General features: G+C 36.1%; 1 protein-coding gene and 1 non-coding gene across 14 annotated transcripts; one reads left to right on the top strand and one right to left on the bottom strand.

Moving 5' to 3' along the window:
• The first annotated feature begins 80,592 nt into the window (after window positions 1-80,592).
• On the top strand, window positions 80,593-241,387 carry IKZF2 (IKAROS family zinc finger 2). Of its 13 annotated transcripts, none has more exons than XM_042995257.1 (9): window positions 80,593-80,732; window positions 82,693-82,759; window positions 84,293-84,341; window positions 85,138-85,245; window positions 185,958-186,224; window positions 192,758-192,925; window positions 222,884-223,021; window positions 230,918-231,061; window positions 236,897-241,387. In XM_042995257.1, the coding sequence occupies exons 2-9, from the start codon at window positions 82,757-82,759 to the stop codon at window positions 237,619-237,621; spliced, it is 1,602 nt and encodes a 533-aa protein (XP_042851191.1). In that variant the 5' UTR covers window positions 80,593-80,732; window positions 82,693-82,756; the 3' UTR covers window positions 237,622-241,387. The 13 variants fall into 13 exon arrangements, with proteins under 13 accessions (XP_042851191.1, XP_042851194.1, XP_042851197.1 ...); XM_042995260.1 differs by having other exon boundaries at window positions 82,693-82,796; XM_042995258.1 differs by lacking the exon at window positions 80,593-80,732 and adding an exon at window positions 81,182-81,464.
• Window positions 146,099-146,205, bottom strand: LOC122241622. Its single transcript, XR_006221864.1, has one exon. It is a non-coding gene; the product is annotated as a U6 spliceosomal RNA (small nuclear RNA).
• Window positions 241,388-288,358: the final 46,971 nt, after the last annotated feature.

Here is a 288,358-nt window from a genome sequence, read left to right as displayed (position 1 = left end):
TGGACACATTTCTGAAGGTAATGAAAAGTTAATAGTACAGCCTTTTCTGTTTAAATACGATTGACTTCGAATTCTTTCAGGTGATCCATCAGATTAAGAGGGGAAAGATAGCTCAATGGACACCAGCGGTAGCTCATTGTTTCACTATTAATATATATCTTAGAGAAGAAAACGTTAAGGGAGTCATCGAAGCAGTACCGTGTAGTATAAAAGTAGGAAGTCCAGAATTAGCCAGGTTTAAATACCAGCTCTGCAATTTATTACCTTTTTGATCTTAGGCAATTTACTCAAATCTCAGTTATCATTTTCTCCTTTTAAATAGAAAGCATTCCTATCTCACAGGGTTGTTGTCAGGATTAAAAGAGACAACAATGCAGGTTAATGTTTCGTTCTTTGCATGGCACATAGCCAGTGCTCAAAAAATATCTGATTTCGGAAAGGCTAACATTGTTTGAGATCTTGGTGAAGACCTCGCACTATGGGGGCTGCTTATTTTCTCTCTTATCAGTAAGGGAAGGCATCCGATCACAGAACAGCCTCTGGTTGATCATCTTTCCTCAGATAGTATATTAGTACTTAACGTGATATAAGAAACATATTCTGCACGTTTTACTTAGGCCTGCGTTGGTTTGGAGATGTTAAAATACCAAACACTTCTTGGACCTTACTGTTATCCAGGATCTAAGTGTATTAATTTAAATCTCAGAATGAGGCTATAAGGAAAATTGCTGTCATTATGAATAATTTCACCATTTAATAAATAACAGGTAATCAGAGAGAAGCCAGGACTCAAATCCAGATATTCTGGCCATAGAGCACCCACCCTGAAGACTTACCCCACGGCTTCTCACTCGGCAGTGCATTAGATGATTTCATTCCCTCCCCTCTGTTTCACAGACGGCATCTATAAACTTGCTTTATTACTCCCCATTCCCAGAATTTTAAAGCCTTGACTTCTTTTGTCATATGGATAGGCATCATCTAGACTGAGTCATGAAGAGGATAAAGGACGATCTTGATTTCTTATTACCTGACAAGACCTTTGCTTTGGGATTATAGCATTCCAGAGTTCCACACCTGATCACACCATTTGCTGCTATGAGCGCCTTATGTCAAGTCAGCACATTACCAATGTCCTTTGAGTCTTAAAAATTGAAAAATAGTGACTGTAAAATTTGATACTGCTCATTAAACTAAATGTAAAATAAAAATCTTGCATAAATAAAATTTAGTGTTAACTTTTTTTTTAACACGAAGGGTAATATATTAAGAATAGTGTATTTTATACAATGAAAGAATTTCAACATTAAAAATCAGGTTCCTGGTTGTGCGATAATGGCAGAGTCCTACTCTTACTGTAGTACACATTCTTCATAAGACAGTTTTCCATATCTGCAAATTAATCCGTTTCTAGCCACTTATATTATGTAAAACAAGATTTGTTCAAGGCTTCCAATGTCATCTGCAATTAGTTGATCACAGAGAGGGAGACTGTGAATGAGGATTGTAATTAAGTGCTCTTTCTGATAATGTTCATGAACGTATACAGAAAGAGCGATAGAAGCTTTCTTTCAGTATATTTTTTATGTGACCGTGTGAGCTTAGTCTCATTTTTCCCACCAGGCTTAGAGGTGTTTCTCAGTCCCAGGGTGGCCAGGAGGAGCCTATGGTGGCCTAAGTTGTCTCATCTGTTTACTCATTTCAACACACCCCACATGTCCCGAGGAAGAGGCACTAAGACGTTTACTAAACAAGCTCCAGTAAGTGTATTAATCTCCTCCACCCATGAACACACAGTTCCAATGAACAACCTATATGATTTGTAACTATTTTTCCCTATGTTCCATTTGTTCTGATTCTATGTATTGAGTTCTGATTCAAAAAAATAGGGCTTTATAGTATATATCTTTTTTAAATTTCATTTTTCAAGTAATTCACTCATTATTTTACAAAGGTTTCTGTTTGAGAAGTTTAAGAAGCCCTGCTCCAGGTTACATACGCCTTGATGAGCAGGAAGTTGAGCCTCTTCTTCCCCTGATGGTACCTCCCCATGCTTACTCATATTTAAATTTTTTTTAGTATTTTTTTATATTTAAATTTTTTAAGTTTATTTATTTATTTTCAGAGAGACAGAGACAGAGCAAGTGGGGGAGGGGCAGAGAGATAGGGAGAGAGAGAATCCCAAGCAGGCTCTGCACTTTTAGTGCACAGCCCGTTGTGGGGCTCAAACTCACGAAACCATGAGATCATGACCTGAGATGAAACCAGGAGTCGGATGCTTAACTGACTGAGCCACCCAAGCGCTCCTTTGTTTATTCATATTTAAAGGGTCAGACATGATTATATTCTCTTAGCACTCAAGTATACCTGCTCATACCTTTCCCCTTGAGGTTGGAGGAATCATGGCCACTTCTTGATGGGCAACTACACTAGAACACGAAGCTATGATACTGGCCGGGTCACCATACACAAAGCCCTAGTGTTGTACATGAAATCTGGCTAGCAAAAGTCATACTTCCATTTGTTTTCCTATGGCTAGTAGTAAAGCATCTTCTTCCTGCCTGCTGAAACCTCACCAGGGCTGCCAATAGAAGTGATATTCTGCCCATTATAGCTTTCTGAAACCTCGACTCACAACACCCTTCTCCCACAGTTACCCTGAGCCTGGATTATCAGTGTTCAAGCTCATTAGATTGCCATACATAGCTTGCTCCCAGATTAATAGGGACAGCATGTGTTCACCATTCCTCATGGATTCTGTTGCCTTGTGGATTCAGAATCCTCATTCAAATTCACTGATCTGACCTGGTGTAGGGGTCAGCCTAGAGGCCCCATTTCTTCCTACCCTTATGCTGCCTTAATTTAAGGGAGCAATTGTCCTTATATGCTTTAAGCCCTAGGCCAAGGCTACCTCAACTCATCCTAACAAATTTCAATAACTTTGAATTTCAACAGGAAGGGGTTTGGGTCTCCATCCTTTTTTCACCAAATAACAATTTGGCTTAATCACCTTCTTTACCAGCAGGCTTCAAATTTGGCTCATTAGTAGTCTTTGCCAAAGGATGTTCATCACATGTATTCATTCTTCTTCCCTGGAAATCCCATTACATAATTTAAAATTTTTGTTAACCTTAACATTTTTCATACATCACAGTTCATTTTAGATTTTAGCACCCCTGACATTATCCTGACAGGCAGTATCATCGTAATATTTAAGTATGTGGCCTTTCTTCTTGTGTTTCACCAATTTAAAATTTGATCCTGTCAGTAATTTCCTGGGAAGTTACACTGGTTCCTTTCAACACTTTGTTCTTTTTTTTCCCCATGCAGCCAGTATGCAAATGCATAGTTCCCTAGCACCAATTTCCCTAATAACTTTCTTTACCTTTTACTGGATGAAACTATCAGTGAGATAAGACAAGAATTTATCAAATGTTCTGCTTTTGAGAAATGAGATTTTCAACTGAATGTGTACTTGAAGTCTAGCTTTGTCATTCACGCCAGGTGAATTTAATTTATTCACATGCTTTAGTCAGGTCCTCTGTAGTACCCTCCTACGGTGATAATAATAGTTGATATTTATTGGCACCTCCTTTATGCCAAGACATTTATGTTTAATCTTATGTAATTCTCACAGCAACCCCATGAGGTGGGCATTACCATAATCCACATTGTATAGGTAAGGAATTTGAAGCACGGAGAGATTAAATAAATTGTCTGGGGTCCCCAACTATAAGTGCTATATTCAGGGTAGGATCTCAAGCAATCCAACCCCCATTTCAGCCTTGTAACCACTATGACATGACACGGCCCCATTTTGTTTCTAATCTTCTTTTATCTGTACAGAAATATTCCGCTCAGTTCTCTAGATACTCATGAAGGAATATATCTTTGTGGCACATAGCTATACTCTATTCTTCTTTTTTAAGGTTATTTATTTATTTTGAGAGAAAGAGAGAGAGGGCAGTGGGGGAGAGAGAGAGAGAGAGAGGGAGGGAGGGAGAAAGACAGAGCATGAGGGGGGGAGGGGCAGAGAGAGAGGGAAGGAAAGAACCCCAAGCAGGCTCCACACTGTCAGCACAGAGCCTGATGTGAGGCTCAAACCCACAAACTATGAGATCACAACCTGAGCTGAAATCAAGAGTTGGACGCTTAACCGCCTGAGCCACCCAGGTGCCCCTCTGTTCTTTAATAATAGTCTCGTTTCTTTTGCACCAAGAATGATCGTATACTTTCATGGTTATTCCAGTAGTGAATTCCTTCCTTTCTCACCTATCAGATCATGTGTACTTTCATGTCATGATCTCAGTTTCATTGTATTAATCATGTTTTCAACTATTCTGTCCCCCAGATAAGGCACAGATTAAAAAAAAAAAGTTGGCCTGACCAAGTTAATCTAATGTACCTCCCTCAAAAGTATAGTAGGTTTTGATAAATATAGGGAGGAGTGTACCCTTATATTCTTACTACTTGGCTATTTTTAAAGTGAAAAAACTGAAAGAAGAGTTGAAGGTTAAAGTTGGAAAAACTTTTGGACTTCATCTAATTTAACACCTTTTCTTACCTTTAAAGAGGTGACACTTGCAATGTGAAATGATCTTTCTATCGTTAAACAGACAGTTCCTCATATTGTTTTTTTTTTCCAAAGTAATGCTTTCAGCAACTGATCAATAGTTAAAATGATACTTAGTTTTAAACTTAATTATATTAACTGTCATTCTCCCACATCCTTTCCCCCAATTTAATAGGTAGTAAATGTAAACAATATCCTTTTAACATCCTGCATTTTGAGTTTCTAAGGCTGTGTTTCGCTTATATCCGAAGTGATAGATTCAGAATGGGTGAAGGACTAGATATTGTAACATAAAAACCTCTAATTAGGCAGCACATATTCTGGATAATTCATGTGAAAAAAGTATACATAAAAATTCTATGGCATTTCTGATGAAGAAAACTTCCTAAAAATTTCAAATATAGGCAAAAGGAGAATAATAAAAATAGAATACGGGTTCTCAAATCAATCTCAGCAATAGGAAAATATGTATGGACTGGAAAGTATACAGCCCTTTTTCTCTATTAGTTTTTCTCTCCCGAATTGGAAATACAACAGATTGCTTCTCTCATTCTAGTAAAACTGTATTTGATAAGGTAACACAGTTACCTTTTTTTAAATTCATTACAGGCATACCTCATTTTATTAAGCTTCACAGATGGGTTTTTTTGGTGTTTGTTTTGTTTGTTGACAAATTGAAGGTTGGTGGGGCACCTGGGTGGCTCAGTCTATTAAGCATCTAAACTCTGCTCAGGTCATGATCTCATGGTTCATGAGGTCGAGCCCCACATCAGGCTCTCTCTACTCTCAGCACAGAGCCCACTTTGGATCCTCTGTCTCCCTGTCTGCCTCTCCCTGACTTGTGCTCTCTCTCTCTCTGTGTCTCTCTCAAAATAAATAAATTAACTTTAAGTAAAAACAAACAAACAATAACAACAACAACAAAACAAAATTGGAGGCTGGTGGCAACCCTGTGTCAAGCAAGTCTATTGGTGACATTTCTCTAACAACATTTGCTCACTTTGTGTCTCTGTGTCACATTTTAGTAATTCTTGCAATATTTCAAACTTCCTCATTATTATTACATTTGTTCTAGTGATCTGTGATCCGTGATCACGACTTGCTGAAAGCTCAGATGATGGTTATTTTTTTTAGCAATTTTTTTTTTTTTTTTGAGAGAGAAAGAGCAAGAGCACAGCAGGAGAAAGGGGTAGAGGGAGAGAGAGGGCAGGGGAAAGAGAGGGAGAGATTCTTAAGCAGTCTCCACGCTTAATGTGAAGCCTGACTCGGGCTTGATCCCATGACCTACCCTGGGATCATGACCTGGGCTAACATCAAGAGTCAGGCACTTACCGGGGCGCCTGGGTGGCTCAGTCAGTTGAGTTCCGATTTTGGCTCAGGTCATGATCTCGCTGTTTGTGAGTTTGAGCCCCGCGCTGGGCTCTATGCAGACAGCTCAGAGTCTGGACCCTGCTTCAGATTCTGTGTCTCCCTCTCTCTCTGCCCCTTCCCCACTCACACTCTGTCTCTCTCTGTCTCTCAAAAATGAATAAAAGTTAAAAAAAAAATAAAAAAGAGTTGGGCACTTATCAACTAAGCCATCCAGGCACCCCAGCAACATTTTTAATTAAGATATGTACATTGTTTTCTTAGACATAATGCTATTGTACACTTAAAAAACTATAATATAGTATAAACAAAACTTTAAATGCACTGGGAAACAAAAAATTCATTTGACTCATTTTATTGCAATATTCACTTTACTGCAGGGGTCTGGAAATGAACCCACAATATCTCCAAGATATGCCTGTATTTTGCTAAAAGTGTAATTTACTGATATACTTCATGAAAACTATTTTGGTTTTAAATGGAAGCATTGGCTTTTTAAAAAGACAGAACATTATGAAGAAACATTTTCAAAGTCTATAATTTAATGATAAAAATCTGCATAAGTAGGTCAAGCTGGATATCCGGGAAGTCTGAGAAAATTGAAAATTATGGAAAACTAAAGTTTACATATGATACCGTTTTAATTGTAACCCAACTCATATCCTTTCATGCATCTGGTGTTCATATGCAAAATGAAACTCAGGGCGCCTGATTGGCTCTGTTGGTTGACTTCGTGGATTCGAGCCCTGCATCAGCTCTGTGCTGACAGCACGCAGAGCTTGCTTGGGATTCTCTGTCTCACTCTCTTCCCCTCCCATGCTCTCTCTCTCTCTCTCTCTCTCTCTCAAAATAAATAAATAAACATTAAAATAAATAAATAAAAACCTCAAAGGTTAAAAATTAACTCAAAGGAAACTAAATTTCATTGCCTGTTACATACATCATTTATGAGAATAAAAATTTTCAAACAGGGACTTGTGAGATGGCTTGACAATGATATAATAGAAAACAAATGATCGAAACATAAAGAAAACCATTTCTTTTCAGCATCTCTCCCCTTGGTTTTTTAAAGGTGCTCAACCATTCTAACAAGTGTCTTCTCCTTGTCAGCCACTTAATGTGGTGGAATTCACCTGTATTCTCCCATTCCACGAGGAGTTTAGTACTTACCAAAGCAGACTAAAAGTACCTACTTGTAAGGCCTATAATTTCAAATGTGGAAAAGGATGTTTCAGAAAGTGAATAGTTTATTTTTTTTAAATAAGAAATGAAGACACTTAATATTATGGTGATTACAACCAAACTGGTTTCACAGATGTCCTCAGAAAAGTCAGGGTTTCCAGTGAAGGGAATATTGGGTCCAGAATAAGAAGTGCTTAGTTCTAGGCCCTAATTTACATCTATAAAAACTGCTAATAAGTTGAGGCAAGTCACTTACCCCTCTGTTCTAATAATTTTCTCATCTATAAAAATAAGACGATGCTAACTCTTAAATAGTCTATTTACCATTCATCTTAGGTTTAGTTATGTATTCATAACTCAATTTCATGTCAAAATAAGTTTGAGGCAGCTTCCAAAGTAAATAGAAAAAATGAGTAGTAAAGTCAGAAGAAAAGAGAAAATATGGACAGTAAAAATAAAATGAAGTCAGGAGAAGGGTTGGTGGACAGTGTGCATGGTGTTATATTTGGGTGTAAACTATTCTGCAGTCAATAACTCTCATCTTAGTGTGAATTGATGTATTCATTTTTTCTGTCAGAGAAAAACTTTTCATAGCAGGAAAGAGTAGAGAAAACATAAAAATGCCTAAATAACTAAGGGATGTAGGGTAGGTAAACATTCTTTAATTATTTTCCAGTTTTGCTTCCACTGGTATATACCTTTAAAAACAGGAGCAGATTTCTAAAACTTAATGTAGGCCAGTATTGTTAGGCTCTGACTAGGTATCCAAATCATCACATAATTTTAAAAACAAAAACGTCTCAATTCCAGAACTTAAAATATCTTTTCATTGATGATGATGTAGGAAATAATCTTTTATTATTAACACTACTGCCATTAAAACGGAATCTTCATGTAACCAATACTTATAAATGCATTCTTTCATTTTTTTCCACTTTCCAATTATTTTCTTCCTCAGCCTCAAATTACGAAAGCAGTTTTCAATGTCTTACAGATGCATTCCCTTCCAGTCCAAAATGAGCCTTAATAATGTAAGTGTCAGAAACTAGTTCCATAGCAACTATTAAAGGAGCTTTTACATGGACACACATTTCTAGAGAAATTACGTTTGGAACTCACAATAGTACAAAGAAACTTACTCTAAAATTCTCTTTTGCATTTGGTAGGAGAAATAGGAGTAGTTCAAACATCTCGGGGATGTTTCTTAAGAGCTCTCCCTAGGTCAATTAAGTTATATTATTTTGCTACCAAGCTTATGCCACTTTAAAGCAAGATTCAGAGCCTGGAAGTAATACTATCCTCTTCTAGCTAAGTGATTTAAATGATCACGGTTTTCAAAAGATAAAAAAGAAGAAGAAGAATTTTGCCACGACATTTTGTAATTTCCTTTCTCATGTATAAAATAATTTTACTCATCTAAGAAAACCTGCTGAGTTAATATGGAAGACATTTCCAGTACGGGTACTAAAAATTCACAGTAACCCTTACAGTTCATACAAAGAAAATCAAATTCTATTTTAGTGAAGTTTTCATAACAGCTTTTTGGCTAATAATGTTGAAGAATCATGATATATTTAAGAGATATTAATTCTAGTAATAGTCATTTATCTTTGATGTCAAAGAGAGACAAAGGCTTGGGAAATAGAAGATTTACTATGACATATTATAGACTCACTTGGTAGATGTTAGATTTTTTACTCTTCCTCTGAAACGACAGATAATGAAGCTTTATCAACTTCCTTTTATTAAGGCTAAAAATATATCCTATAATAGGATCATAAACATTTAATGAAACTCACAGCTGTACTGAATTTTAAAATTAGGTGAGGATGAACAAAGTAGTTCATAGAAAACTAAATCAGCATAACTCATACATTATGATTTGACAACCCAACTTGTTTTAATTTAATATATCTCTGCATCTGACCTCTGTTCTAAAAACCAGACATATATTGCCAACTTCCTAAATGACTGGATGTCCAAAATGAGTTGATTTTCTTCCCAAGCACATCTGGATATTTGAGACATGTCAGTGGAGAAAGTTCAAGTTCGAGAAGATAGAACAGGATGACTGATCTTCCTTTTATTCTTCTACTGCTTTCTGAGAAGATTGAAATTCTTATCTCTGTTTTACGTTGGGTTCCCCAGAAACAGACTCTGAAATGAGGATACATATGAAACTTCCCCAGGAAAAACCGTTAGGGTTGTAGGGAAATGAGACTAGCAAGGTGACTAAGGAGGGGTGTATTATCAAGCAAAATCTCACAAAGAGTAAGTTTTTCCCACAAAAGATGTCTGAAGGCAGTGTAGGCCACACCTCACATTTATCTTGACCAAAGCAAAGTAGTTGAAATACATATTCTCCTGCACCTGTCAATCATTGGTTAAGAATTGCCCCTGGGGAGATATAAACTCCCAGGTACTTCTAACAAAGTAAAGCAAAATGAGTCCTAGCAGCCTGAGGCCAACCCTCCAACAAAGACACACAGTGCTAGCAATTTCAGAGTGAAAACACACCTGGAGCCAGTGTGCACTGGAATGAAAAAAGATTCAAGTCAGCTATGGTGGTGCACTGACTGGGTCTGTTCCAATCTCCATATTGGTTACTGTTTAAACTTATTTTCCTAATGCCTATATTTATGCTTTTTTAAAATGTTATTTACAATACATGGTCTTCTCTGTGCATCCTGGAGTGAGGGAATATCAATTCTTGGCAGTAGAGTGCTACAGAGAGGCCAAAGCTGAAGGTTCTTCGACTCTGTTCCACAGCTTAATGAGGCCAATTGATGTGTATTATTGGTCAGCTCGGTGTTTTAAAACACTGAATAGGAATGCCTTTAGATGAGGCATGTTTTCTCTAATTCACCAGAATTTCCTAACAGTATCAATTACAATTTGATTCAGTTGCACATAACAAAAAATCCAAAGTAATAATGGTTCTCAAAGTATGGTTTCCAGACCAGCTGCAACAGCATCACCTGAAAGCCAACAAATAATATGGTTCCACGAAGTCATCAAGAACCCAATCTCCTCCTACTTTCATGGGATTTAAAAAAAAGAAAAGAAAAAGCAAAAAGAGGCTGCTTTAGTAGCACCACCACATCCCCATTCCAAGATGGAGGAAAATGCATAAAAGATGTGAGGAGCTTAGGCAAGGTGTTTTTAAAGGCAAGTAATGCATCTTATAGGTAATCGTCCTGAACCGGTATTGTGCTAGTAAACATTTAATCAACAGCCCTCCAATTTTTATTGTGTAAATACTCCTGCCACAGCGGATTTCAAGGTACCAACTTGATATCACTGAACAGAAATGAGGAGAGACATGCACAATTAAGTAAAACAAAGAACATGATATTTGGTGCATAATTGTTCATGTATATGCAAAAATCCCTTACATGAAGGAGCAACCTTAAAAAGGAATGCTAGATACAGTTGCATAGCAACCTTCTATAGTAGAGGGTATTCCTGTTCTATGTACTCATGGGGTCGGTATGTTAAAGTCTTGCTAGCTCACTCTTTAGTTCAAGAATTTCCTTGTATGAAATAAAGCCATTAAAACTATCCTGCCTCCTCTTTCACACAAAATTTCTGCTAGTCAACACTTGGTATATTTTGTTGTCCCTTTGCCCAACACACATCACGGTGATGGTGGCTGATGATGGTTCTGAATCTCAGAATACATCTGAATCGAATCTCATTTCTATTCTGTGCCTAACAGACTTTTGTTGTGGTTATGCTATAAGGCTCTCAATTCAGTCCAACTGAGTTTGAACTCAACTCTGCCTTTAAATACAGATCTTTATCTTTGCGTGTGTATTCCAATAAAACTTTAGTAATAGACATAGAAATTTCAGTTTCACATGATTTGCACGTATGTTATAAAATACCATTCTTCTTTTGACTTTTTTTAAACTATTAAAAATAATTAAAATGTTCTTCACTTGACATTCTTCACACACAAAAAAAAAAGAAAGAAAAAAGAAAAAAAAGACAAAAGGACAGAATGGTCCTGTGGGCTGAAGTTTGCCAACCCCCACTGCAATTGTATCCTCTTTAAAACTACCCACTATTGATATATTATTGATATATAAATCACCTACTATAAAATTCACCCATGTAAAGTGTATAACTCAAGGTTTTTAAATATATTCACAGAGTCATGCAGGGCTCATAATCTAATTTTAGGATATCTTCATCACTCTCAAAAGAAATCCCGTAGCAGTCACTTCCATTGCTCCATTGAACCCTCCCAAGCATCGTAGCCCTAAGCAACAACTAATCTACTTTCTGTCTCAGTAAGTTTGCCTATTCTTTTATATTCCTGAATTCATATAAACACGCAACCTTTTGTGCCAGACTTCCTTATGTAACATTTTCATCTTTCATCCAAGTAGTAACATGATCAGTAATTCATTTATTTTCACCACTGAAAAATTCTCTATCTTGTTGATTTTCTGCCTATTTGTTTTATCTATTATTGAAAGAAGAATATGACAGGTTTTAACTATTGTTGAATTTTCCATTTCCTCATTTAATTCTGTCAGCGTTTGCTGCATGTATTTGGGAGCTCTGCTGTTGAGTACATATATGTTTACAATTGTTACATCTTCTTAGTAGATTGATTCTTTTGTCATTATTAAATGACCTATGTTTATGTCTAGCAATATATTTTATTTTAAGTCTATTTTGTCTGACATTACTGTAGCCATTCCAGATCTTTTATATGGTTGCTGTTTGCATGGCATAGATCTTTCCATTCTTTTACCTTCAACCAATTTTTTTTAATCTAAATAGTATATTCTGGGGGCACCTGGGTGGCTCAGTAGGTTAAGCGTCCAACTTTGGCTTGGGTCATGATGTCACGGTTCATGGGTTCAAGCCCCATGTTGGGCTCTGTGATGACAACGCAGAGCCTGCAGCCTGCTTCAGATTCTGTCTCCCTCTCTCTTTGCTCCTTCCCCACTCATGATCTGTCTGTGTCTCTCTCTTTCTCTCTCTCTCTGCCCCAAAAATGAATAGAAACATTAAAAAAACTTTAAATAGTATTTCCTGTAAACAGCATATAGTTTGAGTTTGTTGGAGTTTTTTTGTTCAATATAATTTTGCTATTTCTTTTTTTTATTGAATTGTTTAATACATTCACATTTAATGTTACTATTGATATGGTTGGATTTACATCTGTCATTTTGCTTTTTATTTTCTATATGTTTCATTTCCTTTTTGTGCCTATATTCTTCCTTTTTTACCTTATTTTATATTTATATATTACTTTATTTTATATTTATATTTTATAGTGAGTAGATATTTTCCATTGTAACATTTTAATTCCTTTAATGATTTGTTTAATTATAGTTGTATGTTATTTTCTTAGCAATTGCTTCAGGACCTACAAAGTGTATTTTATGAGAACCCACTTCAGATTTATACTCACTTAACTTCAATGAAATCTAAAAATTCTATTTCTATGTAGCTTAGTTCTCTCTCAACTTTTTTTTGGTGCTGTTACTGTTATGCATATTAAGTCTATACATGTTATAAATCCAACAATATATTGCTGTAGTTATTATATTATATAACCTTACATATTTTAAGTAAAGAGAAGAAATAAACCCAATATATAATTACAGAGTTTGTAATTTTAACTTTCCTATCTATCTTTTGGGGTTCTCTTCATTTTTTTCTACCAGATGTACATTATCATCTATTGTCATTTCCTAACTCCAATACAGTTTTGTTCACACCCTTCTCCTTTATGCCATTATCATCAAATACATTTCTACATTATAGACCCAAAATTATATGTTTGTATTGTATTATGCAATTCCTTTTAAAAGCATACGAGAGGTAAAAGGAGAAGAAATATGCAATCATATTCTCTTTCATAATTACCTACATACTTACTGTATTAGATTCCTATGGCTGCTGTAACAAATTACCACAAACTTCATGGCTAAAAGCAATGGGAATTTATTCTCTAACCGTTCTGGAGGCCAGAGGTCCATAATCAGTTTTAATGTGATAAAGTCAAAATGAGAGCAGGGCTGGTCACTTCTGGGCTCCAGGAAAAAATTAGTTCCTTGTTTCTTTCAGCTTTTAGAGGCTGCTCATGATCCTTGAGCTGGGCTCCATCACTCCAGTCTCCACTTCTATCATTCATCCCATTGCCTATCACCCTGTCTGATATTCTTACATCTTTCTTATGAAGACCCATGTGTTTGTATTTGGTTCCATCTGGACAATCCAGGATAATCTCACCATCATAAGATCTTTAATTCAATCACACCTGCAAAGCCCTTTTGCCATATAAGGTAACATTAATAGGTCCCAGGGATTAGGATGTGGACATCTTTGTGCCAACCATTATTCAGCTTACCACGATCTGCCATTTGGCCGCCAAAGATTCAAGTATATCTCATATGCAAAATACATTCACCCCACTCCCAAATTTCTCAAAGTCTCAACCCATTACAGCATGAACTCAAAGTCCAAAATGTCGTCTAAGCATTACTAGCTCAAAAGTCCCAAATCTAATCATCTAAATCAGGTATGATTAAGATGTTCGGTATGAGCCATTCTGGGGCAAAATTCCTTTCTATGTCTGGACCTATGAATCTAGAAAATAAGTTACCTGCTTTCAAAATACAACGATGGGGAAGGCATAGGATAATAGTTCTTGTCATTTCCATTCAAAAAAGGCAAAAATTGAAGAAAGAAAGGAGAAATCCAGTGGACGAAAGAAAGGAGTCACCAGTCCCAAGAAATTGAGACTGAGTTTTTTTGATGATGTGCAGTCTACATTATCTGCAAAACTTTTCTGACTCCCAGAATTGAGTATGATCCCAGGAAGGCTCTTTTTGACTATCTCTTTCACTGGTTCTGTCTAGTGAGCTTCTGACTACTCTGCAGTTTTGTTTGTATTGGTAATTGCTCTCCACCAGGATCTCCATTCTGCATGACAACACCCTTGGATATGAAGTTCTCTTCTTTCTGTTCCAAATAAGAACTGTCTCCTCAGGTAAAACTGCAGATCTCTTCCTTTTTATGGTCTGCCTTACCCCTTGCTCTCAGGACAATTTACAGAGGTTTAAATAAATGTTTTTTATAACGTTCACCAGGTTTTTTTGTTTGTTTGTTTGTTTGTTTTGTTTGTTTGTATTCTGGAAGTCCTGCTCCCTAACTTCTCTAAGCCTCATGCTCCCCATCTGTAACATGGAGATGATGATAATGGTTGTATCAGATTATATGTTGATGTGTTTTCAGTAGTGTGAGATACTACATACTAAAATTAGTATTACCTATAAATAGAAAAATATAGTTCTATTCTTCCATTTTAAACAATTAGATATTAATAAGTTTCCTTAGTTAATACAAAAGTAGCAGCAGCAATGCATTATAGAGCAGAAAAAAAAATAGGGGATATGATCTCCTCAAGCTATGGAATATTCCATATATGTGGATACTCAAGTTTTAATTTCAGTTCTTTTATGGACCCTAATGAAATTTTTGACAGTCTATTCTACTACACAATATTGCTTCATTATTTAGTCTTGTTCTTTATTTTCAGAATTTACAAAATGATTGAATATGGAACCTGCCCTAATGAAGCAATAGCTTTCTCAAGGAACAGTACTCTTTTCTTTATGGGAAATGTAAATAGAAAAGTTAGTCCTGAAACACAGTCTTGTCAGGAAATAGCAGTTGGTTGAATACATGCATGAACATTTGTGACATGAACAAAATGTTCTACAACAAGGAGGTAGTTCCATCTCTCTTCTTGGAATGCTGAAACTCTACTTGACCCTGGAACAAACCTGAATGGAAAACAATCAGTTATTTCAAAAAAAGATTAGCATTGTAGCTTCTGGTGACTCACTTAGCACTTGGACTTGCCCAAACTGGTTCTGGCTGTTCCTTTTTCTGCATTAGCCAGCCGGGAGATTACCTAAAGTAAGCTGGTCTTGATTTCTAATATGAACTAATCCTGCTACTTTTTTAGTTGGGTGGATGGATTTGTACTCATTCATCTACAATTTCTTCCAAGAATACATTGGTTTTTTTTTCAATAATAAATTCTATGTGTTTGTAAGTCATAAAACCTGGAGTGCAGTAAGTTAAAACCTTGCAGTAGAACTTCATTACGTCAGTTTTGCAAGGCCAATCTCAAATTAGAACAACTTTCATATTGTTTCTAAGCACTTAAACCTTCCTTGCATTGAAAAATACTATGCCCATTTTATTGTGTTTAATGCCTGTAATTCCATTAAAACAACACTTATCTGATTTTAAACCATTAGCTATTATTTACGCACAAATAATCTTAGAGGAGTTATTATATTAACCTATGATGAGTTATGAACCACTTTATCGTTTTATTTTCAACTGTGCGATTCTTTGAGATAAGTCTTTGGTAAATGGAAGAAGAGATTGAAAGCAAAATAGATTATCTGAGAATGGCTGTCAATAGACTAGTCTTTCAACCCTAGGAATATGGCATCATGAAATACTATACAGACCCCAAAAGGAAAAATAGAAACTCCTGCACACACACAAATTCAATCACTTCACAGTTGTTCCTAGGCCAATAGAGAATCCCAACTACACTACGTTAAAGTCATATTTGAGGATATACCAAAAGACAGAACTAATGTGTGTGTCCAAAAAGCCTCTCTGATATGTTGTCAGGGGCACTAATGCAGTGCCATATGAAGAGAATCTGACAGTTCTTCAGAGCTTCAAAACAAGCATAAATCAAATGAACAGTATAAAAGAATCCAGTATAAGACATGGGATTATTTTTCAACTGTGCCTTCATATATAGATAACAAGTATACATCATTAATTTATTCTAGTCACACCCTCATTTTCATTCCAAATACTGGTTATCTGTTCTCTTTTAGGTAGTAAATTTTGCCACTCTCAATTAGTTTTTATGTTATTGATATTCTTTAGTGTTTATATTTTATTTCATTAATCTATATAGCTGCTTATTATTCTCTACTGTCTTGCTTTTATTCTGTTGTTCTTACTGTAACTTCCTAAGTTCAATGATTACCTCATTTTTTCTATCATGTTTTCCCTTAGGTATGTATCTATAAAGAGCTAAAAGGGTCTTCTAAGAACTTCGATAACTGGGTCCGACAAATTTCTAATATCATACATTCACCGAAATTTAATTCTAAATGTCATAATTTATATTATTTACTTTTGGACCCACAATTACTTAGAATTTTAGTTTTTTAGTTTGCCAAGATAGAACTATGAGCTTTCTTTCCTTATTTATTTTATAAACTAATTGCATTTTGATCTGAAAATTCAATCTACATGATATGAATTTCTTGTTATTTATAGGGATTTTTCTCTGAACCTAATTGTGAATTATTTTTATAATCAATATGTGACTGAAAAGAATGTGTATTCTCTATTTGTTTTGTGAGTCTACAATTGGCCAATAGCTCAAGTTTTTTAATTTGTTATTCAAATTTTCTTTATCATTACCACTTTTTGCTTAGCTTGAATTTATTAACTTTCAATCAAGGTGTTAAAATTATCCAATTATCTGGTAGATCTGCCAATTTCTTCCTATAATTCTATCCATTTTTACTTTATATATTTGAAGTAACTTTGTTCTACTATATGCCTATGCCTAAAGACTCAAAAATGTTGTCTTTCTGGTGAATTGAAACTTTAGAATTAAATACCTATCTGATTAATTTTTTTCTTAAGGTATATTTTCTCTGGTATTAATATGCCCCTGCCAGATTTATTTTGGTAGTTATCTTGTCGTATTTCTTTTTCTATCTCTATACATTAGTTGTGAATGTTTTGTGCAATCACATTTTAAGCAAATCTCTTATAAAAAGCATTTAGTTGAGCTTTCCAAAAAGTCTAGTTTTAGGAGCTTCATTTGTTAACTTGCTTATTTTACTAGTATACATTATGATGACTGTATCCAGTGTATTTCTATTTGTTTCTACTGTATTATTATACTACATTATATTACTGAATGTACCATGTTTCCATTTACCATCCATTTACTTTCTTCCTTTTTCCGTTTTTCATGCCTTCTAATAAGCAAATGAGTTTTCTTTCTCCCTTCTTTTCCTTAACTGGTTTGGAAGTTTATTTATTCTATTTCTAAATGTTTAATGATTATCCTTATTATATAATACATTTACTTGAGTAACAAAACGTAAAGGCAATCATACAGAGGGGACCCAAATGAATAACTTGTTTTACTTCTAACAATAGGTTATAATAATTTTTTGAAAAAAAAATTCATTCCAATATGTACTGATAACAGAACAAACTCCAATTATGCAGTTTAGTAACAGAATGAAAGGAACTGTTATGTAGTAATGTGTTACTATTTTTGCATACACAGACAAATATACAATTGAATGAATGTACAAAGTATCTCTGAGAATACACCTAAGAGACAGGTAACAGTGGTTGCCTCAGGGTGAGTGAGGGTAGGAAATAGGCACTTGTGGAGTAAATAGGGAAAGAAAATGATTTTCACCAAATACCTTTGTACACAGAATTTTGTACAAATATACAAATTTTGTGTGTATATATATATATATATATATACATATATATAGAAAGAAGTCTCTCTATATTATATAATATATATTATTTTTATATATTTTATACACATTATATGAAATATAATAATATATATTATTTTCAAAAAAGCAACAATGATTTAAAATATGTTAACCAGTACCTCTTCTCCCAAACAATTCAAGAAACTCAGAATTTTTTTTAACTGTTTTAAGGTTTATTTATTTTTTGGGAAGACGGCAATGTAGGAGGACGCTGGGCTCACCAGGTCGGGCTGATCACTTAGATTCCACCCACACCTGCCTAAATAACCCAGAAAATCACCAGAAGACTAGCAGAATGGATTCTCCAGAGCCAAGCATAGACGAGAGGCCCACGGAAGAGGGTAGGAAGGGCAGCAGTGCGGGCTACATGGACTGGCGGGAGGGAGCCGGGGCGGAGGGGCAGCCCACTGTCAAAGCAGAGCCCCCAAGTCTGGCTTGCAAAAGCGGAGGGGCCGGAAGGGGTGTGTTCTGACAGCAAGTGGGACGTAACATCTGGAAGTTTATAACTTAACAGCTCTGCTCTGAGAACCAGAGGGCTGGAGGACAACGGGAGGGAGAGTTGTTGAGCCCCGGACAACAGAGCTCAGCTTGGCAGGGAACAAAGGCGCTTGCCAGCGCCATCTCCCTCACCCATCCCACAGCCAAAATCCCAAAGGGAACCAGTTCCTGTCAGGGAACTTGCTTGCACCGTGCAAACACCCAAAGCTGTGCTTCCGCGGATCCATCGCTACGGCAGTTCTGACTCCCTCCTGGTGCCACAGGGCCCCTCCTGAAGCGGATCTCCAAAGGAAAAGCGAGCTGAATCTGCCCCTCCTGCCCCCGTGCACCTTGCGGATCCACCCCAGCTAATACGCCACATCCCCAGCACCACAAGCCTGGCAGTGTACAAGTAGCCCAGACGGGCCACGCCACCCCACAGTGAATCCCGCACCTAGGAGAGGGAAAGAGAAGGCACACACCAGTCTGACTATGGACCCAGCAGTGGGCTGGGAACAGACATCAGGTCTGACTGCCGCCCCGCCCACCAACGCAAGTTATTCAAGACAGCACAGGGGAAGTACCCTGCAGTTCCACACCACTCCAGGGACTATCCAAAATGACCAAACGGAAGAATTCCCCTCAAAAAAACGTCCAGGAAATGACAGCTAACGAACTGATCAAAAACGATTTAAACAATATAACAGAAAATGAATTTAGAATAATAGTCATAAAATTAATCCCTGGGCTTGAAAACAGTATAAAGGACAGCAGAGAATCTATTGCTACAGAGATCAAGGGACTAAGGAACAGCCAGGAGGTGCTAAAAAATGCTATTAATAAGCTGCAAAATAAAATGGAGATGACTACGGCTCAGACTGAAGAGGCAGAGGAGAGAATAGGTGAACTAGATGATAAAATTATGGAAAAAAAAGAAGCTGAGAAAAAGAGAGATAAAAAAAATCCAGGAGTATGAGGGGAAAATTAGAGAACTAAGTGATGCACTAAAGAGAAATAATCTATGCATAATTGGTATCCCAGAGGAGGAAGAGAGAGAGAAAGGTGCTGAAGGTGTACTTGAAGATATAATAGCTGAGAACTTCCTGGATCTGGGGAAGGAAAAAGGCATTGAAATCCAAGAGGCACAGAGAACTCCCTTCAGATGTAACTTGAATCAATCTTCCACATGACATATCATAGTGAAACTGGGAAAATACAAGGATAAAGAGAAAATTCTGAAAGCAGCTAGGGACAAACGTGCTCTAACATATAAAGGGAGAACGATAAGACTCGTGATGGATCTCTCTACTAAAACTTGGCAGGCCAGAAAGGAATGGCAGGAAATCTTCAATATGATGAACAGAAAAAAATATGCAGCCGAAAATCCTCTATCCAGCAAATCTGTCCTTAGAATAGAAGGAGAGATAAAGGTCTTCCCAAACAAACAAAAACTGAAGGAATTCGTCACCACTAAACCAGCCCTACAAGAGATCCTAAGGGGGATCCTGTGAGACAAAGTGCCAGACATGTCGCTACAAGCATGAAACCTATGGACATCACAGTGACTCTAAACCCATATCTTTCTATAATAACACTGAATGTAAATGGACTAAATGAGCCAACCAAAAGACACAGGGTATCAGAATGGATAAAAAAAAACAAGACCCATCTATTTGCTGTCTACAAGAGACTCATTTTAGACCTGAGGACACTTTCAGATTGAAAGTGAGGGGATGGAGAACTATTTATCATGCTACTGGAAGTCAAAAGAGAGCTGGAATAGCCATACTTATATCAGACAAACTAGACTTTAAATTAAAGCCTGTAACAAGAGATGAAGAAGGGCATTATATAATAATTACAGGGTCTATCCATCAAAAAGAGCTAACAATTATAAATGTCTATACGCCGAATATGGGAGCCCCCAAATATATAAAACAATTACTCGCAAACACAAGCAACCTTATTGATAAGAATGTGGTCATTGCAGGGGACTTTAACACTCCACTTACAGAAATGGATAGATCATCTAGACACACGGTCAGTAAAGAAACAAGGGCCCTGAATGATACATTGGATCAGATGGACTTGACAGATATAGTTAGAACTTTGCATCCCAAAGCAATAGAATATACTTTCTTCTCGAGTGCACATGGAACCTTCTCCAAGATAGATCACATACTGGGTCACAAAATAGCCCTTCATAACTATACAAGAATTGAGATCATACCATGCATACTTTCGGACCACAATTCTATGAAGCTTGAAATCAACCACAGGAGAAAGGCTGGAAAACCTCCAAAAGGATGGAGGTTAAAGAACACCCTACTAAAGAATGAATGAGTCAACCAGGCAATTAGAGAAGAAATTTAAAAATATATGGAAACAAACAAAAATTAAAATACAACAATCCAAACGCTTTGGGATGCAGCAAAGACAGTCCTGAGAGGAAAATACATTGCAATCCAGGCCTATCTCCAGAAACAAGAAAAATCCCAAATACAAAATCTAGCAGCACACCTAAAGGAAATAGAAGCAGAGCAGCAAAGACACCCTAAACCCAGCAGAAGAAGAGAAATAGTAAAGATCAGAGCAGAAATAAACAATATAGAATCTAAAAAAACTGTAGAGCAGATCAACGAAACCAAGAGTTGGTTTTTTGAAAAAATAAACAAAATTGACAAACCTCTAGCCAGGCTTCTCAAAAAGAAAAGGGAGATGACCAAAATAGGTAAAATCATGAATGAAAATGGAATTATTACAAGCAATCACTCAGAGATACAAGCAATTATCAGGTAATACTATGAAAAACTATATGCCAACAAACTGGACAACCTGGAAGAAATGGACAAATTCCTAAACACCCACACGCTTCCAAAACTCAAACAGGAGGAAATAGAAAGCTTGAACAGATGCATAACCAGCGAAGAAATTGAATCAGTTCTCAAAAATCTCCCAACAAATAAGAGTCCAGGACCAGATGGCTTCCCTGGGGAATTCTACTGGATATTTAAAGCAGAGATAATACCTATCCTTCTCAAGCTATTCCAAAAAATAGAAGGGGAAGGAAAACTTCCAGACTCATTCTATGAAGCCAGCATTCCTTTGATTCCTAAACCAGACAGAGACCCAGTAAAAAAAGAGAACTATAGGCCAATATCCCTGATGAATATGGACGCAAAACTTCTCAATAAGATACTAGCAAATCGAATTCAACAGCATATAAAAAGAATTATTCACCATGATCAAGTGGGATTCATTCCTGGGATGCAGGGCTGGTTCAACATTCGCAAACCAATCAATGTGATACATCACATTAATAAAAGAAAAGATAAGAACCATATGATCCTGTCAATCGATGCAGAAAAAGCATTTAACAAAATTCAGCATCCTTTCTTAATAAAAAACCTCGAGAAAGTCAGGATAGAAGGAACATACTTAAACATCATAAAAGCCATTTATGAAAAGCCCACAGCTAATATCATCCTCAATGGGGAAAAACTGAGAGCTTTTTCCCTGAGATCAGGAACACGACAGGGATGTCCACTCTCACCGCTGTTGTTTAACATAGTGTTGGAAGTTCTAGCATCAGCAATCAGACAACAAAAGGAAATCAAAGGCATCAAAATTGGCAAAGATGAAGTCAAGCTTTCGCTTTTTGCAGATGACATGATATTATACATGGAAAATCTGATAGACTCCACCAAAAGTCTGCTAGAACTGATACATGAATTCAGCAAAGTCACAGGATACAAAATCAATGTACAGCAATCAGTTGCATTCTTATACACTAACAATGAAGCAACAGAAAGACAAATAAAGAAACTGGTCCCATTCACAATTGCACAAAGAAGCATAAAATACCTAGGAATAAATCTAACCAAAGATGTAAAAGATCTGTATGCTGAAAACTATAGAAAGCTTATGAAGGAAATTGAAGAAGATATAAAGAAATGGAAAAACATTCTGTGCTCATGTGTTGGAAGAGTAAATATTGTCAAAACGTCAATACTACCCAAAGCTATCTACACATTCAATGCAATCCCAATCAAAATTGCACCAGCATTCTTCTCGAAGCTAGAACAAGCAATCCTAAAATTCCTATGGAACCGCAAAAGGCCCCAAATAGTGAAAGTAATTTTGAAGAATCACAATCCCAGACTTTAGCCTCTACTACAAAGCTGTAATCAGCAAGACAGCATGGTATTGGCACAAAAACAGACACACAGACCAATGGAACAGAATAGAAACCCCAGAACTAGACCCACAAAAGTATGGCCAACTCATCTTTGACAAAGCAGGAAAGAATATCCAATGGAAAAAAGACAGTCTCTTTAACAAATGGTGCTGGGAGAACTGGACAGCAACATGCAGAAGAATGAAACTAGACTACTTTCTTACACCATTCACAAAAATAAACTCAAAATGGATAAAGGACCTGAATGTGAGACAGGAAACCATCAAAACCCTAGAGGAGAAAGCAGGAAAAGACCTCTCTGACCTCAGCCATAGCAATTTCTTACTTGACACATCCCCAAAGGCAAGGGAATTAAAAGCAAAAATGAACCATTGGGACCTCATGAAGATAAAAAGCTTCTGCACAGCAAAGGAAACAACCAACAAAACTAAAAGGCAACCAACGGAATGGGAAAAGATATTTGCAAATGACGTATCAGACAAAGGGCTAATATCCACAATTTATAAAGAGCTCACCAAACTCCACACCCAAAAAACAAATAATCCAGTAAAGAAATGGGCAGAAAACATGAATAGACCCTTTCTAAAGAAGGCATCCAGATGGCCAACAGGCTCATGAAAAGATGCTCAACGTCACTCCTTATCAGGGAAATACAAATCAAAACCACACTCAGATATCACCTGACGCCAGTCAGAGTGGCCAAAATGAACAAATCAGGAGTCTATAGATGCTGGTGAGGATGTGGAGAAACAGGAACCCTCTTGCACTGTTGGTGAGAATGCAAGTTGGTGCAGCCACTCTGGAAAACAGTGTGGAGGTTCCTCAAAAAATTAAAAATAGACCTACCCTATGACCCAGCAGTAGCACTGCTAGGAATTTATCCAAGGGATACAGGAGTACTGATGCATAGGGGCACTTGTACCCCAATGTTTATAGCAGCACTCTCAATAATAGCCAAATTGTGGAAAAAGCCTAAATGTCCATCAACTGATGAATGGATAAAGAAATTGTGGTTTATATACACAATGGAGTACTATGTGGCAATGAGAAAGAATGAAATATGGCCCTTTGTAGGAATGTGGATGGAACTGGAGAGTGTGATGCTAAGTGAAATAAGCCATACAGAGAAAGACAGATACCATATGGTTTCACTCTTATGTGGATCCTGAGAAACTTAACAGAAACCCATGGGGGAGGGGAAGGAAAAAAAAAAGAGGTTAGAGTGGGAGAGAACCAAAGCATAAGAGACTGTTAAAAACTGAGCACAAACTGAGGGTTGATGGGGGGGTGGGGGGTGGGGGCGGGGACGGAGGCAAGGGTAGGTGATGGGCATTGAAGAAGGCATCTTTTGGGATGAGCACTGGGTGTTGTATGGAAACCAATTTGACAATATATTTCATATATTAAAAAAAATAAGGTTTATTTATTTTTGAGAAAGAGAGAGAGTGTGTGTGAGTAGAGGAGGGGCAGAGATAGAGGGAGACACAGAATCTGAAGCAGGCTCCAGGCTCTGAGCTGTCAGCACAGAGTCTGATGCGGGGCTCGAACTCACAAGCCTTGAGATATGACCTGAGCTGAAGTTGGATGATCAACCGACTGAGCCACCCAGGTGCCCCAAAACATGGAACATTTTAAATCCAATCTTCCTTGCTTTTACATCCTTATTAGTAGCTTATGTATCAGTTAGGTACGTATTGGCTACTTAACCAATATCCACAATTATTTATTGTTTTCAACAGTAAAAAATCATTTTCACTCAAATGTCTGGATCAGGTGGGTATGACTGAGCTGGGCTGGGCTTGGCTAGACTAAACTTTGGGTCCAAGCTATGCATTAGCCAGATCTTCCTCAGATGTCTCTCATCTTCCTCAAACATGGAGGTATGCTCTGTAACACACTCTTCACGTTGCAAAAAGCAGGAAAGCAAGAGCAAGAACAACAAAGATGCACATTTCAAGACTTTTCTTGTATTACATATGTTAGCGTTCCATTGACCAAGGCAAGTTACAGGTTGAAGCCCAACATCAATGAGGTGCAGAAATATATTCCTCCCAGGCAGGTGATATGTAGAGTGAGGGAGTATTTGCTGAACAATAATCCCATCTAACACATCAAATTATTTTAGTTCTTCTTTGCATTGAGATGTCCCCCAAATCAGTATTTTCATAACATTTAGTATAATTTGATTTGCCTATATCTTCCCCTATTTCTTGGCTCCAAATGACTACTTGAATTTTTTTTCCTTTTTACTCAGTTCAACTTCTCTCTTATTCCATAGTTCTTTCAGCAAATGTTCTTGAGTAGTAAACTTTCATTGTCTTTGTTTAGAGATGTGTTTTGAATGATAATTTAGCTAACTGTAGAGCAGAATTCCTGGAACTTGGGTTCAACAATTAAGTATTGAGTATTTTACAGCATTAAAATATAACTTGGATTCAACAGCCATGCCAAATATTTTGTATGAAACTTAAAATGTGATTGGAAATGAATGGACCTTAAAACATGGAATGAGCACATCTAGGTGTGCTTAGGCAAATAAGAGGACTTAGAGCTGTCAAATCTCCCTGAACCTCCCTCGGCAGCAGAAGCAGTCTCTATTGTCTGTGAAGACAACCATTTCTTTGCTTGAGGATCCTGTCATAACCTCATTAGCAGTCTATTCTCAACACCTCCAATAGTCTTCATTGCCTCCAGACCTATAACCACAGTCAAATCCAAGCATGCTTTGGGAAAAAGTACAAAATCTGACCACACCTAGTGAACTGTGAGATCTTGCTAATTTGTGTTGACAAATTTCTGAGGAATATGAATTCTAACAATGTTTAGTCAAGTGGGATGGATTAACATTGGCTCAGACCAAAGTTATCAACATGACGTACTTGTCAGAAATTCCGAGTGATGTATAAGCTCTGATAGCTGAATCTAAAAGTTAGCTTGTTTGCTTAAATGAAACCTGGACTCAGTGATGGATTATGGCAGAGGGTAAGATGCCAAAATTTCCCTTGCATAATGTAGAGAAAACAATCCAGAAACATGGGAATGTCAGCATGTATACATCTTATGTATCTGGCACATCCACCTTGTTATCAGGTCCATCAGAAGGACCCAGAGTGCACTTTCTTCTTTAAGACATTGAGCAATGCATGAGAAGAGGCCACTAACATCTTTGAATAGCAGCACTCTCATGAACTGTAAAATCTGACCTATGTAGGCCAGGGAAGATAGTGAGAAACGCACTTTCTGATTTCAAAGGGTATGATGGGATCTTGAAGTGCCAGAGCTAAGTAGGTAAGATTACCTGGTAGACAGCAGAGATACAGATTAGCTATATCTCTTATTTGCAATATGTATTCTATTTGGAGAGTTTTCTTAAAGACAGTGTTCTCCATGACCCCCCCCATACATTCATACACACACATAGATGTGCACAAAAAAATCTGACTCTAGTTCTTAAGATGACATTCTTGCCACTATTATGAATGTGAAAAACACTTTGAGTGAAATATCAGGACAATTTAGTGACTTGTAATAGGATCTTAAGTAGAATCCCTTTATGTCGCCCCAGAACTGGTTACTAAGACCCACAGTTCAGAAAAAGAAGCCTCAAGTAACTTCACCCCTCTCCTACTATAATCTCAGCTGCAATCTGTCCTATTGTCCATATAAAGAGAAAATACAGGAAGAGAGAGTGCTGTGGCTTTTATTTACCTTCCCACCCCCACCTCCACCCCATAGGCAGAAGAAGACAATGTGATGGGAGGGAGGGGTGCTTCCCTTCCCAAAGACCAATAAGAGAAGAACTCCAAGAAAATCACTCATAAACAATTGAAAGTACCTGCCAGATTTGGAGAGTGGTATCCCATCCAGTTCAGCTGATGCATTTGTTGTTTTGTTGAAACTATCAGAGCCAAGAAAAATATAATTGGAAAATGACCACCAGACAAAGACAGGAAGGTAATGTGGCAGCCAGCAATTCTACCATTTATCATTGCAGGGCTGCCTAAATTTCCTAGGGTCCAAGAAACACAGATGTAAGGTTTGCTCCATCTTGCTAATATGTAAGATGAGAAAGCTTACTGAGAAAGGGGAAGATCAGCATAGAGTAGCCATGGAGAATAATCACAGGGGCTTAAACGTTCTGGAAAAGGAAAATCTGACCAATATTGGTACAGGGAGCTCCAGGAAATGGAATCTTCTCCAAATGTCATTAAGAATAGCAAAGTTTTGACTACTCATAGAAAGCAGTAATTTAAAAATATACAATAAAACCTTTTTTTGTGTTTGGGTGCTATGGAGTTCAAAAGATTCAACAAATAGTTTACAGATCCATAGATTTATAAAGGAAAAGGATGAGCCTGAAAAAGGATGATCCAAAGAAGAAATAACAAAGAGTCCGAGGTTTCAACTTTGGGTGACTTGGAAAATGATGATTTTCCTGAGCAAGGAAAGGGAAAAAGAGGATAAGTTGGAGGATGCTGGAATAACTGGTGGGTTGGACATTTGAGTTCCACAGAGTGCTGGGAATTCCAAATGGAAATATCCAGGAGGTAACTGGAAGTGCATGAAGGAAGGTAAAAAGGAGGTCAAGGAGTACAGATATGGCAGTGATTCGGAAAGGGATGATCACCAAATATATGAAAAGGAATACATTTTCCATAGTAGGTGTTTATTAAGGGCATACATACATCTCTCTAAATCATAATGCAGGGTTCCTTTTGTCTACTACAGGTCACAAACAGAAAATTTAAATATTTAAATATTGCATAATGTAATGATGGAAAAATCAAAACACAGAGTGGACTGCACCTTTTAACTATTCTTATTACTTCATTGATGAAACCCTAAGCTCTCATATTTGATGATAGCTGTTATATTTATAATAAAATCCCTTCTATTTTTTTTATGAAAAGGACATTTTTTTTTCAAGAAAGCCAAACTTTGTTGAAAGATCCTGTCACTTAATAACTCCAGCTTTGCTATTTAAACAGCCTGGATTTGTCCTTAATGACCAGACAAGTGTCTGTCACTGTAAAATGAGGCAAGTCAAACTTTTAACTTTTGCAAAGTTACAGTTAACTTTCTGAGAACCATTCTTCACAGGAATGAGGGAGCAAAAGGATCAGGGCCTAATTTCCTAGATATATAATCTTTCTCAACCAAAAATATATGCTTTATTTATCTTTTCTATTAATTTGTCTATTATCACTTGAGCTTCATTCATAAAAACTAAACAATTAGACTGTTTGTTTGAAACAGGAGAGATGTGTGAATCTGGATGTTCATGGTGTTTAATAAAGCATACCCTAATATGAATAAAGAAAAAGAAAACTTCTATTCTGAAAGCAAGGGTGTTTTCCCCCCCGTGGCACTTTATGACACTTGGCAGCTCATTATCACACTTCACAGAGTCTCGTGTCAGCATGTCAGATTTCTCTAAATTTTGACAGAATTAAAGTAGTGCCGTTTGATATAATTGATATTGTACAGTTAATCAGGCAGTGGCTCCATAACAGAGTAACATTCTCAAAAGGCTTAATTACTGAACTGTGAAGATTTACTGCCATCTGGAAGTTCCTTCCAAAGTTCTGTTCCTGAATTTTATGTAGGGTTCACAAAAATAACTTGGTCCATTTAGAAATCATGCCCTCGATTTGAAGATTAAAATTGTTATTTTTAGAATCTCATTTGGCCTAGAGATCATAGAAACCTTATGAAAAATAAGGGAGCAATGGCAAACGAGAATGAAGGAAATAAAAGTGGAAACTCTGGAAATTATTTTCTTTATGTCATGTTTAAAAGTACAGACTCTGGAGCCAGATGGCTAGATTTCAAACTCCAGTCCCACCACTTACTACTAAGCATGTGACCTTGGGCAAGGTATTTGAACTCTTTTGTGCCTCAGGTTATTAGTCTGTAAAATGAGGATAGTAAATAACACTTACATTATAGGGTTAGAGTAAGGACGAAATGTAATAATGTTTGAAACGTGCTTGGAATTATTCCTGTTGTGTTGTAAGAGCAACATAAGTGCTTGCTGTTATTGTAATTATTAAGATTTTAAAATTACTTTGTCCTCAGGATTGTTCTCATCCTAAGACACAAATACACCATTTGAAAGATTCTTCTAGCTAGTAAACTTCCCATGTGTAAAAAGTTATAAGTTAAACATAAAGTAGCACCATCACTTCTCAGGAATCCGATAGCCAGGATCCTTGCTTTTGAGTAAAAGGTTGAACTAGATTTTCTCAATTTCATCCTGGCCTAAAAATCTATGATTCTGTAATACCAATTACAACAAGTGCTATGGACTGAACTGTGCCCCACCGAAATGTATATTGAAGCTATAACCCCCAGTGTGATAGTATTTGGAGATGAGGCCTTTGAGAGGCAATTAGGTTTAGATGAGGTCATGAGGATGGGGCCCTCATAAGGAAATTAGTGCTGTTATAGAAGACACCAGAGAGCTTGCTTTCTCTGTCTCTTCACCATTTGAGGACACAATGAGAAGGAAGCCACCTGCAAGCCAGGAAGAGAGTCCTTGTTAAGGGACTAATTGAATGGCACCTTGGTCTTGGACTTCTGTGAGAAATAAATTCCTACTGTTTAAGGAGACTGATACAACTGATAAGGTAACTGGTAAGAAATTTCAGAAAAGGAGGCTTTTGTCCAGAAGAAACATTAATTCATCATTCTTTATCTTGCTGATGCAGAAGAAGATGCTATGAAGGAGAATAAGAACAAGAATGAAAAGGAGCAGAAGATAGAGAAGGAGGAGAATTATTGTTGTTGTGGGAATTCTCTATTAGTAGGAAGTTGGAAATAATTTCTGGAGAGAAAGTGAGGTCTCCTGTAGCCTGTGTAGAAGGCCAAAAGGATATAGCAAGATAAATAGGAAAAAATAAATGATAAAGAAGTACATTAGTCATTCCCAAGAATGAGAAAATTATTGATTTAGACAAAACAGAATTGATTTTATAAAACCAGGTCATACATTGCTGATATAACCAGATTTTTCAACTTCATATTTATTGTGAATATTTTTATATCTCCATATATCTTTCTATTATTGTGATTTTTGTTAGGGATCCACAGTGTTTCACTGAATGGACCTAACACAGTTTATTGAATAAATCCTGAATAGATAGGAATTTATCAATTGCTTTCCTTTGTTTAATGATATGATAAACATTCTTATGACTCTAGTATTGGACACCTCTTAAGCACTTCTTCAGATTCTTTAATTCTTACCTGGTTTTATCAGGTGACAACTATACAGTAAAATATCTGACTGGTTTCACATGGATGCAAACAGAGAACATCATTTCTCAGGTACCTGTGATCAGCCTCTCATCTCTCAATTTTCCATTGAGTCCAAGGCATGGGATTCCAAGAAACCTCCTGGTGCCCATACCTCATGGGATGAAATTCTGATCAATAGGAGTGAACCTGGTGGATGTATGCTCATCGCCTTTCTATCCCAGGATAGGAAGACCTGATAACAATTTTATAAGGTTTCTCAGTCCTACAGGAGTTAGCTACCAACTGTCCATAGCGATTTTCCTCTTTATCTTCTTTGCTTCCCTTGTGCAAACTTCGCCAAATAAAGCATGTATACTAAGCGTTTGTTTTAGGTTATGCTCTCTGGGGAAAACAAATCAAGAAAGATGATATTAGAAATGAACTTAGAATCATATCATCACAGTAAGATTTTGGAGCTGGATTCTTCAATAGTCAGATACTAATGAGGACTCCCCTCTTCCCCACCACACACAGTCACAGATGACATCACAATTACTAAGGCTTTCTCCTTTTGTAGATTGAGATGAGGTGTAGGTAGAAGGTGAGACATCTCAATGGTATGGAGGCAATTATAGCTACAGTTATAAGGATTGTGGTATAAGTCATCTTTTGTTCAATGTATTAGAAATCTTAAAAAATAAAAGAAAATGAAGTCTCATAATAGCCAATTGTCAACTCTAACAAACTGAAAGTCAGAGATTCACTACGGAAGCTCTGAAGGAGAATCTCATCTCCTCCAGCTACTGTCCCCTCTTAGCTGAAAATCAGGCTTAGGATACAAGTTTAAGAGTGGCAAAGTTTAAATGAAATTATGAGGCAGCATCTGGACAGAACTTCTATATCAGAATTGGGGCCCTGATAGGGAAAGTGTTGGAGTTGAGAACTGAAATGAGAACATTTGGATGGTCTCACATTCTCAACCTGATATTTTGCAGAGGCAGCACCTTTGTCAGAAGAGAGGATTCTTCCATTGTGTGGAGAACCTGCAATGACCTCATCTGAGTCTCGTGCCTTGCAAGATGATGCAAGACCTGCCACTGAAATGTTTTACTGTCTCCAAGTCAGTAACCAGGGTCAAATCACGGAGTGACTACCATGTATACTTCCTGCTCTTAGGAGAAATTGTAGGACCTGGATAATATGTATTAGCAGGATTCAGGAGAACACGTAGGAATGGCTCTTCAGCATGAATAATGAAGGTTTTAGAATAAAAATATAGATTGCAGAACATTTTTTGACATAGGAGTAGTATCCATAACCATAATTCATATCCATAATTCAGGATTCAATGTCTTGTCAGGAATGTCTGGAACTGGTGCTAATACTCTCATGGGATGGTTTCTTGCAACTTGCACTAAAGCAAACAAGATGATGGTAGATGTGAGAACTTGCTTGCAAGGCTATTAAGAAAGTGGCTAAAAATTTCATGGAGATGGCAAGGCAAAATGGATTTATTATGTGAATCCAGAGAACGCATGTGGTAGATTACATTTCCCCCAAATGGCCACATCATTATGTCCCACCCCACATATTATTCTAGGAACCTGCCACTCTTCCATCAAGAGGTGGTAGTTTGAATCTAGGCAGCTTTGTGACCATTTCAGTGAATAGAATGCAGTAAAATGACATTACAAGATTTCTGAGATTATGTTCCTAGTTGTTATACTATAAATAACATCACTAATTGGATCTGGTGAGGAGCTGGTTCCCCAGAAAGACCCATGGTTGTCAAAGGTTGAACAATACAACCCACAAAACTTCAGGAGTCTGTCACATCTATAAAGTTTGTAGGGGCCCACTGATTTGAGAGCACGTTACAGTATCCTCTTTAAGTAAAGACATAAGCATGTGAACCAGACACCCTATGTGAACCACTCTGTTTCACCAATACCTCTATTATCATTTCAAACCTGTGACTTCAAGGGGGTAGAGGGTCTTCTCTAAACACAAACAGTTGTAAAAATGAAAGTAATTGGACTGCTTCACAGATGGGTCAGCACAGTATTGTGATGGACTGACACTGTGGGTACCTGGGTGGCTCAGCCAGTTAAGCGTTGACTCTTCATTTTGGCTCAGGTCATGATCCCAGGGTCACAGGGTCAAGCCCCACTTCTTGCTTGGGACTCTCTCTTCCCTGGCACACATTCTCATTCTCTCTGTCTCTAAAATAATTTTTTAAAATGCGCTGACACTGCATTGTACCATCACTCAGGATGACTTAAGTGACACTAGTGAAGGGAAATTCTCCCAAAGGGAAGGTGGTGAGCAGTGCATTTACTTCAATTCAAATAGAAAAAAAAAAAAAAAGATATATAGAAAGCCTTAGGCAGTGGCAATGGCTAGGTTGGTTTTTTAGTGATCTAAAAACAAGTTCAGAAAATTAATGAGAAGTGGGGCAGCTGGGTGACTCAGTTGGTTAAGCTTCCAACTTTGGCTTCAGTCATGATCTCACAGTTCATGAGTCTGGGTCCCACGTTGGACTCTGTGCTGACAGCTCAGAGCCTGGAACCTGCTTCAGATTCTGGGTCTCCCTCTTTCTCTGCCCTTCCCCTGCTTGTGCTCTCTCTTTCTCTCTCACTTTCAAAAATAAATAAACATTTAAAAAAAGAAAGTTAATAAGAAGTAAATCTGTTAAAAAGGTATATGCACTGGACACAAAGAATGAAGATTTGTATTCAACATCAGTGCCCGCTAGAGCACATCCACCACAAAGAATACTCTGTGGATGTCAACTTCCTTCTCTCCTTCACTGTACTAGCTCTAGGAGAGCAGTGGCTATCATGGCAGGGTTAGAGACTAGGCCTCTCTGTCAATACTGTGCTGCTGAATAACTAACCTGTGGGCAGAAGAAATCAACACATGATCTAGCATCATTCCTTGAGGAGATAAGCCAGCCAGCTTATGGCGGGTTGATTACATTGGATCCATTTCCACTCTGAGGGCCAAGAGCTGGCTGTGGGAGAGGGAAATCTTGAACTGGTGATGAAGAATGGAAGTGATACATAGCAATTACATCTGTGGACTAGCAGTGTTAGTGGAAGTTGTGAAGTGTTTTGTTTTGGTTTTATTTACTTTGCTTGCTTGTTCTTCACTCATATTAAGTCTGTCTACAAACTGTGACTGTCATCGCCTTGAAAAAGGTTGTGGCAAATTTGACTTGTACATTTTGTCTTTCAGAGAAGAAGTGAAGACAACTTATTCTCACAAAAAAAGAAGACCAATGTCATAGTAGGGGAGATGAAGGACATAGTAATGGAGGACACGAACAGATCTATGTTGCAAGGGATGGATTTTGTTGAATATATCCTATGCACCACAACATATCCTCTCACCCTCATTCTCCAGGCAATTCAAGGGCATTGATAAGCTTCAGCTAAGTGCAACCTGACAGCACCTCACCTCAGGCACAGGGGGAGTGATCCTCAAGCTGGACTTGAGACACTAGGATGGGGATGGATAAACATTAGCTGTTTGTGTACAACCTGGAAATGTGGTAGCGCTAACTCCCTGTGGGGTGAACTTTAACCCAGTGAGAGACAGGAGCAAGTATATAAATGCTGCCCCTTTTCCCCTCAGATAGAAAGCCTGAGATACATTTTATATGGCTTCCCAGATACCCTTGCAATATCAAGCAACCTCTTGCCCATAATGGTGAGAATCAGTATTGCATCCTTAAGCCCGCTTTCCTTCCTTCCTTCTCTTGCTCCCCTGCCTTCATTCCTGCTCCTTGGGATAACACTGAAATAAAGGACTCATCCATACAACTTTGTTTCAGGGTCTGTGTTTGGAGGACACAGGCAAAGACACTAAATTTCTTCATATATTTATGTTTCCTTAAGATAAATTCCTATATCTGGAATTGCTGAGTCAAAGCACATTTTTAAGACTTAAATGCATATTGCCAAAATTGCTCTTCAGAAAGATTTTACAATTCACTCTCATGCATTCTTATTGCCATGAGGTATATATGAAAGTGGCCATTTCCCCATGTACTCATTAATAATTGGCATTGTTTTTTATTATTCTGTAATTCAATATGTAAAAATGATATATATTTGTTTTAATTTTTATTTTTCTATATAAGAATAAATTTCTACTTTATTCAATAAGCATATGATTATTGTCCACTTGTTTATATTTAGAAAAGTTTATATGCTTTGAGAGTGTTTTATCATTTTTTAATGCAATTTCAAGAGATCTTTATTCACTAAAGTTATGAATAAATCCGTTATCTTTCTTATTTGGTGAATGTGTTTTTTCCAGTTTATTGTTTGTCTTTGGTTTTCCTTATGATGCTTTTGGATCCACAAACACTTATTGTTGTTGGTTTGGAGGTCGGTTCCATTGCTCTGGTTCCTATTGTATCAAAATTATTTTGTTTTATTATGATAGTTTTTAGTGTTTTAATATCTTATAATGTTAACTTCCTATTTTCTTTATTCATTTTTAAAAACTTTCTTGGCTATTCTTATACAGTAATTCTTTCTAAAATCCCACTTATAATGTTAAATTGAGCAAACGATTCCGGATATCTGAATTAGGTTTTCACATAACTTTCATTTTGCCTTATTTCCACTGTGAATTATATTTACAAATTGAAAAAGTATTTAATGTCTTGAATAAACTCTACATGGTCTTTTTCTTTTCTTTTTTTTCTTTTACTTGACAGAAAGAGAGTATGAGCGGGGGAAGGGGGCAGAGAGAGACAGAGAATCTTCAGCAGGCTCCACACTCAGCACGGAGCTCAACATGGGGTTTGATTCAGGGCTCAATCCCATGATCCTGGGATAATTACCTGAGCCAAAATCAAGAGTCAGATGCTTAACCAACTGAGCCAGCCAGGCACCCCTATATGGTTTCTTTCTATTCCCACTACTGCTACATTAGTTTGGACCCTTATCATTTTTGTATCTCTTTTATTACAATGGCCTCCCCAAAAGACTCAATACCTTACAATCTTGTCTCCTCTCCAAAGCCATAGGGTTTTCTTCAAAGGATCAAATCTGATGAGTTTCTTGGTTCTCCACACCCTTCAGTATGAACCCCATTAGACATAATGTATAAGACTCTTCATAAGCTAGACTTTGGATTTGTCTCCTACCCCATCCCTCACCATTTTCTTTCCCTTCTCCCATCCCAACCTAAAGTGGGCCTCTATAGTTCTTTAGTTGTTCCCAGAATGGCCAATACACTCTGCCCTTGGTGCCGCTGCCCAGGTTGCAGTCCACAAAAGTATCTCATCCTTCTACTGGTTATCTGCCTATCTAATGTCTATTCATGATACTTGGCTCAGCTTTCATCCTCTCTAAGATGCCTTTCCTGATCCAATTTTGAATTTGTTTTCTTTCCTATGTATTTCCACCACATGTCATACATGCTGCTAGCTGTTTTTTTTTTTTTTCTAATGTTTATTTATTTTTGAGAGAAAGAGTTAGAGCATGAGTGGGGGAAGGGCAGAGAGAGAGGGAGACACAGAATCTAAAGCAGGCTCCAGGATCTGAGCTGTCAGCACAGAGCCTGATGTGGGGCTCAAACTCATGAGCTGTGAGATCATGACCTGAGCCAAAGTCAGAGACTTAACTGACTGAGCCACCCAAGCACCCCAGATACTGCTAGCTTTACAATGTTTTTAGCTTTACAATGTTTATATTGCATAGTCATTGCTGTTAAATCTTTGGAGTCAAGGATGATGCTCAGTCCAGCACAGCGTCTGACAAATAAAACTCAGTTAACATATGATGGTTGATAGAATGAATAACTCTCAGTTTTCATATCTTAAAGATGAGAATGCTATTTCAACCAACAATATGATACAATAGTAAAATTAAATAAACATATGAGAGGAGTTTGAACACTGTTAATTGGTATAGAAACACAAGATGAGAATCAAAGGCATAAAGTTATACACCTAAATGATCAGTGTGAGAGAGTTGTTACTTCCTAGGATAAAAAAGATAACGTAGGGGCGCCTGGGTGGCTCAGTCGGTTAAGCGGCCGACTTTGGCTCAGGTCATGATCTCACGGTCCGTGAGCTCGAGCCCCGCATCGGGCTCTGTGCTGATAGCTCAAAGCCTGGAGCCTGTTTCAGATTCTGTGTCTCCCTCTCCCTGACCCTCCCCCGTTCATGCTTTGTCTCTCTCTGTCTCAAAAATAAACGTTAAAAAAAAAATTAAAAAAAAAAAGATAACGTAATCATTTACATATTTTGTTTAAAATCCATTGATACTCAGGGTGCCTGGATAGCTGAGTCAGTTGAGTGTCAGACTTCAGCTCAGGTCATGATCTCAGGGTTTGCGGGTTCAAGCCCCACATTGGGCCCTGTGCTGACAGCTCAGAGCCTGGAGCCTGCTTCCAATTCTCTGTCTCCCTCTCTCTGCCCCCCCCCCCCCGACACACTTGTGCTCTGTCTCTCTCTGTCTTTCAAAAATAAATGAATGTTTAAAAAAATTAAAATCCATTGATTCACAGGAATAATTTTGAGTTTATAAATATTTCATTTTGGATTTTTTCCATTACTACTTAAAAATGTGCTTAAAATACAAAATCATCATTATTTCCACCCAACCTTTATATTTTCTGACATTCTCAAGTTTAGAAACTTTCCTTTGTTAAAAGGTTATATTTTGCCTTTTTTTTTTTTTTACAAATCATTTTTATCAATTACTTCAAAAGAATAAATCATATAAATATATATATATTTTACAATCTGGAAACTGCAGATATTTATATTCATTTGGGAATGCTTTCAAAGGGCAAGTACACATTCTGAATAACAAGTTAGATAGTAAATGAGTATAGCAAAAGTTGGAACTCCTGATCATAAATGTCTACACTGCTGACATTCTTACCACATGAAAAAAGGAGTATGGTGTGGAAAGTTTTTTAAGCTACCTGTTAAAAAGAAGCATATACACAGATTGAGAAACTGTGATCTCCTTAAACCTTTTAAAAATTAGAGATAAGTTTTTACAGTAGCAAATGTACCAAGCTGATTTATAGAAGCTATTCCATTTTACTGAAGGTTTCAAATATTTTTCTCTGGTAATACATGTACACATTCTTGCCTTAATATAAATTTTATTTTGTAATTCCTTAACAGTTATTTAATGCAACATGGTTATGATAAGTTTATTGGGGGCAAGATTTAAGAACTAATATATAATTTAAGAAACCAGACAGTGATATGAATCCTGTGACCACTTAATGCATATTTATTGAATAAGTATCTACCTAAAATATTCAGAAAATTTTCATGAGACTTCGCTTCTGATTTCCTTCTATTATGATCTTCCAAAAATGTATACTTATTCCCATAGTGAGTCTTAACTTTTGGATTGCTTAAATTACTCTTATAGTTTTGCTTCTTTTTAAATGTCTTAATATCTTAAGCAACTGACATTTCTTTGATCTCTCTTTTGACTCTCTTTGCTAATGTTAGAGCTATGTATCATATATTTGAAGGAACAATTTTTGTCTTTCTAAAAAGTAAGACATATATAATGGAACTTTTCAGTACACTACTTGACTCAAAATGTCATGAATTAAAATGATATGTTCCTCAGGAAAAAGCAAAGCACTTCTGTTGAATATGTGTTAGGGGAAAGAATACGCAGTAGTTGTAGTCAGGAAGCTTTCAAATATTAAACTTCCCTTGCTCTTATCAATTCTCATGCCCACCCTTTTTGCTTGTTTTTATTTTTCTTTCTCACTTCCAGGATGTGTATTTCACCTTCCACAGGGTCTCTAGCCCTTATACACTTCATTCCCTATCTTGTAAATTTCCCTGTCCTTTCCTGCTGAATTCTTACCGCCAAAAAACTTCATCCAATAGGTATGAAAGCAAAACGTGACGATGGGGCTGCACATCTGCACATATCGCTTTTGCAGGAAAACAAAAAAGTGTTATAGTTGGCAGTATGATGTGTAATCAAAACCTAATAACCATCTTATTCTTGTCGATTTCTTCTTCACTACTAAATACAAAAGTCATACACATTGGTACTTAAATGGACTCATGATAAATAAAAAAAAAATTTTTTTTTCATTATTTGGCACAAGGCTTGCTGAAAGTAGTTCAGTATGCTGTTTCACTCCCATTTGAAATGCCAGCATGGAATTTTTAGCATCATGGGTATGTGTGGGATCAACACAACAGACTGAGTATTAAGTCCGTAAAAAGTGAACTTTGCATATTTTTAAATATACTTGTTAGGAAGCAAAAAAAAAAAAAAACGATTTAAAAAATTTTGACAAAGTCACATAATACAGAGTATAATAAAGATTTCCAACAAAGAATTTCTAATATCATATATAATATGGACATGTTTGATCTTTTAAAATGAAATATTCCCCTTAAAAAAAGGAACTCAAAAGCTTGTTGAGTAGGCGATACTTCATGTATTAGGAAAGAGAGAAATCACTCAAAACTTCCCTTAATCTTAATAGCTGGTGTTATCACTTTTGAAAATCTGATGCACATTTCTGCACATTAGGGATAGACATCAACGTAAAGAGAAACATTGTGGGGCAAACTCTCACCTCCACCATCCAACTGTATTTCTCAAAATCTTTCTCATCAGTGTCAAGGGGCCCTTCTCTGTTATCACATTTCATCTACAGACAGAGAAAGGTTTCACAGGAAAGCTTTGAGCCTGTTTTCCCCAAATGTTTAAACCTATACAGTCTTTAAAAGGCCTTTTTCCTATTGTCTATGCCTCCTTAAGCAAGAGTCTTTTACCTACTTTTATTTTTTGTCAGTTAAAAAATATGTTTTCTAGATACTTTTAAAAATATATTTCAATATACTTTTAATTTCTACAATAGTCGATTAAAAATAAAAAGAGCTTTCTTTTCTGATTAGCAAAATATTATATGTTCAATGTAAACAGTTCAAGCTACATATAATAATTTTTCAACATACATACTTCTATTTATATGTTTTACAAAAATGGGAACATAGTCTAACCTGCTTTTTTTTTTCACTTAACATTATGTCTTAGAGATTCTTGTCCATAATCCAGGGAACTGATTATTTCTTAATGAGTGAAGAGTATTCCATTGTGTAACTGGTGTCTTAATTGGTCCATCCAGTCCCCTATTTCTTAACAGCAAATTTGTTTTCTATTTTCATTCCCTGTAACAACTTACCTTCTTGTAAATTCATTTATGCCCCCCCCCCCGAATAAAACTATTTCTTCAGGATGAAGTCTAAGAAGGGAGAAGGCATACACATTCTTTTAATATGTTGCAAATTGCCAAAGTACCCTACACAGGATTTATATCAGCCTACTTTCCCACCAACACTGTGACATACTGTTATATATTTGTATCTCCTTGGTCTTGCCAATGCCCGGTCTTAGCAATTATTTTTAATCAAATTAATGAAAAATTAGACTTTTATTATTTTCTTTGAATTCCTTTTATTTCTTGTGAAATCCATGACTGTTTTCTGCCTTTCAGATAGTACTTAGAAAATACTTCCTGTTATTTTCTCACAAAGCGTTTTCTCTGTGCACATACATCCCTGGTGTCTCTTATTCTTCTCATAAGGACACTAATCATATTGGATCAGAGCCCCATCATTATGACTTTATTATCTTAACTACATCTTTAAAAGCACTGTTTCCAAATATAGCCACATTGGGGGTTAGGCTTCAACACATGAATTTTGAGGACACAGTGAAAAGGCAGCCATCTGCAAGCCAAGGAGAGAAGCCTCAATAGAAACCAAACCTTCCTGCACCTGGATCTTGTATTTCCCCTCCAGAACTGGGAGGAACAAATTTCTGTGACTTAAGCCAGTTTGTGGTATTTTGTTACGGCAGTCTGAGCCGTCTGAGCTGACTAACATATCTCCCCACCTCAAGATTATAACATTATTGACCTAAATTTTCTTCTCATGCTTTATGATCTCATTTTTTCAATTAAAATCTGATTTTAAATGTGAAATAAGATTAGGATACATTTTGGTGTAAATGGGAGTAGGGCTTCAACTTTATACTTTTACAAATGTAAGCCATTTGTTCCAAAATATTTTTTTGGAGATGTCATTCAATGCACTGATTTGAAATGTCACCTATAGTACTTGCTAAATTCCTACTTGTGTCTGCTTCTGGACTCTTTAATCTCTTCCACTGATATGCCTGTTTCTTATGCTATTATCACACAGTATCAATTATCATCCTGTTATCACACTGTTTCAATTGTCACATCTTAGCAATAGGGTTTAATATGTCTGGTAAATTCCTAATCATCACTCTTCCTTCTCAGAATGCTTCTGCATAATCCTACATATTTAGTTTTCCAAACAAATGAGGATTATATTCTCATGTAAGGAAAGCAAAAACAAACAAACAAAACAGAGAAGGTCCCTATTTACAAATAAATTCACAGAAAATTCATACCTTTACAATATCTATCCTCCCAAAAATGATATGCAATGTCTTTCCATTCATTCTAATACTCTTTGAAGTCCTTTATTTAGTTGGTCAGTTTCTGTTTTTCTTTCTTACAGGTTGTATATATTTCTTGACATCCTTTGGGTACTAGACCTGGACTTTGCACGGGGAGATGAGATGCCCTGCTGGGTTGGTGTGAGTCTGAAATTTACCCTTCCTTCTTAAGTCTAGCTTATTTCTAAAAAACATCATTCTTGAAGAACTTTGGTAGGCTTCTGGTCAATTGTGTTCTTGAAAGCTCCATTGTTTAAAATACAGAACCAGAAATTTTGAAATGAGCGACTTCTCCCTGCATTGCTACAGCCACCTTGTCACTGATTCTCAGTAGCTGCAAACGTGACCTGAGAACAGGCCTGCAAAGCTTTGGTTGCTTAGCAACAAATGGGACTAGCTCCTCCTTTCCCCATTCTTCTAGAAATAAAGGCTTAAGCCTCAGGGCCCTGAAGGGAAACATCAGTAGTAAAGGGCCTTTCTTCCTTAATCTGCCTTTGCTTACTTCCAAAAGCCCTTGCTGCATTCCAAGCTTTGGTCACAGGATGGATTTATAAAGGGAAGTCTCATCACAAGTGGGAGAGGATCTGCACTGGAAAGTAGCTCATAGAGGCTAGGGTGCCAAGAATTCCCAGCTCTCCTCATTCTCTATCCAGGATAACATTATTCCCTGTCAGGATCCCAATTTTAACAACAAAACAAAACAAACAAAACAAACAAAACAAAACAAAACAAAACAGCTTAACAGAGGACTCTGATGTTGTCACATAGTGGTCTCAGAGCAGGAAGCAAGGGTGGCAACCACTTCCTGCAACAGAGATGTACCATATCCATACATTTTCCTGTCTGTTAGCCACAGAGAAACCCAAACCCAGGGCAAGCTTCTTTCTATGTACCTCTTCTTTTGCTGTACTTCATTTAAGGCTATAAGGAGTTACCAGTCACTCCAACACTCTTCGACTCAGCTCGTGAAATCCCCCCAATTTAAGAAATGAATCTACTCCTCTCCCAAACCTTTTTCAGTCAAGACACAGTGCAGGCCATTAGCCACCAGCCAGACCGTGGCCTGGTTGTCCTTGCTTAGGTGTCCACCTCTGACCCAACCTGCTGTAGCCAGGGACAAGCCAAAGGATGAAGAGTATGGCCTTTATCCCATGTTTGGGATAGCCCTGCACAGAATGAATGTGACTGGGTAATAGCAGTTAACTTTTCTGTTGTTTTCTTTGTTTCAGTTTCCTCTCTTTTATACACCATAGAGACAGTTTTCAACCTTATTTGAGGGTGCATCTTTTCACTAAATGAGTTGTTTAACCCCATTTTCATTTAGACTTAATAATATTTAATAAATAAAATTTAATAATAGCAATACTTAATTTAATAATTTAAACAAAATGCAATAAATTATTTAATGTAATAAAAGCATTTGGCATTTATGGGATACTTAGTATGTGGTAGGTGCTATCACAATCTCCTTTTATATAAGTGATATATTACCATTCATTCCTCACATGTCGGTGTTCATCATAGACAGGAACACTGCAGCACAAACAGGTTAAGAAACCTAATAGGACACATCTAGTAGTCAGTGAACTAGGATTGCAACCCACAGTAACTGATGCAAAGCGAACTTCTTCTGTCACCTTAGTTTGTTTTCCATACTTTGTCTGTTTCCTTTATTTTTAATGTTTTGCTTTATTTTCTTGTCCACCTCCTGTCGCTATTTCAAACTTATCCTTTTATATGAGAGGGATGCCCTCCTTCCGCGGAAGGAACTCAGGCAATTCTCAAAAGGCCAGATCAGAGAAGCAGTGAGGAGGGCCTGGGTGCTCACTTTACATTCCAGGGATGCCAGCAGGGCCTTGGAATGTTGTTGAACTATGGTAGGAAAGCAGCTCCAAGGCCTCATCCTCAGAGTTGGCCTGCAGCTAGAGGGATCTTTGATATTAGCAAGGCTTTGCCAGAATTTCCTCTACTTCCCATAAGGTTGGGAAGAAATGGCATCTTTTTTTTCTTAATTTTTTTTTATTGTTTATTTCCTTTTTGAGAGAAAGAGAGACAGAGCATGAGCAGGGGAGGGGGAGAGAGAGAGGGAGACACAGAATCTGAAGCAGGCACCAGGCTCTGAGCTGTCAGCACAAAGCCCGACGCGGGGCTCAAACCCATGAACCTGAACCAAAGTCGGATGCCCAACCAACTGAGCCACCCAGGCACCCTTGACTTTTGTTTTTTAAATGTCTATTTTTGAGAGAGAGAGAACGCACAAGTGGGGGAGGAGTTAGAGAGAGGGGGACAGAGGATCCAAAGCTGGCTCTGCGCTGATAGCAGCAGGCCTGATGTGGGGCTCCAACTCGTGAACCTCGAGGTCATGACCTGAGCTAAAGTCAGTGCTTAACTGACTGTGCCACCCAGGTGCCCAGGCATCTTCTTTTAACTTACTTCTACATTCTACACTATTTGGGAGAAAATCTTTGACATTGGTGGTCTGTGTTTGATATTATTTCCAGAGCAAGTGTCCTCCCGCTCATTCCACTCCACCTTACCCCTATATGTCCTTTATTTTGTACAAAAGTTACTTTTTTTGGTTGGGGATAGAATCCGTGCCCTTATGCCACCATCATTCTGGAATTGTTAGTTTCCTTTTGTTTCATCCTATTCTAGGTAATCTTTATTCAGTGATAACTATATGAGGAGCATTTTTCAGCTGCATAATACCATTAAAATACGCCTAAATATTTTAGAAATGAACCATCAGCAAAAATTTATTGTTTCTGTACACAGACTCCATCTCAGTGCCTAGAAACTAATGTTAAAGAAAAATAACAATAATGATAATAATAACTGGTAATGTTAATATTTTATATAATAAAACCATTAAGTATATGTATATATTATAAATTAATACTTATCTACCAGGAATCTAAATGTCATTATAAATGCTACATATTTATCAAAAAATCCCTTTGAGACCAGGAAAAACATTAAAAGAGCATTAACCTGCTATATGGCACAAAGTTCACCAGTTTCTCGTTTGCAGTTTGTATTCTGGGATGTAGTAACGACTTAGACTCTGGATGTCTGACAAAATTTCTCCGACTCCAGTAAAAGTCAATGGAAGTTTTGCATGAGTCATATCATGTCCCTTAAGTTATTTAAACACTAAGTATGAATTTGGACTAATAGATAGAAGAGAAATTGATTAAGGTCAAGCAGTTTATAATTAATGTGTAGACCAATAAGCACTGCAGAAAGTTGAATTCCAAAAGCTATTCTAAAGTAGGACAAAATAATTTAAAAGTTAACTGGAAGAGCCTTCATTGAATTGTGCATTTTATTGAAAAAAGGCAAACAGCATGATGTAATGATGTCTTCTTTTTTTTTAATTTTTTCTAGTATCTATTTATTTTTGAGAGACAGAGAGAGACAGAGCATGAGCGGGGGAGGGGCAGAGAGAGAGGGAGACACAGAATCCAAAGCAGGCTCTAGACTCTGAGATGTAAGCACAGAACCCGATGCGAGACTTGAACTCACTCACCGTGAGATCATGACCTCAGCCGAAACCGGATGCCCAACCAACCGAGCCACCTAGGCCCCTCCTCTCTTAAAGGTATCATACTAGCTGAAAAATGCTCATCCTCCAGAGCATGTGGAATTGTCTGCTACAAAAATTCATTCTTGGAGTTCTACTACCACTAACGTGTATATACATATATTATACCTATATATGCATCTATATTCCATTAGTGTTTCACAAACTAGTATAAGAAAAAACTTAAGTCTTTTTGCTACAGAAATAAAGCAGCAAAAAAAGTCTAAATATAATACTACTAAACCTCAAAAACACAGAATCCTTTCTCACCACTAAAGTCCTAAAAGGAGGATGCAACATGGTCAGAATTATTTCTGGTTTTGAAAACATCAATTACGAAAACCATTAGGATTGTGTTTTTACCAGCAACTGCTTACCACATATCTGGGAATTTGGTATAATTTTCACAAATGAGGTAGCTAATGCAGTTTCATGCTATAACTTACCTCAAAATAGTACCATAGCTCTCCAGGTGCGTCCTAGGTCTTGGAGGTATTGAGTACCACACAGGAAATTATATCTAAGCTCTGCAGGGCAAAGAAAAATATCACAAGTAGATCCATGAAAGGAAACACAGGTGAAGCAGAAAAAGAGAACAAAAAGAACAGAAAGAGGAATAAAAATTTAAAAAGAGAGAAAATCATGACTTCTATTTCACTATAAATTAATGGTTCTGGTTTTAATGTGAAATATTTTTCACTGCTATTTAGTTTTACCTCATACATCTTCCGGGGGGGGGGGGAATCCCTTAAAAATTATGGCATATGATTGTAAGATAACCTTATGCCCTCAGTGAAAGGGTAATTAATTCAGACAGTGTTTAGCATCTACTTGTAACCCTGTGGTCCTTACATCCACCTGCTGACAAATCCAGTTCATGACTATTCAGAATATAATTTTTCCACACTGAATCATTTCCATAATAAATTACTTTTGTGGTTCTTTTATTACATCTAAAATTATTGCTTTAGTTTAAAAAATTAAGGTAAAATGGGTCTTCCTTACCATATTTTGAAAAGGCCTTTTAAAAATCTCCTTTAACCTGTCAGTCTCAACTTTAAGGACTGATCAAAACTAACCTATTGATATTTCCTATATACCAATATTGTCCTCCCCAAGAAGGTACCCAAAGCTTATATATAATTATTCAATGCAACCTGGTAATTTCTCTTGGAAACACAACTCTTGAGCCACCCACACCCCAGCAGCTATATACAGCGTGCCTTCTTCTCAGTTCAACAAGAAGAAATTAAAGAATTTCAAGGTAATAAAAATAATCTTTACACGTATTGGAAAACATATTTAGAGAGTGGAATATTTCTAGCTTGTCTTTTTACAGCTGACACTGGTCTGGATAGAGTATATTTAAAAAAAAAAAAAAATGAAAAGGACCCAGAAAGAAGGACTACTGCTGTTTAACAAACTCCAATGTCTAAATAGCCAGACAGATAATACAGATGAATGAAGAAGGCCTGTGTAATAATATATGCATAGTCAAGTGCATAGTGGGGACTATGGCAAATTAAATGGAACAAGCTCTGTCTAAAGGAGTAGACTAATGTTCTGGTGTAGACACACACACACACACACACACACACACACACACATTTTTGATGCAGAGCCATTCATTAAACTTTTATTAGCACATTCCTTCTGATCAACACTCATTGCCCAATATCCTCATTCAGTCCTGTGGCTTTAGAACCATTATCTCAAACAACAGCCAATGTTACATCCCAATCCAAACTACTCATCTGAACTCCATAGTGTCCTATCCAGCTGCCTATTTGACATCTGCACTTGGGCGTGCACAAGGCATCTCAACATAGCTAATTGCTGATCTTTGATTCTCCCTTCTGAAATCCAAATACGATCTCCCCTCATTCTTTTCCATCTCAGTGAATGGCTCCAGCGTGCATAGTTTGTCAAGTCAAAACCTTCAAGCCATCTTTGAGAGTTCTTTTATTTCCTATCCTTAAATCTAATCCATGAGCAAGTCCTGTGGGCTTAACTTTTGAAATATGCTTGGAGTCAAACCACTTCTCCCTACGTCCATCATTACTATTCTATCTGTACTCTATCATTAACTACTTTATCATTACTCTATCATTACTCTATCATTACTATTTTATCTGTATTCTGAACAATTACAAACAACCTCTTAAGTCTCTCCCTGCTTCCATTCTTGTTTCTTCTCTCTTCTCTACACAGCAACTAGAAATTCTTCTAGACACTAGAATAAATAAAATGTAAAGTGCCCCCAGACACCTAACCTCAGGATGATCTTAGCTGGGGAAAAAAGAGCTATTCAGTACTCTTCTACCTGAGAGTTTTGCCCTTTTTTTTCCATCTCTCTCAATGCCACTAAATATGCACATCAGTCTCATCACAGCCACCACTCTGGAGCAGTCTATCATGATCTGATATGTTACATTTGCTCTCTTGTTAATTGTTCATCTTGTACTTTTAACATAAAAGCTCCAGGAGGGTAGGCTTTGTCGGTGTTCTTCAAAGAGGCAAGAACTGTGCCAGGCACACAGTGATTGCTCAATAATGGGTGAATGGATGGATGGATCAATCCATTGATTGACGAATCAATGGCCAGATGCAAGGAAGGAAGGATGAATGAACAGTTAAAATCTAAATCCAGGATCTAATCTCAAAGTTTATGCTTTTGCCATTAAACATCCTCACTCATAGATAGTGTCAGGCTGTGAATGGCCTTAGGAGTTAAAACAAAGAACTTCAATTCTATTCTGAGAGCAAGAAGTTATTGAAGGTTTTTATTTTTTTTTTTTAATTTTTTTTAACGTTTGTTTATTTTTGAGACAGAGAGAGACAGAGCATGAACGGGAGAGGGTCAGAGAGAGGGAGACACAGAATCTGAAACAGGCTCCAGTGTCTGAGCTGTCAGCACAGAGCCCGACGCGGGGCTCGAACTCACGGACCACGAGATCATGACCTGAGCCGAAGTCAGCCGCTTAGCCAACTGAGCCACCCAGGCGCCCCTATTGAAGGTTTTTAAATGGAAGAGTGACACGATTAGATTCACACTGAAGAAAGATTACTTTGAAAACAAAAAGAAGAAAGATTACTTTGACAGCATCCTTGAGAATATTTCAGATGGAGGGAAACTGATTAGAAAGATTTGCAATAATCTAAGCAAGAGAGGCCAGTGGCCTGGAATAGAGTTGTGGCAATATAAAGGGAGTAAAACGGTGAAACAACAAATGAAAAAGTTGTTTTGAGGTGGATTCTTCAGGGATTGATCACCAATTGGCTGTGGGAGGTAAGCAGAGTGAGGAGTTAACATATGTGGTTATGGGTGTCATTCTCTGTAATAGATTGGCTTGGGAGATAATTAGTTCAGTGTGGTCCTGCTGAGTGTATGTCTGTAGGACATCACAAGGAGTTTTCATAAGGCAGTAATACAGAGGTCTAGCCTAGGGGTTTAGATTTTGAAGCCATTTACTATGCAGATTGTAATTGGAGCTATTGAAAAAGAGATCATCTAAGCAAATCATGAAGATTAAGAGTTAAAGAGAATCTAGGATAAAAACACGAGGAAAAACACGTACGAAACAGGCAGAGGAAGAAAAGCCTGCAAAGGAGAATAAGAAGTGGTCAGCAGGTAAAAGCGAAACCTCCTGTTGTTTGCCCAGAAAGAACTACAGCAGTTGACAGAGGTGCCTAATATATTCTCAAGAAGCCGTATGTACCAGAGACTGTGAATCAAATTACACCATCATTCAAAAAAGCTAATGTGTAAAACCATCAGAACAGAGTAGATGGACAAGCTGGAAAGACATAATGGGTTGATCAATACAATGTCATGCTTGGTATTAAATATGGTATATGATAAATAAGCAATAACGGATAGCAAGGTGCTGGGAAATGTCGAGTAGAGAAATGATGACAGAGGAAATAAAAGAAAGGGAAATGAAATATCATACCAAGGCTAACAGCCCGTATAACCATTCTACCTCAATCTTTCCACTGCACTCACCATTTATTTGTAAGATTTTGCAACACTTTGAAATATCTGATAATTGCTCCTTATCAGCACATATGGGGGGAGGGGGGAGGGCTGTTTAGCAAACTTATATATGTGTCTCACTGTAATTCTATTCTATATAGTGAATTTTGTCATTTATTGTTAAATCTTATGATGAAGAAATAATAATTCTAATAGCAAAATCAGCTAATTTTCTTTTCCTTTTTAATTTTCTAATGTTTATCTACTTTTGAGAGACAAAGAGACAGAGCATGAATGGGGGAGGAGCAGAGAGAGAGGGAGACACAGAATCTGAAGCAGACTCCAGGCTCTGAGCTGTCAGCACAGAGCCTGATGCAGGGTTAATACTCATGCATGGCCTGAGCTAAAGTCGGATGCTTAACCCACTGAGCCATCCAGGTGCCTCTCAGCTAATTTTCAATGATTGTTTCAGAGTATTATTGCAATATCTCTGACGTTACTTTTTTAACAATTATTAATACAATTTTTTTTCAGTATAATTGCACATAATGAAGATATCAGAATGCAAGTTGAGATTACATTTTTTAAATATGACGCTTTAGCAACAGCTCACATTCATTGCGTGATTATTATGTTCCTGAGTATATACACATGACAACTAATTTAGCTCGCACAACTCTGTAGAGTAGATTTTTTTATGTTGCCATTTTACAAAAGAAGAAGCTGAGACACAGGGTGTTTGAGGGTTGGAGTAAAAGTTTTGCTTGTTCTTTTCAGTTATTTTGCCTACCATATTTCATCACGTTGGCCACGCCAGAAAATGACAAAAACACATTATCTCCATCATTTTATATGAGAAGCATTAATTTTGTATAGCAGTAGAAACAAATTCTACTGTGTTGCTTTTTGAACTGAACAATCCTACAGAAACTGAACTCAATGATGAAGCACTTATACATATAGATTTTAATATGAAATAAATATAGCAAAATTTGATCAATATTTAATCTCTTACAAATATTTCCATTTGTAAATGGAATTCTATCTCCTTCCAAATGGGCTTATTTCCATTTCCTGGTGAGAAAACCTCCAGAGATCTCAGCTGACAGAACTCATGCCTGGGAAAGGAACACAGCTAGGCAAACTCTCCAAAGTAGTTCCTGAATGACTGGTTTCTTTTCATTGAAATTATTTAAAGGGTACACAGCACACCTTTTGGTTTCATCTTCCTGTATTTCCATTTTGCTGCCATAAATCTCAAGTTTTCTATAATTTCTCACACCTTGATAAATTCATTTACTAATCAGTTTTTGGACTACGATTTTACTTTTAGAGGATATTGATAATCTAGGTATAATTTATATTTCGACATTTTGTATTTAAAACACATGTAATATCTTATCTATTCAAAATAAAATAAAATACAGTATGCATTTACATTTTAATATTTTCCATAAATGGGTCTTGATGTCATGTACATCTAATAAACATGGGTAAAATCCTGTATATAAAAGGTGAAATAAGAGCTTGGAGCATTTAAATCAGATAGCAAAGTCACTGGTTTGATTTTAATAATATTGAATAGATCCCTACAAGTCAAATAATGACAACTGAGTATGGAGTAAATACATGAATGAGTCCTTATATTCTCAATTCTATTGTAGAGAGAGAAATAAAGATGTGTAGAGATGTTAGAGAAATGCATGTGTATTCACAGAAATACATAGAGATGCCTGTTAATGAATGTTTCTCAGGGAAATTTACATCAGAAATGCATGACTATCTGTGAATGAATTTATAATATAGTAGTTTAACTATCATGTGTTGGGTGTTTGATTCATAGGATTTCTTTGTTCTTTTTTTCCCTATTAACTCATTCTTAGTTCCAAAAATAAGTACAGAAAGGAATGGAGAAAGATGGGTGTGGTGTTGCAACTGTTCAGTGTCTTGACCGTGGTGGATACAGGAACGAAGAGAGATGAGAAAATTTACATGTGCATCTGCACGTCCACAAACTCACACATGAGTACAAATAACTGGGAATCTGAATGAGATTTCTGGATTGTATAATTGTCAATATTCTGCTTGTGATATCAGATTACAGTTTTGCAAAATGTTACCATAGGGAGAAAATGAACAAAATGTATAGGGATCTCTCTGTGTTGTATCACACAAATGCACATTGGTATATAATTATCTCAATGAACATTTCAATAAAAGGTAATTAATTTTAAATTAGCTTTATTAAGCAATAAAGTAAAATAAAAATCAGATGAACTTTTACAACCTACTTTTTATGAATTAAAAAAATATTTCATATGTTAAATTCCTTTTTAAGATCACTGTGTTTACTTTATGGAAAAAGTAACTTCTATTTATATGATTATCATATTTTTTATAAGTTTGTTACTCTCTTCCAGGGTACATCTATTTGTTAATATTCTCATAGGTAGACTTATTTGTTGCATGGACACATGACTGAAAAAGAGTCCAACCAGGTTTTATCTATAGCTGGGTACATGGGAAAATTATTTTTTATCATGAAATAGCAAATAAAATGGTTTCTTACACCTGAAAGTAGAATAAATTGTTTTTACATGGACAAATCCTGCAACTGCTTCCCAACATGGATGGTAGTAACCATAATTTTAGAACAATATTGCAGAAAAATAAGAAGGAGGAGGAGGAGCCAAAGAGGAAGAAGATGAAAAACAGTTATCACCTATAAAGTACTTATTACATCTGACATTAATCTAAGTGCTTTGCTTTACTAATTTATTTGATTCTTATAACAATCTCGTAAGATTGATAATATAATTATCTCCATTTTATATAGATGAGAAAAGTGACCAATAGAAATTAAGTCTGCCAAGGCAAAATATCTGGTAAGAGTCAAGGTTTAAATTAAAAGCAAGGTAGAATTCTTTTGGGCTTTAGCTATCCTCAATGTATCCAAATCCTCATGGAAATCTCTTCTTTACCCAAGATAAGGCTGCATTAGCTAACTAAAATTTCAAGATACTCAGCTTTTGGGTAGAATTACATCAACGGAACTGATAACACTGATTATTTTTTGCTAATCTTTAGAACTTTATATGAACTATCCTGACATTTAAAAAAATTTTGTGGTCTATGGGAAAGAAAATGAAAAACAGAAATTACCGTTACAGCATTTCCAATAGCAAGGAAGAGAAACATGCAAACAAACAAACAAAGAAAAAAATCAAATGACAAAACAATGATGGTTTCATACTTGGTTTAGTCAACAGTTTGAGAATTATTAATATGTGTTTATTACAGCTTTGTGATAATGAAATTAAATGCACAAGTTCATAAATTTGACTTATTCATTTTACAAGTAATTATTAAGAATTATGATATGCAAAGTAGTATTCTGAAAGCTAGGGAAAACATGGAACTATGTAATTTTCAGTCCTTGCCCTCAAAGTGCTAAAAATCTGTGTGAAAAGATAAGAAACGTAGGCAAATAAATTCAGGGCAAGTCTGTATGTGCTAAGATTCAAATAAATGGGGACAATAAAATATTTTAGTAGATGAGTATAAATGTAATTCAAAAAGGTGTCTCAGTTATGATACTTAACTAGTCTTGACAATAAAGGTAATTTATTGACTTACAAACTGAAAATATCACTAGTAGTGAAAGTTGCAGGTAAGGTTTGATCCAGCAGCTCTATGGTATTCACCAAGGAGCTATTTTATTTCTCCAGTTTTTTTTTCTAGTGCAGCAAATTTATTCCAAGTCTAGTTAACCTTGTTACAAAATGGTTACCAACAATGACAATAAGTGGGTGGGAGTAAGCAAAAAATAAAGTGAGAAAATTATTGGCTAATATTCTTGCCTCAAATACCAACTAAAGTCTTGAACTTCCTTCTAACTGAACCACTGAAGTCCTCGGCCAACCACACTCGGCCAATCTTTCTGACAGGGGAATCCCATATATGAAGCAGCCTAAAGCCTTGATTGACATGACCCATCATCCATGAGCCAATCTCTACGATGTGGGGTCCCATGGCTGTATCACTCAAATTGGCATCAGCTAACCAGGGTCCAATCTTAGAGAAGCTGAACTGGCTTAATTTCACTCAGAACATGTGGCTTCTAGACAATGAGGGTAGAATACTAGGGGGCAAGCAACTATTTTCACCACAGTCTGTTCCATGCATCCATACACACCCTCCTTCCCATACAAAAGCCTTCTTAGAAGTAGTGGCATTTGAGGTGAACCATTGAAGAACAGAAACATAAATACACAGCATTCTTTTCTTGATGATTTCAGGAGGCACTTCAAAATCCTTTATAAGTTAAGGACATCATTATATTCAATTTGCTGGACTGAAGAAATGATGAAATGCCAGCTATTCCAGTCTCCCAAGCAATCATTCCATTTCAGAGAGAGAAAGGTAGATTTGTTTTGGCTTCTATCTTACCAAAAATTTCCCTTTCCTCTCTCCACTTCTCCAAGTAACCACTCAAAGTCAAGGTTTCCAAACCTGAAACCTGATCAGTGGGTGAGGGTGGGTGCTTAATGAACTATGAAACATTCTATTCAAGATATTAAAACTGGCCCTTGTGTGACTGTGTTCATGGACATGCTTGCCTCGTCTGACATGTGACTGCAATGTCTCTGTTGCTCTTAACCAACTTCTTCCCCATAATTCCTATCCTTTACATGAGCTGCCTGAGGTCCAAACCCCCCACCCCGCCACAACTTCCCAACTTTCAAATTTGATTAAGTCTCCATTTCCCACAGAGTCCATTCTTTCTATTATGTCTTATCAATTTCTATTTCACTTATTTAAACTCTTCTTTGCAGTTCCTTATTTACAGTTGTCACCAAAGCATCTTAAAAGTGGAGTCATCATTTTCCTATCTTACTTCATTTCCCACTCTCCTTAAGCAAGACAGAATTTCTTCAGAAAATACCACAACTTTTAACCTCTAGTGACTACACCTTTGTTTTCCCTTCTCATATCACTCAATGGGGAAAAGAGAAATTGATTGATTTTTGAGTCTCCAGATACTTAACACACCATTATTATTCCATTTTCCTTCCTTTGAGGTTTCAAATATCCAAGTAAATCACTTTTTAACTTTTTTGCATTTCTTTTTCTTTCTCTGCCTCCACACTCTCAAAAGACCCTGACCCTTCCTTGTTATTTTCAGAATTATAGAATTGGGCTCATATTTTCCTTCTGGTATTTAAAACTGGGTGCCATCCTCAACAATTCCAACACTTTCTTGAAAGCTCATTTTATATAATTAATTTCAAATTCTTTGCTTTCTTCAAATCTACTAAGCTATGTGTCTTCTCCATAATGGCTTTCCACCATGACCAGCTTTCTATAGGTGGCATTCTCAAAGGTTCAGACTCATCAGGATTTCAGTCTAGATCCTTTCCCTCATTGACCCATAAATTTACCTGCCATCTGTCCTTCTCCCAAATACCTACTCTTCCCCTCCATCCAGAGCTTCGTCATTTGATCCCTTCCACTTCTCTGGGTCCAGTTACCCTTCCTGCTACAACCTTCTTAGTGCCAGTTCCCTCCGTCTGCCCCACAAGGGTGAAGCTTTGGATGGCCCTTCAAGGCTTTCTTTACATGTTTCTAATTTTCACTTACTTTCTCCCTTTTCCCCAGCACAAATTATACATTCTATCTAAACTGGTTAATTACTACCCCACAGACATATCAATGATTATTTATACCTTGCAATCTTTGTGCACCCTCTGTCCTGTAGGAAGAAGTAGGTATAGAAGTAGGTTATTGTCACTTGTTTACTTATGCAAATTTACTCACTCTAAGGAATCATTCAGCTTCCCCTTCCACAAGACTTCCCAGCCCTCTGTCTTCTGAACTCCTATGGCACTTGTCTGTACAACTCACTTAGAACTTTATCATACAGATTTTATGATTATTCAATTTGTCGTATGTATATATGGGCTCTTATTCTCAACAATATAAGATCCCTGAGGGTAGGGTTTATGTCATGTTTGTATCCTCTACCGAGTGCTAAGTGCAAAAGAAGGGCATACCACAGTTCCACTGAATGAAGTAAATGAAGAAAACCTTGGTTCTAAGCCAACAAACCCTAATTCAAGTTTCCTATCATATGACTATGCTACATTTGTTTAAACTATATGGGTTAGTAAACAAATAATAGAACAATGTAAGAAGAAAGCACACAAATTATTATATTAGGCTTTCTATGAATGTGATGTAGTAATCAAGCTTACAGGCTCTAGAACTTACAAAATCTGGGTTTGAATCCAAGCCTATTAAATGTGTGAGGGTGGGCAGGGGCACCTGGGGGCTCAGTCAGTTAAGCGTCCAACTTTGGCTCATGCCATGATCTCACGGTTTGTGGGTTTGAGCCCTCCATCAGGCTCTCTGCTGACAGCTCAGAGACTGGAGCCTGCTTTGGAGCCTGTGTCTCCCTCTCTCTCTCTCTGTCCTTCCCCTGCTCGTGCTCTGTCTCTCTCCCTAAAAAATGAATACGCTTAAAAAAATTTTTTTTTAAATGTGTGAGGATGGGCAAATTTCTTAACATTTCTCTAGGACTCAGTTCCTCATCTTTAAAATGGGATTGTAATACAACCATATGTGGTTGTTTTAAAGATTAGAGCAAAGTATTAAGTACTCTGCTGAGCACTTAGTAAGTGCTCAAGAAATATTAAATATTCTCATTATCAGATATCCATAATATAAAGAGGACCTATTACTCTAAGGAATTACTATATGATTATTTGGCTGCTTAAAAGCTGAAAAATACTCTCTAGAGGTACACACTGACCCTGAAGCTTGCCAATTATTATTACATGAAATATTAACATGTATATTTTCCAACAGTTAGTTTGCAAAGACCTGAAGTCTCATGATATAAAGCAGTGAGAATTGTCCAGCATTTTTTGAGAAGCATTTTTTTTACATCAAGTTCCGCCACCACATTAAGTAGTTGCCAGAGCCATCCTAGGTAAGGAGAAACTTCTGTGGAGGTGACTGCTCACTGTTTTCCCCCACGTGTGGTGAGAACCACTGGTCTCTATTGACAAGACTTTCTATGTTGCATCTTCCTTAGCCAGTGGCCATTCTCAGCTACACAGTAAACCCCATCATTTGGATGCTCTAGATTTCAGTAAGAAACAGTTTTCCATGATCTATGCAGGAGCTAATGACTTCTGTTCAGTTTTTGGACCATGTGTGTATTTTCCCTACAGAGTCCACAGGTTTAAAAATAGGAAGCTAAATCATGAATTTCCTCTTCCTAAAGCTTCTCTCTTCTGCTGAGAATTCAGTGGTCTCTTCTTACTCTTTTACACAGAGTAGGAATTGCCAAATTTTTCTGAGTGCCCACTATGTGGCAGGTACAATTTCTACTTGGAGAATTACGACCTCTGCCCCCAAAGAGCATATTTTCTAAAGGCATGAGGTTTGCGTGGCAAAGGGGCAACCACACTCCCTTATTTTGAGTTCATACTTCTCTTTGGATGATTGGACAGCGAGCTTCTAAAATACTACAAATTAATCCAAAGACTGGTGACCTTTCTAGCCTTTCAAAGAGTGGTCTACTCCTCACAGTGTGTTTTCTTTCTTTTCCTGGTGCTGAAAGACACTCCAGTAGACTCGACCTTCTCTCTCATTAAGCAATAAATAGAAATTGTCTCAGGCGCACCTGAGTAGCTCAGTTGGTTAAACTTCCAACTTTGGCTCAGGTCATGATCTCAAGGTTTGTGGGTTTGAGTCCCACATTGGGCTCTGTGCTGACAGCTAAGAGCCTGGAGCCTGCTTTGGATTCTGTGTGTGTGTGTGTGTGTGTGTGTGTGTGTGTGTGTGTCTGCCCCTCCCCCACTCATGTTCTGTCTCTCAAAAATGAATAAATGTTAATAAAAATTAAAAAGGGGTGCCTGAGTGGCTCAGTCGGTTAAGCATCCAACTTTGGCTCAGATCATGATCTCACAGTTCGTGGGTTCAAGCTCCATGCTGGGCTCTGTGCTGACAGCTTAGAGGCTGGAGACTACTTAGATTCTGTGTCTCCCTCTCTCTCTGCCCCTCTCCCACTCATGCTGTGTCTTTCTCTCTCTCAAAAATAAATAAACATTAAAAAAATTTAAAAATGTCAGTCTCTTGGGTATATTGATGACAAGTGGTATTTTAAACAAAGCTGAATGCTCATCGCCTCCTAAAATATTTGCCCAGAGGAGCAAATTTCAACTCTCCTAAATCTACTTAAGGAGGCCAGAGGTCATAGCTCTGAATTCTCATTCTAATTAAATCCTTGGAAAATGGCAGTGGTGTCTTCTTACACAATTCTTGGAATTATTGTCCTGAAATGTTGAAGTGACATTAAATGCACATGACTTCAAAAAATAAAAAGCAAACCAAATCCAAACAAGTAAACAAATTTTAAACGGATTTGAGAACTATTGAGAATTAAACAGCCCACTTTTTATACTGTCTTTGCAACTATTTTTCCGTAAATTTAAATATATTCTAAAAGAAACCATTTAAAAAAAATAGGTTTGTGGCCCAAAATTATAAAAGAGAGTATAAGTGTCATTTATCTCTCATTTTAGTCTTTCTGTCATTTCAGACCCCCTTCTTACTGTGAAGCCATTGGTTAGGAACCTAAAATCCTATTCACTGTGTAAACTGCCTTGTAAGATGTTTTTTCTTTTTCTTTTTAGAACTTCTTAATTGATTTGCTTTGAGTCAAGCAGATAAAAAATAAGTCATTCTAACCTTCATACCCGATAAAGAAAATACTTAAGTGCATTGACATAATGTGTTGTCCCTCATATATAATCATAAGGCTGACATGCTGTCAATAGCACTCAGCTTAGAACTGAGCAGTAGTGACAGGTGGATTCTGGGCTATCCGCAAAGGACCAGAGAACACACTCCCTGGAAGATGGGCATGACACGTGGTTGGGAATGGGACTGGGGCTAAACCTGATTCTGGCACACCTGGATGACAGTCAACATAGTGTGAAAGGCAAACGAAGCACAAGATATGAAATTCTTCCTGCTTTTGGCCAGGATGCTTAACAGAAACTGAGCTACGACGGTGGTTGCCAACACTCGTCTACTAGCATATTCTTTGGCCAAATGGTTTCGAAGTGGTGCATGTGAACCCTAAGGGGTCTGCAGAAAAGTCTCTAGGGATTAGAGGAAGAAAACATTAGAACTTGTAGTTATATGTATTTTTATCTAAAAAGAAGTACACTGGGGCGCCTGGGTGGCTCAGTCGGTTAAGCGTCCGACTTCAGCGCAGGTCACAATCTCACGGTCTGTGAGTTCGAGCCCCGCGTCGGGCTCTGGGCTGATGGCCCAGAGCCTGGGGCCTGCTTCTGATTCTGTGTCTCCCTCTCTCTCTGCTTCTCCCCCATTCATGCTCTGTCTCTCTCTGTCTCAAACATAAATAAACGTTAAAAAAAAAATTAAAAAAAAAATAAAAAGAAGTACACTGAATTATACTGATATTGAATATATGGGTTGACCCTGACACCTTCACTAGATCTGTTCAAGTGAAATTTGGTAGAGGAGAACATTGTTTTCTCACACCTTGCTTCTATTAGAAGGGAATTTCCTAGGCAAACTTTAGTCTCTTCACTCCTCTGACTTAATGCTGTCAGTCTTACCTGAGCAGTCTTCTTTCTTAGGGAGGCCTGCCCTGGTCTAGCAATGCCTAGACTGAATGGGTATGCTTCTTCATTCTGGGGCCCTGTTGGCAGGCCCACTAGGCTCTCACATTAAGCTACCTTCTCTAATCTAGGTTTAAAAAATTTTTTTTAATGTTTTATTTACTTTTGAGAGAGAGAGAGAGAGACAGAGTATGAGCAGGGAAGGGGCAGAGAGAGAGGGAGACACAGAATCTGAAGCAGGCTCCAGGTTCTGAGCTGTCAGCACGGAGCCCGATGTGGGGCTCAAACTCCTGAACCACGAGATCACGACCTGAGGAAGTCTGACACTTAACTGACTGAGCCACCTGGGCGCCCCCCTAATCTAGACTTTTAATAATAAAATGATAATTTGTCTTCATATGCCCATGCCATTTTATTTCTCAATTTGTTTAAAGAAGAGGCCCTATTAGAGACTCCGATCAGTCTCTTATCACACGATAATATCAAGTTTTTCTGAGTGAGGTGTAGGGGTTCCACGACTAGAGTTCTTGACCATGGTACTCTTTTTCATTCATTCACTTTCAGTATCTTGCAGTTCACATGTGTATGAGTATGATTTTACGGGTATGCTAGATGTCTTTCATTGGCTCCTCCTGCTCTACTCTTCACCCTCTTTCACTCTCTTCTGTGCCCTGAAAGACTGACCTCAGTGGGCTACACTGTCAGCTTCTGGTTGGTGACATTTTCCGTGATAACCAGTGGGGATACTGCCTAACAGACACTTGCAAAAATGTAAATAATCAGTCTTTTCATGGTAGAGGTAATGTTTTAACAAAGACTGAAATAGTAATTACTTTAAAAAATCTCATGCTGTGGAGGGCATATTTTGAAAAGGAACTTTGAAAGGATTTCTACTATAGCTTCTTTTTCTTTCTTCTTTCTTTCTTTCTTTCTTTCTTTCTTTCTTTCTTTCTTTCTTTCTTTCTTTCTTTCTTTCTTTTTGTAGCTGAAACAGTATAAGTAAATCTGCCATGTTTAAAAATCTCTCCCATGTCCTGATACCTAGAAAATTTAAAAAACACAATTTTCTGACTTGCTTAAAAATATTTCAGTGACTGTGAAGTCCATTTGTCAAAAGCAAACAGTCAGGGCACCTGAGTGGCTCAGTCGGTTAAGTGTCCAACTTCGGCTCAGGTCATGATCTCATGGTTGGAGCCCTGTACTGACACCTCAGAACCTGGAGCCTGTTTCACATTCTGTGTCTCCCTCTTTCCCTGCTCATTCTCTCTCTCTCTCTCAAAAATAAATAAACACTAAAAATAATTTAAAAAAAGCAAAATAGTCAATCTTTTGATTGCTTTGTAAGAATTACTAATTGACATCAGAGAAGGTGGAAACTTAAATTTCAACAAAATCTTTGTGTAAACTTTTGAATGTGATTGAAAACTATATATGTATATGTATATATTTTAGTGTAGACAAATATTTCTTTCCTTTGGTTCTACCTCTAATTGTGAGTGGTCTTTTTCAGTTGTTAAATGAAAGCATTAATATAAATTGAACTTCTAAACAGATCTTTTGATTGTTTCAAGCAAAGAGTTTTAAACCAAGACTTCAATAAATATAAGTTTTGATCATACAAAATAAAATAAGTTAAGATGGAAGGAGCCTAGTTCTCTTTTAAATTTTTTTAAATGTTTATATTTATTTTTGAGAAGAGAGAGACAGAGCATGAGTGGGGGATGGGCAGAGAGAGAGGGAAACACAGTATCCGAAGCAGACTCCAGGCTCTGGGTTGTCAGCACAGAGCCTGATGCAGGGCTCGAACTGACAAACCATGAGATTATGACCTGAGTGGAAATCAGACGCTCAACCGACTGAGCCACCCAGGCGCCCCAAGAGCCTAGTTCTTTTAATCACTTAGTGGCATGTCACTGATCCTGAACCCACAGTAATGTGTAGTGTGACAAAAATAAGCTTTAATATGTTAAGGCACTGAAATTTTAGTGTCTAGTTACAGCAGCTATCTTCCCTTGGTAAGTACAGAAATTAATACTTTGACACGTGTTGCTGTTCTAACAAAACCCCAAGATAAGTGCTATTGGTTTAGAGACCAACCAGCAGAAGGTGAGTGATCAGGTTTTTTGGAGTGGCGGTGGTTCAGAACTGAAGGCCTAGAAGAGTTCTTGAAGATATCTTTGGTGGAAAGGTGATTTTATTAAAGCATGGGGACAGGACCAGTGGGCAGGAAGAGCTTCCCCAGACCCAGTGGAGAGACTGGTTATATACTTGGGAATTGGGGGAAGTAAAGTCAAGGGGAAGTTTCCAAAGAGATTTTCATATGCTAAAGACTCACAGATTACTGGAGGCCTAGCTATCCTCAAGCTAAGGTTGTTTCTTTCTCTAGCAAATCATTAACATTAAAACCCTAGGGAGTTCCTGGAGAAAGTTTTACTTTCCCTGCCTTAAGTAGTTGTCAATGGGTTGCAGGTTATAAGGAAATTTAATTCCATCTGCCATTCACTTCTGCTTTTGTTTGCCACATTAATAAGGATACAATACAGTAGGTTAGATATCTGGAGAGTTCTGCTATGCTTCAAAAGATTTTCAGTTAAGCTGTCATGGGACAACATGGAAGACAGGTCACAAGCTTCCTGAGCCTATAGTTCAAAGGAAGTAGTTAGAACTGTCAGCATGATGGTGTGTTGGCCACCGCTTAAGCAAGAAAGGCATGTACTCAGGTGAGTTTGGGCCAGTTTTCAAGCCGAAAATGGCAGGAGTAGAGAGTTCAGGGATCTAGAGCCTTCTTTGGTTGAAAAATTGATACCTTTGGGACCTGGAATACAAGTGGCCCCAAATGACAAAGGGCCAGTGAGATTTCTGAAACAACTCAGCCCTTCAGTAACCATCAGAAAAGTTAGCATAGGGGTGCCTGGATGGCTCAGTCAGTTAAGCGTCTGACTCTTGATTTTGGCTCAGGTCATGATCTCACAGTTTCATGAGTTTGAGCCCCAGGTCAAGCTCTGTGCTGACAGTATGGAGCCTGCTTAGGATTCTCTGTCTCCCTCTCTCTCTGCCCTTCCCCTGCTCACACTCTCTCTGTCTCTCTCAAAATAAATAAATAAAGTTAAAAAAAAAAAAGAAAGAAAGAAAAGTTAGCATATTGTTTCATAGCATATTGTTTTGGATTGCCTTAAGGTACCTGTCATTAAGTTAAAGAAAAAAACATGGGGACCAGGAAACAAGGAATAAACCAAATTTAATAACTGTTAAAAAACCTTGGCACATGGACTTAATTGAAAGCAAATAGATCAGAAACTTACCAAAAAAATTTTTGAAGAACTTGTAGTGGCAATGAAACCATGAGCCAGGGCTAAAAAAAGGCCTTAAAACCACCCTTAGAGAGGAAGAGAGATATGAAAGCTGCACAGTCCACAGGAGAGGAATTCTTCAACAACCATTTCAGATATTTCTGTGGAAGATAATGGTTAAGGAAGAAACTCTCAGAGAGAGGAGAAAAGGGCTGGAGAAAGAAGAATCAGGGACAGAACAAGAAACTATTCCTGTCTTGGTTAGTCACCCTTCACGGGGCCTTTCCAGAAGGATTTAATAATTTTTGTGGGTCATTGACTGATACGTTTATCCTATTCTCCCCCCCCCCCTTTTTTTTGTCTGAAAGCTTTTATTGCAATTGTACTGGAGAGAGGACATAGAGCACCAGGCCCAGGGAAGGCTACATGATTTGCATGTTTTAGTGCAAAATGAAAATTTGAACTCCTTATTCAATAAGCAGGGAAATATTGCTATTGAAAGTACTAAAATATAAAGCCTTATCCTTTCTTTTACACTATGTTTTGACTTATCATAGTATTTTATATTTGCTACTTAATGTCATTCTAAATAAAAAAATTTTTAATTTTACTATTCATGTTTTTATTGTGCAATACCAGTTTTAAATGCAAATACAAGAGCATTTAACTCAAGTGTGGAATTAATGAAATTATACAATTCTTACTTTGTGGCTCAAACACACATATCCATTTTGTTCTTACCAGAGCAGTGGAAATGTAGCACACAATAACGCAACTATTTTTATTTTGCTTTTCCTTGTGTGCTCATTCTTTCAGTACTATGTGCCTTTGGCTTACTGATGGGTAAGAAAAGAATGCAAGAGGAAGCTATGGTTTCCCAATCTTCCCCTCTCCTTCTACAACATGATGTTAGTGTAGGTGGTTAGCTAATACAGGGAAAGATAGCATAAGGAAAAAAGGATATGATAGAGTTTTTGGATCTTCTGGGTTTCTTAGAATGCCGTAGCCTTCTTTCTGTGTTCAAAGCAAGTTTCCAGTTCAAATGGGAAGCATGGTCAATCCCCTGCTTACTCAACCACAGAAACAGCATGCTTAACTTGTATTCACATTGAGTCTTGCTAAATTCCCAAGCATCATAGGTCCACCAGAATTCTGCACTCATGAGCAACACAAACTGCGCATGAATGGGGTAGCAAGGGACAAAGGACGTACATATTGCACACACCTGCTCTGTTCATGTGCGTGCTCCATTAGCCCATTGGACTTCACTTACAAAACACAAGTTCAATGGTAAAAATATTAGTAATTTCATGAGGTGAGAGCAGAGCGTTAAACCAATTGCAGGGGCCCAGTTGAGGGTGGGGACCTACGTGACTGCACAGGTCACATACTCATGAGACCAAGTCCTTAGTGGGCTTGACAGAGCCACAACTTGACAGAGAGACACGGGCCTGAAAATTCTGGACTTTAAGCAGATTCAGTGACTGGATGGCACTTTGAATGATCTCACCTGGGGAGATGGGGAATAAATTCTTTGTGTGGGATAAAGAGTAGAATGGTTCTCTTTCTTTTCCTTCCTTCCTTCTCCTTCCTTCCTTCCTTCCTTCCTTCCTTCCTTCCTTCCTTCCTTCCTTCCTCTCTTTATTTGGTGAATAAAAAGATACACTATTGACTCATCAAATGTACTTCCTTTTTCCTTCAGGGAACACAGTTAGGCTATATTTCCTAGCCTCCTTTGTTGTTAGGTATACCATATGACTGAGTTCTGTCCAATGAAATGTGTCAGAAAGGATGCACAATGTTCTGTGACTGACTGACAGAAATTTCCCTCATGATCTTCTGTTCTTTCCCTTTCCTTGTCTGCCAGGCAGACACAGAAGAGTCAGAAGAGGACTCTGATCCCCTGAAGGGATGATTGAGCAAGGTTGGAAAGGTACTGAATCTCATCAAACATTTGAACAACAGATAAACTTCTAATGTGTTAAGTCACAGAGATATTTGGGATTTTTTTTAATGTTTTTGTTTATTTTTGAGACAGAGAGAAACAGAGCATGAGCAGGGGAGGGGCAGAGAGAGAGGGAGACACAGAACCGGAAGCAGGCTCCAGGCTCTGAGCTGTCAGCACAGAGCTGGACGCGGGGCTTGAATTCACGGACTGTGAGATCATGACCTGAGCTGAAGTCGGACGCTCAACCAACTGAGCCACCCAGGTGCTATTTGGGCTTATTTATTACAAGTGTTAGGCTCTTCTGAACAGAACCAGCTTCCACCCTCACAATAAGCTAGTTTTAACCTAAGGACATATCATCATGAGGGCTTAAGTGGCAACAAGACAAATCAGGCTAAGGATGTCAGTTGATCTTGGAGACTGGACAGACATATGGGATAAATCAAGGATGCAAAGGAGGTATTGGTGGTGGAAATCATTGGGTGTGGGGAGGCCAGTGATTGGTAAAAAAAAAAAAAAGCTGTGAATAAGGGTGTATATTAAATAGTTGTAAAGTTGGTAGGCCATAAAGGCTGGGGGTAAGAACTGGGGTCAAGAAACTGTTCTAAAACTCAATGTTATATTCAGTGATATCTAAGTAACAACCCTCTAGCCTGACTCCTTTATTCCTTATTGCAACACTTTGACATATAATACACATTTAAGTAATATATTTATTTGCTAAATTAATTATTTATTGTTTTACCCAGTATAATGTTTCATAAGATCAACTTTATCAGTTTTATTAACCCTTGTGTCTAATAGCTCAGTCTTAGCACTGAACAAGAGAATACACAAATACATATATAAATATATACATAAATTATGCCCAATCATGGGGCATTTAATATTTTAGACCATCTTTAATTGGTTCCTGCCTTGGTCGCTGGTCCTACATGAGTGGCTATGCCAGTTTTGAGCTCAGTCTTGCTTGACTGAGTCCCTGATTCATGCAGTTGGACCTCTACAATATTGACTACCCTTCTGCCCAGACCTATTGCATTTGCCTGCCATTTTGACTCTTGCACAACACCTGCCCGGCTTCTGTTTAGATACATCCCCTAGCCTTTCTTCCCTTGATTTGGATGCTTTGCCCTTATGACTTTGGCCCATTTTCCCATTTCTGATCTATCTTCAGATTTACAATTTTGTGTATTTGCTACCAGTTTAGCTGACACTTGCTTCATACTAAGGTCTAGGATCATGAATCCTATTCCTGCCATTCTGAGTCCAAGTGCACTCAGACCACAACTGCCTCTGAGCCCTCTCTCTCCAGATTTCCTTAGCATTCAACATAGAACAGCTGATTTGGGCACAGACCACTGGGTATCCTCAGCTAATGTGGTCTATATGACATAGATACCTTTAAACATAAAATGGGACGGTTTAAATAGAAGGGGAAAGGATTTAATTTAAAAGTATTTTAGTAGTGCCAACAAAAAATAAGATGATACTAATAAGTAGATATTCATCTCAAAGAAGGGCTTGGGAGATATCCATCTCAAAGAAGAGTCAGGGATTGCATGTGTACTGCCTTATATCACACACAATCACCCATACAGTGCTATGCACACAGCAAATATTCAATAAATATTTCTTTATGGATTGCTTGGTTATTGTGAACTAAAACTTCATAGTTTTGAAAAATATTGATGTAGTAGAACATGCCACAAAATCTGATCCTGGTTCCAGTCCTCTTTAGCAGCCTTGGCTTGCTATCCAAATGATTATGTTCTGAGGCCTCTCAAAGCCACATTTTATCACAGTCGTGACAGCATTGAAGTGGCTGAGTGAATGTAGTGCCTGTTCATAAAATCATTCCAAGTAAAAGGCTTCAAGATCCTTCCAGCTGTTATTCAAATCTATATCATTATTTACTGTAGAACATAAAACACCAAGGTCTCATATATTTCCTCCCTCATTGAACTAGCACCAGCCACGCCATGTGACAGGTCATTGAGGTACAATAAAGTTGGTCACCTCAGAATTTGTTTTCTTGAGCATTCTGTTTTTCCTCTAAATTGTGAGTAATGGAATTGACAGTCTCCTGGACTCCGAGGTAATTAAATTCAATAGGCTACAGCTTCCGGGTTTTGAAATAAACAGGCCACATGCAGTAGGTGCAGAAAACTGGGAAGTTATTATGTATATGTTTTGAGATAAACACTTTGCTGCTGCTGACATTTTGTTAACTTTTCATCATATTTTTTTTTTTTTAAAAGTGAGCCAAACTGGTTGCCTTGGAAATGATTATGATGTCACAGAGGATGATGACTTCTTGTAATCTAGAAGCAGCAAGAGCAGATGTGCTTGTAAGAAACAAAGATCTTGTTTTCATACAAATGTTCTCAAAATAAAACACAAAGGAAGAAAAATACGCAGAGCACATAATGCAAAGAAAAAGCATTGGTTCTAAATAGAATGTTTTACAAAGTTTTCCATAAAGCCTCAGCTGCTCCTCAAAGCACAACCAGCTTGAACATGGATAACAGACGTGAAATTACAGTACTCACAAAATTAGTATTCAGGTTGTATGATCTCTCCTTACAAAGGCTTCAAGCATACTTTATGCATGCACAATTATGGAAGCAGGTAATGAGGGAGATTCTGACTTTCCCCCTATTGTTGCTATTGTACTTAGCTAGATAAGGCTTGATAAAAATTGCTTTGTTAAGAATAAATCTAAGCAATAATTTATTAATTCTATTGAAAAGAGTTTTCGCCTTTTATTATAAGGTACATTGGATAATTTTTCTAAAACACACATTATTCTGTCCATGGAGATAGGTAGCAACATAATCAACTTTTACTAAAAAATCAGAGCTCAGTAACAATTAATAATCTGCAAGCTATGGTAATTCTTTACAATTTTATTATTTCATATCACAATTAATTTCACTTCAATAATTAGAGATTTTAAAAAAGGATATTCAAAGTTTATGATTATGACCCCCTGAAATATATAGATAGGATAAACAATATATCAAATGAATGGGTTGTGTCAAAATATATTACAATGCTTTCACTATGTCACTTTGAATTTAATTCTCTTCCTTGACGGTCATTGATAACATCCTAAATTAATTCTTCAGATTCTCAAATATCTCCCACAGTAACTTCAAATATTTCTTGGAATTAATCAAAATTTAAATAATAAAATGAATTAATTATGATAAAGGTATCAGTCCCTGCAATTTAAAAAAAAAATCTCTCTATCCAATTTACAATATGAATTTGCCAAAAAGTTGATTTTTTTATTAAAAATTTTTTTGACGTTTATTATTTTGAGAGAGAGATAGGGAATGAGTCGAGGAGGGAAAGAGGAAGACAGAGAATCTGAAGCAGGCTCCAGGTTCTGAGCGGTCACAGCCAGACATGGGGCTTGAACCCATGAACCATGAGATCATGACCTGAGCCGAAGTTAGATAGATGCTTAACCAACTGGGCCACCCAGGTGCCCCTTGCCAAAAGTTTAAATTCTTCTATAGCTAAATGAGAAATAAGAATTGAGTGGAAAGGAGATAAGCTAACAATTCTGACCATTCCTAAAATATATTGCTCCTAAAGAAATCTACTATAGAACAGTCTTTCAAATAAAAACATAAAAGATAAGAATGAGATACGTTAGTCCAGAATTCTGCATTACTATTAAGTAATAGCATATACTATTTGCTTTACTTTCAATTTAATGCCCACATTAATTTTTCATTTCATTCAAATGAAAACTGAATTTGTTAACTTAATCGTGAAATGCAAAAATACCAGAATTACATAAAAGAAAACATACAAATAAAAGAGTAAAAATTAAAAGTTCACTATGTTCTCTAGCCTGGGTTAAAAAAAATTGAGAATAAGTAACAGGTGTTTAATCCTAGTTTTAGTTCTGTGATCATACCGAAGTCATATACTATTTTAAGACATAAGCTCACTTTTTTAAAGTACATAATATGAATACAGTACTCTAAATGGACACCAATGTTTCAGGTATATAGTGAGAACTGAAATATTATGATAATATAACTTCTAAAGAAGAGGAGTAAAAACACTCCAGAGACAGGCTTTTTATAAACACTGCAAAGAGAAGAAAACAAAGTGACTTTTAATAACTGCAAAAGGCAATAATAGTTTGGTTTGATTTAGCCAATGTGCAAAGACCTAAATCAAAAATAAAATAGCATAGATACTTGAAAATAGCAAAAGAGAAAGGAAATTGCATTAAAGGTGCTTTTTAATGAATGAATGACTAGACAGCTTTGGAATATTTTATACTACTTTACTGATGAAGGATTCAATCTCAATGATAATTTTAACAAAGATTGTACCAAATCTGTGTAGATCATTGTATTAAGACATAAGACCATTATAAAAAATGTTGACCCAGTCTTTCTCTACCATTGCTCCACTATAGTAAGGGAGATAAGATACACATACCTGAAAAACATATATTTTATTGTGAGCTAAATACAAACATTATTAATGTAGATAGTAGATGTTAAGTTAGCCTAAATGGAATTATAAAACATGTATTTATAACATATAGTAGCAAAATAGTTCAGGGGTACAATACAAAATGTGGTTTAATAATTAAACAGAACTAAAGATGCTTATAAATATGATATGTTAGAATATGCTGTCTTTTCATATACAAAAGTTTTTGTCTATAATTAGGTTTTTTTTTTATCTTTGATTTCATTAAACAATGCTTATGTCAAATTTTCCATTTTAAAGACTTCCAATGAGGGTGAACAAACAAAAACTGGATAGTGTCTGCACTCTGGGGGAGATATCTTAGTTTGCAAATTGTCAAAAACCTTGCACCCCCTACATGAGCGTGGGTTAATTTGGCTGTTTGTTGCTATGTGAGGTTTTTCTAGGCAATGACACATATGCTCTAATTTATAGTTGGCTGAAATCTGTATTAAAAAAAAAACCTGAATCTGACATATTTTATCAGAATTACATTCTGAAGAGCAAGCATGAGAAATATGTATTCTGATCCATGTAGCAGAGACTATGTTTATTTTTCTAATTTTTCTTTTAAAAATGGAAACAAGATTTTTAAAAATTGGGAAGGAAATAAATAGAAACATATGGGACAGAACAACGGTCAGCTTGTATGTCACTATAATCAACTTCTAACTGCAATCACAGTAATTTAAGAATGTCCTTTAAAAACTTCTATTCAGATGATTTGCTTGCTTAATTTATTGAAGAAACACAATATAACTCTTACCAGGGTGTAGGGCTGTTCTCCGCCTTGATTTGTTCAGTTACAAACATCAACTCACTTAATCCTATTTAAAAACAAAAAACCTTATGAGGTAAATTCTATTATTACCATCCAGTTTCAATAGATGAGGAGACAGAGATTAAGACATTTGTCTAATTAAGTAACACAGTAAATGGTAGAGCTGAGGTTTGACCCTAGGCTTTCTGATTCAAGATTTTTGATTACCATGCCATCAATGACACTTTTGTCATTATCAGCTGGGTCAATTTCTCTTGGAGCACTGAGCTGGGAAATTTTGTGTGTGTGTTTGGGCTAATGACTTCACAGGCTTCCTAGGTAATTAGAGCAATTAGTGTATTTCCTCTTTTGCTTGGTTGCTATGAGTTCAGAAGCAAGCTTTGTATTCAATTGTGGTTTTTTTATAAACAGAATTTCTTGATTATTTTTCTTTCCCCTTTGCTTCTTAGTTTCTTTCATGTTATACGTAGTTTTTTTATGCTACTGTTCTCCGAATTTACAATGAGTTCAAATTCTTTTTGGAAGTATTGGGGCATCAATCACTAATCAACTTCTAACAATAACTACAAATCAGTCTTGAACAGAACTCCTTCATATTATCTAATTTATAAATCAAAGAACTACAGGGGACCAGTCATTGGCCACCATCAGTTATTTAAGATAAGGTGTAGCTAAACTAAACTGAATGATTACCTGAAACCAGTGATCATAACTTCTTTCAATATGTAACAATAAATACACACACACTAATTAAATTTGACCTTTTCAAAGAATTCAATCTTTCCTTTGGTAGCACCAGAAGAACCTTTGGGTCAGCAAGGCCATTTTATGTGGTGAAGGTGAGGATGACGGTGATCTTTTGACTTTATCATCCTGAATAAAATGATGCCATGTCCTTTTGCCTTTCATCAAAGGCAGTTAAATGGTAGAAAATGAAAGAGTATGATTTTAGACGACTTGTTTCTATTTAGCTTGAGTTCTGCCACTAACTAGCTGGTAACATTGAGAAATCATTTAAATTCTATGGGTTAAATATTATATGATTAAAACAAATCTTCATAACTCAATCCACCTCTCTTTCCAGCTGGACATTTTGATCACTCTTTTGTATTCTTCTTTTTTAAAAATTTTTTAGTGTTTATTTTTGAGACAGAGACAGAGTATGAGCGGGGGAGGGGCAGAGAGAGGGAGACACAGAATCCGAAGCAGGCTCCAGGCTCTGAGCTGTCAGCACAGAGGCTGACATGGGGCTAGAACTGCCGAACTGTGAGATCATGACCTGAGACAAAGTCAGACGCTTAACCGACCGAGCCACCCAGGCGCCCCTCTTTTGTACTATTCTTTCATTTCACATACAAAGAAATAATTATCAGGGAAATGAAGTGAACCAATCAGAGGAAAACAGTACAAAGGTCTCCTGACTTCTGGAATTTTATTAAGAAATCAAACATTGTAGGTACATCCCATCTCAACCCAGAGGTTACTGCTATTCTGGGAGTGGTATCTTTCTTTTCCATTTTATTGTACTTTTGCTACATATATATGTAAATAAATAATACATAATACTGTTTTAAGTGTTGAATGTAAGAATTCTCTTACTATTGGCTTATTTCACCCAACATAATGTTATTTTATCCATGTTGACATATGTGGTAGTATATAACTGCTATATAGTATTTCAATCAAGTGATAGACCTCAACTTGTTCATCTATTTTCTTGAACAGTGGCTTTCAACCTTTTTTTGGTCATGAAATCCATAGAGAGTAAAAATACATTTTATGTGGTGACCCAGTAGATAGATATGTGTATCTGTGAAATCAAACTTTACCTTTTTATTTATCCCTGTTGTATGTGATGTACTCTATTCCATTCTATTTCATTTTTTTTAATGCTGGTTATGACACACTAAATATATAGCCCTCTATTGGGTTTCAACCTGACATTTGAAAAACACTGTTCTAGGAGAATTATTTTCAAACTGCTACAATACTTCCAATACTCTGATACTCCTCTAGGATGGGGTGGGAAGCTACGGGTAGGAGAGTAAGCGCTGATTAGAATTTTTTCAAGCAAGGAAGGATGTGACTAAATAGAAATATGTTAAACCTTTGGATGGTTTAGGTACAGAAAACAAGTTTGTGAACCATGGTTTTAGGCAGTGAAGCTGATTTCTTATCATGAGGTAATTCTGAAAAACTGTATAGATTTTTAAATAAATGACTCATATTTTAAATTGATGTTGCAAGCTTACTGCTTTAAGGATTCCTAAGAACAGTCTATTTGTAAATTGGAATGAATATTTTTAGAAAGTGAATAAAAGCCACTCCCTTTAACTTATATATTTATTTGTCATGGTGAATGAAGAATGTCCATAACTCAGGGAAATGGCTTTATTTATGTTTCCATAAGCTACATCAATAAGCTTTATGCCTCAGTTGCATTACAGTGTATTATTTGCAGACTTAAATACAAATGACTTCATTGACTTAAAGATCTCCCATGAAGATGTTGTAATAGGGATTTCTATGTTGAACCAAAGTGGGACCATTTCTTTTACAAAAGAAAAATATTTAATTCTAATATGGTTACTTGTTATATTGGTCTTTGAAGGTGCATTTTAGCCTATGGCTGTAACTAGAGACATAAGAATATTTTGGTTTCAGCAAGATTGGCCATTACTGTTTGGTTTTTGGCATTATCATCTGACTTAAGTACTCTATTCCTTTTGTCATCAGTTCTCAGTATACAATGTTTGGTAAGATCTAATGACTTTGATGAATAAACCAGTCTTCAGAAGATCCAGAGGTCAGAAGTTGCCTTGTTTCTTTACCCTGATTTTTAAGGAAGTAATGGTGTTGAGTTGGCAGAGAAAACCAAATATGCCAAAACCTTGAAGAAAGAAAACTCAAAATGTAAGTGCAGGGGAAGCAAGTGTTAGGAGGCTATCATTCCAATTAGGAGCCATTGTATAGCCATGATCTGCAGCAATTTAGGCCTCTTGAATGTTTCACCTTGTGTTACAGTGCTACAATTTCTGGCCACAAAGTAAAGATATAAATAATAATAGGCATATTTAACTTCTGAAGGCATGGCTGTCAATCTGATTCGAGATCACAGGAGTCAAAAAGTTGATAAGGCAATTGAAATGGAATATGGGAGCTCCAAGTAGGCCAACTCATCATGCCACACTCTCAGTTCAACCACACTATTTGCTGTCTCCTCTGATTCAATATAACTCTGCTCCTTCCCCTCCCAAACCTTTCTTACCATGGTCCCTGAAACTCCTCTCTTAAGCAAAACAAGCAAGAAATTCCATCCTACATCCTCTCACTAATTTAAAAAATATTTGTTTCCTAAATGAAAGAACTCTCCATTGAGGCCACTACTCCCTTTTAAGCTGGGGTGAACATGTAGTTTAACACAGAAATCAGAACTAAAAGAAAGCACTATTAATAGTTATGTCATTACACAGGTGCAAATTGGGACTATTATTGACAAAGCAGATGTCAAGGTCACTCCACCTATAGTCCTCTCAAGTCAAGGCCACTGATTTTCCTATAATTCACTTAGCTTAGGGTTAGAAAATAGGATCAGCATCTCCTATACAACCCGAACCATTTTTTTTCAGAATATATGTATTCTGAAATATATATATTTTTTCAGAATATATATATATATACATGTGTATATATACATACGTATATATATTAGAACATTTATACTTTTGTGTAAAACTCCAGTTCCTCTGATGTCCTTCTTCACTGCTACCTCCTCACTATTCTTCCTCCTTGTTCTTATTAGCCTTACAGGGACTAGCTCTCCAAAGACTTAAGCACCTAGTTCAGTATCTTCCTCTACTTCCAAGACCCAAGATAACTTCCTGATTATCCTATCCCTTTTCTAATAATCCAGCCCCCAGAAGTCGTGACTTCTCAACCTCCATTCTGGATCCTAGTATCTTGTCATTCAACAGAAATATCAAACTTCCGTTCACAGTCCTGTATACTTTTATATCTCTCACTCAGTATTCCCTTTTAGACAAGCTCTTCAACCCCAATGGGACTCAAGGTCTCTATATCCCTCTACCTTTTGTATTGGTTGGCACCCTTTCTGTTGGCATCCTTCTCTATGTGGCTGACTCAACAGTCCATTATTTTCTTTCTTTTAATTAAAGTCAACTTTAGTTCAGGGTCTTACAGCTCCCTACTTGTCTAAATTTCTCTACTGGGTCAATCCTGTGGTTCATATTGTCAAAATCATTATACCTGGTCTATGAGCTCACCTATAAGTTATAGCATCAAGTATACGGATGGTTTATTTGTGGTCACCAGACTCAACTGTTTCCTCTATTCTGCCCATCTATTTTCCACATACTTTTTAGTTACCATCTCTCACATTCTTCATAGCAACCATCTCAAGCTTATTCACTTTTGTTAAACTTTCAATCCAGCCACTATTCCCTTCCTTCTCAGTTAATAACACCTTCTTCCAACCCTCCCCAACTTCCTATCATCAACTAACAGACTTATTTGCAAATATTCATCTTTTCTTACTTCTCTTAAGTATAAGGGGTATCTCTTCCCCTATCTGAAGCTAATTATTTCACTTGTGCTCTAGATATTTTTTTTTCCTGTCCCTGAAGGGACCTCACTTTACCAATTTTTTTTTTCTATCTCCAATCCCTAAATTGCTATTGGCATCTTCTGATCAGCACGCTGAAGTCTTAAAACAAACAAACAAAAAACAAAAAACTTCCCTGAACCCCATATCCTCCTCCAGCTACTAGCCTCTGTCTTTCTTTTTAAAGCCAAACTCATTGAAATTATTGCTCTATACTCACAGCCTGTATTTCCTCACTTTATGGTCTTCCCAATGACTCTGATCTGTTTTCTGCTGTCATCACTATAGGCAGAATTTGTTGCTGTTTTTCTCTTCCTTCCATCTTCTTAGATCTCCTGGTTTTCCTGTCAGATCTCTGAATGATCCCATTTAGACAGCTTATCTCAAAAATGCTGTTTGTCCCTCATGAATCTCCTTAAGTAGCCTGGCTTGATTGAGGCTGAATAATTCACAGAAGTTCTAAAACAGGAAAAAGGATGAGACCATGTTATTCTTGAGGGTCAGGAGAGAGGTCTGGGCAGATGACGATGGTCATGTGCATGTGAGGAATGGAGTAGCTTATTGAGCTTTACTATCTAGGGTCTTGCCTTTAGCCTTGTGCGGTTATAGAAACACAAGTTTATAGATGCACTTAGGACAACTAAAAACATTTAAACTCCTAAGACATGACTATATAAACCCAGAAACATTTATACATAAAGGAAAATAATTTTCAAGCATACTATCTCCACATAGGAAAATCACAAGGAAAGTGCAAACATTACTAAGTTGACAATGTTGGGTTTGGAATTGATCAAAGGGTTCTGTGTATGAAAGACAGTCTAATGGTACCAGGTCTGTAGCCTACAGTGTCCATCTTCACATCAAGAATATTCTCAAAGACTTGGGAGAAGGGTACCCCTCTCTCAGATATATTAAGCTTTGAAGAAAGAGGATTCCTATCTGAGTATTTAACTAGTCTTCTGTTAAGCATTTATTCTTGAACATAAGTATCAGGAGATGTTCAATTATTTTTAAGAATATATTATGAACATACCAGACCCCTCATTCATTTTATTTTGGGGCTATTTCAAGATGTTTTGGGAAGCTCTTCTGCCTTAAGACAGGTTATTCAAAATGTGCTAAAACAAACTTCCCCCAAAGCCATCAATCAGCTTCCTTCATAAATAGAATCTCTGCTATCAAAGTATTATTTCTTTTTGTTTTTAGTAAAAAACCCTGCTGTGAGAGAACAAATACATAACTTCTATACCTATGCAAAGGGGGACAGAAGAACCTAATTAAAATAGCATAGTTTCATGTATCTACTCCAGTATTCAATTTGTAAATTAAAACAGAAAAAAAATCCTAATCTCACAGGCTTCATTTAATGGATCCTAGCAAAATGCTCAAATTGACCTTTACTATAAACTGAGAGCTGCTCTCCACTAGAAAAAAAAATCTGTTTCTTGAATTCAAAATGTCATTTAAGAATACCAAAACCATTTTAAATCACAATATTCACTACACAAAGTCAGTCACTCATTCTTTGCACACATATGTGAGTTAAGTCTACAAAAGGAAGGAGTTTGATGCTTATGTTTGGGGAAGCAATGAATCAGAAGTGATCACTTTTGAAACAAAAGTGCAAATGTGCTTGGTGATCCAGAATTTAAAGTTAAGATCTTGTCTCTATCTCTTTGTCGCCATTAACTGATACTCAGTTCTTTATGGGGTGATTATCTTTTAATTCACTCTCAGTGGTTCTCTCATGTCATTCACTGGTTCAGAAGAACTCAAGGAAGGTACAGATGAATACCTGATGTTAAAGTATTAGATGTCAAATAGGTTATGTTTCACATAGATAGGCACTGGATTTGGTAGAGTTCTATATTGATAAAACATTCAAATAAACTTCTAAGAATATCATAGACATTTGGGTTTTCTTCCAAGTGGTTCAATATTAGATAGTAGTTACCTAAAGGGCTGGGGTTAACTGGATCAACAGTTCTGTATGATTGATAAGTATATTTGGCTATTTAGGTGACAGTATATCATGGTGGTTATTACTATTGGCTTTTTAAAACTTAAAACATGTCTTTGAGTCCAGCTCTAACATTGTGGTATCCTGAAAAAGATAGTAATGTATTCATGCTTCAATTTCTGCATGTGAAGAATGGGGCTAACATTATCTCTGTTAAAAATGGCTATGGGGTTAAATGAGATAATGCACGTAACATGCTTATCATGATGTTTGGCATAAAGTAAATGCCTATAATAATGGTAATGATGGTATATAGCTAGTTCCACTGATACTCCAACTTCAAAATATTTTGTTAATGTTTATTTTTGAAGGAGACAGAGAGAGAGAGACAGAGCGTGAGCAGGGGAGGAGCAGAGAGAAAGGGAGACACAGAATCCAAAGAGGGAAACCATGAGACCATGACCTGAGCTGAAGTTGGATGCTCAACCGACTGAGCCACCCAGGTGCCCTGATACTCCAACTTTGAGATCAGTTATATCATCAATCTAAAGTGTTGTAGATTCTGCATAAAGATTTATTTCTCAAAAATGATATATTTCAAAAACATAATCTTCCAATGAAGTATTGCAATGTTCTTACTCTCTGCTAAAAACTATATCTGCAATATAGTTTATAGGACTTTTGATGATATAGTCTACTAAGTGGGACTTTCCCAGGTGCCTAGTACCTCACCATGACGTCAAGTTTTAAATACCTTTTTGAAGCCTAAACATAGCTGTTAAGGGGAGGGATACTGATGGTGTTATTCTCATCTGCATATATCATGTCTTGAGACAGTTCAGAATGCCACACTAACCTCTATATTAAGCTAACCTTTCTCTAAACCACAAGTCATGAGAATTGGGGGAGGTGACATTTGACTTTACTACCTGTAAATGACCTTTCTTTGATTAATTTCCCTCTTCGAAACCACACACTGTCTTTCAGAGTTATCAAGCAGGAAACGGCTCCCCATTTCTATCCCTGTGTGGCTTTTAATTCCCTAAGTTGTCACCATCTGGCTATAAAAGAGGGGGAAGGTTGAATCCCTGGATTCTTTTCTTCACTATTTGTTGGTAATGTGGTCTTCTATTTTCTTCAGTCTATATGGGGTTGTTTAAACATATGATTAGACTCGGCTGTACTGTGAAAGAATTTTGGTTCACAAGGAGCTGAGGCTTCTCACAAAAACTGGACATGTAATTCCAAAGCTTTTCACGGGATTAAAACAAAACAAAACAAAATGAAACCAAACAAAACTGGATCATATTCCTATTGGCACTGGTTTAACTATGAAGTATTTCCTTGAGATGTAACCTGTCATCACTCTGCTTTCTTTGACTATGGGTATCTCTAGCAGAATCCAACTCTTGGTATGAAAGGTCTCTAGGCTAATCTGCCCTATTTTCACTTCCCAATTCCAAAGTCAGATGATCATTTTTGGTTTTCCTTCTTATCCCCAGAGAGTGTTTATTATATTATATTTAAATTAGGGGCATCTGGGTGGCTCAGTTGGCTGAGCATCTGACTCTTGGTTTTGGCTCAGGTCATTATCTCCTGGTTCAATGAATCGGTTCAAGCCCTGTGTCTGGCTCTGTGCACTGTGCAGGGAGTGTGGAACCTGCTTGGGATTCTCTCTCTCTGTTCTTCCCTCACTCAGGTGCTCTCTCTCCCTCTCTCAAAATAAATGAATATACTTTAAAAATAAATAATTAATACTCACTAGACAATGCATTCTCCTTATTGTTATCCTTTCTATATGTGAGTTGTGTCTTTGGAAAGTTGAATCATTTCTTTCTTCTCTTGTGCTAACACTTTTTTGGAGAGTTCAATAACCTCATTATACTTTTTATGTTCATAAATTTTAAGGTTGTTTTAGAAGAATTTTTTTCCTCCATGCCTTTTACAGTTTTTTTTTTAAGCATCAACTATCTACACTTGACCCAGCTCAAAGTTCTTTCATTTTTGCATTAATAGAATTCATTTCCTCAAATACTGAACACATCTGCATTTTAAAGCAACTATGGTATATTCTGATGACATCTTTAAAAATGTACACTTTCATTTTTATTCAGAAACTTCTCCAGTCCTCACCCCCGTGGCCTTAAGTTTAACTCCCACAATTTATAATTCCCATTTGGGATAGAGACAGCTTATCTTCTGCTCTACATCAAAATGTGTTCTTTAGAAGCAATCTGATATTATTCTATCAAAGTGTGAATTTAAGTCACCCTGTTACCTTTTCTAGGGACATGGGTATTTGCACAAGAACCTTATCTCTAATTGCAAAGTGACACTCTTAAGAATTGTTAAAAGAAACTATTGTTCAAGGCGGATGGAATGAGAAGACCCTTACCATATAGGACTCACATGCCACCCAGCAGACCCCAGATTATCAATGTGGTCAGGAGGTATTAATATGTCTTACTTATGAACTGGATTTGGTATTTTAGAATGTTTTATTTGAAATTATGGTTCTATTTCTGGCTTGCTTGCTTCTTCATAGTGCCAATCTAGGTCGACAGGAGAATATGAGACCATTGTTCCATATCCCGCTTAAAAGAGAACACCACTTCAAAGAGAACAACAACTGACAAAAATAAAACAAGCAATCAGTTTTAAAACATTTTGCCTGTGTGCTTCTTAATCTTAACTTTTTTCAGGGATTTAAGTTACTTTAAGGAACCTACTTTGGGTGATTATGTTCTGTGTCTAGCACAATGAAGCCATCTAAGTAAAAATAATTAATATATAATTATTTTCCAAAAATTTCTCCTTTATTATTAGGAAAGTATTGCAATGTGTAGACTTGTCCCCTCTTACCCTCTTAAAAACATGGAGTAAATTCCTTGAAAAATGAAAAAATTCATTTTTGTTAAAATTCCTTTAAAGGGTACTAGGGTTTTTAAATCAAACACAGATGAAATAAACCATCCAAAGAAAACAAAATACTTCATAATGCACCTTTTAGCTACACTACCTTTTAAAAATTTCTCTTGCTGGGGCACCTAGGTGGCTCAGTTGGTTAAGCATCCAACTTTAGCTCAGGGCATGATCTCACGGATTAGTGGGTTCAAGTCCTGCATCAGACTCTGTGCTGACAGCTCAGAGCCTGGGGCCTGCTTCGAATTTCGCGTCTCCCTCTATCTCTGCCCCTCCCCCACTTGTGTTTTTTCATTTTCAAAAATGAATAAACATTAACAAAAATTAAAAATTTCTTTTGCTACTTGCATTCAGTGATTATAGAATTAAATGTTGCATTCTTTGATAGTCAACTAGGTTCATGAATTATTAGGCAATAACATGAAATAATTTGTTTTTGAAACAGGGGTCACATACGTGTATTTTACTCAAAATTATATTTATGTACAATTTTAACCATTCTTCCTATTTATATTTGTAAAAGTTATATCGTCTACTCAGGTGTTCACATTCTTCATGTGGACAGAACCCAGAGCTGACTTGTTAATATTTGTAACATGACTTATGAACCAAGACTTGACCAAAATCTTTATGGAATTAGAATGTATCTTTGTTATCATATCCTTTTTGGCCCTTACAACAGTTTAACACATGAAGCTAAGTGAATATGTGATTAGCTCCATAGTTATCCATTCAGTAAAGGTTTATTGAGTACCAACTCTATACCAAACACTGTGCTATTTCTGAGAAAACAACTGTTAGCAGAACAGACACAATCTCTGCTCTTAAAAAGAAGACATTCTAGTGGGGGGGGATACTTTTTTTTTTTAAACCCAGCAAATTAAAAATATTTACAGACTGTACAATGAAAGAAATGTGCAAGGAGCTAGGATGAGGGTTAGTGCTGGGAAGGAACAGTTTCTGGTAGGATGGGACACAAAGGATGAGAAAGAAGCATCTATTTGAAAAATGGTGGGTGTGGGTTATGTTTTCTCCCCACCTCCTCACTACCTCCCCAAAGTGAAAATTTATATACATACAGTACTGCATTTCCCTGGTGGTATATTTTTATGCATAGTATAACCCTGTATGTACTTTAAAAATGTGTGCAGTGTAGTTACAGCAAAGGATGGAAATAAATACATCCTCTAACCACCACATAAATACTGCAGAGAAAAACAGTGAGCAAAGTGAATTACTACAGTTTTTACAAAGGCTCCTTTCTATAAGTACATTTGTGTCTCAGAGCCAGGACTGTTCAACTGCAGAAGGTGAAATAGAACCCTTAGTCTTAGTATGTAAACATAACTCACTTTTTTGGGGGTGAGTTGGACATACCATAATCTGCAAACAAGAAAGAAACATGTTAAAAACAGGTAAAAATTTCCCCCAAATGGTCTAAGTGGCTATAAGATCTTTGCCATTCTAAAATTTGGGAGCTATTGCTCCCTGCCCAAATCCCCCATTCTTGGGGAGACAGGGCCACCAAATGTAAAGAGCCTGAATGCTTAGCCACTAGAGGGAGAGAGTGTGCCTCTGGTGATTCTGGAGCCAATGAAAGCAACTCATGAAAAGGATAGGCTTTCAAGGGAGCTAAATTAAGCTCTTATCAGCCAGGGGTAAGGACTATTTCCACTGTGGTAGCTTTGGGAAATTTGAGGATACTTTCTTAAAACTTCACAATGGATCCTCTTCTACTAGTAATTAAATTGGTTAAGCTATCCAGATAGTTCATCTTAATTTTGAATATGTTTTGGTTCAGCTTTTCCAAGGACCTCCATAACTTTGCAGATAAATACAGTCTTAATTTTTAGGAAGGACTTGTGGCAATTCAGGGAAGTTATATTACCCTTTATATATTGGGAATTTATATATTATGAACAACATGCCAATTTTCTAAGATAATTTAGGATTAAAATCTTTGCTCTCTACTGGGATGATTAGAATGATTTGTGGGGTTCTATGTTCACAGCTGTCCCAAATATGACTTCAGGAAAATTACTTTTATTTAGATAACAGGTTTAAAAAAAAACAAAAACACCTGACTTACCAATATAGAAATCACAGGAACTGCAAGTTGTTGCTGACCTGAGCCCAAATAATTTGTTCTCCAATGAAAAATCGGTTAATCTTTGTTGCACTATGGCAGCAACTGCCAATTTCCATAATTAAAAACGAGCCTGTTGGTACAATTGTTTTTAAAAAATACAATCCATAAACTCTTAAGTAATTAACAATGCAACTTAAATACAGCTATTACCCAAGTCCTATGGTATCTGTTACTTGGTGTTTATTAATGTGAATGAATTCCTTCCCTGAAATCTAAAGAAAAGACACGATTCAAAATTTTATAGACATACAGACTAGTGCTTAAGATATAGTTGATGATTTTATTTTCAATGTAGCATTTCGCTTTCCTCAGCAGGAAAGAAGAAGAAGAAAAAAAAAAAAAACAACCCAACAACTCAGCAACTATTTTTGGGATTCTTGAAAGGAGTAGGAGTATGATGCCTCCTCCTAACTGTTTCAGCATTGATTTTCTTCACAATCTGTGATACGGTTTCTCAGAAATGCTGTTTGGCAGTCCTGATAATTTCATGTGTTTTCAAACTTAAGCCACCCAGACTACACAGTTCAGTATTTTCAGCTCCTTTCATTTTCCTTTTCCCTTTAATTATAGAAGTCTCTATTCCCTCTTTTTTGCAAATGTGGTCAAGTAAGATGCTAAATGCTACTATTTGTAGAAGAAATATGCATTTGCTTTTTCCATGACGGTCCAGACATTCTTCCCAAATAAAAAAGCTGTGCTGTACCTGATGATATTGACGGCCAACACGTCACTGGGACCAACTTTTTGGACCCTCACCCGTTCCTTTGACTTTGGTGAATGCGGCACAAGCCCTGGGCAGTAAAAAGCAAGTAAACACTCTAATTTTAAAATTGCACTGTAAAGCACTTTCAAAATAGTTGAGCTTCATCTCAGACCTGAATTTACTTCTCAAATCCGTTCTCGAGGACCCCTCTATCCTGATTCGTGTCCTGGTCTACCCGGAGCCGTTTTCTGAAATTGTACCGCATAGTTTATTGCGAAGCCTGAGTGGGTGGGTCCACGCGCACACCCGACTCCGGCCAGGACGCCGATGCCTGAGCTCCGCGTCGGGCGCCTGGATCTTCGTTCCGCTCCCTCGGCCCGGCCTCGTCACAAATCCCAGTTTGAAAGAAAACTTCAAGCGGCCGAAATGAACCTCCCCTCACCGCTCCAATTCTTCCTTCCCAGCCGGCTGAAAACGTGAGATTTATTATGGCCTGGGGTGGAGGGAGCGACCTGGGGTCGCCGTGGCACTCTCGGAAGCGGGTTACCTGGTCCCGCTTTGGGGGCGGGGTTCGCCATCTGGGGGCCGCAGGGCCGGGGGCGACGCGGCCGGGCGCGCGGGTGGGCGCGAGGGAGTGCGCGCGTCGCGGAGCCGCCGGGCAGCACTTGTCCTGTAATCGATTGCCGAGCGCGCCGAGCGGCCCAGAGCGCAGACACGCGCACACGCGCCCTCGCCAGCCCGCGCGCACACGCACACACACACATACATACACACAAACACACACACACATACACACACAGACGCACCCGCACTGGCGCCCAGGCCCCGCACACACGCATACACACGCGCGCGCGCGCACGCACGTCCGCCTGCCCGCGCCCCGGGCCCCGCCGCCAGCCGCCGCCAGCCCGCCCTCCGCCCGCGGGCGTCTGCGCGAGCCCGGCCGGCGGGGGAGATGTGCTCGGGCTCCGGCGGATCGGTTTCTCGGGGTTTGACCAGCTGTCCCGGGCTAACCCTGCTCCTCGCTGAAGATGGAGGAAGTAAAAACAGGATTACCCTTAGCTACAGATCCACTGCCTTAGTTTCCACCACCAACTGCAGTGCACAAACACACGTTAGGCACAGGAAAGAAAGAAAGAGAGAGGATACACTAACAGTAAACACAAACAAAAGGGTGATGGGATTATTTTACTGCATGCACTGCTGAGGTAAATCTCCGCTTGGCTTTTGCGTGGTGAAGAACAGCTCTTGTTTTATTTGTCTTCTGATTCATAGATTATATATAAATATGTGTATCTGATTTGCAGGGGGGGAGTGTTTTCAAAGTTAAGTGTAATTATATAGCGTCTCGTTTTGCACTGTGATGTGATCAAATGACTTGTTGCTGTTAACCAGTAATAATGATAATATAGATATTTTTCTCTGGGCGGGATGGATTGTGGTTATGATTAGGATAATGATTTCTGTAAAGGGACGCTCAGGGAATCGGGTTGAAGATGATGTCTTCTGCCTTAATTTATCGTCCCCTTCTTGTAATCTGTTTCGGGGATGTTAATCGATTAATCAGTTTTCATCTCTGTAGCTGTCATGGATTTTGACTTGTTTTGCTTTGTTTTAACTTGAATTCCAAGAAAGATTGAGTAGCCTGGAATAAATTGCAGCTGTCCTGATAGAAGGTAATATCCAGATCCTGTTGGAATTTTTTAAAAAGCAAAAAACCTGGTATGACACATGTGAAAAGGCAGCAGTTAAATCACTTTGACAGGTTCTAGTATGGGCGAAAGAGATGGAATTAAGATTTAATTTTTTTTTCTTTTTCTTTCTTTCTTTCTTTTTTTTTTTTTTTTTTCTTTTTGCCAAGGGCGAAAAACAGTCCTGTGAAGTTGGCCTAGGTTCCTTGCTGGGTTCGGCCTGACTGTCCCTCCCCTCTTACTCCCCCCCCCCCCCCCCCACCTTTTCTTTCAGTTTTCTTGTCTTAGCTTTTGGTCGATTCTTAAGGAACCGGTGGATCAAGTTTTTTCTCTTCTTGTTAATCGCATTGCTGGAGCACTGACTGACCTCTCTCTCTCTTTCTCTCTCTCTCTCCCTCTTTTTTTTCTCCTCTTTCCTGAAAGTACGTGGTGCCATTCCTGAGTGACTTTTCCTACTAGACCATCCCAAAGGGACGAGGGGGAGGGGTAGAAGGAGGAGGAGGAGGAGGAGGACGAGGAGGAGGAGGAGGAGGAGAGGGGGGTGTTCCTTCTCTCTCATTTCTTGGTTTTGTTTATCAGCCGATCTGTTTGCAGGATTTGGGCTCGGAATGACCCACCTGTAAAGTGCTTTTCCTTCCTCCTCGCCTTGAACTCTGCAGGGGGCTTGGCTTGGAGGGGGCCAGGGAGGGAAAGAGAGAGGGGGAAACACAAAAACTTCTTTCTTTCTTTCTCCGTTTATCTTCAGCCCGACATTGTCACCTCCTCTTTGAGGGGTTAGAAGAAGCTGAGATCTCCCGACAGAGCTGGAAATGGTGATGAATCTTTTTTAATCAAAGGACAATTTCTTTTGTATGTACATTTCGTTTCTCTTTCTCCTTTTCTTTTTCTTTCTCTCCTCTGAGGGTTAATAACCATTTCATTGATGGGGCAGACTTCTTTCGCTTCTCTCTGACGTTTCTTTCTTTTTAATATGTGTGTGTTAAATGTGTACATTTTTAAAGAGATAAACTCATTTGTAAAATATCCGAAGAAACTGCTCCCCTTTTAAACTTTACGGATGCCTTTCTTGAAAACCTTATGTAATCATAATTTGAAAGAATTTGATAACAGTACAGCAGGTTGAAATTTAAGTGCTATGTAGTGACTGAGTTGGGAATTTGATCTGACTATTCCATAAAGAAAGAAAGAAAAGTTTTTTTTGGGGGGGGGAGTGGGGAGGGTGGTGGTGAAGAAGGGGAGGGGAGGGAGAAGGGAAGTGGTTTTGGAGACAAGAAGTGAAGCTGCCTGTTTTCCAGTAAGTAATGGAGAAATTCCAGGAGCCAGGGCTAAATATACTTGGCGATCAATACAGAAATGGCTCATTGTGAATAATTTAGCTGCTGGTGCAGAGAGAGTTTTGAAACTAAAGGCAAAAAGGACCAGGGCCAAAGGAAAAAAAAATAAGTAAAAATCTCCTCAGGACATGTCAATTCTTTAAACTTTTTCCTTCAAAGAATACAGTTAGCTTATCGATCTTCTCATTATGTGAAATCAAAGCTAGGGGGTGTCATCTCATACAATTTACTTTTGTTTCTGAGAATTAACTTCTTGTTTTGTGTCATTGGTGCATGGAAATAATTCCCCAAACTTTAAAAAAGTGATTCCCTTCCTGAGAGCAAAAAGTTTATGAAATTTTCAAAATCAGAATCTATTAAGTTGGCTTGGCATTTGTATCCAACCATGGTCTGGCAGGAAATTAAGGTTACATTGAACAGGTGCTTCCACAGAACTTAGTGTAGGCTAAAATGTCAATACAAGTCTGGGAGTAAGGTAACTGCTGCAGAAACCTTCCAGACACACTTGGGCACTAAATTTTTGTTTTGTTTTGTTTTGTTATGTTTGTTTGTCCTCCCTCCTCCCTCTTAGAACATGATGAACCAACTTGCAACAATTGTGAATAGAGCTATCTGTATACCAGGGAAGTCCTCAAACTGCAGTGTGATTATGGGAAGTAGTGACTGGTAAAATACTTCTATCCCAGTTAAAGCTGGCACATTTGAGGTGTACCCTCTTGTTTTCTTTCTTTAAGTAAATTCTGATTAAGAGAGTCATTCCTTTCTTGCTACAGCCCATCTCACAGCACACTTATCTTTCCTATCCTATCTCCAGCAGGAATCAGATCATTTGCAGAAAGAGTTCACTGACTTGCAAATGAGCACATACAGTACACTGTAGTATGTTTCTTGGGCACAGGTTGCAGCAGCACCAACATGGGCTAATTGCTTGGAGCTTCAAATAAGTTAAGCATTTAATGGCAGATACTGAAAGGGATCATTGTGTAAAGGGTATAATCTTTTGTATTGCAGCACTGCACTTTGACTATGGAAACAGAGGCTATTGATGGCTATATAACGTGTAAGTATTCATTTTCATTAATTTGTTATTGGTAATAAAGTTACATTTGTGTTTCTAGTATTTTATTTTCTGAACTATTGTTTGTCAAGAATTCTATACTCTTATTTTCTATCTGTTCACAATTTCACCTTTAAATGAGTTGGAGAAAATAACAGCACAGAAGCAAAACGAAGGAAATATAGAAATACACTTTATTCATGATAACATTTTAATCAGTAGTAAGTAGCTTAGCAGATCAACACTTTTCTACTGGGGTTTTTCATTTACTTTAAGTTTAGAATGTCAGGTTACATATATGTCTACTAATATGGCATGTGCTAAATATTTACTACTTTGTAACCTAATTTTTCACACACATAATGTGAAAGCTCCTTAAGTTGACCTTTTTTTAGGAAACTTTCCTTTTAAACATCAAACTCTCCGATAGTATTTTGGAAAAATGCTCATTATAAATGCTCTATGCTTAATGGTTAAATTAGGTGTTCAAAGAAAATTTAGTTTTTCAACTGAAAAATACTTTAGAAATTGACTATTCCACTTGCTCGTGTTTTACAGTTAAGAATACTGTGATAATCAGATTTTGTAGTTTTTTTATTGTGGGCTGGTCATGGCTTTTCCTCATTTCATTCATTTGCTATATATTTCTAAATTATATTTCCTTATAGTTTCTTTTAAGGCAGAAATGGATTACATTAAAATTTCAAAGCTGTGCATGCCTCTGCATGTATGAAGCAAAGTTGGTGATTAGATTTTATGTGACAATGAACAGAGACCAAAAGATTTTATTTTGTGAAAGCAGGTGACAATGAGCTTTCACCTGAAAGGGAGCACTCCACTATGGCAATTGACCTCACCTCAAGCACACCCAATGGACAGCACGCCTCACCAAGTCACATGACAAGCAGTAAGTCTTCATTTTATGATTTTTTTTTTCCTATTTCTCTAGCGACACACTTGAATTTGTTAGGTCTTTGGGGTCCTCTCACATTGTGGTGTAGCTGCTGCTATAGATTTTGCTAAAGAAAGAACAACACAGATTTATTCCTGTCCATTCTAGTATCATAAAACATGAGCCTGCTTACTAGTCTGACCTATCCCAAGGTGGCATTTGGGAGCTGGTGCTTACCTGTATCAGGTAAGAAATGTTAGACTTTGCTGGTTATTGTTTTGACTTGCCAGGTTTGTGACTAGATTTGTTGTTGTTGTTGGATAAAAGAATATGGAAACAAGTCACTTCCAAAGGACTCTTCACAGTAGAAAAATGAAATGATTTTACCATTGCCTTGGTGTAAAGCTAATCCATCAGTGGTAGAATCGCAATGTTACTTTTTTTTTTTTTTAATATGTGAAAGTTTCTCCTCTAAAGCATTGGAAGTGAAGTGTAATGGAAAATTTATGGATCTGATTTAAATCCATTTCTCCAACAAAATGAAAGCGTTTTGTTTTAGACTATCCAGGGAAGAACTGTGAACGTTAGGAAGGATGTTTTGAACTTGCAGGAATAGACCGTTTGGGCCACTATTTTTGATAGAGTCATTCATTGATGTAGTAAACATTGTTTTTGTGTAATAAAAGAGCAACTTGTATGCTGTCCGTGACAGAAGACAAAATACTTCATTAAGAATATGGCTTGTTTTCTCTTAATTATAATGTTTTATCAGTTTAGTTATTAGGTGCAAATGCTCTATTACGCCTTAAACGTAATTTGACATCTTATGTTTCCCTTATACTTTTGTATGTGTTATATTCTTGTGTAGAAAGGACATCTGGCTTATATGTAAATATAACTTAATTTGAAAGTTTTCTATTTGGGTGATGTGTGAAGGAAAGGAAATTTTTTCCCTTTTTTTTTTAAACAAAGATTTAATAACTGAAGGAAACTGAATCAGCTACTAAATTATGAATATATTTTCAAGTTAATTCTGATTATGCAGAGAGAACGAATTTTCCTTTCCAGTTTCCTCTTATAGTTCTCAAAACTTGAGGTTATTATAAAACTACTGGTTTTGTAAATAGTAAAGACTTCTGAATTATAAGCAAAAGTATATAGAGTACTGTTGAATACATTTTGCAGTTCATTAACTTGAAGTGATCTTAGTTATTGGCTTGAAATTTTGATTGAACTATGTGAATTTACTTACATAAAAGTTATCTTTTTATTACTGGGAAGCATTTCCCAGAATATTTCATTCTGGAAGCAGTCTTTGAAATTCGTTTGTCATGTAGAAAGAAAAACTAATAGTGAGTGAGTGAATGTATGTTAAATTATAGTGTTAATCTTTTGTAATGCATCTTGTAGCATTTATTTATTTTTTGGCTAGTTGGCTATAATCTAACAAAAGTTGTACTACTATTACAGTGTAGGTAATACAATTTTTATATTTTAACATTTAATGTTATTAGTTCCTTGGTAGAATAGATTTTTATTTCTCTGATAATTTTTGTTTCATTTCCTAAAGAGTAAAGATAGATTGATACGAAAATTTCTGTTAGCTTAATATTTAGCTGTCAGCTTTAGAAACTTTAGAAACTTTGAATAATCATAGACTCTTAGCTGTCATCCCCTGGCCACCACTAGGATATCAGCAGGAAAATACTTGTTAATTGGCTGCTTTATTTGTGAATTTGATTCTGGTTTTACAAGTACTCTTCAAAAAAGCAGTTCATCCGTTTATTTTAAGTAAACATCGCAGAGTGTGGGTATGATCAGTTTGAACAAATAAGAACTATGCTTTTAACATTTGAGCTTTTCTCACCCAACAACAGTAAAATTATGTGGTAAAGAGTTCCCCCCCCCACCCACCCAAACTTACTAGCCCGTGGCAATCCCATGTTAATACAATCTTTGGCTAAGCTGCACATGTTTTCGTGTTGTTTTCCAAAGAGTTGCAGGTTAAATATTTGGCTCTCACTTCAGAGCTGTGTGTTGCATCCTTTATGTAGCCTCTATTTACAGTATCTAGGTTACCCACTTACGTGTTAGATGGAGAAGATACCCATTTTTCCTTTCTGTTAGATCTAGGAGAATATCAGCATTTTAGATTGCCAAGGCAAATAGTGGTGAAGAGGGACTCTTGTCTCTTACTTAGAACAAGAGACCTAAAATCGGTCACTCAGATGTTTTTCTGTGATTTGGAATAGTTTTTGTGTGTGTGGGGCCTGTCAGATCACTTGTGTCTGAGATGACCAGTTTTCCTGAATCCTTTTAAATGCAATTGTTGAACTTTATCAAATAAGAATAGCTTATTTATTTTCTGTAATTTTTTTTTTATGTCTTCGAATATACTTACTGAAGGGCTGTTGCATCCAAAAACAATTGCGATTTTGATTGAAAGTGTTCAAGCCCAAAGTAATGGGACTACCTTTGTGATAGAATAAGATAACCTTCAGTAGCAGCAAGGAGAGGACAGGACTATATGTGTAAGAGGAAGAAAGTTATTTTAAAGCAGCTTAGAAAAAAAAAATTAAAAGAATTAAAACCTTTGATTTTTTTAAAAAATAAAATAACATTCTGGCAATAAAGTATCAATAACCAGTGATAGCCCATTTACTTTGGTATTAGGAAAGTGATCAGTTTTAGCACAAAGTACTAGTCCTTAATTTAGGTTATTTGATGACCGTTCTAAGATGAAGGGTGTCTGTACAACTTGCTGCCAGTTATTGTATAAAAAATAATGACAGCAGCTATCATTATTTGACAGTGCTAGAAACGAGCATCGGCAACTTGGGGGAAAACTAAAAATGTTATGATGTCTGACAGTTTGGGGTTTTAAAATTTAGCACGTAAGATAATCTTAAAAATTGAGGGGCGATATGGATCTTACCATTTTACAGTAGCTACTTCCTATGTTTTAGAATGAATTTTCTTAGAGAATTTTAGACTTTTTCTTCTGGAATAAGATCTCTTTGATAAAGAAGATGGGCATTGTTGCCTGAGATCATTAGTGTGCATATTGAGTCTGCTGACAATCTTCAGTGTCAGGGATGACAGTATATGCCTTGATGGCTACTGGAAATACACAGTGTTAAGTGATTTTAAAAATAGAATCTGAAAGTTAAGAATGTGCAACAGACAACTCAGACAGAACAATATAAAAATAATCCATATTGTATTTTGGCCTTTGTGATTCCTTCTGTTTCTGGGTTAGCTCCTCTCCAGTTCTTGCATAGTTGCTTCCACATCGGTTTCAAACTGCTCTATGTATACGTGCTGCCGACTATTTAAAACAAAATTTAAGGTTCAAAAATTTGTAACCTTACACGTTTTATCTTCTACTTTTATAATGCCAATAAGTAGATTTCCCTTGGAGGTAGTTAATGGTATGAAAATACATTGTGACACAGATTTTGTTTCTATTGCTTTAAAACTTTTTACGTGGATCACCTTTGCCGTCAATACTATTTACCAGTCAGTTTGATGGCCAGGTGGCATGTGTGGAATTGGAAGAAGTAGTAATTCTAGTTTTACAAGACTCTGACCAATAATCAGGTCAGGGAATCTAGTTTATTCTTTTCAGAGTGCTTCACATTCATTTTTTTTTTCTTAGCTAGTTTCCATTTTTAGAGCCTAGTGAAGCAGAAGTGTATTATGATTTCCATTTTTCTTATGTAGAAATGGAGGTCTGAAGAAATCAGTTGGCCTTTTAGGTCCCTTAACAGAAGGATGGAGTTGTCAGGATTGGGACATAAAACTGTGATTTTACCTTGTGGGTTAGTTACATCACTTAACTGATATCTCTTTATAATGTTATTATCTCAGGGTGCCTGCCATGTCCAATACTGATTCATGTTTTGGTGACAAAACTGTATTATAGAAGTAGAGGAAGGTTATTATGAAGGTAGAATGATATCAGATGCTCTCATGCACTTTTAAAAATATTGTTTAGGGGCGCCTGGGTGGCTCAGTCGGTTGAGTGGCCGACTTCGGCTCAGGTCATGATCTCACGGTCCGTGAGTTCAAGCCCTGCGTCGGGCTCTGTGCTGACGGCTCGGAGCCTGGAGCCTGTTTCGGATTCTGTGTCTCCCTCTCTCTGACCCTCCCCCGTTCATGCTCTGTCTCTCTCTGTCTCAAAAATAAATAAACGTAAAAAAAAAAAAAAATTTAAAACCTTCCCCCCATTCTCCAAAGCCCACATAAAAAAAAAAAATATATATATATATTGTTTATATTATGGGACTGACCAGCTTTCTGAATTGTCTTCTGTGGCTTCGTTTGGCAGTCACTCTTGGTTGGATTTCCATGGGATATACACCCTAATATAACACCAGATGGGCTTGATGTAAGAACTCACTCTGTGCTGAATTATTGTACTTAGATGCGTATGTGTGTATATACATATATGTATATCCATCCAGCATACATTTAGTTTTTTACTAGTCTGTAAATGAAGAGAAAAGTGTGATTTTATTTCCTTTTTTAAAAAAAGTTTAAGGGCACCTGGGTGGCTCAGTCGGTTGAGCGTCTGACTTCGGCTCAGGTCATGATCTCATGGTTCGTGAATTCAAGCCCCGCATCAGGCTCTGTGCTGACAGCTCAGAGCCTGGAGCCTGCTTCAGATTCTGTGTCTCCCTCTCTCTCTGCCCCTGTCCTGCTCACACTCTGTCTCTGTCTCTTAAGAAGTGAATAAACATTATGGGGCGCCTGGGTGGCGCAGTCGGTTGAGCGTCCGACTTCAGCCAGGTCACGATCTCGCGGTCCGTGAGTTCGAGCCCCGCGTCAGGCTCTGGGCTGATGGCTCGGAGCCTGGAGCCTGTTTCCGATTCTGTGTCTCCCTCTCTCTCTGCCCCTCCCCCGTTCATGCTCTGTCTCTCTCTGTCCCAAAAATAAAAAACGTTGGAAAAAAAAAAAAAAAGAAGTGAATAAACATTAAAAAACATATATACATTAAAAAAATTTTTTTAAAAAAGTTTATTTTGAGAGAGAGAGCAGGGAGGGGCAGAAAGAGAGGAAAGAATCTCAAGGAGGCTCCTCACTGTCAGCACAGAGCCCAGTGAGGGGCTGCATCTTATGAACCCTGAGATCATGAGCTGAACTGAAATCAAGAGTAGGACTCTTAACCGACCGAGCTACCCAGGCGCCCCAAGTTTGATTTTATTTCTTTACACCTATCAGAGGTAAGTATCATGGTTATGAACTAAACCAAAAGGAAAAAAAGAAACTATAGGAAGTATGTATGTGTAGGGAATTAACAGTAAAAATGCTGTATATTTTTATTTGCCCCTCATTTCCCCCTCCTGGCAGTTTTAGACTGCTTCAATATAAGCATAAAAGTCTGTCTTCAACAAACAAATCAACTTATTATACAAGTATTATCCTTATTGCCTCTGTCTTTTTCCAAATCTGTCTTCCCTACTGGAAGTACGTTTTGGTTTTTTTTTAATGTACCATGATTTATTAGGTTCTTTTGGGAGTCTTCCTTCAAGCTGTAATGAATTGAGATTTCTGGGTCCCATGCTCTTTTCTCCTAACTTTAAATATTGATATATTTTGATCTTATGATGTTCTGAACAATCAATAGCAGGGCGACAATCATCAACTTAGGTGGAATGTGTTGGGTTTTTTCTTTGATTTTTTTCCCTTTATATCTGTTTGGATCAAATATATTTATGGACCTGGTAGTATTTTCCTTTTGGAATTAATCAAGACTCAGAATGTCTATGCTTTGAAATAGGTAAGAAGTATTTGGGAACTATATATCCCTTATGATAAATGTTTACACTGGAGTGAGGAAAGGACGGAGAGCATAATTTATTGAATATATATAGGATGCCCAACACTATGCTAGATACGTCCATATTATTTCACTTAGTCTCCATAACAGCTCTGTGAGGGAAGTAATTCTTCCACTTTATAATTACAGAAAACTGAGACACAGAAACAATAGATTGTAAGTGTTTAAAAATACAGGCTTTGGAGTTATACATGCCTGTGTTAGAATTCCCACTTGCTGTGTGACCTTAGATGTGTTACTTCATGTCTCTGAGCTTCAGTTTCCTTATCTGTAGAACAGGGATAAGCCATACCTACTTCAGTGGACCGCTGTGAGGTTTAAATGAAGTAATACGTACAAAATACTTGCACAGTTGCTGGTGTATGCTTAGATGCAATAAATAATCACTGCTGCTATCACTCAGAAGAGTCTTTGCTTTATCATCGATCAGTGACTCATAATAAAAAGAGTTTGTTTTCAAATCCTTTTCTGTTTGAAATTCAGATCATTTGCTCTTTCCTTTTTATTATGTACATCCATGGAACAGAGACAGAGGTTTCTAAGAATTCAGGGTAAAAATTGAAGAAAAGAATTTCTATTATTTAAAGCATGTGTGAAGATTTTGGTTAACAAAGAAGTAGAATTTGTGTGTTGGAAATTCTTTTTATTGGGTTTCAGTGTTCCTGGCTACAGCTTTATGTTTTTGGTTATATGTAACGAAAATCATTGCTTACCTTTGGTGCTTCAAGGATACCAGTCATTAAGAATGGAAAAAGAAAAAGTTCCTTTGATAGAGAAACCTATCTATATATATAATCAATTCTTTCTTAGAAGGTCTGCATCTAGGGGTACCTGGGTGGCTCATTCATTTGAACATGCAACTTTGGATTGGGTCATCATCTCACAGTTCATGAATTCGAGCCCTGCATTGGACTCTGTGCTGAGACTGCAGAGCCTAGAGCCTGTTTTGGGTTCTGTGTCTCCCTGTCTCTCTCTCTCTGCCCCTCCCCTGCTCATGCTCTGTTTCTCTTTCTCTCAAAAAATAAATAAATATTTAAAAAAATTAAAAAGAAGATCTGCATCTAAAATTTCACCTCCTTTGATGCTTCTGGTGGTACCATAAATTCTTATTTGGTGGTACCTAATCACATTGTAGGCCTGATTGTTGCTAATTGTGCGTTTGGGGATAATAGTTACTTGTTTCACTTTTGAAGTAAGCTTAAAACGTATGATTATCAGTTCTAGGCATTTGCTATGTTGCTGTATTATTCTAATTGATTAATTCAGCAAGTTTATAAGCTACCTTTTATGCATCAGGCACTGCAAGGCAAATCCGGAGGTGAATAGTACACTGTTCTCCAGGAGCTCACATTCTAGTTTGAAAGACGTTTAAGCAGAGCATTATACTGTGGTATGCTCAGTGTTCTGATTGTTATGTGGAATGAAAGGTGGTACTAGTTCAGAAAGTCTTCCTAGAAGGCCGCTTGAGCTGAGACTTATCAAAGGAAGAGGATTTAGGAGAGAAGTGGAAGGCTTTTTCAGTAAATGAAGTATCCACCGTGAGAGCTGAGAAATAGCATGGCATGTTCTGGAAAATAAAAGCAGGTTAGTATTTCTAGAGTGTGAGGTTGGTGCCCAGGATTTGAGGCCACAGATGACTCTGCACAATTAATCAGGCAAGATGAAGGAATATCTTGTATAAGAGAAATTTTGGATTTCATTTTCAAGGGAGCCAAGGCTTTTAACAAAGCAGATGACTTCTGTCTTTTGATTGACATGGATCACACTGGCTGTATTGTGGGGAAAAAAAGATTGTGGATGAGGACCTGTCTAGATGCAGGGGTATTTTTAACAGCTATTGCAATGGTTGAGTGAGAAGTTGTGAGAGCTGGTGATAGTGGGGACAAAAAGGAAGAAAAGGATTTGGGAAATATTTCATAGCTCAAAGTGGATTGGACTTGGATAGTAGGATTAAGGAGAGAAGGAAGTTCATGATGGTGACTCCTAGATTATTGGATAAATGGTAGTAGGTTCCATTAGGGAGGATAGGAAATACTGGAGAGGTTTCCAGGAAAAGATTTAGTTTAGTTTAATTCTGGATCCAGAGAGTTTGAAGCACATGTAGGATTTGGAAGAAGATAGCAATCAGGCATATGGACAGATTATACTGGAAATCTCATAGGTAGCTTGTGATTTTGTTATTTGCTACTGTATTACTTGAACAGTAGTTTAGTATTTTGAAAAAATTATTCCACGAGTCAGTCCCAGCATTTGATCAGTGATTTTATTTTCCTACTTGCCCTGTTAAGTCAAAATTCTATATTGAAATGTATGAATACAGGTTTTAATGAACTCTCTCTGCTTAATGGAGTCTTCTTATGCTAGTCTCAGAATTTGGATTAGTTGAAGCGATTGACTCACCGATTTTTAAACAAAATATGCTGGCCCTTCTCTTTAAGTTTTTGTGGTATATTTAGTATCATATCTATTAGGGTTATGTATATTTAAAAATCATAAATTTAATGTATACCATATACTCCAGTGCTTCTACTGTAATGATTTGTCTTTACTCTGTAACCTGTTTCTTTATAAATATATAATATTTATAAATATAATTTATATAATTATATAATAATATATATAATTAAAATAGATGAGGAATGATTTGTTAGCTCCTGGCCAGTTCTGCCACATTGATAGATGGATATTTAGTATTTTTGTCCAGGGCTTTTTTTTTTTAAACTTTAAGATAAATATACATACATGATACATATTATTTGAAAATGGTTTAGTACCTATTTAACTTGTTTTTAAGTTTATAATACTGTGCCTGTTGGGGTAAAATTACCTAGGATGTGATATGGAAAACATCTTAATTAATTTATTTATTATCTCAAAATATCCATAATAGAACTCCATCTTAAAAATGTAAGCTTTGATTACCTGAGACACCATAGAATTCCAAATGAATGTTAATGATGGAAATACTTCATCTGAGATTTCCTGTATATGGAGATTCAGAACTCTCTAGAGAGATATTTTTCATCTTTCAATCATTGATCCAGTAAACATTTATTAAGGAGTTACTTTGTGTGATGCACTGCTGATGCTGGGGCACAAAAAATATGTTAAGAGTTTTGTAGAGAGGGATATTGTCTTTCAGGTTCCAAATGAATCCGTATTTTATTTGAGACATTAATAATCCTATTGCATTTAGAAGCAAATAAGTGTGGTATACTTACTGTGAGTTATATCCATTATAAATGAATGAATTGCTTCTCACCTTTTACCACCAAGAGTTGTTCAAAAGTATATAAATTTGAAGATGCACAGTGAAACAGCGATGAAAATGCAACAAGCTTTCAAGTAGGTTCCCAAAGGTTAACATTTCCCCAAGAAATTTTTTATGATGCAAGATTTGGCCATAAGCCTTACAAGTTCTGAAACTTGATTGGCAGCACACTTAGAGTGGATTCAGATCTCCGGATTGACTTATATAAACAAGTTTATAAAATTGATATTTAAAATCAGAAGGCCAATTTATGTCTGTACATTGATTAAAAATAAAACAAACAAAAAACCCCAACCAAATAATAGAGGATCTGGATGACTCCATTTGGCTTGACCAGAACATTTTGTTCTTGTGAACTGACCTATAGGGGTGATCAGCAAAGGTCACTTGGTAAGCAAAGAATCTGAAGAAAAGGAGTTAGTTATATAATTCAAATGTTTAATGGCTTCAGACTAAGAGAGTCTAATATGTTCAGCATCACGATAGAGATAGCATTGCCATTTGGGTCATTATGGTTAAGTCCATTGTCTAATTTCTTCTTCTCTGGATGGACATCGATTTAGATTGCATAGATATAGGTTCAGCCAAAATACTTGTAGGAGTTATTTTTTTTCTCAGCTTCCTTGGCTAAATCCTCCGGATTCAGTCTTTAACTCATGTTATTACATGTAATCAGGTTACAACCAATTTTGCTAGCCTAGGTTGGATTCATTTTCTTCAGTGTAATTTTACATTCCTGATTTAGATTTGTTGATTGTTGATTTCATAGCTTAACTCTAAAAATAATCTTATAATGTATACAAGGATACTCCAACTACTATTACCTTAAATTCAAACTTCTATTTTCTCTTCACAGAAACGTTGATAGGTGATATGGTCAGCAATTTAAGACGTCTTAAAATCAGTTTTTTTGTTTGTTTGTTTGTTTGTTTTTGAGAGAGAGAGTGAGAGCAGAGAGCACGAGCTGGGGAGGGACAGTGGGAGAGGGAAAGAGAAGAGAATCTTAGGCAGGCTCCATGCCTTGTGAGGAGCCCAACAGGGGACTCAACACAGGGCTCAACATGAGGCTGTATATGGCTCCAACTCATGACTGAAATCAAGAGGAGGGCCCTTAACTGACTGAACCACCTAGGTGCCCCTTAAAGTTTTAAATGAAGATGGGAGATAGCACTGCCACCTGAGAAGGACACCTTAAGTTAGTTGGGGATCTAGAAGTTCTCTTAGTTTATAGGTCAAGAGGAACAAATACTACACCAGTTTCATGAAATCATTGTAGTAGTCTGATGATAGCAAATGAGATTTTATACAAAAGTACGGTATTTTAGTTTAGCTAATAAGGAAGGCTATCTTAATTACTGGATGTGAATTTGAGAATATTTGTCAAAGCATACAGCTTTATTTGGGGGCCAGACATTGATTACAGAAATGCTACTCATAGATTTTCCAGATGTGAATCTTCGAGGAAAATGACCATGCCCTATCTCTTCATTCTCTAGTAGTTATTTGTTGAATTAAGGAAATACTTATGATTATATTCAATATATATATTTAAGTAATGTGTTTCTGACCTATTTGAGGAAGTTTGAAAAGTTAAATTTTTAGATATTGAAATAATTCTGAAATCCTAACTTGTGATTTTGTCTGTTTGGGAATGTGTTGTTTTTAACCGTGTCTCACTCTAAAAAAAGATTTTGTAATCTTAATGTTTTTGTTTAATGTTCATTTTTGAGAGAGAGAGGGAGAGAGAAAGAACACATATAAGCGGGAGAAGGGTAGAGACAGAGGGAGACAGAAAATCCTAAGCAGGCTCCACACTGTGTCAGTGAGAACCCCTATGTGGGGCTCAAACCCATGAACCTTGAGATCATGACCTGAGCTGAGATGCTCAACCAACTGAGCCACCCAGGCCCCCCCACCCCCAAAATTTTGTAATCTTCAGATCAGCCCCTAAAAGATGGTTTTTGAGATTCTAAACAGCTTTTAAGTTTTCTAATTCTATACAATCATGTTCAGTGGAATCAAGTGAATGTAAATGTTTCCATGAATATTCTCTGGTCACCATAATCATCTTCATTACTATTATCTTTATATAGCACATTTAGAGTTTACAGATTGAATTCCACATACTTATAATTTTGAAATCAGTTCTCTACCACTTATTTAAAACTAATTTTAGTGGCATGTACAAAATGAAATGCTTCAATTAACTTTTCTTATGCACTCCAGATATTTTGTGGAGCATATAATTAATCAGTGTAAAGTCACGTTCTAATAAATTAACATTCTGGGTGTCTACACCTTTGACATTTTTGTCATTGCTCTCTTATTATCATGGAAGTTATAGTTCTTATTACACCTCACTGTATCAACCCTACCTTCTTACTAAGATACAGCATGCAGGACTTGGTCATCTTTTGAAGTGCTAGGATGCTGCATTGCTCTGTTTCTGTTGAATTAGCTTTAAGAATTTCTGGTTGAGTTCCAAAGAGGTGCCATTCATTTCTTCTACAACAATATGAATTTTTTCTTGTGGTGATTTTCATAAAGATCCTTGTTTAAAAAATAAACATTATAACCAATCATACCTGGTCATTTTTAGGTATTGCTTTAAAATCCAAACACTTTAAAAACTGATTCTAATATAGTATTTTGAAATATGAAATGAATTCTATTCTAATGCTGAATGTTTGCAAAATATTTGAAAGCAGTAATAGATATTGTGTGGACATAACTGCAAACTAGAAAAAGGAATATATTTTCTGGGAGTCTGCTGTTTTTAAACTCTCAAAATATGAATTACACACCACGATCTGTCTGAACTATGACACATTAATGACCTAACGACAGTTTTTGGATTCAGTTTTTTGGAAACAAAAACAGACAAAAAAGAAACCTCTTTCTGTGCCCCCCCCCAAAAAAACACAATTTAAAATAAATTATTTTTACATAAATTGTTATTACAGTAAGGCTCTTTGCATAAAAAAAACATTTTTATGACTTTGAGTAGTTTTAGTTGGCCCCAAAGTTTTGAGTACAATAGCTGGTAATGAATTTGAAGAGATAATATTTTTTCAGCAAATCAGAGAAGCTTTCATTAACTAAACAATTGCTGCCATACAACTGTATGTACAAGAATGTGCCATATATGTTTTAAAAGCATATGTGTGTTTATGTGCGCATTTGTATATGTGCATACATGTGAATGCAAAGAATAAGGACAAGAAAGAACTATCACACTATTGATAGAATTCATTTTGGAGTCTGGGAGAGTAAATGGGGCATTTTATCATTTATTCCAAATAGTTCTGCATTATTTGGATTTTTCACAAAAGATCTTTTACTTGTGTAATTAAAAAACACCCTAATTCAGTCAGACATCTTCTCAAACAAAAAGTCTGAAACTTTTCTGTAAGAACCAATGATAGCTCTGATCACATGGATTTAACTTTGAAATTTCAATGATGTTATACAGTAATGAAAATAGACTATTGCCATTAATGATAAATACTGAAGTCAGGGGTATTCTCATATACAAATGGTGTCTTCAGACTCCTTCAATACCATTTTAGATTTAGTCTTAGTATAAGGTATTTTCTTAATTGCTATAATACAGTGGAATTTCCAAATAAAGTAATATATGCTGCATTTTTTTTATGAGTGATATTCATTCATACCATGAGATACTGAAGTAATATACATATCAGTGTACTTCCAGAAATGGTAAGGAGACATAGCATTATGATACCAAAATAAATCTGAGTGGAGTAAGTTATCCCCTCCCTCCTGTAAGGGCACCTGGGTGGCTCAGTGGGTTAAGTGTCGGACTCTTGCTTTTATAGCTCAATTCATGATCTCACGGTCATGAGATGAGACCGAACCCTGTGTAGGGAGCTGCGCTGAGCGAGGAGCTTGCTTAAGATTCTCTCTCTCTCTCTCTCTCTCTCTCTCTCTCTCTCTCTCCCTCTCTCCCTCTCTCCCTCTCTCCCTCTCTCCCTCTCCCCCTCTCTCCCTCTCCCCCTCTCCCTCTCCCTCTCCTTCTCCCTCTCCTTCTCCCTCTCCTTCTCCCTCTCCTTCTCCCTCTCCCTCTCCCTCTTCTCTGCCCTGGTCCTCTATTGACACTCTTTCCCTCTAAAAAAAAAAAAAAAAAAAAAAAAAAAAAGGCTGTAACCTGTATATGATGACAATCATGTTTACTTTTTAAAAAGTGCCTTAGTCTCTTTTTCATGTTCATCAGTTTATTTTTTAAAGTTTTAAAATATTTTTAAATGTTCATTGATTTTTGAGACAGAGAGAAAAAAAAGAATGAGTGGGGGAGGGGCAGAGAGAGAGGGGGGTCAGAGGATCCCAAGTGGGCTCTGCACTGACAGCAGAGAGCCTGATGTGGGGCTCGAACTCATGAACCACGAGATCATGACCTGAGCCGAAGTCTGACATTCAACAGACTGAGCCGCCCAGGCGCCCCTCATGTTCATCAATTTAAAACTCCATTGAGTATTGCTAACTTTTATATTAAATCTTTTAAGGATACACTGTTTTTGGCAAGACAGCTGTGGTATGTTACTAATGGGAGTAGAACCTGTGAAAATAACTTCAATTATATGAACGGGAAGAGCAGAGGTGTGAAGTATAAGGGAACTAAAAAACCAGCTAGCTCAAGAAGAAAGAAAGAATAAATGTGGTGAGTGCAGCAGTGAGGGGTAAGCCACAGAATCCACTAGAGTTCCTGGATCTACCAGAGAGAGGAATAGGACAAAAGAAAAATAGTATCTTTCCTTCCTTTTTTTCTTCTTTCAGAAAGTATAAAGAATTTATTTATGAACTAATTAAAGAAATTACCTGTTTGAATGATGAAGAATGGGCAATAAGGTTGGAATGGTTTCTGGTAGAAGATGAATGATAAATATTGAGATTCAATAGAAAGACGTTTACTTCTTCAGATATCTGAAAGCCAGGCAGTAGGAGATGGGGTGGTTAGAATAACTGGAGTACTCTGGGTATCATTCTAGAAAGATGGGTAGATGGAAGCAGTGAAGTTGTTAGCACCTATAGTAGGTTGCTTGCTATCATAAACAGTGGTATTACTTATGGTCACTTTGGACTAGTCTGTTTCTTTTATCTTTTGCAAAAGTGACTGTGTAATAAATATACTGTGTGTGAGAGGTACCCTAATTGGTTGTATTTCTGAATTATCACCAATACAGTAAACTTTGGTCTTGTCCCTCAGCTGCCTTTTTATTTCACTTCAGTGGGAAAGGGGTTAGGGAGTTAGAGAAAGCCATAGTCCTGACAGAAACAGTAAGAACTTTCTCTGCTTTTTTTTTTTTTTTTTTCCCTCTTGGGAGGTGGCAATGAGGAAGGAACTTGATATTGAGCAGATGAGATGGGGTTTTGCATCCAGTTTTTGTTCTCTGATCTGTTGTTTTTCCATTTTCCTCCTGAAGTATCTAAGACACAAGCACTGAGTGTTTTAAAAGACTTTCTTGAGACCATACTCTGTCAGAGACTTAGAATTCCCAGGTTGGCTTTTACCCACTGGAATACTCTTCTAAAATTAACCTGGTGATAATACTGCAGTAAAAATTTATCAGACATGAGACGAACTTTACACATGTATTATTGTTGAATGAAAAGTTTGCTAAGCTCATAAATAATAAAAACAAGATCAGGGTATATGTTTAACTTGCTTAAGAAAACTGTTTTTAAGCCTATTAAAAGTAACATTTTATTTTTAAGATACTTTACACTATTTGAAATGCTTTCACATCTAACGTACAATGTGCTCATTAAAACTTGAACTTAAATATTTATTTAAGCAGTCCCTGAGGAATTTACTCTTCCTGGCAGTACTTAAGCATTTTATTACTAGAAAATAATAAGCATATATATTTTTTTAAATTACAGGATTAAATGAATTTTCCCTTCCCCTTCCTCCATAGTGTAAAAAACTGAGTCCTGGTATTGTATGTCAGATCTGTGACCCCTAGGCAGATATTTCATGTCTTGGCATCTCAGTTTGTAAAACAGGGACATTAATATCTGCCTTGTCAGAGGAGTGGCGAGCATTAGGAATAATATACATAAAGTCTCCAGAATGGTGACTGTCACATGGTAAGTAAACCAGAATGGTAGGTATTATTTTGTTAGATACAAAGAATATAAGAAAAAACTTGAATCAAATAGCTAAGAAATAGACTCCACAAACATGTTATATTAAATAGTCTTCTACGAAGGATATGCTTTTACACCAACAACTGTAATAATAGTAAAAAAAAAAAAAAAAAGAGTGAAAAGCATTGCCAATAAAACACAAGATATCTGCATCAATGACTAGATATTTTCATTCCTCATCTGAGTGCTGTCAGTCCTTGTTTGAAAAGAAACGTCTGTGCAGATATGAGGCAATTATTAATTCTGTTGTATTCAAATCAATTACTAAAGAAATGAAACTAAAATTACCTAATTAAAGCGAATCACAAATAAACCTGCTCTGTTTGTGAGGGATATAATTGAAATGGTAATTGCGCAGTAGTGGTAATGCATTTCATTTGAGGATGGCAGTTCAGAAGATGCATTTGAGGCAGGACTTGACTGTCTGGTGTGCCCTCCTCTTGACCTGGCCCAGAGTGATCTGTTAGCAGGGACTTGTTTACTTATTTACTGGATGTATTGGTGAGTGAATTCCCAGTATGGTTCTGAAATTTCATAAATTCCATACTCATGGTGCTCTGTGTCCTATATCATAACACATCACCCTGTTGTGTATCTGGGATTCTCAGCTGTGTATCAGACCCTTCTAATGGCCATTTTCCCCCTTTTATCTTGTGAGCAATCAGGGAGAAAAGTGGATATTCTTTTAAAAAGATTTTATAGGGCGCCTGGGTGGCTCAGTTAAGCGTCCGACTGCAGCTCAGGTCACGATCTCACGGTCTGTGAGTTCAAGCCCTGCGTCGGGCTCTGGGCTGATGGCTCAGAGCCTGGAGCCTGCTTCTGATTCTGTGTCTCCCTCTCTCTCTGACCCTCCCCCATTCATGCTTTGTCTCTCTCTGTCTCAAAAATAAATAAACTTAAAAAAAATAAAAACAAAAGATTTTATAGCAGAGTACATATAAACAGACTACTCATAGGTCATTTGGTTAAAAGGTGCAGAAATCTTTATAAATCCCAATGAGATCATTTAAAGATACATATTTTGTTTTTCATGTCCAAGTTTAGCTTTTCTTGGGTCAGGGTTACTGTTAGCATAGTGACAGTGTAATCAGTCTTTCAAACCAAATGATCTTTTTTTTTTTTTTTAAGTTTATTTATTTTGAGAGAAAGAGAGTGAGCATAGCCTGTGTGCAAGTGTGGGAGGGGCAGAGAGAGAGAGGAAGAGAGAGAATCCCAAGCAGGGTCCATGCTGTCAGCGCAGAGCCAGAAGTGGGGCTTGAACTCACAAATGATGAGATCGTGACCTGAGCCGAAATCAAGAACTGAGCTACCCAGGTGCCCCTCAAGCTAAATGATCCTTTTTATTCAGGAGTAATTTCTTCTTTAAAAACTAGGAAGCCTCAGGGCATCCTGGTGGCTCAGTAGGTTAAGTGTCCAGCTTCGGCTCAGGTCATGATCTCAAGGTTCGTGCATTCGAACCTTGGGGCAGGATCTGTGCTGCCAGCCTGGAGCCTGCTTCGCATTCTGTGTTTCCCCTGCTCTCTGCCCCTTTCTGGCTCCTGCTCTGTCTCTCTCGTCTCTCTCAAGCAAACATTAAAAAAAATTTAAAAAAAAAAGTAGGGAGCCTTTATCACTTCCTATCTTGTTTTACCTTTACTCCCTTATTTGTGTTCATCTTATCTCCCCTGTGTAACTGGAATCTCCTTGAGGGTAGGGGAAATGACTGTAATCTCTGTTGCCAAAGGATAGCAGACAGAGATGAACAAGCTTGAATTTATATTATTGGCTGTGCTGTGTGTTAGTCTTCACTTCCTCATTTATAAATGAGGGAAAGTTAATGCTTGTCTCTTGGGGTTATTGTGAGGATTAATAAAATAACTTTAGTTAAAGCTTCTATCTGTCACACTGCCTAACAGATTTCAAGAAATAATTCAAGAAATATTAGTTACTGTTTTCTATAGAAGCTAGCTAGCACAGTGCCTTATACATAGAAGTCTCTCAATTAAGAAAGTTGCCTGTTAATTTAAATATATTATGAGTTAATATGTGTTGCTTATCTGACTGGATACATTAGAGACAGATCTCAATTATTCTTGTAAGTTATCACCACAGGTTTGGACACTTAAGCACTATCTGTGATGAGGATATCAGTGACTAAATCACCCAGCTAGTCTTTTTACCCACGGAGCAGTTTTAAAATAAATGGTCTAAAGTTAGCACTAGCTTACTCTCTTCTCAACACACATTCAAGCAGAATATTGCAGAATACTACATTGGAGTAAAAGTTTCAAGTACTTACTTAAAAGTTTCACATGGCTTCATAAAATTACATGTTTTCAGGCCAGTGTCACTCTCTAGAATGTAGAGATAGGTGTTTTTTTGTGTTTTTTTTTGACGTTTATTTATTTAATTTGAGAGAGAGAGAGAGAGAGAGAGAGAGAGAGAGAGAGAGAGAGTGTGTGTGTGTGTGTGTGTGTGTGTGTATGTGTATGCGTGCACACACACAAGAGAGAGAGGGAGAGAGAATCCCAAATGACTCCACGCTTGCTTGCATAGAACCCGATGCAGGGCTCGAACTAATGAACCATAAGAGCATGACCTGAGTCAAAATCAAGAGTCAGACACTTACCTGACTGAACCATCCAGGTGTCCCTAGAAATAGGTTTTATAAAAGACTTTAAAAGACCTGTAGAGAATCTTGACTTTATTTACATATATGTGAAAGTATATATTCCATATACATATATTTATATTCATATAAATAAGCATTATATGTATGTCTAATTTATGTGTATGTGTATATATGTAAATATATGTGTATATATGAGTGTATGTATATCTGTGTAGTTATATATATATTCATACATATGTATATGTGTGTGTATACACACACATATACATATGTATGAATATGTATGAATATATATATATATATATACATATATATATACAAAGAAATGAAATTCACCTGGAGACATTTTGATTATTTGTTGGTATTATTTAGAAAGTCTATACTTTTAAAGTTACTTGTAATAACTTTAAATAATAACAATAACTTTAGATAATAATTATTATTATTTTCAAGATTTTCAATCTTCATGATCTAAACTCTCCCAAATCATTACCTTCCTGTTTACCAGACACATATGAAAAGGGATATCATATTGCTGCTGTTTCAGTGAACTCTCATCCAGTAGCTCAATCCCAAAGATCGTTTAAAAACTTGTGAATCAAATGGCTCTTACTTAAAACTGTACAGTTCTGCTTATGCTAGATTGTGAGGTCAGACTTCAATTCTCTTAGACCAACTGTGTTAATTGTCACATTTGTCCATGATATAGTTATCATAACAGTACCTAGGATCAGTTATACAACCCTTATAAAAGTTTTTCTTTGGCAGTTTTCATCTGAATCCTTTTATGAAATACTGTTTAAATGTGTCCAAGCAATTTTAGATGAGCAATGGTTATCTAGTTTTGCAAACATTGTTTGTAATTATTCCTCTAGCCACAAGAATTAAGGCAGTAATATCTAATAGCTTGGAGAATACCAAGTCTTCTCATTTTTTAATTGTAAAAGATCATCTTCTTTTTATTGCTTCTCTACTTGTGATTTCCCTTTTAAAAAAAATTACAACAAAATTGTATGTCATTTGGAAGCTCATGAAATGTAGTTCTCTTAACATAAGTTTCTATAAATTAATAAGCCCATTATACTTAACTGGCATATATAGGAAAGTAGTGTACTTAATCCTACCTAAAACGAAAGTGTGTGTATTCATCTAGGAGCAATTTAATGGTAACAGGTTATCTGCATTTTTATACTGAAAAAGAACCCTTTGTGGTAATCAATCTGTGATTTTTCTATTTGTTTTTTTTTTCTTGTGTGAGTGGTTGAATTTGAATTGCTGCAAAACATTTTTAGCTGCTAGCTAGTTTGTTTTTAATCAGTTAATGAGCATTGTTACTTTCTTGGGTGGCTCTTCAGGACAGTGACAACCTTCACTCCTCCAGATGCATCCTTTTCAAGTGTGGAGTTCATGGATATTTGGGATATTAATATATTTTCAGGATCATGTATCTAGATGGGCACAAAGCTGGTGATTGATTCCTATTAATTATATTTATCACTTTATAATAAAGCATTTTGTTGCTTTCGAATGCTCTTATACTTTGAATTTTGAGTTTTTACTTTTCTGCCTATGAGACCCTAGGCTGGGAAATTATATATTATATATTTCCATGTTTCTATTTTTATCATGTGTTTTGATTTTCTAGGTTAGTGGCTATTGAGATAAAGGAAATAATCCAGTTAGTAGAAATCAGAAAGCTAGAAGCTTTTGGTAGAAATGTGAGAAGTGTCTACTGCCTCTAAGAGAACAATATAGAGAAGGACTGGCTTCATTAGAAGTGTCATTATCAGTGGGTGCCAGTGACTCAGTGAACAGGAAACATCTGGTGCTCACCTTCATCCATTAGCAGCACTTCTGCCTCCATCTGCAGGTCCTCTTCTCTATTTATTTTTTAGGTACTGATGGTGCTCTGACTTTCAAATCTACGTTTGGTATTGTTCCTTTTCCTCAAGCTCCAAGTCCAGTCCCTCAGGAAACTTTGGCTTCACATCTAAAATATATCTTGGGGTGCCTGGGGGACTCAGTTGGTTAAGTGTCTGACTCTTGATTTGAGCTCCTGTCATAATCCCATGGTTTCTTGAGATCAAGCCCCACATCAAGCTCCCCGCCCAGCGAGGAGCCTGCTTAAGATTCTCTCTCCCTCTGTCCCTTCCCAGCGCCTGTGTGAGCTCTTGGCATCTGTCTGTCTGTCTCTCTCTCTTGATAAATAAATAAATAATACATCCTGAATTTGCATGATTCTTACCATGTTCACTTCGACAACTTTGGGCTGAGCTACCATCATTTCCCAATCCCCTCAGCCTAAAATATTGTAGAATCTTATACCGGGTCTTCCTGTTACCATTCCTGCTCCTCTGTTCCCCATCATCCACCCAGTAGGCGACAAGTGGACTTTCTGAAACCTAAATCACATCACAACAATCCATCGCTTCAAACACAATTTTTTTTTGCTGTCGTTGAAAGTAGAATAAAATTAAAATTTCTTTCTGAAGTCTACAAGATCCTAAAGGTTGTGGCCTTTGCCTCCATCTCTGAACTCCTCTTCCTTCATTCTTCTTGTTCTCTAAACTTTCAAAATACCTTCTATCTTTTCTCTCCTTGGACACGGCAGATTTATTCCCTTGAGGGTCTTTTTCTTACTGTTCCTTCTGTTTGGAACACTGTTGCTTCATAGCTTTGCATGAAAGCCTCCTTCTTTTCTTCTCTCAACTTAATTGTTGCCTCCTTGGAAAGGCACTTCCTGAGCACCCCGGGTAAATAAGCTCCCTCAGGCATTCTATGACATTACTCTATTTTCTTGGTCATATTTGGTAGTATCTGAAATTATTTAATTTATTTATTTGTCACTTCTCCCAACACATAACTTGAGGAACATTTGTATCGGTTACTCACATAGCCCTAGTGCCCAGAGTAGAACCAGGAACACAGTAGGTGATTTGAGGTGGGCTCAGCAGCTAACTGAATTCCTATCCTTTGCCTTCCATAAATAGATTTCTGTGTGTGTGTGTGTGTGTGTGTGTGTGTGTGTGTGCACATGCACCTTTATCATAAACACAGTATTTTATATTGTAATATCCATTCTGTAGCCTACATTTTAGAAATCTATATATTAGGCCCATGGTCACCTGGGGTTAGAGTAGTAGAACAATGATTTAAAGCCTTGTCTTCTGGCTTTGGCTTGGTGTGCCTGCCCTTACATAAAATTTTCATTCCTTTTTATTAATTTATTTACTCCACTTAGCACAAATACTGGGTACCTGTCTGCACTAAAAGACAGCAGTCTCTGTGGGTGCAGCTGTTCTTGTATTTTGAGGTGAGATCTAGTGGAAGTGGTTGAGTACTGACCTTCAAGTTACATAGACATGGAGTTGATTCCTAGCTCTGCTCCTTACTTTAAAGTTAAGCCTTAGGAATTACTGATATTTGATTGTTTTTCAACTATGTGACCTTGGGAATATTCCTTGGATTTTCTACATTCACTTCCCTCAGCTACAAATAATAGGTTCTAAGGTTTTACCTTAAGAGGTTAAACCTTTCATAAGGTTTAAGAAATAAATGCAGTAACTTACATAAAGCATTTAGCTCATTTTCTGGCACAATTAGCTGTTATTGTTTGTAGATTGTAAATATTTGTTTGTGGTTTTTATACTTATTAGACATGGTTCCTAAGATATTACTTGAGATACAAGTAATGTTATCTTAGTCTTAAGTTTTTTCTTGCCTTCTAGAGAATACATTTATTTTTCTGACTTGATTGTTACAACATTTAGAATATTTTCTATTAAATAAAAATTTTGACATCTGTAAATTTCATTGTTTCACAAATCCATTGTTGTTTCATAAATATATTTTTAATGGTAACTTTATTTAGCTTTTCTGTTTGATTTTATATTATACTTAGTGGCATTTTAATTATTATGGTTGATTATCATGGTGATTTAATAGTCTCTGAGTACTTAGGAAAGGGAATGCTTTATAAAAACAATCAAATCTAATTTCTTTAGTTCCTAAGATGCTTTGGAAATACATATTGTTTTGTTAGTTAATTTAGTGAAAAGTTATGTTATAATTTTTCAGAAAATAAAATTAATATATCTAACCAAAAAATTCTGATGGTAGATTAGAATCTAAAGAGAAAATGGAAATGGGGCGCCTGGGTGGCTCATTCAGTTAAGTCTGACTTCAGCCTAGGTCACGATCTCAACATTCCTGAGTTCAAGCCCTGTGTTGGGCTCTGTGCTGACCGCTGAGAGCCTGGAGCCTGTTTTATTTTATTTTTTTTATTTTTATTTTTTTTTAATTTTTTTTTTTAACGTTTATTTATTTTTGAGACAGAGAGAGACAGAGCATGAACGGGGGAGGGGCAGAGAGAGAGGGAGGCACAGAATCAGAAGCAGGCTCCAGACTCTGAGCCATCAGCCCAGAGCCCGACGCGGGGCCGAACTCGCAGACGGGCCCAACTCGCAGACCGCGAGATCCTGACCTGAGCTGAAGTCGGACACTTAACCGACTGAGCCACCCAGGCGCCCCGCCTGGAGCCTGTTTTAGATTCATTCTCTCTCTCTCTCTCTCTCTCTCTCTCTCTCTCTCTCTCTCTCTCTCTGTGTCTCTCTCTCTCTCTCTCTCTCTCTCTCTCTTTGCCCTTCCCCTGCTCACACTATATCTCTTTCTCAAAAATAAATAAACATTAAAAAAATATTTAAAGAGAAAATGGAAACAAGTGTACTATTGAGTCCAGATTACCTTTATTTGAGTTCGATTAATTGTCTTCATTCTATGACTGTATATGTATAATATAGATCAGTAAGGTGTTCAGAATGGGATTAACTATCTGGAAGCAAGTGGTGTTATGTAAACCCTACAGCTGGAAAATACGAGAATTAGAAACTTAATTGATTAATAATGGATCACATCATTCTCCAATGATTAAAGACTGCTAGGTGGAACTGACATGTGGGGTTTTCTTTTAGGAAAATAATATCTTAATTGTAATGGTGTTCCACTTGGCATTTAGTAAAAATGTGATTCACTGAGAACACATTTAAAGTTTAGAAAGAGACCTAACCTCTATAGCTTAGTGGTTTAGTGCTTCTGATGCAGAGTTGGGGAGAGGTTTAAAATTGGGATATAAAATCAAAACAGCATGACTTTAGTTAATGTGTGCTTGCCCTTGACCCCTTCTCCACAACTCACTGGTAATGATAGGTCTTTGACAAGTGTAGCTGCCCGATGCTCATTTTATTTACAGTTTTCATAGCTAATGAATAATAAGAAAAAAGTCCACTAGGACCTGATTGTTTACCTCTCTAATAGCAATTCACAGATGGTACATACTGCGGCTGTTACAAACCATGTCCTATAATAGCATTTGATGTAAGTAGCTGCTCACCATTCTGTATTGTGGTTGAAGCTGGAGAAGTAGAAAATTGGTCATTTCCCGGCAGATAGCAGTAAGTTTCAGTTCAGTCAGAATGCTGTATGTACTGTGATAGGTTTATAATTATTACCCAAAGATTGATGGTTTTTTGGTGAGTGTAAATTTGTGCAGCCGTAATCCATTAAGAAATCAATAATCATTCCATTCTGATGTGTAGTTCCTACTTACTGTTATAAATGTGTACCCAGAGCTGAAACCAATCCTTTTTTTTTTTTTTTTTTTGAAATTGTAGTTGACACTGTTGGAAATGAGGATATTATAACATTTTTTTCTTCAACCAGATTTCTTTTTCTTTGCCTGAGTTATCTTGCCCCATACGGCATCCTAATGAAGGGCTATATATTATCTAAACATTTAAAAAATTATTTAGACCTATTTACTGTTTCTGTCTTCATCTTTTACTTAGTTGTTTAATAGCAAATTATTTGTAAGTTTGAAGTACCTTAGTGTTTCTTTCTGTAATATGAAGGTGATTTATTACCAGATCTACATGATCAGGGAAGTGACAGGTTCTTCCTTTTAAAATACATTTTAACCTTAGAGCTATAATATTCTCATAAAAACCAAATTTAACATTTATTTATTACTGGCACCTGCTAAACACTGTGCTAGATACTATTGGGGGAAGTGAGGATTAGGACAGCATTGACCCTGTTCTCAAAAGAGCTTATATTTTAGAGAAATAGAGGTTCAAATCAGCACAAAAAAACATAAGGATGTGAAGAAAGAAGAAAAGTGTGGTGGGGGAAATGTCAGCTCTGAAACCATCCATTACGTAAGTTCCGAACTGGAACTTTGGTGTTAGGGCATGATAGTGCTGGGGATGATAGGGTGTGGGTAGTGAGGTTCATCCCGCAGGGGATGTGGCCAGTGTTACAAAATTCTGCCATGCTCTGGGGCTGAAGAGTAGCCTACAAAGATTCTAAAGAAAAGTGATATGGGAATGGAGTATAAAATTTAAAAAGTGGAAAAAGATATAAAATGAAAAGTAAAAGTCCCACAGCCTATGTATGTAATCCCCAACCTCACTTTCTCATGTTACCGATTTACGAATTGTCTTTCCATAGTTTTATCATATATTCTAGCACGTTCAGTATAGTGCTAGTTCAGCTGAAATACAGATTACCACATCTATATATATTTTTTCTTTTAATACAAGTAGGATTACACTGTGCCTACTGACTTATGACTTGATTTTTCATTTAGAGACTTCTTTTTTCATATCAGCACTTAGTTCTTGGGTGCAGGTAATTCTGTTCTACACTGAGGATACACTATGATTTACTTAGCTAGTCCTCACTGATGAATATTTTATTTGTTTTTAGGTTTTTGCTCTTAAATACATAGTGTTACTGCAAATGTCATTGTCCATCCATTTACCTTTACATACATTCTTAGGATAATTTGGCTGTAGATTTGCTGTGTCAGGAAATCTTTGCAATAACCATTTTGGTGGATAATGTATGGTCAGATTGCCTTTTGAAAAAATTACCAGTTCACAGCACAAGTAGCTTGTAAGTCTGTTTTGTTATCTTTGACAACATTGAATTTTTTTGATCTTGATTAATTTGAAGGGGAGAAAATAGTATGTAGGGATATTTGACATTTTTAATTTGTGATTACTCAAACATTATTTCAAATGTTTTTTGGTAGGGATATCTGTGTTTAATTTCTGTCCCTGAGGCTCAATTCTGTTTTAGCTTCCAGGAGAAATTATAATTAAAATCTTTATTAAGAGCTTTGAGAAAGGAAGAAAAAAGATTTTATTTGGTGTCCATGTTTTGAGGCAGATTTAATGGAAGGATGCCAATCATTTGATGATAAGTAAAAACTTTAGAATGTTAAATACTGTATAGCATAAGTAGCTTTTGTTTTACTGGTCGGTTCATCTTGGCAAATCACATAAGAAGTCCATCCAAGGTATTTAGCATAGTACTTCGATAAAGTTCAGAAGCGAACGAAATATTGTTATATCATGAAACCTGGCTGTCCATGAAGCAGCAATTACTTTAGGAGGAAAGAGTGTGTATCTAAAAAGTAGAAGTGGGAAACATTCAACAAAACTAAAAATCTATGGAATGGGAGAAGATACTAGTAAATGACATATCTGATAAAGGGTTAGTATCCAAAATATATAAAGAACTTATAAAACCCAATACCCAAGAAATAAATAATCCAGTTAAGAAATAGGCAGAAGACATAAGTAGACATTTTTCCAAAGAAGACACACAGATGGCTAACAGACACATGAAAAGATGCTCACCATCACTCATCATCAGGGAAATACAAATCAAAACTACAATGAGATATCACCTAACACCAGTCAAAATGGCTAAAATTAACAACACAGGAAATAACAAGTGTTGGTGAAGATGTGGACAATTGGGAACCCTCTTACATTGTTGGTGGGAATGCAAACTGATGCAGCCACTCTGGAACAGTATGGAGGTTCCTCAAAAAGTTAGAAATAGGGGCATCTGGGTGGTTTAATTGGTTAAGGATCTGACTCTTGATTTCAGCTCAGGCCATGATCTCACAGTTCATGAGATCAAACCCCACATAGTGCTCCATGCTGACAGTGTGGAGCCTGCTTGGGATTCTCTCTCTTTGTTCCTCCCCTGCTCGCTCTCTCTCTCTCTCTCTCTCTCTCTCAAAATAAATAAATAAAAACTTAAAAAAAAAAAAAAGTTAGCATTACCCTATGATCCAGCAATTGCACTACTCAGTATTTACCCAAAGAATACAAAAATACTAATTCATAGGGATACATGCACCCCGATATTTATAGTGGCATTATCAACAATAGGCAAATTATGGAAAGAGCTCACATGTCCATCGGCTGACGAATGGACAAAGAAGATGTTTTATATATACACAATGGGATATTACTCAGCCATAAAAAAAGAATGATGTCTTGCCATTTGCAACAATGTGGATGGAGCTAGAGAGTATTACACTAAGCAAAATAAGCCAGTCAGAGAAAGACAAATGATACCATACGATTTCACTCATATGTGAACAAAACAAATGAGCATGGAGGGAGGTGGAAAGAGAGGCAAACCAAGAAACAGATTCTTAACTATAAAGAAACTGATGGTTACTGGAAGGCATGGGTTAGATAGGTGATGGGGATTAAGGAGGGCACTTGTAATGATGAGCACTGGGTGTTATATATAAGTAATGAATCACGAAATTGTACATGTGAGACTAATATTGCACTGTATGTTAAACTTGGAGGAAAAAATAAAAAGAAGTAGCAAGCAAAGAATACAGAATTAAAGTTTTACTTAAAAATTGTTTTATTAATTAAATTTAATTAGTATTAATTTAAGGTATTAGGTAAGGTATAAGGGTGTAAAGAGCTACCTGTGTAGAACCCAAGTTCACCTTCTTTCCTATTTCAAGACTGATGGACATCCCTGAGCCTTCCGTAGATAAGTTGAGTTGCCTGGAAACTCACAGGCTAAGTCTAATCTTGCGTTTAGTATTCTTTTTGTTTCTTGTACACTTTTCCGGGAACTACTAGGTTTAGACTCGCCCTGTGTTTTACTCACGTGGGAAACTGAAATATACATGAGAGCAGAGAAAGTTTATTGTATGACGTATATGTTTTTTCATGAGCATCCAACTGTGTTTTCTAGTTTTGTAGCTCCTAGTCTGTCGTAAGAACTAAAGTGTGGTGGCCTGCTAAGGAATATGCTAGAAGTCACCTGGACCTGGGCTTGTTCTTTTAACTCAAAGAGAATATTAAGGTAGAACAAACTTGGACTTCTTTCCCCTTTTCCCTTCCCTAGAATTGTGGTTTGAGGATATAGCTGATTCAACCTCTGCTTTTTTGCCTACAAAAGTCACATTTAAAAATAGCGGGCTTCCAAGTTTTCTTCTGGGGCTCTGTGTGTGTGTGTACCCATGTCATTCATCTGACCACTGAAAATAACCCGGATGAATCAAACACTTACTTGGAAGTGCCCTAGAGGTCATTTAGAACAACTTCCTAAACAAAGCAAGAATATCCTTGACAGCATGCGCGACAGGTGGTCTCTGGGATTTTGTTTGCTTCCAGAGCTAGAGGAATCCGGGAGCTCACTATTGCATTGTTGGTCGGCTCTGATTTGCAGAAACTTCTTCCTTACATTGAGCTCTCATCTGCCTCTCTAGAATGTCACTGCTTTTTGCTAAGACACAAACTAAAAATCTAAGGGGAATTTTAAATGCTTTGTTCTGTATTAGTGCTTGTAGACTAGGTTTTCATGTAGGTTTTTAGAATTTTGCACTGACCCTTGTCTTTAAAAGACCATCTTAATTTCTTCTGAGGGATAATGCCACAGGGGTAACATATATGCCCTGTCTTTCCATCTTCACCCAAACAGCTACAAGTAAACCATCTAAGTATGGTTAAGTAGCAAACAAAACAAAACAAAACAAACAAAACAAAAATCCCTGGATTTATTTTCAGTAGCTTACATCTTAATGCTACTTTTAGTTATTTTATCCTTAAATGACTTTTAAGTCTTTTATTTGACAGTTCCGATTAAAGTATAGTTAAGATGATATTTTGCCATAAAACTACTATATGTGTTTTCAAGGCAGAAATCCGCTGATTATGTTTCCATTTCAAATGGAATGAAAAATTTTAGTTTCATGCATAGATGTTTTAGTAGTTACTATGTTACTCTAAATTTTAATGCTTTGAGATTTAAAAGTGGGACTTAAAAGTAAAAAGGCATATAGGGAAATGTTGCAAAATTCATATAAAAGAAATAGGATCATCTTTCAGGGATTCATTTAGCTCAGGATGTGGAAACTTCTCAAAATTTTCCAACTGAAATTTCTTAGGAAAGATTCCTAGGTGAAAAGATAATTTGGAGTCTCCTGACAGGAGTTTTAGGCATCCACGTTTGTTCCTCCAAGAACATTAGCAATATTTGAACTGGCTCATGACTTCCTATTTCTCCCTTGCCTAAGTGACAATTTTACCGTGCCTTTATTGGATTTACTATTGTAATTGGATATGGAATTGTGCCGGGAAGCACATATTTCAATATGTGCACCTTAACAATCTAAATTGTTAGGATGGTGACTCACTCACATTTAATAGGGAAATTAGATGGCTTTGTCTTTGTGTGAACATTTGGGGAGGAGTTGACCCTAGCTACAGAGATGTAAAGTGTTCCAGATCACTTGTGGTAAAACTTAGCCTTGTGGAGGGTGGGGATTTCTCTTGATTAGACAGCTAGGTTTTGTCAGACCTGTCTTTGCTTTATTTTGGAGAATTACCTAAATAGGGCATTTACTGGCAGAGAAATGATTGGATAAACCTTTAGGAAATGTGCTGCCCCATTTAATCCTGCCATTGCTGGTTTGATAGGGGTGCTTCCCAAGTTCACTATTACAGTGGGTCTCCTGTCATGGCAAGGGACATTATGAAATTCTGGGAAAGAATAGTCCTTATAACCAAGTTATTTTAAAAATAGTTTGTCATAGAGCCCTGTTTCTCAAGCTTGCTTGATCATAAGAATCATCTGGGTTGCCTGTAAAAATAGAGAGTCCCATACCTCATGTCAGGTGTACTGAGTCAAAATCTTCAAGGAAGGAACCTGTGACCCTGATCTGGCAAGTTTAGGAAACACTGCCCAGTAGTATACATGCAGGGAATTGGAAAGGACTGTACTTAGAAAGAAGATAGTGGTTGCTCCAAGGAGCAAGGGGATTGTAGCTTGTCACTATCAGACACTAAAATATTTCTTACTTTTCGATGATGGTGCAGGAATTTGACTGAACTGTATCTTTAGGGTTTGCAGGAGGTGGGAGAAAGGTAATAGTGGTTGCTCTTTTCAAGAAAAAACTAAAAATGTAAAGATATGTTATGTCGTTTTATTGTAATAGGCACAAAAAGTCTTTATTCTTTTTCCCTGCCTGCCTTTGGTCATTTTCTTTTTTCTTGGCCTTTCAGTGAATTTTGTTTTGGGGGCATTTTGTAAAACTATATGCAACGTTTTCACGCATTTGATGAGACTGAATTATTTTCTCTCTCCACTTCTTTCTCAGTTGTATTCCTTCAGCCTGTTTACGAAAAATAGATACATGTTCCTGTTTCAGCCAGGGAGCTTGTACATCTGTTGACACTTCAGAAATAATCAGTTTAGATTTCAACAGCTGATTAGTGCTCAGTTCTAACCAAACTGAGAAGGAACTCTTAAGAATGGTAACAAATATTATTCTTAGTTGTCTGCACATTAATGATCATTTTAAAGCAATGCTGTGTTTATAAAAGGCCTGTACTGTAGTTATGTTTTTCTTTATTGCACCTCGATGAAGCTGTCAAAACATTTAGTGACCAGTCTGCCAAGAGCAGTTATTAAAAAAGTAATAACAAAATTTTCATGAGTGTCCTTTTACTTATCGACTCTGGTTGTTAGAAAAAATACTGGTGAACAACCAGAAATATCCTATTTGAGCTGCTTAACAGTTTCACGGGGATTCCAGCTTCCACATTGAATTACTACTGAATGTAAGAAATATAGCTAATGGTATCAGTGTGGCACCCAAGTACTGATTTGCCTAAGATAGCAAGCCATATCCCCAGGAGCTAGAGCCAAAAGGAAAGAAGAGATGCATGTTTTAAATGCACTTGTGCAAAGACTTACCTGGGTGACCTTATATTTCTTCAGTAGTCTGTCGGAATAGATGAGAAACAGAATCACAGGACAAAATAGAATTGATAAAAATAAAAAAAAATGGGTAGAAATAAAATCAGAAAGTATAAAACTGATTTATAAATAGATCCTATAGGGTAATTATTATGCATATTAATCAATTATTGTTTATTGAATTAAGTAAATAATTTATGAAAATACTGTGTATTGTGTGTGGGACAGAGAAGAAAAACCCATTCTTCCTTTAAGGAGAATGAAACTTTGGGGCGCCTGGGTGGCTCAGTCAGTTGAGTGTCCGACTTTGGCTCAGGTCATGATCTCGTGGTCTGTGAGTTCGAGCCCCGCGTCAGCCTCTGTGCTGACAGCTCAGAGCCTGGAGCCTGCTTCGGATTCTGTGTCTCCCTCTCTCTCTGCCCCTCCCCCTCCCCCGCTCATGCTCTGTCTCTTTCTCTGTCAAAAATAAACATTAAAAAAAAAAAAAGAAAAATTTAAGGAGAATGAAACAGAGAAATCATAAATAAGTAAAAAGTTAATTACCAACTGAATATTTTAGACATGAGTTTGAGATATTCAGGCAAACATAACAGAGTTTCCCAACTATATCCATATAATTAAGGCAGAGGATACACTGATTTTTCAGAAAAAAATGGAGGTCATCTGTTTTCTAGTTGTATTCATAGAATTAATCACTTTTCTGTAATCTTGTCACAGATTTGTATACTGCAAATCTGTTTATCATTATTCTTCCTGAAAACCTCATGGCTGTCCATACCCATGACTGTACCTCATACCTTATGAGCTACAATAGAGCTTATAAGCTCTATTTAGTAGTTTATAGTTCTTCCTTTATTAAACAACACAATCTTTTTATCTTCATCTCCTGAAATTCCCTTGCACATACACCATTCTTCAGGCATAGGCATTTCCATGTCTTAAACATAACAAGTTCTTTCATATTGTCTTTTCTTTGCATAAACCCTTCCCTTTTCCTTGAATTTGTCTCTTTTTCTCCACCAGGCAATCCTTAAAGAGCAAATATTACTGCTTCTTTAAAACTTTAGCTACTTCCCCATAATCCTGTAGCACTGAGTGTGTGTATTTCTCCATTATACTGTTTACCACATTCTATTGTTGCTGTTTTATATCTCTCCTGTTTCAGACTAAGCTCCTGCAGGGCAGAGGCTGTGTCTTATTATCTTTGTACCTATAATATTGCCACTCTACATAGTACAGAATGGGTACACACCTCCCCAGTGTTTTGTGAACAAGTGACTAAGGGAGACTGAATGGGCTTTCATGAAGTGGATGGGAGTGGGGGCTGCCTTTGAGGAAAGGCAAGAGGTGGAAAGGCTTCTTTAGCTGAGGGGAAGAAAGATCAAACAGTAGGGGCGAATTTTCACCTGCCCATACGTTAACAGGATGCAGTAAGGATCCATAGGGGATGGTCACCTCTGAACCCAGAGCTCTAGAGATCGTCTTATACTCAGCACTCAAGGCTATTCGCGTCTTGCTGCATGCTTATTCTTGTCATTTGGAGGTGGCTGAGATGGGTCCATCTGTAACTGGGCTACATGGTAGGCTGCAGTATTAATAAGCAAAATTCGAATGGACTTCCTTGTATGTGTCATCTGTAACATGTACACCCTTTCTTCTTTGTCCTTCTCATATTTCTTCTCTCCCACACTTGCATCTCTCCTGTTTGTGCTGGCTCATGGTTTTAGACTTCTGTTGAAACTTCCCCTGGCTAAACCTAAGGAAATTTGTTTCAGCTCGCTTATTTGCCCTTTGTTAAGCTGACCTATTTCATTAAAAAAAAAAAAAAAATGAGGTTGTGGTGGGATGAATACTGAGAAGGCAGGAAGGGGCATGCCACTGGTGCCCCAGCAAAGGTTATGTAGATAAGGCTAGCTGTAGTGAAGTACCTGAATTGTCTTTGGGCCCCTTTTGCTCTCCTTTCTTCTTCTTTAGCACTCCTCTTTAAAAACCCACTTCCCTTGTGGTACTTTCTTGCTGCTTCACTGTCCCACTGGGTCCTGCCTTCCTCTCAGGGTGCATGATTCTGATAAGTGTCTTCACAACTCCTTTTCATCCAAATCAAGACCTATCTATGGTTTTGGAAACTCATCTATGGGAAAGGGAACCTTTTTCTGAGCTTTCTGTCCTGTCCTAGAACAATTCAAGTAAACTCATTCAATCTGAGATTTTAGGAAGTGACTTTGTTTAATGGATTATCATTGTTTTATTGTAGGACATATGCTTCTTTAATAGAGGTTTTTTTAGAAACTTGGTCTCAAGTTGTGATAAATTTCTAGTAAGGGGAATTTCAGGCACCAGATCACACTGGAGTGTATTGAGAAGTTCGGGGCCGTGAAAATTATTTTGTTTTCTGCCAAATCGATGTCATCAATGTAACTGTTTTCCCAGCTTGAAGACAGTGTCAGACCTGAATTTAGACTTTTTTTTCCCCATGAGTACTAAACATCAGCACTAAAGATTAATTTGTGGTTAAAAAGTATTAGACAATATTAGAATCTGGAAATGACTCCTTGGCCATTCTTTGACCCTGTGTCAATTAATTTTGGAGGTATGGGGGAGTCTTAGGTGAATGTATCTATAAAGCTATACTAGAGCTTGAGCTAATAAGATTTGCAACTACCTTTTTCAGGTTGTTGAGTTGATATTGTTTACTGTTGTTTCAGTATAAGAAACTTATGGCTATAGTTTTATAAATACAGAACACATTTACAAATGTTTTTGAATATTACATAAATATGCGCTTGATAATCTCAGACCAGAGACCTCCACCCAGCCCTTGTCTTTGGACAAACACTGCTCAGTCATGTGTAGTGTGGAAAAGTTGTGCTCATTTAATACTTTCCACAGTTGTGCAAACTCCGCAATGGAAAAGCATTGCAGCCATTTTGATAGAGCCCCCATAAAACCACAGCTTTAAGTATCTGTAAAGACAAAAGGTATAAAAATATATTTTGCAAAAATACACGAAACCTTTTTATTTTGGTATCCAGGGCATTTTTCCTAGGAAGGAAGGAATACCTGATCAGCTGGAAGACACAGAACAGGAGGGAAAGAAACAGGAGATCTTTAATATAACAGGGATTACCTTTAAGTCCATTTATAAGCCACTTTTCTTTTTTATTAAGAATGTAGTTTTGTTCCGTGTCCTGAATATGGTGGTGGTTATGTGAATCTCTGCACGTTGTAGAACTGGATACTAAAAGGAAAAAAAAAACTCAGTTGTTTTTAAATATAATTTTAAAAATAAAATTATGGAATAAAAGAATGCATTTTTTTCATATGAAACCATGGTAAAATCATGGTTACATTTCCAGAATAGTCCATGAAAGCTTGGTTAATGTGACATTTATCTAAGCAATAGTTTCTTTTTTTTTTTTGAGAGAGAGAGTGCACGTGGGGGGGGGGGCAGAAAGAGAGGGGGACAGAGAATTCAAAGCAGGCTCCACGCTGACTACGGAGAGCCAGATGCAGAACTCCAACTCACCAACCATGAGATCATGACCTGAGCTGAAGTCAGACGTTCAACCAACTGAGCCTCCCAGGTGCCCCTCAGTAGTTTTAATAGTATTATGCAAACTAATCATTTATGAGGAAATACATTTCAAGTCACAAATCAGAACTTGAGGAATACGTTTTTCCTATATGGTCAGGAATGGCTAACAGAATTATGGCAGTTCTGGTGGTAGTGGTGATAAATGCAGTTATCGTGACTGTGGTGCTAAAGGCGGGGGCTCAGATTGAGAGTTGTTAGAGACCCTGGTCTTATTAGGGCAAGCAACTTGGCAAGTTGCTGGGGCACTCATCAGTTACTTGATGTCCCTAACATTTTGCACATAGTAGATGCTCAATAACTAACTGTGACTAGCAGCTGGGGCCTCGGTTCTGCCTACATCCAATCCTGGCTCCACTTACCAGCTGTATGACCTTGGATAAGTTACTTAACCTCTGTGCTTCATCTCCCTTTGATCTAAAGATTGTGAAGCACGCCTCTCTTGTAGGGCTATTGAAAGGATTAAATGAGATGAAGCATGAAGCTATTAGCAGAGTTTGGGGGCATCTAGTAAGTGATCCCATAAATGTGAAATGCTATTATTAAATAACTGTTGGATGAATGGCAGTAGCTCCTGTCACTTTCTGTGTTAGGGAGGCAGTGTTGAGTAATGATGGCTCATTTGCATGTTGGTTTGTTTATTGGGGTCAGGAGCTTTTGTGAAATTAATTTCTTTACCAGTACAGCACTGAACACTCAGATGTCCAAACTTCTAATGTTTGTTTCTTTCCCTTTCTATATACCTTTAGCTCTGAGCTTATTTCCTACCAAATTCTACTGTAAATGCCATTGAATAAAAATTATTGGGTACTGCAGTTATGTGACAGATTTATAATATGGGTTAATCTTCCTGCATTGTGATTATTGGATGTGAAAATGATGAGTTTAATAACGTATATTTTCATGATACATACATACTTAACTGTAAATTTTTTTTAATAGAATGAATGCAGGTTAATTAAGGGGAAAAGAAATATGCATAAGTGAAAACAGGGAAAAACACTCAATCTCATAATCAGAACCAATTACTATGCAAAACAATAGTAGTAGAAATACTTATATAGCATTTACTGTATATCCGGCATTGTTCTAGGTGCTCTGCATCTTATTTATTTAACAACTCATAGTATATCTATCCAGGTCATTTGCTATAGGAATGGCTGGGATCATATAATAAAAATAACTTATGATACGATTATTTTTCCCTCAACAGTATGCATTCTAAACACTGTCTCATGTTACTGAGCACATATATTCATTATGAGTTTTAACACCCACAGAATATTTCATTCAGTGATAATGAACCTACTCATTCATCTCTTTGTGCTCCTGTAACTAAGGGAGAGTTTACCATTTAAGATGTTAATAACATGACTTTGTTTTTCCTGCAAATAGTGTTATTAACCAGAAAGTTAACAAAGTATCATTTATCATTCATTCATATGAAAAGAGCAGCGCTTCCGTATGTCTAAGAATTTTACCCTGCTTTTGTGTACCTTCTCTACAAAATATATTTTGTAATTTAATTTATTTTTCTAATTTACATCCAAGTTAGTTAGCATGTAGTGCAACAATGATTTGAGGAGTAGATTCCTTAATGCCCCTTCCCCATTTGGTCCACCCCCCTTTCCACAACCCCTCCACCAACCCTCTGTCTGTTCTCCATATTTAAGAATCTCTTATGTTTTTGTCCCCCTCCCTGTTTTTATATTATTTTTGCTTCCCTTCCCTTAGTTCATCTGTTTCCTGAACTACAAAATAGTTGATGTTATACAGCCATTTTTTCCTATCAGACACCCAAATGATGATTCTGAGAGAGCTACTTCTTTTCTAAAATGTCTTAAAATAAGATCTATTATTTTAATTATTAATTATTAATAATTCTGTGTATTAATTATTTTGTGTAAATATTTAGACTTTCTTGGTTTACCGACATTTGGCATACAGCATTTCTATTATTTTCTGGTATTGATAGGAAAAACTTGGTCTAACGCCAAGTATGACTATTCCATGAGAGTAAATGGGACATGTTTGTTGAGACCCACATGGTTTGAGTCATGCAGTGCCTTCACCTATCTCTTTAATATATTTTTAAGGCAGGAGATGAAAGTGATGGATTGGTTTCAGGGTGTGAACCCCAGTCTCTGATTGTAATTCGGGAGATATGTGGATCTGAAGTTGATGGGCAGGCTGTCTGCTTAGCCAGGAGAGCTTCCATTACCTCAAGAACCTGTACTGATTAGTCTGCTATCATTTTGAGAGACCTCACTATGAAAACAGACATTTTCCCTGGGTGGCAGAGAAATAAAAGGAAATATTCCATCTGTGATTGAATTCTTCCACTGTTTCAAGCCTATAGGATTTCATCTAACTAATAAGATAGCATGTTTATTCAGGAGGGGACTAGAAGTCTTATTTTCTTTCTAGTCACTATTATTCCCTTCGCTCCTCCCTCAAATTAGGACCAGTTCATATCTAAGGCATAAAAATGTGTAATTCTATTTTTGTTGGCCCGTGCCTTGCATACACTAAAAGTTCAATACATTTATTGAATATTGAGTGGATGAAATTAGATTAAGACCTATATAACAACATGAAATATGATATAATATATTTGATCATACACATTTATTACCAGCTTTTCCACAGCTACCCTGCCCTGGCATTACCTAATTTAGTTGTGATTTTGTCTTCTTAGAGCGTGGTTGAAACTTCTCTTTTGAAGCTTTTAAGAGTTAATGTGTAGGGACACCTGGGTAGCTCACTCGATTAAATGTCTAACTCTGGATTTCAGCTCAGGTCATGATCTCACAGTTCCTGAGATCAAGCCCTGCTCAGGCTCTGTGAGGCCTGCTTGGCTGGCATTCTGTCTCCCCCTTTTTCTGCCCCTCGCTCTCTGTGTCTTTCAAAATAAATAAATAAACTTAAAAAAGAGAGTTAATGTGCATTTGGTTTAATTCTAGAAGGCTTTTCCTGCATAGGCTTATATTTTTGTTTCTTAAGAAGTTTATGCTGTAATCAAAGTCGTATTAAATTCGATGCTCTGGAGAATCAGATCTTCATGCATTTGGAGGGAGTCTCTTTTTAAGGAATCTCTTACCTGATTTTCACATTCTTATTCATATACTTTATTTTGTGAATGTGTGTAGTTCATACAGTGTTGTACATCACACATTGACTTAATAAGATCACTAATCTGTTTCTCCAGTCAATCCAATAGTAATCAGTGGGTGAAGCATGAAAGGCAAAAAACAAAAACAACAAAAACAAAACAAAACAAAAAACAAAAAACAAAAACCCCAATAATAACAAACAAAAAATAACAAAAGCTAGTCTTTCTTAACATTTTACTTAACCAAAGTACTCGTTTAGGTTTTTCTGTAGTGATTTACATTTAGGATCTATCAAAATAAAACTGTTGGAGCTTTTTATAAAAAAAATAAATAAAAACACCTTTGTCTTTATAATACACACAGGTTCACAAATATGAACACTGAAAATTTTCAGCCAGCTGTTATTTGAACTTAAACTTTGGAGTGGATGTCACTATTGAAGGAATTCAGGAAGCCATCTGAGGGCAAAGATCAAGGCTCAAGCAGGTGTATTAGGTAGGGCTGGTTGCTATGTGTCTCTTAGGAGGAGGGTGGTGTCGCAGTTTCAATGGGAGATGGGTGTCCTGCCAGCCTGCTAGCACTTGCTATCCCTGTGATAAGTATAAAAATATCCATTTACCTTTCTTTATTTCTGTCAAACTCATGTACGTTGCCCCTCCTTGATGAATAGGTGCCACATGTAAGAATACAGTCCTACTCAGATTTAGGAACATGTTAAAACTAAACAAATACCTCTCTATCCCTCCAACACAATTAGGAAAAAATGTGTGAAATGTCAGTGTGTACAATTGAAAAAAGAGAGGGACAGGGAGAGGAGAGGGAAGGAGAAGGGAAGGAGGGTATAGAGAAAAATTTTCTTAACTTCAAAAGTAAATTAACTTTCAAACATGACTGTCTTTGGTTTTTGGAGAAACAGACACTTGCATAATTAGGGGATTTCTTGAGATTATACTTGAAATTAATGTAGCATATTTACCAGAAGTAGCCTAAATATTAGTATCATTTGATATGTATAGAGGATGGATTCTAGCAAGATGACAGAACAGTGAAATTAGGTCTAATAAATACCTCTTCAACATCGGTTCCAAAGTTCATTTTGGAGATGGCCTAGAATATCCTGAATTAAGGAGAGAATAAAGGGACTCTTTCCTGCAGGTTGGATTTAGGATGTTTCTACACCTAAGTACTGTGAAGATTACTCTGCCTACCATTTCAAACTGTGTTAGAATTGTACCATGATTTATCTATCACCTGGATTGTCTCTTGCTAAAGCTGTGCCAGGAGCCAGCATGGGTATGCATTAGGCTTGGTGGATAAAATAGGGTCAATTTTGTTATTGTAGGAATGATAGCTGGATATCTGTACCCTTTTATATAGAATTTTCCCTGTGTCTGTCTCCATTTCATTTTAAATCCCCTAAGAATTAGCATATAAATCTGGAGAGGGCAAGCTCTCTCTACTCCCTAGGAGGATATTTATTCACACCACCTCTCTTAAAGCCACCAACTTCTGTAGAAGTTATCGGTAAGAGACACTGAACCCATGTATTCCAGAAACTTAGTCACTAAATTCCTTTTGACCTACTTGTAGTTACGTTGAAGGTACCATTATCTCTTTCACTACTCAATCAGAAGCAGTAAGGAATAGGGGACAGGCAATAAGCCAGAAGGTTTTCATAAGTATCGTAAGAAACATAGCATAAAAGTGATTTCTTTATCTAGTTTACAGATTGGAAAATCTGGAGCCTAAGATTACGTCTTATAAATATCTGTAAGAGATAGTTATACATTTCTGTGGAATAGTCAAAATGTATATAATTAAGACTCATAATGCTTGGTGACTTCTTTATAATGTACTGGAAAAATATAATTTTTTAGTGTGCATATTGGTTTCATATAGCCCCTAAAAGGACTTATGTGCATTTGTATATAAAGGGAGAATAAAATGGAAACCATAATGCTTATTTAATTCAGCAAATATTTGTTGATTATTTCCAAGGCCTTGGAAAAGAAGACATGGCCCAGATCAGACACTGAGCTCATACTGGAATGCTCATAATTATTTCTAGTAGATGATAGGAAGTCTATGTTTTTAATGATTTTTTTCCTCAGTTTCTATATTTTAGGAGGTTATTTTCCTCAGATGCTGCTTTTCTTTTGGCAGCTGAAAGCTCAAGGAAGTAATTTATCGAACCAGTCAACTTTATTATTGAAATATGTATTTACAAGTATTAACTAATTAAATTTTCATAGAACTCTATGAGGTATATACTTTGCCCTTGTCTTATACATGAGACATAGAATTATACTTAGTTGCCTTTATCTTATAGATGAGATAGAATTATAGTTAAAAGCCATTAAGATGTAAAACTGATTCAAGCCTAGGTTGTCTGGCTCTAGAATCCTTGTTCTAGTAGCCAAGTAGCTAGTTCTAGTAACTAGTGTGACACTATTTCCCAAACTACAGATTGCAACTTATTATGGGTTAGAAAATCAATATAGTGTGTTGCAACTAGCCCTTTAATAAAAATGATAAGGAATAAAAAAATAGAATATAAAGTAACATTTTATATGTTAAGTGTATATTATATATAAGTGTATTGTTTTATTAAACCATTTTTCATATACACAAATATATATTCAGGCACACATAGATACACATGTATATTGGGTTGTAATAAAAATGTATTTCTTATCGTGTATCTAGGTCAAAAAACATTTGCAAGCCATTGAACTATACTATAGGGCCACTCAATGCTTTGAAAATAATAGGTATTCGGTAATTCTTTATTAGTTGAATTAATGTATTATATTAAATTAAAACCCACACAGCATTGGAATAAAAGCCTTCTGCTGAACATAAAATTTCCTGTGGAGTAGGACTGAATATGTTAGCCCCATAGTTTCTAACCAGTGGAACTATAACAGTATAATATAATCAATCAGTGTGTATCTGATCTCCAGCCTAAACTTAAGTTCACCTTCCCAGATCTTTTTGGTTGGTTATTTTTTATTACTTTAAGATTTGGCCTCTAGTAGTTTAATATGGTCAAATAATAATCGTAGCCCAAAATAAGTGGTAATTTCTAAAAAATAATTTAACAGTCTAGATTCCATTAAAGTAGAAACACATTATCAACAAGTGGAGTTTATTTCAGCAATATACTGATGGTTTAATAGTAGGACAGTTGCTAGTATTTATCATATTAGGAGAAAAATCATATTGACTTTATAGACACTGAAAAGACCTATGATAAAAAGTTAAAAACCATTCTCTGAATTCAATACAATAGGATTAAAAGGAAACTTCTTCAATGTAATAAAATATACTCACCAAAGCTATTATGATTGGTGAGAAAACACATGTGGCATATTCACTAGCATCAGAAAAACAAGAAAAAAATTGGTTTACTTTCTTCACTATTATTTAATATCATGCTAGAGGAGATTGCCAGTGTAGTTAGATAAAAGAAAATAGGTTATAAAAATTAGAAAGAGACAAAGTAATTGCTATTTATAGATGATAAGATTTTATACCCACAAGTTTCAGAGAATCAGTTGAAAAATGATGACAAACAACAAAATAATTGAGTAATAGGGAAGTTCAAAATTAATATACAACTTTCATTGAATTGAATATTATTTATATTAAATAATATACAAAAGAATATTTTAAAATGGGAAGAAATGTGATTTTCTCTGACAAGTAGACTCAATATTATTCCTGTCTTATACTGAACATCAGGATAAGCACTGAATTAGAACAGATATTTAAATGTAAAAGGTGAAAACCTAAAAGTAGTGGAAGAAAATATGGATTTCTTATGGCTTTAGTATAAGGAACGCCTTTTTAATAAAACTCAAAATTCAAAAGTCAGTTAAAGATGAAAATATTCAAAATTTTACAAGTTTAAAACTTTACAGCAACAAGATATCATAAACAAAGCAAAAAGATAAATGACAAACTGAAGGTAAAAATTTCAACTCATGAATAAAGATCCAATCTCCCTGATATGTAACATCTCATAATAATTGACAAAGACCTAATGGAAATCTGGTCAAAGTGTCCTTACCCATAGTTCACAGAAAAAAAAAACAAAACATGGACTTTTACACTTTTAAGGAATTTTTCCAACTTCATTCAAAATAGGAGAAATCTTAAACTACACTGACAACCTTTTTAATCTAGTACATTAGCAAAATTCCAAATGTATATTAGCCTGCTCTATTGGCAAGGCTCCAAGGAAATGAGGGCTTTCCACTGTTGATGCAAATGTAAGTTGTTTCAAATGTAAATGGAACAAATGCATATAAGCTTTGATTTAATATTCTTATTTCTACAAATTTATATTATGATATATTTGTAAAATGTTAAATGTACAAATTTATTCATTGAAGCTTTGTCTTCAATAGCAAAAGGTGGGAATCATTTTGCAGACAGTGTCTTGATCAGTAGAGGAATAGTTAAGTAAATTAGGTACATCCATAATGGAATACCATGCAGGAGTACAGAAAATGAGGAATATTATGAATATTGAAAGCTTTCCAAAATAATATTGCTAAGAACTGATAATAAATGTAAGAAAACAGTAAGTTGGTTAATTGTTTGGGGGGGGGGGTGGTTTGTAGGTTGAGTGATGGGAGCTCAGTAGATAGGGAACTGGGAAGCGAGATTCTTCACTATAACCTTTTTTTTAAACCAAGACATTTCTCTATTTATATGGTTTTAAATTTTGAGCTATGAAAATATAGATCTCTTCAACCAAAAGAAAAAAAAAAAGAGAAAAGACAGACACAAAAAATAACAAACTCATGTGAGTTCATTGAGAACATAATTTTTCTGTGGAATGGAACCAAATGTCAGCCCCACAGTTCCTTGCAAGTGGAACTGTGAAAGACTAGCATAATCCCTTGATTTGCTTTCCCAAGATACAATTTAAATACAGATTCCTCACACTCTTATCATTTGTTGGTAGTATTTTTATGTTTATTTAATAATTTAAAAAAAAAATTTTTTTTTCAACGTTTTTTATTTATTTTTGGGACAGAGAGAGACAGAGCATGAACGGGGGAGGGGCAGAGAGAGAGGGAGACACAGAATCGGAAACAGGCTCCAGGCTCCGAGCCATCAGCCCAGAGCCTGACGCGGGGCTCGAACTCACAGACCGCGAGATTGTGACCTGGCTGAAGTCGGACGCTTAACCGACTGCGCCACCCAGGCACCCCTATTTAATAATTTTAATTGCAATTTATGTCTTGTTTCTTATACTTTAATACCATCAAACAATTATTATTCAAAAATGTGTGTAAGTGGCAGTGAAAAAAAATAATATTGAACAAAAGTCAGGGACTGGAATATTTCTTAAAGTTACCAGACATTATTATGTTTAACATGCAACACTGAAAGTTATAATATCATTAAAAATCCTTGCATATATTTTACCTTGCTTCTACTTATCTCTCTGAAGTATAACATTGTCAAATTGCCATGCTGTAACATCATAGTAAGAGTGGAGTCTTAGGGCCCTATTTTCATTATCATTAAAATACAGTTAACAAATATAAATATATAGGACATAAACATAAATGAGATCTTTGGACATGTGTTCAATATGGGATTCAAGAGCTACATCCTACTTTTTGGTAGAATTCATTTGTTAGCTGTATGCATGATTTAACCTTTCAGAAAGTTGGTTTCTCACTTTGTAGAAAAGATACCAGTACTTAACTCAGAAGGTTGTAGTCAGGATTAGAGTGAATGTCTTTAAGAAACACTCAGCATAAAAGATACTGCACACAAGCACTTATTATTCCTGTGGTTATATTAATTATGATATGCAGCCCTAAAATTCCAAGTTGAATGTTAACAAGACAATATTTCCAGTTTGCCACTCGCTATAATATTTCATTTATTTGAATAAAATGGAGAGATTGATTACAATATTTTCACTACTATAAGTTTGTGGGTACATGCATTTTTCCTTTACTCAGAGTTTGAGAGGATCAACTGTTAAAATAATCTCAAATTGAATATTTAACATGGAGAATTAACTATTAGATTTCAATTCTTTGAAATATTTTAAATAATGGTAGATTGTTTTAAAATGGCATATTCACTGGATAGAATAAGATTCAACTATCAAAAATCATGTGCTATAAAGATAATTATGGCATAGAAACTTTGCAAAATACAGAAATTTAAAAGACTGCCCAAGTTTAATAGTAGGACCTTAAATTTTTAAACAAAAGCCCACTATGTATAAACATGTATATATATATTTATTTTATAGAGAAAAGGTGGTAAGAATATATATCAAATGTTAGTAGTGGTCTTTGAGTGTTGGAATTGTGATATTTATTCATTCTAGATTTTCAAATTTTCTACAATGAAGGTGTTGCATATACATGCAGTGTACTTTTACAGATACTTTGAGAATAGATTAAGGATGGGTAGAATCTAAATATATGTACCTCCTTCTAAAGAAAAAGTAGTTCAAACTGTACTAACTTTGTTACTAGAATCTTGTTCCAGAAGAGTGGTAGTTGGCACCTGGAAGCACTGTTGGCACGTTTTTGTATTGGGGAGGGGTTTATTTTGGTAAAGTAACACTACCACTGTAGCCTGGTGGCTACCACAGGGGGATCAGATCTCAGGTCACATCAGTTCAGTAGCTCAGCATGTAGCTCAGCTCTCTGAAATTGTGGGCCACAACTCAGGGTTTTTTAAAATATGATCCCTATGCCTTTTCTTTCAAGTAAATCTGCTTATTGAGATCAAATACAGATCACAGGATATTGGGGAGGTAAAAGTAGCATATTAAGCTAACTTAAGCAAGGGTATTTTATGCTATGTAAATGTAGGAGAAATTGAAAAGAAAGTATAAAGTTCTGTCATACTTCTGCTTAATTTGAAAAAAAAATCCCTTACTTTCCAGTGAAATAATTTATGTCTTATATAGTTTTTGTTATTTCATTTCTTAGCAGCTGGTGTTGATCTAGTTGACATCATATATAACACCCATTGTGACTACTGTGAAGAATATTTAGTGAGCTAAATACTGAAAAGGATGTCTGGTGGGTTTCCATCGAGTCATTTCAATCATTTTTCCTCAATTTATATTCACTTCATGCTCCTGACAATTCAATTTGGTGTCCCTGTTGTCTTTATGTTACCTTTTGCCTAATTTAGGATCTCATGTCCCTGATTCTTTTCATTTCATTTAATCATAGCTTTTCAGAGATATTCCAATACCCTTCATTTCACATAGAGATGTGAAAACTGAGACACAGAAAAGTTAGTGAATTGCTCAAGGCTACACAGTTAGTAAATAGACAAACGTCAAGTCTTTTAACTTCCAATTCAGAAGGTATTATTCCATGTTCCAGTTATTATTTAAAATTCTCTAAAATATTGTCAAGATCTAGGATTTTTGTGGTATCTCTCCAAGGAATTTAGAAATATAGATGTGTAATGTATGTTTAATTCTTTTCTCCTCCGCTGAGTATTCATAAGAAAGATACATGTATTTATATCAGGGTAAATTATCCAAATTATCACAGAAAACTCTGACACATGAAAGCTCTGGCATTAACTGAACTTGAACCACAGTTCACATACTTTACCTATTAAGTTTAAGTTTTCACTACAGTTGACCGAATCTTCTCTTTAGGGAGAGAAACATTTAGAGACAGTTCTACAGTTCTAGAATTTTAATGAAAACTGGAAAAATGCATGTCTGCACACATACTTAAAATGAGGTATGTGGGGGTGCCTGGGCAGCTTAGTTGGTTAAACATCCTACTTTGGCCCAGGTCATGATCTCGTGGTTCATGAGTTTGAGCCCGCATTGGGCTCTGTGCTGACAGCTCAGAGACTGGAGCCTGCTTCAGATTCTGTGTCTCCCTCTCTCTTTCTGACCCTCCTCCACTCGTGCTCTCTCTCTCTCTCTCTCTTGCTCTCAAAAATAAATAAATGTTAAAAAAATTAAAAGAAAATAAAATGAGGTATACAGTTTGGAGTTCAAAGATTCCCCTCCCTAAAAAGTTACAACCTTGAAGCCATGAGACCTTATAATTATCATCTCTTTCTTGAAATAAATGTAATAAATCTCATTCAAATAAAAAATATTTTTTTTTGTTTTTCTGCCCCGTTAAGCCTTAAAGTTCTCAAGGGCAAGGGATTACAAAGTATCTTCAGAGGTCCATTATTTTGATTGTCCTTTATGAACAGTCCAAGCCCTTTGTGATAGCCCTCTTTTATTATGTATCTAAGGGAGCATTAAGTGTTGTTTCTGGATGTGGACAGGCTGATTTGCTCCCCTTCCATGTGACATAATTAATTTCTATATATATGATTTTTTTTCATTAATAGCATGATATATCTGTTCTTTACCATATAATGACTTGATTGATGAAATGATAGAGAATTTTGAGTGAAAATTACATTAAATTTTTAAAAATCTTTTAGGCTAGAATATCTAAAAATTAGATGCTTTTTAACACGTTTATCCAAGTATTACATATTATTGTATCTTAAATACATGCATTATTTAGTGTGTTCATCATAGTGCTATGAACTAGATATAGGAGAGTGAGATTTGGGGACCCTTTACTTTTATATTTTCCACGTGGCAAAGGGCTTTTCAATATTAGGTATCAGAATGGAAAACTGACTAAAAACAAATGTTGTTTCTTAAAAGTAGTTAGACCATCTTTTCACTTGGAGAAAACAAAGATGTCCTAAATTAATCAGGAAGCTTTTGCTCTCCTCTGTCCATAAATCATTGTTTTAGAAACCACAGGAAAAAAAAAAATTATAGGATCTGTGTTAAAAATATTTGAATACTTATTATTTGATTCATTATTTTCAGTCATTATAGTAATGCTTTTTATGTTTTATTTTTAAAGTAGCCAATTATGAAGTTTAACAATTTAAATAAAGAATGTTTAGGTAAATTTATATCTTAAAAGAAAAAATTGGTGTGCTTGGGTGACTCAGTCGGTTGAGGGTCCAACTCTTGATACCAGTTCAGGTCAAGATCCTACGGTCATAGGATTGAGCCCCATGCCAGGCTCTGTGCTGTGCATGGAGACTGCTTAAGACTTTCGATCTCTGTCTCCCTCTGCCTCCTCCCCCAATTGCACTTTCTCTCTCTCTCTCTCTCTCTCTCTCTCTCTCTCTCTCTCTCTTTCAAAAAAAAAAAAAAAAAGGAAAAAAATGGAATCATGGAATCATTAAATTTTTATCTCTGTTTCTGGTTATAACAATATATATAGAGATTGAAAAAAGTTCTCAAACAAATTATGCATTTATCTTTTGTCCAGGGATGTTTTATTATCTGAAGTAGGCAAAAATTAAATACTGTAAAAGCAGTTGTTTCAAAACGCTTAAATCTTATTGCAGACATTACAATGAAATAGAGTTTCTGATAGTTTGGTTTAACTGTTAGCTGGAGCATGGCATTCTCAACAGGAGTTTTGAGCATGATGCCAACTATCAGTAGTTTTGGGTGAAGAAGTTTTGTTTCTTTTCAGAATTCTGATTTCCAGTGTTTGACAGGAGGTAAAAAAAGGACCTTTGTACCTAAGTCTTTTGATTTTTGTCACAGTTTTGTAAGTTAGTAAGCTTTCTGTAAGTTGTGTTGTTTTTATTAGAAGACACACATACACACGCACATATATTGCACTTCTTTAGATGTTTTAGATAAAATCATTTCATCAAGCAATTTGGGAAGGTATGACTGTATCAGAGATGGTATGATTATGTATAAGCAAAACTTTCAGGTAAGAGAAAAACCAGTTTAGGAATTAGAATGTCATTCCTTCATTTGTGTGTGTGTGTGTGTGTGTGTGTGTGTGTGGTTTCTTTGCTACAGTGGTATGCTCTCCCCTTCTTCCCAAACCTCTTGTGTATTTTCACTAATAGTGATGTCAGGTTCTTTTGGGAGCAGTTGGAAAGGAAAACAGTAGGGGTGAAGTGGATTGGATCTTCGGGGAATGATTGGGAGGGAAGGCAGTCAAGGGAATTGGTTTCTATGGGTAGCTCATGGGAGAGAGCTCTGCAGTAGAGGAGTCAAATCTTTGAGGAGGTTCAGGGGAATAAAGGGTCAGGAATTGGACATTTCAGGAAATCATTAGAATCGAAAGAAACAGAGTAATGAAGGAATTTTTTTTTTTTTTGGGGGGGGGATACTCATGAAAGGAGACCAATGAGGGAAAGCATTGAGCTCTTTTGAGAAAGTTCTGGGATTAGGAACAGGGTGGGGAGGAGGGGTGGAGTCTCTCCATTACTCTTGTTGGCCCCACTTAGTCCCTGGTGTGAGGAGGGATCTAGATAGCTGTAGTTACAAATGGGTTGGCAGTGTAAATCTGTTTGTGCATGTGAATGTTGTTCTGATTTCCTCTTCTTTTTACTGACTATCTGACTATGGGAATGGCTGAAGGCTTTATTGCTATCTGTGTATTGCATGCTATGTGGATCTTTTAAGGTGTGACCTTATCAAAGTTGGCATCTAAATGCAAAGGAAAATGCAGGGCAAGCTTGTTCTAGTTGGGGTTCCTGTCACCAGACCATAGCAATGTGGAACAATGGCTACATTACCTGAATTCACTGGGTGCAAACGGAGTCCCTGCTTCCATGCTTGCCCTTATCAGTATTTAAAATAGTGCCCAGTACTATGAGTACTATCTATAAAGAGAACGTCTCCTTTGCATTCTTTTCTTTTTTTATCCTGTATGAATATTTTAGGGGTAAGGCTTTTGTTTGAGTAGTTAGAAAATGTGGAAAAACAAGATTACAAGGTCAGGGTGAAAGTAGTACAAGATTAGAAGAATGAAACTCTTTTTCTTCACTCAGAGTAAAATGATACACTTGGCTCAAGGCCAGAGAAACAGGCGTTAGGATGGTGTAGACAGGACCATCAACAAGTTTGTTAAGGAATGGTCTGAGAGAGCCTTGTCTCTGTCCTCTGGCTTACTGTCGTATTTGAGTTTTCACTCTGTTTTTTGCCCGTTGGAAGCAGTGGTAGGGAGATTACACTAAGATTTAAAACCACAGCAAAGCAAAACTTTTAAAACACTTGTGTGGTAGCTCAAGAGACTAACAGGTTCTGTTTTAACTGTTACTAGTAATGCTTTTCTGAGAGTTGCAGTACTTATGGGTATGGAACAGTTAACTCTTTTTTTCTCCTTGCTTTTTATCTCTATTACAAATAGAATCTGAAGTGTGTGAGCATTAAAATAAAAGGAACAACTCAATTTTTATGCAGAAACTATATACATCATTTATATGACATAATTAGCATTCCTTTTATTCCGTACATTTCAAAATATAATATTCTTTTTTTAGAGAATTCAAAGTAATTTTAACTTTTTTTAATAAATCTGATCACTTTGTGATTAATAAAGAATTCTACAATGTGTATTTCTGTAATAGTTCTATGTGATAAAAATTAACATGTTTAGCAAATCTATATACCTTTAAAATAGCTCATTGTTAAGCTCCCTTCAAATATTATATTTTCTTCTCTTATTTTCCCTAATTGTCCAAAATTTGTAAAACAAACACTTACTAAAGATTGAGATGTAGTTTTATTTTAAGAAGACCTTTCCTTTCAGTGAACGGAAGTAGCAATAGGAAAGGTTAGAGATTTCCTATTCTTTTCCTTGGGGAAAAAAAAAAAAAGCCCATTCATCCTTTGTCATTTTATATTCATTCATTCATTTTTTCATTCTGTCTACATTTTATTAAGTGCCCACTGAGCTTATATTAAGCCTTTCGTTTTTAGTTGCTGATTTGATAAATCAGAGGATTATTTTCTGTAAGCATTAATAAAATATTTTTTGATTAGCCTTTTATGATTTTTTTATTAAGTTGTCAGTCCAGGCTTTGGAGACAGTCACAGGGTTTCCATTAGCTGTGATAAACATGTATACATGTCTGTCTGTCTCTCTGTCATCACTTATCACAATCTATCATTATTTACCCCAAAAAATAGTTAACTACTGAGTGACCTTGTATGAATAAATTAATACTTCTGAGCCTCACTTGACATACCTATATAAAGAAAAGTGGATTATGCTTATTTGTTAAGATTGTTAGAATTAGATTAAATGTATATTTAAACCTCCTGTATAGTATTTGGAACATGATGGGCTCTCAGTAGCTTTTAATTCTTATGTTTATATTACCATTACTGTGATCACTTTATGGATTTAAGCCTCAGGTTATTTCCTTGCCTCCATGCCATGTTACTACTTTTATTTTTCCAGTACTACCTATCCCACAGTATTCTAGAGTAAAAAGGTACTCTTTTCATCTACCTCATTTGTCATACTTGCTTCTGTCTTGGTGCCTTCACACATGCTATTGCACGGTAGCAGAGTATTACTGAGGAAGCACTACTTTCCTCTGTGCCACCTCCCCCTTCCTCTGGTATAGTGTGAATGTGACAAAAGGGGTAAAATATTTCATTATTAGTTAAATAAAGAGTATATTTTTCTATAGATTCAATATAATTGAGACCTTTTCTCTTAAATATTGTACAGTCTTATTAAGACTCATTTTACTGTATACTGTTGGTTCTTATGTATTCTTTTTGTTAGTTTCTGATAATGAGTTATTGAAAACTTAAGAGATTGACATCTTATTTCTTCTTAAAATTTCATATTGCTTCTATGTCAGAAACAAAGAAGAGGTGCAGAAATAACCTCCAGACTTGCCTTGGTGAACTGTGGACTGCTTTGGTGTATTTTTGTTTGTACGGTCAAGCACTATACAGCACTGAGCATTTTAATTCAATATTGGAAATCCAATCTGCAATTTTATCTTTTTCCGCTTTCACTTTATGCTTCAAGAGCTTATCATTACTTTTGTTCCCGCTGGGTAAAAGTTGGGCAAACAGATACCTTGGCAACTCCTACCAGTACCACACCTTGGCTTTCCTGGGTACAGAAAGCAGTCAATTATTTCTGGGAGTATACGTGTGTCCCACCTGAAAGATGCCACTCACAAATTCCAGTTAAAATATATTATAACCAAAAAACTGAAAATTGCTTAACTTTAAAAATATGTATCATATGTGCTTCTTCCCTGGTTCTAACCAACAGAGTGAAAATTCTGTGTATCAGATTCAAGTCTCAGCCTGGAAATCACTTCCTATTGGCTTGCATGGTGACACTGTTCTAACTGTCCGTTTTGAATACTAGTAACCCGTCATGGATCAGTTGTCTGAAATGGCGGGTTTATTTGTTAAGGGAGGAATGACATTATTTTCTGTCCTTTAGACAGAGCTAAGGTGAGAATAAAGCGGTAAGAATGTTCCTTTGCACTTTAGGTGTGAATGTACTATCATTTGTGCTACTGATTTGATTGCCACAGCTACTATCATTAGCATCTTGGACCAAATGTGGAACAAGCTGTACTGTATTTCATGTGTGATGGAGTACAGAGACTGATTAAAAGTACTCTGAAAGGTCCTGGATTATTCATCTGATAGCTATTTGTGGCCTCATGTGTTTGAGTCCTGAAGTTATTTTCATTTTTTGGACGTTAAGCGTTTTTAAACATTGCTTTTTGAAATGAAATATGAATTTAATTTGGGCCTAGGAAATGCTTTTCTCTTGTTGAAACTAATTTGCTTTTGTAATCTCAGAATCATCTTCATAGTAGGTTGTGTCAGTCACTAGAAAAACCTCACTGTGGAGGAAGCTTGTAGATCACAAGTCCTTTTCCTAGTGCATTCTTAAAGCCGTCTGGAGTGAAGGTGCCTACCCACTCCATCTCTGATACCTTTCCTGGACTGCCTTATGTAAGGAAACTTCTAGTTTGCCGTACGACAGATTAGAGAAATAACAAGTAATGTTGCTTTAGAGACTGCCTCTCACTTTCATCTCCAATCCTCAATACTATGTAGTGTTTTAAATAACTAGTGAAAACATTTCATGGTTTCTGAGTTTTTTTTAAAGGCAGTTTTGAAAGGTATGAAGTGATTTATTGATAAACCAAACTTTGTCATTATAGACACAAGAATGTTTTCTGTCCATCTCATTTTGGTTTGAATGTATTATTAACTTGTTAGGCATATAGGAGATTTTCTTTCATCAATAAAGGGATATAAGTATATAAAAGGTTAACCCTAGTGAAGTTCTGTGTAGGTAGGGTCTATATTGTTAAGTTATTGGCATTAATGTCAAAACTGATAAGAAGTTGTGTTGAAACCATAAAAGAAGAGAAATAGGTATTATATATTCAATTAGGAAAAATAAACAATTTAATGTATTATTGATTTTGTTGGCCTTATATTATTGGGACTTTTCTTTAACTCTATACAGGTACAGTAGCAACAGGTTTTGTTAAAGTTGCCAAACGTCCAAAACATATTGTAATTAGATTAGTATGAGGAACTTCTTTTAATTATTTACATGTGAGGTTACTCTTATTGTTTGTTTCTCATAGTTTATTTAGTGACTGTTCTACGGGATAGAAGTTATTGTGTACTTCTCTGTTCTAAATCAGTATTAAGTTAAAGTGCCGTTTCTTCAATGATGTTTTAAGATCAAAAATTAAATATGTGGAGTTTTTTAATGTTTATTTTTACTTATTTTGAGAAGGGAAAGGGGCAGAGAGAGAGGGAGAGAGAGGATCTCAAGCAGTCTCTGTGCTGACAGTGCAGAGACCAACATGAGGCTCGATCTCACAAACTGTTCGATCTTGACCCAAGCCAAAATCAAGAGTTGGATGCCTCACCAACTGAGCTACCCAGGCGCCCATAAATATGTGTTTTTTATGAAGGGATGAATATAGTATACTGACTATTATACTTCTTAAAAATTGGTACCTGAGTTAAATTGAGATCCATGTGAGTGAAATATCATTCATGAGAAGGATTCTTAAATTCTAATTTTAGTTTATTACAAAACCGTCACTAGCCATCATTTCTAAATTCAAGTATGCATTCTCTGTAACAAAGATATAGGGCCTACTTGATATGTGGTTTGTGGACTGGGAAGTGTTTGTTACCTGTCTGTCTTGAAGTAAATACAGAAATTAAATAAGTTGTTTAAAACTTTTGTAAAAACTTGACACAGTAACAAAATTGGGAGATTGTATTTTGTGTTTTTCAAATTTCACTTCTTTGCATTATGTGAAGGTATTTGAGACAAATTGGAAGTTAAAACAAAAATGTCCTTCACAGAGTGTTTGACAAGCACTGCTTTAGATGACATGAGGAGGGTCATCTATGTACCCAGTGTCAATTACCTAAAAATGCCATACATTAAAATGTAAACATATCCCAAACCAACTTATATAACCTACTTGTGTAAATAACCATATAATTTTTATAAAGGAAACTAAAGTGAAAAATGAAAGCTAATTTTTTTATTGCATCTAAACCAGCAGAACTTTTATTCTTATGCCTAAGTATCATTTATTAAGTGCTTATAATGTTCCAGGTATGAGCTTATTTTATCTCAATGTGAAAAAAGCACATTGGAGTGGGTTCCATATTATCCTCATTCTAAAGATGAGGATGAGGGGGAGGGTTGTTAAACATGGTAAATTTTGTATGTTGGGCTAGGAGATGGTGTTTTCTAATTTATATTCCAGAATTTTAGGACTTTCTTTTTTAGTCCTAGAAGCAAAAAAGAGAGTTTTTTATGTTTCAGTAGATTTTAATGTTTCTACTTGTATCATGCTTTAAAATCAGGAGCTGGTTGGAGGTAGAAGAAAGCTCAAGTATTTGGAGATCTTCAGTGGTAAATTGGCCGAGGAGATTAAGATGAGGCTTCACCACACAGGTCGATTTTGACCTCAAAGTCTATTAGTGTAAATTACTAATACCGTAGAATTTTAGGGATAATGTTTTCAAGTTATAGTTGATACTGTTTGTCAATTAGAATCCTTCTTCCCAAAAAGGAGATGAGAAGTGATTTATCAAAATGACATCCCTACTCTTTTTTTTTTAATTTTTTTTTTTTAACGTTTATTTATTTTTGAGACAGAGAGAGACAGAGCATGAATGGGGGAGGGTCAGAGAGAGAGGGAGACACAGAATCAGAAGCAGGCTCCAGGCTCCGAGCTGTCAGCACAGAGCCCGACGCGGGGCTCGAACTCACGGACCGTGAGATCATGACCTGAGCTGAAGTCGGACGCTTAACCGACCAAGCCACCCAGGCGCCCCAACATCCCTACTCTTGATGTGGACGTAGATACTCAGCTCTTAAGAAGCATGTATATAATATTTGCATGTAATAAAGTAATGCTTCAGATATTTTCCCCCTTCCCCAGCCTCTTCAATAACCTATATTCTCTTTATCTTTGCAAATGAAAAACAGGAAGGAAGGAAGATAGGCAGGAAGAGAAGGACGAAAGTTAACTTTCCTCATGTAGAGTCCTCAGTGAAATAAGCCTTTGGATCTTAATCAGTAGATGGGTAAAGTCAGTTGGTTTACTAGATGTTTTCACTTCTCTAAAAATCTATAATTCAACTAGTTAATACTTAGTTGGATTTATATTTTGTCTTCATTTGGTTAATTCTACCACTGATCATTGATGTGTCCATCTGCCTGATAGCCTTTGGACAGTGCTTAAAGATTGAGGATAAAAACTATCAAGGGCAGAACTAGAAGAGGTGACTGACTCCTGATTCTCTGCTGCCCTTGAAGGCACTGGATAATGGAGAAACAAGTGCCTGCATGTGTTGGATTTTGTTAGTTGGATACAGCTCCAGCAAAGAGAAGATTGAGGTCACGTCAGCACCCTGGAAGGCTGGGAAGCTGGAACTGGAGCAGCTGAGCCAATCCCTAGACAAACAGGTTTTAACCAGGACAGAGTAAGAGAGTGCTTTGCTTTGGGGACTCTTTGCCCATCACCTAAGGCAGTGATTCTATTCACATCTTTTCCTTCTGTCTGTTCATTTTTGTATAGAATACATACGTTATGAAGACTTAACTTCTCTTTATATAGCAAAAAGTAATTGCTGATTTTTATGTTAGACTTTGAGTGTTTTTCTTTTTAATTTTTCAGAGTAAAAAGCAGAGGAAATATTAGTTCTGTAATTAATGTAGCATAATGAAAAAAATTCATGGAAATAGTAAGGCTGATCTTTTGTTAAGTATTTTGCATAAAGTTAAATGTAGATTAAATGTACTTAATGAAGTGTTTAAATATTTCCAGGTTATGCAGTATCAGATGCACAAACCTCTTTTGACTGTAGAATGAGATTTCCTTATAATTACTGTAAATGGAGACTTGGATTTTAGTCTCAGATTTTTTACTGACTTCCATTATACATTTTTGCAAGTCACTTTATTCCTCTATAACTTATTTCCTCTTAAGTATATATAGTTCAGTGGTTCTTAACTCTGGCTACTCATTAGAATCATCTGGGGATGTTTAAAAAATCCTAATGTTTTGGCCCATTCCAGACCAATTTAATCAAAATCTTCAGGGGTGGGGCTCAGGCGTCAATAATGATTTGTTAATTTCCCTAAATAAATTGATCCACAGTGAAGGTCTAGAACCATTGGTATAGACTCATGTACCTGACCTAACTTGTGGGATTTTCTGAAGTTAATTAATACATATTAACTATTTTAATCACTCTTGCAGAAAGTAATCTTTTGCAAAGTATCTTTTGTTTTTTAATATTGAGTTGGAAAAGGGTTCATTTGATCCTTTCATATGATCCTATACTTTAGTGGATTATATTCCACTGTTAATAGAATATAAAAATGTTTGGCGATGGATATTGTAAATATGTAATTATATCCTATTTTAATCCCATGTCTAATTACAAGTAAATAACTTATTTGTCAACAAGTATATACTGACAGAAAGGTGGGAGAGGGAGGAGTGAAACATAAGGGAATAATATTTATTGAGCACCTCTGTGGGCTATGTGCCAGGTTCTGTAATACAACAACCTCTAATGAAGGAATCACTATTGCCCCTATACATGAAGAAACTGGGACTAGTTTTTTAATTAAAATTATTATATTTTATTAAGACATATAATCTCATGGATATGATTGATCTTAAAAGTTATCTAACTAACTTGTCTACTGGACATGAAAGCTAAATGTGGAGGTTTCTGGATATTTAAAAAATACTAAATCAGGAATGAACCTTGGGATTTAAGTTACTATCAGCAAAAGTAAATATAGTAGAAAAAATAAGCCCAGAGAAATAGAATTGTATTACATTTTACTTTACAGATTATATAGTATAACTATTTGCTTAACTGTACAGAATTTTATTTTTACTTTATTTGGTAATTTAGCAGAGATGAAATTTTATTTTGATTATTTAGATATGATTTTTTACTAATAAAATGTTTTAAAATATTTATCATTTTACATTATGAGTCTGATTATTTCCAATTATTGCATATTTTTACAAACACAATAATGTTTTTAAAATAATTTTTAAAAATTTATTTATTTTGAGAGAATGAAAGAAAGAGAACAAGCTGGAGGGAGGCAGAGAGAGAGAAACAGAGACAGAGAATCCCAAGCAGGCTCTACCCTGCCAGTGTGAAGCCTGGTATGGGGTTCAAATTCAAGGACTGTGAGATCCTGACCTGAGCTGAAACCAAGAGTCGGTGGCTTAACTGACTGAGCCACCCAAGCACGCCAGAAACACAATAGTTAACTTGAATATCTAAAATGATTCCACAGTTGTATTAATTAGCACAGTAAGCCATGTTATTACATAAAGTATACCATTAGCCTTGATTTTACTACCTGTTCAATGTATTATCTCTTAAAATATAAAGACAATAGCTTAGTCTTTCAGTGACTGATATTGGCACATTTCAACATTTTTATCACATGAGTTAATAGCTTGCACAACAAACTCATCTTAAAATGTTTTAAAAATAAGAAAAAAGAAGGAAACGTTCATCCTTCTCCAAGTTCATGTTGCATCATGAAATACACCTTATAACAAGAAATATCATGTTTCACTCATGATATTAGAAAGATGAAAACCAGTGAGATTATTTTACATTGCTAATGTTGCACTGGTTTGATTTGATAACATTATTGGTAATATTGATGTTTTTGAATATTACTCATACTCATAGTAGTATAAATTCATGCCCTATTTTCAAAAGAAATTTTATAGTATATATACAGGACCCCCAATGTCCATGCTGGTTTTTTAACCTACTAATGCTAGTGCCTCTTTTAAACACGCTGATCTTAAGAAACTAGGCAGAAATACGGACAGAAGATTATGGTCACTGAACATTATAATTGGAAATTATTTTTGGAAATAATGCTTAAGTTATCATTATTCTGTTTATGAAATATTATGTAACAGTGGGAAAGGTTTATACCAATTTAGAGGAGTAAAACAGTATATAGCGTATATTATATATGTCTACAACTTGTTTATTTTTATTTATTTATTTATTTATTTATTTATTTATTTATTTATTTATTTTCAACTCTCCTTGAAAAGATATGATGGAGAGATGTGCTAAAATGAATGTTAAAAGTAGGGGTAGGTTCGTGGATGTTTCTGTATCTCTGTGTTCACCGATCTTATATAATGAGGGCTTGTTGCTTTGATAATTAGAAAGAAGAATATCTGGGGCACCTGGGTGGTTCAGTCGGTTAAGCGTCTGACTTCAGCTCAGGTCATGATCTCATGATTTGTGAGTTCAAGCCTGGAGCCTGACAGCTCAGAGCTTGGAGCCTGCTTTGGATTCTGTGTCTCCCTCTGTCTCTGCTCCTCCCCTGCTCATGCTGTGTCTCCCTCTCAAAAATAAATAAAACATTTAAAAAATTTAAAAAAATTAAGAAAGAAAAATATCAAACTAATTTTACCTATAATTATCCACAGCTTTATTTTGGGGGCCACGCTAGAGTTGCTGTTCTTAGATATTTTTACATATTCTTAGACATTTTTAGAGTCAGTCTTTTAGCCAGTAAGTTTATTAAATTTGTATCAAGTTTAGAGTATGATGTTCTCTTGATCAAACAACTTATGCTCAGAGAATGGGTGCTGTTTTTAGAGATTTCAGCTATCCATTCTTCTCCAGTTCCTCTTTTATGCTTTTCTGAGCATGTTTTCCAGGTTATCTTCCCAAAGGCATGATGTTAAGTAGTCACTGTAACCCAGACATAGGTTCCTTACAAGTATCAACTGATACTAAGGAAACTGCAAATGGTATTCTTTTACTCCACGTCATAATATTTATATTTTCAATACCTGTAATTCTCTCTTTAGCAAATGGAAACAATTTCCTTAGATGAGCTAGAAATACTAGATTCGAATTTTTTTCCTGAGTTTGCTTTTGCTGAAATACATGCAATAACTTATTTTTCTTTAGATTTAGTGGAATAGCAAAATACACAACTTAGCATAAATTGAAATGTCCACTTGTTCTTCAGCCTTTCATTAATAGACATCTATGGTAAGAAACTTAAGTAGGACTTAAGTAAAACTAGCTCAAAAAGCAATCTCAGGGCTCCTGGGTGGCTCAGTCGGTTGAGCATCCGACTTCAGCTCAGGTCATGATCTCACACTCCATGAGTTCGAGCCCCACGTCAGGCTCTGTGCTGACAGCTCAGAGCCTGGAGCCCGCTTCAGATTCTGTGTCTCCCCCTCTCTTGCCCCTCCCATGCTCATGCTCGGTCTCTCTCTGTCTCAAAAATAAATAAAAACATTAAAAAAATTTTTTAAAAAAGCAATCTCAAAGTTGTATTAGTTTTCATAAAAGTAGTTTTAGAATTGATTGTTGAAATGTTTATTGTGTACCATTCAACAATTAAAGGTGCATGTAATATTAAAATAAGTAATACATGCATGGTTTTAAATTTTTGACTCTTCAGTGTTTAAACTATTTTCATTATCTAGGTAAGCCTTTATTGTTGTGTTCCTCTCCATTGAAGACTAAATTTTTATATTTTTTCAGCTTGTGATGTTTGACTTTTCCCTCATAAGATCATTTTATTGTTAGTCATTCATGCAGTTCTCATTTATCCATTTTGTTCATGTAACAACCATTTATAGAGGGCTTACTATGTGTGGAACACTTTTTTTCCTAGGTCATAGATCTTCTTATCAGAATATTTCAATTAAATTAGTTGGGTGGCTAATTTGGATCTACTTATTTTTGCAGTCTTAGAATATTTTTTTTATTAAAAAAATTTTTTTAACATTTATTCATTTTTGAAAGGCAGAGAGAGACAGAGCACGAATGGTGGTGTGAAGGCAGAGAGAGAGAGGGAGACACAGAAACAGAAGCAGGCTCCAGGCTCCGAGCTATCAGCACAGAGCCCGACTTGGGGCTCGAACTCATGGACCGCAAGATCATGACCTGAACGGAAGTCGGCCACTTAACCGACAGCCACCCAGGTGCCCCCAGTCTTAGAATATTTTTTAATTCAGTGATTCTCATTTAATTGTTCAACCGTCAGTATGTTGACATAGTTTGATCTGGTGAGGACTGTTCCCAGCTTATACACACCTTCTCAGTGCTTTCTCACAAGGCACAGAAAGGGTAGGGATATGGGTGAGAGAGAGAGAGGGAGAGGGAAGCTCTCTGGTATCTCTTCCTAAAAGGTGACTAACCTCATTATGAGGGTCCTATCCTCACGACCTCATCTAAACCTAATGATCTCTCCAAAAAGCCCCATCTTCAACATAAGAATTTTGGAAAGACACAGTTCAGTCCATAGCAATCAGTAGATTTAAAAAAATTACCCAAATGATTCTAGAATGCATCCTGGATTGAGGATCATTGTTTTAAATGGATTTTGGGTTTATTGAATGATTTGTTCAGCTTGCAATATTATATAACATCCTAATTTTTAATTTAATGGTATATTTTGGTCAATTTTAATTTGTTTTATTCTAAAATCTATCATTCATTATAGTGTTTACTTAAAGAGCTTATCTACAGTTATCACATTTAAACTGTTTTTTCCTTAGTTTTTCTCAAAGTCTTCAACTTTGAGTTCTGAATTTAAGATTTATGTTTCTAGCTGCCTTTATGATGTTTACAAGTAACTATAACATCTCAAGTTCAACACATTAAAAATTCAGATTTTTTCCCTGCCACTGCATTCAAATTTATTCTTTGTAAAATATCTTATCTCTGTCATTAGTACAACCCTGTACTCTATAGGGTTCTTCAGGCTTGAAATCTTGAACTCATTGGTTACTTAATGTTTTTTGTTTCTCATACTTAGTCTTCTAGTTTCTTATTTTGTTTCCCTTGAGATTTCTTTTGATTTGATCCTGTCCTCTCTTATCCTACTGTCCCTTGTCCCATCTAGGCTTTATTTACTTGGGGATGATATTCACCCAGTACTCACAGGTACAGTTATACTGATTGCTAAAATATTAAAATGCTTCTCTACAGGTTTGAGAAATAGCCTTTTCCCCAGTTCCCTTGAGTCATCCCCTACCCTGGCCTCTGCAAGTGCTGAGTACCCCCCCGGGCACCTGCAGCTATCTTTTATGGGAACTGTTGCCTGTTCCTCGTGCACCAGTTTATGCAATTGATATGGAAAATATCACCCCTGTCTTTACTTTGAGTTTCATAATTATTATGGTAGATTAGTAGCTTCTTACTGGCCCTTGACCTCTGCCTACTTTTCCCTCTCACGGAGTCATCATATCCAGGTGGCTCTTCCTAATTTCTTTACTCTTCTGATCAAGAGATGGAACTCAGTTCAGACTCTTTATCAACTGACCTTACCATTTCTGCCTAACCTGTTGCTCCATACCTCTCCCAATGAGTCAGATTGATCTTCCAACATAAGATGTTCTCCTTTCCCTTCGTATGTTTGCCTTTGTTCATTTTCACACCTCTGAAATTCTCTCTCTTGTGCGATTCCACGTGAAAGATTTCTGTTAAGTTCTATTTCAGTTTTATCTTAGGTAATTCTTCCTTGAAACTTGTACTGACGTCCCAGATTATAATGACCTCCTCTTCTTAGAATCCATACAGCAGACTATATCTTATAAAGTATTAGTTTCAGAACTAGAAAGTTAGAGTTTGTGTAGTTGATGTTGCTTTCTATCTCAGGAGTCCTTTCTGCAAAACCTTTGATGTACACTGAAGATTTTTTCCAAGCCTGTAAAGCTGGTGGTGCTGTTGGGCACTCCTAGTTATTATTCAGTTTTGAAATATTTCCTGATGTTTTATGTGCCAAGCACTGAATTTGCCCTGCAGTAATGAACAAAACAGACGTGGCTCTGGCCTTATACAGCTTACAGTCCAATATATGAGAAGACATTAAAAATTAAGCATACACAGAAATGTATAATACTGATTTATGATAGGTACTGCAAAGTCAAAGAACAGGGAGATAATGAAAAAGAGCATTAGGGCCTTAGTTTACATTGAATATTTAGAACAGGTGAAATTTAAGGTGAAGAGTTGGTAAGGAGGGGGTACACACAGAGCTGTAGTGTGTGAGAGATTAGTGTACACATTGTGTGCAACAACCCTAAGGTAGGCAAGTGTTTTTGTTCATCAAAGAAGTGAAAGAAGACAAGCAGCCCTAGTATTTTTTTTTTAACATTTTTTTTTTAATTTATTTTTGAGACAGAGAGAGACAGAGCATGAACAGGGGAGGGTCAGAGAGAGGGAGACACAGAATCTGAAACAGGCTCCAGGCTCTGAGCTGTCAGCACAGAGCCCGACGCGGGGCTCGAACTCACGGACCGCGAGATCATGACCTGAGCCGAAGTTGGCCGCCCAACCGACTGAGCCACCCAGGCGCCCCAAGCAGCCCTAGTATTTTTGAGCAAGATGAAGGATGGGCCCGGTGGCTGGAAAGGTGGGAAGGAGCCCTATGACATTATACTTTCTTGTAGATCATAGGAAGACGTTTGTATTTTTATCCTAATTCAAATGAGCAGCTACTGAAAGATTTTGAATACTGCCTTGACAGGATTCGATTTATGTTTTTTGGGGATGAGGGGCAGATTTTTAAACTTAGAAAGGCTGATTTTCTGTATTACTTAAATGGCTTCCTTAGTTCTGGAAATGTAGAGCAAGTACACAGTCATTGTTGTAGAGTAGAAAGTTTTCTGATTTCATTAATATAAGACTTCTGCCTCCAGGGAATGCAGGTATGTTCTGCTCTGTAAAGCTGGTTTCTAGGGAGGAGGAGATCAATTTACATAAGATGCTCAGGGTTTTGTTTTGTTTTTTTTTTTTTTTTTTATGGAATGCTTCACGAATTTGCGTGTCATCCTTGCGCAGGGGCCATGCTAATCTTCTCTGTATCGTTCCAATTTTAGTATATGTGCTGCCGAAGCGAGCACTGCTCAGGGTTTTCTGGGAGAGAAAAAACTAATACCTGGTCTCTGTTGGGATGGAGCTATGTGGCCCTATCTCCCCCACAAAAAACAAACAAACAAACAAAAACAAAAAAACAGGGACCCCTGGGTGGCCTCATAGTTCATGAGTTCAAGCTCCGTGTTGGGCTCTGTGCTGACAGCTCGGAACCTAGAGCCCACTTCAGAGTCTATGTCTCCCCCTCTCTCTGCTACAACTCTGCTTGTGCTCTGCCTCTCTGTTTCTTAAAAATAAATGAATATTTCAAAAAAAATTAATTAAAAAAAATATCTCAAGAAAGGGCAATAAGAGTCCTGAAATAAAAATACCTTAAGGAAAACATTATTTGAGGACAGTAAAGGGGAACCTAGGTTGGGGACCAAACTCAGAAGAGCTTCTTAGCTTCTGAGGCTAATGCTGGAAAGTAGTATAGATGTCCTGAGGGTAATTGTACACTGAGGAAGAGCAGTTGATAATGGTAAGTGTAAACCACTGTGGCTTGAATAGGGAGCCAGTATTAGACCAGCGTTCATGAGTGATAAAAGACCAGTAGCCTCAGAGGTAGCAAAGTAATCAGTACTTTCTACTCTTCTTTGAAGTATGGTAGGTAGACTGTACTTCTAGGGCAAGTGAGAGCTCTCATCAGTTATATTTAAAGTAAACATTTAATATGACCATAATTGTACCTTGAGATGATAGAGCACGCTATTATGGTTACAGGTTATAAAAGATGGGTTATAATTGTGTTTTAGAACATGGATTAGAAAATTGCAAAAGAAAAATGGGGAAACTAGTGAACATAAGAAAACCAGTAATAGTGATGTAAAATGTACTAATTAGAACTAGAGTGATAGTGGCAGAGAGAAGTGAAGTATTTTTTTATTAAGATCTCAGACCTTTCCTGCAAGAACTTTGTTGATCCTGTATCTTCTATATATCTAGCCTTGAGCTTTCATATCTACCTTTCTGCTCTTTGTCTCCTACTTAAACATCTCTAATTCCTTCAATGTTTCCTCAGTTAGATAATTTCTGGAATCCAGACATAGCCATTCAGGGATCAGGTATCCTTATCAGCTTGTGTCATCCACAGGTTTGCTAAATATGCCTTGCATGCTTTTTTTCATTCCGGTTATAGTAGCCCTGTGGCATAGGACTTGAGACTTCTCATCAAGTTAACATCTTTCCTTAATCAATTCTTTTTGGGTGTGGTTGTTCAACCTGTTATGAATGTACCTAACTCATGTTATTTCCTGCATATTTCTCTATTTTGACCTCAAGAATATCCTGAGAGGTTTCTTTGATGTGCAGTTAAGTTCAGGATAGACAAAGTTCACGTTTTCTTTATCTACCGGTATAATAAATTGAATCAATAATAAAAATGTTATTTTTAGTGAACCCATAGTGGAACTCTTTTTAAAGTGGTTACATAAACATTTGCCTACTGATTTTAGTGGGTTCATTGCAAGTTTATTTATCTGAGATTTGCAGAATTCGCCTCCTTTGCCTTTCAAAAGGTTCTTACAGTAGTTTCTTGATCACTTGTGCATTTCCTTTGAGGTCCATGGAATGTATCTCATCTGAGCTTGTATTAATTTTATGGGACTGCCATATCAAAGTACCACAGACTGGGTGGCTTAAACCATATAGATTTATTGTTTCAAAGTTCTGGAGGCTAGCTATCTGAGATCCAGGTGTCATCAGTGCTGGTTCCTTCTGGGACATATAAAGGAGAATCTGTTCCGGGCCTCCCTCCTAGATGTTGGTGGTTTGGCATTCCTTGACCTCTTGATGCATCACCCTGATCTTTACCTTCATGTTCACATGGCTTTTTTTCTGAATGCATGTCTATGCCCAGATTTCCTTCCTTTATAAGGTGACCAGTCATACCTTATCTTAACTGATTGCATATGCAATTTTTAGAAAGCTTTAATTTTTAAATTGGTTTATTTCTTGGTGAAAATAAAGTTTGACATAAAATAATTTCATTTGACTATATAATTCCCTCTGTATATGGCCAGAGCATCAAATAAAAGTGTAAGTGTCAAAATAAATGAGTCTAGAGCTGATGACACAAAAAGATGATGTTTGTTTACTCTCCATTAGAAATTTTTTAAAAAAATACAAGAAATAGAGTAAAAGAAAACAACAACAACAACAAGAACTGGGCTTCACCTATAGGTGAACCTAGATGTTACAGACCTCACCAGCCTGTGACTTTCATAAAAAGACACATATACTTTAGTGAACAGATTAAGGGAGTTGAGGTTCTGCAGTAGCAACCCCACTGGCCTGACTCATGGAAATTAGCCCCTTCACAGTGTTCCAAGTTACCTGGGGACCCACTGTCACTTCATAGATGTCTGAAAACCATTCACTTAGTTGTGACTACCACACACTGCCTTGCCATTCCTCCTCTGGCTTCCAGATGTCCACATCTGTAGCTCAACAAGTTCTTGGCAAAGATCCTTTCTTGTCACTACCTGTAAGGAGGAAACCAGGGCTCATATCAAGGATGCCATCTGTGGCTTCTGAGATTTTTTGTGTGTGTGGGGAACCCTTTCCCCAATTCTGCCATACTGTATCATCTCGGCTTTAAGCAAACTCTTCTAAGTGCCCAGAATATCAGTAAGTGCCTCTTGGTCAGTCTCTAGCCATAATCACTTTTCCAGATTTTCATTTCCTATGAAACAGTTCCATCATTTTTTTTGGCCTTCATTTCTCTCTGTAAAAATTTAATCTCAGGAAGGAGTTCCACAGGGAACAGATACTAGGCTGTACTTTTACCTTTTCTCCCCTTTGCAGAATGAAGGTTGTCATGCACATGACTGATTACAAACAGAATTGGGGCTAGAGACTAGAGGCTACTTTTTGGGCAGATCTGAAAGCCAAAATGTTTTGTTACATGAAAGCATTAGATTTACTAAAGGAAGATGTATCAGGATCATTCTGGGGAATTGTAAAGCATTGCTTATTTGGTGTATATGAGGAACGGAAAGACCAGTGTGGTCATAATGGTGTGAATAAGCAGAACAGTAACACCACTTTGGATACTCAGTGGCATGTAGACACAGGGAGCAGTGGTGCAAGCCAGGGGATGTTAAGGGGGCCCATGTGAAAGTGAACTACATGAAGGATGATGGTGGACTCACCAACCGGAGCTCCCACGAACGAGAGTGAGAATGATGAGGTGATGAGAAAAGGTCAGATGTATTGTGTAAGCAGAACCTATTGGACTTGCCTGTAGGTTAGAAATGGCATGTGGGGGAAAAGCGATCTTAGGAATGACTGCTAGTTTTGGGCCCAAGCAACCCTGTGAATAGTGATGTCATTCACAGATACGGGGGAAGTGGTCTGGGAAGAAGAGTGAATTTAGCGATTGGAGTGAAAAATTCTGTTTTGAACAGGTGAATTTGAGATGCATTTCTATAAGACATGCAGATAGAGATCTTGACTCTTAACCAAAAGGTCTTAGCCAAAGGATGGGAGAGCCAGAATGCTCTTACAGCACAGTGCAGTTTTGAAACTACTTTTACAGTATAATCGAGGTTCAAAGCTGCCAGATATGTGAATATCATGCATGACTTTACTCCTGATATGTATAGCAGATCTTTTATGTGTGATACACTCTTTTTTTTTTCCTGTCTTTGTATCTTTTTGTTTTTCACAGGTCTTTATTCTTTAAGATTTTGCTGCTTACTGATTATAAGATTTGGCTAAGCTACTTATTTTTTAAGAATTGGTGTTCTCAATATAAATGGGAGTAATATCACTTATTTCATTATTGTTTTGATGATTACATTAGATAATACTTGTGAAACTTATGGTATAGTGCCTACCTTAAAGTTAGTACCTATTAAATATCTTCAGTTTTGACTATTATTTTTGGAAAAGGAATATTATTTTTATTTTTTATTTTTTTAATGTTTGTTTTTAAGAGAGAGAGAGAGAGAGAGAGAGAGACAGACAGAGTGTGAGTGGAGAGGCAAAGAAAAACAGAGGGAGACACAGAATCTGAAGCAGGCTCCAGGCTTTGAGCTGTTGGCACAGAGCCCGACTGGGGCTTGAACCCACGAATCATGAGATCATGACCTGAGCTGAAGTTGGCTACTTAACTGACTGAGCCACTCAGGCATGCCAGGAATATTATTTTTAAAGCTGATTTTAAATATGTTGGAATGAAATAGGCTATAAATGAGCAAATAATAATGGATTGTCATTTTCCATATACATCTATAAAGTGATTTTTTTCTTATTTAAATGAGGTTGCTTACTATACATTTTAGAATTACAAAATATTAAAATCAGTATTTTGAATTTTATAAGAACATGTGGGGTTATTTTGAATTGTAAGTATGATTAGTGACTGAGAGTTAATCTATGGTGCTTCTTAAGGTTTGCAATACCTTTATGCAAATCAAAATTCCCACAGAAATAGTGAGTCAAAATGAAGCAACAGGCAGTGTTTAAAACACATTTATTTCTCTGCTCTACCAGGATTAATCTCACCATACATTGTATGTCAAGACTTTTGATTTGCTCAGGTTTTCTGTTGATTTGACTTACCCTACTCTTTGCTTTAAAACCTAAGATTACTAATTTAAGTGTCCTGGTATTATGAGACATTTTTTTTTTTTTTTTTTAGAACAGAGTAAATGTATACTAGAGAATATAATGTGGAGACACTCCCTATTGCATTAACATGGAGATCTTTAAAGAGCAAAGGGTAGATCACTTAATAAAACCACAGTCTCTTCCTTGGCAATCATGTTGAACCTGGAGGAAAGCCAGACATGGCCAGTATAAGGTTAGATTCCATTCCATCAGCATAATAGTTAATAATAGTTGACTGACAGGGATGTGAAGGGTGCCCTTTTTCCCTCCCCCTTCTACCCCTGTTCCAGGCTAGCCTCTCTAGGGAATACGCCATTCCTTTCCCCATTCCTAAAATTCCTTGCTTGAGCATAGCCAGGGGCTGCTGGTCTGGTGTCTGATTGTATAAGGGGTGGGGTGTCTCTTTGAAAGAGTTGTTAGTCCCTGTGGTTCCTGCTGAGGGAATCTAGAAATCTCCAAACATCTTGTAGGGATATGGAAAAAAAAGGTGAGCTGTCCCCACTTTGGCTAGTGTTTATGTGTGAAAAATAAGTGGCCTCCTGTTAATCACCTATACTAACTTCATACCTCATCAAGATCACTTCTGCTTCCCCACAGCCACAGGTGACATTCTTGTCCGTGGAAATTTAGTGCTATTTTAGTCTGATTTTTGTGAATCATACCTTATGTCATATACTATTTTGCACTGTTAAAATTATATTTTCAGGGAGTTTAGCACTAAAAAATTAGTAACACTTGCAACTTTATTCTCTTCCAGCCTGCCCACCCCTTCCTTCCTTCCTTCCTTCCTTCCTTCCTTCCTTCCTTCCTTCCTTCCTTCCTTCTTCCCTCCCTCCCGCCCTAGCCCTCTCCCTCTTTTCTTTCTTTTTCTTTTTCTTTCTTTCTTTCTTTCTTTCTTTCTTTCTTTCTTTCTTCTCTCTTTCTTCTTTTCCTTTTCTCTCTTTTCTTTCTTTCTTTCTTTCTTTCTTTCTTTCCTTTTTTCTTTCTTTCCTTCCTTCCTTCTTTCTCTTCTTTTCTTTCTTCTTTTTAGATGCAGGTATTTGCAGGATAGGAACTATTCAAACAGTTACAACATTCCAGAGATTCTTTCCCTGGATTCTACATGTCTACATGCTAAGTTATATTTAAATAGTAAGAAGTATTGCTGAATAGTGAAGAACATACGGCTCATTAGTATAATGTTGAGGTGAAAATTCAAATGTTTTCCTAAGTCCAAGTGGAGTGGTGATTCCTATTCTAAGCAGTCTTGAGTTCTGTAATTCGGTGAAGTTAGTATTTGATGTTGCCTGCAGTTTGGGTTAGTGATCATTCTTTACCCCACATCTCACCACAACAGAGACACTTGCTAACTTTTAATCACCACCTTCTCAAGTTTAAGAACTTGGCCAGAGTGATCCCGGAAAGTCTCAACATTTTCCAGTGAGTAAAGTCCATCTCTTTGGGAGATCTTGACACCTATCATTAACAAGGGTGCAACCTCCTTAAGGATAATGGAGAATAAAGACCTGCTCTTCCATACACATAGCAGAACATAATGAGGTTATACATCAGGATAAGGTAATTCTTAAATGGAGTACATTGTATTGACTGGCAGTGTCTCCTCCTTCATTCTACAGATTATGTTGTGGGTTTCAGATGTTTTTCTCAGGTCAGTTTCCCTATCATTAATGCTGCAACACCTTTGCTGAACAGATAGCTACTCTCTCATTCTTTTATTACACCACAGTGAAACCAGCACACTGACTAAACCGAGTCAACTCCAGTTTACAAAAAAACTGGCTTTTGTAAGTAAGCTTTAAAAATAGTTTCTGGAATCAGAATACAGTGAACAAAGACAGACCTAAACCAGATTTAAAAACAAACAAACAAACAAAGAAAAACCTCATTTAAGTGAAATCACATTTAAATATGTTAATATTTGATATTAATATGTTATTATACATGCCATTCAATCTGTAAGATATCCATGATGTATCACTTACTTTATTGGCGAATTTGGCTGGTAACATGAGCATGTGTCCAAAAGCTTTTCTATTTGATAGCATACATAATCTGGAAAATATTTAGTTGCTTTTAGCACCTTTTGATAAAAGAGAGATCCCATCTTCTTCTTTAAAAAAATGTTTACTAAAAATTGCATATAACACCTGTTTCTAAGTGTTTTTATAGCAAATTAGAAGGGTAACTTGAGAAAGGATTCAATTTGTTTCAGTAAAGATTTTCTGAATATTACTCTGTGTGTGTACTGTGTTAAGTACTTGGAATGCAGAGAAGAATAAGATTGTTCTCAGGTCACAGTGCATAGCTTAATAGAAGAGACAGTTAAATCATATCACTCCTCTTATAATCAGGGATCACTGCTCTGATAGAAGACATTAATTTTTCTAAAATTGGTCAGAAAGGGATATGCTTTGAGGCAATAACATTGGGGTTTTACCTGGAATGATGAAAGCAGGAGAATGAGGACAAACAAGGACATCCAGTGAAAAGGAATGTTGCATGAGCAAAGAGCAGTATGTCAGTGTGGTAGGGAAACAGGAAAGCACTGCAAAGTTTGCAAAATACGACTTCAACAAGGGTCATTGTTATTGCAGTTTTTCAGATTAGGAAAGTCATGCTAATATTTTTCATGTATGAAAGACTTTTTAAGTAATACCTATTTAATTTTGGGAGAGTGCAAGCAGAGAAGGAGCAGAGAGATGGGGACAAAGGATCCAAAGCAGGCTTTGTGCTGACAAGATGACAGCAGTGAGTCTGATGTGGGGCTCAGACTCACAAACTGCAAGACCACGACTGAGCAGAAGTCAGATGCTTAACTCACTGAGCCACCAGGTGCCCCTCATGTATGAAAGACTTTCAAATAATACATATCCCAGCAAAAGCATAGGATTGTGTAGCATCTTAGAAAATACTTAAAGAAGAGACAGTTGAGGGAAGCTGTTTTTTTTTTTTTTTTTTTAGACTGCAGTCATGGAATGAGTAAGTCATTGGAATAAGAAGCAGAACATAGGAAATACAGTCAGTGATATTATAATAGTGATGTAATGGGACAGATGGTAGCTGTACTTAATGGTGAACATAGCATTATGTATAAACTTGTCAAATCATTAAGTTGAACACCTGAAATTAGCGTCACATTATGTGTCAAATATACTCAAATTAATAAATTTTAAAAATTAAAAAAAAATAAATGATATAGGCTGCAGAGGTTTTTATTTTTATTTTTTATTTTTATTTTTTAAAATTTTTTTTTTCAACGTTTTTTATTTATTTTTGGCACAGAGAGAGACAGAGCATGAACGGGGGAGGGGCAGAGAGAGAGGGAGACACAGAATCGGAAACAGGCTCCAGGCTCTGAGCCATCAGCCCAGAGCCTGACGCGGGGCTCGAACTCATGGACCGCGAGATCGTGACCTGGCTGAAGTCGGACGCTTAGCCGACTGCGCCACCCAGGCGCCCCTGCAGAGGTTTTTAAATGAGTGATGAAGAGAATTTCCCCCCCGATTGAAATCTCTTAATATTTGGTGGTAAAGTGAATCATGTCCTTTGCATATCCATTCATTCATTGATGTGTAGGACAATATTAATGGACTATCCACTACGTATCTAGTACTGTCTTTGGTAGTTGGGAAGACATCAGATGACTAAGATAGACTGATACCTGCCATCACAGAACATTAAGGTTATGGGAAAGTCATGATTTTTTTCAAGTATATTCCTGTTTTAGAGGGACACAGATGATTTTTTATTCATATGTTTTCTCATTTTATGACTTGCAAAAAATACTTTCTGTATGCTTTGTTATTCTACAAGATTGCAGATATTCATTTCTGTGTCCCAAGCTATAGTAAAAATAATTACCAAGCACTTTTCTAACACTGACTGTAGGAACTAAACTAATACTGTGTGAGGAAACTATAGTTTAGGGGAATTCTTTAGAGAAGGAGCAAGGAATCAAACTATTGAGTGCTGCTATGTGCTATGTGCTAGGCCTTATTTGAGATGATTTCATGTACTTTATACCATTTAATATTTAAAGTATCTCTGGGAAGTAACTGTTGTCATCTTATTTTTGTTTTAATCAGGGAAACATTCTAGGAGAGGGAAACTGAAGCCAACTAACTTGCCCTATGATACACAACTGGTAAATGACAGCTTTGGAATTTGAAATTAAGATGAGTGTGTGCTCACTTTATGACGGTTTAGACAGGGATACTTGAATAATTGGTAAATGGTAAGTGTTGTCTTGGGTATTTGAACCAAGGCCTGACTTACTTCAAAATCTGTTCTTTCCATGAGAGCTTATGTAGGTTACTTAAACTTCAAACATTGTAAAAGGCAGAGTATTGTCATTATTTAATTTTGATGTTTCATGTTTTCTATGCTATAGTTTTTAATAGTTTTTCACCTATATGACATATATGAACTGAAGGTTTAAAATTTATTATTTTGTATGAAAGGTATAAAATTACCATCATATAAGCAGACACATGAAGGAAAGTAAATATAAAATGCTTGTTGGGGACTTAAATGAATTGCTAATAACGCTGTAAAGCAAAGCAACATCTCTCCTTTGACATTGTTTTTCAAACATATTTCAGCATGAAGAAGGAAACCTTGAACAGTCAAAGGTAGTGAAAATGACCCTATGGATGTAACAACTTCATTTTCTGAAAATCCCATCCAAAACAATTGTCAGTAAAATTTACAAACCTTTTAGTATTTGTGTAGAGTTGACAGCAGATATATATTTTTTAAGTTTATTTATTTTATTTTGAGAAAGAGTGAGTGAGTAAGGGAGGGGCAGCGAGATGGGGAGAGAGGATCCCAAGCAGGCTCCACAATGTCATCGCAGAGCCTGATGTGGGGCTTGAACACACTAACCGTGAGATCATGACCTGAGCTGAAACCAGGAGTTGTGCACTTAACTGACTGAGCCCCCCAGGTGCCCCTGACAGCAGATGTTTCTTATTCACATACTCCTCAAACTTTGAAGGGGGATGCTTTTAACTCTCAGTTCATAATAGTTCAATTCAGATGGTCCAAATACTCTTTCACATCTCATATACTGAGGGCTCTGAGTAATTTGCATGATGTGGGATACTGACTATATATGTAAGATCAAAACCCATAAACTTTGAGTGTTAGAATTAATTTGTTCAGAAGATTTGTTCACTGCCACCATTAGCACTGATACCATAATGGCTTTTTCTCCTTTTATCACTATTTTGTATTATAAATCTCATCATTTATGGCATGAATATAACATCAGAGGATAAGCCAATGAAAAAGTACATTGGTGAGTAAAAGAAAGCACTTAGCTGACATTGTCCTGCTTTGTATATTTGTTCATATATTTGGGTAGCTGTTTTATTTTCTTAATTTGGTTGTAAGATTCTTGAGTGTAAAGATCATTATTATTTTTTATTTCCTAAAGTTAGCACAATAATTTTTAAATAGCAAGTCTTCATTATATATTCATTGCTGCTGGAGTTCATGGTAAATTGTTTTAATATATAGTAGACAACACTACTGAGTAGAGCAAAACTAGAAAAATGAATTCCCACTTGACATGTTACCAGAAATCTTAAATTTCTCTTCAGTTATTGGTAACTTGTAATCAGCCTCACATTTCACTTGGTCACGTGTTTTGCTAGTTCCTTATAGACTTTTATTAGGTCTATAGTTTAGAGCTAGTTTAGTTCTTATTAAAATATATTTAATGATCTGCCTGACTTTGCAGAACAGCTGGATATCTTTAATGGACTCAGATTCTAGGCCCTAAAGAGGGAGGAAATTAGCTGTGTGGTGGCTTCACCAGTTGAATACAGTTACGTTTGATGTTAGTCCTGGCTTACCCTTGGTACCTCAGTTCCTCAGAGCCTGAGTTTGTGGTTTGCTCCCAGGATTTTGCATTTCTTGCCCTTAAATCCCACTTTCCCTGTGACTAGTTTCTGACCACCAAGGGTGTGCGTTCCATTCTTTCATATTCTGCTGCACTTGTACATGTTATTCCCTCTGCCTGGAAGTCCTTCCACCCAGTTTGATCAGCAAACCCCTTCTCATGTTCCAAGATGCAGTTTAGTCAGCAAGGGTTTGAGAAGCCTTCCTTAACTTACACTCTTTTGGTCATCCCCTCCTTGATATCTTCCCCTATATCTTAAGTATACACATCTAAAAGTATACTTATCACATCATATTCTCATTATTTGTTGATTTTCTGTCTCCACTAGACTGAGCTCTTTGTAGTTCAATAAATATTTAAAAGAATGGATGCTTCTGCTGCTTCCTTTACGATCATTGCCAGTCACCTTTCATCTGCTCTGAGGATATTGTGGATATTAGAATTAAACTGAATCTAATAATGCCATACTCATATATCTGTTATTTTTTCCTTCTATTCCAGCTGATATCTTGAGTCCATTGTACCTTTGGGCCAGGCTCCAGTTGGTGGATTGCTAGGATAACCACTGGCCAGCTCTGTAGGCTATAAATTTTCCTGAACCACCTCTTGTGCTCTTCCCCAGCCTGTTATGTCTCCCCTTGAGTTTCAGGGACAATGGTTCTACCTTATTCATCTTTATAGCCTCTAGGTTTATGATTCCACCTAACTTAATAAATGTTGGGCAAATGAATAAAACTTGAATTGCTTTTTATCAGTTTTAATAGATGTATAATAAAAAATCCTAGCCGAACACTTACAAATTTCTTTATAAAAATTCTTAATAATTTGGACTAGTTTAAGAATAGATCAGGACTTTGCCAAACATTCCATTTCCTATTAAATGGATTCTAAAAATAACTTAGTAAGTGGCCTTCCCCCCATACCTACCATGTGTGTTGCAGTTATCAAGCCTATTAGAGTTAGTTAGGATTTTGAGTCAGTGATGTGCTTGGTATCATACAGTTTGTTTCATTACTATAAACCATTTCTTGCCGTGCCTAACTCATATACTTCTCTTAAATTTGTCATTGTTTTTGAAAACTAATTCTCAATACAAATCAAAACCACACTCAGATACCACCTCACGCCAGTCAGAGTGGCCAAAATGAAGAAATCAGGGGACTATAGATGCTGGAGAGGATGTGGAGAAACAGGAACCCTCTTGCACTGTTGGTGGGAATGCAAATTGGTGCAGCCGCTCTGGAAAGCAGTGTGGAGGTTCCTCAGAAAATTAAAAATAGACCTACCCTATGACCCAGCAATAGCACTGCTAGGAATTTACCCAAGGGATACAGGAGTACTGATGCATAGGGGCACTTGTACCCCAATGTTTATAGCAGCACTCTCAACAATAGCCAAATTATGGAAAGAGCCTAAATGTCCATCAACTGATGAATGGATAAAGAAATTGTGGTTTATATACACAATGGAATACTACGTGGCAATGAGAAAGAATGAAATATGGCCCTTTGTAGGAATGTGGATGGAACTGGAGAGTGTGATGCTAAGTGAAATAAGCCATACAGAGAAAGACAGATACCATATGGTTTCACTCTTATGTGGATCCTGAGAAACGTAACAGAAACCCATGGGGGAGGGGAAGGAAAAAAAAAAAAAAAAAAGAGGTTAGAGTGGGAGAGAGCCAAAGCATAAGAGACTGTTAAAAACTGAGAACAAACTGAGGGTTGATGGGGGGTGGGAGGGAGGGCAGGGTGGGTGATGGGTATTGAGGAGGGCACCTTTTGGGATGAGCACTGGGTGTTGTATGGAAACCAATTTGACAGTAAATTTCATATATTAAAAAATTAAAAAAAAATACAAAAAAAAAAAAACTAATTCTCTTCCTTTCAAAATCATTAATCAGATCAGTGAAATTTTACTAGATTTAAGAAATTCTTTAAAGTGTTTTTCCAATATTTAGTTCTCATTTATTTTACACAGTCTTAATCATTTACATTTTATCCTTATTTCTTATTGTCCTACATTGTTAAATATTTTTTTTTCCTTTTTGATCGCTTTAAAAGATTTTTTTAATGTTTATTTATTTTTGAGAGAGAGAGCTCAAGCAGGTGAAGGGCGGAGAGAGAGAGGGAGACACAGAATCCAAAGCAGGCTCCAGGCTCTGAGCTTTCATCACAGAGCCCAGTGTGGGGCTTAAACTCACACACCACAAGATTGTGACCTGAGCCAAAGTCAGATGCTTGACTGACTGAGCCACCCAGGCGCCCCAACCATTTTTTAAAAATTTAATTTAGTTCATATTTTAGAGAGAGAGCATGATGGGGAGAGGGGCAGAGGGAGAGAGGAAGAGAGAGAGAAAGAGAGAGAAAATCTTATTATGTTTTTTAACACTTATTTGAGAGACAGAGACAGAGTGCAAGCAGGGGAGGGGCACAGAGAGAGACACAGAATCCGTAGCAGGCTCCATGCTCTGAACTGTCAACACAGAGCCCGGTGCAGGGCTCGAACTCATGAACTGTGAACTCATGACCTGAGCCAAAGTCAGACATTTAGCTGACTGAGCCACCCAGGCACCCCTTGAGAGTTTTAAATCTTAAGCAGACTCCACCCTTAACACGGATCCCCATGTGAACTGATCCTGAGATCGTGACCTGGCCCCAAATCAGGAGTTAGATGCTCAACCCACTGAGCCACCCAAGACGCCTCTATTTCAACCATTTTCAAAGTTCTCAATTACATTGCTCCTTTTCATAACTGTTGCCCCTGGATTGAATAATTGACTGATTGACTAATTCTTCTCTCCCTTTTTTGTGTTTACTTTTAGTATGGAAAATGTGAATAGAGAAATAGATTTTTATTATTATTTTTTTTGAGAGGGAGAGGGAGTGGAGAGGCAGAAGGTGAGAGGAAAATCTCAAGCAGGCTCCACACCCAACACAGAACCCCACACAGAGCTCCATCCCACGACTCTGCGATCATCACCTGAACCAAAATCAAGAGTCAGACCTTCACATACTGTGCCATCCAGGCACCCCTAGAGAAGGAGATTTTTAATGAACTTTCATGTATCCATCAAGCAGCTTCACTAGTTATCAATTCATAGTATTTTTCCTCAGCTATACCAAAGCTACTGTCCCTCAAAGATTATTTTTTTTATTTAAAAAAAATTTTTTTTTAACATTTATTCATTTTTGAGACACAGAGAGACAGAGCATGAATGGGGGAAGGTCAGAGAGAGAGGGAGACACAGAATCTGAAACAGGCTCCAGGCTCTGAGCTGTCAGCACAGAGCCCGACGTGGGGCTCGAACTCACGGACCGCAAGATCATGACCTGAGCCGAAGTCGGATGCCCAACCGACTGAGCCACCCAGGCGCCCCCCTCAAAGATTATTTTAAAGCAAGTCTCCAACTTCTTTAAAAGTTAATGTTTATGGATTACTGGGTGAGCGAAAGACTCTTTCATGTTATCACATCAGAACTGAACATACAGGGGCGCCTGGGTGGCGCAGTCGGTTAAGCGTCCGACTTCAGCCAGGTCACGATCTCGCGGTCCGTGAGTTCGAGCCCCGCGTCAGGCTCTGGGCTGATGGCTTGGAGCCTGGAGCCTGTTTCCGATTCTGTGTCTCCCTCTCTCTCTGTCCCTCCCCCGTTCATGCTCTGTCTCTCTCTGTCCCAAAAATAAAAAATAAAAAATAAAAAACGTTGAAAAAAAAAAGAACTGAACATACAGTATGTGTATACTTTTTCCAGGCTATATAGTAGTTCAAGCTTGGTGCTTTTTACTTTTCCTCTTTTTTTTTTTTTTTTTTTTAGGTTTATTTATTTATTTTGAGGGGAGTGTGATCGGGGGAGGGGCAGAGAGAATTCCAAGCAGGCTCCGGGCTGATAGCACGGAGCTCAAACATGGGAACCATGAGATCATGACCTGAGCTGAGATCAAGAGTCGGGCACTTAACAGACTGAGCCACCCAGGAGCTCCATTTTTTCCTGTTAAGAGTATTTTTATTCCTGGGGCGACTGGGTGGCTCAGTCGGTTAAGCGTCCGACTTCGGCTCAGGTCATGATCTCACGGTCCGTGAGTTCGAGCCCTGCGTCAGGCTCTGTGCTGACAGCTCAGAGCCTGTAGCCTGTTTCGGATTCTGTGTCTCCCTCTCTCTGACCCTCCCCCATTCAGGCTCTGTCTCTCTCTGTCTCAAAAATAAATTAAAAAAATTTTAAAAAAAGTATTTTTATTCCTTTTGTTCCTTTGAACTTTCTAGTTGTAAGTTATAGGAAATCTAATTGGGGTACATATGGGTTTTTAAATGTTAATCACATTTTTGCTAGAAATGGCTCATCAGTTTATCAGATTAGGTAATTGGTTTCTTAAAAGCTTTTGCCACAGTTCCAGTGAATGGGTGAAATGATTGGTGAATTTTGATTGGGGCAGGTGATAGGAAAGCATATACAGGTATTGTTCATTTAGGATATGTTGTGGAAAGAACAAATTGGATGTTAAAATGGAGCACCATTGGATGTTAAAAGGACAACAATTAGGTGCTAGTACTTTGGAAAAAATAGAAGTAGCTGTAAAAAAAAGTGACAAATTTGCCTATTTTATTCAAAATTTATAGTTTTATGTGGACTGACAAACATAGTCTGCCCAATTGTGGTGGGTGGGGCATTATGAACTTCCCTTCTTGGTAATATGCAAGGAGTCAATGATGGTGGTTTATGTGTGGAGCCTGTTGCTGATAGATACTACTTCACCTCACCCCTCAAAATAAAAAAGAAAATTAAAGACAATAAAAACAGTAAATACAGTATTTGCAGTTTTTTTTAATAGAGTTAATTTCAACTATGATGGGCTTGTTCTTTTATATCAAACTGATATTTCAGAAGTTGGTATTCCCCATGTAAGCTATTTTTGGAAACAGAAAACTCTTAGAGAACAGAGTTTGGCAGTCAGATTGGCACAGAGAAAAACGACCTTGGTATGGCAAGAAATGACAACAGAGTTCCATCCTGTTGGGTAGGTTGTCCGTCTGGCCCATACTTACGGGGCAGATAAAGAACTTACGGTCAAAATTCTGTGGTCATTCACTTTATTTCATCAAAACATAAAATTCCCTTTCTGGCCTCACTTTTTAAAGGGAAACACAGTACATGGAATAAAAACAAAAACAAAAGCAAAAAGCCAACATAATCTAAGCCCAGGCTCTTCAATTTACTAGTTATGTGATTTTACTCAAGTCAGTTGAGTTTTCCGGGATTCAGTTTCCTTGTATGTATTGGAATACATTTACATTATATTGTAAAGATCTAATTACATGGCAGATTTGACAGTACTCTGTGAACTATGTCGAACTATATAAGTATGAATTACATTGTAATATAAACTCAGACAAAGTAGTCTCATAATCTCTATAAAACAGGTTTTGTTTCTGAAAAGAATGTAATAATTGTTGCGATGGACCAAAGAACTAATGTAACATGAAGAGGGAAAATCCTACATTTTTTTAAAAGTGTATTTTTATTTTAACATTTCAATAGAAGGTAAAATATTGCTATCCATATATTCAAATTTCCTTAAAAGTTTTAGTTGTTTCTAAACTTCTAAAATTCACACAGCTGAACATATATGCATGTATTCGTGATTTTTTTAAAGGTTACATGGCTAATCTGTTTACAGTTGGAGATTTGAGAATGCAAAAATCTGTAGATTCATCAGTGGGATTTCTAGTTCGATCATAAAGCTTTAAAGCTGGAAAGGAATATAAGATCTCTTTATTAAGGAGATCCAGCTTACTTATATAATAGGTTTAAAAACAAAAATAAAAACTAGATTTCAGACAGAAATAAAGATGTAATTCTATCAGTCAAATTAGGTGTGAACATGATTTTTTAAAATAAATACATAGAAGGAAATTTAAAAAACTGAGAAACCGTTTTTGTCATTCATGTTCATTTGTTATTTTCATTCATTTTGTTGTTTGCCAGCATTCACTATAGGTAAGACTTAGTTAATAGCAGTTTAATATAAATTCTTATAAAAAAATTAACTGTGGAAAGTTCTAGAAATTGACTCTCTGTGATGAGAAGAAAACAGCATTATTTTGCTTTTAGCTGTGGAATACTTCAGCTTTATATAACGGAACATTTGTATTTTGGGGAGTACATTTTAAGAACCAACAATATAAACGGATGACAATTAGTATACATATTTGTCCTCCATTCTGATATTCCTTTGATGTTAGAATTCTTTTTTTTAATTTATTTATTTTGAGAGAGAGAGAAAAAGATGATGCAAGTGGGGAAGGGCCAGAGAGAGAGGGAGAGAATCCCAAGCATGGTCTGCACTGTCAGCACAGAGGCTGATGTGGGGCTTGAATTCACAAACCATTAGATCATGACCTGAGCTGAAATCAAGTCAGAAGCTTAACCAACTGAGCCACCCACACAGCCCTGATACTAGAATTCTTGAAATGGAGAATTAGGTCACTGGCAAATCATTAAAATAACCCTTCTTTAAACCAGATTTGGTTAATCTCACCTATGTAAGATGGCTATTTCTATCATTTTTAAGCAGTCTGCATAAAGATTTTCTACAGTCCTTTTGGTAAAATTGTGCTAATGTGTAACAATCTTATATTCTATAATGACCATATTTTTTCTCGAAGTGATTTGTTCATTAGTTATGTGCCTCCATATACTTTGTTCTAAGTTCATATACCTTTTTTTTTTTATAGTGAATTGTAGAATTCAGTTAAAAAGAAGTGGGATATCTCTCAAGCTTCTTCTAATGTAAAACAACATACAGAAATGTTCCTTGGGGCATCTGGGTGGCTCAGTTGGTTAAGCATCTGACTTTGGCTCTGTTCGTGATCTCACGGGTCATGGGTTTGAGCCCCACCTCCGGTTCTGTGCTGATGGCTCAATCTGGAGCCTGATTTGGATTCCCTCTCTCTATGCCCCTCCCCTGCTCGCACTGTCTCTCTATCAAAAATAAATAAACATTATAAAAAATTTATTAAAAATATAGAAAGTTCCTGAACAATTGAAAATGAATAACCGTTCCTCAGTGTTGAATACAAGGAAGTCAGTATACAATTGATATATCAAATATTTAATTTCAATATATCCTAATAGCCATAGTTAATACATGCATTTGGCTTTTAAAGTTAAAAAGCAGATCACATACATTATCTCGTTTACTTTAAATAAGGGCGAAATACAAGTGCTATGTCAACATAACTACATTGCAAGCCGTCATATGGAATTTTCATGTATGCATTATATGCCTGATACACATTATTTACCTCCAAATAATTCTGTCTCAGCTCCAGTAGCACAGTTGTGTGGTGTGCAGTCCTTACACAAATACTTGTCTGTCTTATTCATACCTTGTTTATATCTTGTATTTAGGAATTTTATTGCTGTTAATTTATTTTTTAGAAATGGCATTTTATATAAGGAACCCTTTCCTGTCCTAGTGTTTTGGAATAAATGGAATAGCTAGAAGTAGGTTTTTCTGTGTAGGTGAAAAACTATGCGGTAATCCTTGTGACAACTTCATCCTGGACACTATTGAAGTTTTGCAATAGGGTTTTATTAAGCCTCATTCATTTTTTCCTGCCTGTTCACAAAAGTCAAGTTTTAGTTTAAGTGATTTCATGTGTGGAAAAAGGGGGGTGGGGACCTTTTTTTTTTTTTTTTACAAATAGTTATTTTTCAAAAACCATAGGTATTAGTGTGTCTGTGTGCTTTAATATCTGTATATGAATTGCTGTGATGCCATTTCTACTTTGCTCTTTGCCGTGTGCCATTAACCTAAATTTGATCAAGTCCAGTGTGTGGATGGTGGCATACACTCAGTGCTTGCTTGTGATTATTTTATGCCCAAAGTCTTTTGATAATATTTATGCCAGGTGAAGAAAGATCACAAATCTTCTTTCCACATACTTTAGGTTGCATATCATCAGTACTTAAATTATACAAAGATAGAAGTCACATGGAAATACTTTATCTGCGTTTTTTTCACCCAAATGAGGATGAGTAATATATACTTCTTGTGCTTAATATAAATTAGTGAGTGGTTATGATGTTAACATAAAATAGCAGTTAATGAAAAATTAATGAACTGTTTCCCTTGAGGATAACTAGCTGTATTTTTAAAGAAGATTTTTATACTACCTAACAAAAACAGTATTTGTGCTAGAATTCTCAAGTGAGTGTTGATAAATATGTATTTAGATAACATCCACAACAAACTGTCACTTAAAAAATCAACTAAATTAATGATACTATAATAAAATCTATATTTGAATTCACATATGGCATAAGATATATGTATTTTCTGCTGAGTGCAACACAAACATACTTCGCCTTTTCACATATTTCTTGGTTAATCTTAAATATTTCTGTTGATATGTCTAAGTGTTTAAGTGACCTTTTTGCTAATAAATATAAACACAGCATGTTCCAATAGGTTGCTTCAGTAGTGAATATATGGAAAAACTATTAGGAAACTTTTCCCACTGGGATTTACTATTTTATATTTAATGTTAATGAATGGGAATGAAACATATGTTAAAACACTGATAAGGTGGGGCGCCTAGGTGGCTCAGTTGATTAAGCCTCTGACTTCGGCTCAGGTCATGATCTTGCATTTCATGGGTTTGAGCCCTGCATTGGGCTCTGTGCTGACAGCACAGAGCCTGGATTTCTCTCTCAAAAAAATAAATAAACGTTAAAAAAAATTAAAAATTAAAAAAATACTGATAAGGCTATATTAAGTGAACAGACAAAATAGGACTTTAATAGAACAAAATTAAGGCAGGATAGACTTAAGTGTTTCTTTTTAGGTGAAACTGCCCAAATCATGTTAATAACAGGGTATCAGTATGGTAGATGGCTGAGAAACAATTAATTTATACGCCACTTTTTAATTGTTACCTAGAAATCTACACTTATAATTCAAATCACTAAAAGTTAATTTTAAGAAAAAAACTGTTTTATTACATCTTTGTAGTAAAGTTTGTACTTGGAGCTAAAAAAAAGGCTGAGTAAATTAGGTTTATATTTAGTGATAATAATTTTTAAAGCTTATAGTGATCAATAATTGTCATAATTTTTTACATTACCGTATTAAAGGTAAAATTTTTACAGACTGTATAAAGGGAAGATTTTGGGTATTTTCGGTAATTGTAACAACTTCAGAAAATTTAGCATACTGTTACTGTAGCAAAACTTGGTAAATAATAAAGTACAGCACAGAATCTAAATTCTAAGTGAAACTTAAACCATAACATCTATACATTCATTAATGTTGTGCCAGTCTTAAGTACACACATGCACACACACAAAAAAAACATGAACACATAATTGGTCTATTGGATTTAAGAGTTTTGCTTTTGTGAATTCTCATGTTAAGTCTGGATTTTAATTTTTGACACAAATATTTGTATATGATATTTACATAAGAATAAATCAAAGGTCTTTTTTACTTTTTGGTATTTTGCTATGCTATTAATTGGTCTAATATTTAGATCAATACTCTGGACATTTGCAACAAAATAATTAAAAAGGCTGTTACCTTTTTAAATTTGAGAGGATAGAAAAATACATATATTCAAGGGACTGGGAAAATAGATTATAGACATTGGGTCAAATAGGTACATGTTTTTGAACCCCAGGGATTAAAAAATGAATTTTACTTTTCCTCAACCTCCAGATTATGTTTGTTTTAGAGACAGTTCTTCATATCATTTTGAATTTCTTTAATTTACATTATTTATAAGTTTGTATGGACCTTTGGTTTCTCAGAAATTTATGTGGTTTTTACTTTCCTGACTTGAACTTTGTATATTTAGTATGAAGTTTGCATTTTGGAAAGATATTTATATGTACATTGATTTTCTGCTACTTTTCTTTTGATATAAGAGGTACACCCTTCAAGGGTATAACATGCTGTCTATCAGTTGCTCATCAAGTGTTGAATAATTCTCTGTCATAACTGTAAACATTTTTTATGATTGAGAAAATATTTGTATAATACTTCCTTGGATATGTTTTGTTTGGCTTTTATAGAGTTATTCTGTGGTAAATATGGAGTTAGTTTATCTCCATTTATTCATTGGGAAACTAAGAACCATGTTGACCCGTATTTTTACTCACTGAAGTTCACTATCAACCAACAGTATTGTGTAGGCATCTTCTAGTTAGATGCTTGGTTTATTATGTATCATTTCCTACTACCACATTAATTACATTAATTTTATTAATCTTTATTTGTGATGTTTCTCAAAGAATAGAAAAATAATTTTTATTTCCCTCTTCTCCCCAGATCATGAAGTGTATGCACTTATGATGTATTGTTTAAGTACACTTTAAGGTTTTTAAGGACAGTATTTATATCCATTCCTTTAAAACTTCTGCCTTCTTGCAGCCAGGATAAGCCTTCTCTTATTAGACTTACTTTCAAGAGTATTGAAATTCAGTAAGACCTCAGGGGTTCATAATTAAAGTCAGATATGTAGACAGGTATCTTTGCCTTCTGTTTTAGAATGAACTGCCCAGTGGAATACTCCACAACAGTATGTGTTCAATACCCAGTGAGTGGTAATGTGAATAAAACCTGCAGCTGGGTTAGAAATAAATTCTTGACTATCTACTGTGTTATTCCTTACCATTGTATTTTACCCTACCTGCATATTTTTGGCTAGTTTTACTCAATTTACTGGGTGGAGACAGAATGAACTTAAAGGAAGCAGCTGAATGGTAATATTTAAAGAGTTCACCAGTGCAAACAAAAAAAAAAAAAAAAGGAAAGGAAAGGAATCTGAAAACTAATCTTTTTTGACCAATTAGTGACAGAAATTTCTGGGTTACTTCTTTTTTTCTTATTTTTCATCATTAGCTGATTTGATTAGGAAAAGAAAAGAGATTTTAATTTTACCCTTGTCATGCAGTACAAGCCTTCACTGTTGCAAAATGGAACTGACGAGTGAATTTCATTAAGACTGATAATATGGCAGCATAGTGAAAGCTTGCAACTATTATCAGCACATAGAAACTTTAACCAAGCTATTACTTTTTGACCAAATGTTCTATTACTTGTCAGAGCAATCTTGTAGCTAATGATGGTGAATATAATGGGTTGTAGAGGTTTCATTTTAAATTTTCATTCAAATTTTGTGTGTGTGTATGTTTTTTTCCCCCAGGGTTCATTCACATTGTGCAGCTACCTTCATGGTAGTAAAAACAGGCAATTAGCTAATTTTATTTATATTTGTGATGGAGACAGTCTAGGAATTATTAGTGACAATTGCTAGCTGATACTTACATATATATTTTCAACAGTAAATATTTTGCTTTGTTAGTTGTTTACATACTAAGAACAAAAATTCAGATAAGTAAAACATTAATGAAATGAAGTTATTTCCGATAAAAGGTTATACAGTAGGGCTACAAGTCCTTAATTGTAGAAATTTTAATGAATTGCTCTGGGCCTTTCTTGTTACACATTCTTTGCCTTTATACTAACTACCTCCTCCCTTCACATAAAGACTCATGCAAGGCTGTCCTCTCCCTTTGTCTCCACCAGATATGAGCAGAATGTGAAAGCAAAGACTATCTCTGATTTGATTGTCACTATATCTTTATTGCTTAGCACTGTATCTGGTATAAAAGTTGTACCCCAGACATTTTTGTAGAATGAATGAACACTCATACTTTTGCCACCTTAAAATCAGGCATAAAAATCTAGTGCTTAGACACATTCATTGCATTCAGTTCCTTTTCTCTGCCAATTCTTTGCAGTTTTGTATTTATTATGTTGCTTTTCACTCATTTGCATGCTACTTATTAAATGAGTTTGTATTTTGCTTTATATGGTAAATCTTTATCCTATACTATTCTGAGGTCAGTTACCAATAAGATTCGTCTGTATCGTACCTAGTAAAATATTAAACGCCATCAGTTGAAAATGAACTTTGAATTCGCATATTTGTAGAAGTTGGATTTTTTCCCCATTTGGTTCCCTTTGTAGTCAATACATTATGGCTGGTTCAGAGTCATGGTATTATTTAGCATTATCATGTGGTCCAGATCCTCACCTTTCTTTTCTGTAAAACAAAGCTAATACCTACCAGAAAAATTGGGGAATCAAATGGCTAATGTTGAAGGACACCCAACAAAACGGAACCTTGCTAAATGTCAGTACTTCTCCCTATCTTTTCATCTACTCTTTCATTTGCTAGCCATTTTAAACTGGCCCACGTAATGAATATATTCCTGTGGCCCCACTGGTACTGAGTTTAGCCTTTAAGAACCTTGACTCTTTTTTTCTTAGAGGTACTATTTTGAGAGACTTGGATACTATAATTGGTTTTCCTGTCTTTTCCTTCTTCCTCCTCTCAAATTCTATATATTGTGTCACTGAGATATGTGTTCTCCTGGCAGTCTCTATCAGAGAACCACCTGCATTGTTGGGATCATCTTCATCTCAAACCAGACTCTAACCCATGTTTGTCTTGTTCACCTTTGTACCTCTAGGACTTAGCCATGCCCAGTATATAGATTGCACTCTGTGAATGTGGACTGAATCAATTAATGTATTTGCTTATTTATCGAATTTAATGGGAAAGTGATGATGTAAAAATGGCAGCATGAAACCCAGTGAATTCTCTCATCTTGAGGTACAACCGAGTGCCTTTGCAAGCACACACTAAATATTTGATGGAGTGGTAACACGACGTTAATATCTGAAGAGAGAAGCTAAATTTTCTGTTGGTAAAAGTGATTTATCAGGATCCTTTGCCTTAATTTGGTTTTCCTTTATATTGTTGAAGATATGCCATTTAAGCCTTACTTGATCTCCACATGGCTCTTTCTTCTTTTATTTTTTTTAATATTTATTTTGAAATAGAGTGTGTGACTAGGTGAGGGGCAGAGAGGGGTAGGAGGCAGGATCCAAAGTGGGCCCTGCACTGATAGCAGGGAGCCCCATGCATGGCTCCAACTCACGAAACGTGGTATCATGACCTGAGCTGAAGTCAGAAGCTCAACCTACTCATCTACCAAGGCACCCCTACATGGCTCTTTCTTAAATAATGTAACTCTATTTGCCAAAATTGAGCATAGTTAAAACTATGTCATATACTTTCTATATTATTGGAAAAACTATATCAAGATTTTATTATATTCCCATTAACCTGGTAAATCTGTAATTCTGGTGTCAGCTGGGAGTGTAAAGCTTCATTAGTTTAATGAAGTTAGTTCAAAATTTGGAGAGATAACTTTTTTTTCTCTTTGAGTATAACAAGTGAAACCAGATATTTGAAAATAAATTTAATCCTAAAATGCATGAAAGTACTACAGTGTACTGGGTATATATTTCTAACATATTGCACAATTAAAGGAAAGCTATCTTGCCATTAGGTAAGATAGTTACGCAACAGTTGTAAACTATTTAGAAATAGCACTATGAGGAAGAAACTAGAATTAATTCAAATGATAGTGTAAAGTAAAAAAAATAAAATAAAATATATATATATATATATATATATATATATATATATATATATATGTATGTATGTATATGTATACACCTTACTCTTGCCGGGCACATATTGTTAACTTTGTTAAGGTGGCAGCTTTTGTGGTTTGTTTTAGTTTCAGCTTGTCCCAGAAGGTGTTGTTACACTGTGAAGGTGTTAGGCACTGTAGTAATGGAAAAGGAGATAAAATGGGAGGCTCGTGAAATGTCTTCTCATTTGGGCCTTCCTGGAGAAACCCAGTTTAAATTTCTGAGTGGTCAGCTTGACATTTTAAAGCAGGGAGAAGTTGTGTCATTATTTCTAGAATACTATGGTAGTTAGAGGAAAAAGATTTAAAGTTCATGGCAGTAATTGCTGACAGCTCCCACAGAATGAAGTGCTTTTAGTAAGCATGTGCTGCTTTGAAAAAAGGCAACGTACTAGGAGTGTGGAAGAGGATAGTGGGCTTTGAGATGGATGTGACAAAAATGTAGATTTGGGTATTCTTGTGTCCCTGAAATAATTTCATTCATTTTGAAGGTAGAAAGAAGTAAAATGACTTGTAATGGTTTGTGTACTTACGGTCTTCAAGCAGAGAAAGACTCTAGGCTTCTAAAACTAGCAACTGGTATGCTTTCAGTAACTGAAATTACAAAACCTTGTGGCTGCTTGTCCCAGAGAGCAAGGTAGCTGGTATCACTGGGCTTGGCACAGTCCATGTGAAGTGCTGAGGCAGTCCCTGCAGGAACTGCATTCCACCTCCCTGGAAACCTGCAATTTGCCTCTTAGTCCCAGATGGGGAGGAAGCTTGCAAACAGCCACAAGCCATGCATAATGGCAGGGTTTACATCCTACAGGGACAAAGCAGAAAAAAGGGAAAATTCAAAAGTGTCTTTATAACATTATTTGATTCAAGGACTTTATGCTTTTTGTGAAGGTTGTAGGACTCTTTTTTTTTTTTTTTTTTTTTTTTGAGTATGTTGTGTTTGTTTTGCTCTTTTTTTTCCTCCTGGATGCCAGCCAGTATTCAACTGAAGGAAATATATGGGATGGCACATTAATCACACTGTGCTTTTGCTTAAATAGCTAACATTTATTGCTTAATAAAGACCAACATCAACACATACCAACTAGGTTTCCAATATATATACTGTGTGTGTATACATGTGTGTGCGTATACGTGTGTGTGTGTTGTGTATGTACATATATGTGTGTGTATATAGATACACACACATATGTAAGTGCACATTAACATTTAAACATGCTCTTACCTATGACCTTCAGAAATACATTAGGACATAGATTTAGGAATGCTGTTTTAAGCTAGAGTTTTTAGTTATATGATTTAAAATGGATCTTGTATGAACCTCAAAGTAGGAAGAGATTTTGTATAAAGAAGAGTATTCATTTTTAAATGCTTCCTGAAATATTTTCAGCTTCATTGAAGTATAACTGACAAATGAGATTGTAAGATATTTAAAGTGTACATTGTGATGACTTGATATATGTATATGTTGTGAAAGGAGTCCTCCCACCTAGTTAATTAACACATGCATCACCTCACGTGTTTATCTTTTGTGTGTGTGAGAGAACATTTAAGTTCTACACTCTTATTAAATTTATATAATACAGAGTTAACAATAGTCACCATGCTATACATTAGAACCTCAAACCTTATAAAATCTCATAGCTGAAAGTTTGTACCCTTTTACTAATCTCTCCGTCCTTCCCTCATCTTCTAGCCCCTGGCAATGTACTTCTCTGATCTCTGTTTCTGTGAGGTTGACTTGTTTTTAGATTCCCATATAAGTGGTAACATACAATTGTATTTGTCTTTCTCTTGCCAGCTTATGTCATTTGGCATAATGCCTTCAGTGTTTATCCATGTAGTTATAAACAGCAGGGTTGTCTTCTTTCTTATGGCTGAATAATATTCCAGTGTGTGTGTGTGTGTGTGTGTGTGTGTGTGTGTGTGTGTTTGTGTGTGTAACACATCTTTATCCATTCATTCATTGCTGGACACCTTAGGTTGTTTCCATATCTTGGCTGTTGTGCATAAATAAATAAATAAATGGCATCAAATTCATAAAGGAAGAAGTAAAACTGAATTTACCTGTAGATGACATATTATATACAGAAAACCCTAAAGACACCATCAGAAAAACTGTAGAACTAACCAACTCAGGTTGCAGGATACAAAATCATTGTACAAAAATCAGTTGTGTTGCTATATACAAACAACAAACTATCAGAAGAGATGTTAAGAAAACAGTAAAAAAAAAAAAAAAAAAAAAAAAAAAGCATGTGGGGGGAAAACAGTCTCATTTGCAGTTGCATCAAAAAGAATAATATACCTAGAGATAAACTAAACCAAGGAGGTAAAAGATCTGTAAGCTGAAAACTGTACAGATTGATGAAAAGAAATTGAAGAAGACATACATAAATGGAAATATATTCCATGCTGATGGTTGGAATGATTAGTATTGTTAAAATGTTATCCTACCCAAAATAGTCCATATAGATGCAATGCAGTCTCTGTCAAAATTCTAATGACATTTTCACAGAAATAGGAAAAAAAAATTGTATGGAACCACAAAAGACCCTGAATAGCCAAAAGAGTCTTTGGGGAAAAAGAACAAAGCTAGAGGCATCACACTTCCTAATTTCAAGCCATGTTACAAAGCTGTAGTAATGAAAACAGTATGGTGTTGGCATAAAAACAGACACATGGATAAATATAACAAGAGAACCGAGAAATCACCCCATGTGTATATGGTCTATTAATTTACATCAAAGGAGCTAAGAATACACATAGGGAAAGTATAGTCTCTTCAGTAAATGATTCTGAGAAAATTGGACAACAACATGCAGAAGAATGAAACTGGACTCATATCATATACCATACACAAAAGTCAACTCAGAATGGGTTAAAGATTTAAATTTAAGGCCTGAAACTGTAAAACTCCTATAAGAAAACTTAGGGGGTAAGCTCCTTGACATCAGTCTTAGCAATGATTTTTTTGTATAAAGAAATTTATATTGAATACTAAATAGCTAACAGTTATTACCAATTACACAAATTATGTTTTTGCATAAAATTTCAAGTATAATCTGGTTGAATCCTAGAATCACAGGTACTACAGACTTCTGGGACCTCAAGAGCCTTGGCCTCAGGCAGATAGGCTTTTAATTATTTTACCTGCACAAATAAGTCACATTATCTCCATTTCACAGTTAAGGAAACAAAGTCTCTAGAAGGTAACCTGCCCAGTTAGAGGTGACAGAGTTATGGTGTCAGCACTGAATCATAAGCTGAGAGAAGGAGGAATAAAACCCAGTTAGTATAGTCTACTTTTGACCTGACCAGAAAATATCAAGTGTTTTTAAATAAGTATATTTAAATGACTTAGGAATTCTTTTACATTTGAGACATGTAATAACTTACCTTTACAAGTTTTAAAACTATTTGTATGCCCTGTATTTGGCATATCTCACTTGGTCTCTATGATACATAGAACTATGCCATCACTTTAAGAATGTTTCATGTACTTTAGTTACAAGCTTTAAAAAGCTGGCCAAAGGATGATCTGGAAATGGGAGCAGACAACTCATTGAATAATCAAAACTTTGGTTCACAGATTGAGGACATGCTTAAAGTAACCACTTCCAATTCAGAAGAAGCTCTTTTTGAAATAGTGATCTTATGAGAGTGTTTGATTATTTATGCTCTACGTTTTGCACTGAGATTTTGTAGTAGTATTATATTCTGGGAGAGGGCTTACCAGTTATTCTCACCACAGTATTTTACTGTGTGTAGTTGCTCATATATATAAAAAAGGTACACACACACACACACATCCATATGTGCATAAATGTCACAAGTGCCATGGAAGCAGGGACTGTATCTGTCTTGTTCACTGCTGCATTGCAGGACCTGGTAGAGAGCATACTCTAGTAATTTTGAATAGCTGAATAAGTGAATTCTAAGGAGTTTCCTCCTTCATATTGTGAAACACAGTCTGTTAATAAATTGACAGTAACTGTCTTTGAAATTACTGCTTTACAAGCGTTAATTCTCTTATATCCTATTCCTTTTTAAACTCTCTTAGATATTAGACTATTTTTGTTACTCATTGCATGTATGCATTTCAAAAAAAAAATGGTGTCACTCAAACATGTATCAGTGCCTTTTCTTTTCTTTATGATGGCCCCCAATGTTGAGTGCCATCTCTCTTCTCTTTATTGTAGAAAATGTATCCAGGGGTGCCTGGGTGGCTCAGTCGGTTAAGCCTCCAACTTCAGCTCAGGTCACGATCTCATGGTCCGTGGGTTCGAGCCCCGCGTCGGGCTCTGGGCTGATGGCTCAGAGCCTGGAGCCTGCTTCCGATTCTGTGTCTCCCTCTCTCTCTGCCCCTCCCCCGTTCATGCTCTGTCTCTCTCTGTCTCAAAAATAAATAAACGTTAAAAAAAAAAAAAATTAAAAAAAAAAAAAAAAAAAGAAAGTGTATCCAGCCTGTAAGTCCTATCTTAAATGCCTCTTCCCTCATGGAGCCTTCTGTATCATCCTGTGCTTCCCAATAGTAAACATACCTGTATGTTTATATTTATTTGATGTCCTACATTTTATGATGCACTTTCATATTTTATCTATTAGTAAGTAAAATAGCTCTAAAGGTATCTATACACAATTGTATACAGCCCTACAAAGCAGGTATTATCATTATTTTGATTTTACAAAAGAGAAAAATGAGACAGAGAGGTTTCTTAAGGTCCCGTGGCTAGTAAATGAAAGAACCTGGCCTTACACTCAAGGGGACTGAATCTAGGTCCACAGGCCATACTGCCCACTCTAAGTGATTGCATGCTTTCCCAGTCTTAGGAATTTTACATAGAGGATATTATCCTCAGTTTGCACAGTAGGAAACAGAGAGACATTAAGTGAGTTAAGGTTCACATGTGTATAGAACTTAAACATGGGTATTTGAATCCAGCATTTCCATTATTCACTTAGTACCTCCTATGTTGCAATTATTATTATTTTTTTTACCTGTTAACATACGTACTTTATATGACTATCTAAAATGTCAACTCGTTAGGGGTATTATTTAAAAAACAAAAACAAAAAAAATTGCTGCTGCTACATTGTGGAAAATAAGTATCTGATACTGATCTGTTAAAATTTGCTGGGTGGTTGTCCAGATTCAGTTTCCTTAATCACCACTATGAGTTTTCTCCTCTTTGTTACTATTTGATATATTTTATTGGGTATACATTTTTAACTGACCAGTCCTGCATCTCAAGCGAAATGTTAACTCTGCTTCTTTCACACAAGGAGTGAAGTATTTATGGAAGAACACCAGGGAAAGAGTTTCTGTAGCTTGATGTGAGTATGTATGTTCCAGATTTAAGAAACCAAGGATATGTGAACCCAGAGCATGAATAGCTGTTGAGTTCCTCTGTCACTTCAGTTCAGAGACTAAGTAAAGCTGCTGAAGTACGTCGCATGACTTTGGTTCTTTGCTCTGTTGCTGTTGCCCTGTAATAGAAACCCTGCTCCATTTCTTATCTGTTTCTCTTTAGCATGCCGGCAGCACTGCCTTCTGACCTGGTTTAAGCGTCCTTAGTGACCTCTGGCAATGCAATGTGTTGGGTCCCTTCTGGAATATGCCCACTCAGCTGGATTTTACAATAATGCTTTTACTTCTTACAGAAGTTTGGTTGAAAATTTGTACTCCCCTTATTAAAGATATTACTTCATAGTATAATTTGCTTCACAAACCTCCCACAGTTATGTTAAGCAGATGGTTGCCAAACACCAGTTCAAAGTAGATTGCTCTTATATGAAATAAAATCCATGCTCAGAAAATCTGGCACCATAAGCTGGTCTTCTTCCAACACAGGCTCTCAGACAAATTTCTCTTTACTCAAAGCTGGCACACTACTACACCTGTATTAGACATGCATAAAAAATGGCACACACACATGTTAGATGGCACACACTAATTCAGAGTTATTTTTCGTTAACATTAACATCCCCCCCTTTTTTTTCTTTACTGGTCCCTAGTAACCACTTTGCTTTTGGTAACACAAGGGAAACAGCAAAAATTTGTTCATCAGTGAGTTCTGGGTTCCAGTCAGATTTGGCTCTGAATAGTTGTGTCACTTGGACATACTTCACCCATTCTGAGCATCCTCATGTGTAAAATGAGGATAGTATTAGGTACTTCACAGAGTGGCTGTCATGATGAAATCAGGAGACATATTATGCACCTACAGTCTTTCCTGTAATACAGTGGTCTTTTAATCAAGGTTATGTTGATAATGTTTTATGTTTAAAACCAACTCTGTATTGATATATTTGTTTGTCCCCTGTAGTTAATTTATGCATGGTCTGTGTAACTTCAAAAGAAGGGTGCAATATGTAAATTAACAACAGTCCAACAATTACTGAGTGTCTGGTGCATGTAAGGGTACAGTGATTTTACAACTGTGAATAAAGATAGCACTTCTTTTCAAGGATCCTATTCTACAGGGAATGTAGAGTGAAGACAAATAAACTAATGAAATCACTAGAATGTGCCTTTGTGCTCAGGAAATACTTCATGAAAAAAGGTAGCAGATAAGTAGCTTTGAATGGCATGCTAATATTGATAGAAATAGGGAAAGGATACCAGAAAATAAGAATAGGAGCCAGCAAGAAACAAAGAGTAAGTAGAGATGTATAGGATGAGTTCCAGGAAAAATGGCTGGAAAATTACTGGAAAAAGTATGAACAACTAAAGGACTAATAATAGAACATATGGTGGAGAGCTATAGTGGAGCTGTCTTGAGAGTGTCCTTAAATTCCACACCAACACCTTTGTATTTAGTTTGTAGACACTGGACACTCATTGAAGACATTTAGAAAAGTAATACGAGTTCTGCTTTAAGAAGATTAATCGAACAACTGAATATAATGGGGGATGAGTTGGGGGAATGGAAAGTGGCAAGAGACAGAAGAGAGACCAGTGAGAAAGCTGTTCTGGGTGAGATGGCATAGGTGATCTTAAGTTGTTCTGGGTTACATGAAAATGCAAAAAAGGAGTTGGATAGGCAAGACGTGGCAGATATTGAATCTTTAGAACTTGGCTAATGAAGTCATTCATTTAAAGGATGGATAAAGGGACAGACTGTTGTTTGCCTGTGGTATTTCTATTTAAAGTAGGCTTATTTCCTCCACATTGTACATTTCTCATGAACAAGTAGTCTGCCAAAATATTGAAACTTCATCCTTGGGCTACAATGGTACCACTGTGCTGGGCTATGAAGGTATGTGGTTTGATGATGGGCATACTCTATAAGATTTCATGCATTGTGGGAGACCATCAAGGACTCAGATGTCTTGCCTTCCTTTTTCTTTTTTTCATATAGAGAGGGCACTTATTTTGCACTTATTTTGTGGTGAAGACCTCTTTAAATGTAAATGAAATATTACATGAGTTGCTCGTAGGTATGATTTATCTACAATTGACACAAAACTGTCAAAACTTGACCACAAAGGAAGTCCTAAAATGCCATCCTCCATAAGCTGTTGGTTTAGAGATTAAAACTGATAATATTGACTTATTCCTCAAATGGCTGTCTTTACCTACCACTGATAAGTCATAGCATGTCATGGAATATAGAAAAAAAGGTGTCAGGTGGATAGAGGATTACATATTGACAAATTCTTCAGGAACATGGATCTACCCTTGCCTTATGACCAAAGCAAACGTAAAAACTAGGAGGTAGTTGTTTTGAGTGGACAAATACGTTCCAAACTTGATAGAAAATATTAATTCAGTAGTTTCTTTTATGGAAACTTAATGTATTTTTATTTCATCTCACCATTGTAGACTTGAATCCCTAGTATTTTTCAGCCAGTGGACATAGGTTTAATAGCATCTAAAAGATCTATTTGTCCATGAATGATATTTGTCCTAAATATAATACTAATACTATAATACTAATATTAGTTACTTGTTTAATTGTAGAGCCATTATCATGTCATAGAAAGATGGCTTAGCTAAGAGGCAGAAGATCTGAAGTTGATACTAGGCAACATTTACTAACTTTGTGTTCTTAGAAAAGTCACTTAACAGCCATGCCTCCATTTGTTTTTCTATAACTGCCCTACCTATCATTCCTTGTTGAGTATCAGTTGAAACAGAGTATATATTTTGTAAATAATAAAGAATTGTAATAAGTTGCTATTTTTCTGTTGCTATTACTATTAAAAGGATTCTGTATCCTTAGTGTAAAGAGATTAGTCTGCAGTTTTCACGAACATCAAATGTCATTTTTCCCATAGTTCAGATGATGCAGATGGGTAAATCAAAGTAAACAAATATCCCAAGGTTCCACAATTAGTTAAGTGACAGAAGGGGACGTAAAGAGTCCGGTTTCCTGCCTTCAGGTACTTCAGGTACAGGGAAACTTTCTATGACACTGTTCTTAGAATAAAAGTATTTCAGAAATCAGCACTGTCTTGATTTAGTTCTTGTAGGTTTAAAAAAAAAAACCCATAATCTTACTTTATTAGAAAGAGAAGAGAGGGTGGGGAGGAAGAGAAAATGTGGTGATGTGATGTACATATTGAGAATGCTACCCAAAGATGGCTCAGCTGCAGTTTAGCAACACCAGTGTCTGCACTTGTCCAACCATTTATAAAACAAATACTTCAAGGATGTTGTGAGGGGGCTGTTTTGTGAGGCTTACACATTTATTTATTCACAGTTAAAAGAAACAAAAAGTGGATACTGTGTGAAATTTTGTTGAGATTTTTACAAAACGACTGCACCTACCTTAAAATAATTTTTTTTTTGTGATTTTACTTTAGTTGTTTAGACTGTTGGTGAATTCTTAGTAAATAATTGTGCTTTACATCAGAGTTTTGAAGGCAGTTTGTTTTTCTAACACATTAAAGAGCTGCTGGGCTGTTAACATGGATTTAATCATGTTTGGTGTTTGTGTTTCAATAGTTTAAATGAGAGAGAGTTAGCTCAGAAGCAACTTCCATAGACTATTAGATAGACATATTGATTCAATTAGTGTGTATAACACCACTTCAAGTAGCTGGCAGAGATGGGGAGAAATTGATGCTTGTAAGTAATAACACCCCTTAAGTGTCCTTTTGAATTCTCACACAACAGAAACCAAGCATATAAAAAGTCCACTTACATATCATACCTATATCCCCCCCCCTCCAAGTTAGTAATTAAAAAATGGCTTTAGTTACCTTTTGTTCATCATTGTGAAACAAATATTTCTTTTAACTCTTAGAGTATTTACTTCCTTTAAAAATTAAAAATTGAAAAAATATTATTGGAAACTAAACAGATATAAATCACTGATTTGACGTTAACTAATCTAGAAAGCCTATTTTACACTCCATTAGATTAATGAATATCATATCCTTTCAAATACAGCAAATAAATCATAATCCCTTTGCATTATTTTCCAAACTAGGAATTTTAATAATCTGTTCATGGATTAGTAAAGTCAAGTCATACTAATAATAATATTTTAAGTTGTAGAAAGTTTGAGATATTAAAAATATTTTAATAATGATATTTTAGGTTCTGATTACTATGGTATTTCCCAAACCTGGCATTTTAAAATGATAGGATTATCTGTTACAACCACATAATAAGGATCAGGATAGAATTTATTTATTCAATTTGGTAATACAAAATTAACTGAGTATATTTCACCATTCATATTAAAAATGATCTTTTCCCCCCAAATTGTAAAAGTTGAGAACTTTAGTATTTGAAGACATCAGTTGCCAGACATGGTGAAATCATATACTATCTTACACAAGTGGGTGACTTGAGGAAGGCATGGAGTAAAAAATAGTAAATGTCCAATTTCTAAGGAAGAGACTCTTTCCATTTATGTACTATTCAGGTCAATAAATTTATTATGCAACCAAATTATATATGTTAGTCCTGAACTCTTTCGTGACGTGTTTCTGAGTATGTATTATCCTGTTAATATGGATTTCTTATTTAAGTTAATATTCTTCATATTTTAAACTTTCATAATTTTAGCAAATTATTAGGCAAGCAGCCTATACTTAATATTTGCTAGTTCATTTATTTTAAAATTTTTAAAAATGTTTTATTTATTTTTGTTGAGAGAGAGAGAGAGAGAGAGAGAGAGAGAGAGAGAGAGAGAACAAGTGGGGGAGGGGCATAGAGAGAAAGAGAATCTGAAGCAGGCTCTAAGCTCTGAGCTGTCAGCACAGAGCCTGATGCGGGACTCGAACTCGTGAACTACAAGATCATGACCTGACCTGATGTCAGACACTCAACCAGCTGAGCCCCCCCGGGCCCCCTAGTTCATTTATTTTTAAAGAGAATTCAGTTTTGGTCTTTGTTTCACATTGGTTGAGGTGGGTGAGTTCTAGAGGTGTGATATCTATGAGTGTGTGTAACAGTGTTGTACATTTTATTTTCCATTTCATTTTTAAATGGTATATATGAAGTTTTGAACTCTCTTTTTAAATTTTCATAGTAAAATAATAGTGGTAAGGAAATTTTTGTTATAAAACATACTGAATTAAAATAGTTTTTAAAACAGCTTCACAAAATAACATAATTTTCCCCATTTGATTTTCTGCCTTTTTTCCCGTAGTAATCTGTATCTGTTTACTCTTATTCTTACTCTGAGTTTACTCTTATCTCTTATTCTGAATACTCTTATTCTTCTATCCCTTTATTTAATACTATATTAGTGAATTAAAGGCAAGTTTAGTGTAACTTTGTCATTCACTATTATGTATCTTGAAACAAAGAGAATTATGAAGCTTTTGAGTGTAGAGAGCCTAGTATGGTTACTGAAGAAACTTTTATAATTGAAAATTGTTTAGCCTGGGAGTCACTTATAAGCCCCTGTGTAAGTCTCTTTACTTCTCTGCATTGCTGTGATCATCTGTAATTGGAGGCAATTGTGTGTTTTTGTAGCATCTATAAGCTACATTCTGAAGTTCAGTAGTACTTTAAAATCATAAAGAAGAGGAGGGAGTTTGCATTTTGAAGCAACTTTTTGCATAAAGATATATGTGGTACTTTTAGTCCTGAAATACATTCAGAGCTTCTTCTACATAAAATTGAACATAAAAATATTTTTATTGACTATTGTTTGACCTGTGTTCATAAACCTGAGTCTACTAAAAAAAATCATGATTAACGTTTCATGATCATTAATGCTGTAAAATTTGACATTTCCTTTTTTAAACTGTAAATCATCTCCTTTAACTTAAGAAAAAAAGATGCATATATTAAGCATCTTTATTTTGTTCATTGAATATTTTGAAGTATCTATATATTATAGTTATTTGTGACTACAATATTGAATGACAATGAATGAATTGATCAAATAATTAAAATCTTATTTCACATCCCTTTCATTGCTAATAATTTGTTCTGACAAAATATTGTTCTTACTAAGCACTTACTATTTGTCATTATAGAACAATGTGTATAAATTCCTATAGATACTAAGAATGTAAAACTCAGGTATAGCAAGGAAATGAGCTTGAAAAATAATTCTTGGTGTTGAGATTTGTAATGAGATATCATTTTGCTCACAGTAACAGATTCTCATCTTCATAGAAATTATCTTCCTGTTACCAAATTATAAAAGAAATACCATATAATGAAGCATAAAAATTTAATTTCAAAGATTTGATAACAAATGTACTATGAATATTATACAATGCTTAATAGTTATAATAGCTTTATATATTATAGCTATAAATAATCATATATCTTTCATTGATACACAAATTGTAATTTAGGGTGTATATAGGTTTACTGAACACATGAATTTAATCATTAATGACTTAAAATATAGTGTCTTGCATTAATTGGAAACATCTTAAATAGAAAAAAAATTGTAGGGAAATTTATTTTATATTCTTTGAGTAAGGAAATTTTTCTATTTAACAATTAAAATTCAAAGCCTATTTTAATTGCTTTTTATCCTAAATTTCAACCTAATTTTAGTAGGGCAGACTAAATATTAGTTAGGATGGGATTTTGTTTGTACTTAGGCCAACATAGGTATATAAAATTTAATCTGATATGTATATATTAAAATGTGCTGCATTTATTGACTTACTATATCAATGAATGTAAATTACTGTATTTACTATAGCAGTAGTGTATACATTCATACATGATATAATCCCTTAGAGTATAAGACTGCTAGAGAAAAGATTGCTAGGGTTTACCATTTCTTCTGTATTTTAGTTCTAACAAATGTATGCTTTTTTGAATATTCAAGTATATTCCTCTGTAGACAAAGTTCTAACTATAACTTTAATATACAATAATTTTTAATGACATTTTATCCATGTTTGGTATTATGTTTTGATGTATGTATTATAATATTATTAAGGGAAAAGATATTATAATATCAAGTCATATTCTTCATAATTCTGTGCTGTTTTGAAATTTAAGAGGCCCATATTTTCAGACTCAGACCTACACTTTTTTTTTTAAAGAAATAGAAATATTTTTTCCATCTCTCATTTTTTTTTTAATGTTTTATTTATTTTTGAGAGAGAGAGAGAGGGAGGCAGGCAGAGTGCAAGCGGGGAGGGGCAGAGAGAGAGGGAGACAGAGCATCCAAAGCAGGCTCCAGGGTCTGAGTGGGGCTCTAACTCACGGACTGTGAGATCATGACCTGAGCCAAAGTCGGCCGCTTAACCAACTGAGCCACCCAGGCGCCCCTCAGACCTACACTTTAAGGTACATTTCTTCAGTCTTGAAATGGAATGTTGGTAGACTTTACACTCATTAAATGTAGCTGATCAGATGTTGACCAGTTCAAGAATATGAATGATGGCATTGCTGTGCAGTTTATAACCTTTAGTACATCACTTAAACATGTGGGACAATTTGCTCACAGATTGGAATATGAAGTCATGCTATATAAAGTCATACTCCTCATTTATTTTCTTAACTTTTTCTTTAAGTGGGAGTTATATGGGACTACATAGGGCAAAAATTAGTGTTTTACTTTGATTAGAATAACCTTTGTTCCCAGGGGGAAAAATCATGGAAAAATTTCTTGAATATGGAAAAACTTATTGAAGCAAAATACAGAATCTAGAAATCATAATTGAAAACTTTAAAAAATCAAAACGTAAAATTAGTGTATATGCTCCCAAGATACCCTTGAGTAATAAGATTAACCAGTATTTTTGCAAAAATATAACACATGGGGCTGAGTTCCTTTGTATATATAAAGCATTTAAATTCAGTGAGCATAGACCAACAACCAAGTAGAAAAATGGGCAAAGAACTTTCATAGACAAATCCCCAAAAAACCCCAAACATTTAAACATGTATGTCTATAGATGCTCAACTCTACCTTTAAAAAAATACAGATTAAAATCTATCGTAAAATACCAGTTTTTATCTATCAGATTGACAGTTCAATGTGATATTATATAATAATGTCTATACTAGCAATAAACCATCTTAAACTTGTAACAGTAGAGCCTAGGAATAAATTATATTGATAAAATAGATTCTATGCAGGCATTAAAAAGAACAGTGTGCATTTCTGTGTACTAATATGGAAAAATTAAACAGATATTATTAAATGAAGAAAGCACAGTTAAGGTTAGGTAAATTGTACACTCCAGTTTGTGTAAAAAGACTATCATCTATAAACACACACACACACCCCCCTATACTTCTGAATTAGAAAATAAGGATAATGGTTGCTTTTGAGAATATAATGGGATGGTGAATTTTGGAGAGAAAAGGATATAATTTTCATTTTTTATCCTTTAATTTTTCTTTATTCATGTATTTTTTAAACATATAAAACATTCTAAAAAAAATCTTAATTTACTAAAACATCTCAGTGGATACTGCCTGAAAACCTCCTAGATGCCACACGTTTTTTGAGCATGTTGGGGATATTAAGATGGATGAAATAATGTCTCTACCCTTCTCAAAAACCAGTAAAGTAGTACTGATTTGTAAATAGGGTAAAACTCAATGTAGTAGATTTTCTGTTAGAGATGGGGCCAAGAAGTCTATAAAATCTTTTGTAGATCTCAGAGTAGTTTACATACTATAATTGATCTTCACAAACTTTATGGAATAAACAGAGCATTATCTTTCACCAGAAGAATAATAGTTAAGCCCATTTTCTGCATTTGTTCACTTAATGTTCACATCAGCCTGAGAAAGTGGCTACCATCACCATCCTCATTTTGTAGAGTACATGGAGAATTCAAGTATCATGCAGAAGGCGACACTGCTTATAGTGAGTGCCAGAGCTTGTATTCAAATCCAGGCAGCCTGGTTATAGGATCCGTACTCTTACTAGCTAAACTATTCTACTTAAATTTCATTTTGAAGTTTGAATTCATTTGTAGTTTGCAAACAAAAGACAACGGATTCAGAGGTTAAATATTCAGTTCAAGATTATACTGCTAATAAGTGTCAAAGCCAGTCCTAGAGCTATGGTCTTTGGACTCAACGCAGTGATCTCATTTTGCACCATGCTGCCTCTGTTCTTAGGGGAGTTCCAAGGAGGGGAGCAGGGGAGGAGCCATTTTGGTAGCACTACCTGTTTAAAGTACTAATAACAAATCACAGAATATGTGGTTTCTCTAAGAAAGCTGCAGTAAAAAGAACTTACTTCCTTTTTATGAATGTATTTCCTCCATTCAAGTAGTACCAAATAATTTGTTTTGCTCAGGAACGCTGATATGATTTCTTTAGAAATTTTCAAGATCACTGGATAACAAAACAAAACAAAACAAAACTGGTATTCATTTAAAGCCTGTTTCTGCTTTGTGAAAAGACTTTGTCAGCAATCCAGAATGAGGGCTGTGCTAACAAAATTCCAACTTTTCTGTGGGATGATCCAAAAACAGCAAACAGAAGGCATTAAATTTCTTAACAGTCACAAGTGTGTGCATGCACGCTATGCCATTCCTGTCATTCACTGCTTTTTAGTGTGCATAGATTAAAGTTGGAATACTTTGATTTGCAGGCTAATATGTTCCACGGAGAACTTTTTTTTACATAAAAAAAAGTAGCTTACAAGCATGTGAGGTCTGTGCACTCTGCCTTACATTTCTATAGCTCCTCATTGAATATGTTTTCAGTCTCATTTTAAGATACTTGCCTTGACAGTATGCCTTCATACATCTAAGACATTTGCTTAAGATCCCAAGTAGTTTCTCTTACTCAGTTCTGAAGCAGGTTTACACAAGTACTCTGATGTGAAACCTAATGTGAAGTATATTCATACAATCATATGATTGTTAAATTAAGAAGAGGCTGACTGCATGGCTCAGGGGGTTAAGCAATATCTCATCTTGTTTCTTGCAGAATCCTACCTGAGTCTCAAAAAGTAACAAACTCAAAAGCCAATACCAGAATTCAAGACTTGCTTAAAAAATATATAGGTTAAAGAAAGAAATATATGCAGAAATAAAGTGTCATTCTGTTTTATGAACCATCTTTACTTTCATGCTAAAGTCACTAAAATATCTTAGAGCACAGTATGTGTGGACATTGCATTGGTGTTGGCACATGCAACATCTCCATCCATGTTAATATAATGGTACTGGGTGGAGAAGCAGTGTAGATAACAACACATAACCTGCATTTTAAATGTCTTCATTTCTCTCTCTCTCTCTCATTACAGCAAATTCAGTAAAACTAGAAATGCAGAGTGATGAAGAGTGTGACAGGAAACCCCTGAGCCGTGAAGATGAGATCAGGGGCCATGATGAAGGTAGCGGCCTAGAAGAACCCCTAATTGAGAGCAGCGAGGTGGCTGACAACAGGAAAGTCCAGGAGCTTCAAGGCGAGGGAGGAATCCGGCTTCCGAATGGTAAACTGAAATGTGACGTCTGTGGCATGGTTTGCATTGGGCCCAATGTGCTTATGGTACATAAAAGGAGTCACACTGGTAAGCAGCTGAAAGAATAACCTGATGACTGCCTGTGACATCTGATGTTGATATTACCTGACATCTATTCTCTTTCCTTTTTATTCAGGGGTGGCAGTGGTGAAACTACCTTTTCAGAATTCTGCTAGTATTGGATTGCTGAAAAGCAGAGAGTAGCCTGGGTCTTGACTTCCAGCCTTCAAATCTGAATAGCATATCAGAAAAGAAGTTTGGGATTCAGTTTCCACAGTTCTTAATATAGCAATAATATGATAAGGGTTCAAAAGGTATAGGAGAATCTCATTGTGTAACTTAATCTTTTTGTATTTCTATACATATTTTACCATACCCATGGGCAGGTAATATAGTTTGCTTGCTAAGAGTTTATACTATAAAATGGTACTCATGCATTTATATAGAGGTGGATCATTTTCACCTTATCTGGTTAACCTCTTGGAATACAATTTCCAATCAATCTTTGCCTACCATGGGTTCCTGCATTAGGGAGATACTTTCCTGGTTCAAGGTGTTACCATCTTCCTGTGATACTTCTTTTATTATAGCTCCTGCGAAGAGATATGTAGGGTGTAGTATAGTATAGCTAGAGTGGTGAGTATGCTGGCAGGAATGTGCAATCATGGAATAGGGTAAGGAAAGAGACCTCGGATTAATTTAATATATACTTTTTGACATTTGTGTAATGTAAAAAACACCTAAATGAGGAGAAGGCTTTATTTAAATCTCTCTATAAATTCTTTGGCAAAATGAAAAAAAATTTTTAATTAAAAAAATGAGATTATGTTAAGAAAATCAGACAGTTAACTCTTAAAAAAAGTTTTAAGTTCATATGAAAATTGTTATAAAGATAATGATACCTTTAGCTATAATGCCAAGTAGTATTATATAGCAAAATATTAATCACTAATACTCAGAATTTTTAAATATGGTACTCTCTGGAAGAGACATAAATCATAATGAAGTTGGTTTAAAAGATTTATTTCTAAGTAATCAATTTAATTAGTAGTTGCTTAAAATATGAAAGATACAAGATACACTGAAGTCTTTCTAGTCCAAATCTCTCATTTACACATGAAGAAAGTGAAGCCCCAAATAGTCAAATGATCTGTCCATTATCTCTTATGTGGTTATGACGGTAGAACCAAGGTTTCCTGATGCCCAGACTGGTTTTGTTCAAATATACCAAGCTCAGTATCTTCAATGCACCAACATTTTCTGATGAGATATGACCCTAAGGCTGATATCTTAAAATTTATAGTAAGAAGTTACACATTAAAATCAGTGTTATCTTAATCAGAATCATCAGCTTTGGAACCTGTACCCTTATTCCAACTATACAGTTACATGTTTAGTTTTTGTTTTGATTTTAATTTCCTTTTTAAATGGCATATTTTAAAAATATTTATATTACTAGTGCAAATGTTTTTTACCTTAATTGAAAAAAATTTCTTCCCAGGGCGCCTGTGTGGCCCTGTCAGTTAATCCAACTTTGGCTCAGGTCATGATCTTGCGGTTCATGAGTTCAAGCCCCACATTGGGCTCTGTGCTGATGACTCAGAGCCTGGAGCCTGCTTCAGATTCTGTGTCTCCCTTTCCCTCTGCCCCTCCCCTGCTTGCACTCTGTCTGTCTCTCAAAAATAAATAAACATTCAATTAAAAAAAAATTCTCCTAGGAAAGTTAAAAGATCAGGTTTGATATTTGATAATAAAAATATGAAAAGTCTATAAAATAATGAGTCTTCTTTTCTTCTATGCTCATTAAGTAATGTTAATTGCAGTTCTAAAAGAAGAGTTCTACATAGTTATTATGTATTCATTATCTCACAGTGATTATATTGAGGAAGATAACACCCATTCCAATGTGTAACTTTCCCCTTCTAGCAACATATAAACAAAATTAGTATAATGACTTTTCATTTGAATTGCATATAGTGTGCATTTTAAGGCTGAAAAGTACACTAACAACAACTTTTTTGTAAGATTTCTAATAAGCCTTTTATGGTCTGAGTCAAGGAAATTTGAAGAACCTGAGTATGCTCTATTGAGTATTTGGGTTAATCAATGTTTCACTGTATCTGCAGTGATTGTCATGAGGATTGTTGGTTTGTAAACACAAAAGTAGTTTCATACCTACTCTACTGTTCATTTGATATTTACTACTATAGCAGCATTGAATTATTTTCATTCTGAAAATCCTGAAATTGACATGGAAAATGTTTTTAGTTATACAGATTTCTGGAAGGTCTATGAATATGGGATTCACTCAACTATCAAAGGCAAGGAGAATGGGCAAAATGGCTATTTAAAGTCCTCTTGCAACTCAGTGAACTTTTATTGTTAATAAATGTTTATTGGAGTATTGTAAACATTATACTTCCCTCAGATCTGGAAAGTTTTTGTTAAAGTTAATAGCCATTCTTAGAGGAGGCTGGGATACCTGCCACACATTGTTGACCTTAAAATTGTGATGTATCTTTACATTTACTATGTTTATATGTATTTCTGATGACCCAGTTTATACATCTGAATGGGTCATGACATTTTCAACTCCATTTTAATACTATTCAAGAACAGAAAGTCTATTTGTGAATTTTAATTTAAACTAGATTGAAAAAATGTGGTCAGGATCTAGTCATTAACCAAATGTTTTCTCATTAATACCATGAACTACTGTCTTCATTCTAGAACTTCCCCCTGTTACCAATTATTTACAGCTAGTATAAAAGGCGTGGTCTTAAATTTTTAGAAAGCCTTTAGGAAACATGTTTGTGTGTTTAGCTCATAGAATATCTAATATAAAATTGATAGTGAAAAAAGCTACACAACCACCCAGTTTACTAAAATGACATGGAGTATCATATCTAATTCACTTCTTCTTCTTTCTCTTTCATACTCTACTAAAGTACCAATTCCAGTGTCTTACAAATGGCTTTGTGTTATTTCATTGGTATTGCTACTTTAGTAGGTAATCAGGTAATATTGTCATCGGATACTCCAGGCACTCTTCACTGGGATATAGGCAGAAGAAGTAGGGGTAGTAAATCAATTCATGCACAAACATGAATTGATGCGGACATTATAAATACAGTCTATCCTTAACTTTGCCCTTCTTTGGGGTAGAGTATTCCCAACTTTGTAACTTAAGTTTTAAGCACACTATTTTGTACATTGTAGCTTTGTGGAACCATTCTCTTGCTCCAAGGCCCTCTCAACAGGTGCTTGGGATTTTTCATATTTGTAGGTAGTTGTTCCATCCAACACGGAACACCCTCTTTCTTTGATTTACGAAAGCAAATTGATGCATGTATATTTGTATTTCAATTGGATATTTAAACACAGATCTAGAAATATGTGTTTATGAAAGTATATAAAATATTGAAATATAATTTCAATAGATAATAGATAACTTCATTCTGGGAATAACCACAAAAAGGTCCTTGAGTAGATTAGATTAAAAAACAAACAAAAAAACAAAACAAGAAGCAGATTGAGAATGGAAATGAATGATAGCATGGCTACATATTAATTGTTCTCCTGGATTCAGAGTTGTTAATCCAGACTTTTGTGCCCACCCCATGGGGGAATTAGTTATCACAGATACAGTAGCCTACTTGATTTTTTCAATTGAATTACTATATAGTGAATTCAGTAAATTTGTGATGTTTTCCTGAAGTTTGCGTTTATTTATATTTGAAGAACATGATTAATATATTTTCAGACAAAGTCTAAACTAATTCTAAAAGGACTAGTTGATTCAGTCTATTATTACAGAAAGAGCAAATTATTTAAAAAATAATTGAGATGTGTTGTTTCAAGTAATACGCAATATGGGTAGCTAAGTGAACCTTTTACTTAAATATCAGATCATTTTCCACATATCTCATAATCCCTATTCAAGACTTAATTCATGTAAAGCGGATTATTTCTAAAAGCTTCATCCAATTGAAATAAAAGTGAATTATTATCATTGCCCTTTTCCTCTTATCACAAATGGGAACATGACTTGTTACCTTCATCATGCCTTTCTTTATTTCCCATGGCCATAGAATATAGTTAGCAAATGCTTCCCATGTAAGAGTTACATACTCAGCAACAGACAGTATTTCCTGATATACCTAGACCTCTTTTTATTTCTCTGACCCCTTTAAGGATGATCATATAAATTCATAAATAATTCTTACTAAAAATATTTGAAGATATCTGGAATATTTTGTAAATGTAAAAATGAAATTATCCTGTCATGCATTAGTCTCATATACTCAATTAGATGAATTTTAAAATTCTTTTTAAAGATAGTTATTGTTTTATTTATTTTTCTTTTTTGATTAGTATTACTTGGAATGACAAATTCAGTAGTCTAAATTAGGAATTTTTAAATATTTCACTTGTAAGAGGCTTAATGAAAATCTAAGTTAGCATGTTTGAGGAGTATATTCTAAAGGCAAACATGATTTCAAATGTTTTTGTTTACCAAACTAATTTAATTCATTTTAAAGTTATGGCATACTAATTTGTTACTTGCCTGGAAGACCCTACATAGAGAGATTTCAAAAGTAAAATCAAATATTTGGAGTGGAAAGTATAATTTCCATTTGCTATTTTCCTATGGTATAAAAATTTTTACAGAGAAATTGCCTCTTTCTTTTTTATTAGTAATTCCGTGGCAGGGGTGGGTAGTAGAAAATCCTGATTTTAAAAACCTATGGACTGCTATTTCATTGAAAAAAATGTCAATGAATTAAATTGTGTGTGTGTGTGTGTGTGTGTGTGTGTGTGTGTGCACGCGTGCGCGTGTGTGTAAAGATGTACCAATTTTAGATTTATTTTAAAACTTTTATTAGTGATGTGAGACTTCATACAAGAGGTTTCTTGGTAAAGTATTTCTCCTTTAAGCAGTATTTAGCATTGATTTAATTGTCAGTTTTATCAAATGAACCAAAAAAATGAAATAAGATAAAATTTAAGGTAACCATAACATAAATTATTTTCACTTAACACACCAGCACAAGGACTTTTTCATAAATTAGCTCAGAAGATCTCCAGATTTTGTAAGAAAAACCTTAACCCTTGCTACACAAACACAGATTATATATATATATTTTTTCCCTTGGTATATATCATAAAAAGTTCCAAGATGAGCAAGTAGTAAGGAATTTCAGATAACACCTGATGTATCACTCAATGTCTTTAGGTATTATAACAAATCTATATGATAGAATATGCAGTGGCAGCTGCAAGAAAATGGCCAAAATTTATCTTCTTTATGCCTCCTACCTTTCTTTAATAAAAAGAATCACTGAATTTGCATTAAAGGCCTCACCCAAATATTGAGGTTTCCTTATTCACTATTTACAAATGTTTCAGTTAAAGATATAAAACATGACAATTCAGTATAAATTTTTAGGTATTAAAATTATAATCTTCATCTAACCTCAAATACAGAAATAGTACAGTTAAACCAAAAGTGAATTGTTTTTTTTTAACTTTCTGTTCTAAACTTTGAGCTTTACTACTTTGTACTATTTATGTACTAATTTTTGTAATTTATTTCATGAATATCTTTAGAGACTGGCAAACTTAAAATAGCATTTTCTTCATGGTTTGACCGTACTTGCCAATTTTACTCCTTCCTCAACTGCATTTTTATGTTCAGTGACATTTGTGACAACCAGTTGACCCAATAGACTAAACTGATAATTCTGGCTTGAACAGTTTTATAGTGGTATCCAGTAATAGGAGAAAAGAGAGAAAAGATTTCTATAAAATTATTTTCACAACAAAATTATACAGGAAATGTCTGGATTAATAATTTTCTTTGGATTTTCACTGTTTATATCAGAAATTTTTCCAAAGCTTTCACTGTTAGTGACTAGGAGAATCGAGAGACCTGGGGCCTGGGTGAAGCTTTAGAGATTTTGTGATAATGAGCTTTGTTAACCTGGTTCATTCATTGAACTTTTTTGGCCCCCTGGTAATAAATCATCAGCTAAATGAAAGAGTTAGACTAAAGATCCCCTCCAGGCCAAACTAAAATTTCTGTAACTTTAAAAGAGATAGTGTGGCACAACAGAGCAAGATTTTGTTGTCCAACTAAGCAAGATTCAGTTATCAGTTTGAGTACTTTTTAGCTCTGTGACTATAATCAGATGCTTTGATACTTGAACTTCAGGTTCTTCATTTGTAAATTGAAATTATAGATACCTAATTAGAAATATAAGGATTGAAACATTCTCTGTAAAGCAACTAGTAAAGTCAGTAAAGTGATGGCACTTAGTTGTTCAATCAGTGGTCAGTGCTATTGCTGATTCTTTTGAGTCAGTGACAGGAATCCTGTAAAATTTATATAAAGAGAGAGAGCGGTGCTTGGCCTGAAGTTTAAGGCTTTAGTATTAGCAAATTTTAGTTAGATAAAGGTTTAGAAGACCTACAGGGGAGAATTCTCAGCACAGAGAACCTAGCACCAATTAGTAGTCTACAGCAAATTGGTCACTTGCGTATAACGTACTTGATCTTTCTACCTCTTTTCCTTTTGGCAGGTGAACGTCCCTTCCACTGTAACCAGTGTGGAGCTTCTTTTACTCAGAAGGGAAACCTTTTGAGACACATAAAGTTACATTCTGGAGAGAAGCCGTTCAAATGTCCTTTTTGTAGCTATGCCTGTAGAAGAAGGGACGCCCTCACAGGACACCTCAGGACCCACTCTGGTAAGTGTCACTGACTCTTTGAGAAGAAAGCTAAAATACGAGAATTCAGCAAAGTGTTAAAGAATGATGCAGAGTAACTTATAGCTTTGGTATATGGCTAGGAATTATCTAGACAATATTTTTATTTGTGTACACTGAGTAACTGATAAATCTTGCAAGTTGCATATGGCCCTTCCTTTTTTAGACTCGTAGACTTGGCAAAAAGGAGCACTGTCAACTGAAAAGTCTCTTATTTTAAGCCATTGAAGTAAGGAAACAAGTGTTCTATGGATTTTCTGTGATTTTTAATTTTATAATTATTAAGCCAGTATAATTAATAATTTAATTTATAACATAAATTAATGTATAATTTATTCTGTAATTATGGTTAATCCAGGATAATAGAAAATCTAGTAAAATATCATAGTTACATACTGATATCACCATAGAGGAGATGAAAGCTGTGATATTTTTCAACTGATATAGTGCCCAGTCTGGGAGTGGGAAATCAAACATCACTATTTTTAAACTTGAAAATATTATGCTCATTAGCAAATTGGCTGTGGAGTATTTTATATTTCATTTAAACGCTCCTTGTTTCTTTAACTCTCAAAATACAGTCATTGGATTTTCTCTGAAACATTTCTCTGCTTCATAAATCATCATTAGAAAATCTAGAGTAAGTGTGATATTTTTAAAATGCTAGAATATAGTACATAAAAGAGAAAGAATGATTAGAAATCTGAATGAATCTCATTTGACTTTTAGCATGAATTGCCATAACCAAGAAGTTAAAGGCGGAAAATTAATATAGAGTACTCTCCAGCCAGTTTTATATCCTTCTGTCCATAATGACATATTAAAATTTAATTTTAATATGAAGATATGATGGAAGTGATATTTTCATCTACATTGACAAATTGTATTAGAGAGTGCTGTGGATTGTGAGGTAATACTTATATTACCTGTTTTTACATTTTTTCCTATTAATCCTTAAGGCCTTATTTTTTAACATGAATGTGAAGTGTATAAAACTAATTTAGATATTAACTTGTCAATGTGGAGCAGTTGTAGAAAAATGAAATTAATTCAAGCATTAAAACAAAATATTTTAAGTATATATAGTTACTTGCCTCCCTGACTCATAGCAATTCCCTTATTTCCAACCATGACATTTTATATTTTAAATTATGCTATGAAAATTACATCTTTATTATAAAAATTATTCTTTATTGAAAGAATGTTAAGATGTGACAGTAACTTCCTTTAGCTAGCCATGTACTCTGGATTATTAAAGTATTACTGAGCTGACCACAGATTATATAAAACATAGCTTTGCATGAACATTAGCTGTTACATGAAGTTGAAGCAAAAATACAACTTTAAGCATCTATTTCATTCTTAACAAAATTGTGTTGCTTTTAATAATCATGGTTTAATGTACACATGTTACTTTACCTGGGATTGCTATATTATCCTTAGAAGGTTTAATGCCTTCAGCGCTCAAGAAAGATTTCAATACTCACCTTAATTTGTGTTGCCTTGATATCCTTTTTGTTCTTTTAACACATCCATCCCTGTGGGTGGTGTTTAAGAAGACACTTTGGTTTTTGTTTCTATTGAGCTGGGCAGTTTCAATCAGCATCTTTTTGCAAATTAGTCATGACTCATCTAGGGGTTCCTGACTGGTGCCTAATGAAGTGAGGGATGAAAAAGGTGTCACTCCAAAAGTAGGCCATTCCAATTGGCTTTTACCAGGCCAGACACGACATTTCTTACATGGTTCTGTGTAATTATAAATTGTGTGTGTGTAAAGTGAAGCTGTTTCTGTGAAATCGTATATTCTGTAAATAAATATATTGCCTCTTTGAGGTTCAAAAAAAATAAAGACATGGACCCATAGCGGCAATCATACTGATTTTACAAATTGGTATACAAAGTCATGATTTTGTAGATATATAAACAGACTCAAAGTGGCTAATTAAGGAGAGCTTAATGGAGTAATGAGGGGGGTGTCATCCATCTACTGCCTCATCAATGGGTGACATGAATTCAGTTATACTTCCAACTGTAACCTAAAATATTTGCCAATGTTTTTTTATATACAGTGTAAAACATAGCTGCTAAAGTCCATGCTTCTCTAATTGTTCAGAAAGTTCAAATTGATCATTATAGCTTTCTTATTCTACTACCAATTCCACCTTCCCCTTAAGCTTACCCTGTTTTGTAGCACCTGGGCTAGACAGGATTCTTTATCTGATGAATGACCCAAATCTTAATTTCTACAAATACTGAGTATTTGATGGTCCTGTTTTCCTGGGACTACTGCAGTTTTCCAGTAACCAGGATTATTGGGCACATTTTTTAAAAAGAGGTGCCCCATTGAATCTCTTGAGTTCCAAACATAGCAACAACCCCAAATCATCTTGGTAATCTGGAAAAGTTACCAACCAATAGTCCACTTCTCTCCCTGTTACTTTAGCAGCTTGAGATGCCCCCAAATAGCCAGGGAGTAGTCCAATATGACCGACTCAGAGCTCTGATCCATGGTGGAAACATTCTTCCTTTGGGTACCTAGCACAAAGATCAGAACAATATACCCAAACATGCCTCCTTCTTCATGATGACAGGTGCAAAGTGCAGCCATTTGCATTTATTACAGAAGATCAAATTCAATATGTGTAGACCACTAAACCCATAACATTTCACTAATGCTGCTAGTCTCTGAACTTTCTATGGCAATTATCTATTCTCTAGCATATATCTTACTGAGGCATCTCAGGTATTTACTACTTCCTGCTCACCATGTCCAGTCAGTACCATGAATGTAATGTTCCAACTTGATGTTCTGTGGGATGTCAAGATGAACAAGATTTCTTTGCACTGTATTATAGCAAAGAGGAGAGTTGACCTAGCCTGAAGCTAAGATAATAAAAGTATGCTGTCCCTGCAATGTGAAGGCACATTGCTTCAGATTATCTTTGTTGATAAGGAATTATTTTTCAAAGAAATTGTTAAGTCACTACCTCCATACCTGGTATCAGGGGCTATGTTAATATGCGCCAATAAAGGTATTACAGCTAGAACTGCATCTGTAGTTGGCTCTTGATGTGATTAAGTCTACATTCATCCACAGAACCATCTTACAGTATAAACCATCATTAGCCCAATAAACAGTATAAATGAGTGTGTGTAGGAATCCCTACCCAACATCTTTCAGTTTTAGTTTACTGTCTTGGGAGAGATATAAGTCTAAGGCTATGATCTCCAATGTGGTATCCACCAGCTACTTGTGGCTGTTAAGCACCTAAATATGGTTGTCTAGGTCTTGCAGGCAAATGATGATGAAATGTTGAAATGATTTTTTGATTAAATAAAGTCTTTTAAAATTAATGCCAACTTTTTAAAATGTGGCCACTAGAAAATTTGAAATTACACGTGTGACTCATATTTGCACCATACAGCATTGTTCTCAGCTTTTGGTAATAGCCCTGGGTCAGGGAACCAACATAAGAATCCTGTCCATTGCATGGGGCTTCTGAGTGGCTCAGTTGGTTAAGTGTCTGACTCTGGATTTTGGCTCAGGTCATGATCTCACAGTTCGTGAATTTGAGTCCTACACTTGGGCTCTGTGCTGGCAGTGTGGAGCCTGCTTGCAATTCTTATTCTCTCCCCCTCTTTTTCTGCCCCCTCCCTGATTTCTCTCTCAAAATAAATAAATAAACTTAAAAAAAAAACCACAGTTCTTCCTATTGCTTAATTTATTTGTTCTCACAATACTGTAAGATGGACTTGGGTAAAGTCTACATATTTATCTTGACCTCCATATGCACCCCGCTTTGAACTGGTGGACCATAATGGCATTTGGAGTTCTAGAGATTAATGTCAGCTCAGAGCTATTTCTAATAGCACTAACTGATAATATGTGGTAAGACTTGTTATTTCCCTCTTCCTAGTGCATAGTCACCATCATAAATGGCCATGGTGATTCTGGAATGACTTAGAAGAAGATTCATAGCATATATCCATGGCCGGGTGTCAGGATCTTTTCCAAAAGGGACTGTCTTCATCTAATTATGTGACTTTGGGCTATGAATACAATAGGCTTAGATCTAGGCACTGGATAAGAGATCATGAATCCCACCATGGCTATGCAAGTTCAGTTTTTGCCCATAAGACCTAGACATTTTCTGCATAAGTTGGTTAGCAGCTTGGTAGTCTAACCATTTATTTCATTCTTGGGGACTCCATAATTGATTAGCCATTGCCCTAGGACCCTATGGCACAAAACATCATGATTATCACCCCATCCCTATGGTTTGTTAAGGTAATTGCACCTTCCTGATATTTGTTCCTAACATAGAGCCTCGACCACTCTGAGGTCACACATACATTTAAATCAGGGAGCTCAGTTCTATTTGCAATATCTATCATTGTTCTCCCCAGACAAGGGAAGACAGTTAACATAAGCTTTTTTTGTTTTAAAGAGATAGAGACAGAGCACGAGCAGGAAGGGGCAGAGAGAGAGGGAGACACAGAATCTGAAGCAGGCTCTAGGGTCTGAGCTGTCAGCGCAGAGCCCAACACTGGGCTTGAACTCATGAACCATGAGATCGTGACCTGAGCTGAAGTTGGATGCTCAACCAACTGAGCCACCCAGGCTCCCCCGGTTACCATAAGCTTTTGAAGCATGTAGCTTCTTTCCTTACCAGAGTAGTTCTTTGGTGAAGGGAATGCTCCACACGTGCTTTCAGAAGTATGTTAGCAGCACACTGAACAGGGTGGTTCATAATTGATCTTTTCCATTATTCTTACTTATTTGAGCTTTTGTTCTTCTTCCTCTTTGCTATGCCAAGAAAATTGTGGCATTTCAACTTTTTACAAACAAACCATCATTGAATCAAGAATTCAATTAACTAGTCACTCCTACTTGCTCAAGGCAATGTATTAAGTCCCAAATCCCAGGTGAATACATATATTTGATAAATTTGGCCCTAGATAATCTAGCATTTTGGTTCATCTTCCTGATATAAAACCTTTAGTATCAATTCATTCCCTTACATGCTAACTGGACTCCTGTTGATACAAATTGGTAGTTTTGCAGTTCTTTCAGTGTATAGGCTGTCACCTGGATCAAGCCTTGATTTTGGTTATATTAGGATCTAACTTACTATGAGACGAGGGGCAATGAGAGGTAATAGGAATGAGTCCTTAAAAGAATTGCCATTCTCTGATTGGGTCCTTGCCTCCGCTAAAGCAATTGAAAGTCCCTTACTATGGGATAGCTGATTTATAGGAACATTGGTTTCCTTAGAAGGCAATGTGGGAAGTGAGGATTGTGTCTTCCAGCAAGGATGGTTTGGGAGTGTTTGGGGGTTCAACATTCTGAGCCTTAGTATTTGATCAGATAGTACCATCCCATGTTTCACTAGTCCATTACCAAGACCAAGTTGTATTGGTATTGCCCATTTTACTTACTACAGCAATTCCATAACTATTCAAGTCAGATTCTGGAGTTGGTTTTTAGCCTTATTTGTCCTGAGGCTTAAGTAAATAAGGACTCTTAAAGTCAACAGAGGACTTTGATATTCCACTTGTGCTCTAACATGAAGTGATTATTCAAGGCCTTCAAACTGTCCTTTCTTCTTTGTATAATCCTTAGGGCCATCAGAAATAGCCATATCACACACCAGTCTTCACTCTAAACACCACCATTGTCACTTCAGCAAGTAAAGGCTACATGCTACCAGCAGTGATAATTTAAGTAGTCACATTGCCAACAAATGCCTAAAAACAGTAGTATCCCATCAGCTTCCCATTAAGGAGGCCTTTCTGTTCTCTTCAAATATGAGCAAGTCAGGGGCGCCTGGGTGGCTCAGTCGGTTAAGCGTCCGACTTCAGCTCAGGTCACGATCTCACAGTTTGTGGGTTCGAGCCCCACATTGGGCTCTGTGCTAACAGCTCAGAGCCTGGAGCCTGCTTCCGATTCTGTGTCTCCCTCTCTCTTTGCCCCTCCCCTGTTCATGCTCTGTCTCTCTCTGTCTCAAAAATAAATAAACGTTAAAAAATATATATATATAGAAAAAAAAAATAACAAATATGAGCAAGTTAATGCCAAAATGCCATTTTGACTCTTTGAAGCCTTGGGCCACTCCTACTAGTAAGGATCCATCAAGGCCATGACAGGAGCAATGAGACACTCAAATGGGGGGAAATTTGGAGACATTCATGATAACATTAACAAGAGAATAGTGAGTCATAAAGGAAACCAACAAAAGATTGTTGAAGCACTCTGAGGCTAGCAATAGTAAGAAGCTATTAGCAGCCCTATGTCTGGAGGGACATTGGGATCAAGGGATCACTAGAATTAAGAGAGGTGGGAGATGGGTCTTGAACACTGACCTTCAGTAGAGGAATGTACCCCCTACTAACCTGTGACTGAGAAATAAACACCTTGACCTCACTTTCTCTACCCTCCAGTCTCTTGATGCCTTACATTAACTGAACCCAACCAGAAGCTAGAGAACAAAGGAGCCTACTGATGAAGCCAATAGGAATTAGCTTTCTGCAGGAGCAAAGAAGGGTGAAAATGGCTATGAAGGTGAAACAGAATAGGCCAGAGATTGACTAAAATTTAGGAACCAGTGCTTAAAATGATCAGTATAGGGTATTAAACATAATATAATGATTTTAATATTAATTTCTGTTTTTTATGAATATAATTAGTACAAAGTATTTTGGTTCCTCCTACTCCCCCCCACTTTGGGTAATGACTGTCCATTGTTTTAGTTACTGTGTTCTATAATATTAATATTGCATCTTTGGTTCCTGTATTTTAGATTTGAAAATTTTCACATCTACTAGTTTGGTAACAAAGAGCCTGATTATTGATGTACACTTATATGTTAAATAAAAAAAAAAAAAAAACACTCAGGAAAAATATATAGAGAATACAGTATACATTCATTCTCTGTTGTCCCTTTCCTATTTGAAACTCTACTTGCATACTTTAGAGGACACCAGGTAGTATCTTGGTTTTGATTGTTTAGTCCCAGTAATTACTTACCAGATAATATATGGAATTTCTTGAGACCTTCCTAGATGTTAGGCACTGTACGAAGCACTTCCCAAGGATTATTCCTTTAATTAAAGCCCTTTATCTGACATGAGCAAAGCCAGGCATTTTATCAATTAACAGCAGTAAGTCTAGTAACATGAGAAATTCTTTTGATAAAAGTGTTTACATTTAAAAAATATATAATCTATGTAATCATTTACCTCTTGATATAAGGCCTGTCCCTTTTCTTTTAGTGAGGAATTTGGTTTTGGAATTCCATATAATTTTTCTGTCCTAAACCACAGTCATAATGCATCATCTCTAATTCCATTTTCAGTGTCTTTTGTTTTTAATAATACTCTTTTAATGTTTATTTATTTTTGGGATAGAGAGAGAGAGAGGGGCAGACTACAAGTTGGGGGGTGGGTGGGGGCGGGGTAGCAGTCAGACAGAGACACACACAGAATCCAAAACAGGCTCCAGGCTCTGAGCTGTCAGCACAGAGCTTCATGGAAGGCTCGAACCCACAAACCATGAGATCATGAACGTTGGCTGCTTAACTGACTGAGCCACCCAGGCGACCCTTTTTTCAGTGTCTTTAAGAACTTAAACACCCTTGTTATGCAACAGCTAAATTTTTAAGATTTCTCACTATTTTTTAGGAGTATCCTTGCCCATCTACAATTCTTTAGTATTTTTTAAGTCAACTCACCTTTATTGAATCTTTCCGGAGTGGCAAAGTTAGTTTTCAGAAACAACTTTAGTTTTGTATTTATTTTCTTGAAATATGGAAATTTAAATAATTTATGTAATCATAATAACAGGTTCAGCTGGCAAAGGACTCAGTGACTAGTTCAACCACTGGAGTATTTACTTGGGCATACAAAGAGGGGCCTACGAGCTCCAGGAATTCAGGGCTTTAGAGAGAGGCAGTTGGTCAAGAGAGCTTTTTGCTGTTATTATTCTTATTTTACAGATGAGGGACTGATGCTCAGAGAGGTCATACAGAGCCTAGATTCATACCAAGGTAGTCAAACTCCAAAATCTATACTTTATGTTCTGGGATAAATGATACAGCCCTATATATTTATCCTATAAAACTTTATTAATTCCAAATGATAAAAAAATACTAACTATCTAGAGGTCAAAATATCTGGGTTTAGAATGGCTCATTGCAAATTAGTCATATGACTGCATCAAATCGCTTAATTTGATCTTTAAATCTCCCTGTGCTCCCAATATTATATGATGCTAACTAAATACAGTGTGTTTTCTTCTCTGCCAGAAGTTGGCTGCTGATCATTCATTACAGCCAAATCTTAAAGGGTAAAAGACTAGTCCCTACTCCCCACTGTTTTTTTCTTACAGTTTTCTGTGGTTTAACTTTAAAATAGATTTGCATAAAATTGAGTAGGATTTGTTTTCACAAACCTTCATAGCACCACTATTACTTCTCTGCAACTATCTGCTAACCTATTTTTTTTTTTTAACGTTTATTTATTTTTGAGACAGAGAGCGACAGAGCATGAACGGGGGAGGGTCAGAGAGAGGGAGACACAGAATCTGAAACAGGCTCCAGGCTCTGAGCTGTCAGCACAGAGCCCGACGCAGGGCTTGAACTCACGGACCGTGAGATCATGACCTGAGCCGAAGTCGGACGCTTAACCAACTGAGCCACCCAGGCGCCCCATGCTAACCTATATTTAAGAGGTAGCTTTGGGTGGCTTAGTTGGTTAAGTGTCCAACTCTTGGTTTTGGCTCAGGTCATGATCTCACCATTCGTGTGAGTCTGAGCCCCACATCGGGCTCCACACTGACATTGTGGAGCCTGCTTGGGATTTTCTCTCTCTCCGCACTCTCTGCTCTTCCCCCGCTCACGCACATGCTCTCTCTCTCTCTCTCTCTCTCTCAAAATAAATAAAAACTTAAATAAAACACAATATTAAAAAAAAAAGAGCCTTGATAAAGACATTTTCTTATTTTGTACTCTTAGGTCCAGATATGCAGAAGTTTACTTAAAACACATTCCCACTTAAGAGTATTTTTTTAGGGATGCTTGGGTGGCTCAGTGGGTTAAGCATCCAACTCTGGATTTTGGCTCAGGTCATGATTTCATGGTTTGTAGGTTCAAGCCCTGCATCTGGCTGTGCACAGTGTGGAGCCTGCTTGGGATTCATTCCCTCCCTCCCTCCCTCCCTCCCTTCCTCCCTTCCTCCCTTCCTTCCTTCCTTCCTTCCTTCCTTCCTTCCTTCCTTCCTCTCTCCCTCTCTCCCTCTCTCCCTCTCTCCCTCTCCCTCCCTCCCCTTCTTTCTCTGCCCCTCCTATACTGGTGGACACTTGTTCTGTCTCACAGTAAATAAACTTAGAAAAAAAAAGTATTTTTTATAAAACTCTTTCTACTGTATTGCTGAACACCAGTAAAATTATAACACAATATTGAATTTTTCCTCCCTCACCTTTGCTAATTAGTACCTAAAAGATATTTTTTACACTGGAATAGAAAATGGGTTTAAGGTTACAAAACCCTGGTTACTTGATTTAATTGCATGCCTTAAATTTTGATTACAGTCATTAACATTTTTTTAAAAGTGAAATGATATCAAGTTTTATAAATAATTAATAAATCAGAACCCCCTAAAGAACAATAATACTTTGGTAGTGTTTACTAGTGTTTGACATGGAAAAGTTTGTTTTCTAACAATAATTTTTGAATAGTATAATTTTATTATTTATGGAAATATATCAGATTAACATGATATTATTTTTTCAGTAGCATATAATTCCTGTGAATAACTCCCGTATTTTATTCCCCACTTCTTAAGATTATAACAGAAGAAATCAAAACTTTCTTACTTTGGTTATGACAATGCTGTATCCTTTTTCTGAAATACTCTCCATTCAGAAAAAATGCTTGTACAATAACCATCAGTGTTTGAGGTTTTGTTTTTTTAAAAGTATCTTCACTTATGAGTTATTTAGAGCTTATCTACTTGTCTTGATGCTGGATATTTTTTTAGAATTGCTTTATTTATTGCAATATGTTAGCTAAATTCAAACATCTAGCAATTACACCCTTACTTCTACTTTTGCTTTTTGTCACACTCAAAACAAGATGACTGGCTGAAAAAGGAAAAAAAAAACACATCTTTTTACATGTGGAATTTAAATGATATTCTAAGAGGGAGTAGGAAGAGAGGGGAAGAAGAAGAAGTAAAGAATTGGAATATATCATTAACAGTATACCAGCTGAAGATTACAGCCAAATTTTTAGCCCAGTGATAAAATATCTACACTTCTTTATATAAGAGTACAGGAAAATAAAAGATACTCGTTTATATTTAAAACTCTATCCATTAATCTTAAGATTTACCACACAAATTATCTAATTTGCCTTATAAAAATTTATTACATTTTTATGGGAGTTTTTCATGAGGAATCAGTGAGTCAGTACTCCTGTTACAAAAATGATTTTTATTAGTTTTGTCTTTTAGATTTTTAGTTTAACAAGTAATTATAGTCCTTTCATTCCTAGAAATTTGATTAGTGTGCTTCTTACGTTATATATTGCTCCTTTTAATTGTCTTTATTATACCCAATACACTGGGGAAATAGTGTTTCAATTAAGTCTTGGACCCCTATTAATCAAAGTAATACTTAGCATACTTATTTTTTTTAACTCTAGGAGGAACTAGAATTGCATATTTTTTTCTAATTGCCATTTCAGGTACATGTCTCCCATACTCTAATGCTGTGTCCAAATTAAATATTTAACACAGAATAGAAGATTATGTATTTTTAATATATGGAAACTTGTATAGTATATATGCATTATAAATTGTAAGGAGGAAAAAGTAAGTAGGAAAGGATTCGTAACAAAAATCATTTATTGCTTAAAAAATGAAATCTTTTAAAACATATGAAAATTAAAAATCCTAGTGTCCCAAAGAAATCTATTGTACTCTAAAAAAGCCAAGTAAATATTCCTTACCATTCATATTTTGAAGATGCTTGTTTGTTATAACACTAAAGTATTGTTCAGAGATTTATTAATAAAATATAATTGAGTAAGCAGATCAGTGTAGGAATTATTTGATTTTTTTGTTCATTTTATTTTTCAAAAATAAGTCCTTTGAGTTTTCAATAAGACTTGCTATAGTATTTCAAGGAAAACCTTAGCTTTCAATTAGGCCAATAGTTATTGTATAATTCTTTATTCAGATCACCTAAGAATAAATACTTTGTAAAATTAGGTTATGTGATATAACATAACTCTGGAGTTCTAACTGTTTGAAGAGACCTCCAGAGCCTTGAAGTCTGCATCTTTTTACTTATGGTCATTCTGAACAGTTATCTAGTTTATTTCCAAACACCTTAGGAAGGCTGATTTTTACAATATTACTTTGTAGCCTATTATTCAGTGTTTGACAGTTTTAACCTAAGAACTTTGTGCTTTATGTCGAATTGTCAGTTTAAAACTATTTTGTCCTATAAAAAGCAGCTGGACCAGATGTACCATATAAATATCCATCTGTTAAAACAATAACTTCCCCTCACTGTACATTTTTTTCTACCTGTTATATAAGGACTGCCTTTTTATTTTTTTTAGACCCTGGAATCCCAAGGTCTATATTCTATCCATAAAAACAGCTCATAAGTATTGAATAGTTGTAATTAGTTCCCAATACTGATTTTTTTAAACATTATCAGTTATATACTGTACTGTTATAAACTCATTTACATGTTTTCCATTATTTTTAACTCTAATTTCTGTTTTGTTCAGCTGTGCTTTTAACTATTATGAGAAAATACCTATAAAATATTATGACTCAGCCTGCTTTTGAATATATTTGAACATTTACCTTTAGGAGAATGTTCAACCAACCAAGTGGTATTTTTAAGGTATAAACGACATGCTCTCAGAGAAACTGATAAGAAGAGATAGCTCTTCATCTTCAAATTTGTTTAAAGTAAAGCTCAAAAGCAGTATCTGACTTGGAGAGATAGAACTAACTTTTGTCCATATTATTAAAGAAACAACTTAAGGTCAAATACTCTAGTTTTAAGTCTTTTCACACGGGATAGTCTGTTAATCCATCCTAAGAATGAAATGCCTTCAAACATATTGTCATTTCTTGCCACAGGATTCACTGTCACAGGCACATCATCTCCTTTAATTACTGACTGATCAGGAACTCCATAAACTACAAGGGATTCTAAAGTGCATATTGCTTTTTGTAATCACGATCCATCTTGTATTAAATTATCTTTCCCTCTTGTGTCTCCTTTTGTTTTCTACCTTTTTCCCCCATTCCTTCAACGTTTGCTTCAGTATTACTTCAGCTTTTGAAGTATAGACCTTTGAATATTAACAATTTGATTATTTGTGAAATGAGTGAAGAGTAAAAAATGTCTGAAAATTAGGTACTTGGCTAAAAGAGTATCATTATCAGTTATTTTCATATTGACGTTATTTTGAAACTAGATTATCATGACTTTTCTACCAGATATGCCAAAGAGACACATTTAAAAATTACTAATCCATGGCCTAGTATAATGATAGACATATTGGATTAAATTATTCAGAAATTGAATCCAGTGTGGCTCATTCATAATAGTGATGGTGCATTAAGCGTAGTATAATTTGTCCTGCAGACTTCCCGTGAGAAGGAACTGTTTTCACCTGATTGTAAACTTGGCACCTGGCCCACTTTCTGGGTGATCTCCCAAGTGTGAACTTTCCCCACCCTCCACCCCCCTTTCCTTCCTGGAGGTGCTTGATAGAGGTGGATTACACTGATAGTACACAAGCAGTGTCAGTTGCACACATGATTTGCATAACTGTGCTGTGCTGATTTCACCCAAGTCCTGATAATGATGCCCATGGTACCTCTCTGTATGCTTTGCAATAAACACGGGAGAGAGGGAATGGGGTTAGTATTTTCATTCTGGACTCTGAAACACACCCTTAAGGCACTGCCCATTGAAATATGATCAGGAGAGAAAAGCCACTTTCAGTCAAGCTAGCTGGTAAGACAATCCATGTGATTTCTATCCAGTAAGTAGAACACTTTTCTTTTCCAGACCAATAATCATTATATACTCTACCTTATACATCCCTCAGAAATTAAACTTCTTGAAATATTTTTAAATGTTTATTTTTGAGAGAGAGAGCACAAGCTGGGAAGGGGCAGAGAGCAAGGGAAACACAGAACCCGAAGCAGGCTCCAGGCTCTGAGCTGTCAGCACAGAGCCCACCGCAGGGCTCGAACCCACAAACTGTGAGATCATGCATGACCTGAGCTGAAGTCAGATGCTTAACCAACTGAGCCACCCAGGTGCCCCAGAAATTAAATTTTTTGTGTATGTGAGATTAAATTTTTTAATAGCATATATGATCTCATCTTTTTTCAAATAGCAGTTGTCATGCTTCTTTAAATTTCAAACACTTATTTCTAGAAGGAATTATTAAAGAGAAATCTTCTATAACACATACTCATGTGATATAGCACTTAAGTTGGGTGAGGGAGTTTTTAGATCAGTTTACTGCTGGAACATTTCCTCCTTATCTTTTTCTCTTGTCAGGAATTGTAAAGAAATAGGCAAGAATCATGGAGGCATTTCTCATTCTTCTAAGTCTTCTATAGACATTGGTCTCATTACCAAGTTGACTAGCACAGTTTTGTACCCTGCATGGATGTTGGTGTGGACAGTCTGAATTTGTGGCCATTTCACACTTTCTCTTCCACATGCCTGAGTCTGTGGGCCTAGTACTCTTGGAACTCATGGCAGAAGTGGAAGGGCAGCATGCCAACTTTATTACTCAGTGTCCAAAAGGGCACATCACACTGTTTTTTTTATTTTGTTTTTTTTAAGGATTTTTTTTTTTTTTTTGGTAAGCTAACCTCCACCCTCTCTTATTTTCCTACTTGATCCGTGTATGTGAGTCAAAGAAACCTGTTCATCCACAGCCTGTACTGTCTTGCCAAATCTTGTAAGAAAACTCCCAAATGGTTAAAAAAAAAATCTTACAAATGAGGCATATAAAAACCAATATCATTCATTATAATCATATATATTTAGAACATAATTAAATTTTTATTTGTTTTAATGTTTATTTTTGAGAGAGATAGAGTGCGAGCAGGAGAGGGGCAGAGAGAGAGAAACACACAGAATCCGAAGCAGGCTCCAGGATCTGAGTTGTCAGCACAGAGCCCAACACAGGACTCGAACTCACAAACTGTGTGATCATGAGCTGAGCTGAAGTCAGACGCTCAACTGACTGAGCCACCCAGGTGCCCCAAATTTTTATTTAAAGTATCAGAAATCAATCTATCACAGTAGTAATCCCTTTAATTTGTACAGAAATGTTATGATAATAAGTATATAGATAAGAATACTAGGGGCCCCCTGTGTGGCTCAGTCAGTTAAGCATCTGACTCTTGATTTCCACTCAGGTCATGATCTCACGGTTCATGAGTTTGAGCCCTGCATCGGGCTCTGATTTGTCAGCTTGGTTTTCTATCTCCCTCTCTGTCTCACTCTCTACCCCTCCCCTGCTTGCTCTCTCTCTCTCTCTCTTAAAATAAAATTTAAAAAATGAAAGATCCTAAATTCAGCATGTCCAAGAAGAGATCTTACTCTGTTTTGCCTGTGGCTCCCTTATACTGTATCAGATGAATGAATGAATCTGTGGGTGCTTTCAGTTGAACCTTCTTGCATTAACTACAAAGTTAAAGATTTGTAGAGGTCAGTGGTGATTATATGTATTTCCTAGTAAATGATAAATGTCAGTCCATTACAAAAATAAAAAGTTAATGGCTAATATTTAATGGGCTGTTATCTTGTAAAAAGCACTATTTTAAGGGCCTTATTTTACAGATAAGGAAAATTAAATCTACAGAGGGTGAGCATAGCATAATGTATAAAGAAACTGAATCAGTATGTTGTACATCTAAAACTAATATAACATTGGGTGTTAGCTATACTCAAGATTTTTTATAATTGAGTAAATAAATAAATAGGAGAGATGCTACCTAACATCCCCACAATTTGTAGTTTTAAGTATTATATGTATGGTTCTTTATGTAAAGTTTATTATTATACTTTTACCTAATTTTTTATTCATATTTTACCAACAGTGTATACCTTGGATTAGATTTTAACCATACAACACATATACACACATCCACACACCAAAGTGCTCAATATAACAAAACTAAAGGATATCATACTGAAATAAATATTTCCATAATGTTTGAGGACATACAGAAATTTAGAATAAATTAAATCGAATAGCATTATAAATTATAAATCTCAAAGATTTGTGAGAGTACTTTTTAAAAACTTGGGCTCTGATCTAGTAAAAATCCTGCCATTAAAACCACATACGCATATTTTTTGCAACTTTTACTCAGGAAGAGCTGGGATATAAGCTGTGTTTTACTTGACCCCAAAGCCTATGATCTCAGCTACCATACATACTCCTGCTTTCCAATCTGTTCTCTATATAGCAGCCAGAATTGTCTTTAGTAACTCAGTTTAAATCATGTAATTTCTCTGTTTAAAATCTTTTAATGGGTTTCCATTCTCATAAAATCAAACTGCTTATCATGGCCAGTGGAAGTTCTTCTCACCTTTTCTGTCTAGTTGTATACCACTCTATCCCTCACTCTGTTTTTTTACCACCCTAGGTTCCTTTATTCCTTTATACTCTTGGGATTTTGCAGTGATGATCCTAGAAGTCTCTCCCTTCGGTTCTTTCCCCTGTTCTTGGTATGGATGCCTCATTATCCTTGAGATACTTGCTTAAATGGCATCTCCTTGAAGTGACCTTCCATAAGCACCCTACCTAGAGCATCCCCCTAGTTACTCTTGATCTTGCTGTCTCTATCTTAAAGTCTTATAGAGCTTGAATCAGATTCTGTACTTATCTTGGTTTTTTGGTTCAAGTACATGTTGCCCGTCTCTCCCCACTGTCATCTGAAGGTAAGGTCTGTGAGATCGTTGACCTCCTCTGTCTTATTTATTAATGTATCCCCAGCTCTTTGAATGGCGGTTGGCACATAACAGATAACAAAAAGGTTTTGTCAATTAATTGAAAAAATAATATACATAAGTTGAAAGACAAGATAATATTTTTATTTCATTCTTGAACAGCCACAATTTTTTACTGATGGGATTGTGCTCCTTGTTGGATACTGAACAACTTCCCACATCTTAGAATCAGATTGGATACCTCCACTCTCATTTGCTGTTCCACATTTATTTTCACACAGTACTTGCTTTGTGTTGCCGCAGCTCCTGAAACCTAGCTTCACAAAGATATGACGTCATTGAAAAGAATGTAATGTGATATGTTGAAACTGAGCAAGTAGTTTGCATGTCTGAGGAATTTTGAATATTATTATGTCCCTCAAAAATTTTAAATATCCTGTGTTTATCTTACTTTAAAATATCCTTCCCAAGAGTTTGCTTCAGTGTCCCATTATAATTTAAGGATCACAGGCTTAGCACATTAGAGAATTACTGTTTTAACCAGAGTACCGGTTGAGAGTATGGTGAAATGGCTCTCTCGTACACTAGTAGCATGAATATGAATTGGCAAAATCTTTTTTGAGGCAGCAATAGAGCAGTAGGGATCAAGAACATTAGAATTGTTTATATAGAGGGTTCATACAATAAAAATAGACAACTAATTTCAGACAAAGTATAACTTATGGATACTCAAAAAAATGATCAGTTGCATTATATTTCAGTGCCCATCTTTCTTCAGATTAATTTATAATTCTGTAAGCAATTGCCAGGTAAAATCACATTAAAAAGTTCCCATTTTTTGCATTATAAATATTCATAGGACAGTGGGTGCTTTTAATTTTATTGAAGGAAAATGAATGTGATATATGCATAATGCTGTTGCTGATTTTATATGTATCATGACAAATGGTAAATATATTTTCTGTATATAGATGTGGTTTTTTGCATGTTTCTGTATGTGTAAACATACATACATCTATATAAAGAATAAAACATTTACCACATGTATTAGTGCTATTGTAATTTGTTTTATAGGTTTCACTAGGATAACTCTTGAAGTGACATATTTCAAGAAAACATAAGTGAACAAGACTTGATTGTGCTATATACCTTCATAACACCCTATGAATTTATGGTAAACATTCCTATTTCAAAATTATTTATGGCTGTTTGCTTTGGTCTTCCTTTTGGGTAGGTATATGGGGTTTTTAGTACAGGGGCAGGTATTTAGTTCTAATTCCTTATAATGACAGATGGAGAAAATACTAGCAAATTTTTTCTAATTGAAAAGTTGTCAGGATTATCAAATTTTCTTCACTGCATCTTCAATTTATAATTTATTGCTCAGGTTAGTTCAGTAATCTGTATCTATAGCTCTGACAAATTATACTGATAGTTCTCTTTTTGTTAGTGTAGGATTTTTTTGAGGGACAGTGTGTCAAAGACTACATATTAACTTTTGAGATAGTTGGGAACAGTAACCCTGCTCTCTTTTGTCTTAGAATCTTTATTATACTGTATACTATTATTTATTATAACACATATTATAGAATTTTAGACATAAGAAACTTCATTTCACTTACTTGAATTGTATTGGTAACAAAACTTACAAGGTTAGTGTGACTTTCTTGGTATTTAATACAATTACATATATAGCTTTTGGTTTCAAACATGATGAAATATTAGGAACCAGATTTATCCCCTGCTCTGAACAATTAGAATACCAGGCAAAAATATATTAAATGACTTTTAGACATTGAACAATGGGCACTGCAGGACTAGGATTCCAGAGAGTAGAGAAACAAAGGTAGAGAGTCCTCTAATTATCTGAGCCTCCTTCCTTGAAGCAGTTTCCAGGCCATGCTTAGGAACAGGAAACCCAAACAGAGCCAGTCTTGCTAAATTGAGGAGACACATTAGAATCCAGTAAGATCAATGGTCTAAGAGTATACAGGAGTAGCAGGCAGTGTATCAGGAGGAAACTGCACAGAAAAAAAACTCTGGAGTTTTGCAGAATCCTCCTTGACTCTTTGGCTTAATAGTGATCTACCTATGTGTATGAAAAAACTACTTGCATCTGGGAAAAGGAATGGAAGAAAGCAGAAAGCCAAACAATTCCTGGAGCTCATGCAGCAATAGGAATAGTCCCTGCTGTCCGGCCAATGTGGAAGGACTGTAATAGGTCACTGAGTAAGATCCTCAAAAAGCTTATCGCCTTTGTAACTCACCATGCTCTAGAACTGCCTTGAAGCATAAAAGCAAACATCAAAAAGACTGAACCGATTCCAAGTAATGTAACGGCAGACTGGTACACGTGAACCACAGCTTAAAGAAATGCAACAAAATCTAGAATCTATTAAGGTAAAATTCACAACATCTAGAATGCCATTAAAAAATTAACAGATATGCATTGAAGGCAGAAAATATTACCAATAATCAGTAGAAAAACCAGTTAATAGAAACAGACCCATAAATGCCAGATGGAGAAATTAGCAGACAAGGTTGATAAAACAGCTATTATAAATATATGTTCAGAATATAAAGGAAAATGTGAATGTGATGAGAATAGAAGTGGTACTAAAGGTAAATGTGTTTATATTAGAAAAGAAAAAAAGGTCTCAAATCAATTAATTAAGCTTCCTTAAGAAATTACAAAAGACAAGCAAATTAAATCTAGAGAGTGTAAAAGAAGGAAATAATAGTAATAAAGGCAGAGATCAATGAAAGAAAAAAACAGGAAATGATACAGAAAAATCAATGAAATCAAAGTCTGATTCTGTGAAAAGATCAATAAAATATATAAACCTCTAGCCAAGATCAATCAGTACAAAAACACAACACTCAATTTACCAGCATCAGATATGAAATTGGGATGTCCCTAAACCTCCTATAGCCATTGGAAGTATAATACAGGGATATTATGAGCAAACGTTATGTCAGTAAATTTAAGTGGATGAAATAAATTCCTTGAAATATAAAATTTATCTATGCTCACTCAAAAAGAAATACTTATGAATAGCCTTATATTTATTCCAGGAATTGAAACTATGGGTAAAAACCTTCCCACAAAGAAAACTCCAGATTACTTCACCTGGAAATTCTGTCAAACATTCAAGGAAGAAGTAATTTAAGGAAACATTAGGGAACAAATTCTTCCAGAAAATAGAAGGGGGAAAAATGCTTCCAAACAAATTATTAGTTCAGCGTTACCCTGACACCAAAACCAAAGACAGTGCAATAAAAGAAAACTATATAGTCATATCTCTCATGAACAAAAGATAACCTATCACCACCAACTGGAGTGTATGCCAGGAATTCAAAGTTGATTTAGCAGTGGAAAAATATTAGTGTAATTCCCCATATTAACAACAACAAAAAAAAAAGACAAGAAAACATATAATCATCTTCACAGATGCAGAAAAAGCATTTGACATAATTCAGTATTTATTCATGAGAAAAAATTCTCAGCAAGAGAACACAAAGAAATTCCTCAACATGGTAAAAAGCTACTTTTGAAAAACTTTGAGCTAACATCATACTACTGATGAATGAAAGTTTACCTTTTAGAAACAAGGCAAGAATGTCTGTTCTCTCTACTTCTATTCAGCGTTGTGCTGGGAATCTTGTTAATGTAGTATGGCAACAGAAAGAAGTAAAGATACACAACTTGCATGGGAATAAGTAAACCTGTGTTTAGTTTTAGATGATATAATCACCTATATGGAAGAAAAACAAGGAACTCATGCCCCCCCAAAATTAAAACTAATGAGGGATTTCATTAAGATTGCAAGAAGCAACATAAATATAAGGTAATCAAATTTATTTCTATATGCTAGCAATGGAAAATTGGAAACTGAAATTTAGAAAGCCATGTTATTTACTATAGCAGCCAAAATAAATAAAATTCATAAATTATGAAATATTTAGAGATAAATTTATGTAATTTTATGCAAGAAAAAGAAAAAAATTGCTGAGGGAAACAAAAGATCTAAAGAAATGGAAAGATGTAGTATGATCATGGTTTAAATGATTCAATACTGTTAAAATATTAATTCTCCTGAAATTAAGACTAACAGTTTAATACAATCCCAATCAATATCCCAGCAGGCTTTTTTGTAGAATTTGACAAACTGATTCCAAAATTTGTTTGGAAATGCAGAAGATCTAAAACAGCCAAAATAATTTTGAAAAAGCAAAGGTGTGTGACTTACACTACCTGATTTGAATACTATATTAAAAGTATCTGTTCTTTTGGTTTATGGATAGACATAGGGATGAATGAAATAGAACAGAGAATCAAAAAATATACTCCCAATATATGATCAATTGATTTTTAACAAAGATATTAAGATAATTTAAGAAGGAAAAGATAATATTTTCTATAAATGGAGGTAGAACATTTGGATATCCGTATTTTAAAAAGAATAGCGGGGCACCTGGGTGGCTCAGTTGGTTAAGGACTGACAGCATGGAGCCTGCTTGGGATTCTCACTCTCTCCCCACCTCTCTTTCTGCTCCTCCTCTGTACTTTGTCTATCTCAAAATAAATAAATACTAAGAAAGAAAAAAAAAAAAGAATGGCATAGGCTTTACCTTGCATATATACACAAATTAAGTTGAAATGAGTCACAGACCTAAATGTAAGAGTTAAAATGCAACTTCTAGAAGAAAACAGAAGAGCAAATTATTGTGATATTTGGTTAGTGTAAGATCTTTTGGATAAAAAAAAAAAAATAGGGGCTCCTGAGTAGTTCAGTCAGTTGAGCATCTGAATTTTAATTTCGGCTCAGGTTATGATCTCATGGTCTTAAGATCAAGCTCAGCATTGAGCTCTGGATGAGCATGGAGCCCACCTAGGATTCTCTCTCTCCCTCTCACTCTGCCCCTCCCCTGCTTGTTCGTTCTCTCTCTCTCTCTCTCTCTCTCTCTCTCAGAATATTTAAAAAATAAAGCATAAAATATTGATAAATTGTACTCATCAAAATCAAAAAAACTTTTCATAAGAAACTCCAATAAAAGGCAAGCCACAAATTCAGAGAAAATATCTGCAAAGCATATACAATATCTAATAAAAGACTTGTACCCTGAATATGTCAACAACTCTTACCACTCGATAATAAAAACACAATAAAAAAAAAGTGGCAGAAGATTTGAACAGATACTTTAAAGAAAATGTGTCAGTGGCAAACCAAAGGAAATATATGAGTGTCAGATAGGCACATGAAAAGATCAGTCTTGTGAGACAACAGAACAACACAAATTAAAGGCACCATAAAATATCACTACTTACCTATTAGAATGGGTACAATGAAAAACTAACAATACTGTGTAGGCATGGATGTTAGAGCAGTTATTAACTAATATGTTTGTAGTGGAAAATGCAGTGATACAGCCATTTTGGGAAAACATATGAATGGTTTCTTATAAAGCCAATCAGATACCTACCATATGACCCAGCAATCCCTCTTGTAGGTATTTAACCAGGAGAAATGAAAACATTAATCTGCGCAAAGACTTGCTTGCAAATGTTTGTAGAAGCTTTATTCCTGATAGCCATAAACTAGACACAGCCCAAACTAGTGAATGGATAAACAAACTGTGGTACATTCACACAAGGAAATAAACTACCGATACATGCAGTAGCATGGGTGAATCTCAGAATCATTATGCTGAATGGAAGAAACCATACACAAAAGACTACATACAGCATGAATCAGTTTTATATGAAGTCTGAAAAAAGGCAAAACTGTAGTGACAGAAGCAGATCAATGGTTGCCAAGGGATTTGGTGCTAAGGAGGAAGATGAAATTTTTGGAGTGACAAACATGTTTTATAGTTTAATTGTGTTGGTTACACAACTGTATATACTTCCAAACTCCTTGAATTGTATACTTAAAGTGGGTGGATTTTATTTTGTGTAAATTATACCTCAGTAAAGCTGATTTTTAAGAATAAAAATCTACATGTATTATAACTCAGAATTCAGGAGTAACATGTCTTTATTTGTGAAGAAGATGGTTGCTTAGAAGAGCCAGTGAAAAACTGTTACCATGAGATTGAGCCCTGCTTCATCAAGTCAGGAAAGTGAGAACTCTAAAACGACTGCTTTCTGTCCACCTGCCTCTTTGTCTTTTCTCCAGTTGTTTCAAAGTTATAGCTGGGGGAAAAAGAAGATGACTTAATGGCTTTAGCTGTGTCCTGACAACATATTCCTTTTGTCACTTAATGTCATGCTGTGGAAATTGGGAAAGATAGACTCCCACAGTCAACACCCTGTCAAACCATTTGTCTTTTATTAGTGGAGATGATTAATTTCTATGTTGCTTTTTCTAATGTGAAATAACATCATGTAGTCCTCTTAAAAGACAGCAGCACAATTTGCAATTTAGGAGAAATGGATCAATGGAACTTTTTCCTCTTGAATTTTAGAATTCAGACACACAGGTTTATTTGAAGGAGAATTGATGTAAAGTTTACTTTAAACTGCATCATTGTCCTCAAAATATGGAATCAACATTCAGGAGTAAATTTTGATACCAAAATACTTCTTTTTTGGTATTAATACCAGTAACAAAATGATGCCTCATCCAAGGGTTTTCAGATTTTAATCCCAAAATTTCTTAGAAAGCAAGGTTAATTGCAACTCCTTTGATAATACAGTTAAGATCGTTATAGTAACGTTAAAAAAAATATTCTTCACCTTGAAATTTTAACTCAACTCCAAACTTAAAGAACATGATGATTTATGATTTTCTATAAAACCACTGTTTTCCAACTTCAGTATGAAAGCAATTACTTAGGTAGTTTGTTAAACATGCAGACCTTCAGGTGGCACCCCCAGAAATACTAGACCCAGCATGGTGCCCAAGAATCTGCATTTTAACAAACACACCAGGGAATTCTAACATGGGTAGCCTGTGGTTCATTTTGAGATCCATTGCAGATGGTTAAGCTAAAATATCTTTGAAAATAGGTAGGGGAGGGGCCGCCTGGGTGGCTCAGTTGGTTGGGCATCTGACTTCGGCTCGGGTCATGATCTCACAGTTCACGGGTTCGAGCCCCACATCGGGCTCTGTGCTGACAGCTGGGAGCCTGGAGTCTGCTTTGTATTCTGTGTCCCTCGCTTTCTGCCCCTCCCCCACTCATGCTGTGTCTCTGTCTCTGTCTCTCTCTCAAAAATAAACATTAAAAAAAAACTTTTTTAAAGAAAATAGGGGATTTTGTGTTAGAATACTTAAATAAGTAACAGTAGAAAAGAGGAGATATGCAATTTTACGTTTCCACAAATTCCCTGTTTTACTAATGTGTGATTACTTTTTTGATGGCTAAGCTTTCCTAATATATATCATGCCTTTTTTGTTGTCGTTGTTAGAGAATTACAATACATCTTTACGGAGCCATACTATACCAACAATAAAAGTGATATTGTATATTGCTGTTTAAACATGATGAAATGAAAAGCAACATGTCTCACTCCTTAAAACTCCACGAAAATCACAGTAGACATTTATAGAAATTTAAACTCATAAAATCAAAGACAATGAGAAAGGACAGAATAGCAGCCAAGAGGAAGATGGAAAGCAGATAGAGGAAGAGGTGGTAAGAGGAAGACCAGACTAAAACCTTTAGTGATTATAGAGGGGATTAAGGGATGAGTAGCAAGCTAACTGGCACCATAGAATCCTGAAAAGTGGAAGAAAACAGGACTACTGAAGTCAGGGGTGGAGCTGTGGAGTAAATAGAAAGGAATTTAGAAATCTGTGTACAAAATTGTTAGACCATAGAGTTACTCTCATCCAGTACAGCCAGCCAGCTAATCCTCTTCCTCCCCCTTACAGAAAAATAAATGTTTATTTCTTGGAGAAGTTGAATTGGAAATGTTGAGGCTTAGGGGCTCCTGAACAAGGAAAGGGTAAGGGAAAAAACAAAGGATTAATGCAAAAGACCACAGTTGAACATTTAGATTTGTGGCCCCATTTCTTGCCTTTCCAAATGCGGACAGCCAGCTTCTATCACCCTTGGGATTAGAAATTGGAGGCATCTTCTCTAACGAAATTGAAAGAGAAGACATGGGAGTCTAACAATAAAGAGGTTACACTGTAATAGTTCATAAACCTCACCTACGGTTCCTGAACTTCCAGTTAGCTTTTTAGTGCCTCCCTATTTAATATGAAAGAACAATATATATTCAGGCACCATTAATGTAAGAAAGTCCTCCAATACAGAGATCAACATAAAAAGAAAAAAGCTCAGAGAAAACAGACAATATAAAGAGGGAAGAAAATTTCTTTAAGAGAGAAAATGCTCAGAGAGAGAAGTTATTGTGCCCAAGAAAAAACAGAAGAATTCTATTGTTTTTAAAAAAAGAGTAAGAAAACAGGAAAGAGCTCTTAGAAATTAAAATGCATGATAGCTAGAAAACATTTAGCAGAAAGAATCAAAGAAAAAGATGAGAAATTTTTTTTTTTTGTCAAAAGGGTAAAGTCAAAATATTTGACATGGGGGGAAAGGCGAACAAATTTAAAGAATCAGTCCAGAAGCTCTAACATCAAACTAATAAACTCCAAAAAGAGCACAATAAAGTAGATTTTTATTAGATGAGGGGTAGGGGAGTCTGTGTATCTCAGTAAATGCCCTTTAGTACTATTTGATTTCTTCAAGTATGAGCATATACAATGATAGTAAAGTGAGAAATATTAAATAAGAAAAGGACTAAGAATGCTAACCAAACTAATTCAACATTATCATAATTCTATATACTCTAAGAAAAATCTGTTACCTCACTTCAGCAACTATTATTTCATAACATAGAGAAATGTTTAAAACATATTCATTAAAATAAGCAGAGTATAAATATAATGTATAGTGACATGATTTCCTAACAAAATGTGTCTTTGCATGTACAAGAAAAAATGCAAGAAAATGATAAAAATGTTAAAGATAGCTATCTCCAAATTGTATAATTACAAATATTTTTGGTGAATTTTCATATTTTCTATACAGATGCACTGCTTTGAAAGTTGGAAATTTAGGGAAATTTAAGGAAAGCCGGTGAGAAAAAAATATTTAAAGTGTTAAGAAATGATGTTACTAATGAAAACCCCATGTATTCTTGCTGTGAACAAATCACCATACTAAACTTGTTGCAGGTTACAAAAACATATAAGACACTGCTCCAGTTTCTCAAGAAGGTCACAGTCTAACATGGGAGAGATCAAAATGAATGTATATATAAATAACCGCAAATACATGATAAAATGTTTCCTAGGTATGAGGGCCAATACAGTTATGATTCTTTAGTGGGAAAGATCACTTTTAGATGGAATGTGGTTTAAGGAGGTTGGGAATAGAAGGATGAATAGGATTTCAAGAGGGCCAAATTGTATGAAGCCATTCCAGAAAGAACTAAGACTCAAGTGTAAAAGCTCCAGGTGATTTTGGCTGGATCCTGGGGTAGAAGATGGGATGTATGACTTAGGGCCAGTTAGTATAGGGTACTGAATGCCAGGTAAAGGGATTTGGAATATTTGGAATTATTCAATAGAAGTTAAGAGTCAGTAAATGTTGTTAAGGAGAGGACTAAAATAATTATGCAAGAAAACAGCTGGTTTGAAGTCTATTGTGCCAGCCCAGGCTAGTGATAATGAAGAACGGAACTTGCATATTGGTTGTGGGAATGAGAAAGAAGGATAAACTTGAGAAACATCAAAGGAGTTGAGTATATAGAACTTAGCAATTACTGGGATGTGGGAAAAGAGGTAGGAGGCAACAAAAGGGGCTGTCTTGTTGTGAGTCTGGATTATTAAAACATTGGTAACAGCGGCACAAAAGAACAGTCAGAATAAAGAAGTAATTTTGTGGAGGGGCACCTGGGTGGCTCAGTCTTTTAAGCGTCTGACTTCAGCTGAGGTCATGATCTCCCAGTTCACGAGTTCGAGCCCAGCATCAGGCTGTGTGCTGACATCTAGGAGCCTGCTTTGAATTCTGTGTCACCCCCTCTCTCTGCCACTCCCCGCGATCACACTCTGTTTCTCTCTTAAAAATAAATAAACATTAAAAAAAAGAAATTTTGTGGAGGAAGATAATTTTGGATTTGCTGAATTTTAGATTTCAGAGGAATATACATGAGGCAATACTCAAAAGGCATTTGATAGTATGAGGTTGAAGGGCAGTTACTCAGCAAATACATATTGAGTGTCTTCTATGTTTAATAACCACCACAAGCACTATCAGTTCAAACACTGAGTAAGACACCATCTCTGCCTTTAGGACAAAGCTCATTTTTTGGACTAGGGAGATGAATAGATACCGTATGGATAATTAGAATGCAATTATCTTATGTAATGCATCAACAGAGTATGGACAGAGTGCTGTGATTGCACAGAAAAGAAAACTCCATCTTTTGGTTCACCAACATCATTCTAAAATGGTTTAAATGACCAGTAGCTACTTACAAACATGGGAAATTATTCCAAGCACAGTTTGGACATTTCATTGAAATGAGGGCTTCACCTAGAGGGAACAGAGGGAGACTGTTAATTATAGTGAGAATAAAATCTGAAGTTACATATCTATTTGCCAGGTAGGAAGAGTCATTGAGAAGCCAGTGAGGGGAAACACAAAATATAATCCCAGAAGCTCAAATAGGAGATTCAAGACACATGAAAGTTTGATAGTGGCCAAGAAATTAGGAAGATTTAGAATCAAAGTCCACTGGCTTTAGTGATTCAGAGGCTACTGATGACTTTATAAAAATGTTTTAGTAATATCAGAATGGAAGTGTTTGAGATGGTGAGAATGTATTAATATTTATCAAAATAAATGCAAAATACTGGTCTTCTTCTATGAATGTATATGTTTTACATACTAACTCATGGTTTATAAGCATACAGATGAACTAACTCATCATAGAGGGAGTAAATGTAAACAGTATTTCTGTGAACTTGATTTTTAAGAAATACCAAAGGAGTGACAGGAGGGAAGTGGTCTTCAGGGGCTAGTAGAGCCATTAGGTCTGGCAAGGATTGTTGATGATGTTTGAAAATAATTTTCAAAAAAGTAGTAAGGACATGATCTAGACTTTGAAGGGGCTGAGTACATGAGAATAAACACGAGGACGACAGCAGTTCCTGGAAATTCTCAAACACTGCCTCTCCTCAACCCTGCTCCACCACCCCCATTATCTGATTCACTTTTACTTTTCCTTCAGTTATCAGCCAAAGTGTTCCTACCTCAGGCAGACCTTCCTATCCAACTTCATCCAACTAAATTTGGCTCCCCACATTATGCTAGCACACCATTCTGCTCCGTAGAATCTACCACAATTTGTAAGATCTTGCTCATATATTTGTTAAATGTCTGTCTTCCTCACCAGACTACCAGTTGCATGAGGATGATAGGCACCAAGAGAGTGTTCTCCACTTTACATTCCAGCCTCATCACAGTGTTTGTACATGATAGGCTTTTTTCCAATACGTATTAGATGAGAGACAGAGGGATAAGGTGGAGCATTCCCAGAGTACATGTCTTAGAGATGAAACAGAGGATATCAAAGTCCAACATATGTTGCCCAGTATGTGGATTGCTATAGTAGAGCACGGATCAAGATTTGGGGAAATTGAGGTTATACTTCTAGAAGAGTTTGCTCAACTTGGGATGAAGAGGAAAGAGCAATTTTTTTTAAATTTTTTAATGTTTATTTTTGAGAGAGAGAGACAGAGCATGAGCAGGGGAGGGGCAGAGAGAGAGGGAGACAGAATCTGAAGCAGGCTCCAGGCTCTGAGCTGTCAGCACAGAGCCCGACGTGGGGCTTGAACTCACAAACAATGAGATCATGACTTGAGCTGAAGTTGGATGCTTAGCCAACTGTGCCACCCAGGTGCCCCAAGAGTGATGTTTTAAAGTAGATGTCAAAATGGGAGAAGCTTATGTAAAGGAGAATATAGGATAGACTTCAAAAATGAGGCTAGTAAAAAAAAATGAGTTTCAAAAACAGTAAAAAGTATACAGTCTTTTCTTCCTTGTCCGGTGAGTTAAAAGTTCCTAAAGGATTGTGAGCCAAGGGGAGTGTAAGGGAATTATGGTTAAATTAAGTTGAGAGGCCTCAGGTTTGCTTATATAAATAAGGGGAAGAAAGCATAGTAGGTTGATATGTTCATAGTAAAACATAGTATCCTAGGACACAATGCAATAGGAGTGACAAAGGGTAAGACAGAGATGAGGAAACTAGTTTACAGTGAGCTACAGGTAGACTTGTTCAGTGCAAATTCACCTGTTTCTAGAGAAACAGCAATAAGAAACTGCCAAATTAAGTAACCGTAATAGCGAACAAAAGCTTTTTGTAGTATGTAGTCCTGTATCTTAAAATGCAATTATGTATAAATATATTATTTACATGAATGTTTTTGACTAAAAGTATTTTCTTATAATTTTTAATGCTGTCACACAGCGATAAAGATTTTTCACAATATAGAGATACCTTGGTTCAATGTATAGAAATTCTTGGTTCTGAAAAATAGAAGTTAGTTTGCCTCATATTTTTAGAAATGACTAATCCTGCCTTGGATAGCTTTTATTTAACACCATTTTGAAAAATTATGACCATGAAATAAGTGACTTTATGTGTACCTCAAATACAATTTAAAAAATTGTGTGTGTGTTTTTTTTAGCAGTATAGTGAAATTTCTATGCAGCTATGAACACCTTGCCTTGTTACAGTATTTCAGTTCCTCTTGTGACCAGCGTCATAGCATGGGTTTGTAAGGTGACTGGAGTTAGAGATACTATCTTTGACTATGAAAAAGAGTGGTCTGTTTGTCCTTTGGGCAAAACAAAGTGATTCCTATGTCAGATGAGGGCCACTGACCTGATTCACACTGTGCTTTACTGATGAGGGCTTTGGCACAGACCAGCTGGTGTTTTATGTTTTTTCCTGTATTCGTTCAAAACCAAGAATTAATGTGCTCTCTGATATCCTTGTGACTTAACATACATTAAACATATCTCTTTCCGTAAATGTGTTTTCCTTCATCAAAGTTTTTTGTTTTTTTTTTTTTAATGTGAGCATTGAAGTATTTTACCAGGTATATTGACATACGGCTCTCTGGTTACTAAGAAAATTCATTTCCTGAATGTGAAATGCATTAGAAAATGCTGCTATCATTGTATAACTAAATATGTTGGGGCTTCAGTGGTTACTGTTAATAATTCTGACTCAAAGCACCTAGTAGGTTAGTTCTTGGTAACATAAGAACAGGCTGATGTGGGAGAATACACTTCTCTTCTGCAAAGTTTTGCATGTATGAATAGTTATTACCAAGGTGGAAAGAAAAGAGAAACTCTCTGCTTTTATCTTTACTTTTTCTCATCACTTGAATTCTTTTTAGTCTCCTTGGTGCCCATGAATAATCTTTTCATTAAACGATGACATTCAAGTTATTGCATTTTATTTTCTTCAGTAAAAATTTTCTGTCTTTATCCTCCCCCTGCAAAAAAAATTTTAAAAAAATTCTTACCATGTATCTAGGACACTCGTGATTTGTCTTTTGAATGAGTCAAAGCTGAGAGAATTGTGTAAGGGCAAATGTTAGTGTTACGAGTCAGATAATTTGAAGACTGATCATCAGCCCCTCATGATCTAGGATACAGTCAGAGCATGAATTTGATTCAGTATTTCCCCTATCTCCAAAGGTACGATCTACCTTATCTTCTTGCTCGCTTTTAGTCTTGTTAGAAATTTATTAGCTTTTCTCGCCTAAATCAGAGTGTGGAGGAGGAAGAGATTTGAGTCTGAAAGGCATATAAATGCTTCCTCCACACTATCAAAAGTCAGATATTAATTTTGCTTTGGATGAGACTGCTGGCACGCTAACCTCGCGTTCTCTTTGCAGTGGGTAAACCTCACAAGTGCAACTACTGTGGACGAAGCTACAAGCAGCGCAGTTCACTGGAGGAGCACAAGGAACGCTGCCACAACTATCTCCAGAATGTCAGCATGGAGGCTGCTGGGCAGGTCATGAGTCACCATGGTGGGTAGAAATGGCATTCACCATTTTCATTCCCCCTCACTACTTCTGTAGTTCTTTATGGGTTAAACAGTTCCTCTACCCTTGAGCATGAAGATGAAATCTTACTCTTTTTTTCAAACAATTTTAGATCGCGTTAACTTTGCCTGGGATTATCTTCTTAAGCACTTGAAATAAGTTGAGCTTTGGGACCCTTGACAAACAACCTATAGTGAGTTTTTAGGATACTCCCAAAGTATTTCTGATAACATGTGTTTGAATTAACATAATAATGGCAGCCGACCTTGAGTACACCAAAGGAAGAGAGCATTTACTCTTTCTCTTTCATTGGCTGTGCCAAGTAGTTAGAAATGGTTCTATGTAAGTCTGTAGGGTTCCTAAAAGAGTTGGTTGGTTGTGTATTTTCATTTCTCTTGGTAACTGATTAGTGATATAATTGATCTTTCTCTAATCAGCTTTGTGATTTATCTTGGGAATTACTCATTTTGCTTCCTACTAGTATAGGGAGCGATCTAGATTAAAATTAGGCACCCACTTCCCTCCACAAAAATCAGAACCCAAGCAAAACATCCTCATCTCCATAATATACAATAGCAGGTAGGAAGGTAGTTTCTAAGGTTTATCAATTAATAACTCTGTGTTACTGAAAAATTAATGTTTGTATATCAGCCTTACAAAGGAAAGTTATGAATTTCAATTCTTTAGATTTGGGGCATCTGTTTTGTCCTAATTATATTTTTATGCTGATTAATTTTATCCTTCATATAAGTACATACGGAAGTCTTATTGTTGCACTTCTATCTTTTATTTTAAAAGATTTAGTCAATATCAAATAGTATAATTGGGGAATGCTATAGTCATTTTTAAAATGTAAATATCTATTTAGCAACTTATATACAGCTCAAGGATTATTTGTGGGGTTTTTTTGTGTTATTTTATGTAGTACATACTGTGGAACTGTGTTTATTGGACAGCAAGTGATTATTTGTTGTCGAATTGGAAATTTAAAATATTTACTTTGCTACCCTGAATAATTGAAGCATTTCTTCTTGAGGGTAGTTTATATAATCTAAAGAATTATATAATTCTATTTGTTGAGAATGAGTACATTTATTTTTATATTATCATTATTAACAGTTTTAAAAACCTGTCTGTGCTTTATGTCTTAGTAAATTTGATAGTGCAAGCTTGCATCACCTGGGCTTGAGGTGTAGCATGGGGTCCAGAGCATGGAACTTAAAATGCTAAATCTCAGAGTCCAGTAAGCCTGGCCTGGCTGTGTGGCATCTGTGTGCGTCACATGCTTGGTATGAGAATTAAGTGGGACTGGATGTGAAATAAACCATTCTTTTCACTATTAGATTTCAGGGCATTAAATATTAAGAAATATTAAATGTTCCATACCCTATAAAGTTATGTTACTTATCAGCATTAACAGGCATTTGAAGTTTCGTTTGCCTACTTGAGCACACTGTTTCTGTTTAAATTGTTTTTAGAGGTGGTTTGAGGCAGGGTAACTGATGGAGGCTTGAGGGCATGCCGAAACTTAAGATACCTTGTGGTACTAATTTTTCCATATAATGTTCTCTCATTGCAATTTTGACATTGGATTGGGTTAATTATATTAATTTATTTTTCATTGAGTTATTTATGAAACTCTGTTGCACACACATCTGAATTAGAAACAGAGTCTCTTCTAAAACACATTATGTTGTTATGGGAAGGTAAAGTGTACATAAATAGTCAACATTTAACTATGCGTTGGCAAATTAACCAGTTATAGAATAAGCGCTGACAAAAAAATTTAAGCAGGTGTATTTGAGGAGGGGAGGAGACATTTAAACAGCTATAGCTTCAACCTCCATTTCTCAGATTGCTTAGCCCTCGACGGTGAAAAGCCTTCTATAGGTTGCTGTAAAACTGGAACTGAATGGGGAAAGTGGGAAAGACAGTCAGGTACTGGGTAGAGCAGGGGGCAAAGTGTATGGTGAGGGTGGGAGAACGACATAGGTTTAGGCCCATTTATAGGCCCAAATACTCGTTTTTCCACCATGTTGGATATAGTTTTAAACATTTAAGGTTATATTAATACCATTTCATACTGTACTTCTAGGTATGTTGTAGTAATAATTTGAGATTATCCTTAATCTCCTTCTCCTTTTGTTAATATTCTTAATACAGAATTGAGTGTATGGGGTAGGAACTGACCAAAAGAGAAAAAAAAAAAACATGGACAGAATATTCTCAGAGTTCATCATTAACCTTGTCTCATATACATAGCTTGGCATGTGTCTCCTTTGAAAGACGGCCACGGTGAAATTCGTATTTATCCCCATCCCTCTCCTACTATCCTGCTTATCTTGTCTATTTTTTTTATCTTATCTTCAGTGGTAGGGGTGGCCATTACCATCATTGTGGCTGCCATTAACTCTTTGAAATTCATTATTATTCTTTTTTTTTGGTTCATATCTGACATAGTTATGTCTCCTAGCCACTCATTCCTAAAACATGTTCTTCCCCATGTTGGCTCTTCCAGGGAGGGACATGTCTGAAGTCAAAGAGGCACTCTTTCACTTCATTCAGGAAACATTTATTGAAGGCTTGCTATGTGCCTATTTTTATGAAACATTCTGGGAATATAAAGATACCTGGATGCAATTTCTTTCTTACATTTATAGTCTGATAGGAAATATGTACTTTTAAAAAAAGATAAATAAAATGAAATAAATGCTGTAATAAAGACATATACATACTTCTGTAGGAGCACAAATGCAGACCTGACCTAACTCTGTCTAGAGAAAACAAAGAAATCTTATGTGCAGTGTTTGATTTGTACATCAGGTTGAGAAAAATCACACAAATTAGATTCACAGAGAATGTACGTTCCAGGCAGAGCACTTGCCATAGGCTAACACTTGGAAGTATAAAAAAACATTCGCAGGTTCCCGGACATTGAACATAGTTGCATTTAAAGAAGTGATAGGAAATAAGTCTAACATAATTGGTTGCAATGCAAAAATGGAGCCTTTTATGCTAATACAATGTTTGAATTCCACTGGAGTAATCTGATTTTTCTCTTGTAAAGAAAAATGTCACCAGTGTAGAATATAGGAGAGATGACTGACTGAGGGACAAGGAGAGACTAGAATTAAGAATGCCAAGGAAAAGACGAGAAAACAGGAGCAGGAGAAGAGAACTGGATGAAACACTAGAGACATGTTTTGGAGATAGAATAAGAAGTTTTTGACTTTGAGGGAAAAGGAGAAAATTCATGACTTGTAGTTTTGGAAATAAAGATAATAATAATTTTATGGCAGATTATCTTATTTGAAAATTATCTTTATGCTCATTTCTCAAGGCTCTTTAGCTTGAAGAAAAAGCTTTAAAAAGTGAAGTATGTAATTAGCTTTTTCCCCCTTGCCAGGAGACAAAAATGAAAGCATGAACCAAAAGATAGCTAGCTTTAAAGCAAGGACATATATTATTAAGTTTATGCTTTGAATTATTTGAGAAAGGGAAGTTCTTTATTACAAGTCTGGGAACATAATTGAGAACGTGTAAACTCTAGTAAGTTCCTTCAACTTGTTTCCATCCGGTAACATTATTTCCTCCATAAAGTCATTCAGTAAAAAAAACCTTGAATATTGTATTTGTCTTATATCATAAAACGTACTAGAGACACAAATAAAATGCAATCTGTACCCTATGGTTACTTACCAACTACTGTTAGAAATAGACCAGTAAACCAACACAATAGTCTGATAAGCTTTACAGGGGCATGTAGGATAGATGTCTAAACCAGACGAGGTGTCCAAGAGAAATTTCTGGGGCAAGTTTTGTTTGAGTGAAGATTTGAAAGACAACACAGCCATCCATGAAAGGAGTCTTTTGTGCAGAGAGAACAACATGTGTGAAGATATAGAAGCCTAAAAGATTATGGAGAGTTAAGGACCAACAAGTAACTGTATAATTAGAGCCCAGTTTGTACGGGCAAAAGAAATTGGAAGGTGATAGGCCAGAGAAATAGTCTGTGAACAGAATATCAAAGACTTATTGTGCTAAGCAAAGAATTTTGTATTTTATCCTAAAAAATATTATTGTATTCACATTTTATTTCTAGAGATATAGGAGATAAAAGAATCAAGAGAGAAGCAAGTAGACCATTGCAACAATCTCCTGATTGGTCAAGTAGGGCTTAGTAGCCTGGCATAAACAGTTAGAAATTGAGAGCAACTATACATGTAAAATCTAAAATACACAGTACACTCATGTATGTGTATTAGGAGGAGGTGAGAGAAGGGAAAGGAGACTGAGTGAAAGGAAGAAATCTAGTATTTGTCATAGATATTTAGCATGGATGATCAGGTAGATAATGGTGCCGTCTAAGTAGATGGAAATTGGAAAAATAGGAGAAAGTATGGGGTGAGAAATGGAGATTTCGGCTTTTGAACACATTACCTTTTAGGCACTTGTGAGAGACTGCCAAGTGAAACTGTCTAGGAGGAAGTTGAATATATAGATCTCAAATTCTCAAGAGAAGTCTGGGTAGGAAATAAAGATTTGGGAGTCATCATTATATAGGTTGTAACCTGAAGTAATATGTTTTCTAAAGTTATATGGGTAACTATAGAGTGAGACATCTAGAAAGCCAAGAAAACACCAGAAGGAAAAAAAGAAAAAAAAAAAAAAGAAGAGCCATGAAGATAAGTAGGAGCAGAGAATGGAAAATGGAAAGAGTGATTTCAAAGCAAGCCAGTACTGTCAGATGTTATCAAGAAAATAAGATAAACTGATTTTTTTTTTTTATTTGGCAACATGGAGAAAGTCTGTGACAATATAGATGACATCCATTATTTTTCCCTGCCCTACAAAACTTCCTTCTTCTTTTGATAACCAAACTTCTATTTTCCTTTAGAGAACTGTCCTCCTATTATATGAAAAGACTATAAGCGTAGCTTCCCTGCCCTTTCCTGGCCAGGGGGTGGACATGTGATCTAATCTAGACTGTCTTTTTGGATTTTGAATTTGAGTGGATTGTTTGGTAAACATGGCTATGTTGGGAACACTCTTAGATGCTTCTGTCTTTAAGATTTATAAATGTGATGAGATAATGAAATAATGCAATTACAAACATATTTTCCTCTTGGCTATAACTTCAAAAATAAGGTCAAGGAAATATCTGGTTATGAAGTTTGCTCTAACAAGTAAGATTAGCTTATTGGTATTTTCTTAGCCTAGATAAATCTCTCACTATGTGATTGATGCATTATTGAGTTAACTTAAGAACTTGTTTTCTGTTTCAAGCCCAAACATTGCACCCAGACCCATGAAAGAAAAAAAAAAAAAAACAAAACATTCAGATTAGTTATGTAATTGAGAAAATGTATCAGATCTTTTCCCAATGGCAGACCTTAAAAATATGTCAAACTTGTTTATCAAAAGTCAACAGTCTAATTATCTCAACAAAAAAAATAGTATAGTGTACTGGCTAAGGGCCCAGGCTCTAGAGCCAGGCCACCTAGGTTCAACTCAACATATTCCGTATGAACTAGACATAAACAGCAAGGAGTCTCTGGGTTTTTGTTTCCCCATCTACAAAATGGAGATGGGACTGATCTCAAGGGGGTTATTGAAAAGATTAAATAATTTAATGCAGTCTTAAAACAGTACTTAGCACATAGTATATATCAGTTACTATTATTATTGCTGATATGGTAGAAATAGGTTCAATATTTGATATGTGGAGGGCTGATGTTAAATAGAAGCAAGACCAGAGCTCTGACAAAGTCATTGTTTTCAGTTCACATGAGCTTCATTGAACTTGGGACAAATCATCTGAATTGAGGTGGATGTGGTGTGGGACAGTTCGCACACCCAGGTTTCGTTTTGAGTGTTAAATGTGTGCAAATATGAAAATTCAAGGTTAGACTTAGAGCAAAACTGCCAAGTTTTAGATTACTCATTTCAAAACTAATTATTATATTCAATTTGGGGGCAAACCCTGTTAACCAGTTTTGCTGTTTTTTTAACAAAATTTACAACAATAAACTTTTTTTTTCTTTCCTTCTTTCATTTTGGATCCCAGTTTGTGACATATTTTCATCTTCAGTCCATACATAGCCTGTTTTTTAGCTTGACAGTTATGTTAAATAATGTAGTAATTGCCTATGAATCCACCACCCAAAACAAAAATTAAGACTTTGACAATAATCTGTATCTAACTAATGGTTCCAACCACATCCATTCTCGACTGCCATTCCATCCTCCTGGCCACCCTTGTTTGAATTTTTTGGTCAGCCTTTCTTTGCTTTCCTTTTTAAGTATTTGCTTTTACTTTAGTTATTGGCTAAAGAGAACATAATGTTTCGTGTAACATCTTGGGATATAATTTTTTTCCACTTGGTAACATCATGGATTATATCAGTATAGAAAATGACCCGAGTATTTCCTTCTTTCTGAATCTCATAATCTCCTTTTACATTAACATCCAGTAATTGCAGAATCTCTTGCCAATCGTAGCCATATCTTATAAGGTTGAAGATTAAATTCTTCTGGTCTATCCACTAGAATATACTAAGTTAACCCAAAATTTAGATTGGATATAGATTTCTTTAAACATGTCCAAATTAGGAAAAGATTTTTCTGTTGCCATTTTTCATTTCTTCAAAATCAGCAACCTGTATTGGTTATTAAGTAGGTCACCTGAATGGTTCACCAGATTTTCTTAACTTTCATCTCTTGCTTTCTCATTTTACTTTAGTGTCTGGTCTTATAAATGAGAATGTATTGTGTTTCACACAGTGGAACTCTCCTTTACAAATGAAAGGAGCAGAATAAATCATTTTACAGTGTATGCTGAACAAGTAAACATATTCTAAAATAGGAATCCTGTAGGCTCCCAAACGGCCCTGGCACAGGTACAATTAGAGAAAGTAACGATAATCAAGAATAAGTTATGGTCTTTCCTGTGAACTCTGGCTTCAATCATTGATCTCATCTGTCTCAGATGTTACTCTATCCTTAAACATCCTTTGACAGTATTTCTATGCAAAAACTTTTGTGAAATCCTCTTTCTATACTATGAATGTCAATATGTAATGTCAATATCTGTGAACTACTCTATTAGCCCCTAGCAACTTAGACAAATGTGATGCAGAGGAAGCAGCTTTGGAGAGTTTATGTCAAATGAGTTAGAGCAGTTTAGTGAACAAATATGCCAATTTGGAAATGGAATGTTTTATCCTGCTGAAGAGCTCTTTTTAAAATAAATTGGAGTCATAAAGCTGCCACAGTTTACTGTGTATAGACATGTTCAGAATTGAAACTCCTTCATGAAGGCTGCTTTGTGCAGGTATTTATCTACTACCAGTAGGGCTAATAGCTCACTTGTCTCATCAATAGAAAATCTGCTACAGGAAAATACATGGGTGAAAAAAAAAAAAAAACCTGGTTAAATATCGTGCTGTTATTCTGTGTGTCTGTTTAAGCTTTCCTGCAAAACAAGTTGACTTACTTAATTTGTTTTAGAAAAATAAACTCCAAAAGCCTTGAGAATAGTGCAGTCTTAAAGTGGTATTGATTTTAATCAATGTTAAAAACACTTTCAGAGGAGTAAGATGAGAAACAAGATGAACATGTTTGCCACCAATAGTGGCCAACAGTTTGTCATTGATTTGAGAACGACTCGAATAAAAACAAATCCCCTCTGTGTGTGTGTGTGTATGTGTGTGTGTAAAATTAAAGAGTGTACTTTAACACTAAAGGTTATTCTTTCTACTTTTATCCAAGCATACTAGCTGATGTTTATCTAACACATATTGAGATGGCAAATCCAGCTTTGTATCTTTTTAAAATGTTGAAGAAATTATCAGATTGCATTTTTTGTATGGTTTTACATAGTACCTCCTATGGAAGATTGTAAGGAACAAGAGCCTATTATGGACAACAATATTTCTCTGGTGCCTTTTGAGAGACCTGCTGTCATAGAGAAGCTCACAGGGAATATGGGAAAACGTAAAAGCTCCACTCCACAAAAGTTTGTGGGTAAGCATTACAAATGATTTTACTTCAAAGGTGGTTTTAATGAGAAGTATGTTCCCATGTATTAGAACTACAGATGGTATATTTCAGTTCAAGAGATAAATACCCATCTCTTTTGTCCATTATTCATTTCTGCTTCATGCTGTCCCATGTGTACCTCCCTCCCTCTCTCTGTCTCTTTCTTTCTCTCTCTCTCTCTCTCTCTCTCTCACACACACACACACACACACACCTTTAGATATATGGGCCTAGGAAATTAAAGAAAGACTGATAGAAGTTGCTACCTCAAAACTAAATTATAAAGTACACTAGTATGTAAAAATGTCATTTACAAAATAAAGATACTTAAGGAGAATGGTGTCATCTGTTAGCCAGTTTTGTGATGTTTTCCAATTTGCACTAGTTCTAGGTCTTTAAACTGTTTTCTTTACATGAGATTAACGCTTTTACTATTTTATCTAGAATTAAGAGAAATATTTTCCCCCAAAATGCTGCATTAGAAAAATAATGCAGCGACCTACATTCAAGATCTTGCATATTTGGATCTTTGTTTTCATCTGGCCTATGGTTTTGAAACAAAAAGTTAAATATACTGTGCTTAGACTTTTCTTTTTCATTTCCAAGCCCTTAGATGCAAAAAACATCTAAGTTTTTTAAGAATGTATAAAAGATAGTGGGGTGCCTGGGTAGCTCCATTGGTTTTAATCCTCTGACTCTTGTTTTCAGCTCAGGTCAGTATCTCAGAGTTCATGGGATTGAGCCCTGTGTAGGGCTCTGTGCTGACAGTATGGAGCCTGCTTACAATTCTCTCCCTCTCTTTCTGCCCCTCCCTTGCTCGCATTCTCTCTCTCCCTCTCTCTCTGTCTCTCTCAAAATAAATAAAATTTAAAAAGAATATATAAAAATAGTGATTCTATATAAAGAATTGCCATTAATTATATATGTAATATATCTATTCTTATAGATTTTATTACTATAAAGGGTAAAAATTAGAAGAGAAAAATATTCAAATAGATACTCATATTCTATTGTCAAAGAGTATTGTGGAACATCCTGATATGGGTTGAGTGATGACCGGTAGAAAATCTTTGGTTATTTCAGGGAGGGAAGGCTAATAAAATTCTTTTACTCCAATAATCAATCACTTAGAGAAGATATCCTTTCAATCTGAAATCGCAGAACTAACAAATCACCAAAATACCATTTTAAGACAAGCTGGAGAGATTTATTGACAGAGCTCTTTGAAAAAAAGACTAGAGAATGGCCCTAAGGGATCACAGTTGATACTGATAAAGCCCCTGCAAGAATACTCAAAGGCTTGCCTTGGGCCCTAAGTAACTTTTCTTCCAGTCTTTCTTCCTTTATATAAATTTTTTTTTTTTTATGTCTTCTGAATCTATTTAGTTTTGTTCTTTGTAACATTTTCAATGTTTACTATGACTTAGAAATGCTATTCTCAATTTGATTTGATTATGTCCTTAGAAAAGGGGGACAGATTTTTTCCTAATTACATATTGATTTTAAAATAATAACATTAGATTCTTATTAGGAATTTAATGGTATTTTTTTATTTGGATTATCCTTTCGAGTAGTATATAAAAAGCAATCACACATTGTCTCTGTGATGGTTTTTGAAATGAAAATTTCATCACTCCACACTCACTATAAATTCCTTTTTACCATGCCCGTCAGTTAAATACTATTCTTTGACCTTTTCAAGCCCTACAGACCAAAGATCCCTGAACTTTCTATCTTTTTGTGTTCTCCTCTCTTTTTATTATCAGCTTAGATTCCATGGTTAATCATGTTTACTACTCTGTTGCCAATATTCTTGACTCTCTTACTTTGTTGTCTTTCTATCACCTTCTCCTAGTGAAACCCCACTAGGAAACCCCACTCTATTGAAAGCAGAGAAACATCTGTCCCATATCTACAGGGCTGCTAATACTTTTGGAGAAAATCCCACAGCCTTACAAATTGGTCACTATGAATCAGTGAATAAGTGATCTCAAATATCAGTTGTTCCATCCACATTGTAGCAGTCCTACTTTGATCCCATTCCTGCATAGTCCTCTCTCCTGCTGAACTCTATAGCCATTTCAACATTTATTCTCCACAAACATGGTATCTCACTTCTTGATGGTATTCTAGCTCAATTTACAGGGAATAAAGTCATTTGCAATGATTTCAATATAATATTACTAATTTTATAAGGATTAAGTGCATTTATAGGAATATTTTCTTTTTTTCCTCCTTGTTTCAATGAAAGAAGTATCCCTCTTTTTAATTAAGGTTAATTCCTCTTCTTGTGCCCTGGAATTCTTCTGTCACAGCCTCCCCCCTGCCCCTCCCGATACATTACATTTTATTATTCCTTTTTCTCACTTGTATTTTCAGTCTTCCCCCTCTATTGGCATTTTCCTTTTAGTATTTAATATGATAAACTCTCATCATTTAAAAAAAAAAATTCCCTCAAAACCAAATCTCCTTCCTGCTACTACCTACTTTCTCCTCTTCAAAAAATGGAGTGGTTGAAAGAGTTCTCTATGCTTGCTTTCCATAATTTCTTTCTTTCTACTCATTCCCTAGTCTATGCAACCTGGTTTTCTTCCCCATGAAATGATTCTTATCAACGTCACCAGCTTCCATAGTGTCAAGTGCAGTGGACCCTTTTTAGACTATCTTATATTAGTCAGAGAGAACATTTGCCACTCTTGAATAATTCATTGCTTTTGAAACACTTCTTTCCTTGGTATCCATGACATTGATCTCTTGCCTTTCTTCTAGCTTCTCTGCTCCTTCTCAGTCTTCATTATGAATCTACCCTTAACAGCCATGCAGATGGGGCAAAAGTACTAATGAAGGCCTCCATTCATATGCCTAAATGTTTTAATATTTTAAATTAAGCTGAAAAATTATTTTTTTTAAGTTTATTTATTTTGAGGGAGGGAGGAGAAGGGACAGAGAGAAAGAGAGAGAGAATCCCAAGCAGGCTCCGTGCTGACAGCGCAGAGCCTGATGCAGGGCTTGAAATCACAAACCACAAGATCATGACCTGAGCTGAAACCAAGAGTCAGATGTTTAACCACCTGAGAGACCCAGATGCCCCTAAGCTGAAAAACTATTGTTCTACCTTCCTAACTTGGAAGACTGAGTTCAAATAAATATAGAATGCTTTGATCCTTTAGAGTTCCACACCATACCTTGACAGCATGAGCAGAACCACTGCCTGACCTGGAGCCAGCCCTCTCTCTTAGACCCACTTCTGTTTCTTTCTAGTACCAAAAGGGGCCTCATGCATATGCATGTGGACACCTCAGCCTGCACATTCAGTTTCTTTTCACATTGCACCCCACACACAGCACATAAAGAGTAGTGTATTAGCCTCTCCTCAGGCCTAAGTGTGTGCATACCAGGAAGATAGACCATATGAAGAGGACTATGCTAACCCTTAGTGCAAACTCAGTGCCATTTGGGAAAGGAATTCTTCAGTCTTGGGTATCCAGGGTATGGTCTAGGGAGTAATCTCCAGACAGGCATATTCCTTTGGCTCTACACATTCCTCATTCCATGAGGAGCAAGGGACTCTGTAAACATGGGGCCCAGTGCAGGAATCCAACTTGCCTTGGTCTGTGGGCAGGCATAAAAATCTTGGTGTTCTCCCAGGTTCTATTTTTGACCTTCTCATCTTCATACTTTACCAATGCTTGGGTTATACCTTTTATTCTCTTGGCTTCAGAAGTTACTTTCTATCAACTGATGACTTATGTATCTACATCTCAAGCCCATATCTCTCTTCTAAATTTTAGACTCTACTCAGCAGTTACTGGACCACGACTATTACTCATAGTTTTCCGAAATTGAATTCATCATCTTTTCTATCTGCTATCCACTAAGTTTCCCAGATAAGAAACGGGCTCCATGCTTAACTTCTTTCTCTTTTTCATTCTCTAAGTCTAGATAATCACCAAGCCCTAGAAACTATATTTTCTAAATTTCTCTCCATTTCATCGGGTTTTCTCCATTTCCACTACCACTATACTAATTCAGGCCACCATGATCTTTATAGCAATAACCTCCTAAACCATCTTTATAAATAAATATCTAGTCAAGTCACTTTCCCATTTAACCCTATTAATCTGTATTGCTCTCAGCATGAAATTCAAATTCCTTAGCTGTTGAATGAGCCTTGTTATTATCTTCTCTTTCTCATCTATTTCCACTGTCAGCTATATACTGAAATTTAAGTAATCCCTTGAACAAGTCATACCCTCTTGCCTCTGAGCTTTCCTGCCAGCTGCTCCACCCCCACGTTCCTTTACTTGGCTAATATTTGTCATCACATTCTTATCTCTGATGCTACTTTCTTCAAGAAGTCTTCTTTTACTCCCTTAATATATATTCCTTTTATTTGACCTCATAGCACATATCACACTGTATTATAAATGATTCCTAAATCACTGTCACTCTCTCTAAACTGTAAGCTCTTTGAGAATATAGATTAGGTTTGTCTAGCTTAACTTTTTAAGTCTTAACATTGCAGTATCTTAAATTGGATGCCATGAGATCAGGTCTCATCATTTTTTTCTTCCATTTTCATTACTCCGATTATAACCCTAATCTCACTTTGGGGACCTCTTTTCAAACCTGAAATAATACTAGTGATCCAAAAGTGCTTTTCCAGAATGCAGTTCTGTAGATAAACATTTTTTTATCAACATTACAAATTAGTCATCCATCTATAACAACATACTAAACATTTATAAGAAGTCCACATATATTTTTAAGAAGCCTTTATCTGTAAGATTTACCTATGAAAGTAACCAGGCAATTAGTAGGAGACCACGTTGTCTTAGTGGCAGAATTTTAAAAAGATAAAATACACCGTCCAAAGCTGGAAACATTTAAAGGAGAAAAATTAAAATGACTTCTCCTGCTTTATGCACAAGGCTCTTTTACGGTTAATCTTTAGACACTGTGTTGAAGTAAAATACTGATTTGTTGAAGTAGATATTAAAGGGAAAACTACAAAAATACTTCAATCAAGATAAAGCATGGAAAACTAACAATGGGTGTACATATCAGCACCATTGCCCATATGTCTAAACAAGGAAGGGATGGTGTAAAAATGATGAATTCCCCATTTCAAGAAACAAAACAACAAATATATTATTTTCCAAGTTTGTAAATAAACTACTTGTGGAAATAACTCCTGTTTTTAAATAGTCCTAAATTCCATTCAGTTTATCAAACAATACAACTTTTAACAGTGTTTTAATGGTGTCATCTTTGAATTCTCTAGGGTGACAAATGTCGACTCTATAATTTTTTTTTTCTAATGTAGCAGTTAAATCAACCAAATTAACCATATATAACAATGAAGTGACAGATGTTATAATCAGATCACTCTCGCTTTTATGCTCTTTGTGGCTTGGTCACTGATGTCTAAAATATGCAAAACAAGCATAGTCTCTGACTTATTTTCACCTGGTATTTCTGCTTTTGCCTACAGTTGCTGAGCTCTAGACAAGTGGAAATTCTAATTGAGAATGAAAATAGGATAACACACTCAATCATACCTTTCTGGCTAGATGCATTTTCATGATGGCATTAAAACAAGTGCAAATGGCTTGTGAAATTCTTATTACTAATCCTTTTTGCAGGCTGAGAGTATTTGAGTCTTAGCAGAATTAAAGAGCACAAATGCTTGATCTAAAGAATATCATATTATAGAAAATGGAGACAATTAACTTTGTACATTTATATTTTAATCCAGTCACTAATTTTGTTGTATTTTGTTTGTTTGTTTTTTTACTTTTCTTGCCCTCCCCCTTTCAGGGGAAAAGCTCATGCGATTCAGCTACCCAGACATTCACTTTGATATGAACTTAACATATGAGAAAGAGGCTGAGCTAATGCAGTCTCATATGATGGACCAAGCCATCAACAATGCAATCACCTACCTTGGAGCTGAGGCCCTTCACCCACTGATGCAGCACCCGCCAAGCACAATCGCTGAGGTGGCCCCGGTTATAAGTTCAGCTTATTCTCAGGTCTATCATCCAAATAGGATAGAAAGACCCATTAGCAGGGAAACCTCCGATAGTCATGAAAACAACATGGATGGTCCTCTCTCTCTCATCAGACCAAAGAGTCGACCCCAGGAAAGAGAGGCCTCTCCCAGCAATAGCTGCCTGGATTCTACAGACTCAGAAAGCAGCCATGATGACCACCAGTCCTACCAAGGAAACCCTGCCTTAAATCCCAAGAGGAAACAAAGCCCAGCTTACATGAAGGAGGATGTCAAGGCTTTGGATACCACCAAGGCTCCTAAGGGCTCTCTGAAGGACATCTACAAGGTCTTCAATGGAGAAGGAGAACAGATTAGGGCCTTCAAGTGTGAGCACTGCCGAGTCCTTTTCCTAGACCATGTCATGTACACCATTCATATGGGTTGCCATGGCTACCGGGACCCACTGGAATGCAACATCTGTGGCTACAGAAGCCAGGACCGTTACGAGTTTTCATCACACATTGTTCGAGGGGAGCACACATTCCACTAGGCCTTTTCATTCCAAAGGGGACCCCTATGAAGTAACAAACTGCACATGAAGAAATACTGCACTTACAATCCCACCTTCCCTCAGATGTCGACATACCTTTTATTTTTGTTTGTTTAATATTATTACTGTCATTAATTCTTATTTTGTGGATGCAGTGTCATTTACTCTGCCTAATTACAATAAGGAAGAAACAGAAGAGAGAAGGGACAGGGGATATTGTTCTTGGTAACGTGGGAATTTAAGAGCGGTTCATTTCTGCCATGCATAAATATAAGGTATATCATGCTTTGGAAAAAAAATCACTTGATTCATATAGGTTCACCTAAGAGATTCTAATTTGCCACTGATGTTCAGGATTATGATTGAAGGCAAGGAAGTTTGGAGTTTTCTGGGTAGAACTTCCACAGTTTAAAGTGGTATAAGTAATTTTACTCTTCAAAGAAGAAACTGTTTCAAAATGTAAACTTTTTTTTTCCTCTAGAGATCATGGAACACAAACACATGTGTTAATTTCAGTGATAATCCTTGGATGAGTTGTTGTGGGTTCTATGTTTACTTCCCCAATGGAATTTATAATACGGTATGTTATACACTGTACCATATAGCAAAACTTGTAAACTATAGGTAGTTGAGGACACCTACAATACATCTGAGGTCCTGTGATCTTATTTTTCTAAACTTAAGCACTGTTTTCCATAGTTTTGATGACTGGTATTTTATAGACACCCTGGCAGCCTTACTTTTAACACCTTTAATGAGTAGTATTTTTATCTAGTTTTAAGAATAACATATGGTCTAAGAGTGGCTAAGAGGCAGTCAGTAGTTTCCAGAAAGGACCTCTGCTTTTCATAAATTTGTTTTGGAAGTCTTCTTTTAAAGTTGTAATGTGATGGCGGCATAGTGTACATATTTGTTTCTAAAAGTATGCTTACGATTGTCACTTTATCAGCATTTAATCAGTGTTAACCAGTCAGCAGAAACATATAATTAGGCTAACCGTAGAAGTAAAAAAACTACTCAGAAATCCCTTTTCTGGTATTTCTCTTTTCCCACTGATTTTTTCAAGCTGTGACCACCCAGTGTTCTATCCATAGTCCATCATCCTTTACTACTTGAGTAGAAGATCATGAAACTCTTTGCTATAGGTTTTTGCTCTCAAAATCTCGGAGCAATTACTAATTTGACCTGAATATGGTAACTTGAACCCCATAAGGTTATGGAACTAGGGCTATTTATTCTAGTATTTCTTGAATAATAACATTTACCACTTTTGGTGCAAGGAAAAGGGAACTTCTTTGTAACCTGCACATTAGACCACAGATAAAAAAACAGCTTATTTTTTACACTTTTTGGGGTCTAGAATGTAACCTAACCTCCAAGCAAAAGTCACCATGTCCTGCACAGTTTTCCATCTCAAAAACATTCAACTACTTATAAGTCCTTGTCAGAAATGAATCTCAGTACCTTAGTAAAAAACAAAACAAAACAAAACAAAAAAACTCTTAATCCATACATATGTTATCATTTTTCATGTGCAAATTTTTTATTTCATTTATAAAAAGGTGCTCTGTTTTTTTATGTGCAGTCCAACAGCATTAGAGGGAAGGGAAAAATGAGATCAATTCAAGTCATTTTGGGGGGACATACCTGGATACAGAAATTGCTGCTTGTGTTGAGGGAGGACAGGCCTGACCATGGCTGGATTATCTGATAGCCATTTATGAGTACTGATTCTGTTAAGCAGTAACTGATAACTGCTCTTAAAAAAATCATTAAATAGGAGGCTGAAACTATGTTTTTAATGCAGAATGATGTGAGAACTAGCAAAATTAGAGACTTAAGGACAGAGAAGCACATCCGGCCCCAATACTGCTCTTGACTCATCTTCTCATTTATCATCTGCTTATTTAAACAGCTTCTGAGCACTAACACAGCTAGAGCTGGGCAAAGATGATTTTAACTCAGCTCTCCTTTACTCGTTCCTCTTATAATTATTTTTGGAGAAATGTCCAAACTAGTCCTTTAAATCTAAGAGAATGCACCAAAACAGAGACATGAAACGTTTTAAATAGAATACTGTTTTTTTTTTTTTCCCCTCCTGCATGCTTTGGTACATTGTGAACACACAGTTTATTCAAAGGTAAAGTATGCTTTTGAGACTTCCTTACCTCCCCCTACACTAACCACTCAAAAAATTGGAATTTCATATTTTTTTTCCCTTTTGGAGGAAGGTAAATAATGTAAGGTTACTGATTTTGTGTTTTACTGCAATTTAAGGAAATGTGGATGGCAGTGTGTTCATAACTTTGGCTGTGTGTGGATTTCTGCTGGCATCATCTATGAATTTTCTTCCTGTTCACTATTTGTTTTTTTCAGTGTATGAACAATCATGTGTCTACCTACCCTGGGATGAAGCTGAATTTTAGGTGGACCTAAAGAGTTGTGTAGTACCCCCATGAAGACAGTACTCCTTTTCTGATTTCATCTATTTGAGAATCTACTTTATCAAAGGGACAATATTTGTGAGAGTGTATTTGCTACAAGCGTATACTTGTACTTTCTTAGCTACATGATATGAGGAACAGAAAGAGATAAAGATGGCTCAGGGTGTGGCAGGGACAAATGAGGACGAGGTCAATTCAAATGTGCAGGTTAGAATTTTTGTGGGCATGGTGCTTTCTGGGAGACTCTAAATGGCTATATTTGCATGCTTCCTTCTTCACAAAAGGAAATATGCAAGTTGCTAGGGCCTAAAAATAAATATGAGGGTCAGACACCAAATAAATCAAATTTTACATAACAGTTATATGCCCAGTTTATTTAGGTGAGATTTCACATTAGAGTACTGGAGGGGCATAAAAATGGGTTAGCCTCTTTCTTCTGGTTTGGCAAAAATTCAGAAATTCATCACATTGCTTCGCCCTGATTTTGCCCAGAAATTTACCTCCAGCTCCTGTTGGAGGTAAATTAGCTGCCTCTCTCTAATAGTGGTCAATCACTTTTAAAAAGCAATTCTAGCCTGGCTTTTTAGAATGGCGAAGATGACCAATAAGCAGATTGGAAGAGATTTCGAGTCGTTAAAACATTCCGTTGAGAATTTTCTGGAGGGACAGAACGCGAGAGACCAGGATTTAGATTTGGCTACAAAGTAGAAAATGGTTTTCCTCCATGCATACAAGCAATTGTATGTGTGTGTCAGTGCGTGCATGTGTGCGTATGGACATACACACTCCTTTGACGAAAAGTCATGAAAAGAAGCAATTAGAGTCACCACATGTCTTGCAAGAGCACTTAAAGAGTTAAAATTAGAGTTCATACCTGAGAAATTTAGTAAACTTACTTTACCAGATTGTATTAAGAAATATTAAAGAAGTTATTAGTATGTCTTTAGGACTAGTTCAACTATTAAACTAAAACCTTGGGCCTTTACAATCTACTTGCAGAATGAATCTAAACAAACAAGAAAAGGATTTTTAAGCTGATTTGGTATAACTTCCAAAACGAAGGAAACAAAAATAACTTTTTAATAGGAAGATACAAAAAAAATGATTAATGTTTACGTGTTGGCAAATGGAAAAAGACAATATTTTAGTGAGCTTGATGTTTTGGTATATAGTTACCATGTCTCAACTCTACACCTCACAAAACTATGAAGTCTTTATGATATGTTGACATCAGTGAAGGCATTTAGATGAAAATATATTTTAACTGATTTTCCAAATGTTATGTCATCCTATCTCCAAAATGATTCTGTAAAGTAGAAAAAGAACAGAAAAAGCTGCAAAAATACAAACAAAAAAAACCTGTATGCCCCTAGTTTCAAGAGAGAACTTAGATTATAAGAGGTACTGACTACATTTTTTTTTTTTTTACTTTGAAATGTTCATTGTACAAGAAGAGATACATTTGTGGTCCTCTTTAGTTATATTTTATATATTATTTTTAGTAAGTACTATCTGTATAAGATTATCCAAAAAAATTCCCCAAATGCAAAAGAAAAGAGTAGGGGTGAAATTAAAATTTGTATATATGAGAGTTATCTCAGAAATGTTTTTAAACCTCCAGTTTCTGCAAAATAATTAAAATATACAGTAACTGGTATCTTAAGATCCTGAGTTTAATGTATTAAATACTTATAAAATTTCTTGATATTGGTGCCTTTTTAAAATGCATTGAGAGAGTGTTGGTTAGCTGTTGTAGCTCTACAAACACTTTTATTATGTATTTTTAAAAACCACTTAAATTTGAGTACTATATAATACATCTTCATGTTCTTAGGGCAAAACTGTTAGAGGAAGTTCCAATCAGAGAATTTCAGCTCATCTGTTTAAAGTAAAAGGAAACTTTGCAACCAGATTTTAATCTTATTAGTTTGATAGTATTTCTGAATACCATTACAAGATCATGTAGGTAAAATATGGCATAGAGGGAAATTTCAGCTGTGAACTGCATTATGGTATGTGGTTTTGTTTTGTTTTTAAGGAAGAATCCGTTCTAGTATCACACAGGCTTTATTAGTGGAATTTTGGTCAATAAAATACAGTATTGTTTTGAAATTTCATTTATAGACTAGTGTTGTCCTAGTCTGAGAATCGGTCTCCTAATCTATTAATGTTTTATGGAATAATGTAAAGAAGCAGGTAATTAATTCTCCTTGAACAAAACAAAACTGAATAGTCATATCACATTGCTATTCTCCAAAGCATAATCTCAAATGGTTTCCTGCCATGATTGTGTATTACTTGCAATGGATGTGTTAGGATATGACAGCTTTTAAAAAATAAATAAAAATGAGCTGCTTGTTATACAAAGCAAATGTCATATGACCAAGAAGCTGTGATATGCTAGTGTTTCTTTTTATCATAGTGTATTGCTAGGCCAAATAATGACACCTTGAATATTTTTATTACATTTATTGCAGTAACCTAAAGTTTTGGGATTTCCATAAGGTTTTTATGTAACATTATATTTCTAGCTTTTTAGTTTTCTCTTGCTGTACTGTAAGTTTGTGAATATTTTTCACATGCACTCTTAGAAATAAGTTCCTAATTCTGTTTATGGGATTTTTCTCCCATAACATTGCATTTGTATATTTTCTGTATAAATTTGTTGTGAATTAACCTTTACCCCATACAGAGAGTGGTACGTGAATGACTAGTTTTCTAAGATGTCCTTTTTATTGTGAATAAGATATAAAATTTAGAGGCCCTCTGCTAAGCCACATAAAACACAACATATAACTTCATAAAGGTACAGATAAGCCAGTTTGCAGTTAATTGGGCCCTTCAAATTACCTCAAGTGACACAGTAAGAAAAGCTTCTCAGACGGGTGGAGGTCACTGAATCCCCTACTATGCACTTATCAGGATTCTACTTAATTTACTGGAAGTGGATTTTTGAAAAATGAATACACTGTAACAAGGGAAGGACTCTGGGTTTTGTTTTTTGTTGTATTATTTTGTGTCTTTTTGTTAAGTAGTTCAATTTCTGAAACTGTGATAAAACATTTTGACTGTCAGGCACTCTCAGATTTTGAACATAAAATCACTTCCCCTTCTGTGTAACTAAGTTCTTTGTTACCTCTTCAATTTTGTTCTCCTCCCCCAACCACCCTTTTCTCCCCGTCCACATCCTTTCCATCACTGCCTCTTGGACATCTCTGCCTCTCTTTCCCCCACTAGTTTGAAGATTAGGTCAACTCTTACTTCCGATTCATTGGTCTCTTAAGTCTTAACTTTTTGTGTGTGATTTTTTGTTGGCTGTATAATTTGCTGACATATTTTTATACTCAAGTGTAGTTTTATATTAAAAAGAGAAGTGGTTGGATTAAAAATAGTAAGGTATATAACCATTGTGCTACTTTCACTTTCAAATATTGGGTACCTAAAATAGGACGCCAGAGATCATGTCATCATAATATGGTATGTTTGCCTTCCTTTTCTGTTGGGTTTTGTGTTCTGATTTGGTTTTCCTCCTAAAATGTATGAGAGATTAAATAATTTTTTTTGCAAGAGTTTAGAAAGATGTTAAAAGTCTAAAGCAAAAAGTCTTAAAAATCTCCCAGTCGGGAGAAGATGCTTTAACATTACTATAATAATATTCCAGGTTTGGAGGGGGCTCTCCAGGCTTCATATTTGCTCTTAATACTTGGACCTTTTAGACCATGTGTTATAATTGCAATCTCCGAATGATTGCTTCTGCTATTTAGTTTAAAAGATATTTTTTCTTTTCTTTCTGTACAAGTGCAATACTTTCCTTGAAGTCTTAAAAACTATGGTTATTTTTTTTAACTGATCTATTCTTTCTTTAGTTAATGGCAAAAAAGAAATCCTTGAAGATCATGGCATGTTAGTTTAAAGGACACAACAAGCAAAGAAAAAAACACCATATAATAAAAAGATTAGAGGATGTGGAAGCCACTGGTTTATTCTCATGTATCTTTATTTAGGCTAAATTTCCATTAAAATTAGTAATCTTTTGCCTGAGAAATGTGTCCTCAAGTTGAAAAAGTTGCAATTCTTAAAGACTGAATTTTCTTCTTAGGCCCTTGTCCAATGTTTTAAATTAAGAACCTAATATTTTTTATTTCATTTTCCTTCTTTTGGAAATGAACTTTAAAATAAAAGCAAAGCACTTCGCTCAATTTTAAACACCTATCACCTATTGAAGACAATTTTTAAGAAATATTTGGAGCACTGTTTTCATACAAATTTAATTAAGAAGTATTTTTCGTATCATACATATTTATATGTAGAATACTGGTTTTCTTTTTTTATACCTGTGTCCCTGTAGTAAAACTGCTGTAATGTAAATACATGTTTTGTTAAAAGATAACATTTCTTTGGCATTTCTTTTAAAGGCAGTTACTGCATTTGTACAGTATGTGTCTTGGCCATTTTAGATTTTTTTTTCTTTAACAATACCAAAGGTAATTAGACTACTTTAAAAACTAATTGCTTGACAGTTTCTAGGATATTTTGAGTTTTAGAAGCAAAAGAAAAAAAAATAGGTCAAACCAGTAAACCTCATTTTTTTTCAAACTAATAATTTGGGAAAATAAAAATTGTTTTGAAAAGAAATATATAAAAATATATATGTAAAATTAAAATTCCAGACTTGTATGTCAGGTTTGCTCAGTGTAATGTAGTTTTTTTAAAGTTCAAATACAATACCTCAGAAAATGAGGTTTACTATGGAAATACTGAAACAGTCTTTGCAGCTGTGTGACAAGTCAGCTCTGCTATATACCAATTTGGAGACCTCTGCTAAACAGTTTTATCACTGCAGACTAAAATGTGGGACTTGTATTTTGTTTTTAATGCACACACATACATGTTCTGTGCATGTATGTGGGTACTGTGTATACGTGTATGAGTGTTGTATATGCATGTGTGAGTGTGTGTCTGTATGTGTGTACAACTAAAGCTGCAGAAACTTTGTAATACTTTGTGAAAAGGATTATATTATAAAGGTTTGTACTGTCTGAGTGCACAGCTACTGGAATAAATTTAGGGAATCTCAGGAACAAGCATATAATTTGTCCAAGATTTATTTCTTCTCAGAAGTGTAAGTGCAGTTTTTAATTCTGTATATTATTTAATATTTTACCAATAAAATAAACTTCTGACATAAAGTGTTTGCTATAAAAACTTTCTGGTGAAAACTCTGTATACAAACATATCTTCCAAATACAGAAGATTAAACTGTTGAATACTATCAGGCTTATTTAAGTTATTGCTGTTGGGTCTATGTGTCACACTTCCTGACCCAGAGAGGGATACATTTGAGATCAGAAATTTCCATCTTTACTACGTTGTCCACCAGAGCAGGGAACAAAGTATTCCATGACTTGTTAATGATGGCATCTCTTTACTCCACAGTTTTCATATAGATCTCATTTTACCCTTAATCTAAGAGATTTGTATGTCAGAGCCTGTCCTCTATAGAAGAACCCTGAGGGCAGAAAGTTGTGACTTGCTCTAAGGTACACAGTTAGTGATCCAACAAGTGGTCAACCATATTGGAATCTACCATTCCATAGGAGTCAGACCAAGATTAAATAAGAATTAGGTCATAGACATTGTTCAATCACATTGGCAAAAATGTAGCTAGTTGTCTGTTCTGCTTTATGTTACACTATCACTATATGAATCATAAACTTCTCGGATTTTACAAACGCAGCTTATGTTTTACCATGAGAAGTTTGTTCTGTTACCGATGTCTTAGTGACCAGAAATGTAAAAGAGCACATATGACTGCAAACATTTTATTTACATTTAGCTGTTTGCTTATCCCCCAATTTCAAGCCTACTGTATGCTTATGACAATTTCAAGCCTACTGTAACATGTAAGATAGTTGTTAGAACTTTTCTTCACCAATAACTGTTTATAGATCTTCATGGCTATTGATCACATTTCCCAATAACTTCACATAGAATGAAAAGTAGAAATGAAATTTTCCTTCCTTGATGGTCTTTTCATTCAAAATACCTAATTTATAGGGAAAAGGGTAACAAAATAGCAAGGCAAAAAAAAAAAAAAAAAAGATGCACCTAACAAATAATTACTATTATTACATTTATGAAGAATTCCTTGAAAATCAACAAGAAATATTTATCAGATTCACCTGGCTTATAATACTGACAACAGCAAAATGAAAAAGACTTTAAAAAGATGCCATTTGTTTTTGATTTTTCTATTGCAGTAGGGTCTGAGAAATGATAAATAATTGAAATCTTGATATGACTTTTAGATATACCAATATGCTCAAGACAAAGGACCATCTTTAGGATGTGAGCAACTATACCTTTTGCTCTTAGGAGGTCTAAGATGCACCCATTAAACTTCCAGTAACATGTTTTATTAATAGCCCCACTAAAAGTTCCCATTATGATTTTAACTTTTCACTAGAAGTACCAATGAGGATAATATTGGGTGAAATTTAATTGTGCTGCTTTTCTTCCATTTGGCACAAAACTTGCTTCCCTAAAGTAGCCTAACAGGCAGATGGGATAAATTGACAAAGGAGATAAAGTATATATAATCCCATAGAAAAATGGGTAAATGTCAGGGTGGGGGGAGATCCTGGAAAATAAAAATAGTCTGAGAAAAAGAAAGATTAACCTTTTTTCTTCCCCTACTGATGTTTTATAATCCTAGAATGTCTTAGACCAACTGCTTCTAACCTGAAATTTTGTCAAGCACAGGCAAAGTCCCTCAAAATAGTAAAAGCAGATACTGCCCATATTGCTGTTGAGTTGTTTGTTCTAGAAACCCTTAAAAGAGCTGTATGAACCTGATCATCTGACTGATTGGAACATATGCAAAGAAACAAGATTTTTGAGTGCTTCAGGAAGAACCAAAGGTGTAAAGGAAGTACAGTAAGGGTGTTGATTGGACTCTACTGGACCTTAGGTAAGCCTATTACTGACAAGGCAGTAATCACTTGTCATTTTATCTCAATTGATGAAGAGTGGACTCAGAGTCCCTGTCTCCATTGGGAGTGCTTCATGAAATCCCTTGATGAGGAAGCAGGAGAATATAACTAAGAGGACATGGGAATACAGTCCCTGTTATATCCATGCCCTGGGCCCACCACGTACTGCTTCAGGTTTGGTGGATATAAAAGCTTAAAAGACTGGCCAACACAGCTTTTATAAATGATGGAGCTTCCAACTCTTAAAATCTCCCATTCAAAATTACAGATGGGGGACCTAGGGCATTTGGCTTTTAGAGCAGTAAACATGGATGTACATCTCGTCTCGGAAATGGATTCTCCCAGGCCAGGCAGTGAGTGTCCTTTTTTTTTTCCCTATTTGTTTTACCTTAATTTCCTGGTGTTTCCACACATCCCCCCCCCCCCCCATGTCATGTAATTCATCTACATTTCTTTCTAGCTCCTTTCCCACACTTGTCCTCATCTGTGTCTATATCAACTTTTTTGTCATTCCCCTCTTCTCTGTATGACCTGCTGCACCATTTGCTATGTGTTCTTCATCCTGTCACAATTCTGATTAATCTGAAATATAGTCTCTTTCAATACAAGTAATTTAATGCAAACAGAATATATAGGAGTTTAAATTATGACCTTTTCCACAAGTACTTTGCAAATTAGCACAATTGTTACGGGCTTTATCTAATTCACTCTCAATATTCTCATGGCAGTGTAGAGTATTTGATACTTCATGTTACTGATAGGAAACAAGTTCAGATCAGTTGTGATTTTGTTCATAAACACCCCAAGTAAGTGAAAAAACTAAAACTAGACTTTAATTCCAGATATACTTAGCCTAGCATTCTATTTTCTAAAGAAGTTTATTCAGCATTTGATTGGTAAGCCCCATTAACAAAGGAGAATAGCAAGTCTATAGTAGGAATGTTTGTGCCCCCCTCAAAATTTATATGTTGAAATCTTAATGCCAATTTGATATTAGGAGGTCAGGCCTTTAGCTGGTGACTAGGTTATAAGGGTGGAGCCCTCATTAATGAGATGAATGTTCTTTTAAATGAGACCCACAGAGCTCCCTAGTTCCTTCCACCATGTGGGGACACAGAAAGAAGCCACCAGCTATGACCTGGGAAGAGGGCCTTCACCAGAATATGTCCTTGCTGGCACCTTGATCTTGGACTTCCAGCCTCCAGACCTGTGAGAAATAAATCTCTTATCTTTAAGCTACCACGTCTGTGGCATTTTGTTACAGCAGCCTGAAGGGACTAAGACAGCAAATATTACCAAGTAGGGAACAACAAAAATATTCTTTTAGCAGACATACCTTATAAGTAACGTTTTGTTCATTCTAATTTTTAAACAGAATGATCCCAAATGAATTCAAAGAATCAGTAAGGCTGAGAAATACAGCATTAAGTAGAAGGGCACCAATAACCTGGAATTAAAATTTTTCTGCAGGGGTGCCTGGGTGGCTCAGTCGGTTGAGCACCTGACTTTGGCTCAGGTCGTGATCTCATCAGTTGATGAGTTCGAGCCCCGCGTCGGGCTCTGTGCTAACAGCTCAGAGCCTGGAGCCTGCTTCAGATTCTATGTCTCCCTCTCTCTCTGCCCCTCCCCTCCTCATGCTCTGTCTTTCTCTGTCTCAAAAATAAATAAACATTTTTAAAAAATAGTGGCAGTAATTTAAAAAAATTTTTCTGCAGGAAGTTTAAAAGTGGATAAATTAGGAGCACCTGGGTGGCTCAGTGGGTTGAGCATCCAACTTCGGCTCAGGTCATGATCTCACAGTTCATGCGTTTGAACCCCACATCGGGCTCTGTGCTGACAGCTCAGAGCCTAGAGCCTGCTCTGGAATCTTTGACTCCTTCTCTCTCTCTGACCCTCCCCCACTCATGCTTTGTTTCTGTCTCTCAAAAAATAAATGTTAAAAAAAATTTTTTTTAATGCATAAATTATCCTAAATTGGTTTCCTAAAGACTCTTTTACTTAAGTGTGGGCTTTTAGTTATTTACCAAGTATCCTTCATAACTGATGGAATTCTTTACCCATTTCTAAAACTATCTGTACCCTCATACAAAATATTCATTTTCTTTCCTTATTGCAGAATGTAATTTCCTATATTTACACTTTGTTTTCTAATGTCTTCCTATGTAAAAACCTTGAATAATTCATCAAGAGTAATATGAAGTTATCAATACTAGAAGCTCTGGCCATGATATACCAAGGGTTTGCAATGCTATCACTCTATTATATCCTCCAAAGTCAGTGAGCTGCCTGGATATTACGCTTATTCTGTGTAGTGCTAAAACCTATCTACTAACTTACTTTTTTACTGTTAATTTTATAGCATACGGGCATTTCCAAGATTCCCTCCCAGTCTCAACTCTATCTATTGTAAAGTGAGTGATATATTTATAATAAAATCCTACCTCATGTTGTCTGCCCTCAGGAATGAGACATGTACAGCCATTTGGAATTTCTTGGCTTTGACCTGACAAGTTTCTCCAGTCTTCAGCGATGGTTGCTGTACCATCATGTTCTCCTTCTCTTACTTCTACGATGTAAGTAAGTAACCTGATATTTTAGCCTTCCAACAGTCTATCCCTTGTCCCCCCAGCCCATCCCACCTCCCTTCACTGTTTTATTTATTTATTTCCATCAGATTGTAACATGAATATATATTAGTATCATTTGATAACACTCAAGGGAAAAATAAAAACTGGGACAGCAAATGACTCATGATTTTCCAAACTCTTAGCCAAACTACTTTGTAGTCATTCTAACAAATGGTACTTCGGCTAAACCATAACACTAATATATTGTCAAACCTAAAAGTATAAGCCCAGAGTCTTCTGCTTTCTTATTTAATGTTTCGACAAATCTGATTATAGCTAAGAATGTGATCGCTTGATCACATAATGAGCATGAGAAAAACTGCCTCAAGCATGGGTAAAGGGAGAATAGCACTTTATTTGCAAGATCTCAAGTACCTTCGTTGGGTCTTTGAGATATGACGTGAGTTGTTGCCCAATTCTTATGAAATAAAGGTGAGCGAGCGCTATGGTGTTATATCTCCTTTGTTTTTAATAGGATCTTTTAAAGTGGACACATCTCTCTTTATAATATGCTGTAAAACATTCTCTGCCTTAATTATAAAAAAGTGGCCTTTAAAAAAATTATCTTCAGAGACCATTTTCAATATGGTATCTCTAAGCTTTAATAAAATGTTCATTTGTGCTATTGTATTTTGAATTCTTAGAGTAATTTATCTTGGTTCATAGTTTCTAACCTATAGAAAATTTAACAGTGAAGAGTTTGGGTTAGTTACTACAGTTGGTTAGCTAGTACAGTTAGTTACTACAGTTACTAGTTATGTTATACTCCTGTATCTGACTCAGAAAACATGGCAAAATTATCCTCAATAGAAAGAAAGAAAAGAAAAGAAAAGAAAAGAAAAGAAAAGAAAAGAAAAGAAAAGAGAAACAAGCCTCCAGAAATGACCAAGATAATGAAGAATATGTGTTTTCTGTTATGATCATGTGGCTCATATTAATATCAGTAGGCCCTGCCAACTACATTTCTAATGTGTGTATAACTCATCTACGATTATTAGTCACCACATAGAAGTTTATAAGTAGCTTTGGGCAATTGCTGGTGTCCCATGGTAACCCAGCCCATCCAAGCATCATGTATCAGTAATGGCAATCTATCAGCCTGCTATTGGACAATTGTCACCTTTAATAATATACCAGGACAGCGTGAACATACAACCAGTATAATTTATTCGCTTGTTACATTTCAAATGTGTAGATACTCTGGTTTCTGTTTCTCTGCTATTTGTTCTTTAGTTCTCTGGAGGCTGAATTATAAATAATCCTTGTATTTCTCAGAAGCAAAGGCTGTTTCCCACTTTTCTTATTTTTAAGTAAGACTTATTTTCACTCTTTTGAGACTGCGTAAATTACAAATGCAGTCGTCTAGGAAAAGAAAAGAGCTTTAGCTTCTTAATTTGTTTTGGTCTATGAGATCTGAATTTATCCCATTTGTCCAGCTATTATGGCATAACTCCATAATAAAACCAATTTGGAGAAACAAGGACAGCTACAGTGTTGACCATCTGAATGACAGTAAGAGTGAATGGCTTATCCCACCCCATTTATCACTATGTACAAAAGCAAGCCTGACTTATATGGAGTAACACTTAATTCATGATACAACAAGGCCTTTTGATATTTTACTGTAAGTAAAGGAAGCTTATGTTTTTATTTAAGTGTGAAAAATATTCTGGATTATTTTATTGAGTAATATTAAGAGCATTTAGAAAACAAAGAATGTACACATTTTTAAACTTATATTTAAACCTGATTCTGTCAAGGTGAAAGAAACAAATTGTTATCATTTAAAGATGGAAAGTTTTTAGTTGTTTTTGAGGACCCCGAAGAAATTCCTAAATTACTAATTTTAGTAATTGGTACTAAAAGAACAAGCTTGGAGCAACATGGTCACATTTTTATTCTAGGATTCTGGCCCAGTGAACATTATTTATTCTGGGATTCTTGGCAACGTCATTTTGTGTCCTTAGAGTTTAGGGAAATGTCTACAGAATTAGCCTATAGGATGAGACTTTAAGAGGATAGAATATGCAGATGATTTAGTTTTATGGAAAGTTTGAGACCATAAGCTCTCTCCCTTTCCTTTCTGTGCTATCACTTTCTTTCTGTGTGATTGCTTCCTGTTACAGTATTCACTGGTAAAATCATCGATAAGGGATTAGAATGCCTACTGCATGCTGCCATGTTGCTATAGGGAGTTCATTTATTCAGTATTTCTAATGTGCCAGACTGGGTGTTTAGGACATACTATTAAATAAAACACAGTCCCTATATTCAAGTAAATTACAGTGAGAAAGGAAACATTAGGAGTAAAACATGATAGTTATTAATAAAAATCTAAAAGTAAAATTCTATGGGGACAAATGGAAGAAGAACCTAATTTATCCCTGGAGTGAGAAAATGCATCCTGATAGAAGTGACATCTAAGCCGAGTCCAAAAGGATAAATGGAAGTAAAATTGAAGATGACAGAAGTGTGAGAAGGGAAAATGGAACATGTGTTCTAAGCAGAAGGGAGACATCTACCAAGTCCTAGAAGGGAAAGTAGAGAGAGAGGCAGACAGACACGAGGGAAAAGTGAAAAGAGAGTCAGAGACAATGAAAGAAAGAAAATAAATATGACTGGTTACCTTTAGGGGATTGCATATTTGATATGGCTAGAGCATAGGATAAGAAGAGGAATATAGCAAGAGATAAAACTGGAGATAAGTAAAGTCAGGTATTAGGGCTTTGTTTTTCTAACTCAAGGAATTTTATTTTTATACCAAGGGAAATAAGAACCAATAAAGATTCTATTGGGGTGTGACATAACTAGATCTACAAAATTGCTTGGGTTTCAATAGGAGATTAGATTGGACGGATGCCAGACTGGAAGTAGAAGCTGCTGCAGTAAATTCTGGAAACAGATAATGGTGGCTTATGCTATGGGAATGGTCTGGAAATGAAGAGATGTGGTCAGATTCCAAAGATATATAAGAGGTAGAATATGTTAGACTGGTCATTGATTGTATGCACATAGTGAGGAAGAGGGACAAATTAAGGCTAATACTCTAGTTTCTGAGTTGGCAAAGCAGGTGCTTGGTGGTGCCATTTACTGACATCAAAATCATGGAGGGAGAAACAGATTTGAGGGGTAGAAAGAGGAGAAACATATCAAACAGGTTAAGTGTGAAATGCTAGTATGATACCTGAATGGAGAAGTCTGATAGGAAATTAAAGATACTGGGTTAATACCAGGAAAGAGATCTGAGCCTAAGTTTTATAAACTCCACTTGAATTTCATATAGCGTGTATTTATACACCATATGGTCACTGAAGCCACAGAGTAGATGAGATCATCTAGGGACAGAGAACAGTAAGAAAGCAAATGTTAAAGTCAAATTCAAGGGGTTAAAATGTAAAGTATAAAAGAGTTCTATCACTAAATGTGTACAACAGTAGAAGGAATGAAACTTATATAAAAAGGACTATAAAGCAAAGATGTCACCAGGGGTTAAGACAGAGGTACAAATGGCCTGGGACTCATAGTGGAAGGTTTAGAAGCCAAGAATAGACTCCTAGAAAAAGTGGTATTTAAGAAATATTTGGAAAATTTTGTTGAAAAGTTTTTAGGAAGATAAAATGTTAGGTTGAAATTACGTTACAGAGGACTTTTAAGGGAAATGTATCTCAATTTTCACTTCCTCTGAATTTGAACATGTCTAAGAAAGAGAAACAAAGAGCAGAACCAAAGATCCTAAACCTGCACAAATGTAGGGCACTGCTTGGCCCGAGTGGGAGTCCCCATACACCTCAGCTGTGGAGGCTGGAACGGGACAGGGAGATGGGGGAAGTCTGGTCATGTGTCTTCCCTCATGAACATTTGAGTAGTTTGTTTTTCTTTGTTATCTATGTGGTGGACTAATATCTAAGATTATTATTTTAAGATCTGTGGCATATATAAATATTTTAAAAAGTAGGTATATGTTTATACTTATTTCAATGTGCTATGTATTATTATCTTATTTTGACATAGAGGTTATTGGAGCTCATCCCAGTTTGGAGAGACAGAAACTGAGGCCCTCATCCTGAGGCCTTTGGTGACTATACTTATAGAAGCCTCTTTTCTTGACAACTATTTAATCACATACTGGGGACTAGGGTTTCATCACAGTCAAATGATGTTCAAGGTCGTAATTAAGAGGCAGGGTATACAGTTGTAGAGCAGCCCTATATCCAGACAAAGCTTTTAGACAATTTCTTTTCCTTACACAGGCTTCTCTAGGACCACTTTTTAACCATAGATCAGGTAACCTGCATAGTTTATAGTAAAATTAAGTTTTCCCATTTATTATCACATGGATCTTCAGTTGCCCACACAGATATAAATTAACTGGGTACATAAATATATGATGCCCATGTAAATCTTTATTATTTTCACAGGCTACATAAGAATATTTGACAAATATAGGACACAGAAAGAATTTCAAATTATAAGTTGATCATTTAAAATCTGTAATCCTAAGAGAGAGCATCTTCTATATATCTTATAATAAAAGGTGTCAAAATATTTTAAATATGTATATATTGTAAGAATTAGTAAACATTTATTATAAATGACAACAATTTTACCTGAGATACAAAGATTATGAAAGGACTTCTAAGTAAAATTAAACCCACTCCTGAGTGTGATTATCATTATCTGTAGTAGTGCTATGCAATAGATATGTAATATGTGCTACAAATATAAGCTATGTATGTAATTTAAAGTTTTTCTCCTAGCCACGTTTAAAAAATTAAAGTGAAATGAATTTTAATAGATTTTATTTAATCTAGTACATTTAAAATATTATCATTTGAACATGTAAACATATGAAAACTTAATGACATGTCTTACCTTCTTTGTTTTTCATAAAGTCTTAGAGATCCAGTTCGTACTTTACATTTACAGTGCATCTCAGTTTGGACTAGCCACATATCCAAGGTCTCAATAGCAAATCTATGATCTATCCTAACAATTAAACTCTATACATATTCCTGTGTTATAATAATGTCCACAGCTACCTTTTAGTAAGTTCTTATGTAGCAGTTGCTGTGCTGATCTTGGTGCTTTTATTTCATTTTCAGAACAATCATATGATGTAGATGCCATTGTCAACCCTATTTTGTAGTTAGAGTAACATCAGACTTAAAAGGACTTAATGGCTTACCTAAATCTGTGTAGTCAACAAATGATGGGCCAGGGACTTAAACATGAAGATAAACAAAGTATACCAAAATGATATTTATATTTTATGTTTTTGGATCATTCTGTATTTTTAATTTTTAGTGAAGATAGCCAATTTAATTTTAGGGGAAGAAAATTCATGGTAAAGTGATTGAAGTAAATTGGTAGTTGGAAAAGTAAGAGACCACTGACCCATCTTGCTGTAGGTGAAGAGAATTTATAAGTAGCCAAGAAAAATAAGAGATGATTATATAGAGAGAATGATATTGAAGAAGGTGACCACAAGGAGGTACATCTTTGCCAAAAAAGCTAAAAATGAGGAGAGGTAGGAAAGATAGTAGTATATCCTAGACATGTTTTAAACAGATGATATGGAAGATAGTTCATCTGTGGTATAACACACAAAAAGTTGAACTTCTACTTTATTAAGTATGCTGAAAGAAAATAAGTTACAGAAATGTTAAAAAAAAAAACAACTGGAGAATTGATTTTAGATCGGAACTTTCTAAAACATGAAGTTACTAGTTTGAGAACAAAGAGATTTGGCACAAGGTATGTTGTCTTAAGAACTAAGAGGAGTACTAGGAAAGTCTGATCTGGATAAAATCAAAGATGAACTCAAAGGTCAGTGCTACAGAGTTGGAGGTCCTGGAGAAATCATTAATAAAAAGATTCTACAGATTCTCTACCACTCACTATTGCAATAGCTTCTCACACTACCCACCATTGGGATTTGCCTGTTTTTTGTTTTTGTCAATTCCTTCAATATCACTGGCCTTGCAGTCTGCAGATTAAATACCTTTTTCCAAACACTAAGCTCTATTTTTCTCTACCATTCAAGATACTACTTCAAATCAATCTACTCCAGGAAGCCTTCCCAAACCACACATGGGAAATACAGTATCCTCCATGGAGGGAAACAACGGCATGGATAATTTATACAAATGTCTCATTCCATGGGTTAAGTAATGCCATACGGTAAATCTATATCCTTGAGTCTGACTTGCTTTATGCAATCTCTTTCACACCTCAACCTCCACATTCCTCTAATTCAAACCACATACTTTTCCTTATTGCTCAGGTTTATACCCTTTTTCCTAAGCATTCTTCATCTGCCCTTCCTCCTTGACGTTTACCTATGAGTCTAATAAAAAAAAAAAAAAAACAGAGAGAATATTAATATTCACAAATAGCTGGCAGGTGAGAAGGATTGATTTGGGCCAGGAAATGCTTTACTTCCATTCCTAGAAGAGGTTTTATTGTACTGATTGAAGGAGATATAATAGTGTTAAAAGAACATGAGCTTTGGGATCCACAGGTAAAGGAGACCTCAAGATTCATTTGTTTTGTATTATGACTTATAATGTTCAATTTTTATGGCCTCAGTTTCTTCACCTAAAGTGATGACAAGAATACCTACATGGCAGAACTATTTATTCTTTTAATTAATGCTCTTGAATAAATAGCATGTACCATTCATATATTAAACACAAGTTATAAAAATAACATTTTTCTGCTGTCAGGAGATATGTCACAGATTAAAGAGAAACAGAAACAAAATCAAATGTTAGTAAGAGTATATTTAAGTGGTATATTGGGAGTAAGTGTAGAGTACAGTAGGGCAGAAAAAAAAGTTACACATCGTACTTTGGAGGATGGAAAGGTCAGGAAAGTCAGCATAAATTAAGAAATTGGCACTTGAGCTATAGTGGAGAAAGGACAGGCTAGAAGAGGTATGTATTCCACGTGTTTGTTAATATCTTCATTTCTTCAGCAAATATTTGTGTCTAGCACATGGTGGTAGGTGTAGTGGTAGATAAAAAGAGAGATGGTCCCTTTCTAAGACATGCATGCTTCTCCTGACCTCACAGTGCCTAAGTCAATGTGGAAAAGAGACAACTATGATAACAAAGCACTCTTAACAGACCCTCACTTAACTGATTTGGCAAATTAACTAATATTTTCAATCGCCTTTGCTAAGCAAACCGATTAATATTCAGGACTCAGTGAAAGCTCACAGGCAGTTGGCTATGCTCCAGTAAGCCTACACACTTCTCTCATTGGTTGAGTTGCATCCTTGCCAAGAATTAGTTGTGTTTGTGCCCAAACTATTTATGACAGTTAACTTATTATTGTAACCACATAATATAATTAAACACTGCTTACATAATTCAGTGAGATAGAGTGTAAAATGAAAGAGTTGTTCCTTTCAAAATTAAGTTGAATATTTTGGAAAGACTCAGTAAAGAAGAATCAGTAAAAACTTTTCTATCAAAAGTAGATATAGGATTGGGGCACCTTAGTAGCTCAAGTCAGTTTAGCATCCAACTTTGGCTTACGTCATGATCTCACCATTCCCAAGTTCGAGCTCCGCTGTGCTGACAGCTCAGAGCCTAGAACCTGTTTCGAATCTGTGTCTCCCTCTCTGTCTGTCCCTCCCCCACTCACACTCTCTCTCTCTCTCTCAAAAATAAACATTTAAAACAAACAAACACACACAACTAGGTATAGGATAGACTACCACGAAAATCTCAGAAGAAAGTCTTAATAATCCAGAGAATTCTACATTCAGGTTGGCTGGCAAACATCTAAGTTTTCATTTCACCTGAAGTTATAACTCCACTTTAAATACAATAAAACTTGGGGCTCCTGGGTGGCTCAGTCGGTTAAGCATCCGACTTCGGCTCAGGTCATGATCTCGCGGTTTGTGAGTTCGAGCTCAGTGTCAGGCTCTGTGCTGACAGCTCGGAGACTGGAGCCTGCTTCGGATTCTGTGTCTCCTTCTCTCTCTGCCCCTTCCCCACTTGTGCTCTCTATCAAAAATAAATAAATGTAAAAAAAAAATTAATAAAATAAAACTAGAACTTACACATGGTAAAGAAAGACAAAGAACTTCCAGTCAATGGACCCATCTCCAAATTAAAAGCCATAGCCCTACATCAAAAAAAAATCCAAAAACAAACAAACAAAACCCAAAACTGGTGAGTAATGGTGCATTTAAATGTATTAGGCTAAAATAAATGTTTAATATATGTAGATAACATTTTTATAGCTCTCCAATTAGAATCTAATTATTGACAGTCATACAGGATGAGAGCTTCTAGTAAAGAAATGTGATGCATGATATGGAAAGTACTGGGAACTTAGAAATCTACAGTGGGGAGACAGACATTATCAATCCTAGAGGATAGGAACTCTAAAGTAGGAATAAACCAGGCAAAGGAAGGGAGTAGGGAGAGGAGAGCATCTCATGCAGGCAAAACAAAGACAAAAACAAATAGGAGGACCTAAAAAAAGTGCAGTGTAGCTTATGGACACCATAAGCATGAGAGTGGAGTTGGAAAGTAGTCTGGGCTGGTAGGCAGGACCAGATCCAGGTCTTGGAAAGCCTTATCAGTCTTATTAAATCTTTGTATCTAGAATTAAATAGGGGGATATATTATCAGATTTGCATTGAGGTAAAAGAGCCAGTTGAGTGTGGAGAACGGGTTGGTGAGGAACTAAGTTGGAGGAAGGAGATAAGTTAATCCAAGTAAGAGACAATGGCAGCCTGCATTAAGGTAGGAGCTATGAATCTGGAGATATGTGGCAGATTTTAGAGACATTTGTAAGGCATAAGCAATAAAAAATGTAACTGGTTGAAATAGAGGGGTCAAAAAAGAATGGGAGAGGTTAAATATATATTATCATAGATTTCTGGCTTAAGAGATTGGGTAAATGGGTGGTGCCATTTACAGAAGTATGCAGCTTTAATGAGAAAAGTTTTGTTGAGGGAGGTGGGGGGGATGATGAAGAGCCTTCTGGAAACACTGTGCTTATTATGTCACTTATAAGACCACCAGGTGGTCTTATATACATCTGTATACATCTGTATACAAATAGTATTTGGAACCAGAGCAGAGATAATCTCCCAAAGATGGTTAATAGAATATAAAGAACAGAAGGACAAAGAGAAAACTGCATAGGGAAGAGTCCTGGAGGCAGAATATTAAAGTATGGGCAGGAAAATTTTTAAAAAGCCAAAAATGTGATTTAATAAGGGAATAGCCCAAGAATTAGGAGGAGGGGGAGTGTTCAAAGTGCCCATTGTTGCGGAATGGAAAAATACCCAGTACATTTAGCAGTATAGTTTGTGGGTGGCCAGGATGAAAGGCACATTTGAGGGAGCATCTGGAGCCTAAAGCAGACTACAGTGGGATGAGGAGTAAGGCAGGGGGCGGGGGGTGGGGGGCATAGAGTGAAGAAAGAGATGACAATTATTTTGTTGTTTTAAGAGTCCACATGCAAGGTGAAGTACAGAAATTTAAAAAGCCTGAAGAAGCTAAAAAGGGCCACATTTGGAGTCCTCTGTATGCCGAACTAAAGGGAGTTGAATTTCATCCCATAGAAAATGCAGGGCGCATAGTAAAGTCTACATAATAGAAACTAGCACACTTTGGCAATAGTGTGGAGGATGGGATTAGTGTGGTGCAAGAGAATTGGTAAAGGCAGCTGGTTAACACAAAGCTTTAGACCATGAAGTAGCAGCATACAGAAGTGCCACGAGCAGTTTGCTACTAAAAATCTAGTACTCAGATTTGCACCAGACTTAAAAAATAAATTGGAACTGATCCAAGTAAAAACCCCTTTAATGATGTTACTCTTTCTTTCAGTTTAATGTGCTCGCTCTTGGCGAGGGAAAGAAAAGGGTGGAGTTACAGCCTCAACTTCTAGAATTGTACTTAACATTGACTGCCTGAGGGAATGAATCCCACATGTGAACATCACCCATCCTGCTTTTTGATGACAGGAAAAAAGGTTGAGGACCGCCAAGTTAGAGAAAACTTCAACAGGGAGCAGAGATGACTAGATCCTAATTAGACATTATTAGCAGGGATGGTAAAGAGAGAAAGGATTGTTGAAGTTACAGAATTGGAAACAACACGCTTTAGAAACTGATTGGATGTGAGAAGTGAGACATTATCCCCAAAGAAGCAATACTCTTTAGTGAGTGCTTTTAGTATAGGAGCAACTCTGAAAAGAACACATGTAACATACATCATCCCATTTTGTCTTCTCAACAGCCTTGTAAAGTATGTATTTTTATCCTTGTTTTATAGATAATAAAACTGAAGTTTAGAGAGTTTAGGCAACTTTTCCAAGGTCATCAAGATCTTAAGTCGCATGGGTGAGGCTCAAACCCAGCTTTACCTAATTCACAGTTGTTGCTATTTGTCATTACTGTAAATACAGCATCTAAAATCTAGAATGAGTCTCACATTAGGTGTTTGGTTGTATGGTGGTAAATATGAGATGAGAAGCAGGTTTAGAGGCAAAAAGGTAAGTTTAATTTTAAGCATACTCTGCTTTAAAAAGCCTGGAGAATATCCCTGGTGAAGATGTCTAATGGATAGTTACATTATATAAGTCTAGAATTTACGGGAGATGTCTGAGAAGAGATAAAGATTTGTGAGGCATTAGCATTTAAATTGTTAAAGTCATGGGAATGGATGAGATTTCCCAGGGAGACTGCAACATGAGAAGAGAATCAAGTGGAGAGCTAAGAAACACTAAAATTAAAAAGGAGGTCAGAGAGAAGTATCAGTGAAGGGACAGAGAAGGAATGTTAATACAACTTAGAAGGGAGTAGTAGAGGTGATATCACACAGAAGCAGGAGAGAGTTGCATGAGAAGGGAGTGATCAAATATTATCAAATGCTATGGAATGCTCAAGGAACAGGACTGAAAAAAGTCCACTAGATTGAGAGGATTGTGAATGAGAAATACAAGTTAAAACAGCATGAGATTTAACTTTAAATTATAACACCCAGTATGGTCTATATTCTGCAAATATACAGCTGTGGTAAAGAAAAGTGTCAATCTTATGAAGGTCAGCTGCCAATGCATTTGAAAAACCAGCATTCTCATTTTAGAGATTTTTCTATGGAAAAATAAGAAATGAGGACATTCAATGCAGCATTGTGTATGAGAGCAGCCATATCACAGTTGTTTACTAGCTCTGTGATCTGGGGAAGCTTCTTAAGCATTCTGTGCCTCAGTCTCTTTATCCATAAAATAGTAAAAGGATTACCATTATCAGTAAGGTTTTTGCAGCCAAATTGGATTTTACAAGAATTAAGTAAGTGCTATAAAGTATTTATATTGTTTGCTAAATCAATACAGACAAAAGTAACCAAAATATTCAACGGTAATAAGATGTATTTAAAAAGTTATATATCCATGCCTTCTGATAACTACATAATTTTTCATGGTTACAAGTTAACTATTTAACATTATGGAAATATATCAATGGATTATTAGAAAAAAATTACTAACCAAATGACTAAAATGATTTCATTTGTAAATAATGTGTACATATGTATTGATATGAATGACAATTTTTAGAAAATTATGTATCAAAATGTTTATGTGGGGTGGTTAGATTATTAATACATTTTAATTTTTAATTTTTACACACTTATAAATTTGTGTATATAAACATTATTTTAATAAGAAAAAAACAAAAGCATCCTGGACTGTCCCCCTCAAACTAAATAAATAAAATTAAAAAAAAAAAAAAAAAAAAAAAAGCATCCTGGAGGTCAGGAGATAGAATAGCAAGTAGTAATTATTCTTTGGCAAAACTTGTCTGTGAAAGGAAGTTGAGTTAGGGCCAAGTAGCTAGAGCGTATTTATAACCAATGGAGAATCAGCATGTGTAAATTGCTTTATAGAGTCCTGCCACCTGGGAGGTTTCCTATAAATAAAGGCTGTTATCATCATCATCATTAAAATTTCTTCAGGTCTCAAGCTTTCAGTACCAGTACAACTCTGAGTAGCCAAGGGCAAAAGATAATAGCAGAAAAATTTTAAGTAGGGAGCATTTTAGAAAGAGAACTCTCTTGGTGGAGCCTTCTGGACATTGTTCCCAGTGGTGAAGGGAGTGTCCACAGCTAATTATCTATAGGGATTGCCTTAGGATGAGAGAAGATAAGACTCAAGGTGCTAGACAATCTGTAAAGTAGCCAAGATAACTAAGAATACATTGTTTTAAGATCTTCCCTCTGACCTGTCATCTATACAGACTTGTTTTAGTATCTAACCATTTGGACTACAGATGTTCTGCTTTCTCTCTTGAGTCGTATAGATTATAAAAACTCCAACACATTTATAGATTGTTTCTATCCTGCAATGCTTTATCCTGTGCTAATTATCTTATTCAATAAATTGTACATGAGCAATTAATGGCATTAATGCATGAGCAGCATAAGCCCAGCATAATTAAAATCATTTCAATTAGCCATTAAAATAATTGCAAAGGCCTATTTAAAAAAAATGGAAACAACTCATTTCATTTTGAATTTCTAGTTTCTTAGTTTTATGATGGACCAAGATACTAAAAGTAATAGCAAATAAAATCCCAGGAAACGTACCACTTGGCTCTTATCCAACAACACCAAGAACAAAACTAAGTGATCTTAGAACTTTGTCAGTTTTAATAATTTTAAAAACCACTTCTGAACCAGTTAGATCATCAGATTAGAACAGTATGAAAAGAGAAGCCCCTATAATTATAATCTGTTTTACAAAAAGGAATTGAAGTGAAATGAAAACAGAGTTTTAAAAAGAAATTCAGAGTATACTGTGCATATGCTTCAGAATAAAGATAAATATACCATTTAAAGAGGAATTAAGTTCAGATGTCATTTTCTTCAAGTTTTGAGTCAGTGGCCTAGCTGGTCAGCCATTGTCTTAAAATTTTAGACTTCGATAACAAACCTGCTCAGGTCACCTAAACCTTCTGTATATTTTAAGTCTTCACACTGGAAAGAAACACAGCCATGCTATCTAAACAGACAAGTCTAACAATTTCAAAGTTCAGGTAGACGGGTAACACAAAAGAGGCACTTATCACTACATTAGTGGTTCGCCACAACTCCATAGCTAAGCCCCTGGCTTCCCTATCCCCCTCCTTCAGCCCTGCCGCCCCATCCTAGTCTATGGACAAACAAGCTCTCCCATCTACTTCTTATCAAGATGGAAACAAGGCCAGACCTGCTCTTCTAGATAAAATGCTTTGGCTTCTAACTGCCTGGCTGCTTATCTTTCATCTTGCAGTGTTAACCATAACCCCTTTCCTGACCTGCTCTACTTCTTGTTTTCAGATGAGCAGTAAGGACTGGGGGGAAAAACATGCTTAAATGGACAAGTTCACGCTCTTACATCCCTCCCCTTTTCCTTTTCAAGTCTCTTCAAACCTCTTCATGTTCAAATTGTCTTTTAAAATCATCAGAAATCACATTGCATGCACATTTATTTCTAAGTCTCTCTTTTCCAACTTTTACTCTGCTGACTCTATTAAATGACATATATATATATATATGTATATGTATATATATATATATATATATATATATATATATATATACATATACATATATATAAAACAAAAGTAAACTTTCCTGCTGATTTCTAGGGGGAAGGAGTTTTGGTTTTCTGAGGAAGAATAGAGTTCCCTCCCTGCCTTCCTCTCCTTTTTTCCCCCATTTGCCTGCCGAAGTCCTAATAAGCTGAATCATCTTCTTGGCTAAGCTGTTTGATTTGGCTTACCTGAATTCTTGAGTTTTCATCCAAACAAAGCATTGCACTTTCCTGCTCTTTCCTGAACAGGTAAAAAGTTAATGCAATATAGACCTCGAGTAGTCAGCCAATGTTTGAGCAAGCTCGGTATGTGATGTTAACTGTGGCACTACCCCTTCTTGAACCCTTATTCCTCATACATGAAGAAGATGAAACATAAGCTAGACACCTTCTGTTCATGAGAGTTCTAGGAAACTTAATATTCTCTCATACTTTGAAGCAACTATGAAGTTGCACTGCAGGAGATTCTACAGGCCCTAGTGTTGTAAACACCATGTTCTGGTTATGACACCTTTACCCCACACACAGTCACGTACCTGAACCTGCACGTCCTTGAAAATATGGAGGCTTTCCAAAAAGAACTTGCACTCTTTGAAAGAAAATCATTCTACAAACACAGTGTGCTGTGTTTTTTTTTTGTTTTTTTTTAATTTTTACTTTTTAGGCTTTAAATTTTTTTTTTTAATGTTTATTTATTTTTGAGAGACAGAGAGAGGAAGAGTGTGAGCAGGGGAGGGGCAGAGAGACAAGGAGACACAGAATCTGAAGCAGGATCCAGGCCAGATCTGAGCTGTCAGCACAGAGCCCAGTGCGGGGCTTGAACTCATGAGCTGTGAGATCATGACCTGAGCTGAAGTCGGATGCTCTACCAACTGAGCAACCCAGGCTCCCCTAAGTTTTACTTTTTAGCCTTTAAAAATAAACCTACATAATCCATCAGAAAATTGTATCATTAGGTGCCCTGCTCTGATTCAGGTTGTCCATTTTATTTTCTTAGCTTTTATAAGATTAAATCTGAATTATACTGTGTCTTTTCATTTTTCATTTTATTCCTGCCAATTAGGAATCTATTTTATCCTTTGAAGTGGGTTGTTTAACTATGTTGGTATTATTACTATTGGGGAAATTGTATCACTGAACTCAATTTTTAAATACATATTGTAATGCTTATTACTATGTATAAGGTGTTTTGTTAGGTGCTAATTGGAAACAGATAAATACCTGCCTCTAGAGAATTTTATGCCAGAATAATCAACATTGATATTTTCCCGAACTATGGTACTTTCATAATATTAATAATTCTATTCAAGATACCACAGTCTTGAAAACCAGCAGAAGATACATTTCCTAGTTCATGTCTCCCTGTATCCACAAACAAGGCTCTAAGATTTCTTTTATTTTCAAAATAATTGATCTTCAAATATTATTTTCCTTTACAGGAGAATCAAACTTATTAGAAAATGTTCTATGTGTTATCTCTTCTACAAAATATCATAAGGAAGGAAACTTCTAAAGTTTGTTTTGGTTATGATAAATGTTACTTTCCCATGACTTTCAATTAGGGCTGGGAAATCTAAAGAGTAATGGGCATTTACTGAAGTTGAACTTAACTACATTTATTGAACTCTTCATTGAGGAAAGGGGAACTTTATTAACCTGTCATTTCTGCAAATTCTCCTTTAGTTACCTATAGTCACAGGAATTTGTCCTCTTCACTACAGAACACTAGTCCAACTGGTCTACTTGTCTTAGAGACTTCAGAGAATTTTCATTAGATCTTATTTTTTATTGTGTTTTTTATTATAGGATGTATATTCTTGTATGGCTGTAGGACAAAGGACAAGTTTGTTTGTTTCAAGTTTATTTATTTGAAGTTTGTCTGTTTCAGAGAAAGAGAGAGAACGAGCAGAAAGGGGAGGAGCAGAGAGAGATGGAGAGAGACAGAATCCCAAGCAGGCTCTGCATTGTCAGCACAGATCTTGACACAGGGCTCAAACCCACGAACCCGTGAGATCATGACCTGAGCTGAAATCAAGAGTCAGACACTTAACCAGCTGAGCCACCCAGGTGCTCTAACAAGGGACAAATTTAAATAAAATAAAATTATTCATGTCAGATGACTGGGTGTCTTTGAGTTCACTGAAAACTCTAAAAGTACAGCTTAAATAGAGTAGTAGGGCTGGGAAACAAAGCCTGTGATAGTCCTGGATATCACAGCCTTTCTACAAAGTCTTTAAATAAATGTTACTTAAAATCCCCTACTACTGAGAAAATACTTTCTGAGAAAACCAATCAGTTTCGTGAGTATAATAAGAGTTCAAAAAGTAGCTATCTGGAGCAAGTTAGAAGAGAGTTAGAGGGAAACAAAGCTAGAAAGGAAAACTTCTGGACGGGGTGTGATTGGGAGTAAATTTGCTTTAGAAATATAAATCCAATGGGGTACCTGGATAGCTCAATCAGTTAAGCATCTGACTTCAGCTCAGGTCATGATCTTGTGGTTCACTTCATGAGTTCAAGCCCTGCATCTGGCTCTGTGCTGTCAGCACAGAGCCTACTTCAGATCCTCTATCTCCCTCTTTCTCTGTCCTCCCCTGCTCTCTCTCTCAAAATAAATAAACATATAAAAGAAAGAGAAACATAAATATGAGAAAATAGTTTGGGCAGCAAGAGTCTGGAAATGGGATAGTCAGTTGGGCTTTCAGTCAGCCAAGTGTGGGCGTGAGAAAATGAGCATATGAACTAACAATGAGAATAGAGAAGAGAAAACATACATAAGAGGCATTTTGAATGAAAAAAAAAAATGGCTAGGGTATAGTGATTCATTGGAGAAGGGAAAGTAAGACAGAGCTAAGTCAAAGATGAAGATCTGAGCAACAGAGAGAAGAATGGTGGGAGGGACATAATGAAGCTGGGAAGGGAAGGGAAGGGAAGTAGGGAATGTCAGAGAAGTGCAGAAAGTTCAGAGCTTGAAGAATGGGATTTCCAAATATACTTGTCTATTTATTGGCAGAACTGCAGGCCTGGAACTCAAAGGAGAAGCTGGGGCTAGTGGTTCTGCTTTTTTATGAAGAGGCTTTAGCAAAAAAGGGTCTATGAAAATCATGAGAATGTTTCCAGAATTCACTAAGTCCGGTCATGCTTGGAGAGAAAAGCTCATGTCAATAGCATTACCTACAGGAATAGGCACAGTAGGGAATTTAAAAAGGAAGGGGAAGGGGCACCTGGGTGGCTCAGTTGGTTAAGCGGCCGACTTCGGCTCAGGTCATGGTCTCACGGTCCGTGGGTTCGAGCCCTGCATCAGGCTCTGTGCTGAAAGCTCAGAGCCTGGAGCCTGTTTCGGATTCTGTGTCTCCCTCTCTCTGACCCTCCCCCATTCATGTTCTGTCTCTCTCTGTCTCAAAAATAAATAAATGTTAAAAAAAAAAAAAAAGGAAGGGGAAGAACAACAAAGTTGGAGGGCTAACACTACCTGATTTCAAGACTTATTAGAAAGCTACAGTAATGAAGACATAAAGATGTTGGTATAATAATAGACAAATAACCCAGTGGAATGAATTAAAGAAACCCAAACACATACGGACAAATGACTTTTGACACAGCTTTGAGGGCAATTCAGTGGTGGAAGGATAGTCTTTTTGACAAATGGTGCTAGAACTACTGGACCCCCAAATGCCATAAAATGAAAATTGATTAATATTTCATATTATATATAATAATTACTTAAAAATGGATCACAAGCCTTAATGTAAGACTTAAAACTAAAACTTTTAAAATAAAATGTAAAATTTTTGTGACCTTAGGCAAGGCAGATTTCTTAGATATGACAACAAAAATATTAAAAAAAATTGATCAATTGGATTTTGTCAAAATTTAAAACTATTTGAAACTATTAAAAAGAAAGCCACAGGCTGGGTGAAACATATTTGAAAACCTGAAAATATCTACTAAAGAATCTGTATCCAGAATATGTAAAGAATCTCAAACGCAACATAAAAAAATCAAAATTAAAAAAAAAATGGCAGAAGGATGGAAAAGACACTTCGCCAAAGAAAATATACCGATTGCAAACACATGACAAAAATGTTCACTATCATTAGGTATTTGATAAATACAAATTAAAGCCACAATGAGATACTATTACACATGTATTAGAATAACTAAAATTAAAATATAGAGCATACCAAGTGTTAGGGAGGATTTGGAAGAGCTAACACTCTCATATACTACAGGTGGGAATGTAAGGTGTACAGGTCTCTGGAGATCAGTTTACCAGTTTTTTAAAAGGCTAAATATACTATCATGTGATTTTTGCATCCCACTCTAAGAGATTTATCCCATAGAAATGAAAGCATATATTGAGAAGAAAAGCTGTACATAAATGTTCATAGAAGCTTTATGTGTAATAACCAAAAATCAGAAATAATTCAAATGTCTACCAAAGACTAGATAGAATTGAAATGAGTAGATAAATTCTAGTGTATTTATACAACAAATTTAAACTTGACAATAAGGAATGAACTACTGATACACGCAACAGCAATTCAAAGTCATTATGAAGACTGAAAAAAGCCAGCCCAAAAAAGAATGGTGTATCATTCTCTTTATAAAAATTCTAGAAAATGAAAACTAATCTATTGTGGCAGAAACCAGATTAGTGGTTGCTTGGGGATGAAGTTGGGCAGGGCATGGGGGCGGTTAGAGAGGGAGGAGAGAGTGATTCCAAAGGGTCATGAAGAAGTGGTTGGGCTGATGGTTTCCTATCTTGATTGTAGTGATTGTTTCATGGGTGTATAAGAATATCAAAACATCAAGCTGTACACTTTAAATATGTTCTGTTTATTGTATGTCAATTACCTCTCAATAAAGCTAAGGAAGATGAATAAGCTGATTAAGTCATCATTACATAGAAGCCTTAAAACAGAAGAAAAAAAAATAAAAATACAAAAGAAAAAAAAGAAAAGGAAGCTACTGAAAGTTGTAGGGAGAGACTAAGCATGAAGCCAGTGTTTCAAGGAGGGAGCAGTTAATATGGCACTGAGATAGCCAGAAGGAAGCCTGTCCAATGTGTCTGGCAAACAGAAAACCACTGAGCCTCTGTGAAAGGGTAGTGGGGCAGCCAGAATGTCAGAAGCCACAGGGAGACTGTGTGAAACAAAGGTGAGGCAGCACATAGAATCCACTTGTTTCAAAAGCTTGGCAATGAGAATGAGAAAAATAAGATGGTAGCTAGAGGGGACAGCAGAACAAACTAAAAGTTTTTCTAGTGAAGTTTGAAGGCAAAAAAAAAAAAAAAAGAAAGAAAGAAATGAAGAAGAAACTGAAGACTCTAGAGATGAAGGTAAAACATGTAGAAACAAGTTTCTTGAGGAATTTGGAAGTGATGGGATCTAAGGCCCAGGTGCCAGAATGAGCCTTGGAAAAGGAGACATCTGTAATTGTTCATTCCTGACAGTCTCCCCAAAGCATGGGCTACAGAGCACCTAAGTGGATTATTTCAAACTCTGAGAAAAAGAATTATTTTGTCAGATTTCTTAGAAAACCTGGATGACTAGACATTCTGACATTTCTTAAAACTCTTGATAAAAGAAGACATCATATTAATCATCACCTCTGACCCCCAAATTGTGACCTTTCCAGGCTGTAATCTGCTGACCACAGCCCATAGGTCGTTGTCCCAAATGACATAATAGTACTTCTGCTTCATTCATCTCAGTGTCTTGCTTCAGAAAGATTACTCTGAGTCAGATGTTTAAGAAGGAACAAAGGTCAGAAGAAGAGTCAGGAGTAAGCTGTGGGTTTGTGTGTACAAGATAATGGGGAAATCTCCATGGAGAAAAAAACCCAACTGTAACTGGAATGCTGAAACGCATTGCCAAGGTTTACAGAAAAGTAGAAAGGATATGAGGTTTAGAACTAGACAGACTTGGTCTCAATCCCAGGCTCTTCCTCCTATATATGCAACGATACGTGGGATAAATGTTTCTGCTTCCATTTAGTGTCTGTTACTTCATGTATATAGTGGGTATATGGTTTAGTTCACATGCTTGTTCAAATAATAACCTGATGGATTTAAACATATAGTAGAAAATAGGCAAACAATATAGGGCAGCTATGTTCCCTACATTATTATATAGTAAGTGTTCTCAACTCATAAAAAATACCCTCAGCTGTCTTATTTGCATCATTTGTTTACCATGGTCAGTTAATGCCTGTTGGCATTTAAGTGATTAATTTAGCAGTCTTCACTGTACAGCAGGCAGACTGTCTAAAGGTCAAATAACACAACAGCATGCAAGGATGAAGTCGAAATGCAAACAACCGGTCTTTCTCCACATCCACCATGTTGCTTCTCTTGGTACATACTGGGACTTAATGCAACCATTCTCTCCCTCTTACCACAAGTGAAGGCCTGCAATGAGGAGATAGTAACTTTGAGAGGTCTCATGAGACCCTAGAAAATTAATCCCCATGGAGGAGAGAATCCCTGAAGATCTTGATATTTTGGGAGTCCATGAAATATGGCCCATGTTTCAGCAGATGCTCAAAGTGTTGAATTTCTGAGTATAGATCCTTATCCAGAAGTGAAGCAAAGTAACTATTTACTGCGATGAAAGGAACATCTCTTTAAAGCAAATTAATTCTTTAAATGAGTAACACATAGTATCTTGAGCCTATTCTAATTACAGGGTCAGTCTCACTGCTGAATATGGCTTTTTGATAGAATTAAACTGTGTCTTTTTAGAACAACTTGTAATGTATTTCAGGCATTCTCTGTCTGGCAATGTAAAATATCTAGAATTTGTGGACTATACGTATTCTCTGTTTATCAAGGCAAAATAATTTTTTTTGCGGGGGGCACCTGGGTGGCTCAGTCATTTGGGTGTCCGACTTCAGCTCAGGTCATGATCTCACAGTCCGTGAGTTCGAGCCCCGCGTGGGGCTCCGTGCTGACTGCTCAGAGCCTGGAACTTGCTTCAGATTCTGTGTCTCCTTCTCTCTCTGCCCCTCCCCAACTCATGCTCTGTCTCAAAAATAAATAAAAGAATAAAAAAGAAATTTTTGTTTGATAAGTGCTTAGAATGAATGCATACACTCAGTAATCAATCTTTACTGGAAATGTAAATATGTGGTACTAACACATCTTGGTAACCTTAACCGTTGGTGTTTGAGGGCAAGTCAGCTTGTCTCCAGTTTTAAGGTACAATCAAAAATTAGTTCAAGCACAAAAATGGAATATGGTCTTAGTGATCAGGATACATTTGCTAAAATTAGCACACCCCTTGCCCATCTGATCCTGCTGATGCCAGTTCACTGCATACTGAGTCCTATGACTTAAGAGCTATAAAGGGTCTGGCAGGAGCTTTTCTCTGCTTTATATCATGGCTGGAATTAGGTGATAACCCAATCCTGGGCTTTGGTTTGGCTCTAAGTACTATTAAATTAAGTCATATTACTGCTAGAAGATATGCCGCATTTTTTTTTTTCAGTTTTTCTCAGTCTCTGGAAATCACATGATCAGGCAGAATATCATTGAGGCAAATGTTTTGAGTTAAAAGAAAGAACATCTACATGAGTCAAAACCTACAAAAACTGTCCAAACTTGAGCTGAGCTAATTGTTTAAAGTTAACATTGCAAAGTAAGTAAAGTGACTTTGACACATGTTTAATGATACACATTATTGTGCTACATGGTAATTAGGCATAAATGGTAAGCAATTAATATATATGGCTGAAATTACTAGACGTTTTGCATAGCCAAGTTCAAATCGATCTTTTTTCTTCTTTGTTAATTTCCTATTTTCTATAAACGTGATTGACAGCTTCTCTGACACCTTGCCTTAGGAACCTTAGAATATAATAGTGCCGTTTTCAAAATGCAATGTAAATCAATCATCCATCAAGAGTTTGCACTGCTCAACCAACATACACAGAGTGGCATAGATGCCAATGATAAAATTTTAAAGAGGTGCTGAATAGCATCGCCTCTGCATTTATGCTCCATTCTCTGCGGCTCTGTGGCCTGGGTGGCTGAAGTGTGTGTATGCCAATAAATTAGGCCCTTCACTCTGACTTTTGCTCAAGCATAAGAGGGAGTGCTGGAGAGTGGGGGGCTTTGGATCTCTCAAGGCCCCAGTGCCATGGATTTCAAAGATTTCAGATCTGTCCAGCTGCTTCTTCACAAGCAACTTTTCTGCCTCCAAATTCCGATAACTCCTCGTTCTCCACTGCCTCTGCAAGCCTAAGGCTTGTGCAGGCCCTGCTCTCACACTGGTGTACCACACTGCCCATCGTTTCCTTCCACCCAGTTCATAAAAGGGACAACATGCTGTTCTCAAACTTTCCTAATTTGTATGTGCTGTTTCCTGTTTGGACTCTGACTGATTCAAAAGGTAGGATTTTACCTGTAAGCATTAATTTTGTCGTGCCTAACACAAAACAAGATTCTCATAACAGCCCAGTATTTGACTTAACTTCTGTTGTATTTTATCAGTCTTGGCATGTGGAATATAGTAGGTACTGAATATCTACTTGTTGATGGATTAAATGAATCTATGTAATGTAGACTATCTCCTAAATTACAGTTTCTAACCTCAGTATTATTCCATTAAGACAATTAATGATCACACTGAATACTGTATACAGAGTCATGTAATGAAAAATTATTTTGCCATGGTTGCTGAAAGAGCAAAGAACAAGCAACAAGCTCTAGTTAGCAGTCATCTTTGTGAATTTAGAAACAATGCATACATTGTACTAAAACCTTGTTTTCTAAGTGGAGGTTCTCATACTTTTTAAATTGACAAAGTTTTCCCTTTTCCCTTACAGCCTTAGATTGATATAATTGTTTGGATCACTGAGGTAACTTTTTCCTTGGACAAAACATATGCTTAGTGAATTCTGTTAAACAACTGATTATTGGGTGCCCAGCATAAGATCATTTGAGGAGTTGTGTGGAGAACAGATTGGACAGGGGAGATTGGAGGCAAGAAGATTAGTTAGGAATCTATCGCGGTAGTCTAAGACAAGCTAAATATTTACTGAGCTTTGTTATGGCTTTGCTTTGGCCATTTCAGTCCTGCTTAGTTTTGGGGTGGGGCTTATGGAGCAAAGCTGGTATTTGAGTTGTTCTGGCAAATTCCTCTGAGTTACAGTGTTTACTTTTCTTTTTTTGTATTACCTTTCCTTTTCTTTCCTTGGTCAACCAATTGAAAAAGACAAAGCTACCTTCCAGAAACTTCAAGTTCCTTACAACCTAGTTGGGAAACAAAACATTAGCCCAGGAAAAGTAAGAATACAATTATTAAAGCAGCAGAAGAGCTCTCAGAGTGTGGCTTGGAATTAATATCCAAATGAATGGAACAACAACAAATGCCAGAACTTCATGAAACTAAGAGGTGACTGTGGGCTGGGTATCTTGGGAAATTTTCATGAAGATTTTGGCCTTGACTGATAGGCAGAGAGCTAGAAAGAGAGAGGAAGATATTCACAAAAAGAGAAATTCTAAAAAAAGACAGAGTTGCAAGAAAAGTCTTACTTTTCTTATCTTTTTATCCCTCTCTTCTTCAAAGTACAGATCTGTCTGAGTTATGAGTAGCATGGGGAAGTACTATCTCTGAATGGGGGAGGCTTTCCACTTCCTTTTTTCCCATTCCTCAAGGCTTAGCCAGGCCTGAAATGCTTGTTCAACATGTTGAGTTACTACAGGTTTTCAAGTCTGGCCTAAGTTCATGCTAAAGACCACTTGAACTTCTAACAAGAACTAAAACATATTTTAATTCTAAACTTCATAGGGATGCTATTTCTTTCTGGAATGTTGTATAAATGGGAGAGATCTCAATATTCTTTAAATTAGTCTAAAAGTCACGAGGAAAAATGAAAATGCCTCACACTGAAGGAGAGTTGAAGAAGTTATCCTTTATTGAGTGCATATCAGTTACAAGTATGGGTTTGAAAGGTTTAAACATATGAGTAGATTCATTTATTCCTTGTGATAACTTTATGAGGTAGTACTACAAAATCATCCCAATTCTGTAGACAGACAACTATGGCAAAGAGAGCTAAAGTCACGTGCTTCATGCCCCACAACTGGAAAATGCTGGAGCTAGTAATCAAACTGAAGTCATCTGACTCCCCAGCTTTTGCCACGAAATGCCTTGAAAAGTTATGTAACTGAGCTGGTTCTTTGTCTATAAAATCTGAGAGGCTGAATTAGATAATCTTGACATTTGCCTTCATGTTAAAAATTAAGTATTGGATTCACATCCTCAATTCCTACTCTTCTCACATGACTCAAGTTTGAAACTCTCTGTCCTCACTTCCAAAGGAATTAATTCTCCCTTCATAGAAATTGTGACATTAATTGTTCTGAATGACTTAAAGATCAGATTCCACGTCAATGATGAGCAACTCCTAACTCAGTTTTATAATCTTCCTGACTTTTCCATGTAATAGAGGACCTATTTTCAGGATGCAGTTAGAAAATTGTCCTGTATTATGAAAAATCTCAACATGTTAAGTAATTAAGAAGTGGCTCCAGTTTTTTCTACTGACATTAAATGGGTAATCTAAGTGGAGTGAGTATACTTCTCACAAAAGACCAAATGAAGCTATACTGAATGTTGAATTTTTTTAAATGGCTTATAAATTTTTCCTGAATTGGTCTAAATGAAAAAGAAAATCATTCTCCCTTGAGAAACTCATGACCTATGCTTGTAGGACACATGCATATTCCACATGTTCCCAGCTGCTTTTGTATCTGAAGGACACTGGGCACCATGACAAGAAAAGAAGAGAGGGAAGCCATGATTTAGCAGCAGAAGACCCTGCTTATTCACCAGGAGTTCTCGGTCTCAATTTTGACTAGAAGAATATCAAACCACCTCTAAGTCCCATTATTATCTACAACCTCCTGGAAAAGAGTGTGCTGCAGCTGCCATTGGAGCAGCCTCTTGACTATCCCCAGTGCAAAAAAAAAGAGCATGGTGATGAGCACAAAATTCCTACCACTTCCTCCATCACAAATTTAATGAAGTTTACTTTCAGAGCCTGTCTCTTAAGAAAAACATAGTATTAATAACCGAAATGTCACAGGGACAAAGCTTTACATTCCCGGGTCAGAAGGATGTGTTTAATTGCAAACCCCCTGAAGAAAGTAGCACAGGGATAGTAGCACAGCTCACAGAAAAGTATAAAGGAGAGAGGGAGGGACAGAAAGTTTTTTAGTTGAGATCCCAGAAGAGGATAGAATTGAGGATGAGATCTAAAGACAAATTTTGTGTTCTTAGTTGTTTTTGTTTACTGAACTAAAAAGATTCAATGCATTTAGTATTTTCAGTCTTAAATAACAAAAGGAACCACTGATTAAATCTGCAAGAAACCTAGGGATTATTCTTCACTGCATTGTCCAAGTTCCCCACAATAAATATGAAGCATCTAAATTTAGAAAAAGGTCCCAATATGCTGTCTCTTATGATACATAATAAATCATAGGAAAATAGTCTATCGGAAAGAAAACTTGAGATGGGGGTGAGTATTTGGGGGATAGGAGGTCTAATTCCGGGATTCAGCCCCTCATTTCGTCCTAGCAACCATGTTGACAACATAATCTGGCAACACAAGCAAGCAACCTACAAAAATTCTAAACTATTCCCATCACCTTTATACTTCTACGTGTATGGCTTAGCCTTTAGTATTTAAAGGCAGTTCTTTTACATTGTATTAGTTGTATTAGTTTTACATTGTATTAGTTCTGAAACACATATTTTTGCCCTCCTCCCCCACCTCCAGTTTAGTTAAATATCAGTCTGGGCATAAGCTCTTTAACACCGGATGATGCCTGTGGTCCTGCAGGGAGAAATGCTGCTTGCAGTTGTATTTTGGAAAATGGCAGGGTATTTCTGCCAGTGTGAAAAACTGAGTCATTCAATAGTTTGTCCGGGAGGCTTCTAGGTGGTGCACGAGCATTTGGCAACAGGTTTTGACTTTGCTAAAAGGCCAAGAAGCAAGGTACGAATACATTGGTGAAATGTAAATTCGTGCTAAATGTTCACACAAGGATAGTAGTCACTTTTTAAAATTTTTTTTTCTTTTTTTTTTGAGAGAGAGACAGAGCATGTGAGCATGAGCGGGGGGAGGGGCAGAGAGGGAGACACAGGATCTGAAGCAGTCTCCAGGCTCTGAACTGTCAGCACAGAGCCTGATGCGGGGCTCAAACCCACGTACTGTAAGATCATGACCTGAGCTGAAGTCGGACACTTAACTGCACCCAGGCACCCCAATCACATCTTTAATAAAGAAACGGGAAAGGAGCAAAGAAACACTTAAGTTGATTTTATTAAATGTAGGCACTGGAGGAGAGAATTCAAGTTCCAAAACAATTCATTAAAGAGGCTGGATTTAGTTCTCATTTATTTGTGTTCTAAGTATTTTAAGTTGCAGCCAGAAGAACAGCGACCTTTAAGGAGTTAAATCCAAAATAAAAATATATCTGTGCCCATCATGCACATTTGGTCTTTTAGCTAATGTTACATGATGACTATCTTCCTGTTCATGCATTAGCATACACTACGATTCCACTGTGGTCTTTTCTCCAGAAGCTTACTTTCTAGGGATAAATATAAATAGATGTCATATTTGCTTATTTGGCATTTCGTGTTCTCTTTTCAAAGACATGACATGTATTTCTAGTTTTCTAAATTGCTAATAGTTTCATCTTGGCTAAATTTCTGCATTTTAATCCCAAATCAGACCCAAACGGATAATTGAAGAAGAATTTCCAGTTCAGTGGTAGCAACTTGTTTGGAGTAAATAAATCACTGGAAAGTCCATTATGTTTCCTCAGCTAAGATTGGAAAGAGTCAGAATCTAACATACCACTTGTCTCAGTAGGAACACAAAGAAATTCAGTTAAGCGTCCCATGGATTCAGACAAATACATGTCAAAGGAGTCTAAGGGCAATTCCAGATTGTTCTACAGGGAAGATAGGTCTACCCTAATCTTGAAGTTAGTTTTAGTCAATGTACATGATGTGGGACTGACATGAATCAACCTTTTCTAAATCTTGAATGATGAGGAAAATGAACAAGTTGGGTGGAGCGCAAACAGAAAATGAACAGAAAATACAAAGCATGTACAAGCATGTTTTAGACTGGTATCAGTTAATAAATATGAGCTTTAAGGGATGAGGGGACATATTTGCAGACAATCTGTGAACCAAGTGGAACAAGAGGTATGTTATAAGCGTACAATAAGCTGCACAGAATTAGCATTTTTGTGTTAACAGAAAAAAAAAAGCAGAATTGCTTGATTTCCTGCGACTTTTCAGTTCTCTCTCATCTCTAGAGTAATTATCTATCCACCCCAGAATTCTGTATACTAAGGGTGTAGTGTGGGCTTTCTGCTCTGCAGAGTCCCGTACTGGGCTTTCTTCTTGACATGATATTTTGACTCACTATGTGAATTCTGACTAATTGCTAGTACCTCCAGGCCACTGGTTTCCCCCAGCAGCATCATAAAAGCTTACTTGCAAAAATGTTCATGTATGAAAATTTGTGTGAAAGACCCACTGAAAGATAGTTCTAAAGTGTAAGAATTCTCTATGTTAAGAAATGCATTTAGAGGTTTCAGTTTTCACATGGACTTAAAGTGTCTTCGTGCCGGGCCTGCCCCCCCTCTTCCAGCCTTTGTTCCCTCCTCTTCTTCCTGGGGGTTAAATTTATGATAATTATATGTAGCGTTGCATTCAGAATTTGAATAGATTTCTGCAGACTCTCCACTGGTTCCTACAGGATCAGCTCACTCTCACATTAACACTATGATGTTTTCACTGATCTGTTTGGTGATTCCAGATTTATTACCCTAATTATGAGCTAATGAGCGCTGAATTTTACAAGGAAATTTGCATTTACTTGCTTAAGTAGGACAAATTATCAGCTTATCCAAGATAAAACATCTCTTGTATTTTGAGACCCTTTAACTCACCAAAAGAGATGCTTATCCTCTAGCCAAGTTAAATCAGTTTCAGAGAAAGGCACTGACTGCTATCTTGAAAACAATTAACTCTACTGCAATTTTAAGGTTTGCTTGGCAAGGCCCAAAAGTCTTTGGAATCCTTTTCAATTAGTGTTCTTTTTTAGTCACTTCTTTTTCTTTTTCTTTTTTTTTTTAACGCTTATTTATTTTTGAGAGACAGAGAGACAGAGCACAAGCAGGGGAGGGGCCGGGAGAGAAAGGGAGACAGAATCTGAAGCAGGCTCCAGGCTCTGAGCTGTCAGCACAGAGCCTGATGCGGGGCTCAAACTCACAAACCAGGGGATCATGAGCTGAGCTGAAGTCCACTGAGCCACCCAGGCGCCCTCTCTTTTAGTCACCTCTACACCTGCACCCACTATTTCCAAAACAGAAGAAAGCAAAGGAAGCTATTGACAAGTCTCCTTCCAACCAAAACAGGAGTCTGGGAATGATTTAACATAAAGAGAAGATAGCACAAATGCAGACCTTTCACATTAGATAAGATGCTTTCTTCTCTTAACAGAGTACAAATTACCACATTTCAATTAGTTCTTTTGGAGCCAGAAAAGGTACAGGTGCACATTTTACTTTCATTTCTCTGTCCTGTGTATTTTCTCCAACAGAAAAGCAACTTTGGGAATTCTTTTGGAGTTAGAGGATTATCACGTTAATAAGGAACTTAAAAGCCTTATTTCAACATTTACTTCTTTTTTTTCAAGGGTAACCTTTCTAATATTAATCATCATGTTGAGGATTCTGTGAGAAATGATACAAAATATAATAGAAGAGGACCATCATGGTGTTCCTTAGAGATTAACTAGAAAAGGTGAGTAAGCAAATTAGTCAACTAAATTAACTAGTTGTTTTAGAAGACATGAGATCTTTAGTGCCATCGCGTTGTGCCTCATTAGATCCATTAGTTGCTTGACATTGTCATTATTCTACCCACTTCTTTCTGTGCAGTTTCACCGTGTCAGCTTTGATTTCCCCTGTACTTTTTTTTTTTTTTTTTTTTTTTTTTTCCAGCTCAAAGCTATTATATCCCCTTCCAGGAGCATTGATTTTTAGTCAGGTGTCACAAATTTCCCACTCATCATTTCCTCACAAGCGTAAAACTGACTGTTGCTGTTCCTGCTACACCCTTTCATTATTTCAGAATTATCACTTATTCTTATTGGCCAGTTCTGGCATCTTCCTTTCCTCTGAAACTCAATGTTTAATTTTTAAATGTTTTAATTGACAAACACTGAGATAATTTCCCATCAGAGTGCTTTGGCAAAATAAACCATTTAAGAAGACAAGGACGAGGTAAATGATACAAGCATGTGTTTTTAAAACAGTCAGACATTGGTAGAACATCTATTATTTTGTCTGGTATTGTAATAAATGATATTGGAGGACTGACGAAAATATAAGGTATCACACTACCCCTTACACTTCAAGTACTTAAAATCTTGCTGTGGATAATAATTTTGAAAGGTGGTTTAGAACTCAACTGTAAGGTTCACTGTCTTTATGCTTAGCTTAGTTTTAACTCACCTGGGTTACTTTAAAAATTGAGGAAAATTCAGCAAGTCAGTAACTGGTTAAGGAGGGTTTACTTGTTTAACATCTTAAGAAGCAATAATTGTTCGATCTTAAACAATGAATTGATGCTTTAGTAACAGAAATAACAAGTTTTGCCATTGAAATTTTAGTATAACTCTCACTAGGGGGGGCTTATATACCTATATGCAAAATATAGCATATCTCTTAAAAATTGGTAAGATACACTATGCCTCACCAGTTTTTTTAAGGTTTATTTATTTATTTTTAGTCATCTCACTCAACATGGGGCTCAAACTCATGGCCCCAACATCAAGAGTCACATGCTCTTCCCACTGAGCCAGCCAGGGGACTCAGCCTCACCAATTTTTGAGGGTAAAACATATATATATATTTTTTTAATGAACAAGCCATTTTTTTTCCTCTACAGAAATAAAGACTGAGAGGAGCTATAGCAAAAATTCCTAGGAAAGAACTCTTTTACAATAGCATCCATCTTAACTGGCATAATGATCATTGCTTTATAAAAGATAGTATAAAATCACAGGACACAGCCATTTAGAAGTTGTGGCATACACAGGCAATATTTCTAAGGACAGAGGAGATATTACAAATATAGCCACCTTATTTTGTCTAATGCTATACACCTCCAGATTGGAAGTGATAAAAATGGTGATTTTAGGGAAAAAGAGCAGGGTAGGAGTCAGGAGCAATTTGTATCATAATCCATCGCAATTCAAATTATTTTAAAGCTTCTTTTTGATATAGTATGGTAAAGAATACTTTTGAAAGCAGATAATATGTACAAAAATACCATAAGAGAAAAATGTTATTTCTCCAAAACATCAGTGAGGGGTTAGATTACAAATGCTGGCCAAACCAACCCAAAGGATTATGAAACTGCACTATCTTCACTTGCCAAGCCACCTATCTCTCTTTTTAAGATAATTTCTTCTTTTCAGGGTCATCTCCAACTTTTGGTTGAAGTCCATCCTGCTTCTACTTCTGAAAGGCAGCAAGTTTTCCTGGAAAGAACATCAAGGTGATAGGGTTGTAGTCTGAATACAAATTCTATATTACTCTCCTTGGGCGGGTAGTAAGCTCATTTTCTACAGTAAAATGTGAATAATGCTAAAGGCCAAATTACCCATATTCTAGGAATGTTGTTAAAATAAAACAGGGTAATGGATTTGAAAGTACACTGAGGGAAAACATTTCATCTAAATGCCAAGTGATATTCTATTCTCTCCATAATTTGTGAACTTCTGCTTCTCTGCATTTCTAAATCATGAATTATATGCTTACATATGGTATATTTAAGCTCAATTAAACTTGAAAGCACTATGAGAAATATCACTGAAAAGATAATAAGATGCATTATAGTAAGGAAAAACTTAAAGGACTTTCCATCCAACTGCTAAGCATTAATAATGCTTGATCAGGTTTTTCAGAAATTTTCTACAGAGCCATTTTCCTGTTTCAGATGCCATTTGTAGTTTTGAGTATTCTCAGTTTAGGGTTTTATTTTTGACAGAATTATATTGGTTGCATAAATATGCCTTGAGATTCTCAACACAATATATCATTTGATGTTACTAGAAATAACTACAGAATTTCCTTACATTTTTTCCCACTGATTCTAACACAGAATGTAGAATACTTTGGTAAACACCTATTCCTCTGCAGCCTTCCTTTCAGGGAATTTCCTGCTTACACACTCATTACCGTAGTATTTATTCTGTTATTAAAAAAAAAAATGGGCAATATATAAAAACTGCTCTACAAAGAGTAAAACACCATCACATACTTAATTTTTTCTCTTTTCCTTTTTTTGTAACTTTACTTAGCAATCTAAGAAATTCTAATTCAGTTTATTACTGAAGACAAAATAAAATGTAATATTAGGTAGAAATTGATTTTTTTTTCAGGTGCAATACCTGACAATGTTGGGCTCACGTTTAATTTGAAAAACAGCAAACATTTCTTACTCACTTAACACAACTTGAAATTGCTGTCTTATCTAATCGCAGGTGCTCCATAAACAGACCCCCACAAAAAGGGCTAAAAAAGAGTGGAATTAACACACTAGCATTTCTCATTTGCGGTAACTATCTTCAATCTTAATGCAAAAACATCTCAGAGAAAATGCATTTTCGCGTTTTCAACTTGAGGCACCTTTGGGAATGTGCATAGTGACCTACACACCTATGCACTTAATATTTGTGGACTGAAAATTCCTTTATAACTAGTGAGTCTTCCAATCAAGATGTCTTAAGATAAAGACCTAGCTTTTCCAGTTATTACAGAAATATGGGTCTTGCTTAAGATTATCTTGCATCTATACTAATATTGCTCAAGATTCCTAATCGTCTACAAACTTTGCTCATCACCCCATGGAAATAGGATTAGATTAAAATTGCAGTAATGTTTCAGAACTGTAGCAAATGATTCAAAATCCTAGCTTTTCTGTCCGAATCTTTCTTCTAAAATCTAACCATGTATGTCTGGAACTTTCTAGTTATAACAGTATAAGATTCTTCCTTTGCTAGATCCTTTTTTTTTTCTTTTTTGTTGTAAAATCACTATCTAGATATCCACCTATATAGCTTAGTGTTAAACTTGTCAAGAAAAAAAAACCCAAATTCCTAATTTTTTCTTAAAACTGCCATTCCCATGCAGCTGCCATTTCACACTGGGTTTTGTCCTGAATCATTCCTTCCTTTAATAAGTGGATGAATATTATATATAATATGCAGTATTTCTTTTAAAAAAAAGAAGATATAAACTGGAATATCTACACAGAATTAAATATACAGGAAGACATATATAAAGCCCCTTGCATGGTTCCCAACACTGAAGATACTGTATAATTGTTAATCATTCTTCTGCACTCTCCCTGCTCATCCCTATTAACATTTTTAACAATAATAGACATTCCAAGAAATTGAAGTTCTTCTGGCATCAGAAAAAAATAGGACATATTCCATATCATTATTTTGCATGTCATATTTTACTTATTTAAAATCAGAATAAAATCCATTTCCAAATATGTAGGGGAGAAAAGGAAAAAGAGGGGAAGAACACTTCATTTAGTTAACTGTAGACAAAGCCAGCCTTTGACCCCTAGCAGCTGTCTTTCCTAGTCCTAGAATATTCAGAGATGTCAGGCTCCAGCAAATTCCATTCCCTAATAATGTCAGAGTTATTGTATTTACCCTATTTTGTTATTTTATGCTGATTGTGGTTTTAGTTACTGTTTATTGGTTCACCATTAATATTCAAGATCCTCTTCTCTGGAGGTATGTTCATCTCAATGCTACTTACTGGTTTCCATTGCCGGAATCATATAATTCTTCTCTGAAAATCCCTCAAGTGCCTGAATTGGGTTTTTGAGGTCATCTATCAATATTCTCATTGTCATACCTAGATACTGTTCCATTTCTCCCTGTTTTTCCTACTTGCTTCTCCATGACTTGGCTATAAACCTTTAACCATGCTCTCATCTACATGCATTTCTAAACTTTCTTCAATACTCAGATAAAAATCTACTTTATTCATAGAGCCTTTCTCATTTTAGTAAAGGCAAATGGATCCCTCGGGCCATTTTCAAAGATAACATTGTATATTTGGTTCCAACTTAACCAATGCACTCTTTTCCCTAGCTTAAAAGGAGTTGAGATATGTTACATACAAACGTGTGAATATGACCATGTTTTGAGTTTTATCAGACTATCTCAGACTTCCCTATAACACATACTGTAGGCTTCTCCCCATAGCTCAAATGCATGAAGATGAGCAACATTTCAACCTATTTTATGTGAGTCATAAATATAACCTACGTTGACCTATGACCAGGTGCATAGGTCCACAGTTGAGATGGCCAACACTAACCTTCTATTTGTCGCAGCTCTCTTGTCACCACCTCCACTAATTTGGTCTCCTATCTTTCTAACAGAGGGGTACAGATTACCAAATGTATAGGAATAGGATACTCAGCATTATTGTATGTACTCTATTTTGTTATCCTGTGTTGTTTTAGGTGCATTTTTCTTCTGGGTTCTGATTATCTTTCGCAAGTAGGGCAGTGAAAATACAATCTTTGGGAGAATTGTGTTTTACGTGTTTTGTTTTTTGTTTTTTTGTATTCTTTTAGCCTCTTAGTTGTTATTTCTGTACTAGGCAGTAGCGTTATATCTTGTAGTGTTTGGTTTGCTTTTTTCATAGCCTTCTTAATCTTCAGTAATAAAATCAGATCTGCTTGATCACCAGTTTATTAGTTTAGCCAAAGGCATTTTGGCACCAGAGCCCAACTTAGGATAAAATCACACGTCTAAAGTCTTATTAGAAGATATCACTTGATTCACAGAGAGTCATGCTAGTCACGAGCTACTAATAGAGATGACATCTTGTTACCAGTTTGTCTTTGCACTCAAGGCACTTTCTCTATATCCTTGCACACCACAAGATGAGTGCTTTGAATTCCCAGTTAATTTGTTGAGGTGAGAACTTGAAATACAGTGACTTCACGTGTTTAAATAAACCAACCAAGATGACTGTAGAATTGTGAAACAGAATGCCAAAATGGAGTAACTTAAAATGGCATGAAGTCCCTGGATAAGATCAAAGAAAGTTCCCTTTTCAGTTGACACCACTTCTGGGATGGGAAATGGCACCTTGCTGTGGTCAGTATTTATTGTCTGTGCAAGCTCAAGACAATTCTTATCTCTGGTTCCACAGTGTGAAAGGCTTTGAAACAGACTTGGGTTACTCAAGAGAGTGCTGGAACACAGCAGATGGCAGAGAATAGTGGCATCCCTGGCAGTTGGATAGCTCCATTTAGGGGTATTTCAAGATTATGTAGAGATGGCATTACTCTATAGTAAGAAAGGTGGGTGCAGTTCATGCTTCAGAATTGGAAAATTATTTCTAATATTCTCTAATTATAAACTCAGAGAAAGATTTATTATCCTTTGATGTAAAACCGGGATCCAAGGAGTTAGCAGAAGTCAAAAGTCTCCTCACCAAATACAGTTCAGAGCTTCATGTTCACAAACTCATTCATTCATCCAATTGCAGTTGCTAAAAATGTAATTCTCTTACTTTGGAGATTTTATATACAATGTCCTAACTAAAAAACCCATCCATCCTCCTCCTTGTCTCCACCATAGGTCCATTTTGTGCTTTGCAAAATTTCCATATAACTCACTCCATAATTTTCTTTCCTATTCTCATGTCTTTATTCCTTAAAAATAGACACTGAGCAAACAAATACACACTGAAGGCAAGTAAGTACCTTTCACCCGTGAAGATAAAGAGCTATATGCAAGAAATAGGAGACACAGAGCTTGAATATTCACAGAGAGGAGGTAATGCCCTCCTTAAAAGACATTCACTGTGACGTTCATCAAAAATCCACAGAACAGTATCAACAACAGATATGGGTGATGGCTATGTCATGGGCTTAGATTTCATAAAAACCCAGTGTCCCTTAGATTTCAGAGCTAGAAGGGACCTTGGATATCAAGTAGACCCATTTCTTCACTTTCCAAATCAGAGAACTGAGGCTCAGAAATGCCCCAGGATTGCCCCTAGGCTACTCAGCTAGTGAGTTCTGCCTCTTCATCCTGCTCTTTAGTTTTCTTTCTAAACAATCATGATGTCTTCCACAGAAGAGGGAAAGAATGCAAAGAAATAGTTGTGCTGCAAAGGTATACATAGAAGCTGGTTATTTAGGAATGAAAAAGGACAAAAAATGGTAAGATAAAAATTTAGAGGATATAGATCGGTTTGATAATTTGACCTACATTCTAGTTACCCCAATCATATCACCTTTTAAAAGATCATTGTAGACTGTTTAAATATATATATATACATATATATATATATATATATATATATATGTATATATATATATATATATATATAGTTTTTTAATAGACCCATTGTTCTGGTTGACCACAATCACATACCCCTAGGAATGCATTAGAAATTAGAAACTACTTAGACAGTTTTCCAGTATACACTTTTTTTTCCATGTAGGATTGTTCCCAAATGATCATTTTTCAGTGCTCATAATCTACTTTAATTTTAGGCCATTTGAAATTTAGGGCTTCATTCTTTTCTTTGTAAACACAATTCCAATGTAATCTGTTTTGGGAATCAAGATAGGATACTTAGGAAACGGATGTGCCTCACAGAAACCTTTTTCATGGGATCTGATAAGGTGGCCACCAATCACAATCTTATGATGTGAAATCACCTGGAATCTCTCAACATCACTTAACAAGTGACATATAACCAGGGTAAGGAACACTGCTGAATTCCTTATTAACCAATCAGGGCCATTTGGTAATTTGGATATCATCTGGAAGGGATTGGCATCCAGGATGCCTGAAATGGAAAGTACACTCAGGCTTGCTTGTCTGAACAAATCCCCAGTAGAAGAAAATGTGTAGTGCAGCTAGTTGGATGCCATGTAAGAAATTATTAGCCAGCTGAGCAGAGTGAGTGACACTTGGTTGAGGCGTGGTATGGGCACAGTACCCCGGGCAATCTGGCTTTCATCTCCTCTAGTATTTATCTGATAAATTCAGCCATCGTTCCTCACTACTCCCTCTCATATCTGAAGCAGTCATCTTGGGGTAAGATGATTTATTATAAATTTCACATAGTATTACTTAAAGAGCTTTCCAAGGGAAACAGATCCTCCTGGAAAACCTGGCTAGGTCAAAGAGGAATGGGGGATTGAAGCACCAACTCTGTCTTGGCCTGATTAACCCCCAGAAGTTCTGGCTTCCTTGTGTTCCTGAGAACTTTCTGCTTTCAGATGTGCCCTAGTCAAGCTGCAACCTCTTTAGAAAGGGGAGAGAGAACACACCGGGAGGCAGAGCTCCATTTTCTTTACTAAGATGAGCAAGCTATGAGGGCTCAAAGGAAGAAAGTCATTCAGTCACCTTGTTTTGTTCCCTGCTTCTACTTACAGGAAGGTCAGGGTTTCCTCATCCCAAGGAATGGTGGTAAGGAGGGTGCCCATTCCCAAATAACTCTGGTTTTTAACTTGCTTTGTTTCTCCCATGTCTGACTGCTTACTCAGGTCCAAGTAGGGAATCGTGTATAAGGAATTCTGCAGTGCAACAGAGTTCAGAGGGGGAAAGATGCATGCATGCACACACACGTACATACGTACATACACACACAGGAGGAGGCTGTTTTGTTCCCCCAGTGTCAGTCAGCCTTTTGATTTCCTTTGTGCTTTACTCAGGACCATAAGTAGGGCATGTGACTAGGACAAGGAGGTTACACTTTGAAGGTGGGAAGGGAATGAGTTACATTTGTTCCATTTCCTATGCTCTTTACATTCATGAGATGATTATCATGCAAACGGATTTGTGCTGTGCCATTTCCTGTTCTTGTTACAATCTTTATCATGACAAAAAGGTACCAGGTTTTAACGCCTGGTGTTATATTTAACTGTTTTCAATAACTGCTGTGTAGTGTGACTTTTCTTCCCATATCATGTTGTTTTCACAGAAAGTAAAGGTAGTGCTGTTAGGGTATTTGAATGATGTATACCAGGTTGTCTTGAGGCTCTAAAATATCAGGGTAGGAACACACATCATCTTCTTTCTATATCCCCAAACTAACCAATGGGAGAACTTTCCCAAGAAGCTCTGACTTACTTGCTACAGTACCCTCCACATAGACTTCAGAAGCCCACTTTTCTTATCCCTAGCTCTTTGTAGCCCAAATGACACTCCTAGTGACAGTCAGATTGTATAACTTACGGGGTAAGGCAGTGCAGTTTCCAATTATCATCAAAGAATTTCCCCAGCATTACCATGCTGAGACTTCAGGCTGTTGATAGGGATTAGATCAAAAATAGAACATGGTATAATAAGAACCTTTGCTTCCTGGCATGGACTAGAATCAGAATAGCTAATGGTACATAACACTTTCAAGCTCTTCTCTCTCTCTCTCTCTCTCTCTCTCTTTAAAGCAGGTTTAGTTCTTGTGAAAGCTGCTGAATTGACAGCCCAGGATACTATGGATAGAAAAATGATAAACTTTCCTTTTCTGCTTTTCCCAGTACACCTTCGGCCTGCCCTGGAGGGAATGTCTCAAGAAGGAAGAAGTTAGTTCTTTCTCCCGATAATTTTAATCTTTGAATTCAGGAGTAGGAGTATTATCTAAGCTGCTTATTATGGAGAATGTATCAAGATGTGGCTATGTTTTCCCTAAGATCGAAACTAAAATTGACAGAACATTTCATAGAGGCAACTGCAAAACCACCCAGCTAGGGACAGTTTTGAAATCATGTGTGTCTTCTCATAAGTGAACTCCTGAGTGCTCTATGTGAGTTTTGCAACGCATTGTTTGTGGTTGAAGTTTTAAGAATTCAACCTTTAGAAAAAGATAGGGTAAAACATTTGCTTTATAACCAGTACATATGAAGAATGCAGTCATTGCTAGTAACCACCCAGCTATATTTCTTGATGGCAGAGCTCAGAGCAATGGAGCTAAGTAGGAAGACCCAAAAGACTTCAGCCATAGGTTGAGGTATGGTGGAGTATCCAAAGTCTTCCAAAACTTGATAAAGACCTTCCACCCATTCATTATACAGGGCTTATATTTATAAACTTTGTGGTGAGGGTCCATTGATGCATATCAAAGGGGTCCTGAAATTCCCAAGATTCTATGTAAGTTTTTATGAGCATATAAAGTTTTTTTCTCCCAAGACTGTATCTTTCTAGTTGTTATCTAATTTTCAAGGAGATCTGTGACATCTCACATTTATTTTTTTAATAAAAAAATTTTTTTTAATGTTTATTTTTGAGAGAGAACGAGGGAGACAAGTGGGGGAGGGGCAGAGAGAGACGGGGGAGACACCGAATCTGAAGCAGGCTCCAGGCGCTGAGATGTCAGCACACACCCCAACGTGGGGCTTGAACTCATGGACCGCAAAAGTATGACCTGAGCCAAAGTTGGAGCTTAACAGTCTGAGCCACCCAGGCACCCACCCCTGTGACATCTCATTTAAAGAGCCACTACTTTGGATGGTCAGTTTCTCACTTTTTTCCAGTTCTGGAGACAATTGTCACCAGTCCCACTCAGAAAGCACTTAGAAAATGCAATAGATCACTAACAAATTAACATCTTCTTAAAAATAAACTATTAGGGTACATCTACAATAATGTACATGTTCACCTACAAGCACCACTCATTTTAAGCAAAGAAAGGATTTCCTTAATGCATACCATCATTTTAAAAAAGGGAAATGAAAAATATCATCCAACTTGTAAAGAATGAAAGTCTATTATCAAATATAATGATTCCCTCTGAGAAATAATCTGTGAGTGCCAATACAAACATAACCACATTGCCTGCTCTAATTAAGAGAGAGAGAAGCTAAAGAGAACAGCTCCTCCTTTTTCCACCTAATATTGTTCTGAGGAGTTCATAAGGTCAGGAACTTGACACTGGTTTCGAGTGGAAGCCAGTCAAGCAGGATTTCTTTGC

This window comes from Panthera tigris, chromosome C1, assembly GCF_018350195.1.
Source record: "Panthera tigris isolate Pti1 chromosome C1, P.tigris_Pti1_mat1.1, whole genome shotgun sequence".
Classification (NCBI taxonomy): domain Eukaryota; kingdom Metazoa; phylum Chordata; class Mammalia; order Carnivora; family Felidae; genus Panthera; species Panthera tigris.
This window is presented reverse-complemented; position numbering and strand designations above follow the sequence as displayed.

Excerpts from the sequence above, each read along its gene's own strand:
- IKZF2 (XM_042995257.1), top strand. Across the intron at positions 84,342-85,137 it reads TATTGATGGCTATATAACGT|CAGGTGACAATGAGCTTTCA; the intron begins GTAAGTATTCAT and ends ATTTTGTGAAAG. Across the intron at positions 186,225-192,757 it reads ACATAAAAGGAGTCACACTG|GTGAACGTCCCTTCCACTGT; the intron begins GTAAGCAGCTGA and ends TCCTTTTGGCAG.